General features: G+C 36.4%; 3 protein-coding genes across 4 annotated transcripts; 1 reads left to right on the top strand and 2 right to left on the bottom strand.

Moving 5' to 3' along the window:
• Positions 1–43,193: 43,193 nt before the first annotated feature.
• ALX1 (ALX homeobox 1) lies at positions 43,194–61,481 on the bottom strand. The gene is made up of 4 exons (XM_086740058.1): positions 61,250–61,481; positions 58,723–59,027; positions 54,885–55,013; positions 43,194–43,514 (listed from the first exon to the last, which is right to left on the bottom strand). Exons 1-4 carry the CDS (start codon positions 61,479–61,481, stop codon positions 43,194–43,196), a joined length of 987 nt encoding a protein of 328 aa, XP_086596184.1.
• A 13,794-nt stretch (positions 61,482–75,275) lies between these two features.
• LRRIQ1 (leucine rich repeats and IQ motif containing 1) lies at positions 75,276–187,222 on the bottom strand. 2 transcript variants are annotated; one of them, XM_086740056.1, is made up of 26 exons: positions 187,094–187,222; positions 185,758–185,869; positions 184,610–184,704; positions 183,286–183,391; positions 182,350–182,579; positions 180,343–180,417; positions 178,956–180,164; positions 177,911–178,063; positions 175,521–175,671; positions 170,062–170,255; positions 169,139–169,266; positions 162,387–162,460; positions 162,003–162,096; positions 157,758–157,934; positions 149,500–149,976; positions 146,112–146,250; positions 144,137–144,256; positions 128,490–128,579; positions 127,649–127,773; positions 126,955–127,050; positions 126,553–126,638; positions 118,427–118,528; positions 96,351–96,483; positions 94,726–94,786; positions 90,280–90,400; positions 75,276–75,412 (listed from the first exon to the last, which is right to left on the bottom strand). In XM_086740056.1, the coding sequence occupies exons 1-26, from the start codon at positions 187,220–187,222 to the stop codon at positions 75,276–75,278; spliced, it is 4,614 nt and encodes a 1,537-aa protein (XP_086596182.1). The 2 variants fall into 2 exon arrangements, with proteins under 2 accessions (XP_086596182.1, XP_086596183.1); XM_086740057.1 differs by having other exon boundaries at positions 182,350–182,540.
• A 4,623-nt stretch (positions 187,223–191,845) lies between these two features.
• Positions 191,846–201,729, top strand: TSPAN19 (tetraspanin 19). The gene is made up of 8 exons (XM_010127012.2): positions 191,846–191,938; positions 192,046–192,118; positions 193,181–193,311; positions 194,614–194,688; positions 196,515–196,625; positions 199,012–199,155; positions 200,457–200,540; positions 201,613–201,729. Exons 1-8 carry the CDS (start codon positions 191,873–191,875, stop codon positions 201,682–201,684), a joined length of 756 nt encoding a protein of 251 aa, XP_010125314.2. The 5' UTR covers positions 191,846–191,872; the 3' UTR covers positions 201,685–201,729.
• The last annotated feature ends 86,629 nt before the right edge of the window (positions 201,730–288,358 follow it).

Genomic DNA, 288,358 nt, shown 5'->3' with positions numbered 1-288,358 from the left:
TAGCACTCACATTACTAGTAGCTTACTGAGACTTAAATAAAATATCTTTTACTGCTGTAGATGCAGCCAAACTTACGTAAGGTCTAAGTGACTTCATTATCTATCTAGGAAGTTCACTGTCCATACTAGCAACTGAAGGACTCATTTATCATTCAACAAGTCTATAGTTGTGCTAGATAGGATCTTCTCCTAAGGTCCTATCAGCTATCTGCTGGTCTTCCAAACACTTAGATTTCTTCTTGTCTTATCTGTTTCTTCCCTTATGTCCTTGCAGTTGGTGGATAAAACTACAGAGAGAAAAAGATGCATCTTACTCATTAAAAACTTTTTTTTTTTGCTGTTGTAGAGCATCCCAGAAGACTATGTTGTACAAAATTTCACATTTTTCATACACCAAAAAAAAAACATTGAAAATTTTAGATAAAAGGAAGAAGCAAATGAAAAGTCTCTCAAAGGGAACATAAAGTTTATTTGTAGTGTTTCAAAATGGAATAAATCAAATTATTACCCCTTTAACATAATTTCCTCTGAAAAGTATGAAACCCTAGCACGGGAGCACTAAGCCTGGGAGCAGAGCACGTGCTCATCACACTCATCAGCTTGTAAAGAAACAAGGAAATATAACATAGAAGAAGGAAAGGAGAAATTGGAGAGCTAATTGGAATGCAGCTAAAATTCAACACTGAAATATTATCCCTATATTCTGTGTTCAGATCTCTCTTAACTCTGAAACTACAGATGAGATTCTGACCATTGTTGCAATCTACAAATGTAGATTTATTCTTAGATATGTCTGAAGATTCCCTGGCACTGGAATATTAACATCACCTGAAAGAGCAGTTGGGAAAAGTGAGGATGTTTGGCTTTCAGTGTTCAGGTTTGTCACACAGAAAGAGACAGGCAAAGGAATCACCATGCAGCTACAGTCTTACACATAGAAAAAAAAAGTATGCAAACCAAGGGGAAGTAGTTCCAAGTAAGGAAAATAGTTCCAAAAAATAACTATGTTTTTATAATCTATCTTGTTTTAATAACAGAATGTAGTGCAATCAAAATAGACAAGAACTAGGTGAAAATTTGGGAAAAATAGGAGTAAATTTGATTAAAACTCTCTCAGGTTTCAATTGAACTACAGGAGAATTTTTCAAGGCCCCAAAGTAGGATTTAACAATTTTGTGTTGCTAACCAGCTCCTAATTTCCTTGTTACTGCCAGTGGTTTGTGGCTATCGTGCTGCAATCAGCAAATACTACAAGAGGTTTTATGCCAGAGCTGGGCTGGTATTCCCTCCACAGTAGCCAATCTGAAAATGTACAGTATGTGGCATCTCTTACATATCCTGATGATGATACAGGATGCATAAAACAAGAGAAGATCAAGCAAGTAAAATGTATACTAAATTTAAACAAAACAATCTGTTTCTTGTGGCCTGATTTAAAACTGCCTTATTCAGATTGCTTCAATTTTACAAACAATTCACCTTTTAAACATTATCAGTGGGGGAAACAATCAAAAATTTCCTGAAACATGGTGAAAATTAAAATACAATGCAGCCTGCACAGTTATTTTGAAACTCATAATTTTCAGCTACTAGAAGATAGAATATTGTGTATGTGTGTATCTAAAGTCAGTGTTGATTATATCATCTTATGTTGTTCACTGAGAAAAGAACTACCTTGGCCAATTTCTATTAAAACAAATTCCTCAATCTTCAAAGCAGTACTCTTGCCAACAGAAGTTCTGAGGAGCTAGGAATTGCACAATTTAGCCAACTAGGAGTTTTTCTTAGAGAAACTATGGCTTATAATGCATTTCTCAGCGATGTCATTTGTAAATTTAGCTGGAAGCCAGAAAGTATGAACGAGATCTCAGAATAGCCAGTAGTCCTAAAGGTTAGAGAAATTTTCCTGAAGAGCCAGATTTGTGCATTTTTTTTTAGACTTAATATTCTAGAAACAAAACACAGGCTGAGTGATGACCTTGAATGTAAAGCCTTTGCCTCTTCCCTAGTATATTACTTCACCCTGGCTTAGCAAATGAGTTTCTCCATCTTTAAACTACTTCCATTCAAGATATTTTGCTCTCACTAAATATTCATCAATAGTTGGTTTCTGGAGAACTCCACACCATTTCAGCAGACATATTCAAGAACTTTTGAACCACATAGTGTTAGACCATGAACCTCAATGGATGTACTACAAGTCAAGTGGTTGTTTACTGGCAATCTGCCCTCTTCTTCATCTTGGAAATACTCTTTTCTGAGATGTCTTCAGGTAAAACAAAAACAATGGTTAAAACCCCAGAAAATTTCAGTTGCTCTTTTCCAGCCAACCCCAGCAAATGCAAAATAGTTTCATTCTATGAGTGTGGAAGCAGCACAGCAAAGAGGTGCAAAAAAATGAAGTCTGTTATTCCATCCTGTTGATGATTTTTCATAGGCTTCTGCCATTCAAATTATCCTCAGATAATAAGATGATGACTGATTTAATAGTTTCCTGCCTTTTGCGTCCTTTCACAGTTTCAGCAAGTTGCAGAGGTATTTTGCAGCTCTCAAAGGAGAGTGGAGGAGGATGTTGCTTTCTCAGTCTTGGTTCTAGTCAGTATAGATTTGATAGGAGTGCCTCTCTTATTTGATAAGAACTGTCCTCTATGGGAGGTCCACCAGGACGTATAGGTGGTAGAAAGTCTGTATCATGACTCCTGGTGTACCTATGTGTGCATTGTCGTCTCTATGTTGGCAAGGCTGAGGAAGTTCTGCAAACATCCATCAGCAGAAATATAGACAACCAAGGTCCACCAGGGCAACAAAACATATAAGCTAGACTTCGAGTATCTGAAATTTGGATTTATGAACTTAAAAAGTGAAATTGTTGTCTTCATTCTTTTATGACTGTAGCTGCTGCAGTACTTACTTTAGAAAATATTACCCTGAATCTCTGATCATGGCCTCCAGACATTACTGCAGTATAAAGAAAACCCAATTATTTTGGCATATAATAATTCTCAGAGACAGTAGCCAAAATGCAGTCATTTTTATTAGTGCTCTGCCACTCTTGTGTTCTTTGGTGGTTTTTTTTTTTTTCCTCTCTCTCTTATGGCTGACAAGGTTCATAAAGGCAGCAAATAGAAAAGTTATGTGACTGTGATAAGCACTTACATATCCTGACTGTGGACTCAGCAATGTCTCTAACCAGACTTCCATAACAAAGAGCAAAGGACTAACCCTTTAAAAAAAAAAGAGATTATAAGTGGTGTCTTGCGCTGTGAAAATAAACACTAAACAAAGCTTTTGGGGATATTTTCCATGAAGTTATTGTGTATAATTATGAGCACCCTAAAGAGGGCCAAAATATAAAATCTTGGAAAGGTGCATATATTTCATGTTACCAAATGTACTTTGATGTTTCGGTAGGAAATACAATTAACATAACTCAACTTATGAATCATCTTTCAAGTTGTTTATACTTATTTCTTCCTACATTTTTTCTTTTAATTATTTATTCAATATTCCCACAGAGAAGTAGATGAGGGGGAAAGAATTATTTATATAATAGAGACCACATACTGTATAATGAAACATTTCATAAGTAGCACACTCACTCTTGTCCTTCGTAAGTGTTCACAAAGAATGGTTTTCTCCTTCATAAGGCAGGTTTATCCAAAGTAAACAATGTCCTCCTCGAGGAGTGTATGTTGACATGTTTGTGAAAAATGCACGCAGTCTGCAAGAGAGACATTGCCCTGGATGAAAACTAAAAGCCAACAAAGATAGATATTTTTGCAAGAGATGAGGAAAATGGTTGCATTAAGGATATAATTCACGGTAAGCTTATTAAATGGAAATCTTTATATTTAGAAATAAATGCAACATGTTGCTATTAATCTTCATTTAGAAGGGGATACTATAATAGCATTATGATAAGTGAACTGTTTGACTTCATTGTAGAACTAGTTGAGAATTTTTCAAAGAAACTTTTTTTCATCTTCCTGCTTCTCGTTAAGAACTAAATCACTTATTTCTACACAGGATTGCACCATGTCATGTAGATGAATCTATAATGTCTTTTCATCTCATTTCTCTGATAATAACCCTTTTTTCCATACTGGTTCATTTGCCCAACTGCTGTGTTCAGTGTGCTTGGAAGTGAAGTCTTATTGAGGAGGCAATTTTTGGTCAAGTTAAAGATTATTCTGTAATTATAAATTGTAAGATCTCTGAGAAAAAGACTATTTCTAACTGGAAAGCCATAAGTCAATAATTATTTTTTTTTTTTAAATCTAGGTAATTTAACAGTTTTTTTTTTTAAGTGTATTTGGAATTAAAATGCTTTACAGAATTGTGTTTATTTTGTAGAAAATACATATTAAAATCAAGAAAGAAATATTTTAAAAGTTTTATCAAAATATTCTACACTGTTCTTTCAGAAACATTTTTTTTTTCTGCTTGAATGATCTTCGTGTTGAAACTTTCCATGCTTTGTTGGAACATATAAGACAACATTAAATTAAATATTTTGATTAAATGAATACAAAACTTACTTGCTCCTAGCCATTTTGTTTGTGGAGTATGTAGAAATATAGAGTTTGCTCTTAGTCAGAACAATCTCAAAACATCATTTGGCAGATGGCATTTTCATTCTTCTCCCAGCTTTTTGTAAGGTCCAAAAAAAATCTAATCAAATATTCACATTCACAGAAAAAAAAAATCGAACTTTGTTCCATATGCACATCTGTTGTATATATCTACTCATAAGCTTTTTTTTTTTTCAAAAATTTTAATTTGGTGTAAACTATGCAAAGAAACTATATGAGGCTATATTTGATTTTTCTCTCATGATGTAAACACACGCTCATTAAAATTATTATGTTTTCATACTCAGTTCACAAATTCATAGAATCATAGAATGGTTAGGGTTGGAAGGGACCTTCAAAGGTCATCTAGTCCAAGCCCCCTGCAAGGAGCAGGGACATCCCTGACTAGATCAGGTTGCTCAGAGCCTCATCCAGCCTGGCCTTGAACGTTTCCAGGGATGGGGCCTCCACCACCTTTCTGGGCAACCTGTTCCAGTGTTCTATAACTCGCACGGTAAAAATTTTTTTCCTAATTTCTAATCTAAATCTACCCCCCTCTATTTTAAAACCATTACCTCTCGTCCTATTGCAACAGGCCCTACTAAACAGCCTTTCCCCATCTTTCTTGTAGGCCCCCTTGAGGTACTGGAAGACCGCTATCAGGTCTCCCCGGAGCCTCCTCTTCTCCAGGCTGAACAGCCCCAACTCTCTCAGCCTGTCCTTATAGGAGAGGTGCTCCAGCCCTTTTATCATCTTTGTGGCCCTCCTCTGGACCTTCTCCAACTGGTCCATGTCCTTCTTGTGCTGGGGGCTCCAGAACTGGACACAGTACTCCAGGTGGGGTCTCACCAGGGCAGAGCAGAGGGGAAGAATCACCTCCCTCGACCTGATGGCCACGCTCCTCTTGATGCAGCCCAGGATGCGGTTGGCCTTCTGGGCCGTAAGGGCGCATTGTCTGCTCATGTTAAGCTTCTCATCCACCAGCACTCCCAAGTCCTTCTCCTGAGGGCTGCTCTCAATCCATTCCCCGCTCAGCCTGTATTTGTGCCTGGGATTGCCATGACCCAGGTGCAGGACCTTGCACTTGGCCTGGTTGAACTTCATGAGGTTGGCACGGGCCCACCTCTCCAGCCTGTCAAGGTCCCTCTGGATGGCATCCCTCCATTCCAGCGTGTCGACGGCACCACACAACTTGGTGTCGTCGGCGAACTTGCTGAGGGTGCACTCTATTCCACTGTCCATATCGCCGACAAAGATGTTGAACAGGGCTGGGCCCAGCACGGACCCCTGAGGGATGCCACTGGTGACCGGTCTCCACATGGACATTGAGCCGTTGACCACCACTCTCTGAGTGCGGCCATCCAGCCAACTCCTTATCCACCGAGTGGTCCATCCATCAAGCCCATGTCTCTCTAGTTTAGAGAGAAGGATGTCGTGCGGGACAGTGTCAAAATCTTTGCACAAGTCCAGGTAGATGATGTCAGTTGCTCGTCCCTTGTCCACCGATGCCGTCACCCCGTCATAGAAGGCCACCAAATTGGTCAGGCACGATCTGCCCTTGGTGAAGCCATGTTGGCTGTCACCAACCACCTCCTTGCTCTCCATGTGCCTTAGCATGGTTTCCAGGAGAATCTGCTCCATGACCTTGCCAGGCACAGAGGTGAGGCTGACCGGCCTGTAGTTACCTGGGTCTTCCTTATTCCCCTTTTTAAAAATTGGGGTTATGTTCCCTCTCTTCCAGTCATCGGGGACCTCACCAGACCGCCACGACTTCGCAAATACGATAGCCAGTGGCTTGGCAACTTCATCCGCCATTTCCCTCAGGACCCGCGGATGTATCTCATCAGGTCCCATAGACTTGTGCACCTTCAGGTTCCTCAGATGATCCCGAACCTGCTCTTCGAGTACAATGGGCAGTTCTTCATTCTCGCACCTTCTACAGCTTGGGCGGTGGGACAGGAACTCTTGTCGGTGAAGACTGAGGCAAAAAAGTCATTGAGAACCTCAGCCTTCTCCATGTCCTGGGTAACCAGGACACCAGTTCCCTTCCGGAGGGAGCCTACATTTTCCCTGGACTTTCTTTTGTCCCCTATGTACCTATAAAAGCTCTTCCTGTTACATTTTATATTCCTGGACAGATTCAGTTCTGCCAGGGCTTTGGCCTTCCTTACCTTATCCCTGGCCACTCGCGCAGCCTCTTTGTAGTCCTCCCAGGCTACCTGTCCCCACTTCCACCCTCTATAGGCTTCCTTTTTCACTTTCAGTTGGTCCAGGAGCTCCTTGCTCATCCACACCGGCCTCCTGGACTTTTTGCCTGACTTGTTTTTCATCGGGATGCACCTCTGCTGAGCTTGGAGGAGGTGCTCCTTGAATATGGACCAACTTTCCTGGGCCCCTCTTCCCTCCAGGGCTGCCTCCCATGGCACTTGGCCCATCAGGACCCTGAAGAGGCCGAAGTCCACCTTCCTGAAGTCTAGGGCAGAGAGCTTGCCATGTAGTTTCCTTGCTGCCCCATGGATCTTGAACTCCACCATGTCATGGTCGCTGCAGCCAAGGCTGTCCTTTAGTTTCACATCCCCCATCAGCCCCTCCCTGTTGGTGAGCACAAGGTCGAGCATGGCACCCCTCCTTGTCAGCTCCTCTATTGCCTGCAGGAGGAAGTTGTCATCCACGCATTCCAGGAACCGCCTGGACTGCCTGTGCCCTGCCGTGTTGTCTCTCCAACAGATGTCAGGGTGGTTGAAGTCCCCCATGAGAACCAGGGCCTGTGACCGTGAGGCTGCTCCTATCTGCCTATAGAGCACTTCATCTGCTCTGTCCTCCTGGACAGGCGGCCTGTAACAGATCCCTACCGTAACGTCCCCTGTCCATCCCCATCCTCTAATCTTGACCCAATTGAGGTAAATACATTAAAGAAATCATATTAAGAAATTACTGAGTTTTGGTCAACCCTTTGAAAAATAATTCTCTGGTTTCAGCTTCTTGTTTTCCCTACTCTTTTCTGAAAGGGCTACCTTTTCACCACCTCTAAGACCATCTACTTTTGGATAGAGAAAGAAATGTGAGGAACTTTTTGATCAGAAAATAAGAAATTTAAACAACTCCAGAATACCATGGGACTTCACAAATCTATATTTTGTGTCTAGTTTTCTGCAGTTACATGTAGGCAGTGGCAAAACATTTACAATTCCTTGGTCCTGCTGCAATCCTCAGCTAACAGCAACACTCCGTATTGGACCAAGAGTCAGTTGTGAAGCCTCTGCTCTCATTTACACCCTAGTTCCCCGGAAATGCCCTTTCTGGACTTACTGTCTAGTAAACTGTCACAGTGTACTCGGAAATGTGAGGGATCTAGAAAAAGAAGCATCCTGGGATGTTATTTGTATTAAAATTATTTATAACCTAAAGCTCTCGTCAGACAGCTCAGTTCTTTAAAACTAAGATGAAAAAATTTTAGTAGCTTATTATGTCACCAATTCTCTGTCCCTTAGAATTTATGTTTCAGTTTATTATTTAAGTACTTTACACATCTTTAAGCAAATTAAAAGTTTGGAGAAGTTAAGCCTTCTATTAGGTGCTATTTTTGCTCATACATAGAACATCTTGTCTACTGTTTTTTCCTGGAATGATGAATATTCAGAGTGCTTATGGTGGGAATGAGACATGTGAAAAATACACTTGATGAGATGAATTGGCATAGTTCACATGAAAAGGAACAAATGTCCTGAGGAGCAACTTTCAGGATGGGACCAGAAGCTAGCTACAGAACTTTTGGAAACAAACTCTTAGCTAGGTTGTGATTTATGATCATGGTACAGATTATTATAATTTACCATCAGTGGATCTAGAGTGTAAATTTGAGTAAAAACCAGTAAATGCATGTAACTCTGAAATTAGAAAATATGATGCTAGACACCTAAAGAGATGGATGAAAAGAGATTTCTTTTTTGTTTTTCATCTAGCCTCTTCGCTGCCTACAGGATCAGATTTGTTCTCTGGTGTAGCTCGCAATAGAAAAGGATTGCATAAAGAGACCTTCACAACGGTTTCTTCTTCTTTGTTTCATGCACAACAAAGCTAAGATTTCCAAAAGGAATTAAAAGCATAAGAAGCCCATCTGTTAAGCAGAAATCCTTATGGTGCCGTCCACATGGGAATGAATTTTATTTGATACAAGTAACCATAAAGATGTTGTAATTAGCAAAATCTTTAGTCAGATAAAATAACGAATGAAAAAGTTGACTTCCTAGATTATATTTTTACTAGCTGCAATTTAGAACATTTTAATGTGACATGGCATAAATCTATTTGACTTCAATAATGCTTCTGATTCTAACTCTTTGCATTGAAAACTGACATCACCAGGTTTATTTCAAAAAGTAAAGACTCCAGTCACTCAGTTTAAGGTGAATTTGTTGAATTTTTCTTTAAATAGCTTCTTCAAAGCATCCTTTGGAAATATATGATATAATTCTGACTATCCAAGAGATGAGCTCTTAAGAAATTACGGTTGAGTGTACCATGCCATACTACCCCAGGGACATAATTTTCATATTTTGTTATTTCAAGATGTAAGGGCTTTTGTAAGAACCAACTCTTATCCAAGGCAAATATGTCTCCTTAAGACCTTTGTGTAGTCACCTGGGAGAGAAATACTCAAAATTAAGCTTTAGTTCTTTTCTTTTTCCAATTGAAAGTCTACCAAACCTTTTTAAAATAGTATTTTTTAAAAAGTACTGTGTTATGAAGTGTTGTCATAATGGTTTTCATTTACAGCCCAATGCCCTTTCAAGGTTTGTTTATTACTTTAAAAATCTCCCAAATTGATTGTTTGCTTGTGTGCATATGTAGGAATTTCTGTATATAGTTCAGAGGTGTTTTCTGCAGGGGAAGGTTAAATGTTTCCAACATTTTCATGAACTACCATCAGATGTCTTCCAGATCACTACTGGTTCCCAGAGCACAGATTGAGGAATACTGCATTAAAGGAGACATTTCCTTTTTCCATTGACTGTGGGGAGATTGTAAGGGGATTTAGCACCCTAGGCTAAGGTTAACCTTTGTGAACACCATCTGTAGTTTAATTTTAGACACACATTTTGGGGGAGGGTGTTACGTGATCACAAATGGTTAATGTTCATGGGTAGGCAGTCCTTAAGCAAACAGAGCTCATACTAAAAAAGAAATCCAGCAGTGGGCCAGTAAAAGCTGTTGTACAATACTTGCACCATTATTAAGACCTTATTGAGGTCTTTGTGAGACCACAGATAAAAGTGGCAGAAATTATTGACTAAAGCAGGGAAATTGCTAAGTTTTCTGCATGGGCACCAGAAGCACCCTTTGGTCTGCATTCTTGAATCTTTTATATTTAGCTTTTGAAGACTACCTGGGCATTCCCAGACCTTTGTAAGGGAGTAGACCAAAGACTTTGGCTGTGATCAGGGCTATATATTAGCATATGAATTGTCATGACTCTGATAAAGTGGCATCATAATCACTATGTCATAGTGACTCTGTCTGTTATTTACCACAGCTAGGGATTTTGTAAGGCTGTAATTATGGCTTTTAGAAGCTTACAATCATTTTCCAGAAAACTTCCATCTACTGTGGCAGTGCTAGCTTTCAAATCAGAAGGATAAGGAACTAAATGAAATACATCTGAATAAATAGAAGACACTACCCCAAAGCTTCACGCTCTGTTCACAAGATGAGCTAAGGAAGCTATGAAAGCAAAATAGAAGAGCTAGAATTGTGCTCAGCTCAGTATGAGTGTCACAGACTGCCAACAATTGTATTTGTTCAGTATCATTTGAAGAAGGAAAGAAGAATTTAAAATTAAGTCTAGGAAGATGGGACTTCATAGAGGACTTTTCTCCATTAAATGGAGTTATATTCCTTTTATACAAGGAGTGGTTTTATTGCCTAACCAAAAGGGAGAACCACTTAAAAACACAGCATGATATGAATGAGTGGTCAGTAGCTGGCATATATACCATATCTATTTTTTCTTTCAACATTTCCCCCTTCTGCCTGCCATGGATTTTTATGCTGAGCTCTGAGACAGTAGCTCTGCTGTTTCAAATTCCCACATCATGCCAGAAAGCATGATGTGAACAGCCAGTATGAAAATTTGCAATAAAACAATGGTTTTGAACTCTGTTTTAATCTCTATTAGAACACTAGAAGTTAAATGCATTTTCATAACTGTTTGTGCCAGAGAAATATTTTCCTAGGCAGTGAAGTCTGCCTTGTGCAAAGATCTACATATCATCTAGGTCAAAAAGTATTTAAAAAATTAGTACTTCCTGTGTATACATAAACAAATTATACTAATCCTTCTTACCCAATTATATACAAGTGTGTATATGTGCGCATATAACCCACATACAGTATAATATAATGAATAAAATAATGTATAGTACACAAATTAGACTATTTTTATATTAACAGGCTTGATGTTTTCAAAGCTGTTTACAAGGAAAAGGAAGAGAGAAAACTTTTATTACTTGTAGAACTCATCCTAAAGATATATTAGGAGGCTAGGTATGAAGTGTTGAAGCACCGCAACTTTACCAGAGCTGAACAGGGTTCAAGTTCTGAGCTACAAAAATGGGAGAAAGAAGAGACAAGCCCAGATATCTGACTGATCAAATGGACTCCCAAAATCTTAACCAGTATCACTGCAGTGATGAAGGGTAGAAAGATGGAGTCATCCTCTATAACTCACTAAGTAAATACCATGTTGGCTGTGATAGTGGACATTAAAGCAGGTAAAAGAAGAAAAAAAAAAAGATGATCTCTTGAACTTTTCAGCAAAATATCTGATTGCTGGTGGGCTGCTGTTTCTTCTCATAATGACTCCTGTTTTTAGAGGCTGCCCCATCTCTCCCCCATCCGGCTAACATGTCAAAGGCAAGACAGATGGAGCAGGTTATCAGTGGCCAATAGGGGTGAGCTAGCACTATAACATACGCTTTGTAGCTACATCATCTGACACTACATTTTGGGGTTTCTCTGAAATTTGGACATGTGCTACAGCGTATTTTCACAGACACATCATGTGGGAAAAGTCAATAAATAACTAGAAATCAAATTGCTATTATTTAAAATATCCCAGACTATCTGTACTTTAAAAAAAAAAATGTAAAATCTTAGCTAATGGAAATGTTTCTAATATAAATACCAATGACACATCTGAAGGGCTTCTGGACCATTAAAAGAATGGAAAGTTTTATTGTGAGATGATGACAAGAAGGAAAGTGCTATCATTCTGACTCGCGTTAGAGCTATTAGGGAGCCTGAAACCCTGAAACCAATGTAAAAAGGCAAGTCAGGCTCCAATATTACTTCCATAATTGCTTTTATATGTTCCAAAGCCACATGCTGTTCCATTGACATAACATCATACACAAAGGTGTTTCATTAGAGTGTAAGAGCTTCCATCTATGAGACACCATTCTCCTAGTCTTTAACACGTGTGTAATGTTTACTTGTATGAGTGGGCTTACTGGTCTTCTTGGTACAATTCATACAGGAGAGGATGGGGTTCTGAGAAGGGATGTTTTCTCCTGTGGTCTCCTTTTAATTATATTTTCCACATACTGTAACAATTCCCATTTCCACAATGTTTTCTTCCTATATTTACAGCAAATGAGGAAAGGTATGATTTTTTGTTAGCTTCAGCTAGGAGAAAAGATGTGATTTGAATGATGGGAAAAAAAAATCAGATTTCTGCCCAACATTTCCTCAGGTAATGTCACTTTGGTTCATATGTGCATGTTTAAACTCTATCAATAAATAGATGAAGAAAAGCAATGATTAAGTATTTGTGAAACATAAAGCAGACATTTAAAGGAGAGTCATTAAAGACAAAGACAATTAGTCAGACTGAAAAAACAAAACACTGAGATATGTATGTCTAGCCTAGATACACACAGTAGCTGCAGTCTGGAAGCATTTATCCTTGGATTACTTTTTATCTATTAATAACATTTGAAAAATGATTCTTACCCCAAGTTATTTTCATGAGGCATGTATAACATAAAAACTTGTACAGAGCCTCAAATATAAATAACAGCTATGGACAATACTTGAAGAGCTCTCCGTATGTTGCAGTCTCTGGACTAAGGTGGTTCCTAAAGAACTGTATTTCTTAAAATTAAAAAAAAAAATCAAGTTTGTCCATTCTGAACAACAGAGAAACTGTGGATTTATTTTATTTTCTTTGCTAGCACCAGCTTTGTGTAGAGATGATGGGCACTTGAAAAGAACAGTTAGATGCACAAGTAACAGCCTAAAATTATGTGCCCTGGAAAAGTATATTATTTATAGCCTGATCCAAAGCCCATTAAAAACAACTAGTGTCCTCTCACTCATCTGACTGCATTTTGAATCAGAGCCTTCACTACAAAAAAAAAGTACAAAACCATGCATAGTCGACTGCTAGTAGCTGATTTTCGTTTTCCTGAATCATGAAACTGTATGATCAGATCAACAGTGAGAGAATAGTAATGAGAGTGGTGAGGGAGAAAATTCCAGAAGAGTATATAATGTGGCAAGTCACATTCATTAAAAGATCAAAACCAAAGGAGAGTGCATAAATCACGAGGCAGCCTCAGTCTGAGCTCTGGCTGTTAATGCAGGTTTTATTGCAACTCTTTTCTGTGACTTTCAATAAAAAAAAGCATCTGCTGAACTATCAGCAGTATTTGATACGTCAACTGCCCCCAAGATACAGAGCACCTTCTGAAAGAAATGTGATCACCCCTGAGCAATTTGAACTGTTGAGTCTTTTACTGCATTTTAAAAGAAAAATATGTTCTATGTAATTCAATCATTTCCCCACTTTTTTCTTTTTTTTTTTTCTCCTTTTAACATTAGAGTTTAAAATGTTGTTGGTTCCTAAATCAAAAGCATACATATTGTTCATAAGACAGGACATATAAGATGAAGCCTGCAGATGCAGAACAGTAGTGATATGAAATATATAGCTTTTGCATTAATATTGAGATTATAGCTTCTTAACTATTGTCTCTGTAAGCCTTTTCTCATTACAATAATGGAAATGAAATAGAGATGTGTGCCTTTCAACATCTTTGAAGGACAGAAAGTATTCTGTTAAGCAAGTATGTTACCAATCTACTTTTCTGTCAAAGGAAGTCTGCTCTGCCTGCACCCTTCATAGGGAGATACTTTCTTCTTCCTGTGTGAGCAACTTGAATAGAGCAGAATATGATTGCTATGCAAAATGTTTGGCACTTCTTGATAAACAGACAAGGGAAACACTCATCATAAACAGAGTTAACGTCCCAGCACTCTGGGAGGCACAGAAAAGCATTGCCAGTCCTCAAGTGGCCCTTCACCTTTTTGCTATGTGGTTCACAGTCAACTTTTCAACAGTACGCCAGTTGTGGAGCAGGAGCATCAGCAGTGTGAATTTGGTGGCAAGCCTAGTGAAATGAAGGGTGAAAGTTACTGTTATCTTCAGGCACCATAAGAGTTACAACATTACTAAATCCTGAGAGTCAAGTACTTCTGTGGATTATTTGCGAATAGGCTTGTTAAGTATACATAAGTAAATACACATAATTGTCATAGTATGTTACATCTTTAGCTGTAACAAGTAACTGTCATCAAAACACTTTTGAGAGAAGTTCCTCTTCAGGCAATTTTGAGCTTTCTGTGTGTGGATTGGTTTGTAAAACTAAAGACTAATCTAGGATAGGTAAGACATTAAAGAGAGGGTTGAGGACCAGCAAGGCTGTTTTGCTCATTTATCAAGAGAATCGTAGCATTTCACAATAGCCAGCAGGAAAATAAATGTACAAAACAATTCAGTAGTGACAGCTACCTCAGATGTAACTGTTTTTCCTCAATGAACAGGATGGCTTTAATACAACTTTTACAAACCAGAAGGCTAGAGTTTACAACTGTAGTAAATGACACTTTGAAATCATATGTACTGGTGAGATAAACATGAGGTTGTCCAGTTACTCTGCTCTCACCCTACAGCACAAATTAAATTGTGTTATTTTTACAGGATGATTTAGTCTCCCTGAGTTGTTAAGTTTTGCTGGTTTTCATTTAAAGAAGTTGCTGGGAGAAAGACATAAGTGGAAGGCTACTCAGGAGAAGTGAACGGTGTGAGCTAAGTGTTTAGCAGAAAACAGTCAGTGTACACACTGTTTATGAGCTGGGTTGTGAACTCAGGTAGAAAATCATAGCTGTACACTATAAAATAAAAAACTGAGAGAAAAATGTTGCACAGCTTAAACTGGCGTTTGGTCTCAAAAGGGACCTTAACAGTCACCTTACTGCAATAGGAGTGATGGTGATGCCTGAACGAGATGTAGGTAGGGAAAACACCTGATTAGACAACTCCCACTTTGTTAAGAAAGTTGAGAATTTATTTTTCTTGGTAATAAACAGAAAAAAAAAAATCAAAACTATTTCACTGTGTAATTCCTCTGTCTCCAGATGGAATAAAACATCAATTTATGTAGTCTTTTAACTTAAAATAAGTTAAAATAGTGTAATATGTATTATCCATAATGGTAGCAAACCTAACATTGCTAAAAAATCTTCAAGACTTACTTGTTATAAAGTGATATTGAAAATACTTACTAATGCATCTCTAAACCAGTGTGAAATCACATTTTATTCACTGCTGTTATAACTGTGACAGTCTGAAGACAAAGAAAGGATTGAGTGCCTGAATTGTCCAACATTTTCCAAATTTATTAGTTAATCCAATAAAAAAAAGATGCCTTGTCTCATATTTGTGTTTCATAATTACATTAAAGGTAAGTACACATAGAAAAAGTAACAAGATTTTTCTGACATCAAAATATTATCAGAAAAACACTTTTAATCATAATATAAAAACTAGGATTGTGACATCACATCTATCCCTGTGTTGCTGTTTCCTTTGATAATTAAAATTATGTGTTTAAAGCTTACCTGTATTCCAAAAAATGTCTGGAAAATCCAGAAAACCCCACATACAGTCCCAGAATGCTCATCAGGCAGAAGCCTGATGGAACAAATTTTGGAAACATTTCAGACCATTTTGAAATCAGTGGGAGAGTGGTTTTAGCTTTGGTGAAATCAAGATTTCATCTTCTATATCTACTTCCAATGAATACACTATATGTTTTGGTTTTTTTACCTTGTAAAGCTCCTTTAGAATGCAATGATGACAAATAGCTAGAATTGCTGACATCAGTTTATAGTGAAAAAGCATTCAAAATACAGATTTGTGTGAATGCAAAGAAATACGTACAATCTCTAAAGCAAAGGGTATTTGTTTGTGACCACAGTGAACTGATAAGAAAGCTTTTGTAGAAAATGTAGTGGCATACATTTGCTTAGGGATTCAGTTAATTTAAGTTCCAGTTTCATTGTTTAATAAAAAACTGTTGTTTTATGAGGTGATTATTTTTTCAGCACAGGATAAAATCATTACCTGACATTAACATAAAGAAAAACAGCATTTGACTTAAGTAACATATTCACTGTAGTCCAAGTACCTGAGTAATGTTAGCTATTAATTTATGACCAGCCTCCTACCGTAATATAAAAAGATACTGCACATGATTAAGGTATTAATTATTTTATTTCCTCCAAATTAAGTTGCACACTCCTGCATCACACTTGGATGCATAACAAAACCAGGCACTGGTGCTTCCAGTGGTTATAAATAGAAAGCCTTCAGCTTTTTTTTTTTTTTTCATTGTGTCTGAAATAAAACAAACCTGTTTAACATGATTAAAAATATATAGTTCTGTTACTTCTCATGATGTTTGAATTGCTGGAGACATTCTGCTTTCCTCTTCTAATGAGGTGCATTAGTCAAGAGCTAAAGGACCTTTGACCCTAGGATCAAGTGCCTAGCCTGCAGGGACAGAGCTCAGTATATGGGATTATAGGTTGACAGGAGACAGCTGGAAGAAATACCTGAGAATTCACACTTAAAGTAATCCCTGAAAATTGAATGTAGGTATGTGGAAATAACAATTATGTTCTCTAGTGAAAAGCCTTGTAAAAACTTAACTAGGGTTTTGGGACCCCATCAATAGCTGTTCTATTGAATGAAGCAGTTAAGCATGTTTAACACTATGCTCAACAGGGACTGAAGTTTTGTGAATGAACTTAATCTCCAGTTGATTTTATTGCTGACTCCTTTCCTCTGCTAATGATGTCCTGTGTTGTATACTGGTACAATACCAAAGGATTTACCCATTATCAAATAGCAAAAAGCCAAACGGTTTATTTGTAAAGGTTTTTCGGAGGAAAGTGATGACAGATACTTATAAATGCTTGAGACACATGGATTGATGGATATGTAGAAGTGGTAGTATAAGAACATTGCTCAGTTTTTCTGTACAGAAGAGAGAACAAGTATTAAAACCAAAATACTTGGTACACTGTATATTTAATGATTTTGATTTAATATTTAAAAGTCTAGCTACGCTTTTTGAGTTTCTCCCTTTTGTTCACTTGTTTGTACTTTATGACAAGAAACGTACCTTTTAAAAACATTTTAAATCTTGTCAGAATAGATTCCAAGAAGAATTTTGTTTCTTATTGATTGATAGAGTGAAAACATAGCGAAAAAATTATTTTCAGCTCAACCTGAGAAATAGTAATGACAAACAAATCTTTTGAAGAGCTTTGAACTTCCTGAGAGTTTAATTATAATGGGTATGTTTTCTTTATTAAAATGTACTTGTAATTTAAATAGTGACATTTAGAGTCTTTTTTAAATTTACTTGAGATTTATTTGGGTTTTTTACATTAAAATATTTGCTGAAATCGAATGTGGATCAAATCAAATGTGAAATCAAGAAGTTTGTCAATTCTCCCATCTCTTCTTAGTTTTTTCATAGGAAGTTTATTATTTTAAAATATTTCTAAGTTTTAATCAAAACTCAGTCATTACTCTGGGGTAAATAAGATTTCTGGTCTTTACAGAAGTTGAGATAAGATGCTTCTCTCTGCATCTTGAAGCTGTGCTAGAACCTTCCATATCCAATTTTTTTTCATTTCTCGGGTTTGGAAAAACCAGTGCCATGACATGACACCTTTGTGTGTTTCCAGTGAACTGATCTGAAGCATTTGCTCCTGTTCTGTACTTATACTGCCCCAGATTACATTAATTACTAAAGGTGTCAGGAAGTCAAAACTTCATCTGGGCCTGACACAAGATGGGAATAGTTCTTTGCTGTCACTGTATTAAAGCAGAGGACAGAAGCAAGCAGGGTGCAGCTGTCTTTCTCTCTCTTTTTCTTTCTGTGCTAAGGGACTGTCCTACACTGAGATGATTTTCCAGTAGTACCGTAGGATCTGCTGGTTCTGTAAGATGAAGCAAAAATAAATCCCATCTGAGAAACTACTACCTAAAGAACTGATCACAACATGAGTGTAGTGTATTAGTTCATTAAGTAGACTGTACATCTATTTACATTAATGGTACATTTACGCATAGGTTAATTCAGATTTGAATCAGACTTTTAGAAAAATAAAATTACATTGTTGATATCCAAAAGCCACCAAGGGTCCTAGGGAGGTCCTTCAAGCATTATACAGCCCTAATCTTACCTCTAGTTTCTAAGGAAATAAGTGATGCAAAACCAACTTAGCTGAGCCAAGGCAACCAGAAGTTCCAGGAGAAAGTTTGCTTTCTTGCCAACACGTTTTGGTCTTTTGTGTTCCGTTGCTATGTGGCTTGATCTGAGCACGAGTTTATCTTGATAACGTAACTAAGTGTTCAGGCATGATCACCATGGACTGGTGCTGTTTCTCATGGAAAATTACATCATTTTTCATATATTGTGTATACTTTGGAGTTGCCATTTTTAAAATGTAACTGGTTTAAAACACAATCAGGATTTTGTCTCAAATGATAAATTACAATCTAAAGCTAAGGGAACTTGTTTCGTGATAATCCTTTAATATCAACAGCTGCCTGGCCTTCTGGCTTACACTGGCTGACGAAACCTAAATGCAAACATATATTGCCCATTATTATAATTGCAGGGAAAGGAAGCAAATCTGTCCTTCTTCCTGGAAAACAAAGTAAATTTGTGGCAAGGAGCACATTTATTTACAACTGTAGCAATCACAAGGATAGTAACAAAGTAAATCCTGTAAACAGTGCAATTATTCTGTTTATTGTAAACTTGACATTGCATTTGGAATGAGCTCCTGGGAGACTTCCCTTCCCTTCCACAACTAGCAAGACTGATGTTTCTGCACATAAAATGAAAGCTTCTGTCTTTGTGTAGTACATGTATGTTTGAGTGTGGGTGGGTGTACCTAAATTCTTGGTACAGAAACAAGTGGGTTCAAAGGCAATGAATTTAAACTAAGTAAACAAAATGTTCCACAGAAGAAACTCATTGAATAGATATACTTATTCTGTAAAATAAGACAGTTTCAAGTAAATTTTTTACTAAAAATAAAAATCATATATATGGCATATTTAGGACATTGACTGTACCAGTATTGAGGCCACTCATTTATTTCAGATGCACTTATACAAATACTAGCAGGTAGAAAAATAACCCAAGTTGAAGTGATAAAAAGAGGCAAAGTATCATCTTAATTATAAATTATCTTTATTGTCGTCTCTATTTGTCAGGCATACATGGGCCAACTATGCACAAGAAAGAATCAGAGTTCATTAATACAAACATACTGAATTGCATCCAATATAAACATAATGAATTGCATTAATGTAAACAACTGATATTGCATCCATCCTTAAAGCATTCTCCTCTGAGATATCTATCATATGTATTTCCCAGTTTTTTGGAGCTATGTATGGTATTATGATAATATTCTGGTTTTGTCTGGGATGAAGCAAATTTTCTTCTCAGTAGCTGCTGTGTTTTGGATTTAGTATGGGATTGGTATATGAAGAATATTAATAATACATTATATTATTAATTATTGCTAAAAAGACCAAGGACTTTTTCCAGCTTCTCAGGTTTCACTACTGTGCAGGTGCAAGAAGCTGGGAGAGGTATAGCTAGTACAGCTGACCCAAATAGAACAAAGAAAGTATTCCATACCATAGACACGGTGCTCAGTGTGTAAGTGGGGGATTTCTGGTGGGCAGCTCTCTTGCTCTTTCTCTCACTGGTTGGAATTGTTTCAGGATAGCTTATCAGTTTATCTTCCATGATCACTGCTTGGAACAGGCCATATCAATCATCAGGTCTTCCAGTGGTGAGAAAATGTAAATTGTAATTTTGTATATGTTATCGTCCCTATATTTCATTATTGTTATCATCTTCCTTTGCTATCCTAGTAAACTGTCTTTGTCTCAACGCATGAGTTATCCTTTCTTCCTGATTCTCTCCCCGATCCTGCTGGGAGGGGGAGGGTGAGCAAGTGGCTGCATTGTGCTCAATTGCTGGCTGGTGTTAAACCATGACAGATGATAATCAATGGGAAGGGAATATATCTGTGGGATTTTTTAATGGAAAAACAACTGAGGAGTATTATGGATTCTATTAGTCTAAAGCAGGCAGCAGCAACTCAAAGGAAGCCAACACAAGCCAGTCTTGCTGTCACAAACCCATTTCAACCCAGAAGAAGAAGGGCATGAGCTTTTCTACAGCATCTTACTATGTTCCAATCTTTACTGAGGACCAAAACACTAATAACACAATGAGGCAAATTGTGTGGGGATTATTTTTTTTTTTTTACTGGCAAAGTATCTTGGTCAATTAGAAATATATATTAAAAATATGTGTTTTCATCCCTGGCACTAACTCAATGACAAGAATCATTAGAGAAAATTTTAAAATATCAAATGATTTTTTTTATTTTATCCGATATCTTTGAAAGTTATGCTTCCAATATCTACAAATACATACAGAATTATTAATGAATTAAACTTTGGAAATAGCACTACTCCTTTCGTTTCTTTTTTTAGTTAACAAACTTGTGTATCTTAAAGTCAGATATCACCTATGCCGATTAACATGATAGGCAATATAGGCAATAGAAACTCATCTATTAACTTGTTCTAAGCCTGTAACCTCTATCTGAGTTGGAGCAGCTTTTAGGAGTGTATTCAGAATCTATCACATCCCTAAGTAAATTGTTCCAGTTGCTATTGGTCTTCTGTTAAAAACATTTTTATTTCCAGCTAGTGAAAGAGGACATGTGAATTAGTGATGACTGCAACTACAAATGTGCTTGAAGCAATGAAATTTTATGGATAACAGTTAAACAAACATGGTATTTGAGATTGTGAGACTATCATCAACAGTTACATCTCTTTGCTTGTGCATTACCTGTTGCAAGATTGAGCTCTTTGAGTGTAAAAGCTTTAGTACAAGAACTCTCCTCTTCTACATGGGGCCAAGAAGAAAAGAATCTTGATCCCAACTTCACCATTCCATGGAAATACAAACAAGAATTACATTCACTACAGAAGTAAGGTCACAATGAGAAAAATACATTAAAAGTCTTCAGAAATATTGCAAAAATAAAGAAAGGACTCCAACTAACTTGTGCTTTATCTTAGCATTCTATATGTGCTTTAAAATTAAGTGTTTCCTCTGTAAATATAAATGGACCCATTTTTCTTTTTTATTCAGTTTTTTATTATTTCCCTGCTCTTTGGTTTGACTTTTAGGACTCTAATGTAAGTGCAGCTGTGGTTCCTTAAGAGGTGTTTACGCCATTTCTTGCACACAGCTCATCCATCACTCTCTGCTCAGATACAGCAAGAATTCAAAATGCAGCCTGAGTGGCACAGCCTTTTGCCTTTCGTGAAATGACTGAGCTGGACCTGGAGCATCAGTGTGTCACCAACAGCATGTTCCAGGAGTGAATGCAGTGGCTTCTCCCATGTTCCAGAGTATGGCAAAGAGTTGAAATATTAACGTTTATATATGCTATAGTGAAACTGGAGATTCATGCTGGAATAACACCACTTCGTATTCACTGCAGATCTTACAGGGGCTCTGTTTCAGGTGTCATCTTTGGTACAAGAAGTTTTCCTTCACTCCAACTTATCATTCTTAACTGTTCCTAATGAAACAGTTTCTGGCATAATCTGTTTTTCTTTCATATACAAGACCATTTTTCTGTTAAATGTTAGATTCTGATATTTCATCATAAAAACATATTATCAGTTTCAGACATGGCTTGCCTCTTTAGACAAAGTTTGACCAACTGAAGTTAGAGCTGCTTCCATCTGTTGCTCAACAGGGCCAATCAAGCCTGTCCGGAGTGATGTTTGTGGTTATTTTACTTTATCAACTCCTGCTTTATACTGATCGGGAGCTACAGTTTTAGTTTATATCTGAAATGGCAATTCACAAAAGCATCCCTTCACCTTTGTGAAGTTTTAAATGTGCATATACGAGTGGTACCAAATTTTTACTATCAATGGGAGAAAAGAGAGTGAAATTCTGTCTACTTAAGTTATTGGATATGAAGATGAACTTTATAGCAGCCCAAACTGAACACTGCATCTCATACCTGCAGGCCTCATATCAGGAAAAGGGCAGAATTTTGCCTGTGTTTCCTCCTCTCACTTCTAACCTAAATTTACATCGGTACTGAGAGAAAAAAAAACAAACAGTAACTAAATAGTCTGATCAGTTCTATGAATATAGAATTTAAAAATATTATTTTTCAACATTAATTTTATATAATTGCCAATGATAGCATATTTTTTTTAAAAGAAAAAAAAGAAGAAGAAAAATCAGTCTTAAGTTACTTTATTATCTAATAACTAGTGGAAATCTTAATGGGTGTATCAGACACAAGTCAAGAAAATGCAAGCTCCACATTGTTTTCCTAGAGATGAGATTTCCAGCTTAGTTCAGGAATGAATGTGCTTTGTTTCACCTCTACTCACGAAAGTGACAATTTCATAAGCACTCCATGTAGAAGTTAGATTGTCAATACATCTTGATGTTTTAAACTTACATGCTGGGTCTTAAGTGCTCTCTCCAAAAACAAAAATCGTGGGTCACAATTTTAAATAGAAGAATATAAAATAAAAAAAATAAAATCGGCACTCAGAGCAGGTGAGCGTAAATGAGAGATTAACAAGTGCTACAAGATTGTCTAGTCTCTACCAAATGACTTGCATCTGTTATAGCTCAAGCTAAGAAGCCTGAACTTCTAAATCTAACTCTAAGGGCTCCGGCTTAATTCCAGGATACCAATAAATATGCCTGCTGTCACACAGGAAGTGTCTGAACAAAATCTTCTATCTAGATAAGACTAATTATAAAGAATGACAATATTTATGATATAGTCACAAAAATAAGTTACCAAAAAAAAAAAAATCTAGAATGCAACTTTATGATGTGTCATTCACCCTGTTGTGATCTTACCTCAGGATAAATATGGAGTGGAGTTTTGAGAGAAAGAGCCTGCATACAAGCAGACAAACCTAGTATGCTTCATATTGCTGATGTAAACCATACATTACAAAGTAACCTTAACAGATACCTGTAAGGAATGAAAAAAGTGGAAAAAAAAATTTTTTTTGAGCAATCAATTAAAAATGTAAACTAAATTTACATCAAAGAAATATTTTTTGTTGTATGACCATGGTACTTTCGACCCAATACCAAAAGCTCAAAAACTGGATTTATTATACCAACAAACTGTAGATCTTGAGAAGAGAACTGTGTGAGAACTATGGCTCCTTGCGAGCTATTAGCTCCAGCACTTCAAATAATGAAAGTTAGTTGTTCCACTGCTAAGCAATAAATGTGTGGTCGTACCTTGAAAAACTGTTTCAATGCAGTATTATCTGGGCATGGCAAGTGGTTTGTGCATCATCTAAGTTAACCAGTGAAATGCAATCCATGTTCTGTAGATCTTAAGAAAAATTAGCGGGATTTGGAAAAGAATTCCAATCAAAAAGGAAAGAGGTAGCATGTATTTCATGATGTTCAAAGAACGCCTACCTATAAAAAAAGAGGCTACTACAAAGCTGACTGAGCTATAAATCTGCAAGCAATAACACCACAATGAATTTTGGGGCCTGAAATCGAATCATCCTAAGTAGAGGAGAAATGCGAAACCTTTTGCTTCTGGCCTGTGGGAAAAAATGTAAGCATATTAGGATAGTTGAGGTGACACAGAACAAGAATAAATGTATTAGGATTTGGAGAAGGTTTTTCTTTTATTTCTTCTAAGTCAGGATTTAACCTTCTCTGTTCTGTATATATCTTACAATTGTATCTCCATTAAGGAGCACTGAAAATGCTTCAAGGACACTCTATTCTATATTTTATATTTAATATTTTTAGAAATTGTTTTTAAGGTGCAATAGAAGAATAAATTTGTGGACTACTTACTATCTGACACTAGCATATGCAAATACAAAGAAAATTTCTTCTTTAAAAAAAAAGTAGCCCTAGACCAGAGCATGCCTACGTTTTTGTGAATTTTACTTACCAATGTGAAGTTTTACTTGCTTTGGTCCTTACTTGCTTAATGTCAGTTTCTATATAAAGTTTCAGAATATAACTAAACTTTGGGGAAGTTCTGAACTAGATCCAAATTTTGGCTACTTTAGGATTTAAAATGTAACAGAAATCTGTGTGTTTGTCTATAGCATGGAAATGGTTCAACATCATGATTTAAGTATACACGCCTCTTGAATTTATTACCCAGCAAAAACCTTCCTTTAAGCCTACCCAAGATTGCCAGCTTTCAGCCAATTTACCAGCAGGGGTTTTTATTTATACTGTCAATAAATCAATATTTTCTGCCAGCAGCTCTGCAACAAGCATTACTCTATTTTCTGTTGCATATATCTGGGAAATATAAATATGGAATTACACAAAGATAATCACTAGAGAATGAAGCACTAGATGCCTTTTCCAGCACTGCTAGCCGGGCACATCACTTTCCATGGGAATGGGTCAGAGATAGAGTAGTGGAATTATCTGGGATTCAGCTAGATGCAACGAATGTGAACTCTGAAAGTACAGAACTCACCACCATTTCATTTGATTCCAGGCAACTCTGTAGACAACTAGTCTCAGAGCGAACTAACTTAGGCAATTTTGATTTACTATCTGCCAAATATATTTTGCTTCATATGGATTTGATCCTATGGGCTTTTTTTTTTTTTGTCCTTTTCTGTGTTGCTTTTACATTATTTTTTTTTAATAAGAAGATATTTTACAAAGATGGAAAGAAGCAGAAGACTCTTGTTCCCTTCTGTCTTTTTTACTTACCTTTCTTTATTGAATTTTTTCCTCCTATCCAGACTTTTCCTTATTTCTTCTGACTCTGTATAATAGTTATTAGCTATATTTTTGCTTTTAAATAAAGTACTTATTTGGGAATAAAAATGTAGGTAAGTAAATCTGCGATCAATTATTTACTGCCCAAGCCACTATCATCTCCCTTATCTCTCTTCACACAGATTGCTGATTTCACCCAATCAATTTACAAAACTTGTATTTGATTCCCTCTGTTCCAGCTGAGTTGTACTTAGCACATAGACTTGTGAAAAAATATTGTTTCCAAGTTATTACTGCTGCTTCTGATCATCTGAGCACAGCTTGAGGCCTGCCTGCCTATGATATAAATTAAAATAGTCTGAAGATCTTTGTGCAGCTGACAGTAGTAACCTTAAATAACTTCCTCCACTGTTGTTGCAAAGGAGAGATGGCCTCCTTGATCAGTTTTGTGTTGATTAGAGAGTCACCTTACTTCAAAGGCAAGCCACCAACTTTAAGATTCTAGTAAATCACTGGAGCAGTTGAAAGGAGGTGTATGAAAAACCATGCTTGCAGTTTCTCTCAAGCTGAACTTTCTACGACTATTGTTACACAAGACACTACTCAATATACATATCTAAATCACAGTTACATGGAGGAAAACCTTACTAGTTTACTAACAAGGTCTAGATTGGTTGGTCTAGAGTCATGGTTTATGATACTGTCACAGCATATGTCATATACTATATGACTGATACTCAACTACAACAACTAGACTGTTTGCTATCTAGATGCATTTTTTTTCCTTGAAGCAGACAGAAATACTCTTTCTCCCACTTTTCTCGATTAAACCATGATGCCTGGGCACAGAAACCAGGAAAAAAAAAAAAAAAAAAAAAGCATCAGAAGACCTAAGAGTATATACAATTTTGGCACAAGGCAACATTTCTTTCTAGGAACAAGGAACTGTTGTTCCTGACCTGATGCTGGAGCCCTAGCCTCTAGGCTGCTGTATGTCTTCTAAATTTGGTTCTATTATCACCTTTTTAAACCTTTGACTAGTCTCTCTCAGCTGAAGAAATGTAAGCAAAGACAAACTGGATAATCAAACATATAGTTACAATGCATAATGCTAAATATTTAATCTACATATGTAAGTACATGTTTAATCTATACATATATTTCATGTACGTATTTAACCTATATTTCACCTGTCCTAAGGCAAAGTGGTAGTTTTTGTGAGACCCTCTCTTTTTCTGCAAGACACTGACAAAAAAAGAAATGTGTATTATCGTTCATGGGAAGTCTGAGAGGTAAGGAATCATAAAATGAATCTAGCGAAGTAATAGTGTCATGTTCGTTATTGCAGTCAAAGCACAGGATCAAAGGCTCAGGAAAAAACAAAGTTTGACAAAAAGAATCAGTTGGGAGTAAGGGTCACAGCCAAACAGGAACAAAAGAATAAAGAGCAGAAGAAAACATCTGCAGGCCTTGCTTGTGGGGAGGGAGAAGGAAGTAGGAAGAGGGAGGAACCTTTCCACATACTTGCCCTCAGAGGTTTGCATACATTTGTGTAGTCCACATTGTTTGAACCTGATTTATAAAATAGTTGCATTTCAGAGATAATGAACATCACAGATGACCTCTCCAGAGGGGTTTCCCTTGCCTTTAAAGGATAGGGGGAAGAGAATTTTCTCACCGTAGGAGAACATAAAGACTTTTAGGGGCTTTAACCACCTAACTCCCATAACTTTTGTGTTGCATGTTATATATGTGCAGACCTGTGCCTGTCATTTTTTAAAATACAGTGTCCTTATTTCCTTCCTTTCTTATCATCTCAATCTTTACATGTGACTGTAAAACAGAGGAGGCAACACTACAAAACAAAGATCCAAAGGGGCTAGATAAACGTAGGATAAGCAGAACCAGACTTGTTCTGACTCCTGACAGAGACTCAGAGTATCAAGTCCCAGCCTGGGCAACAATCAAAGATTCAGGCAGAGGCAGCATAGAATTCACTTATATTCTTACTTACTGCCCATAATCATTTTGGGATGGGCTGCAGCAAGCCACTGCAAACCTAGGAAGGCTTTAATATATACCAGTAGCCATTCTTGCAATCATGCTTCATTTACATTGCTTAAAGTCAGAAAGGTGTATGTATTTTCTGCCTAGTAAGCCAGTGGAAAGGCTTGAATAAAACTATTACTTTCACAAAACGTTCACAAAAACTAGTTTCAGATAGGCAAGGCCAGCTTTCCCAGGCTTTCTCTACAGCCAATGAGGTGAAAAATACAGGTGAGGAGTTTCCTTTACTATCCAAGGAGACTATTATTTACCATTAATATGTAAGTTTCCTGAGCAGAAATATTCTTTTATATCACTACAGAGTATTGCTGCTTCATTATCTTGTCATGTTTATTCCCTGCTGAAGAGGTTAGCAGCAGTATATTGGTACATCTCCATGGACAAGCCGTGACAGGAGTTGGAAAGCATCACATAACTCACCGTTTACCTTTTGCACTTGTGAATGCATCAGGAAAACATCCTTTACATGTGTTCTCACACACAAGAAATTAGGATATACAGCAAATGTTTAGCAGGTAGAAATACGGTAGAAAATAGCATCCATGAAAGGGATCGTTTTTAGTATTCCCTCTTCCATGATTGCTGTGTTTTACAGCGCATGTTTTGCTTCTTGTAATGCTTACTAGGCTATTTTTTTATGCAATTGCTCCTGAGATAATACTATACTTCTATTTATGGCTAATGGGGTGTTTAAAGTAGTCTACTCAGCAAAGACCTGGTTCTGCAGTATTCTTATCTTCCTTACTCCTGTAAATTTTCGGAGCAGTTTAATTTCCCACTGTATGAGTGCTTTGCAATGTAAATACTCATAACTGCTGTCAATTATTTCCAATATATTGCAAACAAAGGTAAAAGAATAAAACTGAGAGACAATTTTTCCAAGATGTGGCATCAAATTTAAAATAAGAAAGACTTTCTCCAGACTCTGACTCAGACTTTTAAAACCTCTTTTCCATCCAATGCACCATAAATGCACATTAGATGTGGTCACCAAATTCTTTGCTGAAGAGTTAAGTCCCCTATTAAATCTGTGGGCATTTTTGCAAACAAACAGTGGTGAATTTTTTTTGAGAAACAATGTAAAAATGTTTCACAATCAGAAGGACTGACAAGTAGAACAAATTTGTCATGGGTAGTGGTAGATTTTCAGTCACATGAAATCTTCAGATTGATGACTGGACATGGCTTAGCCAGACTCAGTTTGTTGGGACCCAGAACCAATTTGTTTTTTGTGGTGGGTTAACTTTTGCTAAGGGCCAAACTCCCACCCAGCTGCTTACTCACTCCTCGCCTGCCCAGCAGGAGAGGGAGAAAATGGGATTAGAAAGCTCTTGGGTTAAGATAAAGACAGAGAAATCACTTACCAATTACTGTGATGGGCAAAACTGCCTCAACTTTGGGAAAATAAGTTTAATTTTACCAGACAAAATAGATTAGGGTAAACAAACATTAAAACAACATTCCTTCCCCCTCTCCCAGACTCAGCTTTGTCCCTTCACTCTCAAACCTTCTACTCACCCCGAGAGTGGCATAGAGGGATGGAGACGTGATGTTCAATACATAAGAGTTCCTCTCTGCTGCTCCTTCCCTATCACACTTCTACTCTGCTCCAGAACAGATTTCCCTGTGGGCTTTAGTTCCTTCAGGAAATAACTGCTCCATTGTAGGTCCTACATGGACCGCAGTGGATACTTGCTCTGGTGCCTAGAGCATCTCTGGCCATCCTTCCTCCTCCTCTTCCTCTTCCTCTGATCTTGGTTTTCCCTCCACTGTTCCTCATTCTTTTTGTTACCTCTTCCTCTCTGTCCAGCAATTTTGTCTTTTCTTGAATGTTTTCCCAGGGGCACCATCAGCTTTACTGATGGGCTCAACTGTGTTTTGCAATGGGTTTGGCCTTATCCCACAGAGGTCTCCCCTGCAGCCTCCTATGGCCAACACCTTGATGCCTACACACCACACAGCTGTCAACAACAGAAGGATGTAAAATCCAATGGCTAGATTGGTACTAGAGTTTGAGAATTCACACTGTGATATTAATTTTTTTCCATGTTAATAATATGTACCACATGTTCTTATCTAAGCAAGTGCCTACTACTGATCAGTCACTGGTTCCACCTAGCACCTGTAATTGCTTACACCATTTATCTGTAGCCTCTTCAAAGTCTGAAAAACAAAAAACATGTTTTTGTGGAAGACAAAGTCAGAAATGCACATTAGTTTCTCAAAATGGATACAACTCCCACTTATAGGCTTGTAAACATTGCAGATTCAGGTGGTTTTGACAGATCAACACTTTATTGTAAATATCACTGTCGTAGTTTAGCCCCAATCGGGACCAGACTATGCAGTCTCTCTCTCATTCCCCTCACCCTCCAAGAGAGATAATGTAAGAAATAAAGGCTCGAGGTTTGAGATAAGGACAGGGAGAAATGCTTAAAGTTACTGTTACGGGCAAAACAGACTCAACTTGGGGAAAACTATTCATTTATTTCTAAAACCAAAGCAGAATAATGAGACAGAGAACAAGATAACCTCCCATCACCGCTCCCTCTTCCCAGGCTTAACATTATCTCTACCACCTTCCCCCGCCCCCAAGTGGCACAGGGGGGAAGAGGGAATGGGGGTTACGGTCAGTTCATCACACGTTGTTTTGTGCTGCTCCTTCGTCATCGGGGGAAGAACTCCTCACATTCCTCCCCTGCTCCGTTGTGGGGTCCCACCCATATGTCACAGTCCTTCATGAAACTGCTCCGGCGTGGGTCATCTCTTCCATGGGGTGCAGTCCCTCCAGAACAGCTGCCCCAGCAAGCCCTCCACGGGCCACAGCCTCCTTCAGGCATCCGCCTGCCCTGACATGGGGTCCTCCATGAGCTGCAGGTGGATCTCTGCTCCTCCGTGGACCTTCATGGGCTTCAAGGGGGACAACCTGCTTCACCATGATCATCACCACAGGCTGCAGGGGAATCTTGGCCAGGAGCAGCATTACTCCTCCCCTTCCTTCTTCACTGACCTTGGCATCTGCAGCCATTCCTCTCACAAGAAAAGTTCTTCACAACAGGCTGGCAGACACCTCTCAGAATCTCTTCACATCATCCATCTCATCTCCTCTCCACTTCTTGCAGCCAGGCCAGGCCGAGTCAGGCCCAGATGGACGCCCAGTGAGAGGCCAGAGGGTGAGGCCTGCAAGGCCCACAAGGCTCACGCCCCCACCTCTCTGCCCCACTGCTCAGCTTCTTCACATCATCGCTTCTCCTCTTTTTTTTCTGTTATCCCCTTCTTAAATACATTATCTCAGAGGCGTTATCAGGGAACATTCTGCTACCAACTGACTTGGCCCTGACCAGCAGTCGGTCCATCCTAGGTCCAGCCGAGTCCACTGAACAAAGGCGAGCATCTTCTAGAAGCTTCTTACAGAAGCTACCACCGTAACCCCACCTTATTAAAAAAAAAACCCAGAACAATCACCTGTCTTGAAAAACCCACAGTTTCAATTTCTGCATTTTAATATCTTTCACAAAACTTTCTGCAGAGAATTTGACATACTGTTTAAAATATATGTACAGAAATTAAAAAATAAACATTTTATGACAGTTAACATATTTGCCTGTATGTTTGGAATATATCATCAACATTTTGTGTTATGCTGTCTTTGAATATTGAAATATAGGAATGTAGCCTGGATATCCTTAATCATGGTAACATTGTTTTATAAATACGGTGATGAATATTAAAACCTGTGTAATGCACATATGGAAAGCATAGACTTTTTGAGACACACAGGGTCATTTCTGCTTTGCAAATCATGAACCTTAGAAGAGACATCACTTAAAAGGGATAAAAGAGAGAAGAATTTGGGAGCAGAGTCAAGGATTTATGATAGATTCATATAGGAACTGTGGAAGATTTAGGCATCTAACTGCCATTTTATATGCCTAAATCTAAAGGTTACATCTTCAACACCCCACCTAAGACGAAGCCTAACCCAAGAGGTACCTGTGTCTTTGACTTTAAAGTATTCCAGGTGTGGAGAACTGTGTTCAGGGCATGTCCTTAAAGACCACCTTCTTTCTAGGTTTCAGCAACACAAAGCATAGCTTACAGGTAAAACTTTCAGGATTTGCAAACTTATTTGCGAAAGGTGGATCTGAATTTTCAGAGCATACGAAAACCTCACACAGATGGGATGATCACTAGGCCTTGCTTTCTAGGAGATCAGGCTCAGCTCCTTCTTCTACTTGAAAAACCATAATAATTTTTACCTCAACAATATCCTTGCAACAAGCCATTTTAGGGAGAGGTGTCCTTCTGTGAAATTAGAAGCTCAAGAAGTCACCAAACAATGGAAAAAAAAAAGAACAAATATGAGTGAGAATGACTTTTATAATCTAATAAGTAAACTCTCATCTGAAAAAGTTGTCATCCTGTTTCAGCATTATTTACCAGATTGTTTCATTAGGTATACACAGGAGCAAAACTGGAGTCCTGTCTTGAAATACTTTGTGTAACAGAATTCCCTTTGATGGCCTTGAGGTGAATAATAGCTCTGTCATGTCTTCTAATGATGCTTTCAGTCTTAAAGAAAGATTCTTCTGCTTCAGATGTTAGTTTAAGTCTTATGCCAGGAGCTGGAAAATCACTTCTCACCTCCTACGATCCAGGCAAAGTAAAACTCGTTGGGCAAATTCTTAGGGAAGAAGGAACAAAAATTGGTCAAGTGCAGAGAAGATGGTTTCTAATTCTACCTTGAAAAACCTTATTTGTATTGTTTATTTAGAAGAGTGGGAGGACAACACAGCTTTATGTATCTGTAGGATAAAGCAGGAGAAATGTGATGGCTAGGATCTTTACTTAGAACTCCATAAGAAAGGAAAATTATACATCATGGCTATTAAAACTAACAGGAAATCTGTTGTGTTCTGTGACATATGCACAATCAATGTCTTACATATGAATAACATATTAAAAAACAAATGAGTCACCTGGCAGCATATAGTTCATACAGTTCTTCCCTTTCCATTAGTCTCTCCATATTCAGTATATGAACTTTTTTCATATTTTGGTCACTCAAGGAGAAAGCTGCATGTAAAAGATCTCCTCATGACATATTTCTGTAGTAACAAAGGAACCAAGTATTGTTTCCTCATTCCCCCCTGAACTTTGCAGAAGGGCAGATAATAAAGAAGTAACCAGAACCATGCAGATGCCCTTTGCATCTCACTCCTCCAGAATTCACAGGGGAAAATATATAACATGGTTAATTCGCTTCTGCCATGATTTTCCTACAACCAATATATTTGCAACCGGAGTATGGTGCTAGTAAAATCTAGAGGCTGACAGCACCTATGTAGTAAACACTAAAATGGAAGAAGTCTTTCAGTATGAATCGTATATGAAACAGAAACAGCAAGAGCAAATAATGCATACATTTACATGCAAAAATATGTTGGCCAGTACATAGAAACTATATTAAGACTGCAAGAAGAAAAAGGTGCTAGACTAATGAAGAGGAGGATGCAACTGACAATGAAAATGGAGTCTGTATATAGACAACAAGGACTAGTGCATGACAATCTGGTAGCTGAATAGATGGAAGATATCCACTGGGAAGTGAATATGGAAGCTTTGTTCAGAATTAGAACTGGAAGTGAGGAAACTGAGAGGAAGTCATAAATCTAGTATCTACAAGAATTATTTTATGTAGTTGTTTGTGCCAATCATTCTGCATAAAATTATGGACATACTTTGAGGTGTCACAAGCTGAACATTCAGGAAAATGAATTCATCTAGATCGTTTTTGTACTAATTCATATCATTCTACAAAAAACAAGGAAGATAATTTAAAATAACCCATTTTTGGGTCAGCCAAATCATTGGATGGGACGACTCTAATACCCTATCAGGGCTTTATAAAAGGAGGGTATAAGTTGCTGTACAGCAATTTTGCAAAAATTAGTGGAGCAGAGACAACAGGTGACAGCTAGCTTGCATATTAACAAAAGAAAAGCAGAGATGTGTAAAGCCCTGAAGAGTTGCAATAAACTTGATTTTCCTTTGACGTACTATGGAAATGTAACAGAACTATTTTATGTGAAAACAAAGAGCTCTCAACTCAAACTGGAAAGTGGCAGCAACACTTTATATATGTGTGTTGGATGCCGAAGAAGAATGGAGGTGGAGAAGTTTAAATAAATAAAATGTCTTCTGTAGCAACTTATTGCAGTGTATAGAATTCTTGTCTCTGACAACTTCCCAAGGTCCCTCAGCTGAATACTGATACACAGAATAAATGAAAATAGCAGTTTTTATTCTAGGCTACGGTTTCCAAAAGAATCAATAAAGCTGAAGGACAACAGAAATGTGATTACCCCATTAATCCACAGGACCAAATTTGACACAGCAAAATATCATCTCTGCAAATATCCTAATGAATTTTCAGGCAGAGTAAAATTGTTAGGGTTGATTTCAGGATGAATTTGTGCTTTAGAGAAATACTGAGACATAGCAGAATACCTTTCACTATGTATCAACGATCTTGGATGCTTCCTGCCTGGTGCAAAAGTGGAGAGAGGGACAGATTTGTTTTTGTTTCATTTAAAGCATATAATAAACCATGTTTTCTTCTTAAAAAAAAAAAAAAGATAAATTTCTTCCCAGGGTAATAAAAATTCTCTGTGAACTCTGATCTTCCTCTTAAAGAGTGCAAACAGATGCATACTTATAAAAAATGTGAGTCAAGATAAATAAGTTACTCAGTAGTACTTAATCACTTGTTCTCTGCTGTAATCTTTTCCTTTTTCTGTAACTTCTGTATTTTCATTGTAAGTATACTGGGTCCAGGGCCTAATGTTCTGACTCTGTTCTTCCTATACCTTTGGAAATTAGAGTGGAGATGTGATTATAAAACTAGGGAAATTAACATTAGAACTGAGTCTCTCATCTCCATATTTGACTCAGAAACACCTAGTGCACACTGAGAGAGAGAGAGGCGCATGAATAATGAATAATAGCTATAAGAAGTAGGCAAGTGGCCATTTCTCTTTTCTCAGACTAATAGCAGAAGACCTTGAGAACTTGACCTAGTGATTAATAAGGCATAAATCTGCTAAGCAGCTATGAATATATGCAATATAGTGCCTTCTGAGGACTTGGGAAATTATTTTCATTGTTCTGACCTCAAGAGGGTCAGTATTCTTATCTCCTAGCAAAGAAACATAGTTGAAACTGTTGTCTTGTTTTTTAAACATTAAAGATGTTCTTCTATGATGAAGCAGGCAAGACTTGGACAGCATAGATTTCTCCTGAGCTAAAATATGCATCAAGGTCTTAGCTATTCACATAAGACTCATAAATGATGGAGGCTCCATGCTTTCTGAAAGCTTTGGGAAATTTAATGGCTTAAAGGACTCCACATATTAAAGCTTCTAAGTATTAGAAGAAAGATCTCCTTCTCACAGTTATCAACCCCAGCTACTATTTCTAAAGCAGTATCAACAAAAAGTGCAATAAAACATTATCACAATACACAGGCTTATTACTGTAGACTTTGAGTACTAACTTCACCCCTTTTGTTTGGATAGATGCCATAGGAAAAGTGAGTCTAAGAGAACAGTGAATATTTTGGTCAGTTCACTTCTACAAATGTTTTTCCTTTCTATGTGATTCCGTTCTTGAAGACAGAAAGGGGATGATAATACTGTCAACTCTGCTGACACAACTAAGGTTGGCACAGATGGGGAGGTATGTCCTAGCAGTCATAGTAAACGTTTTCTTATTGATGATGTGCAGTTTATACATGCAGTGAGTCTTTCCTCCACTATAGCATGCAACCACCCCTTGAGTTGGTGCATAGTCTTCTCTTCCCACACAACAGGATTGTCTTTGAGCCACTTAATGTCCTTATTTTTCTGCCTTTCTTATGATTATTGGACAGGACAAAAAGATATGAGCCGTTGTATTTTTGTATCCATTGAAACATCACTCCCACTTAAAAAGCATATGGGGCACAGGCCTGGGAGGAGGAGGGTTAAAATTCCTACCTGCAGTTTAAGAAACCTATTAAAAGAAGAAAAGTTATCATTAGCAATGGGAGTGTCAGCTAGTCTAAATAATTTTGCAGCAAGCCATTGACTCTTCATATTCTTTTTCCAGCACCGGAAATAAACTAGACATACACTGAATTGCTTTTGTTGTTCTGCTAGTGTTCTGATAGGTAGATGCCATTCAATTTCATATTGGACTCCATCTTCCTTATGGGTGTTGCTTACACAAACAACAATACAATAGCAGCAAATTGAAGTATAAATACGGTCTAATACATTTGCTAAACTTCAAATGGAGTTCTAATTTGGGTAGTGATCAGCAACTTTTGCAAAGAATGAAATAGCAAGGTGGGTGGACATATTTCTATACAGCCTCTAGGGAGGGAAGTAACCCTATGTTATCCCAGTGTTTCTAGGTACATCTGTGATATCTCTCAGCACCCTATATTTCAGGAAGCCAGCCTGTTTGTGAAGTTATTGTAAGGTAGCAGTGGGCATAAGTAAAACACAGCTAATACAGTACTTGGCCAAAAGTAGCCTCCCCTGTAGGAGTTTGTTTATAAATTGCTTTGGTCCACTTGACAAGGTCAAATCCATTCTCTTAATGATGAATCTCATCTGTTCTGGTGCAGAAAGAAATGTTTTCTTTCACTTCTACGTGTGGTAAGAGCTCATTCATCTCTGTATGTTCTAAAGGGAAATCTAGCTACATCAGAGAGAGAAGGAGTATTCAGAGGGCAACTGATGGCCAGGAAGATATATTGAATTCACTTTCCTGGGACAGACATTCAAATGGTAACAAGTGATAGAAAACAGCTCTATATTTCAGCATGATGTGTGTTCTCTCTCTTATGATTAAACCCCCTGTGGGCCATCTGCATTTAATGGGTTAGAACTACTTTGTAGCTGCAGTTTTTTCCTTCCATGGCTCTTATTTATTTGAGAGGAGACCAAACTGCACTCTTAAAAGTGCAGCATGTAGGAAACACTGCCAAAAGAATGAGAACGAAAAGGCAAATTTATGAGCCAGTGTTGTTTTAAGCATTTAGCAGTATAAATAGGAAGTGTAGATAAATGTGGACATATAAGTGACTCTCTGTTTATCTCAGTTACATTATTTGCCTAAATTCCAGAAGATAATTAGCCCAATTAGTTTATATAAGAGTTAATGCTCTGCCTCTGGACTAGTAATTTAGCATATGTGTAGAACTGTTTTCAAACTAAAACTAACAGTCGTTCTTAGAACAGGTCTTCCTAAAAAGAAGCAGCATTGCGCAGTTCATCATTGTTTCTCTGATCCTTGAAAAAATAAAAAAAAAAATCAGACACAACTATGGAAACTACTGTAGTAAATTAGACGTAAAACACTAATTTAATAAATTTCAGTATTTTAAAAATAGCAGAATGGACTACCTAACAAAAAAACATTAATATAAACTAAGTAACATTGTTCCAGGACAATTTGATTTAGCATAGTAAATCTATTATGTACTTATTAGGGGTCATATTCTGCTCCCAAGTGAAGTCACTGGCAAGATTCCTGTTAACTTCAATTAGGATTTGATCGTAGGGAGGTTTTTTAGTAGAGTTAAGGAAATTTCATCCCTCTACCAACACTGAGTTTTCTGGGTCTAAATATTCAATAAACTCAGCCAATAAGTGCATTTTCCTCTTTTCTCATTGTATATATTACTTAAGCATTTGCTAAATAATGCTCAGTAACTCAGATCTCCATTCCGGACCTTGTTCTAAAAGGCTCCTAAAATCATTCAATATTTTATTTACTTTATGTGTTCAAGTGACATCTGACAGATTTTTCCATATGTAAATATGCATTTCAGTATATATTTAAATGTTTATAAAGACTAATGAGAAAATCATTCTTAGTACTCTAGAAGCTGGGTTGTTCCCTTAATACCACTTTAAAAGAAAAATGCAAGGAACATGTTTTGTATTGTCATTTTCACAGTTAAAGATCTCAGCTGGTTTCCATTCTTAATTATTAAAACAAAATCATTTGAGTAAATACACCTGAATAAATATAGTCTTACACAGATTCAGATACTTCTGTCTCTCTTTGAGGACGCTGTTTAACAAATCTTTCATTTTAACTATACCCTTCTCTTTCTTAGAAGGGCAAAATCATTGTGAAAGTGTTAACTAGGACCTTATTCCACCTACAAGTAATTTGTTAATCATAATCAGACTGGATTTAACAACAACAACAAAAAAAAGTTTTGTTATTTAACAAAAAAAAAAAAGGCTTTTTCTTTCTCCATGTATATAAATTGCTCATTCAGAGGGCAATTTTTGGTGCAGGAGTCTAATTTTTTGCAACTAGTGGATTTTAGGAGCAGACTTGGCCCAGCTGTAATGATAGTGGGACCATACTGAACTGTGGCTGTTTGTACATAGGGATATTCTCACGGGAATACAAGGCAGGTTTCAATTATTTTAAATAATTAAAGGATGTAGAGACCGTCATTGCCTAAGCTTCTGAGAGATGAAGCAGTTAGCTGTTAGGTTATGGAGGGCTGCTGTAGTTAGAATCAGAGCATGGAAAAACACTCCTGTAACAGCACTCATGAGCCGTCAAGTTCCACTGTATAAGCCAATCAGAAAGTATGATTTTTGTCCTCATCCTGTAATGTATAGCCTTCCAAATGACCTTGTTTATGCTAACAATATTATTGCCTATACATCAATGGGTTTATTAGTCTAGTCTACTGCTTATTTCTATAGGAATAATCATTGTTATGAAAGGGGGCAGCATGAGCTAAGATGAAGTTTTGACCTGTTGAGTGTCATGTGAGACCTCACGACAGCCTTGTGTTCTTTGAGAAGATAATGAGTTTTGAAAAATCATCTACTTGGGTTATTTTTTTTACTATATATTGAAAAATCAATGACATCTCATGTGTGGGCTGCATTTAAGCAACGAGACTTTTTTAGGAACTATGTAAATTTTATATTGTTATTTATATAGAGCAAAACAACTAACAGAAAGAGGTCAATATCTCGAATACAACTCATGTGAGAGTGTTGTGATACGGTCCTTCATTTGCAAGCCACAGTTGTATCAGGTTTAATAGATCTGTGGTGCACAGAAAGCCCATGCTTCAGGATTTTGGAAGACTCACTGATCCAACTGTCACTGTGCTTTAACACTCTGCACTCATGCTACCTTAAAAATACCGGGAAAGAAAACCTGAAATTCACTATTAGAGAATGTAGAGACTGGATGTTACTCCTCAAAACTGCTCTTTACTTTCACAGTATGTTTTTGTTGGCAGTGATAGCCATACACCTACCAGCCCTGCCCCTTCAAGACTTACTTTTCGGGTTCTTTATATCCCTGCTTAAACCCATACTTTTCTTGCAAATAGAGATAAGAGAGGTGGCAAGAGAATAATTTTTATGTTCACAGATCCTGGTGAGATTTAGGTGGTGGAATTTAGGCAAGAGAGGGAAGGAAGAAAGGCCTTAGGTTTAGGTTTCCTCTTTACTACAGCACTGCACCCTGAATCTCCTCCCAGATTATTCTGACATTCCCAGCCACCATACCCCCATACTCACTACACACTCCTCTCATACTCACACCTGGCTTTCAGTGCTTGCTCAGCCTGCTGCTTATTTTACACAGTTTAAATCTAAAAAGACATTCTTTCAACTACCACAGCTTTACATTCTGGATGTTAATGTTTGCTTATATCACCAATATTTCATATGATAATTCACCGGTGTATGACAGCTGTTTTCTGTTGCACTGGCAATACAAAGCAGCTGTAAACCTAGTTAAACTAGATATATAATTCAGCTTCTTCAGGCTACTCAGAAGTTGTATAAAATAAATGGGTACAGAGCTTCAGAGGTAACTCACAGTGTCTTACTATCATTCTGATGCCAGCCAAATCTAAAAAGATAGCTGTAGAGGGAAAAGTAGGGTGTATTCTGGAGAATGAGTGAGCCACTTGTTAATTGGTTATGAAAGTGCTGGGGGAAAAAAAAATCAGTGCCTTGTCTCAGAAAGAACTTCCCCAGAAACATTTTTAATTTTAGAAGCATAAGTGTTTTAAATAAGTTCTAACTCTGATCAGCTTGATTTAAGTCTGATTTCTAAATATCTCTGATATTTATATATTGATAAATAAAATATTAAATAATCTGTGCCATTTTGAAAACACTGTAATATTTTATTCTTTGCAAACAAAACAATTTCTGTCTTGCTAAATTATTTCAGCAATAAATGCACAGCATTGGTAGTATTTGTTAAATTATGTACCTCAGGGCCTTACCATAAAGTTCACAATCAAAATAAAATGCCTTTAACATATTGGACTGGATTTCTTCAACACTTGACAGCGTAAAATATTATGATAGTAAAGAAGTGAAGTGAGAAATATAGCTCATTTCAGCTTATTCTCAGCAACAAAAGATGCTTTCATTGATATTTTCCTGTGGTATGTAACACTGCTGATTAAACTGTAGGTAGAAATCTGTTCTGTCAAACTTTTCTGATCGTCTTTATGGCAAGGAGACTTGGTATTTAGCTGTTAAATGCAGTGTTGTTCATCACTCATGTGAGTCTGTACAAATCTTAAAGAGGATTTTTAATTTTCATAAATAAATTCACGTGTGTTCAAAAATCTTCTCAAATATAAGCTTAACATTTCAATTTGTTGATGAATTAATCATAGGAGAAAAAACTGCAGTGCTATGTCATCACAAATTCTTCACAGCAATAATTACAACAATATTTCACTTTCTCTTTTAACAGGATAGGGACTCTTGGCCCAGAAGTTCTATAAATTTACTTCTCAGCATTGCATGATGATCACATATCTCAAACATTAGTTAAAGTGCTTGGCAGGAAGGCTATGTAAATCACCTCCTTTTGTTTTTAGTGCATTTGCCACATGTTGAAGAAGCAGTGAAAAGATTAGTTGCTCGTGCTAAGAAATCATTAAGTGCATAAAATCAAAGCACAAGAACACAAGTCCTGTCAAATGTGGGAGTACAGCCCAGTGGGAAATAAAATTTACCTTCAATAGAAACTTACTCAAATTATTTGCATATACTGAAATGCCTCTTTTCTAGTGTTTTCTTATAAAAAGAGAAGCCTACAAATAGCCTTGTTGGCTCTCTTTGCACTATTTGTGGAATAAGGAGCTACTCATCTTGGTTAAAAAATCTGAGTCTGGCCTTAAGCCAGTGTGGGCCAGATTCTGCCATCCTTACCAGAGCTGAATAGTACCTTAAGCTGGGCCTGATTATGAACCGATTACTCATGTTGTACTGAGTGGCTCTTTGCATGAATGGGGCCATTGTGAATAAACGTTTACAAGTGATTCACAATTTGGCCTATGTGAGTAGTCTCACTCACATCAATGCGTCTACTCATGGAGTAAAGCACTACTAAATAAAAGTGGCAGAATGTGACCCTGTTGTAGTACTTGACATCTAACACGAAGATACTTTTTCATTAGTTAAATGAAACACTGCAACCAACAGACTATCATTCACTCTTTGAGACGAGGCTGATGCAAGAGCGCGACAAGCTTAATGCAGGCCTGCAACTTATCACACCTCAGGTTTAATGAAGGGTTGAATACCTGCTTGTCTAATACATAAAGTTACGTTAGCAACATGTAACAGATAATTTCCACTGCTAAAATTCAAAATGAAGAATTCATTAAAATTGTATCCCTTTCACTTAATTAAAATCAACCAGAAGATTATATAGACTTTTGTTTTGCCCTTTGATTTTGGAGAGAGGCTTCAAGCATCTAAAAATGTAATGTTTTGAAAATGGATGTTTATTCTTCCCAGGTATTCTGTCATTGCAATAAACTCCTAGGAATTGTTTGATTTTACTCTTGACATTAAAAGCCTTGTAAAAATTAAATTTTGGGGGGATTTCCCAAGACAATAATAGCAAATTCTGCTATCAAAGTAAATTAAAAAAAAACTGAAAGAGAGGCAACAATAAAAATGGCTTGAAGTTTGCCAACTAAGCTTTTGTTTCTTTATCCACTAATGATGCTCTAATAATAAAGCCATCTAGAAATCACTTTGATGTGTTCTAAATGCTGTACCTTTAAAAATGATTATGTGGAAACTGAAAAAAAAAAAAAAGAAAAAGAAAACCACATTTTAGAACTGGAAACATCTTTACCTGCTAAAAAACCCGTGTATTTCCACCACTTTCATCCTTCTGCATGTGGCACAAGTGTCTATATAAAATTTGTATCTTTACCTGTACTAATAAAATTCTTTTTTTGCTTTGAATCATAAGGCTCATTTTACTGCTGTCTAAACAGATCATTAAAAAGGAAAAGAGGAAAAGACAAATTGTAGCCAGAATACTCTTTCTCAGTTCCTCAAGCCAAAGCTGAAGTCAATTTTTAGAGGGAGAATAAAATTAGGAAACCACAAATTGGAGTACACATTTGTGTTAAACTTTGAGTTTATTACTAGTGGCAAATAGGACAACCTTCCTTTCAATCAGCTGTGTAAGAATCTACTGTAAAATTCCCAGTTTCAGCTAATCCTCTTAGTTTCAAAGTTAAGTTTGTTTATTCCATTGGAAGATTACAGAATGGACCCATCTCCAATTTTAGTTTTCAAGTTTATCTTCCTGAGTGGGAGCACAGACAATTTGGGGGTTCCTGTGAATTTGGTTTTGTGAGTACTGGTAGTTCTGCAGTTGCTGTGATGAAATGTGCTTCCCTGATCTTCTCTTCTCCCCCCACCTCCCCTCCTGCTCTCCGTTCCTAACTAATGGCCAGAGAGAAAAGCAAGAAGGAGCAGGGGGTGCCCAGAGAGTTGTATCCTGTTCTAATCACAGCCATGCACGTCCTTCTTTATTTCAATTAATTTACTTTGCCTTTATGAACCTGAGAGACTGACTGTTGCTTTCAAAGAGGCTGACATTTCACTCATCTGAAGGAGCTTGGAATGTGACAGGGGAAAGGGAGGAGAAGTAAATCAAAGCAGATAGCAATTCTCCAGATGTAAAGTATTTTTCTTCTCCTCTATTTTTTTTTCCACCAGAAATGTCAGAAAGTCTGCTGACATTTTAATTCCTTTGTGATAGGCTGGGACCTGAGAGCCAAATCTTGCTGCCACTGCAGTCGAAAAGATTTTTGCTATCAACTTTAAAGGGAGCAAACCAGTTTTACACTGTGGGGGGAAAAAAAAAAAAAAAAAAAAGCAAATAAGCAAAGTATCAACAAACTGTAACTAAAACTAGACGAAATGCACTCTTATAACATAAGAGTTATAAGTTATAATAAGTTACAGATTGAAACTGGCAAGGCTTGTTGGACATTTTTCTTTTCAATTTGACCGTAGCGTAACAAGAAACAGTAAGACAGACTGTATTGGAAGTAAGACTTTGCTGTTGTGTTTTTTTTCTAAGTCTGGATTCTGTTGAAAATGTCACAGTACTAGTCCATGCTCTCTTCTAGTCACGTAAGTTTCAAGATACCCTATCTGCAACCGTAAAGATTTCATTTAAACATTAGTTAACTTATATAATCTGTGCACGTCTTTGAAAACTCTATTAAACATTGTGATTTTGCTTTTAGTGATATGTTTGTCAAAAAAAAAATCTCATTATCTTTAACAGGAGTACAGTCAAGTCCATAAAGTAAAGGAGTCCTTCTGTTCTCCTTTCGTTAGTTATGCATTGATATAACTCCAATGAGCTCAACATGCGTTTAGCAGAACAGCAGAGCTGGCTCAGGGCAGCAGCTCAGGGCTGAGTTAGGTCTACAAATTCCACCTACAATGTGAAAGATCGTATATTTCCTCTCAGCATGGTGTGCTTAAAGATTTACTTCACGGGTGTAGTATGATAAATTTAATTTCCTTTGCAGAGTTGTTCACTTATGAATTATTCATTTGTAAAGTATTAATTTTGTATACAAAACTGTTAAAAACCAATGGAGTAGACATATTTGCTTAATAGTTTTATTTTTTTTGCAGATTCCATAATTATATTTCATCAACTGGTACAACAAAACGTATTTCTATATAAAAATCAAAACAAAGAGGTCTTGTTGAGCTTGATGCATGGTAAATCTATTTGGTTTATTCATGGTTTATTGTTAAATATTATATTGCATTTGTTTAAGCAGACATCGTGTATATTGTGAATTCTAGCATTCCACATACAGCAGCTTATTGTTGTGTCCTTTAAATATGGGAAATAAAAATGTTTTCGGTTTGCTATTTAAAAAAAAAAAAAGAAATGAAGAAAGGGTACTGATATATTACATGGCCCAGGAAATATTGGCAGCATGCTCTTTGGCTTTCATCCGTAGAACTGCAATGCTGGAGGACCTCCTTTCAAACTCTGGCTTGGTTTCAAAAGCGTGTCCATTGGTTGCCCCAGAAAGTAAAGAGTCAGTGAAAAAATTATTGAGGGGCACGTGGCTGAACTGATTCTGGTGGTTTGAAAAGCCTGTGTAGCCGGAATCTGTCCGGGGTGAATGTGAATAAGGTGTCATGCAGGAGGACGTATCTCGTGGCAGCATGCAGGAAGTAACCACAGAACCGCTAGCCGCATTCCCTGCCCACAGATTGTTCTGAATCTGGAACATATAAAATGAATAAGATTAAATTTAGATAGTTCATCTTTTGTTTTCTGCAGTGCTTGGTTTGCTCTACTTAACATATCCATTATTAGTTCCTCTTTAAAACAAGCAAGATGTACTTAACTAGTTCTCTGCAATCATATCAGAAATTACCATTAAGACATTATATGAATCAAAATACCGCACATCTACTTAAGAGCAAGGGCCGCTGAATCGTATGCCTTGCTTTTTCATCTCTTTGCTCTGTGGCTCTATCCTCAGTATTTTCCATTAAAACTCAGGATGCCATCAGCCCAGCCAGTCAGCAAAATTAGTGGAGGAATACAATTGACTTGAAAGAAAAGACAGCAAAAGAGCATACAATATCATAGCTGTTTTCACCATAAAAGCAGAATTCTTTCTTAATGTAATGGTAGGAAACAGTATAAGAGAGTGAACAAAAAAACCATGGGATTTTTCAAGTGACAAAGCCCAACAAGTATTTGCAAAATTAAATATTGAGAAGCCTTGCATAATTACTTTAAAACAAATGAATCCAGAAAATACAGGCATGGTTGATAATACATCCAAGAGTTTTTCCTAAAGTTGTTTCAAAGATGGTTTAAGATTAAAAAAAAAAATCTCTTCTTTATTTTTTTTTTATTAAATTATACCTGAGACTGTTTCTGTTCCAATTCCCAGCCTTAACTGTGCATCCCTGGAAAACGTTGCATGATGGACTAGGAGACAAGCTTTGTGGTTACCAGCGATGTCTGCTGAAGATCTGGAGTAACCATGTATTCAAGCTTTGATGTATAATGCCTTCTATACTTGGCAGTCACTTAAAGCTTCATTCTGACTCTCAGGCCTTCTCGTATCATGTATGTATAGATGCTATTTATGGATAGGTGTTTTTCATGCATTTGTTACTAGATGAACAGACAGAAAGATTTTCAAGGCCTAGCCCAAGTCAGCTCAACTGTGCATTCTTTCATTCCCGCTCTATTCACTTTGCTTTAATCAAACTTCACAATCAGCAGCTGTCCTTCTGTCTTTTTAAACTCTCTACTCTTTTTATCTCTCTATCAGTACTAAATGGATATACTTTCTGAAATACTCTGACTTCTTCGGTCATTTCTCACTTGCACTCACCATTCTTCTATATAGCTTTATATTTCTTCTTCACTTTTACTTATATTTCTTTCCGGAATGTTGGGAATTTTTTTTTTAAAAAAAGTACAAATATTGTTATATAAGACATTTGTAGCCCTCACTCGTAGTACAGAACTTCTCAGCCAGGAGCTATATCTTTTTGTTTTACTTTGCTAAATTTGTCTTCATTGTGAAAATCTGTTGTCTGTTGAATATATCACTGCTCTGATGCACTGGGATTGAATCCACATGTCTTTCTTCTCTGCTATGCATTGGAGTAATTGGAATTACTCTTTGTTTAGCACTATAAAGTTAATTCTCACTTCAGACTTAATTTTGCTTTCATCTTCCAAACCGATAGACAAGTGAATTTGGGCTTTAAGATACGTAGGTTCTCTCTCTAGCTGAGTGGGGTTTTTTTCTCTCAAATTTGAGGTTAGTGGAAGTAATGAATTATGACAGACACACATATACAAACACACAGAATGAGAATATGTTTCTAATGCTGAGTTGGTTTTTTTCCCATTGTCCTGTTACTTCACAACAACACATACCCACCAAACCACCAGCAAGCTAAAGAAATAAATTACGGTTCACTGAACTCATCTAGCTGAGATCCAGTGCAGATAGCAAGGATGAGATAATTAAAATCTTATTTAAAAAGTTAATATTTTGAACATTTGTGTTAGCAGGGATCATCAGGAGCTGACAAACTAGTTTTGGCTCCTTGGCAATTCCACCAGGAAAAAAAAAAGAACCAGTAAATGCTCCCTTTTGGTTTCCTGCAGAAGGCTGAGGAAAAGCGACAGTAGCAACAGGTCTCCCCAGCTCTTGGTCTGCCCAACTCCTTGCTCACACAGACGCACATACGTGTAGGCATACATGCGCTTCCACACCCACTCACATGAATGCAGCTTGCCTTTCCACACACACACATATGCACAGCTAGTTGAGCACACCTCAGGCATCTGCTTCTGCATATCTTAGGTGGTTTGCTGAGAAGTAATGGAATGAGCAGGGTGCCTGAGGAAGGATATCAAGGATTTTTCCTCCTTCTTGTGGGCCTCCTGAGATTTACAGGAGGAAAGAGACTCTAGTGAGAGTTTCAGAGCTTTCCAGTTCCCATCCTTCCCTCCTCCCTTCAGCAGTTTTTTGAAGGCTCTGAAACATCAGCCCATGGGAGACCCTGCGCAGCTTGACATGATCCTCTGCTGCCTTATTACTCCTTATTTGACCTACCTGAGCCAGTTTTGACTTATAAGCTAATTTTTTTTTTGTTCTTCAGAAAACAGGTGGCTTATCTGAATATTAAAGGACATAACATACCTGGACCTATTTGAACCATTGCCTTGCTTGCAAAAGTTTGTTGCATTCAACCACACAGAACACTGCCAAAGAGAGCAGTACAGGTCTTACAGCTCAGGATTCAGGGATTCCTGAGTATCCTGTTGCCTGGAAGGTTTCTCAGATCCTAGTACAGATTTACAGAGTATGGCAAGAAGGAAACAAGGGACCCTGAAAGAGATGGAAAGTGTGGTGGTGAAGTGTATGGCAACTGGGAAATCATTCACTAAGACACATAAAGCTTACTACCTCAGACTTAATGAGTTTGGAGCCACATAGCATTTGACGAGAGTAGAGAGGAGAGTGGTAAAGAAGATAGCAGCTGAAAGCCTTTAAGATCTGGAGAATATCTCCACTTTGCTTGAAAGCCCAAGCTGCACACATTCTGTCTCAATCCGGAACTGGAAAAAATCAGAAACCAAATAATTCGTACAAAAATCTTTGTCTTTTGTTGTTCTTGTTGTTCAGGAACACGATGAGCTTTTAATTGTACTCTATCGTTATATATACGTTTCTTGCAGTAGCAGTGACAGATTAAGCAACTGTTGGGGTTTTATTTCCCTTTCTTCCTACAAAACAAGTAATCCATTCCTATTTCCATGCTGTTCCACTTCAATATTTTTTTTTTTGCTTGTACAACTCTTTACTGAATCGAAACAGGGAGCTGATACAGCTAAAACAGAATCCAAAGGAAAAAATATATATATATATATTTTTTTTTAAACATGTGCCCAGAAAACTCCATTTTTTTAATGATATTTCCAGGCCAAATGGTTAGTCCCAGAATGTTCACAGCAGAATGAGTTTGTCCAGGAAGAGACTAGTTCATCTACATAGCTTCTAATACAGGAGCTAATTTTGAAGGAGCTCATCATCCCCAAAGCTAACTCACACACGGCAAAGTCTTATTTATCTGACTTACTAAAATGTCTTTCTGAGAAATGCTCTGCCAAGTGCTGCAGTTGCCCAGGCTGCACAGATATAATTATGGGAAGAATTTTCAAAAAAAAAAATCTGTTAAAATGGGTACATACGTGAGTTTGCCTTTAATACAGTCATGATGGGAAAACTTCAAAAGGTTCAGAGGCTCAGCTTGAAAGTGCCCAATAACCTATGTGGTCTGGAGGTATCACAAAATCACTGTTTTCTTCCATATTTCTAGTGGTTTGGGTTGCAGTAAACTAAGTTTAGTACCACCAATTTTCCTGATATTTTTATCCTGGACAAATCTCTTTCAATTTAGCTTCAGTGAGATTTCACAGGTGTAAATGAGAACAGAATTCAGCTGCAAATCCTAAAATATACCAATGTCTTGTTAAAGAAGTATATGAACAAGCTATTCATTCCTTAAAACTTTCAAAGGGATACCTAGGTTTCTTCCTTAAAGGTAGGAATCCAAATTAGTAAACTTAACTTCAGAAATGCCACAACATGTTAGAAAATCTTTACATCTTCTCTCATGATACAGTTATAATTTTCAAAAGAATGTTTCAGTCATATCAATTTTATACTCATTTCAGTTGGTTGAGTAATCTCACTTCTGATATTAGATTTTCATTTCTTAGCAAGGATTTACAACATAAATATCTTAAAGTGAAATCTAGGTGCAGAAGATATTCCTGTATTAAAAATAAACACAGTAATGTTTTACAATAAGTCAAAATTATCAGACCTTCTTCTGGTACGTTGGAAGGAAAAGGGACATTATGTACATGAATTTAAAGAAAATATTTTTCCTCTTAAACTCTTGTGTGATCCATGAACTATATAAAAGGCAATTCAGAGACTGTGAATGAGGCTATACATATAGCACATCTCTGGTTTCTGTTAACATCACAAACAACATGAGCTTTGCTCTTGTGGTTACCATGAAATTACCAGAGCCCTTCAATATATTTACCTACTGTATGTTTTATACACACACACACACATGCACACACACCCTTCCAGATAGAAAAAAAAAAAAAACAAAAACAAAACAAAACAAAAAGTAGGATTTCGTTGCTGTGACAAGAACATAACTGGAGAGTTCTGGTTGTTAACATGGTTATGATATCACTTCCTAAGAATATGACCTTCTGCTTGACACTGCAGAGGAAAATTAGCTGGGGTAATAGGTCATCCCACTTGTCATCATTCCTTTTTTTCTGTCAAAATTTCAAGCTTCTGAAGCTTCAGCCTTTTTACACAGTGCCTGGAGAAATCACATAAACACAAATCTCAAAATTTTCTGGGAGTTTTACTATCGCTTACCTAGCTTTGGTTCTCCCATCACCAAATGTCTTGTCTCATGCTATTTGAGCTACTTGCCTGTGCAGACTGGCGTCTGTTTCCAGCAGACACAGGTATAAGCAGACACAGCTTCTACTTGAGTGGACGTGCCTTAGTGCTTCACATGGGACATAAAATTATGATCTCTTTTAAGATCTCTAGATATGAAGTAATAATTTATTACTGTTGTTGTTATTATTATTGTACTATATAATATATGTCATATTATGTTAAGTCACATGCTGTTGTCATTACTCTAGTAATTAGAAACTACACATTGACTCTGTTTTCAGGATGTTCCTGAGCATTGCAAAGGAGACAACAGTGGCACTAACTGAACAGTTAGGAATTTACCTAATTATAGAAAACATGTGAATGTCAAAATAGACTGATTTGCTAAATTTTTCTCACTCCCCTTTTTGTGTGAAGCGACAATCCCTGTATTGCCAGAAAACATAAAACCTGTGCTTGCACAAGGAGCTACTTTAGGCAGATTAAATGCAATAGCTGCTAAACTGCTGAAAACTGCTAGTTTATGCCTCATGATTTGTGGGCTGTTCCTACTCCACTAACACAATTAATATGATCTGCCACTTTCCACATTATTTTTTTTTCTGGGGGCCTCTTAAGAACATCCAAAGCATGGGCAGAGATTTGTCTGTACTTCCTGAGTTTGCAGATTCATAGATCCTTAGAATAATTTAAACTGAAAAGGACCTCTGGGATTATTGTTCCAAAGGCTTGCTCACAGCTAACTTTGGATTTAGATCAGGTTACTCAAGCCCTCTCCAGTCAAATTTTGAGTACCTTCAGATACAGAAACTTCTACAAGCAACTTGTTCCAAGGCTTTACCACTCTCATTGTACTTTTTCCTTTATATCTAGACAGAATATTTCTTGACATAATTTGTGACTATTTTGTAGGAGTAGTTGGACCTAATGAATATGTGAAGATCATCTGTACTATAGTGGGTTCAGGTACATATGTGAGAGCTGCAGCACATCGTTTTCAGATATGTCCATAAAATGCAAGTTGGTGATGGATAGTGAAAGGCTTAATGCTACAGCTCTGAAATATGTGATAGACTCATTCAGTCCACATTTAGGCCTTACATACGGTGAAAATAAAAATCTGTTCTTTTTATTCCATGCTCAGCAAGTTTGCTAAGGTGCAAAATAATCCAGGGCTTGAAAACTTGAAAACATTAAGCTTTCATTCTCATATGGGATGTTTAGTAGACAAACTGTAACTTCTCCCTACTGTGATCTCAGGCCCTGTTGCGACAAGAATTAGTTATATTTCACATCTATGATACAGTTAAAGACAATATTTCACACCTCAAAAAAATACTATTTAAAAAAGTTTCTATCTCAGGAAAAAAAAAAAAAAAGTATTTTCTTTATAATTAAGCCCCAGCTAAAGTCGCTCACAGACTTCAAGAAATACAGGTTTCACCAAAAAAAAAAAAGGCAACAAATAAAATGTTGAATCTGCGAGGAGGACCACATAGAGTGATGGTTTAGAACCACAAAAAAATAAAAGAGCAGTGCACAAACTACTTTGTGTGGAACAGACACCACCCAAAAAGATTAGAAGTGTTACCCTTGTCGGAAGAACAGCCGCAGCAGTGCAATCATCAGCACATATGCAGCAAGCAACATACCATCCAAGTGGTGGCCCAGCCTGAGCTCAATGCTGTCACAGCTAGACAGCGTGAGTAGAGGATAAAACTTCTTTGAAGCCAGCTCAGATATGTCTACCACATCTACTCCTACTTAATCAGTGTACCCATGGCCTTAATGCACTATTGTGATTAACTGTCATTTATATATCTACTACAGTTAAAAGATTTTTTAAGTCATATAACATGTGGTGTCTAATACATGCCATATGAAAGATTTAATTGGAGCATGTAACTTTGATTATTGCTAATGAGAATTATCCATATGTACTAAGGCTCGAGCAGAACTGTAAAGATGATCCAAGGACTTAGTACATAACACATGTGTACTGATACCACTTCTATACTCTTTGATTGCCTAAACAAATCATGTGATGCCATGCTGTTCAACATATTTGGCTTGATTTACCAGTCTGGTGGACGGAATGTAAACTTCAGCCTCTTCCTTCTATTTTTGAGATTTCTACATTCTCCTTTCTTTCTACACCTTCTCTATCACTCCAGTTTCCATACTTTTGAAACGCTTTTGTCTCACCTGCACTAGGCTATTTTTTCCACAAAAAAAAAAAAAAAAAAAATTCAGTCCTGTCCAACTCTAGCCTACATTTTTGAGTAAATAATAGGAGGGAAAGTATAATGCTCTGACAGGATAAACCCTTTCAAAAGAACTTAGAACAACAATGACAACAAATGAATTAGACTCCAACAATGAGCAAGAAAAGATGCGAAGTATGGAAAGAGACTAGGTGAGGGAAAAACGTTGCCCCCTCTATCTGTTTTTCAAGGTTAATTCAATGTTTATTTACATAATTATGCACTTAAATTTTTAAAGATGACATCTTTATAAATTTAACTCATACAGGGAAAGCTAAAGGTCTATGCGATAATAGTGTAGGCTTTTGGTCAAATTTCATTCTCATGTGTGTAAATATGGAGGTGATAAAAATGAAAGTTTATCTCAGTTTTTTTGGTCCTTTGGTACTTGTTATACTGAAACTTTAAATCTGACGAGGCCAAATACCCTCTGTAACATTGGCCTTTTCACTAGGCATAGGACACCAAAAGTAGTCGAGACTTGTAAGGTCAGAGGAGAGCAAGGCTAAGCAACCTTTTTATTGTTCCTCTCCCAATACATACTGTATAACATAATGTATAGCTCCATCTAAGAAAACTGTAGATGTCTGCAGCTGAACCAGGCATCAGAAAGGAAAATGCACTTTTAGATATCATCTATTTTATACTGTATATTTTAGGAAGAGGAAACATAATTAACCAGATTTTCACCAATTTTAAAGGGAACCCATCTCTGGCATAAAAACCCCTTTGATTAAGTTTCCTAAACACAAATGTCTAATATTTATCTGACCACCAGCTGCCTCCCCTGAAGGGTACATGCTTCTTATAAGCCCTGTTCATCAGCACTGTAACAGTGCCTCAGATACCAGAGACACCTTAAATAGCACTGTATTTAGGTGACTGAACCGAGTACTACTTGTTTGCTAACATTTAACCCAGGTGAGCTGAGGTAAATGTCTCCATGAAGTGAATCTGCACTCATTTTCTCACTCATGTTAGGATGCTGCCTCTTAGATTTTGTACCCTCAGCAGAATACTGCTGGCTGATGAGGCTCAAAGTGTCTGAGATAAGAGTTTTAACCAGTGAATTGTTTTCAGAATACACTTAAGATGACATTCTTAATTTGTACTTGATGAAAATAACTAGTGAAGAGGCTAAGCAGGGGTCTCCACACCCTCTGTTGACTGCAAAAGAGATTGATGTTTCTGCTGGAATGCTAGTGGGATATCTGTTTTGGGAACACATTCGTGGCAGGGCTCAAAACAGAAATCTTCAAACTGCAAATTCATGTAATTCACACCAGAAAGTCACATTTATTCCTCTCCCTTCTGCCACACAGCAGTAATTATCTCAGCTTGATTTTATCCTTTTTCAATATAATCATATATTTTTTGCCAGCAACAAATGTTTGTCTGTTTTCCCCCATGTTAATAAAGGCTTCAAAAACAAGCTCTAGTGATCTGTGTTGCACAATCCTCAAGAAAAATTAGTTACTCAAAAGTATGGCAAAGCCTGTCTAATATTCAGTGATGTCAATATCACAGTAAGAGTGCTTATACACAGAAAAAAAAAAAAAAAAAGAAAAGAAAAGAAAAAAAAAAGAAAAAGAAAAAGAAAAAGAAAAAGAAAGATGTGTCTTTTCCTTTCTTGCATTGCCTGTACTGAAATAATGGAATTGTTCTGGAAAATCAATCTGTAACACTAAAACCAAACATGCAAATCACAATTATAAACATCTCTTTCTGCTTGAACTGTAGGATAGATTAATGAGTTTATAGCTAGTCATGCACTATATTTTCCATAAATGAGGCACTTATAAATGGAAATCTAGTTCAAAAGATTTGAATGTAGTGACCTTAGTGGTCATTGTGTTTTTCATATGGACTTTGGTTGTCTCAAGCATTCTCACTGGAAATGTTATGCATATGATACACACACAATTTTACTGAAGGTGTTGGTTTAAGAATGTGAAACTGTGGAGAACTACCACCAGGTCAGCAAGAATGTGAACTTGCAATAACTGTTCTGTGATAATTGCCTGGGCACCTATCCGTATTCCAGTATTCAGCAAAGTAGCCACCTTCTTCACTGAGGAGTGAGATAGTTTGTTTTTATCATGTAGCAAAACTATGCATGCAAGCACTCAACGGAAATAGCCAATGTAAAGTGGACCCACACCTTTGTTTAGCTCCTTGTTCCTTTCCATAAGGTACCTTCAGTATAACACAACTTTCTCGTGCAGGTGACCAGACTCAGTTATGTGTTTGTGTCTGTCTGTTTACCTGCAACGTGTTAGTCTGCGGTTGTAGGTAAGTATTACAGTTTATGTTTATTAATAAGTATACATTTTATATTTCTATGCATTTTAGACAGGTTTTATCTAAGATTATGGTACCAACATTTCCATTTCAATCTCCTGTTTTTAAAAACTTATAAATTAAAGATGGAAAGTTCTGCCAGGCTGAAACGTAGTTGTGTCATCAGCCTAGGAAAGGTATTTTTTAACAAATTCATAAAGATAAATGCAGTGAATTCCCTCATCTTTTTAACTATCTGAAAGTACAGAATAGATATTTCATTGGATTTAGATTTTTATGGATGATATTCTGATATAGTTCAACAGTGTTTCTTTTGTAAAAGCATTATTTTCTGGATAACCATTTTAAGTGCTTACCAATGACTTGCATTATTCCATTATACTATGCTAATGAAACTTCTGTCAGTTGTAGATAAAGTCCTACTAAAAATATAAGATGAGCTTGGGGACACCAATTTAGTCTAGAGGACTGAGTCAGGGATAGAAAGCCCAAAGCTTAAGTGTTATTCCTTGTGTCATCTGTTGTGATGATATAGGTAAGTCAGAAAGGCCTTCAGAAGACACTTGAACACTTTTGAGTGAGATCTGCATCTATGTCTTTGTGAATCTGCCTAGGAGTGCTTAAGGTCTTTTCGCACATCTCCACCTAGGTAGGTCTCAAATGAGTATTATGTCCTTCTACTTAAACATAGAGTGTACCATGCAGTGGTTTCTAATGTAATTTAGGATAATGCACTATTATACTATAAAATAAAAACAGGCATACTTATAAGGGCCACTGGATCTGAAATGGTTCTGCTCATGTTCTGAGCTGCTGGAACGTAAATCAGCTCTGGACCAGGCAGCAAGCCCAGTAACATACAACCTCCTCAGATGTAAAGCATTTTAAGATGGGTAGATGACGCAAGGGCCCAAGGCCTCTGGTTCAAAGCTAATAATATTCAGCCAATGTAGAGCATGACCAAAGCAAGCCCATATAAAATATGAGTATATTCTTAAGGCTGGCAGAGACCTTGCTACCTAATGAACTAGAAGACAACCATGACACCAGCAGTGGAGGGACTCTATGATGGGGACTCATACAACATTTTTGCTTTGTATGGTGCTTTTTTTTTTTTTAATTGTGTGGTAAAAGCAATGGGAAGCTAAAGGCATGAAAAACAATGGCTTCAGAATAGAAGTATTAAATGTACTAAAACAAGCAAGCAGAAGAACAATAGCAGAGAGTGAGGCAAGGCAGTAAACCAAAGGACTGGAGAACGGAGAAGAAGATTATACTCTGATTACACAATATACCTTATTAAATATTAACAGAGCATTGAAAAAGGAGAAAATAAATAAACAAACTGTTACTGTCCAAGAGAGCTTTCTTGTCTTTTTGCCTCCCTCTCCCAGCTGTATACATTCAGTTCTGATTGTACATAGCCACTATATGGTTTCACGCTAGTAGAAGACTTGTTGTATTCAATGGTCTATTGAGGTCCATAAAACAATGATGCGTGTTTAACACATCAGAAGGAAGTTGCCTAGTGATCACACAGTTTACGCCTCATCTTACCAAAGCATACAAGACCAGAGCTGTTAAGAGTTGTGCCTGAGAATATAGATATCCCAGAAGGGAAATCCTGACCCTATTGCAGCCAAAACAACATAATTTCTGTCGATCTCTGTGGGTCTAGATTTCATCTAGATTTTATGTATGGACCTGAAAGTGATTCAAATCCCCATGTAATTTTAGGTGCAGAAAAGCCTTAATTGCATAATCGTATTGCCACCCATTCTCAGTATGTAAACTCTGTATGCTACTAATGCAAAACTTTGCAGCTCCTAAGACTGTTGTTTAAAAAAAAAACCTATCTTTTAAGACTTAATTATTGATATTGGATGTTGAAGCTGTTGTTTAGCGTGGCAGATCCTGTCAATTTGTCTAAATGACAGAAAGCTAAACACAGGAACCTCTTCATGCATCTTCTGTGCATGTGTGTGCCTAAGGATGGAAGAGAAGGTAAACGTAGAACCAAAGTACTGCTTGGTCTTTACTATACCTGAGGGTAGCTGTCAGTCCTTGGAAGAACAGATATATCATAGGTGGCAGCAAAGTGGCTCTTAGCTTGCTGGATCTGACCATAGCGTTCTCTTTTCCTCCACTTTGCTCTTCGATTCTGGAACCAAACCTATAGTATATAAGGAAAAAATCATCAAGGTAAACTCAATTACATACTGTGCAAAGACTTTAGAAAAAAAAGCCAACAAGTTTTGAACAGTAGCTTTGGAAATTTCTGTTTATCTAAGAAAAGGAAATTTTCCTCCTGAGCATGAATTTCTTCCAGTTTCGATCTTCTCAATGTCAGACCAGCTTAAGTTATTTCTGGCTGTTTTAAAATATTTTTAAAATTTTTCTAGCATCTCAGAAAAAAAATAAAAAACAAAGAAAAAAAAAACAGAGGGAAGATCAGTCTGTCAGACAGTGCTAATTTTGACAGAGTTCAGTTCTATAGAGGAAAATTACCAAGTAGCAGCAAGTCAAATCATAAAGAAACTTTCTCTTAATTTCACATGCCCACTGACTTGATATGACTACCTATGATCTGCCTTCTAGAAGTATACGTAATCTTTATCAAGTGCAATAATGAAAAGGTAGAAAAAGCTGGCACCAGGACAGTAATCTGTGCTGCAGAAAAAGTTTCTGTAAGGAAGGCTAACAGGGCAGAAAGATCATTAAAAACCATGGGATCACAGACAGTTTTAAAACTACGAAGACATTTTTTCACATTCGTGTTAGGTGAGATCTATGTATCTGACAATGGAAAACTAAAGAATGGCACTTTACATTTAGACTACGAAATAACTTAGACCCGAAACAATGCCTTCTTGCCAATTAAAAGCTGTTTTCTTTTTGCTTAAATAACCTCTGGACTGTTCTGTAATATTCTGTGTCTGGTGTTATCTCAATACCTATTCTATGCACATTTCTTGCTGTGACTGATATCTGTCACGCTTTCATGGTCTTAAATTTTTTTTTTCTTTCAAACAATTTAGTTTGGACTGGCTAAGACTTACCTTGGTAAATTAAAGGCACTGCTAAGAAAAGTAACTGTTCCTTTATAAAAGTAATATTATCCAACTAAGTCTTTATTGTTCATCTGTAAGCAAAGTCATTCTGATTATTTTTAAAGAAGTTACACTGCTAACAGAACCTTTTGTTTTTTTAAATTGAAACAATGCCACAGGTTAGTCTTCCTGCTAAATGGATTGTGAATCCATTTGGATAGATATATACACGAATACATTTTTTTTCTTTAGTATAGAAACTGCTTGTGAATCCCATTTTGAGGGATATTTTCTGATCCCTGGTGGTGGGATATTTAGAATAACACTGTTTGGTTCATAATTGAGTTTTTGCCTTGATCTTTGGAGAATTCAGCTGTCCTTTGATGATACTTAAGCAACCAGGGCATAATTTTTCTCATTTTAACTCCCAGGGACTTGTTGCAAATTTAGTATATACAAACTTTTACAATGTACTTGGCAACCAAAGCAAGGCCCATGCACGTAACTGATGAGGATATATTGTTAGGGACCTTGTCGGTAAATTTGTATTATTTATGATGCCTGAGCCTAGCAAAGAGAAAAGAAAAGGAAAAAAAAATCTCATGTCTCCACAGGAGGCATCAAGAACACGCTAAGGGAATTTAGTAATGAGGCTCTTTCATTGAAAAAAGACCTTGACAATCTCCTTAAAATGGGTGCCAATTACTTCACTGACATGCAGCAGGAAAGAGAACAACTTAGATAAATTAGGTTCAGGTTGGCTCTCTCTGCATGTAAGCAGGACAAATATTAAATTGGATCTTGATGAAATGGTGGTGGAGGGAAATGTGGGTAAGGTATCCAGCTGATCACTTTCCTAAACTAAATCAAACAGTTTGCTTGAATTTATGGTAACTAAACCAAAAAAAAAAAAAAAAGGCACACATTTTTTTCCCTTGACAATCCCCCAAAATGTTTCTGTTTACATCACTTTACTAGAAACTGACTCTTGGCAGAGATAAAGTAACCATTTGCCTCCACAAAGCAATGTAAAAATCTGCTGCTTGTTATCCTTGAATTGCCAGATGCTTGCCTCTAATGATGTAAGGCCTTTTAAATTGCTTAATCTTGTGATGGAATACTGTTGCTACTCTGGATAAAAATGATCACCATTTCCTTTCATATTTAGCATATGAGAAATGCAAAGATCGGTTATCTTTTAAGAAAGAGGAGAACACGTTTAAATAAAATAGAAATAGATATTCTGTGAAAGTCTGGTGCAGACATACATGTTTTTACATTTACTCTCTTATTTGTAATGCTTTTACCATAAGAAGTTTCTAAAACCTGGGAAAAAATGTGATAAAAGGTCAGTTGACACATTTTAGCACAATTCTCCCCTCCCTGCTCTGACTATTAATTTATTCTTGGAGCAGTTCTCATTGTTCCAGAATTATGCAATTGTAAGAACAGCATGTTAACATTATGCAAGTTTTTTTTTTTTTAACTCAATACTAAATCTTAATGAATGGAAGTTATACTTTGAAAACTGTACCAAATTCAGAGGGAGAGGGATTGCACAAAGCCTGAAGAGTTAAAAGCCACTGAATTAAATTCCATCGGTATCACTGATATTGTATCAATGTAACTGACAAACAATTTTGGACTGTTTTCCGATGACAACAGCAAATATGTTGTCTGGTTGAATAGACATGAAAAGAGGACTTCTTTAGAAAATTAATTAGCTGAGTTTGTTTCTGAAAGTGATCCTGGTTTAATTTCAGTTGTATGCATGTGCACTGACGTCTATTTCTTTATATGCATGTGTGAGTATGCGTTTAATTACAAGTTGTGAAGTTGTTATCATATTCAAGTCACTAAATTAAAAAAACGAATCCCAGTCTGTAGGAATTGACAGGAATGCTTTTCCTTAACTTGGAATGATGAATATTACCAGAATGGGAAAGATCTCTAAAAACAGGATAAGCTTGCAATATGCAGCTTGCACCCTTTTCTAAGGGAAGATCTCTAAATGAGGGAAGGGCTACATTTCCTGGATATTTAGCTTATTTTCTCACCATTACAGATCCAAAGCTACAAATATTGTTGAGATTACTGTGCAAGCACATGCTGAATGAATCAACTTTGTACACAGTTAAGATACTCAAATACTGCATTAAGTCGTCAACAGCATGTTTCGTTCAAAAGTTAGAATAACATTATCCGCTGGTTATGCAAGTCTAAAAACCAGCAAATGTACTTCCCAATTTTGTGATTTTTAAGCTCACTCCATACAACAGAGATAAAAGGATTACATCCTTGCTTTACACAGACACAAATACACACACACGCGCACAAATATATACACACACATTTATGTATGCAGAGTTTCACTGTATACTCTTTGGGTAGAAAAAAGGAATTCGGCTACTTCTTAGATTGTACTCTTCATGCCATAAGACACGTAGAAACCTCTGCGTCCGAGTTCTGCAGCATCATCAGTCTGAACTACATGCAGCATGTCTCTCTAATGGGATCTTTACGTGTAACACTTTATGTATTCACTGCCTGGAATTCTGGCAGTAAAGCAGGACTACCAGAGATCAAGATTGCTTTACTACTGATGTTGTTTTCTCATCCTTTAAACAAGTTTCTAGAACAGCAACACAAGTTATTTACAAAAATAACAAGTTATTTTAGTACTACAGCATAGCAGCTCGTATTCATAAAGAAATAAAGCGAAAAGAGCTATTTACTGTAGCTTTATGGGCTTTTGTACAGTCCCCTGGAGTGTCATTTACCAGTTCCTACAATGCACAACTTGTCATGGAAATGTTGAAGTTTGGCTCCTACCTGGACTCTGGCCTCAGTGAGCTCTGTTCTCAGAGCTAGCTGTTCTCTTACATAGACATCAGGGTAGTGAGTTTTCTGGAATACTTTCTCCAGTTCCTCCAGCTGCAAACTGGTGAAAGTTGTTCTGTGTCTCCTCTTCTTACTGCTGGAGACGTTGCTGTCACACTTATCGCCAAGTTCGTCCAGTTCCCCCTTCTCCTGCATCGCTTTCACCGGAGACATCCTGAGATTGCTGCAATTGTCCATGGGCCTGCTCAGCTCTGTGTGAAGAGGCTGTCCTTCCACTTTAGTAATCCCATAGTTCACTGTACACAAGGTGGGGAAGGGAAATAACTGGTTAAAGAGAGGGGGCTTTAGATACAAGGGTTCATATAAAACAGTTCCACAAGGACCCAGATTTTATGTGGCTGCATATTGCTATACGAGATCGTGGAAGAAGAGTCTGTAATAATAACCACAGACAGAGTGAAAGTACTAAATCACATTGAATTTTAACTGAGAATCGTATCTGAAAATATCATCTAAAATCTTTCAGTGTAAGGACACTGCATGAGAGTACTTGGATATTTTTACTCTGCCACTGAAGTAGTTAATAATCCATGAAATCAGCTCCAACTAGAGTTGCACAGATAAGGAATCGTAGCCCAAAACAGATTTTCATATAAGTGGCATAAAGTTATTGACATACATGCCTTTAAACTTGGAAGCAGATGTAAAAAATTCTATTTCTATGAAAATACAAAATAACTGTGAAGTAAACTAAATAGCTGTAAACTGACAGATCAAGAAGCAAACGAAACCGAAAACTAAATTCACGTCACAAACTCAATAGATTCCATATACCTTCTCTTGGATTTGTAAAGTGGAATTGTTTCCAATTAAGTCTGTTATGGTTACAAAATACAGAGAGTTTCTGCAGAATGTTAACTTATTAAAAGAGATCGTTTTATATACTTTGTATAAGGATTGCAGGAACTATTTGTCTTCAGGTTAAATATGAGTGGTAGAGATAAGAAATACTCCTCTGTAGCTTCTTAATAAGAAATGAAAATATTTCCTTTTGTTTTTTTCCCTATTTTTACATATCTTGCATCGCTGAAATATGTTACAGGATTCGAAAAGGCTTTATTTTTTTTTCTCTCAGAAACAAGCGAAAAAAACTTAAAACTCTATTGCAATTAAAATCCATAAAGATAGCATGTAGCATAAGATAAGAAGTTTGCTTTGAGATTTTCTCACGTTCTCAGCAATTTCTTTTCTTTCAGTCTGAGCTGATTTTCACCAAATACAATTTTTAGATGTTTACCATCAAGAAATGCATAGATAGGAAATGCTCCAAAGCCCCCAAGGCACTCATTAAGTACGCTAATTAAGAAAAACTTCAATGTATAAATAAATTTTCTGCAGTTTTTTTTTTTTTAAGTTGCACTTGTAGAAATCTGTCATTATTTCTCGCAAACTGTTTCTTACAAAAAGGATGTCCTCGGAAAAGTACTTCAATACCTATATGAAGTCAAAAAATGTGAAATATTGTTAGTCTCACTGTTGCGGCTCATCTTAACAGCATTTTCCGATTCCACTAGGAAAATATTTTTTAGATTATTTTTTTTCTATACATGTTCTACGTCATGTTGGAATAACGGGCAGAATTTTAAGAGTTTCGAGAATTCCACATTCTCCTTGCGTATCAGCTAGAAAAAATAAATGTTCAACACTGCTGTTTGAATTGCTTGAATCGTTTTCTGCCGCTGTGAAGAATCACGGCGATGCATTATTCAGTGACACAGCCGGAAAAAAAAAAAAAAAAAAAGAAAAAAAAAAAGAAAAAAAAACCAACCAACCAAAAAAAAAACTAGCCCCGCTGTTCTGGCAGAGAGTTATCGCAGGGAACGGAGCGTGACCGAGTCCCCTTCCCTCCCCACCCGGAACGGCAGCGCGCCGGCCGGGAGCTCTGAGAGCCCGGCGCCGGGGGCTGCGCCGTCCGCGACCTTCGCCGCCTGAAAACCGCGCAGCGGGCTCGGGGGACGCCGCACGCCGGCACCCAGCCCCGGCACCGAGGGGTGGTGGGGAGGACGGGGCCGCGTCCGAGCCCTTCCGCACCCCCCGGGTCCCTTCGGAGCCGCCGCCGTCTCTCCCCCGCCGGGCAGTGGCTGCACCAAGGCCGGGGGGAGCTGCGCCTGCTGCGCTTTTTCCGCGCCCCAGAAAGCCCGGTGGAAGCGGCAGGGGCGAGCGGAGCGCAGGGCAGCGGCCGGAGGGGCAGCGGTGGAAGGGAAAGAGCCCTTAGAAGTAGGCGGTGGCTTTTCCCCGTCGTTATTATTGTTATTGTTATCATCATCATCACTGTTGTTATTATTATTACTACCACTACTACTACTATTACTACTAACTGCTACCTGACAGCCCCTCACGCGCCAGCACCCAACGGCTGCACATCTGCCCAGGTCAGGAGAAGCCCTTGGCCTCCCCCGTACCTCTCCAAGAGAGGGCAAAGGGCAGGAGGGAGGATAACCCTGGGATGGCGGCTCACCGTTGTTGTCCTGGCAGGGTGATGTCCTCTCCAGCCTCACATGATGCTCAGCCCGTTGCAAAGGGTTGAAGGCCTGCACACATTTGCTGCCTGACGTTTTGCTATAAAAGGACTCATTGTCCAAAGTTTCCATAACGTGCTCCAAAGTGCCTCCTGCTCCCATGTAAAAGTCACTGTTCTTGCTCGGCTGGCTCTTCAGGGCAAACTTCTCGCTCAGAAAATCCATAATCATCTAAGGCTGCTTGAGTGCCTCTTCCCTAGACAGAGGCCGGACTGTGAGCAAGGGAGGGAGGGAGAGCGGGCGTGGGGATGGGAGGGAAGGAAGGAGGGAGGGGAAGACGCTCAGAGCTCAGGGAGCTGTTTTGCCTCCGAGCCTTTGATTTGTCTTGTCTTGAAAGGGGGAACCCGAAGTTGCTTTTATATCTTGAAGCTCAGCAGGGCTCCTTATGCAACCTCCCATTTCTAATGAATATGAAAATAGGCAAGCGGCGTTAACTCCACCCCAGGTCCCCCAAGACCTACTCCCAACACAGGAGGGAGTTCCAGGCCCATTTTCGACAGACAGATCCCTTTCAGACATACAGACACACACACAGGCGTGCGAGGAGGGTGAGGGGAGCCTGGGAGGGAGGGAGGGAGGACACATAAAAAGAACATTTCCCCTCTGCAACCTATTCACATTTCTCCAGGGATCCTGGAAAGAGAGTAATCTCTCGCTTCCCTCTCTCCTTCCCTCCCTCCCTCTCCCCCCAGCTCCCCGAGGGGCTTAGAGCAAGGTAATTTCAGGGGCACGTACCTCAAGTAAAGGATCTTCTTTAATCAATTTGACTGATACCTGGTAGCTGCAGTCCTGTTCTTCGAAGCTGTAAAATTAAGAACCGGTGTTCCTTCTTTATTAAAACAGCTCAGAAGTTTGGTCCTAGAGCTAAAGGGAGAAAGAAACATTACAGGCGGTTGTTTACGTAGTGGAAATGGAAAAGAGAGGAATTTAAAACTGGAAATCTCTCTCATCAGAAACTCACCTAAAAGAGAATTTGGCTGCTATCAGACTTTCAGCCTGCCTCTGTGTGTGTGTGTGCGCGAGAAGTGGTTAAACCAGGTCCTTTATTTTAAATCTCCTGAAATATTATCACCACCGACCTCGAAAAAAAAAAAGGTATAGTTTCTAAATGGAAGTATTAAAACAGAGTCTTAGGTAATAAAAAGGAAAAGGAAAAGGAATGAGCCACGGATGCATGCATTCCGATGGATATTGAAAAAGTGGGTGGTTTTCACCCAAAGCGTGAGCTTTGAAGTGTTGAATTCCTTGGTCCTTTCGCGCATAGGCAGGGTTTAAAACACAGGCAAGCGAAAGATAGGGAACTATTTAGAAAAGGCCCAAATTATGGAAAAGAGCTGCTCTCTGCTTCCTGGCAAAAGGAGTGCTCACCGCAGCAAGAGCAAAACCGAGCCTGCGATCACTTCAGGTAGGTGCTTCAGCATCGTGGGCCCGAGCTTGTCTGTTTTATCAAGTTTATTTTAGAAGTTAGTTCAGTGGGCCCTGCCCCTGTGTGGGGGGAGAAGAAGCGAAGCTCTAACGAGCGGACGAAGCGTAGGTGCTGTGATGGGCAGCCGGGACTGCTGAGGTTCTTATGGACCTTTCCTGTGAGCCCAGCCAAACGTGGAGAGAAGGACAGCTCAGCTCCAGCCTTTTCGCGGTGAGCAGCTCCCCTCCTCCTTCAGCTGCTCGCTGGACCCCTGTTTTTCCGGAGAAAGGCGCAGCTGGGTGAGGGAAGTTTATTTCAGCCACGGCCGAGCTGGTGCGGGCATCACCCGGCCCACGCACAGCCCGCCTTTCCCCGCCATCTCGCAAAGCCGGGCCGCCACCTCCGCATCTCCGCCCCCGTTTTCCAGTCTTACCGGCCTCCCACACCCTGGCCTGCGGCTGCGGGGGCGCGGAGCCCCGGGAAAGCCCCGCCGCCACTGCCGCCGCCAGAGCAGGGATGCGCGGCCCCGCAGGGGGAGGGCGCAGGGGTGACCCTGGGGGGGGATTGGAGTTGTTCGGGGTGTTTTCGGGGACAGGAGTGCTGCTCTGCCCGCCTGTGGGGAGGATGGAGGGTAGAAGCGGTTCCCGTAAGCTCCTGGGAGAAGGGGAACGGGGCGCTTGAGAGGGAGCGGTGCTCGCGGTGCCCGGCGAGGTGCGACCCGCGTGAACCGGCTGCAGCGCCCGGGAGAGGGGCAGAAGCTGGCCCCGGGAGCCGCTTTAGGGGCAATTCCTAACCTTGGTTTTTTTTTTTTTTTTTTGAGAAGCGGCACGTTTCCTCCTTGCACGTTTCCTCCTTCCTTTTCCCGGGGAAATTGATCCCCTCCTTTACCCCCGCCGCCCGCATCTCCCTGTGCTGGCATTTCGGCAGCTTGTTTGTAACTATGCCTTAAAAACACTAAATGCCCTTGGGGGAGAGAAAAAAAAAAGGTGGAAAAGGAAAAAAAAAGGGAGCTGTCGGTGTCTTTTAAATGAAAGACACATGCGACGTTGTTGCAGCCTGCAATCCACTTTTATCCCAATAAATGTCCCCCTTTAAAGGCAGCTGGTAAACTCCAGGGGAGCCGAAGACAAGGAGCATCTCGTGTGCCCGTAAAGAAAAAAAAAAAAAAAAAAAGCATCTCCCAGCAGCAGTGCGACTTTGTTGAGAGAGGCCGCGGGGAGCGCGGGGAGCGCGGGTGCCCACCCGCAGGGGACACGCGTCTCCGGCTGCCCTCCCGGAGCCGCCGGGGGGGTGACGACCCCCGCTCTCCTGCTCGGGGGGGCCTCGGGCGGCCGCGCACCCTGGCAGCGCCGCAGCTGTTCTCCACTCCATCCAAGGCGGACCCCCGGGGCGGGCTGGGGACCGGGCTCGGGGCTGGCTGCCACCTCCTCCCTGCTCTTCCCCACCCCCTGCTCCGCTGAAGAAAGGAAAGGCCTCTCCCACAGCATCTTCACCCCCGTGGGGAGTCCACTCGCTTCCCGCTTCCTCGTTGCAAAGCGCTCCCGGAGGAGACCAGCGCCGTGATTTACAGACGCGCTCACGATATTATCGGTGCGAGTGTTAAAGATAGGGAGTGATGCAAGTGATAACCGGATCTTTAAATCCCTCCCTCGGAAAATAAACAAATAAGTAAGTAAACAAATAAATGCAATCAGAGCGGTTCCACATCATTGTTAGCTCCAGAGGCCAAATTCTGCTCTCATTTACCTCGGTGCAACCCAACTGACTTCAAAGGGAGGGAGAGATGTAACCTAGGGGAGACTTGGCGCCGCGCATGGCATTCGTTCTCCTTAAAAGCTTGGAAACAGAAAGCTGACTTCAGCGGACTAAAATCACTTAAAAGGGGTTGGACAGATCCCGCGGGAGAAGGCGGTAAAGGAAAAAAAAAAAATCCTGTGCTGAGGTGAGACAGCTTTGAAAAGCATCTTTCTTCAGGGACTGATTCCCTCCTCCGCCAGGCAGCCCCGTTATTAAGAGCTGCGGGCAGATGTGCCGCTGTGTTTCCCGAGATGGAGTATCTCCCAAACCTTCTGTGAGAGGGTGTTACGTGTGATGGAGAGACGTTTCGTGGCCAGAGGTGGTGTGAAGGAGCTGGCCCCCGCCGTGGATCCAAGCTCCCGGGGGGACGCCTGTCCCCTGGGACAAGCCGGGGGCGCACACACCGGGGGGAGAGGGGAGGAAGGGGGGGAGTTCTCCGCCGGGCTTTCCCGCGGGGAAGGCGGGTTGCCTCCTCCCCAACCCCATCCCCCATTCCTTTCCTTCCTGAGACCAGAAGTTACAGACCCGAGCGTAGGAATGAGGATCCCGCATAAAGGACAAGCGTTTCGCTGCGGGAAAGGAAAAGCGCCCGATGCGAGGCGGCCCGGGACAGGGTGGTCCTCACGGGGTCCTGGGCTAATGCTGCCGCTGCTGCTCTGGATGGCGGTTCCCAGCCGAAACGGTGCTACCGCACGTCTGAGGGAATCCCCTCAACAGTTCTCCTCACGTTCTTGCGTTTGTTTAAGTAAAGCGGGAACGCCATCAATACAGGCGAGGGTCTCCCTTCCAAATGCCCAGGGATGTCCATCCTCTCGTCCTTCCTTCCCATTTCCAATACCGGGTTTTAACTACAGATGTCAGGGCACAGAAAAGACATTTGTATTTTAAAATTTATTTTACACTAACACTTCTTTTTCCATCCAGAACAGTTACAACACGAAATTTATTTAGGGACTGAATGGGAAGAAATCAGCGCTACCTAGGACTGGGCTAAACGATTTTTAATTTTTTTTTAATATTATTGTCTTCCTTCCACATACACACACTCCAGTTCTCCGTGAAAATGACAGGGGGAGGCTGTGAAGATGAGAGCTGAGTGTTCCCGAGGGGGAATATCCTCCGCAGTAAGGGGCGACTGGGGGCTGGCAGCAGGGGAAGAAGGGGAGCGATGCATTTCCTTGAAGGTGTCCAGCACCCCAACAGCCGCGGAGGGAAGGTGAGGTCCACGAAACACGAAGAGAACTGGCTATCTCGAAAAACAGGTGCTCAGACGGTTCAAACCTTCTGTTTTCTTCGCTGAGGCTTTACCTATTTGCTCATTTCACGTTCAGAAACGGAGATTTTACTGCATTAGGTGGGTTCAGGAATTAAGGTACAGAGAGACCCTCCGAGAGAGGAGCGTCCCAGTCTCCGTCGCCCGGTCCTGGGAACGAGCAACCTGGCCCCGCTGAGGCGGGAGGAGGTGTAAAAACCCACTGAGCCACTCTCTCCGCATCTCCGTCCCAGCGGAATGTGGCAACTTGCAAATTACAGATTCAAAATCTAGCTTGGCTGAATTATAATTTTCCAGACATCCTGTTTGTGAGGAGAATCATGTGAAGTATTCTTACTGCCAGAAAACAAACAAACAAACAAACAAACAAACAAACAAACAAAACCAAACGCAATACATCTCAATGCACACTGAAAGAAGCTGGGTTTTGGAGCTGCTAGACTTTTTTTTTTTTTTTTTTTTTCTTTTTTTAAAGTATGTTAGGCATCAGTATCCCAATGCCTAAAAGCAACGATTGTACTTCGGATCTCCGTGCAAGCCCCGTTTAACGAACTTTCTTCCTAAAGGGCAGGTTTTGTTCACCTAAGAAAACAAAAATGGGTGCCGGTGTAGGTGGGTAGCCTTCAGAGTTTCCTCTCGGAGGGGAAGTGTTTAATTGACATTGTTTGGAGTGACTTTACCAAAAGCCTGTGATCTCTATTTTCAGACATAAGTGAAAGTGCAGGAGCAAATACACCACTCTTCCACTCGGTCACTTAATGTCAGTTCTGCGTGGGCAGAGGACGAGACCGTTCAGCCACGCTCGTCTCCTAGAAGCCCGCACCAGCGAGAGCGATGTGCCGATTCGCTGGGCCCGAGCCTGGAGCCTTTCCCAGCCGGACTCGGGCTTCGGACGCTCCCAGATTTTGTCCACAAACCAGCCAAAACCGTAACGACAGCAATCGTTTCACGGCTCCTGCAGTTTGGCGCTTTGACAGCACCTCAGCTGTTCAAAAAGTTTCCTGTACGACACCTGCAAAGACAAAATGAAGACTTCATGTGCCCCAAAGGCACATTCAGGGGGAAAACAAGAAACTGGTGAATGGGAAGGTTTCCCCCGTCCCTCTCCGGCCGTTAGGAAAGCGGGATCGCTGTCAGAGCTGGACGAACTTCGACAATTTTCTTCTTGTAACACGTAATGACTCTTCTTAAACCGTCTAACGTTTCTTTCAACACAAAATACAATGAGATAATATTTAGTGTGTGGATTTAAACTTAGCCCAGTAGGAAATCTCAGCAGAGATGCTCTATAAAAGCATTAATCTCTTATCTTGATCTAGTTCAAATTATAATGAAGCCTACTTACATATGTGCTATAAAAACAAATCCTACAAGAATTTAATCTATGCTGCTCTGGTAGCCCTTTATCAAGTTTAGGAAGGATTCGAAAGTTGGGCCGTGGGACTCGAAGCCCCGTGCAGTTTGTCAGGAAGAGGAGATCTACTCCTAAAGATGCTTCTCGGATCTCTCTCTCTTTTTTTTTTTTTTTTCCTTTCTCTTTTCTTGTAAGAGCAGAATCCGTCTTTCCACTCGGGAATACGGGAACGTCAGGCGCAGCCTTCCCCTGCCCTCAGCCGGAGGTGGGGGCCGTCTGTCCCACCCGCCTTTGCAGGGGGACAAACCTGCTGCCTGAGCCGGCCGGGAGGGGCTGGTGCTCCAGCAGCTGGATCCGCTCTTCCAAATCCAAAAATAATCCAGATCCTGCCTCCGCCTGCTCCGCCGTGCTTTCCGACAAATTATAGAGGGCACACACCAGGCGAAATACAAACACCCTTCCTCATATCAAAGAAACAGACGCCTTAGGAGAAAGATCCAAACGTGAAAAAGCAGCTCACTAGTTTGTTACGCAGTATGTTAAAGGAGAACATTTGCTTCTCCTTCTCACCCCGAGAAACTATTGCCAAGGAAGAGGGGCTCCCCCAAAGGAGCCGATTAAGAGTTTAAGAGTAGAAATCTAACTAAATAAAACTGATTTGTTTGTTTGTTTGTTTGTTTTAACCAACGGCCCCTTCTCGCTCTCTGAGCGCTGACTGTAGAGCACTGAGCGTCAGCGCACCTCTGCAAACGAGCAAACCAAAAGCAAAGCCGTCCCTTGGCAAGTTACGCGGTCTTCTCTCCCGGCAGTATGATTCACACTGGGACAATCCCGAAAATATACGGGCCACGTTACCGGAGCGACCCCGAGGCTTCTGAATGTATCGAGGGGCCTGGAGAGCGTGTGGGGGGCTGCCTTGTCATCTCGGATGAATTGATTTCTCCTAAGGCATGAAATATGGGTCGACATTCTGGTTTCGAAGCACGAAGCTAAAGGAAGGTGTGAGACAGAAGGGACGGGTTAAGAAATAGATCCCTGTTCAGGGTGGAGGCACGAACAAACGGATGCATTGAGCTGCTTTGACAGGGACTGCTGGTTTTCAAGGCTAGCTCGTTTGAAAGAACCACTGCTTTTTAAAAAAATTTTTTTTTTTTCAAAGCGATGTTGCTATACCCGATGAAAAACGTGTAATTCAGCGATGCCGAAAGCCACAGAGTAATTTTATTCCGGTCTTTCAGCACCCGGCTCTGTACAGTCTCAGCCTTATTTTGTCCTGTGCTGAGAGCTGCCTGTATCTTTTGATAGGCGCGCATTAAGGAGCATCTATCCCCGAGTCTTTAGACTCTCTGCCCTTCTTACCAGAAACGGCTAGATGAATACAAAAAAGGACTTAGCGGTTAACCGATATGCTGCTAATATTTCATCCACGGGCCTCCTCCTCCCCTTTTAAAGCTTCAGCTCTTGGAAAAACAGCATATTTTAAGTTTTCCACACAAATATTGATATTGGCAAATAAAGCCAGCCCCCAGTCTATGGTTAAAGACAGCCTTCTTTTTGTTTCTACCCCGGGCAATCAACATTAATCCACTGTATTACAAATTGCTGGGGAGTATTTCACTTTTCCTGACAAAACCCGTACCTGGCATATGTCACCGCGGTAGAGCTTTTCCCTAAGCCCGTTTGTGCGGTGGCTGTTCCTGTGTTTCTAGAGGGTGTCAGGCAACGATGGGCGGTGGGGAGGGTACACGACCCAGCAGCAAAGTAACTTATTTGCATCTGCATTTGTGCTGGAGTGGGGAAGGAAGGGTGGGGGGTGTGTTACCAAGTACACAGGTAAATCGGAGGTGGTGTAAGCCTGAAGCCTTCGTCTCCCGCTTGCAGGGCAAGAGGTGCCGGCCAAGAGCAAAGCTTTCGGCCCCTGGACCACAGGGCATCGCAGCTAGCGCATCCCTCCGGACCAGGGACAAATTCTTCCCCTCACCCCTCTGGTCTCGGATCCGAGCTTAACCCGGCACACGGCCGAGCTGTACATCACATGAATGCAACAACCTCCCGAAACGCTACCTGCCAGTAAAAGCGCGTGAAAACGGCACCCGCACCAAGGGGGCCGCCTAAAACCGCAAACTCTTCGCTAGCGGCTTGTACTCAGCCTCCGCAGAAATCGATGGGGCTGAGCCCGCAACGAAGGATGGAGCCGTTGCTCGTCAAAGGTGAAACGAATGCACGTGATGATCGGACGAGCACGGACCCCTCCGTGCTCCTCCGGTCCCGGGGGCGGGGAGCCCACGGTGATCCCCGCGGCACTCGGCGCTCCCACCCTGCTTCGCACAGAAGCCGCGAACTGGGGATAAACTGGGGTGGAGGAGGAAAAAAAGCCGCCAGAAATTACCACTTATGGAGGCTGCGGGGTCGATGCGGTCCCTTCTTCTCTCCCGCCGCTCCCCTTGCCGTGCTCTCATTCCCGCGGCAACGACTTCTTTTCGCACATTAGGGAAACTGGCGTTTAAAGGAAAATTGCTGGAGAACTGAATTAAATCGCGCGAATGGCAACATAGTAGGCAAACCAGCGTACGGCTGACCTGCAAGGAATAACCTCTCGAGTCTCCTACACAAGGTGATGGTGGCAGAAAACACGCAGTTTTGAAGGGACAGCTTTCATCTAACGACCAGGATGTAGCAGGAAAATAGAAGCTTTTCTTTTTTTTTTGCTTTTTTTTTTTTTTTTTTTTTTTTAACGTTCTCCTTTGGCTCCCAAGCACAGAAAATCAAGCTGACTTGAAACAGAGCCATTTACCCCTTAAGAGAATTTTAACTGAATACTTATAGCGATGTCTCCTAAAAAGCTGTCTTGTACAGGTACCTCAGGGTATCGGTCGGCCAGGTTGGCTGTAGCTGAGCTAATTGATGGCCCTTGTTTGAGTTCAGGCTTGAAGTAATGTCTTGTGGAGACAAAAGAAAAAAAAAAAAAGCTACCCTCTAGTTTATTTGTCTAACAGAAATTTAACAAATAAACGCGGCAGGAATAAAGAAAACCCAACCCTCAGCTATTAAGAAACATGGTTTTTTTTTTTAACACATCCTAACTTTGTAAAATCAGGATTGGTCGTTACCAGTATCAAATGCTCTTATCTGCTTGTTGTTAAAGAGATATTAATTGCATTTCAGCCAGAAGTAATTTTGTATCTACCTGGGTATTTGGGCTTTTTTAGTGTTTGATGTAAAAAAACCCCAACCAAACAAAACAAAACCTAGCTATATAAATAGCAATCAATCAACTAAGAAACAAAGAAAAGGTTGCTAACTCCTAACAGATATATCTATGATTCAAGTGAAGACCAGGAGAGGAATAAATGCTAGTCCTTGGCAGGTAGGTATGTAATAACCTCTTGTGTGAGCATCTATGCCACCAAAATAATGGAGGAAGTTCATCTATGCTCACAATGAGCAATCCACTCTTCCAACTGCAAATAACAGTGTAGTTCATAACGTCATCCATTTCAACTGCCAGTCCTTGCAAGGATGGCCAATCTGGGGCAGTTACACAATATTTCTACTAAAAATCTGTTTGAAAACTCAGTCCCTGCCCATCATGGAACTTCATGAACATCTCTCTAGGAGGTATTTTAGTGCTAACAAACCCTCAGCACAACTTGGCCCCCAAGAAAGTCCCTTGAGGATGGATCCAAGGAGATGCGGTCAGCAGTTTCCTGTCCATCACTCACCTTGAAAACCAGGGAAGCAGTTCTCCACAAGATTCAACAGCTGCTTCAGACTGATCTATATTGTTACTTGCTGGCTATACCTATGTTTCTTTCCCTACTCTAGGCATATTTTTCTGCCTCTGTGTGAGAAGAAAGAGCTGTCTCATTCGTACTTAACCATAGCTACATCTATGACCAGTTGGCATCCCATTTTATATATATATATAAACATATATCTCACACAGAGTCTTAGAAGTGCTGCAGTAGTTCTCTGTGGGCCAAGATTTCCATTCTCTAAGAACTTATGCAATGATGAAATCAGCTGTGATTGTTATTTGTCTGCTTTCCACAGACTACCAGCCAAAGCTATGCTTTTTGCAACTCCTATAAAAACCAAAATTAGTTAATTTGTTTTTCATTTATGACTGTAAAAAGAAATAAACAAAGCAACAAAGTTTGCTGGTGTAAGTCAGTAATTTTTTTCAGCTAGTACAGCTAAGTACAAACAGCTTGGATGTCAGATGCGATATCAAGCTACTCCATCTTTTATAACATGGTTGAGTTCCTTTCCTGCCTTTTTAGGGCCATGTGGTAATAGCTACTTTTCATACCTGTTTTTCTCATTAAAGAAAAGCATATTAAGATATTGCAGTGCCCCAGAATATTAGCCTGGCTTCCATCAATGCTAATAGGAGTAACTTCAGTTTCTATCAAGGAAAGACTGTACCTCCATAAACACACATTGCTGTTATCCTGATAATGTGACACGAAAATGAAAAGGCTACTAATCCAGTATATTCCTCATGGTGCATACAACAGTGGTAGTGGGAGACCCAGTGGCAGTTTTGCACCCATGTGTTTGAGGCCAGATTTGAACACCACCTGTGGTACGTATTAAAGGAATGTTTGAATAATGGGATTATTAATAATTAATTATACTGGTTTACTAAGTCAAAATGTGACACCAACTCACCCTGTACCAAAGCAATGTCTATGCTGTAGATACCTTGGCTCCCTGCTATTTACAGATCTGTTAAAACAAGAAATCTATTTGAGCAATACTATCTCGAATCAGCATGGTTACTGTTTAAGAATGTCTAAACATATAAGTAGGAAAATCTGCCCTTTATTTATTGAGAAACACTTCCTCATGGTTTATGTTGTTCAGGTGTGGGTTATCTGAGCACCATTAACACCTCGCTCTTATTCAGAATATGCATTTTGGGGAGCATTTTTTTCTGTTGCAGCAGGGATTGACGTTCCTAATGCCACCATTCAAATGACAGGAGGGTTTAAAGAACTACTGTGCAGATGTTAAGGTAAGGTGCACATGAAAAGACACTCCAGGGATCCGTTTCGGATGGCTCACAGAAAGCTTTTCAGTTCAATTTGGCGAATGACATCCATCAACGGATCAACGCATAAGTGCACCTCGGTTGTTTCACTCTTAATTTTGAACGAATGCTTTCCTACATTTTCGAGACTCGAGCTTCATATAGCCAAGGAAGATTTTTTTTAAAGAGCTTATTCACATGAAGTCCCTCCTCCTTCATGTTAAAGGATCTACAGGAAAAAGAAAAAAGTGTGGAGGAGACGATGCTAGTGAGCCACAAAGAGGTCTGGAGCACCACAAAGGCAGCAGCGCATCTAGAAACACGTGGTTTCAGGGATTTGTGGTGCAGGTTTTGCTGGGCCCTCACTGTGACTCACAGCCGCTCTGACATCTGAACAGATTGCCATAGAAACTTACTTGGAATATGTTCTTGTCCTAAACAGGAATTGATATACTGGGGAGGGGACAGGGGGCAGGGGGAGAGGTGGAGGGGAGAAAGAAAAGAAGAAGAACTTGAAAAAAAAAAAAAAAAGGAAAAGAAAACAAAAAAGAAAACCCAAAGAAGTGACAAAGAAAGCATGAAACAGCTTTCTGCTTCAAAGAGTAGGGCTTGAAAAATTAATGTTATAAACAGGTCACCATGTGTAGCATTGGTGTTACCTCTGACTTTACATACCGCAAGGCATGACTATGAACAGCAGGCATTTACCCAGATTTAGGGTTGCTTCACCTTATTCCTGAAAGCAATAAAAGTCTTTCTGCTAGCTTGAACAGAAGTTACCCCTTGCATGTTTATTCATATCTGACCAGACACGCTATACTTCCAACACTGCAATCCTTAAAAAAATGTGTGGGATACAATAATAAGACATCATCCTATTACATATCACAATGTTATGTAATGAAAAAAGCAACATATTTTGGTATAATTTATAACATAATTTCTTTTGGATATGCTACTTAACCTATGCATGACAATTATGGAATAGCAGACTAAGCATATTACAAACCTGAAGAGGCATATCAGTCAATATTGTCACTCCAGTTTGTAATTTAGCAAGCTGTAAGTTGAAAATCTAGTATTTTCTCTCTGAAAAATAAAGTGCCTTTAGAAATGTTGCCAAAATATTTTATTTAGGCTTGGAGGTATTTCTCATTCAGAAACACCTGGAAAGGAAAAGAGATCAGATATGATGACTTCTATATAGCAGATCTTTTTTTAGATATAGAGGTAGATATGGATATAGATGAAGTAGATGTAGAAAGATTTATGAAACCTGAAATACAAATAACACTTATTCACAGGTCTAGTGATATGCAGCATATTATGGACACTCTAGACAAACAAAGAACAATCTGCAAGAAGCATTACACTATAAACTCCTTTGATTTCGCATTTTGATCTCCGGTTGACACACGTAACAGTGGTGTGTCTATCTACTGACCACACTGCCACATATTGTCGCAAACATTTTGAAATAACTAAGATTTTCCTGCAAAACCTATATCCTTGATGATACGATTGAAACCACAGAAGCTCCAGTCTTTGGGGCGACATTTAAAAGCCATTACATAGCAGATTTGGAAATTCAGTTTAGCACTTACTACTTACATTGGGAAACTAACTAGGTAACTGAAGCATCTAATGATATTTTATACCCTGCTGATAACTACAACATTTCTATAGTCAGGCTGAGCAAATTTCACTGATCGTCATTCCTCAGAAAGGTAAAGAAATCTTTTCTGACATAGGCTGCACTGACTTTTGAAAAGTAAAATGGTAATAAAACCAGCATGCTAATTCAAAGAAACAAGGTTATTTTCTGAAGGTTTTCTATGAGATCAGACATTTTTTAATCTGCAAATGAATGTGAATATTCACAAAAATGGAGATATCTGGTTTCAATCCACAGCCATAAGTGCAGCATAAAAAGCACCTCACAAAATAATGTCATATGTAATTTAAAAACAGCCACAACATAAGAATTTATGTTCTTTACCAACTGAAGTTTCAAGCCCCATTACCCTCCCCACCTCTCAGTCTGTAGGGGGTTGAGGCTTCACAATATTGGACAAAAACAGATGAGGAAATCACAAAGACAGACTTCTCTAGATCCAATTAGCAACTTCTACCCTCAAAGTGGAAAACATTAAAATAATGTTAGGCTTTGAAATCAAGGAACGTTTTCTGTCCTGTCTGTTGATTGACAAAGTGTTCAATAGAAATAATGAGTTAGATACCCATGAATAGTTGATATAGTATTTCTTCTCTTTATCTAGATCTCCTTGCACCACAAAACTTATACACATGGATTTGAAGGAGTCTGGCTACGTGAGCAAATACAGCTGGGTTAAGTGTCGTGTAATCTTACATTGCCCCAGAACAAAATGAGAACTTAGTAAATTATTATTTTCTTTAACTCTCTAAGAAAATGGTAGAAGTCCTTGAAAGTATAAAACTATAACAGGTTGCTTTATCATATTATGACTATAATTTAGGATGAAAGCTCTAAAGGACTTTTCATATTATTAAAAAAAGATGAAGTGCATCCCCACCATTTGTAGGTTGCTGCAAATTTTTGCTGCTTTAGTAAAATACTCTAAACAGACTTCTCGAAGAATGGCATTGCTGGCTGTTATAGCTCAAAACACAGTTTAGAAGCATTTTATTTGTGAGAAAAAGAGAATTCAGTGTTTTGATATGTGACATACTTCACATGAGCATGAACCATTATTACATTTGCACATCTCAACCACTTCTTATAAGAAAGCCAAAACTTATTCACTGTACAGCAATCCTTGTAGGGTTAATCAGTTCTGCATTCTACACCACATGAACATATTAGCAACAGAAAACACAAACTATGGTAACTTACTGACAGGTATAAAACACTTTGACAAAAAAAAAAAAAACCACAAACAACCCAAACCAACCCAAACCACTGTAACCATGTATAATAAAATAAGTCAAATGTAGTTAACTGAAACAGTTTATATCAGTAATAAATGAAAATCCAGAAATTTATATTCACAGGCTTAAAAAGACCTCTCCATATGCCCTCCTTATTAGATAAAATCAACTAGTTAAATTATCTCCAATATTCAGCTAATATTTTTAAGTTTTTGCCTTTTTTTGCCTGCTCCCCATCCTCCGCTGAGCTGCACTGGATGGTCTCGAAATGATATCCGTTCTTTATGAGATGGACCCAAACATTTTTCTGGAGTAGATATATTCTTTTCTAAACAATAAACAGACATGTGAAATTAAAAACCAACCAACAGAACTCCCTAAATTTCACTGCATTCTTTTAAAGACAATAATATACATTGCTTAATTTGATAGCACATGATTTTTATAATTAGGTATTGTTCACTGTTTTAAAAGTAATGCAAGTATTTTCACAAGGCAGTATATTTTAAAAAAGAAACTCCTTACCAAAATAGACAGTAAAATTACTATACAAAAGTACTATATTTTTAAAAGTGCCACTAGCTGTCCATTTTGAACATATTTTAAACACATATAGAGATAAGTAATGCTTTAAAGACAGAAATTTGTAATGGCATTCGTCCTTCAAGTGGATGGACAACTAATGCAGAAGATGTATCGAATTAACAGGTTATTGTTTTACTATATTAGACCAAATAAAAGAGAGAACTATTTTTTTTCAAAGCCCAGGAATACTTAAACTTTGACGCTGAATGGTGCCAGGCCAAGTTTAAGCACACACAGAAATACACAAAATAATAACTTTCGTTGTCATGCTTGAGTAATTCAGACAATAGTTTCTACAAAATACTTAAGACAATTATTTAAATAAAATAACCATTAGACCTGACAAAACATATTATATTAATTTTACACAAATCAACACTTGACAGATGGAAATATATTTCTTACATATCTGTAAGGAAGAAAGCATCTGTGGAAGACAACTCAAACTTTCCAAGGGAATGATATGATGTTCACAGTATAGCAGTTTTATATATCTATAAAAAATTAGCATGATCGCTTAGCTTATCAAGTAAAAGTTTTACAAACATCTCTTTGCTACTCGTCGAAGGAAAAGATTACTAACTACCTATTTTTAGTAAGTATTTTTGATATTTTAACTTTTCAGTACTTTCCAATAGCAAAATTAAATTTCTCACAATAAATAGTCCCCCCAAAATAAAACAAAGCTTAAATCATATGACTGAGTATAATTCTGTCTACTATTATATAAAACATAGTTATACGTTTCAAACAGTAAGAACGTCTCTGTTTTCTCACGGATACTTTTCTGTAGTCTGATAGATCTGAATGTCAAGAGCTTTTCTCAGCCTACAGTCCCATTTTTAAGGAAGTTTTAAATTATTGCAAATGTAGCTTAATAAATAGTTCTCTCTTTACGCAACCAACAGATTTCAAGTATTTTTAACACAATCTGTGCTTATTTTCTTATGACTCTACAGACGTAGTCAATTGGTTTTTTTTCTTAAAATAGGTAACTTACTCTAGGTCTACCTGATAAAGGTTTGAAATACTGATGTCTTGCTTTTACAGGATTCCCTATTTCCTTGTCTTTGGATCTTTTTATTTAACATCTCAAATGTTAGCAGATATCTCTAGTGCAGAAAGACTTTTGTTAAAGAGCAAAGAATAAAGCTATTTAATCAAGCAGCAAACTTTCTACTAATTCTTTGAACTGGAAACCATAACGTATTCACTGAAGGCTGAAACCCTCCAATTAGTAAATTAAGTGGTTAATTTAGTGAAACTTCAAAATAACTCTAACATGGTAAGAATATTACAAAAATGTAATCCCTTCTTTAATTTAAAGAGACGTTTTCTGAAGTTGCAAACATTGTTAAGTAACAAAAAAGAATTAAGACTGGAATATGTTCTTTGTTAAAAAAAAAAAAAAGGAAATAGCTATTGCATGCTTAAACTGGAAAAGAAGTTTGAGACCAGCTTATGCTTGAGACTGTCTTTCTTATGCACTCATGTTGCAGGTTGTATCAATGATAAAGGTAAACTAGTCACACCAGTTACTTATTTCTGTATTTTGACAAAACAAATATTTTTAAACATTATTTTTAAAACAGAATAAATACAAATGCCAGAACAAAAAGATCAATAATAAATTTGAAAATTAGTTTAAAAGCTGTACATTCAATGCAACAAAAGAGGAAGTCAACCACATCCTAATTGCCTAATCTGGATTATTTCTAGACTGATAGCCTCATTTGTTTATGAACCTGTCTGTACTGCTAAATATTATTTTTATGAGGGACTTCAGAAGTCTGTAAATGTAGGTTTTCTGGCTTTCCACTTATAACTATATGTAATTCTCTGGAAGGGCTATATTGCCCTTCCATTACTATGAAATGTATATTATTATTCCATTAAAAAAATCCCCAAAGACTAACTGTAATTTGCTACTAGCAACTTGTGAAAAGTCTTCATAAATTACTAGTATATTCTTTTATTTTGGCAGAATAACAGCCATATCTGTCATAGCATGAATTCTGCTTGTCTAAACTTAAGAGTCAAAAGTTCACAATTTTATTAAAAAAAAAATAATTGTAACTGATTTCTGTACTGTTTGGAGGATAGCATAGTCAAATATTTGTGAGTAAAATGTAATAACATCAATCTTGAGTGCATATAAGCTGTCTGACAAAACAACATTTTAGATGTTTAGATGACTGTGAGAATCATAGCTCAGGATTTACAGACCTTCAGTTATAGAAAAGGATAAATTTCTCATCCTGAAGGTATTTTTGCAAAATCCCAGATACTTCAAAGGTGTAAACTCCTTTCCCTTGAGTGCAGGTTTAACAAATCAGAGGCTATCCCAAAGTCTGATAGTCATAGCACTCTTTTTCTTTATCTAGCCTGAAGCGCTGGTTAGATTTCCTAGGATCTGCTTTAAGCTTTACTACACAGTAGTGACCTGAAGCAAGGCATAGATGACTCTGTTCCTTCTTTCCATCCTTCACACAGTTATCAGCACTTTCAGCCAAATAAAATAAAACCATTGCAGGGAACGATCAATTAATTTAGAATGAAATATCAACAAGACAGGTTTTTTTTGTAAATCACTGCAACTCACTCTCTTTGTATTACCTATCTTCCCATCTTTGAAAAGAGCATAATTACGCTTCCTCTTCTGATAAAGTACTTCTGATATCTACTAACTAGTACTAAGAAATAGGTATTATTATCAGCACTGCTGCTCCAGTTATCAGTTCAACTGGAGTGATGAAAGACAGAACCGGCATGGACATTCAATAGCCTATTCCCTGAAGAATTCTCAAACACAGATATGGGTCCGACCAGCATACAAGCATAGCAAAGTTTGCTTACTCCTATTCATACTATACTTAATTCTCAGACATTACACTTACAAACTGCTAGTGGCTCAAATGTTAATTATGATCAAAAATTGTGTCATAAAGCAAAGAAACACCTCATTTACAATGAAGGTATTAGACAAATATGATAAAGATTTTTATTGTAGTTCTTTCTCCTAGAGTTTAATGCGAGAGCAAACCAGAAAATGAAAATATAGGAATGGAATGCATTGAAAATATAGGACTTACATGATTTACCACATATATGCCCACAAATTACTATGATTATTTTTAATTCATGTTTTTTGCTATTTCAGTGAAAATCTAGGTATGAACACTCTCGTGGTGAAGTAAGAGCAGCTTTATATATAAGTATAAAGTAAGTCTCTAGGTAGAGTCTTGCACGAAGTAAAAATATTACATATAAATTAAAACTAAAACTCAGTTATTTTGTTGTCAAAGCTGTGTTTACAACAGGTTTTTTGATTCTACATTATTCAAAGAGGACATTTTATCCTTCAGAAGTATTCAATAAAGATAGCTCCATTAGCAAATGGTTAGAATTTTGTCTAGATCAAGGGGATGAGGCAAGACAAGAGAGTCTGGTAATGGATGACAATGCCACTTTGAATTAAGAGATTGAACCTAGAACTGCTCCTTAAAAATACAGTCTTGTTTTACTAAAAATAAATAAAATAAAAATGAATCGGTAACTGAATCCTTATTATATTTGTTTCACTTACAGTTGTTGTCATTATTTATACTTATTGTGCTTTACTTCTTCTCCTTGGATGTAAATACATTTATACCTGCTCAGGGGAAGCTGTGCAATTTAACTGCTTTATGAGATCTTTTATTTTAAGAAAAGGGGAGAAAGTAATAAAAAGTGGGTAGCATACTTAGTTCAATGTATGGAAAAATAAAGCAAAGATTCACCAAAACCCAATGAGTGATCGCAAATAAAAACATTTTAAAACATTTTTAAAAATGTTGCATTTTAAAAAGTGCCGCAAGGTCAGATATTCAGGTATTATTGAAATATCAAAAATCTCCGTGAGATCATTCAACTCTTCTTCAGGATGTACTTTATCTGAAAATCTTACTTGACATCTCAATAGTTTTTTTGAGAGAGTTTATACCTTTCTCTCACTGCATTATTAATAATGTGAACAGCTTGGATTTGCAATTTTTTTTTCCTAAACTGCAATGTATCTTACAAATGAACAGTTCACATATTAGCATATATGAGTTAATAAAATTACTATTATCAGAACTTTTTGACTGGTAAAATCAAAGGTGACATTTACAGTCATATTTTGCTATAAAGAGATCTGTAAGGAATATATTTCATTAATATGCATACATGCACATATAGGTACACACATGCATATTTGTGATTTATGAATTTTTGTAAGCATGATAATAATACTTTATTTTCATGTAATGTTCCACTGGTGTATTTGCAGTGGTCCTTACCCAAAGGCAACAACAGAAAGATTTGCATTGTTTCAAGCCCATATATAAGCATCTTTACTAAATATAAATTATAACTATTACATTGGTTTTACTCTATAAAGTAGTGATATTTTTGACAACAAAACCAACAATAATAATAATAAAAAAAAACATTTTACCATTACTGGTACTGGAATTAAACAGAACTTGGCAAGTGTATTAAGTATAATTTAACATGATATACAGTTATTCTAATATCCACTCTTATAGGAAGAAATTTTAGCCAAGAAAAGCAACTTAATTTCTCCTATCCCAAACTAGGCTTTGGAAGACAGGCTGTAATAGTTATTTACTGTACTTTAATTTAATTGTAATATTTGACTATATGCAGCTCCAGTATAGTCTGAGAGATTTTCAGGTGCTTGTATATATCAAATAACTATTTCTTTTGAGTATGTGCTGAAAGCTTGTCCTGAGTTAAGTTAACGCGCTTTTATTTCTAAGCAGTCACTTTTCTGTTGTTAATCTGTTTTCTGCTATTGATTTGTTCTGGTCTTTTTTTGGTTAAAACCTGGGTCTTTTAACAAATGTCAAGGTTTACATATCCTCTGTTTTGATAAGTAATGCAATATGTAAAACGCTTTGAATCAAATTCTTGGTGTTCAAGTAGAAAAGGTTTGTTAAACAGATCATGATAGAAATTTTATGATGTATAGTAGACGTCATAGGGCATTTATCGATCCACATAACATTATATGTCTGGAGATATAATTTATTTCAAAGTCCTTACCATATTGTATTAGTTAAGAGCAAATACAGCATAAGAAGGCAAGGAGAAAAAACTTCAACATTTTCATGGAAGTGACCAGAACGAATCCTTAGCGGCGAAACGTTTACATCCATTTAAGCTCTGAAAAGGAGATAGGTTCAGCAGGTCTGTGAAAATGGTAAATGCTATGATCTCAGAGAAGGTACTTTTTATTAATGTTACTTATGGGTATACTGAAGTTGGATCAATTTTTTTTTTAGTTGTATTGTTTCCATCAAAACAAAAATATACATATTTTATTGCAATTTTACAATAAATTTTTGTATTTCACACTTATATTTGAAGAGCATTCAGAAGCCTCAGAAGCATCTTATACAAAATCCCACAAATACATAAAGATATATCTCCTTTCCATATGGAGGTTTGAAGATAAAACATACTAATAATTATTTCTTTTTAAAAGCAAATATTTAATTTTGTTTGTAAATCTCCTTGACTTCAAGTTGGTAGGACTAGAGACTAATCTTAAAATTGTATAGAAATAATGAACCTAAGTATCTTTGTTTATCAAACATTGATGCTGTTCTAACCAGATCATGCTGACAATTACATACTTGAACAGTCTAAATTCTAAAATGTGACTCAGTCATATGAAAGAATTCACATATTTAAGCATTTACAAGAATAAATTATATACATTTATTAATTGCCATTCTACACACTTAAAATAAATAACATGATAAACATAATGCTCAAAAAATGTTCCTGTAAAATATAACATTTTCCCAACTACAATCAGGACTTTTAGCACCATTGGTTATTATAGCCCAATATGTGTTTTGTTTTTTAGTTCCTGATCTATTTTCCAATATTTGACCATTTAGGATGAAATTTTACATACTGAGTATCTATCTTTGGCTGAAGTTTTCTGAAAGGTCAGTCACTTCTAAGAAAATATGTGAGATATTTGTGTTGCCCTTTGCAGAGGGGACTTGAAGTTGGCCAAGTAACAGAGCTTTGCTTTTAAGGATCTGCCCAGATGGAGGAGATTATTTTGACTTTTTTTTTAAATATATATTCCCTAAAATATCAGTCAGCATGGAAATGCTTTTTACCATGATGTTACATGGAGCTAAGCAAGACTATTCCTAAAAATAATGTTGAAGATCATGGCAGGTCAGGGAACTTAAGAGCCTGCTGGATTCATGCTCTCTGTGTCAGATGGAGCCTAGCTACAGGAACCATGGAAAGGATAAGAACCAAAGGTCTCATAGGAAGCGAACTGAGACGAGACAGAGGATTGGAATTAAAACTTGAGAGAGAAATTAGGCTGACATGGAGTTAAGGTGAGAGAAATTAAGGCTAAGAATGACTTGACAAATAGACCGACACTCAGTGAGAAAACGTGGGGAAGAAGAAAATTGTGAATTGGCAAAGGGGAACTGAGTAAGAATAAAGAAGATGGATTAAGGGGTTCTAGATGGGCCCTAAATCTCAAAACTTACATAATTCAAATACTTTAAAATACAGATAATGATAAGAAAGGATATAGAGAATAAGTAGATTATGGATCTGGACTCAAGATCTGTGTAAACAGGACACTAAATCAGGCCAAATTTGGAGGAGATTTAAACTGGGAGATAATGAATCTGAGGAACACTGGCAAGGAATAGCTGGGAATAGAGAGAGAGAGAGGAAAAAGGTAATCAGACAAAGATCTGTGGAAACAAACACAAACCTCAATGGTAACTGTGGAGAAGAAGCCTAAGAGTGGATGGGAGAGGAAGCTTATGCTGCAATAAGAAGCTGGAGGAGCAGAAAAAAATAATTGTTCATAGTGAAATAAAGGACTAGGGAACACAGGTGTGGAAAACTCAGCAATGAGAAAAATACAAATTAGAAGGAAAAAAAAACAAGGAAAGATATTGTCTTGAGGAAAAAAATCTACAGACACATCGTTGCCATCCAATGCAACAACTCCTTAGTAGCCCAATATTAATTACTGGGTGTTTCTGTGCAATGACTTGAGAAATATTTTTGAACATACTTGACAAATATCGCACAGCAAAGGATATTTTTTACTTATATCATATGACAGAAATATGACCTTGTGGTAGGTCTAATTGTTCCAAGTGGACATCTATGTTACATGTAAGTCAATGTCTCAGAACCATACTAAAAAATTATGAGGCTGTAAAATTAAGCACTTAAAATTTAGGAAATGCTTCTGTGTATCTGTTACACATAGTTCTTGAATTATTTTCACAATTCAAAACACAGATGATGAAATTATGTAAGATAATGTACCATTTTTCTCCCTAGTCTGCTAAATTTAATGAAAGCAAGTTCTAAGTGCCTTTTAAAATCTGAATTTAGGTAATTTTAAAAATATGTAACCTCAAAGTAAATTAAGCATCATCTTGTAAATTATCATTCTGTAGTCTGTTAAAAAAGATTAGGTATGTGCTTTCAATAGTTAACTAATATATAGAAAAATCTTTAGGCATCTCCATAATAATTCCAAATGGTTAGGAAAGCAGTATCTCTCAGCTGTGTTCAACAAATAGAAAAAAGTTCTGATCCCAGAGAATATGTCAATATTCTCATTATGCAAAATTACACACAAGTACTGGTCTAAAATTTCTTTTTCTTAATCACACTCACCACTAGTCAAATTTTTAAAACACTTGGGGATGGAAATCAATGGAATTACACTGATGAGCCAGGCCTACATGTGTTTTTCCTAACATTTTTCAAAAAAAATATATGAGTTATTAAGATTGCATGCTGCAAGAATAGGGAACTACTCAGATATTAAATCTGTGAATAGAAAAAAAACAGTAAAAAGTCGAAGTTTATTGCATTGTGTATTAGATGCATGTATCATACTGAAATCTGGCTTACTGGCTTTGGTTAAGCCAGGATTTCAGCTCAGAAATTCACTTCTACCTTCATGATTTTATGTATATTCTTGAGAGATGCCTTCTTCTCAAGCAGATAATATTAAGATAAACAGCTCTCTGCACACATAAATGGTGACACCCACGCTGATTTACTTCACTTCCAAACACAAGATTTATATCTATACTGGTAAGAAATTCATGGTACATACTTGATTTTTCCTAGTTTCATCATTATAAAGTGTTCGTTGAATTTTTAATAACGTTTCTTGAAGGACTACTGCACTTCTATTGTTACTCAATAGAACATTTCCCCAGTTAAGAAAAAAAAAATAGTGAATTTAAGAAACTCCGAAAGAATGAGAGCGCTACATTGTCATTCATTATCTTTATTTTGCAAGTTAATCATTCCACTATTTGACATATCCCTTGATTTTGTCACCATACTGTACCTAGTTTGCTGTCTGCATGACTGTACCTGTGTATAACCACCTGTAACATTACTCCTTTGTTGATTTGGCAGCTTCCAAATAGTTTATCCAGTTCACAAATGAGGAGAAGGCCCCTTCCCTTTCCTAACAGTTAAACATAACGATACTATCATCCTTTCACAAGCAGATACATAAACATTACACAAGGATGGTATATATCATGATTATTATTTCTGCAGATAGGAAAATTGATGTGTATAGATTCAAAATGACTAACTGACAGGCTAGTGACAGAACTGGGAAAAAAAGCCAAAACTCTTGAATCTACAGCCAAATACTGTAGATTCTCTTGTGGATAAAATGTATCCTATCAGCACCGCACATTTACCACACATAGAAAAGTAGGTTTTAGTATCTAAGTCTGTGCATAAACAAGTTCCATTGGGCTGTTTATTTTTACATATAGGACATCAGGTAAAGTTCAGTATACTGAAGAATGTTTAAAATATAACGAAGAGCATTGTACTGATTCATTAATTTTTAATACAGTGATTTGTCTCACTGATTATTTAAAAAACAGAAGCAATGTCAGATGAAAAACTTGAATGTAACACAATATTAAGATTAGGAGTTTTATCTATCTGCACCATAAGTTCGCAGGATATGAGTGAGCTCTTGTTTTGAAGTCATCAAGAACTTCAAATTCACATAGAGTTGTACCACTGCTATCCCATCTCTACATGGCTTTTTGCCTAGGCACCATTCTGTTCTAACATGTCTAAGGCTTTCGAGATTGAGGATACTTTGTGTTCCTTCAGCCTATACCAGAGGTTTAATTAGATTCTAACTGTTTTCCTCTGCCCATGTAAATATATGCTATGCATTGATGTATGGTGGATTTACAGCTTTTTTTTCTGAGGCATATTTTATATTCTGGTAAGATGTACATAGGTATCTGTGTGGAAAAGAATATTACGTTGAAAGGATGTTCAAAATAATAGTCATGCTTTTCTACTAAGTATCAAAGCCTGGCAAATTTTAATTACTTCAGAACTGGAGAACTCTTTCTCATCCATTTTATGCCTTCATTTTCTGAGTACAAAAATATTAATAGTACGGAATCACGTAACTGTCTTGTATTGGACAAAATGCTTGTCCACTAACATTCATGTGGTCATATAACCAGATGTGGCTTACCAAAGAGACAGCTTTATTCCTAAAACTGTGTCAACAGTTGTGGTTTCTAATGTAAATTTGGTTCAGCATTTTGCTGATGATGGTAAGTAATTTGTACTGTAAATATCCTCTATAAATTTACCATATTTTTACACATTTCTAAGGAGAAAGCACAAATTTTAGCATTATATTCCAGGAAGTCTACTAAGCAGGTAAATGCCGAGCAATCGAAAGGACTACTAAATAACTACTCCATATTTGATCCCCTGTTGCTAAGATGTTTCTTACTCAGTTTCCACAACATGTCAAACTTCTAATTTAGATTGCATAAGCAAGAAAAAAAAAAAAAAAAGAAAGAAAGAAGAAAAGAAAAAAAGACCACAAGAAACTTCTTAGTAAAATATGAGTAAAGGCATGAAGTGAGAGCTTAAAAATGAGATGTTTATTGCACACAGGGAGTTTACAAATCCTAAATGAAAGACAGCAGTTATGGAACTAGAATATATAGACAATACTAACGCTAAAGAGAAAGGAGGAGGAAAGCAGGAATCTTTTAAAGAAGTGAAGCTGTACCATATACTGCATAAAACAAATTTGAAGACTTTCTAAGGACTCACATTATGAAAAGAAAGGATGGCAAAAAAAATCAGGTGGGAGTTCTGTCAAGAGTAAAATAAGAATTGAGAGAAAAATATAAAAAGGAATGTAAAATAAGGTTACAGTGTTTGTATTTTTTTTTCCTTGAGTTTGAAGTTTTTCCACTGTAAGAAAGGTATTATTAAACATCATTAATTTAATTTTACTGACTAATAGAATGGTAAAGTTTGAATTTATCTGAGAAATGAAATTTATAAATGTTTTGCAGTGGAGATAGTATTTATTTAAGTATTTCATTTTTTGAACTAAAGATGATGAAGAAATGACAAGATTCATTCATTCATATTTTTTTTTTCCTGGAAAGCAGTATTTTACTGATATGAGAGGCTCCCTGAAAGACTAGAATGCAAGGAAGAGAAGAATTAAGAATTCTGTTCAATATTTTAAATAACAATTAGAGGCACAGCTCCTATTGCATTTCACTTTCAAATTCTGGTGCTTCTGGAAATTCCTGTCCAAAGACTGCAGTTCATAAGACAAGAAGTATAAGAAAATAACGTTTAAGATTTGCAGAGAAAAGAAAATCACAAAATTGTCACAATAGGTAGACAACATAAATATATAGGAGAACCATCTAAATGTCCAACATCTGTTGGTCAGTATCAGATTAGGACGACAGAATGGAGTTGATTGTCATAGCCTACTCACAAACTGGATATTAGTATATAAAAAAAATTATTCCTGTCTAGATAAGTATAAAAAATAATAACTTTCAATAATTGCAAAATATTTCTATGCCCATCTAGCAACTTAGTGCTAACTACAGTATCAGTGTTCAGGAAGGCATGAAAAAAATATATAACCAGCAATTCACACCAATATTTGTGGAGTTAATAAAAATACCAATAAGTGTAAGACTGATACTTGAATCTTGCATAACTCTAACTGTAAGCCACTAACCACCAGGGCTCATGTATGTGTCTTACAGAGAAATTATACATTAGGGAAAAATAACATTTTTTCTGTTCTTTTTTAAAAAAGCAAGCTAAGTTTATGTGAAATTGAAAGGCAGAAAACACAATCAGCAAAAGGTCATTCTGATACACTTTTGCAACTTATTGGCATAGGGTACCACAGAGATTAAGATCTTCTCACTGGTCAGACAAGAATGGAAAAAAAAAAACACAAACCCAAACAAACAACCCACCCCCAAAAATCACCTCAAGAAACAGAAAACAAAAGTTAGTTACCAGGGAGCATAAAGAAATACTGGCGATCAATAGAGGCAAGATCCTAAATTAGATAATTAGATTGGTAACTAACCAGTCTAACTGAACAACTGCTACTCTTTCTTTAGGTTATATATAATTACATATTTTTTTTTACCTTTTTTTTTTTTTTTTTTTTTTTAATACTGGCTGAATTTAACCCAGGGTCAATTTTCCCTTTGAACATATAACAGGGAATGACATCAAATATTTTAAGTACACAAACTAAGATATACTATGTCCACAGCATTTCCTTTATTCCATAATTCATTTTGTTTTGTCAAGGAACAGAACTAAGTTATTTTAGGATTAACCTACCCTATCCAGGTTTTTCTGAAAAAAAAAAAAAACCAGTAAATTTGGGTGACAAAAGGATTAAAATTCTTTAATTGGGAATTCTAAGAACCTACCTTTGGAAAAAAAGATCTACAAAAAGTATATAAAAGTTGGGCAGTTCCCCAAAGTATTTTTGAAAATGTTAGCTTTTCTAAAAAACCTTTGAATAAAAGGATAATATGTTTGAAGCATTGTATGTTTTGTCTTTACAAAAACATGATCATTCAAATACAGGCATGTTCCCGCAGTATATAAAATGCATTTTATTACAGTATCATATATATTTGAGCATTTTATGAGTAAATATACCTAAAAATAATTTATTCTGTATTTTCAGACCTCACTTTTCAGCTAGGAGGATCTCAATAATTTATTGTTACAATTATTGATTTACAATTTATCTATAACAAACATAGAATAGCCCCAACTAATATCTGTAATATATACTAATATCTCTCAGTTGTATGGTACAGTTTGCCAAAGACTTCTTACCAATAATTAAAAAGAATTATGAGCAACAATATTGATTATGGATGTTGTAAAGTGAACTTAGTAACATTTTATTAAGTAAAGTTTGCCAATTCATTGACATTGACTTCTGCTGAAAAAGAATGATGCAAGAACTTGATTTAACAATTCAAGCACCTCTAAGGTCACAGCATTTTTTCTAATTTCTTCTGTAATAAAAGTGCAGGCTAACTCAGAGGGAATATACCTATTAAATCACTAAAACAGTTTCTAGGCTTCTTCATTAAATATTTCAGAAAGCAAAACCAAGAGAGACAATAAAACAGGGAAGTATTCCATAATAAATACATTATAAATAATGGGAAATTTCTAATGTTTTCAGATCAAGGATACCACATGGCTAATAATTTATTTTTGATCACTGAAAAGCAACAGCTTTTGGCAAAAAGAACCAATATAATAATATATATAATTATATACTGCATGCGTATAAATTGTACAAGGGTAATAGTAATATCTGGTTTTATATATAATATGCATGACAATTTAATGTATCATCACTGTTTCATTTCTCAAATCCATGATGGAAAAATTTATACAGATGCACACATAGAAATGTATATAGAAAGAGATAAGACTTAAGCCTTTTTTTCCTTAGCTCCTGGACTACTGAAAGGAGAATGAATATGCAGTTGTGCTGTAGTAAATACACATTTTATGTAAATACATCTATATTACTAGACACTGTAAACTGTCTCTCACACTTCTGACTCTGCTAGTTGATTGCTCTTTCCTGCTATTTTCCTAGTCTCTTCTTTTTGAAGGTATAATACAATTACACTTTTTTTTTCTTTATTGTTCCCAAGCTCCTAAGATAGGTGAGTTCTACTTGCCTATCTTTGTTGAAAGATCTTATTCTTATTTATTTTTCTGGATGGTCGTACAGTGTAGGTTACAATCTAGATAGCAGCTATGCAATAATATGAATGCAGTGTACACTATTTAACTCGATTATACAGGAAATGTATATATTCTGTTCTAAATATATGAATATAATGAGAACTTTGCCATTGACATCAGTAGCTTAGACTTATTTTACCTAAATTTAGAATCTTAGCAGTTAGGAATCTCATTTAATTTAAATGGTGGGACTTCATCACTAGCCAATGGAGAGAAACAGGAAAACTCAGGGCACAATTTCTTCTTTTCTAAGATGACAGGCAGAGAGAACGAATTATGTTCTTTCTCCATGGATACAATTAACTTAGACTAGGATGATAAATTTTATCTAATCTAATTTTAGAAATTTAAATCAAGTGAATAAGCATGGACAAATTGTACTCCATCCTGTGGTGGACTAATACAATGTAAATAAATCTCTATTTCAAATCCTTTACAAAGTATGGCAGAAAAATACAGATATCAAATATTTTTATATGTTTTCCTTGAATTTTAATTTGTTTTTCACTGAAAGTGAAAAGGCAGCATATATGAAAACCTAACCAAAAAAGCCAATCCAGCAATTACACATGATTTATGAAATAACCTGATTTCTATTTTGACTTGAAGCATTTCAAGAAACTTCATTACTTAAATAGTTTTAGGGATTTCAACAATTTTGCCAAAGTTATTTAGTACTGCCTGTATTTTCTGTAATGTACATTCTTGGGGTTTGGAGTTTTATTTATTGGAAAAGACATTGTACACAAATGACAAAATATAGTATGTCATATTATTAGAAATATGTTAAGATATTCTTCAGTTATATCACATAAAACAAAACATGAAACTTAAAATACTTCCATTTTATGATGCACAAGTATTTTCCTTTTTTCCATATATAAATTCTTTTGTTAATTTGAATTATATTAAAGAAAGAGTGGTGAAAATATAAGGCTTTAAAAGCACCCTCTGCCACTGAGCTACAGTAAGTTTAGTAGGATGCATCTACTGCAGCATAATTGGTAATCAACATGATAGAAATCTGTGGCTTGATTAGGATATGTGTTCTGGTTAATGAAGATGTATTTTACAAAACTCTTTTGGGAAAAGAAAAAGGTGAACATTAAAAAGCCCACTCTGTTTTATAATTTAGAGAAAACAAAATCTTTTAAAAATTCAATCATCAGAAGGCCTAGCACACGTCACAGGGAACTTCCCATGGGTTAAAATGGCAAGAGGAAAGTCTATTGATATTAAATATGTAGTTTTTAAACAGAACTGTAGAAAACATATGTAAAGGTTTCAAATAAGAAAGAAATAGAAAGATAAGTAACATGTGTTGTTAGGTATTCTAAGCATGCTCAGTTCCACCAAACATTTAAAAGTGATCTTTAAAATTGATATTGAAAAAAACCCATAACTTACTTGAAGATCTTGCTGAGTGTCTGTGTGGCTGCTTATTTTTTTCTCTATTCTCAGTCAAAGCACTTCCACTGGCCATGGAAACAAGGTCTAAATCCATGTCTTCTCTGCTTACAGGGCTTGCCTGGAAGCAGTGGGAGAGAATGTACACAATCATGAAACAAAATATAACATTTTCTGAATGCAGCTCACATTACCCCAAATAAACAAACAGGGTCTGTCAAACAACCTTCTTCAAAATGATACCACAATCCTTTATTGTTGCCTAGGCTGAACAAATGCACTATGTCAAAGCATTTTTGTAAATAAGAGCCGATCTTAAAATTGTGGTTTGTGATCTGAGTCAGTGCAACAACAAAAGAAAACATTTTAGTACAGTAATTTTGAAGAAAATCAATCTTGCAGACGGCTGATGAAACCTTAAACAGCTTAAGATCATTTCCTGACCAGTCTATAATTTAAGTTATAGTTGAATGTCAGAGATGTCATATCAGATTATTTTCTGCAATATTTACGTTTTATCCAGGACACGTATCAGTTCAATCAGTCAAGAGCCTAGTAAGTAATTTAATCTTTTAGATTTTTGCTAATTAACCATAACCATCAGACAGCATTTTAATTATACTTTAGATAAGAGTACTATATTAATGATAAACTTCTAATATCCATGGCATGACACATGTTACCTGCACATAAATATAGCAAAATAGAAATGAAAATCATATCTTATTTTAGCAATAGGTCCTTGTTTTGGGAACATGGAGGGCAAAGGTTAAGAACACTGACCTGGAAGATATCACACACTGTAAACGGTAGATTGTTAGTTTTGCAGAAATTACTTCACATTTACTCAACAAGAACTCACTTTCCTTGAAATGAAAAGCTATTCAACATCAAAAGCAGCCACCTAACAATACTGATGACTAGATACTGAGGGCCGGTAGCAATGATGGGGAAAAAAATCAGACACAGCAGAAGAGCAACCTACAAAATCCCCAGTGTAGAGGCAGTCAGCCGCAAGTACTGGCATGCCTAAATTTTCTAGTCTCTGGACCTTCAGAAGTAGAGTCCAGGAGGCAGATTAAGTCCTTCCTCTATCTAGGCTGACAAGGCCCAAACCCTTTCAGAAGCTAGGTGTTTAACTGAGAAGTGTTCACTTTTTATAAAAACAACCAACCAACCAACAAAAAAAGGAAAGACTATGCTAGTTGTAATGTCACCAAACTTTTGCATAATATCGTAGCAGCTAGATCGCTCGATCAGGAATCAAGAGACTAGGTCTCAACTCCTTTCTTGGGGGTTTGAAGCCTGCAGCTCCCTTTTTCTCAGGAAAATGTTGTTACTGTAAAGTTGTAGGCTATCCTGGAGGAGACGATCTCCAGACTTCCTGTTCAAACCAGCTCACTGTACCAAGAGCAGCACTGCACCAACGCAGACTGGCTTTGTAGTCCGGTCTAACTTAGAGAACTCGGATGAAGTGGAGACCTGTTTCATTTCTTTGTCTTTACCCAGTCACTGTTTAATGTAAAATTCATTAAAAAGTTCATGCATTTTCAAACCAACAGCTCCAAAGATAGAGAGGTTTTATGCTTTTCCTTAGTGACTGTGTACCCTTTTTGTCAGCACAGAAAATTTATCCCTTGTCTTCTGATCCTTGCCTTTTTATATGTTTAATGACCATGATCTTAAAGTTCTGCTTTGCACAGGTAGCAGGCTGTATTATTGCCGTTTACACCAATATTTTATTTTCTCTTCCATAGCAGTGTCAAGAAACTTTCACAGTTTTATCCTGTCAAGTCTTTATATTTTTGCCCTTAATGTTTACAGTTGCTTTAAGCTTGGGAGAGTTTCATATGTTCAAAATCTTTAAAAAGAAAGCTTTTAGTCTTTCCTTAGTAGAAGTAATGCAATCATTATGATCCTCAGAGAGATTTAGACCAATGAAATTTATCATTCTTATTTCCATTTAACCTGTTTCAGCACACAGTAGAAGTTTTCTAATGTCCCAATTTCCAAAGACCTGGGAGGTCACAGTATTTTAAACAACTAACCTTTCCATGGAATTATTATCTAGTTCCTACTATCAAAGAATCTGAGGCTTCATCATCTTGTAGACAGCAATATTCAGTTTTATATGCTAAATTTTAACAGGGCTGTCTGGCACTCTGATGTAAAATATTTATTATTTTCTTTCTAAAAAAGATAAGTGTTTTCACCCAATTACAGTCAGAGAAATATTTAAGGTTGTATTAATCACTGGAGCAAACTTAATTTCAGGTTTGTAAAGAACCTGACTGAAAGTCCTCTGAAGCTAATTAAAACCTTCCTTTTTACATTTATAGCTTAGAGCCAAAAATTTGGAAGAAATTTAAGATACTGGTACACATTTTCACAGAGCACAATACTGGACTTACATCTGTAGTGATCAGCACAGTTAGCTCTTCAGACTGTTCGCCCTTAGTTTTATTACTACAAACATTTTTTTTCCCCCCAATTAATAGGAAATTAATTTCAATCAGTAGGAATCTTTGCTCTGAAAATAGGTCTGCATCTGAATATTTGTCTGTTCCTATGTTAAACTATCAAGATATTCTGTAACCTTCTGAGGTAAGAAGTGCCTTTAAATTAAATGATATCTTAATGATTTGGAGATGCTGATTAATAGTAAAGTGGTTAACCAAGCAGGTAACTTAAACTACATATAAAGATGAATCAGGAAGTCTATCCTAGTTGTCATTGAACAAAGTAATATTAATTTGAAGTGCCCAGTGCAAACTGTAAGTCAGCATGCCTTCCTAAGCACTTTTGTAGTAGTAGCAAGCAAAATCATCAAGATGATCAAGATTAACATAATAAGGTCTTAGATTTACTACAGCTTAGTATATATAGGGTTTATTCCCCAATAAGAAGGGTTAAGACTTTATTGTTAATATGCAACCATTGAAATATCATTTTGTATCCCTGAAATATTTGCTTATGTAACATATACAAATTAGGGATCCTATTATACATCAGGAAAATTTATGATTGAGCATATGACATATGAATAAACTACTGGAAATGCCTGGGAATGCTTTCCTCTTCTAATTATATATATATATATATATATATGCATATTTTCCTCTTTATTTCAGTTTACCAGAACGTTTCCTACTTTTTTTGATAATGACTGCAGCTAAGTGTTAACTTCATTTTTGTCATGATTTCATAGCTTTTAACTGAGTTATTGTGCAAAAGCATTAGGAGTATGTTCACATTTCACATTTCAGCTTTTAAGAGAACCCATATAAATTTTTAAACAATAATTCTCCAGCTGTCTTTGTGTACAAACCATGCCATTATTTCATTCCCTATACAGTACTACTTTCTGCACTAAAGATACATTTTATTACTTTTTCTATTTTTTGACCTCCTATTGCATTTTCCTCTGTGTTTCATTCATGTGGAACAGCTATGTAATTATGTGGCACAGGCTGTGACAATCCCATAACACTGCCAGTTATGTGGGCACACCACATAACGCTGTTGTGGGATTGCAGCAGTATTTTGTGGACAGAACTGCTTACTGTAAGTAAGATATAATCTACCTATATGCACATATGCTTACTAATAATTACATAATGTGTAATTTAGATAACATTATTAGATTATGATTTGCTCAAATTAGAGCAATTACAGTTTTAGACTTTACCTAACAAATAACTATTAGTGCTGCTGCAACCAAAACCCATCACAATGGTTGCCTGGTTCATGATTTCAGCCACTAAACTTTAACAGGAATCTAAGAATTGGACACACCCTGCATCAAAGAAAAATCTTTGACAAAATCTGACTTAAAGAAAACAGTAATAGTAACATCTAAGTCTCAAAAGCATTTTTTTCAATGATGAATTTTAGAAGAGTTTATGAAAGCGTTTCCAAAACATTCACACTGCATAAGTGGAGAAGCTAAGGAAGACAAAGGTTAGAAAGGACCAAGATTGCTTAAAGTACAGACTGAAGCATATGACACATCACCTAACCAGGAAATACTTTCTATGCAACTTTTAACATTATGTATATGAACATAAGATACTAAATCTGTATAGTTTGTAAGTTTTTGCCCAATTTTTTTAATCCCCACATAATCATATCAGCAAGAATACACGTTTTCACTCAAGTGATGAACTATATTTAATTTTTTTAAAACATTTTTAAAAGGTTGATGTAGAAGCTTTAAAAAACACACAGTAGCATTTGATGTCTTAAAAATAAAACCAGTATCAGATTATGAAACTAGAACCCCATGCACACACATGGGTTCTTGTGCTCAAACATTTTCTTCTTGCCAAATACAATAATTATTCAATTAAAAATTCTCGTGGTTGTTTTTACACCAAGTATACATTTGAAAAAATCCTCAATGCATAGCTGAATTCTGCAGAATTCCACAAGGAAATAAGTCCTTACCACAAGTTGTACTCGTCTACTGTCACGTATCACAGGATCTAACTCAGGCAAAAAATGACAGCTGGGAAAAATGTAGAATAGAAATTTCAATAAATCCCACTGTACTGGGTTCACTAAAATACCTGTACAGAATCTTTTCCTGGAAACACTCCTGCTTAAGTAGAAATAATACTATTTAAAATAATTCATTAGTTAAGATGTAGCAGAGTAACTAATATTAAATGATAATGTTAAAGTATCAGAGTAATTAATATTTAAAAATTAGATTACAAAAATAAGATTAAAAAAATTAACAATTAACTTTGTTTATTCCAATGACAGAATACTAATTTAAAAATATAAATGTCAATAAATGCAACCATGTATGAATTTTTGCATGCACTGATATAAATTACAGCCAAATCAGTTGTCACATTTCTTTATGTAGAATATGTTTTCAGTTACATAAATCTATCAGCTGCTCTACACAGTCTACCAGTAATGTTCCAGTGGAGCTAGTGGGACTTTTGCCACATTCAAAAATGGTATCATAATCTTAGAAAATGTCAGTACAAATACTGGTGCACAGCACACACCTGGAGAGGTAACATAATCACATTTACAAAATTTATTTAATAAATTTCTGTGTCTTCTTACTTTCAAATATCATTACATGTTCTATTCCAGTGTTTTCATTCAAATTAAAAGTCATGACAGTTATCTTACACAAACACTTTGAGTGCTTCACTATTATGCAACATGACTGACAGTTAAATATTTTCTAAGGAATACATGCTGCGTATACTTCCTACAGTCATTGATACAATTTAGAAACATTGACTATTTTTCCATACAAAGCATAACAATATGCAGTCAATTTAATTTCAAATTAAATAAATTTGAAATTAAAATAAAGTTAAAATACTTACAGTAAATTCATTGCTTGCCTACTGACACCTTGTTTGGTTTTATTAGTGGTGCTTGGCATTGTGTCTACTAATGACTTCACTAAGATATCAATGGTTTATATTGAATTTATGACCAAAATATACTCACTATATCTCCATGTTAATTTAGGGAATGAGATTAACCTTTTCTTTAATTGTATTCATATTTTACCTGTTTAATAACCAAAATTAAATATAGAAGGAGCATGTTTACAACATTTTACTAAAGTATACTATGAAGATGTAAAAGTTGGGTTTACGTTTTGAAGACAAAGTATAAATACATACTAGCTAGGTTTTTTTACTTTCTTAATCAAATCTAGCAAGATAGGTAATGTTACAGTTGATCTAATTACATAAAACCATAATATATACCAATAAAGTTATAAAATATATGACAAATAAGTACTATTTTCTACGCTCTTTACGATATAAAAACCACTACATTGCTAGCACAAAGCTATGTAGACATCTATCTGCATGTTTATAATTCTGCACTGTTTATAATTTCATTTTAACTATGGAAGAAGTATCTGTACAACAACTACTAAAGGGTACCATGTTTGGGACTCGGAAATATGGTGTGCTCTCTGCTAGCTACAAAGTTGTGTTTGTTTTAGAACTATTAACCTAGGTTTCGCTTTACAAGATAAATTTAAAATAAAAAAAAAGAATCTAATTTAAAGGCAATGACCTCACCACTTCATATTTTTGGAACTGGCTGCTTCATAATCCAAAATCTGCGTATGAAGCCATTTGTGTGTAAAGTCTTTTCTCCTTTGTAATTTCTCATCTAAAACAGTATCCAGCTGAGAAAATTCTTCTTTTTTACCTAGGGAGGAAAAAAAGATACTCCTGTCTTTCATCATTATTTTAAAATACAATTTTTTTTTAAGATTCCCCAGATAAACTTCGAGTGTATTGGCTTTTACAAAAGATATAAAGGAATTACTTCATTTTCTTACAAAGAGTCCAGCCAACTTGAATTTATTCAGATATATTTAAGAAGTGCTTTTAAATTAATTTTGAATTTTATGTTTTATTTTCTCTTTTAGGATTAAATATTGATGTTCTGAATAAATATATTTTTATTGGGAAACAAGATTCTCCTTTATTCTGAAACATATATAGAAATATATATTACAAATAAATTGCTTGTCATAGCATCTGTGAACATTGCTTATTATGCTATCTCTATCATTAAAAATACACATACATTTATATTTACAATTCTATTTGTCAATCTATAAGGTAAAAAAAAATCACCATTATATGCAAGAGTGGATACATGGCAATCTTATTCCTCTAATCTGTCTTTTACTAATACGATTTATTAAGATATTCTAATGTCAATTTCTGATATTGGATTTCAAAGCAATTGCATACATGATATTATTTTTCACAAATTAGTATCTACATTTGAATCACAAAAGCCTTCTAAAGATAGAGAATAAAATAGCAACACTGTAGATCCTTCAGCTTATGGGTCAATTCTGCTGAATATCAGATATATTTTGAAGTACAAGGAAGAGGACGTCAGAACTGGAAAAGCCTGCAGGGGAAGCATCATTGTTGCATGGGGACATTAATGGATTAGAATGACTTTTTATTTTCTGTCCTTATACATCAACTTTATAGGTTATGTCTTCTTGGCACCTTCAATTCAGACTTCTATGAGACATTAGAAAACTTATTTTTGTACAAAAGTTGTTTTTCTCCTTAATATAATTTCAGATGACACTGAGTTATCTTCCCTCTTGCTGATTATTCCTTTTTGCCTTTCATAGGTGAATTGAGTAGCCTAGATGTTGCTTACAAAACTGTAGGAGCATACTTATCCTTTTCCAACTTGAACTAGCAAAGGACGTAAGTCACCTCACTTTGTACCAAGTCCACTTGCCCACTGTGAGTGATTTAACTATATAACTATGGTTTAACTGCAAAGGGCAGTGGGACAGTGGGGTGGAATACCAGAACTGCATTTGAGGTGAATGATTTCTTCATACTCCTTATTTTAAGCCTTAGTTTTCATTCACATTTTGACAAAACAAACTGAAGTTACAGGCTATTCCCCAACTCACCTTTTGAGAGTTTTGCTACGTTACTTGTAGTATCTTTAAATCTTCTGTAAAAATTACAATTTACTTTGCATAAGCTGCAAAATGTAGTTGCATTTTACCTGGCTTTGCAGTGAGCTCATTGCTTTAATCTTTTAGTTCTAAGGGAATATTGTATTATAGCTTCTTATTTCCTAGTCTGGAATACAAATGTCTTTCGTTTGTGCTCTCCATTTATCTTGGTATAGAGAAATTCTATTCAAGCTAAATCCACTCCTTAGGCTGACTGTGTTCAATTGCCAAACCCATAATTAACCTATTCTGGGCCATATTCTTGGTTCAGAACATGAAGTCATATATGTCTTGCTAGTGACTCACAGACCAGAACTTAGGCAGAAGAATTTATCCTAAGTTGAATGTAAAGAATTGTCACCTACCTCCTTGAAAGACAGAAAATGAAAAGCTTGCATGGACACTCACTATTTCTACCCAAATGAGGTTGTGAGGGCTGACTAAAAAGGTCAAGCAGTGAACTAGTCAATCAGTGCCAAATATTAAAATATGAAGAGTCCTAATTACAGAGTTCATAACTTTCCTTGATTAAAGTGGGAGCCATTTCTTCTTTTCTAAGTTTATGATATTGCCTTCCCCTGTTTCTGGTTCAGGAGTACAGCTTTCTCACCTTTAAATTTTGAAAATGTATAGGTTTCAAGTCTGCAACTACACTGGCACCTTAATAGTTTTTCAGATGAAGAAGATGCTGAGTTATAACAGGAGTAAGAAACGTTCTGCATGACTTCATAAGAGCTGTCCTGGAGACTGAGTCTTCTGCTTTTCAGCATATGTTCTCCAATGAGGAATAATTCCCCAAGAAATTATCTTTAGAGTTTTTCTTATTTGTACTTACAGAAAAGTTGGTCCAGTATTGCTATCTTTTTTAGGATAATTACTTCTTCCTATTAAAAGGATCAGTATTATTTATGTATTTGCTAAAATGTTTCTTAGCTTTTTGTTAATTAAAAGGAATATCAATGAAGGGATTTAAAAGCAGTATTAGAAGCTCATATCTGAGCCTGTGTGTCAGTGATGGTGAAAAGAAGATGGAATAAAACAAGCTATGATAAAACTTACCAAAAAATTAAATACTTTTATCTTGGAAAGTTATTTTTACAGAATGATTGTTAATAATTTGCCTTAGTTGCAGTTTGAATTTTTGAGTAAATTATGTTTGAAACACAACTGGTTTTATTTAATAAAATTTTATTTTATTTTAAATTTATTTTTATTTATTTTTGTATGTTAATAATCAAAACATTACTGACACAAGAAAGTGACCAAGATAAAGGTGCATACCATAGGGATTTTTTTTTCTTAAAATCATACGTGCTATTAAACAGAGTATTCTTGTTCCATACTAATGTTAATAGTGGCTTTTTTTCTCAAATGAGCAGACACTGTTCAATAATTTGTTTAATAACCCTACAGAAAATTGTATTCTCTTTTCTTATTTGGAACACACCCATAATCTCACTTTTTAATAGTAACATCTCTCTTTTTAATTCTTATGAAAAAATACCATGTTATGAATTAAAACACAGCATTATCACTTTTCTATTCCACTTATGAACATCATGTGTTTCAGGATCTAGTGTATCAGTATCATTAACATGCATTTACTTGATAGCTTGCTTAAACTGGGGCTCTGGGTTTTTTAAAACCTGGACCTGATTTTGTAGAAGTACTAACACTCACAAATTCCACAGAAGTTCTAAAGAGCTGTAAGCATTCTGCATCTTTGAAATAGATCAGACCTATAATCTTTAATTGTTAAACTGAGACAACTCTTAGAATACCAAAGAAGAAAGGAACACATGAAAGAAGGCACAACTCCATCAAAAAACAAATTAATCTCAGAGGTATTTAAAGTATCATACCCTCATTAGATTATCACTTCTAAGCTTTCCATCTTTTTTTTTTTTTACTACACACACGTTAATAATTTAAGATTGGGAAAGTCTTACATTTGGCATTAATACAGCAATGATTTCTAGGTGTTGTCAATTAATCATCTATACAGATATTGTACACTTAGGCCAGATCTAACATAGCTTTCATGGGCACCTATTGCCATTTTCTACAGAATTTGGGCATCTAAGTAAAGAGAACTTTTTCAGAAGAGCCTGGGCACCTGAAATGTCCTTGGTACTGAACACCATAGGAAAATATATTATTTTCTAGGTTCCCAAATCAACATACAAACCCATAAGAACCTGAACTTTGGGATCCCGAAAAACGTCACCCTTTCTCTTTCAAATTAATTTACAGGGTATATTCTGAGACAGCAAAACTTTTGTTCAGTTTAAAATATGGATGCTCCTTATGTACTTTAAATTAGACTATCTCTGGTAATACATTGAGTTAAATGAGAAGGGCTAAGAATCTGTGAACTAATTCTGGTGAAATGCCTCAAGTTCTAGATAGAGTCAGTTTTTTCTTATAGGTTTTTCTTCAAGATTGATCCATCTTGTGCCCTCAGCTGTAGCAGTTAGCTTTAAAAGAGGACTGAAACATACCCAAAGGGAATACCTTGGTATGTGGAAGCCAGAGATTCAAATCTCACCAGGTTAAAAAGTACTTCAAACCTATGTTTCCTGCAGCCTAAGGAGTACCTCATACCCACGTTCCCCAGTGCAAGGGCAAGTGTTCTTAACAGTAAGCCAGTATACAAAAGGAGGGAAGATGGTTACACTGTGTCTACATTCAGGGTGATCCTTCAGACACTGCATTTTAATTTTCAAATTCTATGCCTAGGAAACACCAATCTTGATTCTTCTAAATCCCAGTTAGCTACTCAACTTTTTGTCACTTTATATGAAAGAGGATGCTAAAGATGATTCAACATGGTGGTTTTTTTTCAAAATCTATTTGTTGACAATGGGAAGATAAAAGGTCTAACTTTAATATGTCATCTGTTTCTCGAAATCGAGAAATGTGTGGAGAAGTCTACACTGTATCCAACCTTTTACAGTTAAATTTTGTGTTTAGAGGATGATTTAATTCACTTCAAAACTTGCTTCATACAGAGCACAATAGAAATAAAGCAAGAGACTAAGAAAGCTAAGACCTACAACGTGAAATAAGGGCTTGGAATTTCTTCAGCATTCTAAGTTTTCCTCCCTTAATATAAAAAATCTGTGACCAGAGTTAATTTTCTCAACATATATTCTGGAAATGGTGCTTTTAATATAGGAATTAGTTGTTTGAGTTTGGGTATAAAATTAATGTCTCTGCTATTAGTACATTGACATTTTTCTTATCCATCAGTATTTTGATGTACATTACTGGTCAGCAACATGTATTATGAGGGCATGTGCCTGTGAGTCTGTGTATGAGTGTACAAACTCTATAAAAAGATTATTCTGAATTAAAATTAAAAATATATATACCCTGTGAGGATTTTCATAATTTGTCCTTTGTCTTCTATAAAGTTATGTTATAATACACATAAATAAATAATCTTGAAATCCCAAACCTAAAATCCATGTATTAGTCAACAAACAAAATGGCATTATTTCTGTTACAATCCGTATAATACAAACATAACAGAAGCAAGAACAACATGAGCAATAACATTGCCACCAAGGCAATAAACTGAAGAATTTGGAAACAGACAGGAAAATAACAATAACAAAAAACCCACAGCAACCCACTTCCACTTCCAAAACCACCCAGAAACTTATAGTAGAAAGAAAGAGAAACGACAGGAATTTCTTTTCTTCCACAAGAATCTTGGCATATTTGACAGAAGTGTACTTTGTCAGAAGCCACTAAATACACCTAAGCATTACATAGCAATCACTATACACTGAGAATACTGGTTTTGGAACAAGAATGGTGTTTAAAGTGGTCTTTAGCATGCTCACAGGTATTCAGTGAATACAGTTATACTAGCAATATACAATACTTCCAGACAGTTGTTAGTATCCTGCAGCAGTAATTGATACAGAGTTCCCTTCACATAAAATTACAGTATCTCCAGATGTTTGTTTACCTGCAATTCAAGTCCTGAATTTTCAGATAGTGAAACACAGACATTTCTACCTTAAAACCACGGAAACTTGCTTGTGACAGAGCTATACTGCACAGATCAGTTAAATTTAGATGTTATTTATTCATCTGAGTAATTTTTTACTAAACCAACTTTCATCTCTAGGACTAGAATGAATGAAATAAAAACATTTATAGCAGTGTTTGAGTGAGTTCACAGCTGAATAAAAGATGAAATATACATTTTTTTTTTCCACAGGAATACCAAACCAGGTTATGACCTGCAACATTACTTCATGCTTAAAAATGCATTATCTATTACATCACAAGGAGTTTTGAACATGGGAGTACTGATCAACTGACAAGAGCACATCTTCCAAAAATTATGACAGCAAATAGTGAAAGGAAAAAAAATATTCCTGAGTTTTTTCAAAAATAGTGCCCCTTTTTTCTTTTTACCAGGTATTTCAGATTTTTTTCAGACTATAAATAAGGTCTACTATATTACTCTTCCATCTGCAAACCTCCTTCTCTTCTCTAATCTCTTCATCTGCTATTGTAATCATCTCCTTTTTACCACATGACTGTTCTTGACCTCATGCTCACACTCATTCTTCCTTCACTGAATCCAGGTATTCACCACACTCTCAGTTAAGATTATAGTCTTTATTTTGGCTGTCCTTTTCCCTTCTGTTTTAATTTCTATTTTTTTTTTTTTCTGGTTTTTACACTATGCTCTATGGCTGGGTGAATAACGCCTACTTAGTTCATTTTACTTCAGCGGTTACCATACTTCAGCCTCTGCTTTCTGTGTTATCTCTTTGATGTCTTATGATTAGATTATGCAAAAGCTGAACCCTTTCACTGAGATTCCCAAACCACTGAAATTGTACAAATTTCAGCTTCTGAATTCAAGGAAAACAGAATTTCATACTCCCTTCCCACACATTATTCTCTCTGTTGCTACTTGTTCCTGCCTCTGCAGAATACACCACGACTACTGTTTATCAGTAGTAATTACTATTTATCCTTACTTTATGCTCAATACTTTATCCTTGTTTATGCTCAATTTGTTCCTTTTTCCACACTGAGACAAATCCAAGTTGTACTTAACCTTCAATGGTGTACTTTTAAGACACCTTGTTTAAAGTTATTTCTCTCCATTCATATCACAATAGCATCTATGAAGTTCTCCCAGTATCTCCTGATTATTTAATCTCTTTCATTGCAGCCCTCTGATCACACAAATACATTGCAAACTACCACTCCATATAAAACTGCTTATATCTTTTACTCTTTTTGTGAACATGGTACATTTCCCTTTGAATTGCTTCATAAGCTTCACTTTCCTCGCACTGAATTCAAGGCAGTATTAAACATTGTTCTTTCCAATTTATCCAACTTTTGCAACTTTTATGGGCTAGCACCACTTTCTATACTCGTCCATTTACATTTAACATAGTTTCTCATTTATCTTCTATAACTTCCCTCATAACAATGTCATTTTCATATCATGGTATTTCCTACGACATACAACACCTACCTGAGTTGATCTATAAACCTAAAGAAATATTTCACCTGAAATGTGTCGGGAAGCTGCCATACATGCAATTGCTGATTTCAGTTTTTCCTAGTTTATGGCTGTTCTGCTCTGATTCAGGCAGTGAATCTTGGGATAAGAAACTGATGATCTATTTGGGGAAAGACAGAGGGATTGAATAGCGGTGGGCTAATGCCAATAATAATAATGTAAGAATAGGTTGCTTGGGTCAATTAAAAATAAGTCAGAGATGGGAAGAAAAAACAAAGGAACAGTAGTGCCCTCGTTTAATACAGGTCCACACTCTAATAAGTTGTATGAGATGCCCTTGTCCACCCAATAAAGAATTATTTCTTTAAAAAAACAAGCCAGAAAACAAAATAATACAAAAAAAATCTGCCATTTGTTTAAACCGGTTAATCTTGTATAATTACAACCACTAAAGTTACGTAGACTACTGTTCAAACACATTCTTATCAAGGAACTATTCAGCAAAACTGGTTTATTTCTTTAGAATGCTACAGCAGTCATGTAACACTGGAATTAAACATACAGTTATGGTTATTTATTTTAACTTCAATGAATGACAAAGATCATGTGAATTTCTCACCACCGAAAAGCAGAAGAAAAAGCAGGAGAATAAACTATACAAACATTTGGAAATGTTAAGATTCTAATATCTCTGAAGTGACTGGGTCTATGATTTAGAATTTATTTAATTTTTTATTAAATGCTATATAGTCACTGACTCCACTCAGTTGAAATTTATCAGCTGCTCTGATTATTCTTGTTTGTACTAAGGCAAGTATTTAAGGCATCCAAACATCAAGCTCTTCAGCTCCAGTATGTTGGGCCCTTATATTGTGGTAATTCTGTAATAAACAGCATTATATTAGCATAGCCACTGGATTAATGCTGTGATGAAAGTGAAAACAGATTGTATTTTCTCAGGAATAAGTGTAAAATGAGCACAACAGATAAGATGAAGTGTATATATAAAGAAAATTTGAATATCTTGGCATCTACCTACACACACATAGACACACGACACAGAGACACACATGGTTTCCTCAGGTTCCCAAAACTTTAACAGAGAGAAATTGCATTACAACTAAAAAGAACAGACTAACATTTCTCACTCCAGCCACCCAATGGCAGGCTTGGTTTATGTATAGGTTGGGAAATAACATGAAATAGCTTCATGTTTGAAAAACTAAGTTGTTTCTTAAGAAACAAACAAACAAACAAAAAATAATCCCAAACCAAATCCTAACCCTACAAAAACTGAGAAACTACCAGGATGATACTCTACTCACATGCACACAAAGAGATTAGTTCCTGATGTAAGCTACTGCTTCCTGCAATCAGTACTCTTCAAGATCAACTCAGGTTTCTACAAGTTCAAAAAGTACATAGAAATCCTTACATCACTATGCTCTACTTTCACATTATTCCCTTCTGCAGTCTTCAATGAACAGGGTGTTCTGTAGTGTATATACTACCTGCTTCAGCTACTCAGCAAGGACGAATGTCATCAACAGTGCTGGTGAGAAGTAAATCTGGAGTATAGCCAAGAGTTACTGAGAGATCTTTGGATAGTCAAGGCCCTTGAAGAACTAAGGAAATCAAAGACGAGTAAAAAAATATTTTGAAATGGTAAGTTCAGCATTTCCATGCTGAATTATCCATTAGTAAATATAAGGAATAAGTAAGATGGAAGTAGACGGAGCCCATTTTATTTATCCTTACTGCTTACAGTCTCACATAATTTCTGTCTCATCTCCCAAGTCTGCCTAGTACAGACCCTATATCTAGTTTTTCACATAATCTTTGGGAATTAATAAACCCTCTAATGATGAACTCCACTAAAAAGAGGAATGGGTTATATATTGCTCAGGAGAAAATTAAGAGATGCATAACATCAAATTTTTTTTTTTTACAGAATCTTTTGATAGATTTTATTTCTAACATTCCCAGTTCTTAAGATTAACTGTCAGAAACAACCAAGATCTTGAACGAAAGTGCTTAGTTGTGCAGTAATGAAACAGCATTCTCAAGCAAGAAAAGATTATCACTTCATATGGAGGCTGAGTCAGAGGAATACCTTTCTCTAAATTCAATAAACCAAGCAAAGTGATTTAAGACATCAGATCTTCCAAAGGAATTCTCAAAAAAACAAATACAAAGGAACATTTTGTAAGAGCGCAGGAGGTCTAACTACTATGTTGTCCCCTATCAAGAGGGCAAAAAAATACAAAATACAATAAATTTTATGGAGTGTGATGACCATTAAGGTAGGTTTTGTTTGTACTGAAGGACTCAATTGTATAAGAAAGGGACAAAAAAATCCAAACTGAACAAAAAATTTGTTCAAAATAACAATTTGAGGTTGCTATGCAACAAGAAGATACATGTCAGGTAAAAAAAAAAAAAGTCATTACTCAGGAGTAGCATGAAGCTAGTCAGTAAAACTGACTTACACCACCTTAATAATTGTCTCTTAATTTTTATGAACAACTAATTAAAATATGTAATTTTGTATCACAGCTTGGGAATGTACATTTAAAAAATCTTTATTATGTTTAGTCTCGAGAATAAACATTTTTTCTAGATAGACATCTGACTAACATATGAATTTTTATAATGAACTCATGTTCATCAACACGTGATGTACACGAGTACCATATGTGATTGGTATTTATCAATGCAGAGTAATAATGTCAATATATAGTTCAGTTATGAATACCTATGAATTGTTTATCTCTTCTATCTATTATGCATACATAACATTTTCAATCTAAAAGTGTTCTATTTTGTGTGGGTGAAAGTATTTCTGGCTTACTTTCTGATGTTGACATGAAATACTTATTGGTATTTCATGAATGTACTGTGACAACAATTCGCAGCTTTGTCAGTGCAGTAACGCATAACAGCAGAAGTACTCTGTCAAATACACACACAAAGTCTACAAAGACTAAGCGCAAGGCTGCTGTTTAATTTACTTTATAGTAAAACCCAGAGGTACCACTGAAGATCAGACCTGTCATTATGCCAAACATTGTATAAACAAGGCTTGATTTAATGCTCATTGAATTCAATGGAAAAAAAGTCTTAGATAGACATGGCTCTTTTTATTAAGTCTCTACATCTAAAGTGAGTTAATCCCTAAGCGTGTACAATTCTCATATATTTATATCCAGCTTTAAAAAAAGCATAAACACTAAACTTACGAGTGACTATAAATAAATATAGACATAAAAGTACCAATTTTTCTTATTAAGTTATACTTAATTGGTTGATACATCATGGAAGAAAATAAACAATATTAAATTCCAGTGTCTTACAAATCTATTAAAAAAAAAGGGAATTCCATTTGTAAAGAAGGACAGGTAACAAAAGCAAAACAAACCCACAATTTTCCTGCAAGCTGCCCCAGGTTAATTCTTAGTTCAAACGGCTGAAAGAGCTTAGTATTTTTATAGATTTCTTGATTAATTGAACTGAATTTTTCAGCTTATAAACACATGAAAATGCAATAATTGAAACACCCTATATAATATTAGAGAAATCAACACATATTCAAGAATATTCAGTCCCATGGGAACGGAACTGACTTAATTATATTGATGTTGGATCAGTTATAGTTTCATAGTTTTATAAATATATATAGTATACAATAATATACCTTCATGTAGAGAAGTTTTGAATGATTTACCTCACTGAATGAAGAAATCAGAGATGAAAAATAAATAACTGACTCCTCCTGTTCTTTTACAGAATTTTGTTTAGACCTTTATGTAAATTCTTTTTTTTTAATGAGAAAATGAACAAAACAAAAATCCCAGTTCTATTACTAAACATAATTTAATCTTCCTTAAGCTTGATTGACTTCATTCTTAGAGTAGATGCGTTTAAATTAGTTTATTTTTTACTAAACTTTTAAGCTAAAATCGCTACAAAACTCTCCAACTCATTGACATTTACATATATATTTCCATGTGTATATATATATAAAATTTGATTGAAAAGAAGGGAATAAGTTAAATACTATGATGATTCTGAATAGGCAAATTTGCCTCATGTGTATTCTCTTTATACTTGCAAGAACTTTCAAGACAGCCGTAACTAATTAACTTAAAATTTTAATTTGTTTTACCTGTTTCATAACAACAGGTAAATCAGTTGCCCATTCCTAACTTTTCTTATTTGCAGCCAATTATCTAAGCTCCTGCAAATAGCACAGCAACTTACAGAGCATTAAGGTCTGATCCTAAAAGGAGTGAAACCCCATAAATTCCAATTAGGTTAGCAAACTCCCACTTGAGATTAAAGAACTTCAATAGCCAATCATACACTATCTCCTTCAGAAGAAGAGAACAGACAATTATATTATGAGTTTTACCACCTTGTAGACTAAATTAGGCTATTAAAAGTGTATGAACTTACATGGGCATTTGTATATGATTAAATATTTTTGTGTGTGTGTGTTTGATTTGGATTTAACTGTCCAAACCAAGATTTTACATCCACTGTAACAGTCACTGTCATGGAGAAGAACAAACAACATTTCATTGCCAAGTTTGAATGTAATAAGAAAATACCTGCTTTTTGTCTCATATTGGAGAACTTGTTCTATAAGAAAGATTCTAATGCAGTTTCCTTTTCATACAAGATATAACGATCTTAACACAGTCATGTAAGTGAAATGAGAACAGAATTCTTTTTAACAGCTGAAGAAACAGAGAAATATTAAATTATTTTCCCTAAATATTACCATTTAATTTAATTACAAAAGTGAGCACAAAATGAAACTTGTGTTGCAGCAAGATTTTTATGATTTTCTGAAAAATTAAAGACATTGATTAGAAGTAGTGTGTTAGAAGTACTGATACAGAGGCTATAAAAAAGTATATGTATCTGCAATGAGAATACAGAACATGTCTGTAACTTGTACCACAGTTCTTGAAACTCTCTTTCAAATCTTTGAAACGTGTCCATATTCTGGTTCAGTGAATGCATCAAGAGACACTAAAACCGGGGAAAGGTCTGAATAACATCAACATCCTCAAGGCAACCAGATCTCTGACCAGACTTTCCTTTGGGATTCTGGCTAGAAGAGGAGGAAAAAAGGAGAAAAGAATGCAATGATGTAGCAAAATAGTCACTAAAACAAAGATATTTAATTTTCAATGATATTTTAAAAGTCTTAATTCTACTCACCTTTGCCTGGATTCCAAACAGATTCTTCACTTTTCACCTGACTAGTCCTGAATAGCTACATCTCACAGTGCTCTGGGTGCTCATCAGTACTGTCTCCTTGTGCAACCATATTAATTACGCAACGAAAAAGGGCGATTTGCCCGAACCATTTCTATAATGAACAAACATATTGTTGATGGGAAGTCATAGAAATATATAACACTCTTACAGGGAAAATAAAACAAATTTCAAAGTAAGGAATTAGCACAATGCATGGATAATATGCATGCTTAGTAATATAGTGAAATAATAGCAACTATTTGTACAAAGGTACAAAACCCAAAAATTCCGAGTAGCCATAACCTTGGAAGAAACAACTTTTAGAATTTATTCCAAGTATGCTCTTAGAAATATTTCTATTTGCAATAAATGAAAGATGTTTGAAAGAGAATTTTGAATACAATGCACACAACTCACATAGTACGATGACAGCCTATGCAGTGTTTTAGCATATGTAGACCAGACTACAGGCAGAGTCTGACAAAACCTAAGAAGGCAGACCTGGCTAAGAGTCAGGAGTCACGCTTATTAAATTGAACTCTCAGGGGTATCATGCAATCAGAGGTCACAATCGAGGCAACAGAAGCAATGTCACGATATCAGAGAAAGGGCCAATTCAGACCTGCTCCCTGACAGCCAGTGAGGTCACAGCTTGCGGCAAATAACTGTATTAAAAGGGAATATTCTCTGCACACTTTTAGAACTGTCATCTGAACAAACAAAGCCAGGTCATTGGTAGGTTAAATCAGAACTTTCTGCCTTAGTAGCACATAGCTTTCTTTCTTTTTACATTCACTACTAATTTCTCAACTACAAAACATATATCAGCTACTATGGCAAATTCCTGTTAAATTTAACTTTGAAATACACAGTAGTGTTTAAATTCCCTCTTTTTAAAAGTTAAATTTTATCTTTGACAAAAGATATCCCTGGACTCTTCATAAACTGACAATTACTAAGCTTGCCTCATATTAGAAAACAATAAGCATGCAAGAGCTTTAGAGAAATTACTTTCCACAGTCAACTTCTTAGTAAGCCTGATACTTAATCTGCATTTAGAAACCGTTAAAAAAATTAAAGTTATTAATAATTTGCTTGTTTAATGATGATTGTGAAAGTGAAATGAAGTTCTTTTGCCTGGCTACTTGGATTTCTTTCTCTCATTACCTGAACTGAGTTATGTACAAGATTCTACAAATGTAGCAGTTTATGAAATGATAACCATGTTGGATTAGTTAAACTTACAATAAATCTACAAAGGAAGAACTATTCTAGACTGTCATGTAAATAAAATTTTATTCAAAAATATTATCTCTGTATGTAGTCTTAGGAAAATGAGAAAAAATACAAATACATATAACTGGAAAATTATTGCTACCTTTTTTATACACATAAGTCAGATAAAATATCTACAGTGCATATATCAAAGCAGCACAAACCTACAAATTTCAAACAACTGCTAAAATGTTTCTGTATTGCACATGGTAAGAATTGAACTGTAAAGTTATGAAGTTGCAAGTAGTACATTATAGAAATAACACAGCATAGAAGTTTTATAGTTATCACCACATGATTATACATTTTAATTAAAATACTTGCAATTCCTTGTGAAATAATCTGTACATAAAATACATACTATTTTATAGATTACATGAAACTGGTAAAAAGTATGACTTTGCTATTAGAGTTGGTATCGAGCAGTACAAAAATTATAATACCTAGATTTCAATTTTAGAGTCTTGTTGTAATGTTTTAATTGAAAAATGCTGCACTTTACAAAAATATATTATGTATCTGAACAACAACAATATTACTTATGAAAAAGAAAGAGACTTAAATATATGTTCAATATTAAACATATGAAAATGGCCTTTTTGGAATGCTGTAGATCTCTGACCTCAGTAATAGTACTAATTCTCCGTAACAACATAGTTCCCATTACAAAATAGGAAAAAAAAGAATTCTTTTATAAGCAACTTTAATCAATTACATTTTCAAATCAGTGAAAAGCTCTGGGATGAAGGCCTTCCTTTAATTCATCTCTGAAAGTACTTAAAATATGCAGAGGCATTGCTATTAAAATGTATAGCTACAGGAAACAGTTCTTCAACTGTGATTTAAAATGTATCATGTTGTTCAACTAAAACAAGATTCGTACTTATAAAATATTTCTAAGAGTACATTATGTTCCTTATTCATAGCTTCATATCAAATGGAAATTCTTCTGCAAGATGAACATTTGTGCAATGCAACACTCATGATACTTCTATGGACACAGACCACATTCTGTGGCCTATGTTAAAATACCATTTGTATACCAATATGATTTTAATGCTTGAAATATTCACTTTGGAAAATGCTTAGCATATATCTGAAAATGCACTTTTAATGACTTCTTCATTAGCAATTTTTTTTAAGTGTAAAAAGAGTATTAGGTACTGTTCAGTAAAAGTAAAATAAATAAACAAACCACCCCAATATTGACTATAGTCCCCAGGCATCCTAATAGATGACAACAAATTCAACAACTACTTTTAACTAGACATACTAAATCCAAGTGTTGTAACACTTTATTTTAGAGGAATTTAGCTGGACCTCTTCTCCCTTACCCCCTCCAACCAAATCCATTTGGATTTAACTTGTTGCTAAAATTATCTGTCTTTTGCACTCTAAGACCTGGGTCACAACCTTACTTAGGGACAGGAAATAGTTATCAGGTCACTGAATGGTCAAACGAAAAAGGATTTGAAATGCTTCAGTACTCAGGGGTCTATTCATCCAAAATGATTGCCTTATGTAGTATTAAAAACTGTGAACGTGGAATCAAGTTGTTTACGTATACATTGGCTGAGATGCAGATATCTACACTATCTAGCTTTTGGACAGCAAATGCCAAGGAAAGGAAATAAAAAGAGAAGTAGAATCTCGGAAGATGCAAATAAAACTATACCCAAACTACTGTGTTACTTTATTCAGGAATAAGAAAAACTGTTTTTCAACCTTCGATGACATTTTTGATAAAATATCATTCCTACAGAAGCCATCATTGGGTAGTTATTAGCAAAAAAGCAGTAAGATTTTTTTTCTTATGTGCAGTTCCTTTTAGGTTAAAGATTGGTAAAATACTATGCTGTGAAAACACAGGTGATAACCTATACATTGTATAAAATCCAAGGTTTGGAAGTTTGTTTGAACAAGCACTCTCTCTAGCTCAGAGACCACATTTAAGTCTGATGCACTAATAAAGTCCTGATACCACCACAAATTACAAGTCTGCAAAACAGTGGAGACATGAACAAAGAGATAATACCCAGGCAGGTGAAATGGTCAGAAACCTTTAACTTGTGAATACAGGAAGCCTAAAGACTGGAACTACAGTGAGAATTCATAATATTAAGTTGGCATGTACCTATGGTAAACACCTCCTGTTCTGGAACTTCAGGCGAATAGATTCTTTTTTTTTTGGGGGGGGGTAATTGAATGTGAAAAGCAAGAATATTATTAATAATGATGCATGTCTAGATTACTCATAAATAGCCAGACACTGAAGTGCACTGCATAAATGCACACAAACGATGTTTTACTTATTTAGTTTTAAACATATACCATAATTTCAGGATTGCTTCATTCCATGAACACCGAAAAAAATCCTACAGTATCATTGATGGACAGGAGGCTAGAAAATTAGGCACAGATTTTATTTTTTAGTTTTATTTTATAATAAGAAACTGGGCCACTAGAACTATGTAACTAAAGCTTGAGTGCGTGCACTGTAAGGCCCCTGCAGTCTTTTACAACTTTTCAGTGTACCGCTGTTGTGAACTGGGTTTGCACTCTGCCAGCAGAGCAGCTCTGACCCATGGAGAGCACTCCTTCAGATCAACACTGCCTCAGGCTTTACTGCTTTCTCCAAGAAGTCTTACATTTCAGGCATCAAGTTGAATTTCTTCTGGAGATGATTAACCCAAACCCATGACAGATTTTTTCCAAGATATCCAACTCCTTATGTTTATTTTATCCTGGCTCTTTTTGGATGTACTGGACACAAGTAACCTACTCATTTTACATGTTAAAGGGCTGGTGGAGAGCCATTAATTCCTTAAAATGAGAAAATATTTCAATGGGAGAGTTCTATTGTGTGAGTTCAAACTAAATAATAAGAAATAAAGCCACAGCATTCTGATTTTAAGAGACAGATCTCCTTCCACACTACAGGTTTCTGTAAGGCATTTTCATCACATTTCAGAACAGATCTTAAATTCTTTGAAACAGATTATGCTATCATTTTTGTCAGTCCTGTGTGGTTTAGAAACTGCTTCCCTAATGTGGCACACAAATTTAAAGCCTGGGAGATATATTATAATTGCATTTTACTGTAAACATGGCTTTTGAGCTGGTAGAATTGCAGCAAGGCCGTATTTAGAATGTGGTTATTAATCCTTTTCAGATCACATCTCAATAAAAGATGACTTAATTTAGAAATTGATGTTTACAAACAACGTGCTTCCTGGGAGTTGATGCCATTTATATGTTTCCATTGAAAACAGCTAATTTCTAAAAGACAAAAACAGCTATCACAATCATTAGCTATAGTTCAATGTCTTTTTAAATGGTCTTAAATAACAAAAACCAAAATACTTAAAGCACAGAAAAAGATGAATATTAGCATTCCACTCTCAGTACCTTTTCTTAACTCTAATGCAGATATTCAAACACATCAGTGATTTGAATCAATATAAAATCCATTTAATTACCACAGACTTTTTCTTCAATGTATTCATATTTTTAATATAGAAAATCTAAGAAACGATCTTGATCATTATGTAATAATATTTTAATGAGCTCACATAATTAATTCAAAGGTAACCTTAATTTACCACTTTCCAAAGTCTCAAGTTCACATTTTTAATTAGCACTAGTAATAATAATCTATATGAATGTTTTGCAACATTTTTCACTTGACACTACAAGAAGTTTCATAATTGTGAACTAGCAGAAAGCTGGAAAACAGACAACTTTAAACAGATCCTTGATATTTATCTTCCAATCATATGACATAATCTCAAGATCGTTTTACCTCTTATTCTTGTTCCAATATGAAAAATAAATGTTATTTCTACTGACAATTTAAAAATAAACGAATAAATATTTCCATAATTAAAAGCCACCTGAGAAAGCACAATCTGTTCATTATCAAATTTGTATTGGTGAAATCTGTCTTACCATCATACCCATTACTTTAGTCACCAATGAGCATAAAATGATAGGAAATACAGTACTGCCAATTAGAACTACAGCTTTCCAAAATACAGTAAATGTATCTTGACGACATAGTGCAATGCATTTTTAGCAGAGTTAAACTTCCTTTCATTGGCCATTGTGCACATTTCTGGGTGAAGTCAAGTTGTATTGTCTCCACTTCTTTGACGTGTATGGTACAGATGTGCCACTGATGGACATGGATATGACTAAAAATAAAGGTACTGTATGTACCAATAAATAACCTAATCTATGTAATTAATTAGAACATAGTCTATGAAATTCTGAGAAACTAAGTGAATTATATGCAAATAATACTCGGATAATTTGATTGGACTCTCAGCTGATCTACTGAATTCTTCCAACTTGCTCTACAGATTGGAATCCAGCTTCCCATTCCACTGAACAGAAATTTTTTGGATAACCCACCAAAATTGTTGAGGTAGATGGATTAAAGAGCACCCCAGAAGGTATATACTGTTCCCAAAGCTTGTAGGAAAACAATGTGCTAGGCTTTTAGTTTTGAGCTGCTGTACCGGAACAAAGTACTCATACTGTTGATTGGAAAAGTAGGTATCCTTCCTCCGTGTAAAAGAAATTATGGACCTCGTAATTACAGACCCACAGCTGGCAGAGATGCACATTCAGCCAGGACAAATTGGAACTTCCCAAGTAAAGAGAAGGTGTCAAGGACAGATCCTTCCTTTAATTCCTGATCAACTTTATCCAAAATAGTCAAGACTATTTTATGTTAAATCAATGACTGAAATGCCTCCAGGCAACAAGAGGAGAAGCAGTCATAAAGCTTTCTAAAAATATGCTTTGCTGCAAAATAGCAAATTACCTGTGTTCCTTACAATGATTCCAAACATAACAATCTACAAAACATTCCAAAACATTCAACAAAACAGTAAGCAGGTATATTTTGTTTATCAGCTAACTAGCACTAACTGAAACTCAACAACATGCTGGAAGCATAACCCTATCACACCAAAAAAAAAAGCAGTGCAATATACAGAATTCCACTAAACATCCAGCAAATCATCAGAAGTGAAAGTACATCAAGTTAGGCTTTCACCTGTCTTCAGGTTTTTGATCAGGCTATGGTTTTTTAAGAGAGGCAGTAAACACATATTTACACTTGCATATTCTGTGGCTTACTTTATAACCTACTGAAGTTAATGTCACAGTATAAAGTTACGATTCAACAGTATTATTTATTTAAATAATAGTTTTAATGAATCTGTGTTATACAATGGCCACATGCATTAAATAAAATTTAAAGAAACTGAAACAGCATCTAGACAGAAAGCATTAGGATTACAAAATGCACTTTGACACTACAAATTACACTAGAGAGAAATTGTTCATAGTTTTCTTTAAAAATATAAAAATAAAAAAGTGCAAGTGCTAACTTTATTGAATTCATATACCTACTTATACTCATGGTATTTGCATATATATTCGTGTGTGTATACACAGATCTATTGTATCTATATGTATTGACACATACACATATAGACACACACATATGCACTAGCACATATTTAATTACATTCCCATAGTTTATGCCTTCACATGTTGCTTGTGTCTTCAAATGGTAAGGTCTTGTCTGTTGGAACATTTCCTTGTGCTGTTGATGAAACGTTTAACACAAAGGGGTTTGTCTCTGACTAACTTCTGTGTGCTATTGTGACAAATGTGAAATAATGGTCCCCTGTGGGGATTTTTATAACATCAGTGAGGAAAGCGTGACGATCCTTCCAAAATTTAATAAACATTTACGATGTCTCTCAAGTATTAAAAATGTATTTTCTTACAATGTGTATGTCAAATGAGAGATATATGAATTGTCCCATAGGATTAAAGTTATGCACAAGTTTTCAGAACTGGATATCAACATTTTGCATATCAGCTCCTCACAACTTTTGGAACAGGAAAATAGTTGAATATTATATCAACACTGTCCTCACTATGTTTAGTTATTGCCCTACAAATGCTGCATGATACAACACTGTCAGTATGATGGAGTAGCTTAGATGAGAAGGCAAATTATGACAGAATACAACCCTTACCTCAGAAACGCACAAGCATCAGATATTAAGCTCATTCCTTTTCACTATTTTTATACCTCTGATTTTTTATTCCTTTTTTTTCTTATTTGTATTTTTAAACACAACTAAAGACACAATGAAGACAAAAGACAGTCATCGTACATTTTAACTAGATTACCTCTTAAACATTCACTAGCATGATGTGTTCCAGTTTAAAAATCTAAAACTGTTCTAATTGTTTCACTTCCGAGGGCATCCCCTTTCAAAAGTAGTGATTCTGTTATTTAACGGATAACACATGTGTACTTGCTGTTGATGCTATGGCTTCTCCCCTGATTTCTCAATTAAAAGAAATAAAGCAGGAATACAGGGATATATAGAATGTGCTTTTTCTTTCTTTCTTTTTTTTTTTAGATTTATTTAGTGGTTTATGAAGGAGATGGACTGGAGTTCCAATTTTCTACCAGAGCACTGACTACCAGTCTGTGAAGGTAAAAGGGCTTGAATAGAGGAAACTTATTTCCACCATGCAATGGACTGGTCTGTGTTCTCTCTAAAGTACGGTGTCCACAAGATTTATGGATACAGAGTGAAAACATTCCACCTTCTTGTTACAGAAAGAGCTCCCATCGCAGAACAGACCCAAAGAAATCTATTCCAGGCAAAAGAGGAAGAAATGGTCAAAAGGTGAGAGAGGGGAAACGGGAAACAAGCTTTTCTGTGAGTGAGGGAAGAACCGACTGATAACAGAACTCTGAAATTATCATGCAGGTGCTTTACTTTGTAGTAGGTAACATGCAAAGTGTTACCAAACTCTAAATTTAGAAACTCTTAGTTCTGTCTGATGATATCTCACATACACATAAGTAAATGCTCTGTGCTGCACTCTGGGTTCTAATTCACAACCCAGTGTCTTCTGGCAATACCATCTGAAGTAGCAATGCCTGAGACAGAAAGACAATTTTATATTCTGGTCAAGCAGAAGAGTATTGCTTGTGTTGTTGAAGGCTCAGCAGATTGCATGTAAGCACCCAACAAAAGACTGCTGAAAAAAACATCAGTTTATTAGCTGGCCAAAGGAGTACAATGGTCCTTGAAATGAAAGATAATCAAGAGTGCCACTACAGTGCTTGCCTTTTGATAGCTCATCCGCTATAGTGCTTTCTCTCCATGTATTAAAAAAGTGATTTCAGTAATATTTAGAATGCACATATTGGCGTTCCAAAATGAAGGGAAATGTTTCCAGGCAGGAACAGATAAACTGGTGGCAGGAAAGCTAGGCTAAACCTACACTGACTTTAGTATACTGAGCCTAGGATCAAGCTTATCTCTTTGATATGGCTTTGAACACTTACACTACTGCTTGTAGGCTTTGGGCATCCAGTATTTTGCAGGCAGACTGCATGCCCTGTTTCTTCAGCGTATGATGTATTCTGGCATACAAACATGTGCCACAGAAACAGATATGAGGCGCTGGGAATGCCAAGTAAGGCATAGTATATACAGATTCTATATTCTTCATAAATTCGTGCTTGGATCCAAGGCAAACAATCATACAAACATTTTTCCTCTCCAGAATTCATCAATAATTGTTTCCAACTGAATTTGAGCATGGGCTCATGAATATGAGGCAAATTTGGACTTTCCTATAGCTAGGTTAATTGGTTGAATTGCAGTTCAGGTATACTCAGATTGATTGCACACTTGTCTCAGAAAGGTTCTAATTTCTACCCTCAATCGGTGAATGTTAATACAGTATTATTATTTTTAGTTTTACTTTGTGGGATTGGGACTAAATCAGATAGCATATAGCTATGCCTTTGAAAAAGATAAAAAGACAGAGACGACAACGTTCTGAGCATACTATTGAGTTGCAAAAGGAATCAAAACAGTCTAAAAACAATTCCTCTGGAGATGCTCAACTTCTTAAAACAAGGGTATTTTAAATAGACATGGCCTTATTCTAATTGTACTGAAACTGAAGAGAGTTTTAACATGAATTTCAACAGTGAAAGAGCTACATTAGTATTCAAATGCTCTTGGAAAGTCAATTTTATATTTACATGCCAAAGATTCTCTTCTTGTCTTCTGTCAAATGGTGGGTTTTTAGGAAATATTTATGAAAGTGACTTCCTGAAAGATGTTAATGATCATCAGGAATTAATGGTTAGCTTGCAAAAAAAGTGACAAAATGAGTGAATAATTTGAGGTGATATTTCATTTCTAAAATTTTATTCTGGTGCTTTGTATTTTATACTTCTGTGACATTCTTTGATGTTTTTATTATTATTATTTTTGTGATGAAGATTTAATAATAAATAAATAAATTAGGCACCAGTTCATTATGAATTAATCTCTAGGAGCACCCCCCTACAACGAATTGAAATTGCAATGTTTCGTTGCTGTAACTTGAGATATCCAGGAACAGATAAGAACTTTAAACTCCTGCCTTCTTCTATTTGTGCATATAGTTTTACATTTCAAATAGGCTTGCTTAAAAGACATTGGAAGATATATATGCTTACATGCACAGAGATAAAGTTAAATACTTGTTCATACCTTCAAAGTAACCAGCATTTATAGGCTGTGTCTTCCTTGGTGGTTTCACATGGAGATGTTTATTTTCATTGTTTTTGAACAACGCCAGGCGCACAGCTGGGTCTAGACGACAAGAACAAGTTAAAATCAAAGGTCAGACTTGGCTCATTTATTCCTTCAAGGAGTTTTCACCTTTTAGCCACTTAATAAATGAAAATACCTTTAAAAGTAGGTTTTATATTCACAAAGGATTACAGTTTCTAAAATAAAGCAACATAAATACTGTGAACCAAAGTCACCATTTTGCAGGATTTTAACTGTTGATCTTTTAGCTAGCTCATCTCCAAAATAAAAATAAATTCTAAAGCATATACTTGGAGAAAATATTTTAAAAATCTATCTGTTTTTAAAGCTTGAAATTAAACCAGAAATATTAACAGAATATATGCCAAGCACTGTTTCTAAAAGCTTTGGTTCAGAATTATTCGGCAGTCTAAATGAAGTCATTTACACCTAAAAAATCTTAACAGGAAGCAGTTTACTTTTTTTTTTTGAGGCTAAACTTGCAGATAATAAGCTAATCTTCTCCCATGTCTCATCCTTATTAAAATAAAAAATACTCCAAAAGTCTATAGACTCATCTATATGCCACAGTATGAAATCTGTTATTTTGAAAACTTTTCAAAGAAGTAAATATGAGCACAGAACTGTCCATAAATCTAGATAATACATCTTCCTAGACTGGAAAAAAGTACAAAGATTAACTAAATAAAAAGCTAAACTAATGTAAAACAATACAAGTCAGGAAAGGTGATTTCCATGCATTATTTTTTATGTGAAGGAAGAATTGTTTGCTTGACATAGGAGGAAAGTAGGAGTTTAAGAGAAACAGTAGGTTAGAAAGAACATGAAATGTCTATGCAGAGTGCAGAATAAACCAACAAGTTATCAAAACAAGAGGACTCAGAAGAATGTAGAAACAAAAGCAACTATATAACGATAAGCAAAAATATACAGGGTTTTTAGGTGTGGCAACGAGCATGGTAGTACGAATAAAAGAAAGCCAAAGGAAAAATCAAATAAATATGTTTCATGTGGTTAAAAGAAGACGACAACAGCACAAGCAGACAAATACACTTTCAAAAATATCTAACAAACAATGAGGTAGAAGAGGTTTGTCTACAAAGCTGACTACAAACTGCAAGAAAAGAGCAGAAATTAATAAAGAGGGAAAACAGCAATAGAACTTAGCAAGAAAGTGGATATGGCAAGGAAAGGTTCTCAATTTTCACAAAGAATGCAAATTTAGCAAAAATTAATATCTGCCAGAATAGATAGGGCAAGGAAATAGTGGAGATGGAAAGACTCAAAGAGCATTCAGGTCGAATAAATTTACATGACTAATTATGTCTGATGCTTCATTTTGAGCTTGGTAATGACCTTGTCGGTGTTTATTGAGAGAGGTTATAAGAGCATCTGTAATGCTGCAGCAAAGTAAGCAGCTTTTTTTTTTTTTTATTTCCTTTATTTATGAAAATAAAAGATCAGAATGGCCTGTTAAGTAACTGGGCAAATTCTTAGGAAGTTTAACAGCAATGTATAAAGCTGGTTTTGACTAGACCTTTACATTTGCAGTATACGCTTCAGTTACAAACTAATGGAACATAAAGGGATCCTAAGAGCTCCAGTTTTTCTCAGAGAATGCTCTCTTTCCACAAGCAAGATGATGCAGACATACTGTATCTTTGCCTTATAAGCCTGGAGAAGATCTCTAACGGAGTGTGGATACCTTAAGAGATAACACATTGACAAAACACGTCAAAACATTATGGTATTCTTGGTCAGCCCACACTGCAGCAGTATTTGGTTGACAGGATGTTCTTAATGGTGCTAACCGCTCACAAAGCAGCAAACTTGACTAATAAAGGAATCGTGGAAAATACGCATGGAAGTAATATAGGCCATGCCTTCTTCCCAAGGCAGAATAGGAGATGCCTTACACTTTGTTACCTTAAATTGTCTAGAAGAATCTCTCTTATCTTGTTGTATGCTGATTATAGCTTCCAGATTAACCCAGAGGATGACAGATTTAAAACCATTTCAACACAATTTACTAATTAAAGTATAAATTAAATGAGATTACTCAAGAAGCACAATAAATAATGATTAGGTCCATGTGTTTTAGAGGTAGATCATTAGAATGATTCTGATTATGGGATCACTTTAATCACAAACTGGATTACCGGGTTTGTAGACATTTTCGCCTTGCATAGATGGATAAAGTAGGCCTATTTTGACATGCCTCCCAACTCAGAAATAAATTTGTAGCAACCTAGTTTTCTTCAGCATAGCAAATGTTTGGGGCAGTAGATTATAGTAATATCTTGAAATAGTACTACACTATATTTTAACAGTTCTTCCTGAAATTTTAAGTAACAGAAGTTATAAAAATATTTTAAGTAAAGTATGAATTATTATTGTGTTTTCTATCCTTGTAAGATACAATTACAATTGTACAATTTTTCCAACATCCAGCATACAGTGTTGATATGATAAAGTGTCAATAAAAAGACTTCTAAATTCTTCTAGCTTTCTGCTAGTTACAAAAAGTTATTTTTTTCAATAGGACCAAAGACAAAGTGATGAAATTTATTAAAATCTCTTAAGACAAAACACAATTGAGGATTTCCAAAGTATTTTTTATTCACTTAAAATAATTCCTGCAATAACACATTTTTTTCCTATGTGGGTCTATTCAAATTGTTCCAAAATGTTTTTTAAATGAATGAATTTACATTTTCCTTAATCCAGCTTCCCATCCAATTCTATAAAAACTCTAACCAGTCCAAAGTTAAACTATACCAAGGACTTTTGGGTGAAGTCACATGAAGTTATTAGTGCCAACATAGATTTTTCAAACTTTTATTTGTGCACAAGGATATCAGCAGCAAAGAAGGTCCATCAAGTGGGAAGAGAGAGAAATGATGGAAATTGTTCTAAGAGATTTCTATCAGAAGATTTATCTTTGAATCTTTGCAAAATAATTTAAATAATCTACAGGGATTTAACACAGTGCCAGACTACTTGAATTTGTACCTACCTGGATCACGTCAACCATTGCCTACAGCTCCTTTGTTATTAAAAATGAGTCCTTTTCTTTATCTGTTCCCAAATGTAGGCAATATTACATAGATTACTTTATAATACTAGTGCTTTTCAGTCTCTGAGTGAGCTAGGGAAATGAACTGCATGTATGCTTTGATGACAAGCAATCAAATGTTTTAGATTTCACACAGAGAACTGTGAAAGAGTCCAATAGTTCAAAACCATACAAATATCTTCCTGGATTCTGGCATACTTATTTAAATGTGGCTTATTAGACGACGATCTGTGCTGGCAATCTAGGAACCAGGGAGGTAATTTAATGCACATTGCTTGGCTGACTCGAAATATAGAAGATAAGTTGGACAAACACAAGAAATGTTATAGAAACAATATGGAAGGAATAGTTACTGCCTGATCTGGCACCACATTTGTTAAACAACTTCTTGATAATATATGAAACTGAAAAAATTAAATGTTTGTCATTCATTTTTATTGCATAATATCTGTAATTAGAAAAACATAAATATAACTGTACCAACTTTAAAGAGCTGATAAATCAAAGTAGCACACAGTGGCAGATTCTTATCCATAAGATAATTCAATTTGTAAATTCATTTGGAAGAAAGACTCCATTTTGTTCCATAATTTAACAGCAATTAGAACTCCAACTCATCCATGGTTGGAGTCCTCAGATGATGCTGCTACATGGAATAAGCAACAACAACAACAAAAGTAGCTTTCTTTCTGCTACTAAGAAAATATAGATCAATGGTCATTTATGTAATGTGTAACAAGGAATAATAATATCCCCCAGATTTTTATTCCAACTGCTGTTAATTAAAAAAATTAATGTTCTTTAGTAAGATCATCTGTTCTGAGGTTGTTGATTTTGAGGTGGGTGGTTGGGGTTTGTTGTTTTTTTTTTCTTTTAATTAGTGTTGCATTGCTGTCTTAAATTCTAAACTAGAAATAAAAATATTTGCTGATCTCTGCAAAATATCTTTATCATTGTGCTCTGACTCTAGAAGTCAAGGTCCACTCCAGCTGCTTGTTTGGTTTTTTTTTCCCTACCTATGTGGCAGCACAAATTACCATCTCATGCTCAGTCACTGACAAGAGGACTTCTTTTGGAGAGGAAATACTTAAACAAGAAGTAATACAGCAGTGCAGAAGAGGCAAGCTGAAAGCAAGACAAGGTTTCCAGCCATTTTGAAAGAAAAATAAGTTAACTTTCAGAGGCTAACACAAAATACACAGAATCAAGGAAATTCAAAGTTAAGCAAGAAATTATGTACTGCTATACTAAAATATCTTTAGGAAACTAGGATTGTTATGAGTCACAGACATTTAATTTTTAAGCACAGTGAGGTGCACACATGTCTGCTATATTTATATTTTTAATTAGAATTTTTATAAATTTTATGCATCCATGATAAATAGGAATATTTCTGACATTACGCCAGCTTTACTTGGCAGCAAAATTTCTAGTTTCTTGCTCACGCTTTTTGTATTATCTTACTGTAGAGTAAAAAATAGTTGAAGCAGACACAGCCTACACTTGGAATCATTAAAATACAGGCCACAACTTTATTTAACTACATAAACAAGCATACATAACTGTAGTGGATTAGAGCATAACAGGCCTTAATGCCATTAGTTGGTGGGACAAGTCTACTGCGATATAAGCAACCTTGAATCACTCCCTACTATAGGGTTACGCTACTTTAAGCACTTCCTTGTAATACAAAACATAGGATTCAGTGCACTTGCTAGTATTTTCCACATTTTTTTTTTCACTACTGAGAAGGTATGTGGCCAGACATATGAGGTAAGATACTTCTCAGTTACTTCTACATATCTACAGTTTAACATTGTACTTCAGCCATTCACTTTAGGTTTTGTGTCCAGGCAATGGAGAACTAACTATAAGTGCTTTTACAGTGAGATTCAAGTAGCCTGTTTTTAAATTATGCTTTAGGAGGAAATTAATAGCATTTAAGGTGGCTATTTCTTTCTATAATGGAATGCACATGACTAGCTCAGATATGGACTTCTATCATTAACAAAATGAATCCCATCATTGTTGCACTAGGAGAAGACAAATGCTTTAGATTGAAAATTAAAAAAAATAAATTCCTACACCTGAGGATGTTAAGAATTGAAGCTGTTCATGACTGTCCAATCCAGGTTCCAATCCAGCAGATGTCCTGACTATATCAAAGAGCAATTGTAAGACTCTCTGAATGGAGGCTGATTTAATACTTTGCATTTGTGAACCTCAGGCCTAAGGCAAACGAGTTTGATGATAGCACATGGAAGCAGACAGTAGACTCTTACAGGCCATTTGTTCAACCAGTAGCTTAGCACTACATGCAACTATTAAGATCATTACCACAGAAGAGCTCAATAGCACACAAAAGATGTTTGGGATAATGCTGAAATCTTAGCATAAAAGCTATCTGGTTATTTGTTAATAGCTTATAATTTATTTGTATGTAGAACCTCTAGATGTTGTTGCTTTGCTTTTTGTCAGTTTTGCTTTTAAGTCAGATGTGTAGTAGTAAACGGATATAACATGGAAAAATTGCTTTTTTACATCTTACAATTCACACTTTTAAGTGGATGCCGGCTACTTATTTTCTAGTGGGTAGGAATCTGTATCACTTACAAATTTATTTTATTGTATTTAGCATACATTAAACTAACTTTAATTAGAAAGCAAAAAGGGAAACAGTTGCGATTATAACACTGAGAACCTGGAAATTCCAAAGAAAGAACAGAACTAATAACACTAAAAATAATCTTACAAGATTTCATATGCAACTTCAGTAAGTACAAGTCACTTGAAGCTCATTTCAGAGGACATGAAGGTGACAGGATGCTAATTTCTATGGAAACGTTAAAACACAACGTTGACATCTACATTCAGATGAATTTCAATCTGCTTTTGAATATTAGAAGGAATAAAATTTCTTATGGAATCCCTGCTTCAGTAGGGTTAAACTCACAGCAACGGCCCAAGATTGTGAACACTCTCTCTCTCTAGTTATAGTGGAATCGCTGTAAGTATTCTAGCATGAGCTGTACTACACAGAGATCCAAGAAAGATACTGGCAGCCTAATGGATCTGGTTACAGTTTCCTGATCTGGAGCTGGCTAGCCTCAGGATAAGGTACACCTACTCCAATTATATGCTGCAAAGTTCCCCTGTTCAACCAGACTCTCAACAAGACCCTGACTCGCTCTCATCACTTCAGAAGAGGTCACTGATATAAAACATAACTATGTACATGGAGATTCTTCTCACATGGGGAATATTCCATCAGGATCAACAGCTGAGGTTTAGCATCAGTTCAAGATGAAAATATTTGTTTTAATTAATAATGTCTATTTGGTCCTTGCTGACCAAGGAAGGATTGACTTTATCAGTGTGCTGTATGAGAAAGAATAGTTGGCTTGATAATCTTTGTACTGAAAAGGGACTGAGTTTTCAATATTTTCAGTCATATTTCTTGGTTCTGGAAATCATGCTTTCTACCTACCTGAAAAAAATAATGCAATTTTAATGACTGTCAGAGAACTATATACAGGAAAATTGTGTACACAGGTTATTTTTGTGCTTGAGGTAATAGAAAGACAAAAAATTCCTACACAAGGTAGTATCAAGAAGAGAAAATTTGAACCTATAAAAACATTGTGCAAGAGTTTTGTTAATTTTTCCAGCATGAGTAATATACTTTGAGAACATTCCAAATAATACATTAAAAAGCTCAACACACATATACCATATTGAATAATCTGAACAAAGTGAATATAAACATATATATAAAAAATCCATTAGAACTACAAAAAAATAGGATAGCAAATCTGATATGCTTAATTAGACATTTATGACTGGATTAATTACTACTAACATAAACCAGAAAGCATGTGGAGAAAAGATGATATATCCTAGTAAGCACTATTCATTTAAAAATGATACAGAGGCCACCAAATGGAACATATGGAAAAAACTCAGCTGCAGACCAGATATTTACGACCTTTTTTTTTTTTAAGGTAACATGGTAGGGCATCATGGGAAGCTATCAAGATTTGAACAGAATCTCTTTAACCTTTTATCCATTTTCTCTCCTTTCCATAACAACAAAGTATGGTTTGTTGATTACATGCCTCTCTCTCGCCCTTTTTTTTTTTTTTTAACTAGAGATCTTTTTTTTTGTCATATGTAGTTTTAGGCATGACATTTAAAGTAGAAAAAATATACAGAGAAACATTTTTCTTAACTTTATCTGTAGGCTGAATTTTTTCCCTTCCAAGAGGAAAATGTCTTTTAATATTTTCAACAATTAATATAGAAGAGATTTGCAGTTATACAAATCAACTGTAGCTTGTGATACAATTAAAAAAACCTTAAATGTAAATAAAGGAACACTTTCAAAAGACCATTTAGAGTCAGGTCCTATTGTCAACTATCCTCTTACACATTTTAATATTTCTTATACTACCAGTATTTTATTAATATTTTTATGAACATATTCCATTAACATTTGTATTAGTATACTGTACTAACAGTTGACAATTCTAAGGTTCATTGACATAAGAAGAATCTGAGAAAAACCAGAAGGCAATTATAGAGAAGGTGGATAAGCATTATCTATTTCAACGGTGAATATTTAGCACAAAAAATAATTTTTTTTCCAAGAAAAAAATACAAAAAGCACAAAATGCAGAAATACAAATCCCACATCTAAAAGAAGAGATACCTGAAAAAAAGAAACAAAATTTCTGTTCAACATAGCTGTCAAATATTCAACTACAAAATCCAGTAGAATGCTTTTTAAAATCTGAATATTTTATCACTGGAACAAATTGGTTTCTTTACAGAGAGTTAAATGGAGTTGTTTTTACTGAATCACACTTCACCTTTATTGAAATTAATGTTTAATGTTCTGCAAGCAAACTTTTTAAAAGACAGACACTATTCTGAGATTTAACAATAGAAATATTACATCAATATAACAATTTTTTAACTGTTGACTTACCCAAATTTTTAATACTACATTTTTTGGGCTTCATTTTATGGGCCCTCTTCAGCATTAGCTGTGCAGTAGAAATGTCCTTAAAACCCCTAGGGGAAGAGAATAACTTACTAAAAATTTCACATATATTATGTTACACCAGCTGCAATGTACTTTTCAAAAAGAATACAATTGTATAGTACTTCTTATGCATGATATGAAACTTTCTGAATTACACAGATAGCTGTAATGCTTAACAGTACATTATTGCAACTTACTAAGCTGTAAAACTAATTACTATAATTTTTACTTTGGTATAGAACAGAGATTCTTGAAAAGTGGAACTTCAAAAAAGCAAGCAACAACAGCCAACTATACTGTACATATTCCTGGAAGCCACTATGTAAGCAAAATAGCTTAACATACCATTCTTCTGAAATTTTCTCTTCTTTTTCAGACATAAATGAGAATTTCTCTTTTTCCTTCCAGTCAGAGAGCTGTGACATTGCTCCCTTCCCTGACCTGAAAACAAAGTATACGAGCGGTACTGAAAGGTAGGTAAATAAGGACGGGTCTCGGGTGACTATTTTGCAGCCTTTGTTATTCTGCAAGTTGTTTGTGCCTTTTAAAGGCACTTTTGAAGTTTGGAAATAATACAAAAAAAATCTATTTTAATACTCCAGGAAGGCTTTATCTTGGGGAGTAAAAGTCTGCCATCAATTTGAAATGTTTACATTTCGATTACTTGAAGCATATTTCAGTCCTTTCTCTCCAAAAGAATGTAGCTGTGTAAGAAATCCCTTTTAATCTTTATCTAGTCTTACAAATCTCTATTTCAACATCTATGTTATGATGTATATGAAAAAATGTAAGTTTTATGATTTATAGTCAAACCTAGATAAATAAAAATATACATATATATTCTTACATTCTTAATTCTGGTAGTCAATGAAAATTAACAAGTGAATTTAATATACTTGGTTTTAACAAGTAAATACATTTTAACTCCAGTAATATCTATATTAACCAAAATAGCAATAGCATCAGAAAACAGCCTCAAGTTCTTCTCTTTTTGATTTTTGTCAAATCCAAATGGAAAAAAAAAAATTATTTAACTTACCTGCTATGGAAATGGATATTTTCTGCTGAGGATGAATGGGGTCTGTTAACACACTGCCAAACTTCTTGTGATGACAATGACAAACTATTGGAATGTTCGCTGGAATTTGAAGGCCTAGAATACCTCTAAGTAAAAGAGAGAAAAAGAATGCAGTCGATGAGTCCTGCACGTTGAGTTCAGAATGTGCAGGTAAACCTGCACCAGGATTTGCAGTCTATTACTATAACAGAAAGGATTCTTAATGATGCCATGTCCATTACAGACCTTACCTTCAACTAAATAAATCGGGCAAAAAGGTGACTTTAATTATACTTAATGTCCCCAAATAATGAACTATGCATTTATAAAACTGCTTTCTTTTAATTGTAGGAAATAAAACATAAGTAATATTATGCTTCTAACAAGAAGAGAAAACCCTACCAAAACAAAAAGCTAAAACTTCAAAGTTTATTAAATAACTAGCAGACATTACAGTTCAATGACCTTTAGCTGTTCTGAAAACATTCAGCTGTTGTCATATAATGCAGATCTTAGTACTTTTAAAGCAGTGTGTCAACGAGCAATTTTTAATCCATTGCCAAATGTGCAGATGAAGCACATCATCTTTTTTTTTCTGCTACTGTGAAGTAAAGTGTTGAAATAAATCCAAAATAAAGAAAAAACTAAGCAAATGAAAGAAAATCTAAAAGAAAAATTGCATCTAGGGATGAGGAGGAAGTCTGAGACTTCTAAAAGTAATTGTGTTTTTCAAGTCAATAGATTGTCGTATTAATCACCCCAGAATAGCATGTCCTTAAGGAATGAATAAAGACTGAAGAGTAAGAAGTCTCTGACATGTTACCTTTGGCCAGTGCAGCTGGTCTGAGAGCAGGAGTGTTTTTGAAGGGAAACGGGTGGAATCTAGAGTCAGCCATTCCTTCTCTAACGCAGCCTGCATGAATGAGTAAAGTCAAATAGTGCACTGATAAAATCAGTTTAGTTTTGATAACTTTTGCAAAGTCTCTTTTAAATTGTCTTACATACTGTTTCAAGTGTTTTCAAATCGTATATCAGAACTGCCACCTGCAGAGCAATCGCACTTAGAACACCTTTGGAGATGCTGTGTTGTACTGTTTTATTTTAAACAAATCAGATTAAGAGTATTTGCGGGTTGAGGGTTTTTTTTTTTTTTTTTTAAATAAGATGCATTCCTTTCCTCTCAAATTCCTGTAATTTTATCTCAACATTGTTAGTAAACTCAAGTTATTAAAAAAGATTACTAAACTCTGAAAAAATACAGACCTAAGGAACTTAAAGGTGTAAAGAACATGAACAGCTTTGTTTGTGGTTTTTGACTAATTGAATATTTTATATCCAGATGTAGGCACCTGATTCTGTAAAACTTGCTTTTGTTGAGTTGAACTCAATTGGTAAATGAAATTCATTCAAATTTGGGGTTAAAAAAGTGAATGCTAAATGTACTTATTCCTTCAATTAATCAATTTTATTTTTGGTGTAATGGAATAATTTGCAAACTAAAATAATAGTTTAGAATAAAGAGTGGTCACAGAACTAGGTGCTAACTGGTGTCTCTAGCACTTCAAGGCAGAATTCAGTTTTCTGTCATAAAAAGAAACTTTAGACTTTGCTTCAAACTTGACCTGTGTATGACTTATTTTTCTTATATGTCCTTGACTTTTTTGACCACATATTCTTTCAATATATTCTGATAAGTGAGAGAAGTAAATTACTCCCACACAGTAAGTAAATACCTCTGAAGAATTTGGCTGCACTTACACAGGGCTCAGTCATTCAGGCTATTCTTACTTCAGCAGCAAAGAGCCTGGAGTTCACTCTTTTGAAAAGGTCTAATTTATAAAATCAGACTACCTTTCTCCCATTCATAGGTTATTTCAGATTGCACTGATTTCTGATCTTGAGAAATTATCCTAACTTTGGATACCTTACTGTGTAGTTTGTGTAAACAAGACTTTGCACAGCCTTAGACTGGTGAACAACAAGGTCTTCCAAGCCTTTTGAAATTCTGAGAGACAAAAGGATCATATTCCAGCTATTTTGAAAAGGTTACTTCAGGTACTGGTCATATAACTTGCTGACTCAAAGATCACTCTTTTTATTTATAAGGTAACTGTGAACCAGTGTTCTTATTCTTCCATTCCGAGTAAGCTTTTTAAAATAAATTTTGAATAAATTTCGACTTTATTTTCATGTTTTCAAAGGGATGCATTCTTATGTTTTTGATTCCTTGTTTCTGGAAATCCTTATTCTTTGATTACAGTATGTTTTGGTTTTCATTCTTGTATTTAAGAAATCTGGATAAATTCTACGCCCTCGTTATGAACAGGTACTGTCTCTTTACCACTCTTCCCCTTCTTACCACTTAAGTTAATGATAAATACACAAAATTATCCTTTTTTACCATATCTCCTCTCTCAGCTGGTTGTATATGTTAAGAAATCTATGTAAATAAACTGTAGAGGCATGCAACAAGTGAAATATATCACATTATTTAACTGTTACATTTGCCTACAACCCACTAACCTATCTCTCCTCAGTGACTACTCTTATGCTGCTAACCACTGAGTGGTTGATTCAAACAATTTTCATTAAAAAAAAAAAAAAAGCCACAGTTAAAATCTATTCCAGAAGCAGATTGTAGGAAATTAAATCCCAAAGGTGATCATTCAAAAACATGAAATAGATACAATTCGAACACAGAAGACTGACATGTTCATATCTCAGCAGAGACAAAGCTATGACGTATTCAAGTTTTGCAATTGCCTGGGGCCTACGGGCAGAATGGTCAAAATTAATAACTTTGAAAAAGGGAGAAAATCTGACCAAAACCTGTCAGTGAAATTAGATATTATTCCTCCTTGTCCTCTTTGGATTTAGTCTTCAATTGCACTACGCAATTTATATTTCTAGCTTTTCAGATGAGAGTTTTCCACTCATTTTCCTCATTTTCTAAGTGTGGGTGTGCATTCCAGTCACAGGTAAACTCAATGTCTGCAAAAGACGTGTCTTCAGCTTTGCTGGTATGTGAAAATGGAAAATTTTGAAGTATTTTCTTCCTCCTATATTTGCAAAAGAACCAATACAGCTGGGAGAGAGGTAGATTTCCACTTCTTTATTTAAATATCAGTCAACTTAATTGGTGTGCACAATGATGTGCCCATTAATTATCTGGGTACTTCAATGTCTTACATTAGCAGTGAATATGATCCAAGCTCTACTATCAGATTTCAGGGCAAGCTTGCATCCTAGTTATTTTAATTTTAACCTCTCTGATTAAATTGTTTGTGACAGAAATTAATAAAATCATGAAACATGAAAATAACATTTCAAAGCTGTAGTTAATTTTTTGGAACGAGAATCGCTTCATCACTACACCACCTGAATTCATTTGCTTTCTAAATAAAAATTAACCCAATTAAAGTTCTTTGCTCCTAATATTTAGGTGGAAACTTTTCTCGCAAATATTTTCTCAGCCCAGTGTTTGCCATTTATTAATTTAATGTTATCCACAGTGGTTTTATTTCTTTCATAGCCTATAAAGTGTCTTTCAGTGTTCTAAGCATTGAAAAGAAATAGAAATGAAAATATAAAAGCATGATTCAAAGGTATAAATATGCAAGACAAAAAAAAAAAGATAACTGATTTATCATTAAGCACATTTGGCACTCGTATGAATATGTAGCATATTATAAAAATACACCACAATGTCATTTGCTCTGGCCAATAAAAATAAACACATTATTGATTTTCAAATATATGCTCTTCCATTATATTTGTCCCTAGAGATTTTGACAGCACTAAGTCCAAGAAACTTCTGTATCTTTCCCATAAACACAGTTCTAAATTATAACTAATGCAAAGTCTATGACAGATTTAGTAACATCTAAAGCTAAAAACTAGATCCATTTCTACTGACATTGTCCGTTAAGATAAAAAAAACCAACAAGAGATGAATTGCACAGGAAATAAAATTATAATATTTGATTGTATGGTCTACATAAACAGTTATAGGCCTACTATATTTATGTTTATTTCTAAAGCCAAATTAAGAAATTTATTTAATAAATCTTGAGGTCTATAACAAAGATTTACACATATGTGTAAATCACATACAGTTGATTTAACTCACATTAGTCCATCTGAAGAGATCTTTTATGCTTCTGTATCCTCCATACTTTATTTCCAGTGTTTGTTTCAAATCAAAGTCTGTATTGATTACTTTTAAAAAGTCTAAATTTTCACAAGCACATAAAACATACAGGGCTTTCATTTAAAAAAAAAATCACAGAAATAAATTCACTTTAACTTACTGTTTGAAACACATTTTTATACTTGGAAAATTTTTCAAGGTTTTTTTTTTTTTTTTTCCCTAGACTTGGTGTTAGTTTTCAATCAGCTCCTGCTTGGGACACAAACAATATACTTCCAAGACTAGAAAGAATGCAGACCACCAAATTCACTATTAAACACAACACAATTAGCCCTGTTATCACTCTTCAACAAGAAGATGTGAACTTATTTGTTTTTAAGGTTTTCTTCCTGAATTTTAATAATAAAACTTCCATAGTATTAGCTATTTTCATTTATCCATTAGGATCAAGAACATTTTATCCTGACTCACAATGCATTTTTTTACCTTTTGAAACTGTAATCCTACAAGTTTTCTTCTCCCCTTTGACTTTGTAACTCATCAATGAACTCTGGAGGCTTGGGGATTTTTTTTTTCACGGCATATTATATATAAACTTTTTCATTTTGTTATGCCTTAACTTTTCAAATACTTATTCTGTCTCTTCCTTTGCAAAATGTAATGACTATTTACCATCAAACATTAAACCTCTGTGGTCTCAGAAACAGAATCCAACCCAACAACCACCAAAGTCAGTGAGAACGGTTCTGCTAACTTTAATGGGGACTGAATGAACTACTGAAAAGCAGAGTTTTAGTGAAAACGTTACTTATACAATCTAATTCTAGGCATCTTTTATGTGCTTTGGATCACATTCTGAAGCTACATAATCTTTTATAATGACTATACATGAAATTTGGGCTGTTCTGAGTCACATTTAAACGATGAATAAAAAATAGCCCACAGGACACAATGTCAAATCTACACTCAACTATGAGGCACTTCTACAAGTAACTGTACAAACTGCGAATAATGCTATCACATATTGCCTTTCATCCGTCTTAGGTCAAGGAGGATCACAAGAGTATAATAAAAAACAAATCAATCCCAAAAACTGTACTATGGTTAGGAGCAGAGGATGCAAGAAGTCATTAACAACATACGCTGAAAAGAAAGGCCAGCATTTGATATGTAACAACCCTGTTCTGGGTCAGATCAAATATCTATTTACATTAGTACTCTGCTTCTAGAAGAGTTCAGTAGCAGATGCTTATGGAAAGAATGAAAGAAATGGTACATTTTGAGGACAATTCTTTCCCTCATCCTTGGAAATTGGTGGCTTGAGGACTTTCTGCTAACATCTGGGAAAAGAGTCCTCAACTTAAAACAGTAATCTAACTTCTTATGACAAATATAACCATCTAGTCAGTGTGTTTGCAAGGTCATCTCTATGTCAATACAGAAGGAATGCATATCATTTACATCACTCAGAGCATATAACTCCTGAACTGGTGTAGATTAACTCCAAAAGGCCAACATCTTGGCTGCCATGGGAGCTGAACCTGCCCCAGGTTTCCAAACATGATGGACCTCAGAATGACAAGATGAGTTACCAACTGACAAAACTGTGAAACTATTTTTGAAAATTAGTGAGAAATAAGTCTTTATACCTCCTTCCTTTCTTTTTTCACTTCCTCATTGACCCATTCGCCATTTGCAGGACAACAATGGTTTAGCCAGAAAAATTGTTTTATTGACTTTTACTTAGTGCTTTTATGTATATAGTATCTTAAGAGAAACATAGGAAAATTACCCAACAGAATATAAACAAGCAGAAGAAAATTAACATCCAAAACTCACTCTGAACTCAGAGTCATGACTGGCTCCTGAGCATTACAACAGGGAATATTTTAATAGGAGGAACAGGAGGGGAAGAAAAGCATCTTTTATTAAAAAAAAATATTTCCACATTACAATGTCACAGAAACAGTGTATAGAATTCTTTGTTTTTTAAAAAAGATTCACTCTCCAGTTCACCGACCTGGTTTTGTCTAGCCTGTTTTTCCAGACTTCTGATTCCCTCAGTGAGGCAGACCATTAGTGGCATTCTCACTCAGAATGGCCCTTTTTAACAAGATTTTACAAAGTATCTGCCCTCTCTACATTCAAAATTGTTTTTAGTAAGAATAATACATAATAATAGTAAATAAATAAATAAATCTGAATGAATCTTTCTGGTAATGTTCTCTAGAGCATACAAGTTTAAATAAAGTTCTTCAGGGTGATGATGTCCTTGATTTCTACTTTCCTAGTTTTTAGTGATTATATTTGAATACAGTAGTTAAAGTCTAGTTCATTCCAAGAAAATAAAACAAAAAGTTAAAACAAAAAGACAAGTGAAAAATAGTACTTTAATCCAAGGCAGAACGTTTAACAGCATTCTATTACTATTTCAAATAAGCTGACAAAATTTCTTTTTGGGCAATACATGCCACATGAAGAACTACTTTTGCTGGTGTTAGAGGTCCTGTAGGTTGAAGGGTTGCTCAGAGACTGGGAGGGGGAATGGTCAGGCAGAAGGATCACATGCTAAAGGTTAACCCTGTAGATACTCACAACCGAAAATAGCATAGCATAGCCAGCTACAGGGGGGTTTTCATTCAAATATCATGCTACTCAAGGATGACATTTTTCATTTCTTTTTAAACTAAACTTAATTTCTGCCAAGGCCTAAGTATTCTTTGCTAGAAATTTCTTCTCTAAAAGCATAAGTAAATTTTGCTAAACTTCTTAAGAAATCACAAATTTTTAGCTTGTATAACTGATACAGAAGGATCAGATCACTCTTCTATGCTCATTTATATATTGAAAATTTCCTTTGAAATTAAAGATTGGAATATTTTTGTGTATTTAGCCTTTTCTTTCATCCAGTCTTTTTAGCAATCAGATGACTCCATGGACTAGCTTTTCTGAGACACTCAAGTTAAAGTGTCTCAGAAGTTGAAGATCAATTCAGATCCAGAATTTCTAAAAAACTTTGAAAGCTAAGATAGTATCAAATATGAATACTCTTATTAAAATAACCTATTAGTTACATTATTATTCCATTTCCAATACCATACAAATTCAGTCTAAAAGTTCTGTCATTTTAAAACTATTTGAAAATGTGTTGATTTGAACAATTTTATAAAAAACTGTATACAGACCTCTTTTTAATTAGACAGTTTAGTGGATATACATTTTATAGAAAACGGATTTCTGAACTGCAAGCAGTAGGAAAAGTAGTCTTTTTTCTAGATTTGTCTTTAATGCTTTTTCACATCTTTTATGTGGTAAAGATAAACAGGTTAGCACCCTAATAAAGGTTATTTTAACTTTTGGCAATGCTTCTTTTTCAACCTTGTCTTTATATAAGACAAGAGAATTAGGAAAGAAAGCTGGGCATGGCTGCATTCTTTTAACTGCTAAAACCAAACAATGTCTCAAGCAAAAAAAAAGTAGTAAGTATCATACGGATTCCAGAGAAACATTGCAATGATTAATTGACCCCAAGAGATTTTATAGACTTACAAAAGCAGGTTAATTATTAGAGCTTTCTTGTAGGAAAATCAGAGGACAAGTATAGTTGTGTAGTTCTCCGTTTATAAGAAGGATATATTGACAGTTACTGGAAAAATCACATCATTCTGTTAAGAAAAACATTCAAGAACATTTTATTGGAGAAGGTCTTCTCTAAATGTCATTTTTCCTAATGGTTTAATAAGCTCAGAAAACTAACTGTTCTCTCAAATTCTAATACATATATATATTTGTATTTAATATTTGTACTTATGTGATTTCTCTAAATACATATGACTAAAATTACAGAAATTATTTATTTCAGAATATACTAAAATAAATGAATAATGAAAATTTCAGGCATGCTAAAAACTTTCTTTCACAAAAAAGGTTGAATGTATAAGTACATAATTAAATCTCAAAAAATCTGAATTTTATTGCAGTTCATGTCAGTCATTCATGACCTATGTGACCCAAACTTTTCTAGACATGCATTTTTGTCTTAAGTCTGGCAGTGTTCAAAGGAAGTTTGAGGTCTTACATCTTTTTTTGAATACTGGAATAAAAAATACAGATGGGTAAATAGTAACCTCAGCTTCAGAGGTTAGAAATGGCTCAAGTAATTATCAGAAATGGATGCTTCAAAAATCTTTTGAGATGTATACCTCCAACCACCTCAATAAGTATCAGGCTTCTGGCACCTTCGGGCCACCCCTCAAAATGGCTCTAAGAGTCTAAGTGTAGGCTTTTCCCATTAAAACGACAAGAATCTCCAGGTCTTCCCCTCTCTGACTTTACCACACTACACAAACTTTAGCTGGTATGGCCCTATAAGCCTTTTCCAAGCTCTTCTACCTCTCTGAAAACAAACAAACAAAACTTTCAAGGGGCCATGAATTAAAAATCCAACAAACAAATCAGCCAAGGGAACCCTCATCCCTATCCCTTAAAATTCTGTACGTTCAAAGAAAACACAATTTTGAAGGAGGATAGCTCAAAATGTTCTATCAAGTTTGGGGAAATAATACTAAAAACACAACAGAAAGAAAGCTCTAATTCAGCTTGCAGTTTTGTCAAAGGAAGGGAAGTCAGGGAGAAGCACAGGGTAATAAAAAATAGACTAGTCACAAATTTATAGTCATCTAACCTTTAATATGTTTCAAAGTTCATGTCACATGAGAAATTTGATCCAATTTCAATACAACATTTTTGATTAAAAGTCTCTATTTAAGAAGTAAGAACAAAAGTGTTTGGAAGATAAAGAGCAAAGAAGGATTAAGTTGTAGGCATATATTTTTTTTGAAGCTGATGATAATAAATCTCTATTTATAATAAAAATGCTTAATTCTAAAGGAGATATTTCTTATTAATCTCTCAGCTTCACTTATACTGTCCTCCTTATATGTCCCTAGCACTAACTCTTATTTGAAGTAAATTATGCACACATGAATCTGCAAGTTGAAATTTGTTGATTCATAACTGTAATCTCAACACTTTAGATCTTTTGGAGCCTGCACTCTGGGCATCACTTTGGGATGTTTTCCTTTTGTAAACTCAGATTTGTGAAACTATCAATAGCTACTGCTATTTCCATATCAAAATAAAACTTTAAAGTGTTTTCCATACAAACAAAATGACAAGACTGAGAAGCAGAAGATAGTTAACATTATTTAGCATTTAGGATTCCATAGCCTGCTCCACTCAAGGACAAAGTAGACATAAATAGTTTTTAGCTAAATTAAGATTGTGTTATAGGGCCTGGGGTTTTTTTTTCCCCCTTTCTCTATTTCCACTACCACTGCATGGTGAAAAAGTCCATTAGGACCCTATATCCTTTTCTGTGGTGCTGCTTCCTAGACAGTTAGCCCCTAGCCTAAATTGTTGCATGGGGTGACGCTGGCCTGTGTATCAGACTTTGCACTTTGCTCTTGTTGAACGTCATGAGGCTCTGGTCAGCCTGTTTATCTAGCCTGTGCAGGCTGCTCTAGAGAACATCCTGGTCCTCTAGTACACTGACCACTGCCCTCAATTTGGCATCATCTGCACACATGCTGAGATTGCACTCTGTTTCATCATACACGTTAATTAAAATATTAACTATTTTGGTCCCCCGACCATCCACAATGGCCTCCATTAATTACTGTCCACAGGTTGGATTTTGCACCGCAAAACACAACTATTTGAGTCTGGCAGTCCAGTCAATTTGCCACTCACCTCATGGTCTACTTGTCCAGTGTGTACGTCAAAAAAAATTGAGAATAAGACTGTGAGAGACTGCCAACAGCCTTGCTAGAGTAAAGGCATGCAATATGCTCTGCCCTCCCCTTATTCATAGGGTCAGTCACCTTGTGATAGAAAGCAATGAAGCTGATCAGTCCTTGGTAAATCCATGCTGGCCACTCCCAATCACCTTCTCTCATGGGTTTAGAAATCACTACTGAGAGGAGTTGCTCCAGTCTTCCCAGGAACTGAGATAAGGTTGATTGGTGTCTAGTTCCCTGGATCCTTCTTCTTGCCTTTCTTGAAGATGAGTGTGATGTCTGCCCTCTTCTAGCTACCAGTAACCTCCCCTACTTGTCATGACTTTTCAAAGATGATTGAGAGTGACCTCAAAATGACATCAGGCAGCTTCTTCAACCCCCTTGGATGCATCCAATCTGTTCCCCAGGACTTGTACAAGTTCAGGTGAGTTAAGCTCTGCTGTGATTAGATAACATCTGCTATGTTCTAAACTAAAAGGAGTTCAAGCTCCAGGCAATGAGACATATATGGATTTAAGTGTGAAGCAGAAAGGAAGCTGACATCTCACTTTCCAGTTTGGTTCCTCCAGAAGTACTGATCTTAACTCAGTTACAATATTGGCTGCATCAATGGCCTCTTCTCACAGAGCACAGACAAGTCAGTTAGGAGACCTCCCGAAATTTGCAAATAGGCATTACTAAAAAATCTTTTTCAATGGAAATTAATGTATGTGAACATGCTAAATATCAGACATTCAACTAAATCCTTTAAATACAATCTATACCTACACTAAAATGTCAGTTTTAACATTACACAAAAATTAAAGAACTTACAGAAGTTATATTAAATGATTTGGGACCCTTAGCTCAGCTTTCAAGAGATTCCAGATGCAAATGTACACACTGAGAAGAACTGATGGCTCTGTTATTACTTCCACTTACAATGATGCATTTGGCTTAGAACTATTTTCCTTTGAGGCTACAGTAATGAATCCAAAACTCCACAGAACTAAGACTTTTTTTACTTTCACACATTTTTCCATTGCTTGGCCTGTTTATTCAATTCTGATGCTTGACTTCGTCTTTAGCGAAATAAGACTAGGAAGTATAATTAATGACATCACTATACTTTGATATGTCATACAAGCTAAATACAATTTAGAAAAATACTATGCCATTTGGCTAAATACAGGTTCCAAATGATATCTTTAGTGTCATGCATCATTAATGGACTTTCCTTTGGAAAGAACTTGTTTATATCTGGCTATTTAACCAAGAATTAGATTAAATAAGCCATCAAGACAGTTTCTGTTTAAAAATTAAAAGCATTTCAGGTGGCAGTAAGAATTGAGATGTCACAGTGGAACACTAGACAGCAATCAGAGCACATTTTGCATGAGCTGCGAAGCTGGAGCATTAGCAATGGTCTCAACTCCTAATAGCTGTGTTTGTGTTTATTTTATCAGATCTTGACGGCAACAACCTACTTCCAAGGCCAGGATATCTACCAGATAACTAGAAAACACGATTTTAGCATTTTAGATAAGCATCATTGCTGAAAGAGGTAGAAAAGAGGCTTTATGTATCTGAAGACGCTACAGACTGAGAATGGCATGCAATTCATTAACATAGCAGCTGAAGAAGCAGGATAATATCAAGAAATTGTTGATATATAATAATTGAAAAGATTGATCTTCCAATATGTTACTTAAGAGAGAATTTTCCGCCTTCTTTTAAAAAGAAGAGGATGGATGTAATGAAATTTTTATCATACACTTTTCTGCTTTTCTACAACACTGTAACTTTGTAAGAAATTTAATGAAAAAAATGGATCATATTCTTTGCAGTATACAATACAGAGAATTTGGATTCTGATCTGACTTTTATAAGCAATTACAAGAGCTAGACATGCATAAGAGTGTCAAGATACAAGAAACATTATGGGGATCTTCTAATCCACAGGCTACGCTTATTTCCTGGCACTAGCCAACAAACAGCAATCACTGTCACAAGCCCACAATCACAAGCTGACAGTTTGAGACAAATCACATCATGAAGCATTATTTGAAAAGAAAACAAAACACATTTTATGTGTCTAGTCTGAACATGTGATAAGAATACTAAAGATGGGAGATGTAAAGAAATTGTTGTTCTAATTGCTGTTTACTTTTCAAGACTTAGCACATATGATGTAGTTTGTATTCTTCTATCTCCCCTCCCACCCCGCAAGAAAAAAAAAAGAAAAAGAGAACTGCTACCTAGCTGCCATAGAAGGCAAGCAAAATTAGGAACGGCTATGTGTATGAGTGTGGATACGTAAAAAGCTGTGAAAGAAACTCCTGGTCAATAATTTAAAAAACTGTCAAAAAGATTGAGATTTTAAAATTCTACATAATCAAGCTCAGAAGCAGAGCAACACTTTGTCTCAGGGCAATAGATTTATTCCCTTTGATGAAGAAGCAGTCATGGATTTCTTTTTAGCTTGGCTGCAATTAATGAAGTTACTTTCTTTTTGAAAAAGTATGACTAGATAGCCTTGATTTAAACTAAATTTAAAAAATGAAGTTTTGAAAAATACAGTACTTCCCTTCTGTGCCATGTAACCATCAATATTGGTACTTATCTTGATAAGAATAAGACGTATGTCCATATGCTGACTCAGTGTAGGAAAACAGTAATTTATTCAACCGTCACTGTTCTGAGTAAAGAATTGTCTTAAAACTGATCATATTCAATTGGTTCAGCTTTCTGACACACTGGCAAGTTCAGCCGTTTTGCATTTGGCTCACGTCACATTCTCATCAAGAAAACAGCAATGCTGATGGTTACATGGGTCAGAAAGTAAGAGCTGCGTCAAGCAAATGCGTTGTCAGATTTTGTCCATCAGAGATAGAGAGAGCTTTGCCTTGTAAATCATTTGCTACAGGGATGGACTGCTGATGAAAGTTTGCCTTAAGATCAGCCTTCTGTAGCATATAGGCTAGAATTCTCCAAAGTCCACACGAAAGACATGAAAATATTGCTAAACATCAAGCTTATACTTTCTGAGACATCTGTTGACCAGATCTTTCATTTCATCTGGGATAGCCTGTTTGACATTACACAATACAACAGACACAAAATATTAATGCCATCAATTGCCTCTGAATGTCTTTGACAACGTATGGGAGCTGATCTGAATGCACGGGGATATCAGTAATTGTTCAGGTGAAATGATTACTACTGTGAGCAAGACAAAGGCCCTTCCTCCTGCTCAACCACATACAAACCATTTTTCACATGATACGGTGCCAAACTTGTACTACAAATATGCCACTGCTCAATGTGCACAAATGAAGCAAACAGATCTTTGGCAAAGACTAGAGTTTTCCCCACGCTGTTTTGCAGCCTGACCTTCCACAAAGCACTGCGTACACTGAGTTTATGATGAAGATGAGCTTATAATGGTGCCTAATGCCAATGTATTGTGATATTTGCAAACGGTTTAAATAGGTGCTTGCACACGAATCATTTTGCAGAATGCTAGATAATAATAAAATCATTATGACTGACATCTACATAATACTGGTATAAAGCAACTCAATTACTATACTATAAAATAGTAGACTACTCAAAAAACTTTTGGACAAGATTTAGTACCTTTGTATCGGTTTGCAATAAGAAAAGGTTTTTCTGCCTTTCTCTCTCACGTCACTCACCCTATTCAACAGCGAAATCTGCAGTACAAAATGGTGTCTAGATATTTTTCTCTTCCTTCACACTCTAGCGTATGGGATATCTTAGCCCAGCACTATGTACTCCTCTCTACACACTTGTTTGAGGTCCAAGAGATAGCCACTGATCTTATTCGGCTCTGCTTTAGCATTTTGCTACAAAACACTGAGGCCAAAAGGGAGGGAACAGGAAGTACAGACTGTTCTAAGCTTCTGCTGCTTGTTTCTGCAGAAGTAGAAAGAGAAGAAAACAGCTAATGATACATGGAGGAAGGCAAGCTGTTACTGAGGATGGCTAGTCTGGGCTAGGCAGAGCAGAGTGTAGGCCCGTTATAGTTAAGCCATGGATTTCTCACAGTCAGACTCTTCAGCACAGAGAAGATACATGCTTGGAAAAAAATAAAAAAAAAAAGGAAAAAAAAAGAAGAAAAAAATATGACCTATTGCAGAGCATAATTCTAGTTACAGCCATCGATCTTGAACATTGAAATGCTCACTGACTGAACAAAGTATATCCTTTGTGGGCATATACATTGTAAACTTACCACATACACTGCTCTGTAGAAAACAGATGTTCTTATATTTTTCATCACAAGAAGCTAAGGGCTTGAGTAACTTACTGGACATCAATCCCTAGTCCAACCTTTGAGCCTGCTGCGCAAATTAAAATGTCAGCTCATAGTTCTCCCATCAGGATCAGAACCTAAACACCTTATCTGAGAATAGCTGCTGAAACTCATGCTTTATTTCTTTCCTAATGAACACAATAACAATTTGAAAAAAAAAAGGGAGAAATGTGCGTCATCACTAAATGATGATACAGTGCAAGCTTCTCTGAAATGAGTTGGCCTTTTTTTCCTGCCTTCCCCAGTCCTTCATTTTCTCCCTGGCCTCAGGAGCACCTGCCCAAATGTTATTGTCTTTCCAACAGACAGATGGAACAAAACTGCCCATGTAGTTTTCAGTTCAGCAATTAAAAAAAAAATCACAAGATTATTTGGGCCAAAGAGAGGGAAACAAGAATGGCTCAATTGAATTACAGTATATAAGACTCTGGCCTAGTGGCTGAATAATTCAAAACAGGATATTTTCCTTCTTTAATGTATGAACAGATACTTCCTTCCTATGTGAAGAAATAAATCCTTCAACTTTCTGTTTTTTATTATTTTAGAAAGAAGCCAGGGATCAGAGAACATCAACTAATGAGACGGTTCTTTGTTGTATATATATTTCAAACTAAAATGAAAAAAATCCTAAAATTTAAGCCAGATCTCTGTGTTTACACACACACATTTCCTGTCTACCAAACGATTCCTGGGACTTCTGCCTCAAACATTTTGCATGCTCTTACAATAAGACAGTAATTCTGAAAATGTATCTTAAAATAGCTGCTGAAAGGGAGAAGAAAAAAAATAAAATTACTCCAAGTCATCAGGTTATTGGTAATGATTTAATACAAAGCCCAACTACTTTCTATGGGGAGGCAGGTGGCAAAAGGCGGCTGATACTCAGATGACTGAAGACCGATCAACTGTAAACTGCACTGCTCCAACTAACAACATATTTGCTTTCATAATTCACTATGCACTATACAAACATGTGATCATAAATAGGATCTGATCCTCCCAGTAGCAGGGCGATCACATCAATCACCTTTGCAAAATTACAGTGGAATATTGACAAATGGCTCTTGTAAAGATGCAGCAGCTGAATAAGCACATTCAAAGACAAGGGTTCATGAAAAAAAAACCTCAGTCATACCCTCTTAGGTCTCAGATGGCCACATTGCTATCAGTTTTCTTTGCTTTACCCAAAATGACTTAAAAGAAAAAAAGGATGCCAATGAATATGAAGAATTAGAGAAAGCAGTGCTCTAGACAAATATATAGGTAAGTCACCAACGGCTGCCTTATGAAGCATACTGAGTCTAGAACAACCCATGCAGATGGTGTCTTTCGAGGCTATAAAAGATAAAATTGGTTTAAAGATTCTTTTCCTTTCTTATTGAATGATAATACTGATCCTGTAGACATTTTTAATTTTTACTTAATTATCCCTAAATTCAGTGTTGAATGTGATGTTATTCCTCAAATTCCTTTAGAGCCTGCTTTTATTTCTTAGAATCGACCGAGCTGATTTCAATCCGTTGAATTGAAAGGACATTATGAACTCTATATAACTTGTAAAAATTGCTGCTAACAATTTCTCAATTTTGTGCATCACAGACCTTCTAAGTGTGGGTTTTTTTTCTGATTTAACTATACTTCTCTTCATAATTTACTACTGTATTCAGACTCATGATCTTTTTATCACTTTACCTATAAGACAAAAGAAGAGCTAGTAAGCCTGCTTCACCTCTGGTTTTGGGAGTGTGTTCTTTAAACTGGAATACTGCAACACTGAATCTCAGCTATATTTTCTTTATTTTCAGCTATATTATTGTTCTCATTCTATAATGAAAATTAACAAAATACACACACATATATTGTCGACATTACAATCTGTTACTAAAATACTAAAAAGATAAATATTTTAGAACAATTCTCATTTGATTGTCCTTTAACTGTAGAAATACATGGGGTTCTACAGTGGGTGTGACATTAATAGCACAGTAACTACCAGAGCATCTTAAAGAGCAGGAAGCAATTAATCCATGACAAATACATTTAAATGAGCTATACATAGCAAATGCTTATTTATTTCTGGACATCAACATGTTAATTCTAGCTCTGGTAGTCCTTTCAATTTCTTTTATTTCCAACACCTACACAATTACTTAAGAAAAATATTTATTTTTTACATTAAGTTTTTATGCTAATTACGTGCTTACTTCAGAAAACGTGAAATCATCCACATTTATTTCTTCATAGTCATCCTCCACTTCATCACTTTTAACAGCTGCAAGAGCACTGGTCAGTCTCTTTCGCAAAAGAAAACCTTTCCAAAATGCCTAAACAAAAAATTTAAAGCATGTTATACAAAGCTATAGATCAAACCCAAATCCAGATTCTCCATGTTATCCCATTAGGAAGATAAAACATCTTAGCCCTTGGTTTAATAGCTCAATGATCTGTTTTTTGAACTTTATGTGACATTTAAAACTACAAGACAAATTAAATGCCAGCATATGTCTAAAGCTTAGAGTACTCAAGAGGCTCTCCACAAGTAAGCAGAAAGGAATCCTGCAACTCCCTCAACTACAAACCTGGGTCAACTAATTAATTATTTGACAATTCCTTCAGGGACTATTATAAACTGAAAGGAAAGGCTACATAAGAAAAAGCTGAGTGTCAACTTTCAAATTACTGAGAATAAAAATACACTTGTACTAAACGTCTTATCGTTTACAAGTACCAATTCTTGGAGACATCTCATGCAATTGACCTAGGTCAGTTACTCTTTCTTAACTATCTAAGATCTTTATTAAGAAAAAAAAAATACCTATAGGCATAATCATATCTAAGAAAAATGAGAACATTAGGAATTAAGTGCTAGAAAAAGAGGAAGGGTGTTAGGAACACATGCCAAGCTGTAGAATCAGATCCAGGAAAACACTTCAGAGATCAAAATTACATAGATGGAATTAAGAAAATTAAATTCAGGACAGCAGTTTTCCTCCAAATCCATGTTTGACATCATTAAAGCTCAATATGGCCTAAGCATTTAAAACACCATGCAAAAAATTGCCACTGTCTTCAGAGATGTAGTGTTGTCCACATTTAATGGCTTTGTGACGAAGGCACTAAAATAGGAAGGGTAAGTCTCATATTCTGGATTAATATTAACCTTACTAATTTTTAGGAAGTGATTGTCTAGCTGCATAAATTATTGAAAATGTTACTGTTTATACACACAATTCCTGATTATTATAAAAATTATTAAATGTATTAGAGCTGCTTTCTTATAATTTCATTGTTATTCTCCTACAGATCTTCATGCAGATAAAACATCCTGATATTGTTAAGTGATCAAATGAAAGCAAAATACAATTAGTTTTTACAAATGCAAGGGAGAAAAGCAATCCTAATGGTACATGCAGAAGGATAAACTGTAAGGGAGCTGTTAATACAGATCTATGAAAACACAAGGTCAGCGCTCAATCATGATCAAAAAGAAAAATTATATATTAGTAGTTTTTAAGAAACAATCAATACAGGGTCCATTTGCTTAAAAATGTGGAAAAACCCATAAACTCTGGCAACCTGGCAGGTAAACACTATATCTGGTCAGCAAACTGAACAGAGCCAAGGCATGGACTTAAATTCTTGCACATAGTAATCCATACCTGTTAGCTCAGTATCTACCATAGGACAGCCTAGGCCATGGTGTGTTCCCAATGGCAATATGGATGAAGCAATCCTGGTTTTGGGAAATGAAGAGAGAAGGAAAGAGATGGACAGGTAGGATAGAAGAGATGGGAAGAGTAGTTAGTTGTATAGATATCAGACATGATGTACCAGTCACGCAGCGTCTGGCAGTTTAAGAACATAGACATACCCCAGTCAGAACACAGGCACAAATTGTCTTAAACATAATATTAGAAGTCAGTCAAGCAAAATTAATTCAGTGAAATACTTGGTGAAAAAAGAAAATATTTTTATGCTTCTATAAAAGTTTTCGTAAAGAAGGCTCTCTTTTAGAAACACCAAGCTTATGAAGATTAAATAAAACAAAAAATGTTTAATTATGAAATTATTAATAAAATCATAAACAGAAATAGAGAGAAGATTAGAAGTACACAAAATTAGCAAGATTTTTTTCATATTAAATTTGCAAAATAAGTAAAGAGAATACCATAAACAAACCTGGATTACTGTGGCAGCTTCATGCCTCTTTCTCAAAGCTTCTGTAGACTGATGATTCTCTGTTTTGGTGCAGTCGGTTTTCCTCCTGCTGTGGTACTGCCGCCAAAGGGACTGGATCACTGATGCTGCCATATGTAGCCTCATAGAGAAATAAATACCTTTATGAATAGCATAGCCTTACCAGTACAACTGGATTATCATAGCTGCCAAACTATAACCATTAAATATAGCACTATGCATTGAGACAAATGGAAGGCTCTGCCATTAAACTGTTAAGAAATTACAATCCACATGTGACATATATGTTCAAAAACACTGGAGGATATTCACATCACATAACTTTGAAAACCAGATTATCTAAGAGGACTAATCTCCACTGGGCTTTGTTCCCTGTATATGCACTGGATAGGAAGAGTCTCCTTAAAGGAAAGATTAGGAGCAGAAGTGGTTTAACAATTACTGAACAAACTATTGGCAGGGTCCACTTAACTCCACAGTCCATATAAAAAAAAAAAAAAGAGAGTTAAATACTGAAAACTGCATGAGGCAAATATCTCAAATGGAGCAGACAGGAAAACCTGAGAAAGTGCAATTTCATCTTTTACCTACTTTTACTCTTCAATTTAACACTACCGACCACTGATTATATATGCACATTTTCTAATTTGCTCATTGTTTAACAGGCCCTGATTATAGATTATGTAGATTTGTTCAGTGATTGAGCTTTCTAAATATATGTTCAATTAATTTATACTGATGGAGAAAAAGTTTAATGGCAGCTCTTCATTATGACTTTACTACCTTGGAATCCTTTTCTCCATAACATTCTCATTTCAATTGGACAGTTGGCTTAAGAAAGGACACCTAAATTTCCCCCAATCTTTAAATATTTTCTTCCCTTGTGCGGTGCATGTATTTAAATAGAGAAGTACTTTCCACTAAAAAAGCACACTTCAGAGATTGTCAGATTTTTTTTTCCCTAAAATGTGTTTATTAAGTTTATCAGCCCCAAAATATGGGTTTTTTATAAGCTTTACATCAATAAAAAGCAGTAGCTGATTTAAAAAACAAGCAAACAAAAAACCGCTGTAATAGTTTGTATTCTGTGTTGAAGAGAACTGTCCAACAATAAACTTACAGAATGCATTGAAAACATTAACAAAAAAACTCTAACTGAACTATTTAAAAAAAGATTTTTCTGAAGCATTCATCTTCCTGTACTTTTACTTTCAACTTCCTAAGAGGCAGCGATGAATTCTATGAATTCAGATCTTCCTGAATAATAAATTTTATGTCAAATTATTAGTGTTTTAAGACCAGTAAGCATTACTGCCCATTTACCATCAGTCTAAACATTAGCATGAAGAAGCACACCTTCCATGCTTGCTCTTCATAGTGTTCTCAAGACATGTATTTTTGAAACTGAATTCTTACGAAATTGTAGCTGAACTTTTGTATCTTTAGGGCAAAAATTTCAGCTTCTGTTTTCCCAGACTCTACATCCAGAACCAGCAGCAAGTGCATTCCAAAGGGGTAACAAACCAGTCTATTTCATGCTGGAGAGTATTTGAGGGCACAGAACAAGTTGAACTGGACCCTCACCCCTGCCTCTACTTTTAAGAAGCGCGTAGAGGCATGTTGGAGGAGTACCAAGGGCAGGGCAGGCTGATAGCTCTTCAGTCATCACAACAGCAGGAGACTAGCCTAAGGTCAAGGGAGTAGGATGGCAGATTTAAGCAACTTTTCCCTCTTCTTTCTAAATTATAGTGACAGTAAACTCTACACAGAAGAATCTTGAATGTCTAATGAATAGTATAGCAAAAAAACCTTACATTAGTTTGTAGTTTAAACTGCTCTAACATTCCTGCAAACCATCCAGCATTTTCATCCCTAAGATTGTATGTGTCATTGAATTGGTGTCATAAATTTATTGCAAAAAAATAAAGAAAAGGTAGGACATCAAGAGAAAGTTTTCAAATTCTCTTACCATACAGTATTTTTAAATTGTTTTAAGTACATACATATCTATATTCTAATATATCAACTGATAGAATACCACAAAGGATCATTGTTAATATGGAAGTCTAGTGTGCATCACCTTGTCGTGGTTTTGTTAGTGAGGGGGGGCCTAAGGTGGTAGCTTCTGTAGGAAACTGCTAGAAGTCGCTCCCCTTTGTTCAGTGGACTTGGCCGGGCCTAGGGCGGACCTGCTGCTGGCCAAGGCTGAGCCAATTGGTAGCAGAATGTCCCGTGATAACGCCTCTGCGATAACGTATTTAAGAAGTGGAAAACAAAAAAAAAAATAAGAGGAGAGAAGATGTGAAGAAGCTGAGCGGGGGCAGAGGCGCAGAGGGGGAGGCGCAGGCCTCATGGGCCTTGCAGGCCTCACCCTCTGGCCTCTCGCCAGGCAGCCGACTGGGCCCAACTCAGTCCAGCCCGGCTGCAAGAAGTGGAGAGGAGATGAGAAGTGAATAAGATGTAAAAAAGATCCTGAGAGACATCTACCAGCCTGTTGTGAGGAACGGCTGCAGACGCCAAGGTCAGTTCAGAAGGAGGGGGAGGAGTAATGCGACTCCTGGCCAAGATTCCCCTGTAGCCTGTGGTGACGACCATGGTGGAGCAGGTTGTCCCCCTGCAGCCCATGGAGGTCCACGAAGGAGCAGAGATCCACTTGGAGCCCGTGAAGGACCCCACACTGGGGGAGATGGATGCCTGAAGGCAGCTGTGGCCCGTGGAGGGCCTGCTGGGACAGCTGTTCTAGAGGGACTGCACCCGTGGAAGAGATGATCCATGCCAGAGCAGTTCCACGAAGGACTGTGGCCCGTGGGAGGGACCCCACGATGGAGCAGGGGAGGAATGTGAGGAGTTCTTCCCCCGACCATGAAGCAGCAGCGTAAAACAACGTATGATGAACTGACTGCAACCCCCATTCCCTCTTCCCCCCGTGTGCCGCTCGGGGGGGGAAGGTAGTAGAGATAATGTTAAGCTTGGGAAGAGGGAGGGGTGGATGGAGGTTATCTTGTTCTCTGTCTCATTATCCTGCTGGTTTTAGTAATAAATGAGTAGTTTTCCCCAAGTCGAGTCTGTTTTGCCCGTGACGGTAACTTTAAAGATTTCTCCCTGTCCTTATCTCAAACCTCGAGCCGTTTTTCTTATATTTTCTCTCCCTGTTCTCTTGGAGGGTGGGGGGAGTGAGAGAGAGACTGCGTAGTCTGGTCCTGATCGGGGCTGAACTGCAACACACCTTAAAACAACTCTTTATTGTCTAATAAGCTTAAAAATATTGTTTTATTTCTACAAGTTCTGTGCCTCTGTTTTAAACAAGAAATCATCACTCTTATTGCCTATCCATATAATCTACTTGAAAGCAATCTGACATCCCTCTTACCTTTCTGTATCATTCTCAAAATTCTGAAGATCTCTTCCCATATCACTTGCTACTATCACTGACTGTTGCAACACAAGTTGGGCTGACGTGTTATTGTTGCCTTTGCTCTCCCCACTGTAATTAATACAAGATTCAGTGCTCTTCTGCTTCACTCTCTGATCTTCTTTATTTTCCTTTTTGTGCACAGGTATGGAGGAGTTAATGAATGTGGCCTGAATATGGCCAGTAGTAATCCATCTTTCTGAAGGATCGAACAAGACCTGTTTATTTTCTGTCACACCCATGATAAAGAGGTTATTTTCCTGTAGGCAGCCAGTGGATGTTTGCTTTAAATGATTTTGCAGTGCTTCTGGTCCATCTCTGTCAGTAACGTTTAGTTCACCGTACTCATGTGCATATCGATGTTTAACACTAAGTTTCATCAACTCCTTAAAATACCAATATTGTCCCTGTGCAGAATCAATAGAAGAGGCAATTCTGAAAAAAGAAAAAACATGTGTTTCAGACTGTAATAAGGCTTTTTAAAAAATATATTCCCTTTATTAGTTTCTAAACTACCTTGTATTTTCAAGTATCCTTACATTTTTCCATATTCTTACAGTGAATAGTAATTACTCAGAAAACCATTTTCAATATTTATAAACCTTAATTGCATTTTTATTTTTTTAGCATTATTTTAAAAATACTCATATACATTAGATTGCTTATTTTACCCTAACTTTTTTTTTTTTTTTTTAAAAAAAAAAAGGTTTCAATCTAGTTGAAATAGGCACTAGGGCATGCATTTCAGTATTAATTTTCTGTGTGGTTAGAGGCATATGAAGCTGAAAATTTTAGAGGATTTGAGGCAATTTTGTTATAAATCCTGTAATAGCCTTAATAATCCCATTTTATCTGGAAACTGTGAAAACTAATATAAAAATAACAGTAATTTTAAAATTTAGAATATAACTACAGCAATAAAATCCAAACTTAGATTCAAATCAACAAACCACAATGCCTGGAGAGAATTTAGGAAAACAGAAGCTTTTAGGTATAGATATTTTTATCAGAATAAGGGAAGGTGTTAGACTGAAGTGACATTAATCTATGAAATCTGTCTCTCATTAGGTCTTTGTCTTACACCATCTGAATTATGAGGATGAGTAAGAGCAAATATGAACTAATTGTTACAGGTTCAGAAGACTGACTGTATTTGGACAGTGTTTGTCCATTATATTAGATAGTAGGTACTTTTGGAATCACAAAAACATTTTCTTTTGATAGCATAGATAGATGCAGAGATATGTAAGCTGGCACTATTTTCAGAGGAGCACAAAGTCAATTTTAGGTCAGTAATCCAAGAGAAAAAGTAGAAATAATATCAATTCTCTTGGGAGTCTGGAAAAATCAGGTCCTAAGATTATAGTTTGCGTAACAGAATTTTCCTTCAAGTTAATTGTTCTTGAACGGTGAAGCTTTTATAATATCTTATTGTGAAAAGATTCTTTACCTATATAAATATTTTATCTAGTGAAGTTCAACTAATAATTTTTTAGATTTTTAAGAACATACAGTATCAGATCTTACAAGAGTAAAAGAAATTACAACTCTTCCTCTGCTAGTGCAACTTCAGAGCTATTGGACAAAATATGAATGGCTAAATTGGGAGCCAAATCCAAGCAGCCTAATTACACAACTCACTGTGCATTAGCTGTACATTTGGTTGCCCATTACATGACATTACTCCTACTCTTGCTAATTCCACAAATATGACAATTCCTAAAAACATTTAAACTAATGCATATATTTGCTTAAGGATCTAACAAATTCTAGCTGTCTCCTACTACACACTAAGAATAGTAATTTATTCAACACAAAATATGTAAAGCATTAGTTAAACACTTTAAATTAGTTAAAGTATTTAAGAAGATAAATTTCATACAAGATCATCACCAAAGTTCTACAAAACATATTATGGTAAGAAGACAAAAAAAAAAAAAAACGAAAAAAAAAAAACCCCAAAACTGATTCCCATTTTTTTTTCCTTTGGTTTCTTTTAGTTTTGTTTCATTGCTTGTTTGTTTATTTGAGAATTAAAGCATTGTGGAAAAACCCAGAATGCTTTATATATTGGGCAAAACAAACTTCTGTATGAAAAGGATAACCTGAGTATACTTGTTCATTCTCAAAAAACAGAAACAAATTAAAACAAAACACCGTAACAGTGAACAGAGTAGGACACTTATGCATCCTCTCCTTCAACAGATGCAGGGGCATCTCAACCAGCTTATTTCACCCTACAAATGCGGCAAGTGGAAATGGGATGGGAGGTTGAAGGCAATTGAAAATTCAGGCAGAGAGTAACTAGTAACTGTGCAGTCACAGGGATCATATTCTGCTTTTTTCACCGAGGCTGCTCTTGGGCAGCTTTTCCAAGCAGTGGTTGCAAAAGACAGCCTTCTCTCTGTGGGCATGCACCCTATCTCCCAGCTGACAGACTCACAACTACAGTCTAATCTTGTAGGATTTTTAGGCTGCCCTCTGTGTATCAGTGGCTTTCCTTTTAGGCAGTTAGATTAGTCTAAGTTTCAAGAAACTACAAAGGAACCTGTAGTGACATGTCAGAGAATTATGAGCAACGAAGTGGCTTGGTAACTGTATCTCTTGCAAAGGTGAAGCTCCAAAGCATAGACAACAAATATTAAGATGGAGCCTGAGTGCTAGGTGGCAGTCAGCTTGGTGGTTCCCTTAGGTAAACAGGGATTTCAGACAGCTCTGGAGAGAAAAAGAACTATTCAATAGGCTTGGGGTGGAGCTATTCTATCAGTGTACTGCAGCTTTCTCAGTGTCTCAAAAGGGCTGCATTCCTAATACCAGAGACATGCTCCTGAAGACCGCTTATTCAAACCACAGAAAGGAAGTTGCTATAATGGAAAATATGCAGGACTGATTTACCTCTTTAATGGAAAAAAAACATATACAAGGAAAGAGAGAAGACAAGTAAGAAATATGACAGCATTAAGACTTTTGATACCACAATATTTCCTTTTCAGTTAATGTAAATTGGTTCTTTGCCTTTCAGACCTTTTTTGGCATTATAGCTCAAGGGGTCTGGTCCCACTAACTTTTCTGGAATTGCTTCTTGGTTAAGATACAATCAAGGTTTTAAGCACAAACTGGCATCTAGACAAAACAAGAAATGGGATTATCCTGATGGAAGCATCAGCATCCATAGTGCCTGGCTGCACAGTATGTAATGAAATTCAGATGAATATGGCAGTCTTGCTACAGGAAAATTTTTACGGCTTCCAGCTTTGACCAGGACATCCCTCATGTTCAGTGGCTACCCACAGCTTTATTTTTATCTTAACAAGTGAAAGCAATTTATGCCATATGTAAATTTTAGCTCAGCCACAAAGGATGCACTGCTTTTGCAGTAGGAGAAAGGGATAATAAGCCAGAAGAGGAAGGGATGGGTCTTTCATAGCAATGTACAAACTTGCTAGAGCAGTAGCCCTGATAGTACCTAAAGATCAACAAGACAAACAAAATAGCTTTCTTAGCAAAAGATACCTCTCAAAAAATGCTAGGATTTTCCAGGGACTTTAATGAAAAATAAAAGCATTAGAATCAGATTTTAATCTATTTGGAAATTCAAGTCAGGTATTTATTAATGACTGCTACAACTTCAGTCCGAACATCAAGAGTATCCATCATTGTCATCTTGGTAAATTCAGACCAAACTCTGCTCAGTTTCCCATGCAGCATTTGGGGAAGGGAGAGTAGAGGTAGGGAGGAGCAAACCCCAACTGACATCACCTAAGAAGTATAAGGACCCAGGCACAGGCCGACTTAACAGATACGGAAAAGAGAAGGTTATTAATCCTTAAAGGCCTTTCAGCGGAGTTTAAATCAGCCAAAAGTTGCTAGGTGGCAGCTTAAGGTGGCAGTGAAACATTGCTTGCAGAGCTGAAACATTTTGTATAGAATTTCCTACTGTAATTGCATCTGCAATGACTGCTAGGTTATTCAAAGAGCATCATTTTGTCAGAATGAGCCAGTAAAAATTATATGGAAAAGTCAGCAAAAGAAACCTCTTGGAGGCCAAAGTGGACAAACAAGTGGATTCTAATTAACAATGGCAGTTTTCTCTCGGCCAGTGAAGCTAAATCATAAATAATATTCTACCCCTTTGTGTGCTATTTTGTGAGCTACTTAAAATTTTGCTTAATGACATGTTTTTCCTTTTGTGGTTCTACTGTGATTTTCATAATTCTGATACATGGAATATTCAACTAGTACACTCCAATTTTAAACTAAGCTTTTGTTTCTAATAGTGTGGTAAAATCTAATTTGTCTTTAGGGAAACTTCCATAAGCATAATTCTGATGTTCAGCTGCAGGTTACAAAAGTCCCTTACAAACACATAAAAGAGGTCACTGTTTACATATTCTCTCCTGCAATACCATTTGTGAAATTCCTGTCATCTTCACTGTATTACACATACAGTATTTATAAAGTTCAAGTTCCACTAGCCAGACATCTGTATATCTGATGACTGAAAGCAAATTATTGCAGCCAAGGTGCTGTATTATTTTTATATGATTACTCACTAGAAAACATCTAAACATTATGTGACAGAAAGTATTTATTAGAACAGAGAAATTTAATTTTAAAATATGTTTCATTCTTAAGCATGGCAAGAACAGTAAATTTTCAGGCAGAAACAGCACAGACAATTTAATTGGGTAGCAGTGGTGTATGAAACATGGATTAGGGAAGCAAGCAATGATTACTTTTGGCAGCTTACATACTTGAGGTCTCACCTACTGGGGCTCATAACTTAGTAAGATGTGAAACAGACAGAAGCTTGCTCTATTGTTGGCCTGTTCTTTAACAATGTCACATTAATTCAGTCAAAGTATTGCAGTATGTACATGTAAGAGCTATGCTATTAAGGCTTATATACAAACAAGTTGTTTAGAGTTCCTTTTATGAACTGCACTTTTCAATGGTTTTCAAATCATCCATAAATTGTACTTTTAGTCAAAATAAAGCATAGAGGGCTTTAACACACAATAAATTAATTTTAAGACCAAATTTGATACAAGATCCTTCAACCATGTCAAAGTTATCAATTTAAAAGACTGTGAACAAATTCTCAAAGCCTTAAAAAATTCACAGCCCTCCCCCTATCCCCACCCCCCTCAGCCCATACATTCAGGAGAGAGATTTACATAATTTCTTCTTCCCACTATTGTTCTTCTCAAACATCTGCAAGCTCTTTCAAACAAAACTTACATAGAATCATAGCAAAATTTTCAGTTGAAGGAACCTCAGAAGATTTCTAGTCCAACCTCCTGCTCCAAAGCTGGGTTAGCTCAGAGATCAGACCAGGTTGCTCAGAGCTTTATCCAGTCAAGTCTTGAAAATCTCCAAGAACTGAGACCGCATAGCCTCTCTGGGCAACTTGCTGCAATTCATCCCTGTCCTAACAGTGAAAAGGTTTTTCCTTATGTCTATTTGTACTGGGTCTGGCTGGATGGAGTTAATTCTTATAGCTGCCCATATGGTGCTGTTTTAGATTTGTGACTGAAACTGTATTGATAAAACATTAATGTTTTGCTGAACAGTACTTGGACAGAGTCAAGGCCTTCTCTGCCCCACTCAGCAAGTAGGCTGAGAGTGGGCAGGAGGCTGGGAAGTGACACAGCCGAGACAGCTGATCTCAACTGACCAACACTATATTCCACGCCATATAACATCATGTTCAGCACTAAAACTTGGGGGGAGTCTTTCCAAGCTGGCCATTGCTCAGAAAGTGGTTGGGCATCATTCTACTGGTGGGAGTTGGCGAGTGATTGCTTTGCATCACTTGGTTACTTACTTTTTTTTTTCCTTCTTCCTCTCTTTCCTTCACTTAAACTGTCTTTATCTCAATCCATTGTTTTTTCTTGCTTCTAGTCTTCTGATTCTCTCTCCTATCCTGCTGGTGGGGTGAGTGGTGAGCAAGGAGCTGGTGTGTGCTTAGTTAGTGGCTGGAATCAACTCACCACACCAGACTGAACCTCTCTTGTTTCAGCTTAGGTCCTTGTTGCCCATCCTCCTGTCATGCATCACTGCAAACAGCCTGTCTCTGTCTTCTTAAGCATATGCTTGAAGCCCCTTAGGGGCCATCTTAGGGGCCATGCACAAAACTTGTTCCAGTTTATCAATGTCTTAATTTATGCATTGATGACCGAAAATACAGGGCACAGTATTCTAGATGTGAGCTAATAAGGGCTGAAGAGAGGGAAATAGTAACATCTCTCAACCTACTGGCTATGTTCCGGCAGATACAGCCCAGGATGTTCTTAACTTTCTTTGGAACCAGGGCAAACTGCTGGCTCACATTCAGTTTCTTATTTACCCAGATCCAAAGGTCCCTTCCAGCAGAGGTATTTCTCAGCCAGCCAGTCCTAGCTTGTATTGTTGCAAGGGGTCACTCCTTCCAAGGTAAATAACTTTACATTAAGCTCCTGTTGGCCCATCTCCCCAGCTTGCCTAGGTCCTTCTGAATGGTAGCCCTGCCCTCAGGCATGTAAACAGTTTCCTCCAAATTGCTGTTATCTGCAAGCGTGGTAAGTGGGCACTCCCTCTCCTCCTCTAGGTCTTTGATAAAGATGTTAGAAGGACAAGTCAGCCTCCAAAAAGTAGCATGAGTCGTTATCTGGATGGTCTGAGCCAGACTACCCAACATTCTGTCTGTCCATTCATGCAGACCATGGTTAAATAAACCATTAGGTTTGTGAATATCATCTTTCCCTCCCATTTTTACTGTCTTGCAGAAATGTATGTGAAAGTTAGGTCCTTAGATTCTACTACAGCTCTCTCACGAGTCATATTCTAATTACAGATTGGCATTTTTCTGCAAAGTATACTGATGAAACAGGTCCTAAATCTCAGACATAAGAAAATTTTCTCTACCATAAAGGATGAGGATTACTTTTTTTTGGCCTCTCCTTTTTCCCTTTTAAGGAAAAAAAAAAAAGGAAAGAACACCATTTCAAAATGGTAAATAGATTAGGAAGTATCAGCTTCCCACCTGCAAACCATAAGACAAAAATCAAGAAGTGGAGAAGACATATCCTGAGCATTTAATGGAGAAACATAGGAGTTGTAGGAGCCACCTAGACATCACATCTGTCACAGAAAACTCCACTATATAATTTCCCCCAAACTACTTTCAACCTAATCCTTAATATGAACCTCTTTTCAAATAAATCTGTTTTGTGAGCTGTGAAGATTTTATTGCAGCTTAGTAACAGCCAATAATGTATCAATGTAATAACCTGCTGGGTAGTAACAAGACGCCACAGATATACAGCCTTACATGTAAATGCAAACCAGCTAGATTCTGAAAAAAATGTGGGTACTTTTCCTGAACCAACAAAGCACTCAAGCAGAAATTCAGACCAAAGAATTGTCAAACGTCACATGCTTCACCTGCTCTGGGATAATGTTCAGTACCTGGCAGGATCAAGGAAAGTATCTTTCCAAACATCAGCAGTCAAGCTGGATATTAAAAGGATTACAAGGATATTGTGAACCTGCTAGGAAATGAAAATGAACTAAGAAAGAAGAAAACATGCAATATTACCAAGTGTGAAAAGTTTGAGCTATTTAGATATTGGAAAGGGATGAAAAGATAGCAGGCAAAAATGATAAATTACCACTTGCAACGTATAAGCTGAAGTCACTGAACAACTAACCATGATAATAATGATAAAGGTACTAAGTATGACAAAATTGAAGACCTGTAAACAGACCTATCTGATTCACTACTTTAGAAGAGGTCAAATATTTTGCAACCATTTAGAATGTGAATAATACAGACATGGAAAACAAATGTAGGAAAAAAATAGAGCATTTGCACCAACAGCCAAACTAGGTTTGATTAAGCTAAAGCTGGAAATCATGTTAATATGATTATGCCACTTTCAGGATTTAAACTACTACTCCTGCATACCACAGTACTATGTTGTGTGTATGAATTCATTCTACTACTACTAACTGAAGGTTCTGAATCACCTGTTTTTTCAAACTTTTTCAAACACAAGTCAAGGCTTTCATATTTTAATATCTGCCTGAAATATTCTTTGCACTGAAGTAAACAATTCTAATCTCTTTCTTAATATAATACATTTCCAGGCAAAAAGCTAAGCAAAATTCATAAGACATCAAGAACTACACTAACAAAATATATTTCTGTATATTTCAGTCACGTAAATACATACCCCAGTTCAGTAGCATTTTTTTTCAGTAGAACATTTTCTTCAATTTGAACTTGACAAACTTTCAGAAAAGTTCTTGATTCTGATCCTTTGATTCTTTCAGTTATAGGTGAAGTATGATGGTTTAAGATTTCACCATCAAGAACCTGTAAACTAGGAAGGACTTTACACAAGGAAGGCCTTAGAAAAGAAAAAATCATAATTAGTTTTATTAAAAAATCCTAATGCTAAAATTTCTATTTTATTGATACAATCATATAACAAGACAGAACATGATAATAGTTCTCTAAATATGTGTATATATTTGCCCTTATTTTATACATTAATATATTAACTAAAACTTTATCTACTTAACAAACCACAGAACTTAGCAAGATTTTTTAACATTTTATTGATATAAAGATCACTGCTGAAATACTGACACCAGGGAGGTCAAAGGCAACATTTTCAATTTCCTAGAGCTAGCATTTTATCTGCTTAAACAGTAACAGGAAAATTTTACACACTTGTGCATAGGGACCTGTAATGCATTTGATTAGCGGGCAACACAGCAAACTAAGTCACAGGATTAAGATACAGCACTGATTTTGCTGACACATTAAAAGGTTTACATTTAAAAACTGCACAGAATACTAAACATTTCCATCTTACTGCCTTTACTATTTGCATACACCATATAAAGCAATACAATATTCAGTATGACTGGCAGGAAAAATATCTACTTTTGAATATTGAATTTGGGTCAGTGAAAGGCATGACAGTAGAGATGACATTTCCTCGCTATGAAAGGGACAGTTGGGGCCGCTGATGTAAGAAAAAATATGTAGGAGAAACTTACCTACCAATTTAAAAAAATAGTGTTATCTATGCTCTCTCTTTTAGGTTATTGTGAAATATAATCTAGTACTGTAACCTTGTTTCACATATTTCTTATACCAGACCAAAATTATTGAAAATTTCAATAAATTGTAAAATTATCTAAATCAACACTCAATATTTTCATTAAGTTAGCTTTAAGTAACACTGAAGAACTCTTGAATGAATACTTATTACAGGCTGCAAGTCTCCTTACAATTAAACAAGATAATAGCATTTTAGAGCTCCCTGCCTACTCTCTGTGAAGGTAAAGGACTATTACTTAGCTGAGACAATATACACTACGTTTCAAATCAAAGAAACTTTCTAGGACTGAGTTAGAATATTCCAAAATGTGGCTCAATAGAATAGAATATTAAGTTTTTGCAAAGATAATTTTTTCCTTCTCTATTGACCATTAATGTAATAATAACACCATCTGAAGTACATTTGGAATAAACTAATGGGTTTAGATAGACAGTTCCTGAACACATAGAGTAAAATTACCAAAGCTGATGTTGATTAGTGGTACCTCAAAAAGGTGCCATATCAAAGTTGATTGATGCTGGAAGTATTGTGTCTTAGAGCTATGGGATCTCAACACTAGTTTTTCCAGCTGGGTTTCTCCTGGTGAAGGGCTGAGTCAATATTTCATTTAGTGAAAACTTCCTGGTGAATATTCTGTCACTTAAGAGGCTCTATTAATCATTACAGCATTGAAACACATTCCCTTAGGAGTGCTCAGACTGATCCCAGGGTTTAATTTTTAAAAAGCGATTTCTTACTACTTCACTTTTGTTGGTGTTATCGCTGGCTGGACATGAAAGTACAAAACTGATTGGGAAATTTTACAACTAATTCCTTTGTTGGTATCACGAGGTTATGTAAAGTTCACTGGAGCATATTGCCTGAAGTTACAGTCAATGCTGTATTCAGCAAATCCATATTTTATAGTATCCCATACTTTAAATCCCTTAGACAAATGAATCTCTTGTCTAATCATAAAAGCTCTGTTGGGTCAAGCAATCTAAAGTGTCAGTTCTTATAGTTAAATTGGAATTCAGAAAGCTTTTCCCCTCCAGGTTACAAGTGAAATAACAGTTATTTCTGTAAAACAGTGGGAATTAAAACAATGCAAATGGGAATTTAAAATATTTTCACACTCACTGAATTTTATTCACAGAATTACCTGCAGGAACCATGGGAATGCAAATAAATCTGTTCATTAAAAAAACAAACAAACCAACCAAGCATGTATTTGTACAGCTATCTTTTAAACTACTCAAACATTTCCAATTAAATGTTTCAAATAGTTTTTTTTTTTTTCCATTGGAATACTAATCAGAAATCTGTGCAAAAATCTTCTAATGAAAGATATACATGTAAGGGTGGTTTTGGTTTTGTTTCTTCTCTTAATACAACACATATTCCAAAACACACATACCACAAACTTTGCTATTGTTATACTAGTCAATGTAATATAGCAAATGTGAACACAATTTATCTAAACACATTCTTGTGTAACATTGCAGTGTAAAGCCTCACCTTTAACTGACTTGAAAATATACAAGGAACAATTTTAGTTATTCTTCAAAATTGCTAAGCTTAAAAAAATTACATTTTTTCTAGTAAAAAATCACAGTTACCTGTTTTAATTACATCCAAAATGAAAGTCCAACTGTTGTGTCTCATTTCATTTCCTCAGACATTTTATTATATCAACACTTTCCTAGGTAAACATTTGATTTCCTTAGTTGAAAGAATTTGTAAGGATTTAAATTCTTCCTGATTAAATGCTTCTTTGTACATTTAATGGAATTATAGTAAGAGTTCACTAAAAGACATTCTATCATTTCAACACATGTATTCTGGAACAACACATAAAAATCTAAAATTGCATTTCCAACTTGTCATTCTGCTCTTGAAGGTCTGTAGAGTATAAACTAATAATTCTAAGGAAGATGAAAGAACACTTCACATTAAATTAACAGCACTACTGTACTTCTGCTGAGCAATTCTCTCAGACAGCTTTAAGTCTTGATGGCTTTGGTGTATGTACAGGGTTTGAGACCACAGAATTCTCAAGAAACCAGAAGACCTACTAAAATACAAAAAAAAACCCCAGTCCATGTACAATTGTATTCATATGGCTTACAAATACAATCCTATCACAACTACTCATTTCAGGTATTCCAGTGACTGCATCTCATTTCACATGTCAAGTTTCCTTTCTGCTTTATGCAGTTTTTATATATACACATATAATAGTCTAGGATCAGCTCTTTAATTTTTTTTCAGATTATTATTTCAGTATTATACATCACTGGAGGGCAAAGAACAGCATTATTTTTACATCTGTGCCTCTTTCATAATCATAAGGGCTATTAATTTTTGATGCAAAGATAAGGAAGTCTCAGAACAAGAAAAAAGTCTAAGCTACAACTACTAAGGAAAAATCAGCCATTCATTCAGACTTTTTCCTCTTCAAAGTTTTTTTCCTTAAAACATGCTAAGCCAAGGATTCCTTGATACATTTATTATAGACACAATCCTATCTCTAGCCATGTGCAGTGTGAACCTGTCAGAGCAGCAAGACTGTTAAGCAGTGAATGGTTGAAGTGATGGAAGGCAGTAAATAACAAAAAACAAGACAGCAGAAAGATAAACACTCTAACAGGCTATGTTATAGTCAGAAGCTAATGGTTCTGAGAAGGGCAAGTTGGCAGTGTAAGAACATTAAAAATCAGTGAAAAAAATAAAGGTTTTAAACAGTGCAGATGAAAGAGAAGGAGAAAAAAAGTGGATGGTCATGTCTTTTTAATGAAATGTGAAATACAGTAATAAAAGTCAGATAAAACCTTAGTCAGAAAGTTAAAGTTACCAGAAGTGGCAAACTTGCCAGTAAAGAGGAAGAGAATTCATGCTGGAAAAAAAGATACTGTGATTAATGGACAAAGAAGCAGTTAAAAATAAACAGCACAAAGAAGGCCTACATCATCTTTATAATTTCTGCATTTGCCTAAAGAAATTGTCATGAAGAAAAATACTCATTTAGGATAACAGTTATAACAACATAGAAAGACTACTTTCAAGTTTTAGCACAAACTGCTTCCTATTAAGGTTCCAAGTGCTAGGTCAAACATCAAGATTTTTTTTTAATAAAACTACAAACTGTAATTCCTAGAAAATGAGGATCACAGAATCGAATTTAATTTATTATTTTCATGTAATTTAATTCAAGTTTATGGTAGTGTTCATACTTACCTCATTTCTACTATTTAACATGCGTACATCAAGTTTTTGGCTAATTTTGATAGATAAGCAAGATGTATATACACCTAGCTTTTGGCTGATTTTGATTTTTTGATTTAGCAAATTAATGTATGTCCTTACCTACAGTTCCTTTCTTGGAGAAGAGGATTTCCACTAAGTGACAACTCCCTTAGTTTATGACAGCCACTTAAACATGTGATGACACCTTTAAGGTCTGTATTGTAGTAGAAAAGAAAATTAAATATAAATTGGAATGCAGAACCACATTATTTCTCATAAAATCTTACATGAAAGTAAAATGTACAAAAATCAAGAAGTACTATAAGCAATTCTGCTTACTATACAGTGTAGTTGTAATTAATATCTATAACATCCTGGAAAATATTTGTATGTTTTCTGTATAAACATCTCTTATAAATAAATGGGAAAAATCAAATTCAAATATGCTTATAATTTAATTAAGAGATTCTTTAGATGGAGTTTTATGTTTTTCATACAACTCACCTGACAAGCAGTTATTTTTGATATCCAGCTTTTCCAAAGATACAAATGAATCTAAAGGCACAAGCTCAGTTAACCTAAGAACAAAAGAGAAAAGGATTTTTTTTAGTTAAATAAAACAGCAGTTCCTAACCAGAAAGGCATCAGAATCTTTTATAGTTACGACAATTTACTTATTTACATAAGAAAATACTCATTTAGCTATCCAAGGTGCTAGAACCAATTACTGAAATTTTAACTTTTAAGTATTTCTTAGTCCTCCCAGTAGCTCAGTTTGTAATGTTTTGTTTTATCTGGTAAATATTTCATTTGGTTTGTTGCATGTAGTGCTGAGTATCTGAAGTCTTGTAAAATTTGCACAACTAATTTGGCTTTTCTTTAGGTACCATAACTAGAAGAAAACTAACAGAAGGCCCTGATTCTGGAAAATAAATAAAATCCGCTTTTCCTCTTTCCTCTTCTTTCTTTCCTCATTGTTCAAACTTCTTGTCACTTTGTTTCTCTTCTCCACTCAGCACATTACTTCCTAAAACTACCATAATCGTCACAGCTGTATTTCTTAACAGGTCAAGGTTACACTGTCCTGTAACATATTTTTAGTACTTCCTCATCTTACTACTTCTGTAGTAAAATAGGTGTCTATTATATGCACAGTTTATGGAATTGCTCTTCTTGTGTATCAGAGCTTTTCTTGTGCAATAAAGCAGCAAAGCAGTAGTAAAACCATGACAAAATTCTTCTTTGTATTATTGAAGAGTGAATGCAAGGGAACTGAGCTGGCCTCCATCTGCACAAAGGATTTTGAACTGTAAGATGTGTATTATCACTACTACTAAAATATTAGCATCCAGTGTTTTTCAAGTTTACTTATAAACTTGCAGTGGTGCAACTAAGAATGAATGTCGAATGGCTTGGTCAGCTGTCGGGCTCTTGGCAAATATTACCTTTCAGACTAAAAAGTTTATTTTGTTTTATGTTAAATATGAAAGAAGTAGGAAAAATTAAAATCAAGATGCAAAAAAAACCCTGTCTTCAACTAAAATCGGAAAGTTTATGTATAAGCATATACTAAATCAACTATTATCTTTTTTTTAAAAAAATACACACTTAGGTAACTTGTTTCATCCCTGTAAGGACAAGGGAATAAGAATAATGAGAGACTGGTAACACCAATGGCAATGCGTGCAGTCACTTTGTAACTGCTAATTTTCATGGAAATGAAATGAAGGAATGAAATCTGAGGATTGCAGTGCCTTTGAAAGCTATAAATCAGAATTCTTACGGTCAGAAACATGACCTTGCAAAAAACTGACACCCACTCACTCCACAAACTTACAAATGGTCAGAGCCAAAAATGCTTATTTGTTGCTGAAATGTGTGACTAGGTTGTGCATGCAGCACAGGCAGGACAACTGAAAGACAGAGCTGGATTTAACTCTGGTACACAAAGTCTGCACTAAATGTTGGTTGTAGATTCTTTAATCCTACTGAAAATTTGACCATATACAAAACAGAAAAAAAATAATTTCCACATTCAGTTGGCAAGTATTTCTATATGACAACATAACATTTTAATAGTAAATTCAGAGAAACAGGTATAAACCCAATTGAGTAGGTGTCATTACTTTCTCAAAGCATATTGTAAAGTTGTCCTGGTTCTAGTCCTGCTTAGTTCTCTTACCTCCCTGCCAGTTTTCCACGGAAACAAATAAATATAAAGAAGTATTAACTCTAAAAAGCATTAAGCCTTATATGTAGATCTGTACTACAAATATCAGCCTTTTAAGTTTTCATGACCACTCATTAGTACATAAATATATTTAATATTTGTAAGAAATATCACCATAGATATTGGTGGCTAACAGTATGGCTACAAAGACTGAAAATCTGTGTGCTGGTTTTGGCTGGGACAGAGTTAATTTTTTTCATAGTAGCCAGTACAGGGCTATCTTTTGGATTTGCGCTGGAAACAGTGTTGATAACATTGGGATGTTTTAGTTACTGGTGAGCAGCACTCACACAGTGCTCAAGGCCTTTTTTGCTTCTCAGACCACCCCCTTAGTGAGCAGGCTGTGAGTCCACAAGAAGTTGGGAGGGAATATAGTTGGGACAGCTGACCCCAGCTGACCAAGGGGATATTCCATACCATATGATATGTATATAAAGTCAGTGTATGAAGCTGAGGGAAAAAGAAGGAAGGGATGGACGTTTGGAGTGATGGCATTTGCCTTCTTAAGTAACCAATACAAGTGATGGATTCCTGCTTTCCTGGAGATGGCTGAACATCTGCCTGCTGCTGGGAAGTAGTGAATGAATTAGTTGTTTTCTTTCACTTTTGTGTGCAGCTTTTTGTCTCTATCTCAACCCATGAGTTTTCACACTTTTACTCTTTCAATCCTCTCCTCCATCCTACTGAGGGGGAGTGAGCAAGCAGCTGTGTGGTGCTTCATTGCTGGCTGGAGTTAAACCACGACAAGATTATAGATTCACATATGCAGAAATATCCAGGAAAATAAACATTGTACTTTGCAAAAGGGATGAAAGATAATGTGGTATTTTTTTTTATTTATAGTGAGTTCATTCTCTGGATCTCTATCAGTATATGCTGTGGTGAATTAGAAACTGTCTACTGGACTATCCTTGCCTGCCATTGGCATTATGTGAGTTAAAATGTTTCCCCGTCATTCTATAGCTCTCCCTTTACTGACATTCTTTGTTAATTTTTTTCCTAAGAAAATTCAAACCAGAAAGACAAAGGACATTACTGAAAACTTAATACTACTTGACCTTGTCACATTAGCCCTGGGCATAAGAGAGATATAAATTACAAAGAAGACACAAAAGTAAAAGATATTCAGAAAAGAGCAAGCTATCGCTTCCTTTTTCTGCTCCCATTTAAGGCTGGACAAGACACAGATAGCCACAGAAACTCTATGCCAGAAAACAAGATTTAAGAGACTAGAATATTTGCAAGTCTACATCAGAGAAAATAAAGATTGCTTTTCTGAACTTGAATAGCAGTTACTGCTTAGGATGGTCCGAATCCTGCGGTGCATTTGCTTTTCCCCAGAAAAAATTATCATTTCTAGTAACGAGAGATTAGCAGGAAGGAGGGTAAAATATTAAAAATAAATTTATGTTAATCTGGATCTTTAAGTAAAGCTCGTATTTCTTTTTAATTCTTAAAAAATATTTTAGTTTGCAATATTCACTATATTTACAAGTAGTAATCAAATACAATGTAGGAAATATATCAGCCACTTGTTTCTTGAATACTTTAGTAGGCAGTACTTCAACTGCATTGCCCATGGTGCCACACACTTAGAGATAAACTTATCACCAGCAAAGACTTACTGAAAATGATACAAAAAACCTATACTGGTAAGGTTGTGATGGGGAAAACCACTATGCATAAGTATAGCTGTTCCATGACCTACTTACTTCAACATCCAATGACATTTAGATTTATTATGATGACACTGGAAAAGTGGTCAAATTCCCAAAACATGATGGCTTGCAATGACAGTGAATTCAACTCTTACCTCTGAGAAATGAGATTAAAAAAATAGATACTATATATATTTAAGTAGGGAGAACAACATGTACTAAGAAATAATTGAGTTGACTTTTTAGCGTTTCTATTATAAGCCTTTTAGGAATAGTATGTATCTAGTTGCAAAAATATCGGAGCAACATGTTCACAAACAATTTTATTCTCGCCAAAACAGTTTCCCAAAATAAAGGAATTTTTGCAGATTACTGCACTTCTAAAAAATATTAAAATTGTGTCTTTCACACTTAGGTTATCTTAGTGAAAAAGAAGAGATAGTAAGAAAAAGAACTTTTCCATATTAATGCCATATTAAACCAGAAATTTTAAAAGGCATAGATTTATCTATTTTGAAACTGCAAAAAAAAAAAAAAAAAAAAGTAATGGCTATCTGAACAGCAGATTGATTTAGTGTCTCACTGTAAAACTTTTAAATGAAAAAAACATTAACAAGCAAGCTACATAATTAAGTGGGATTACATACGAACTCTTAACACATATTAAATATGTATTAATTTTAGTCTTGGGGCAAAGTTTTTCTCTCATACACCTAAATCTTTATCCACAACAGAAGAAAAAAGAAAATGTGCTTAAACTAATTTAACAGTTGTGTTCTCCAGCTGCAATAACCAAGTCAAGAGGATATTCATCACTGGCTTTGGTCAATTGCCTATTGACCAAGAATATGCTTTGTATGTGAAAAACACAACAAAACACTTAATAAAAGCAGTAGTGATGAAACAGTTGCCATTTTTATATTTGAAGGAGTTAATAATCACCTGTTACGTTATAATTCTGTTGTTGCTAGATTGTAGGTTTAAAACAATTTTTTGAGTTTTATCTTTGGCAATTTCTGATTTATGATACAGACAAAGCATCTCAGGAATAAAAAAGTTCTGTAAATTAGTGTAAGAGTTTTCTTTTCACAGTACTTCACTTTTAGAAAGAATACAGATTCACAGCATTACCATTATACGGGCTTCCTGCAATCAGTAAAAAGGAAGTGGCACTCAGTGCGCACTTGAAAAAAATTCACAAAATTGCACTAGCTGTAGGATAAAAGTAAAGAAACAGCTTTTCTTTCAACAGCTTACTCCATTACATTCATTGTTTCTATAGGACATCAAGTTACTTATGCTATAGCACACACATATGGAGCTGCTTATAAGTGTACATAAAGTGAGTGTAACAGAACAGGCTACTGAAATGCCAGGAATTTTGAGACTTTTAATATGCATTTAAGGCTATCTTGTCCTGTTTGCCACAAAGATTTGAAATAAGCTATCAAGGAAAGAAAGGGAATTTTTGGGGGGAGGAGGTGTATGTTTATCTTCAGCACATCCAGTTTGTTGATGCAAAAATAAATGCTGTCTCCCAGTCCAGCAGAAGAAACTCAGTGGATCAAACCCCGCATCTCAGCTTGGCCACTGGAAAACCAGAATAAGCACTACAATAGACATTAAAAATTGTAAGATCCTGGGATAGGCGAGTGACATAAGGTACATCTACATAGCCAGTCCAGCACAACCTAGATCCAGAGGCTGCATTCAAGCTATGCTTCAGATTGTGCTCGCAAGTTTGTTCTCTCTCTAGCAGGCACATGAGGTCTTTAAGCAGTTTTGCAAACTTTTTATTACACACAGCATAGCTACACCTTAATGTTAACAAATAACAAGTCAAAGTACAAGAAGATAGAGGCACATCACTCTGTGTTCCACAAAAATCTGAACAGGACAAGGTAAAAAAACCCAAAGCGTTAAGAACATGAATTAAATCAATATGTGTCATTCAGAATTTAACACATAACAAATAATGTTCTTGTTAATCACATGTAGGAAGCACTTTGTCCAAACTCCAGAAGAATTAATATAAGAACAAAAAAAAAGCCCTAAAAGCCCAACAACTTGAAGATTAGATTCTGTAAATATAGCTAGGTGCTATATTTACATCCAAGAGTTTACAGGCATACTACTTCACTAGACATGATATTAAAAAAATCCGAAAATTTATATAAAAATATAGGTTGTATATAGTCAAATAATATTGATTTTCCATTAAGGCCATTCCTTATAGTAAGACGCAGTCTTTCAGATCTTTTCGCCAACAGGTTCCCAGCTACAGTTGACTCTGCTGAACTAAATTTCACATAGGATGACACTCATCTGTTCAAATGTAGGCACCTACATATGAGCTGGTAATTTTGACTGTGTAAATAGTCAATGAAGATGAATAGGCCCTTGTAGATTATGATTAGTCTCAAAGCAAGTGGCGAAAAATGTCATATGAATCACACTCTAAAAGCATCTCCTCTTCACCAACAGGAGAATAAAGCAATTAGTCCAGAGAGTATACTCTATATATTGCGTGTAACAGGGTATATTCTATTTGTTTAGCTGAGATCAATCTTGTTCAGAGTGAAATGGTCACAGTATAGAAAAATAATTAATTCATACTAATTTAAAATTCATTTTGCCACTAACACTTTGTAAATTATAATAATTGGTCGTTATTTTTTTAGCAGAATTTAGATTGAGAAAAAGGGGGTAGCAGTTGGGAAATAAAAATTTTGACTCCTGAATATCTGGTCATTCTAACTTTACAGATGTACTGATTAGCTTAGAAACTGAACAGAAAGCTAATTACAGAGTACTCAAATTCATTGTCTAGTTTTACGCTTCTTGTCTTGATCCTTCTTTTTTATTTTATACCTTTCAAACTGAACAGTAAGAGTGAAAAATTAAAGCAAATATGTTTATTTTGGAGGGCATTAACATATGCATGTAAAATAAAAAAAAATTCTCATTTGTCCTTTCTAACTCTAGTAGTTGCACTTAACATAGCCTTCAAAGTCTGTTTTGAATAAGCTAGCTGTGAAATATTAAGTTTGACATGCATATTCTAGAAACAATTGCTAAAGAAATGGAAGAAAAGAAACACCATGGTTTTAATAATGCCACAATGCTCAAAAAATGTTTTCATAAAACATGTAGTAGAAAAAAAAATTAATTTTCAGAGTTAATACTGTTTCAAATTTTCTTAGCTAAAGGTAGCCAATATAATTACTTGTCAACCACATATTTTCAAAGTATATCTGGAAAAGATAATGATAGTTTAACCACACTGAGAATTACACTTTTCAGATAAGTGTTATGTTAGTAAATTCCACTGTATCAGTTTTGTAGGTGAAAGAATGTTTCTTGCTTACCTGTTTTGAGACAGCAAAAGAATTTGCAATAAAGGCAACCAGTACACAGAAAGCATTCTCATAGCAGAAATACTATTGTCATCCAAATATAGTTCTCTTAGGAGAACATGATTTTCCAGTCTTGGAAGCTAAATAGAAAAGAGATGGTTATTTAAAATTAATACAAATTAGAGAAACAACAATTGAATGCTTACCAGATGCTTTTCATAAATAATTACCAAATACAAGCAAAAAAAAAGCATATTATGGATATATGTATAACTAACTTCCTTACTATGTATGTATCATTTGTCACACATAACTTCTATATATTAAGTGGTAGGTATTTTTTAGTGTCTTCTACCTGTCTGAAAAGCCAATATAAATAAAAAAAAATAAAAAGTCAAGACCACAAGAGCCACAGCCTTACTAATTTATTCATGCAGTTCTTTGCTGCTTATTGACAATAGATTCCCTCTCTTGGATTCACAAGAGGATCATCATCAGTAAATATGACTAAGTAAGTGTACAGTTAGCAAACACCTCTCCTGTTTTAAATACTGCAGCACAATCTTCACATTTTGGAGGATCAGTGTACATCAAGTCATCCTGAATAATTACTTATATGTAATGATAATAATATTCTGTTACATTTTAAACAAAGAATCAGCATCACACAATACAAACTGGAGACTAAATGCTATAAACAAAGGACAGAAATATCATTACTGAGGGATCAATTTGTCAAGGACTTAGGAGCAAGAAAATACTTAACTGCTAGCCATTTGTACCTTTGAAAAATCTCCCTCTAATAAGGGGAAAAGAAGCCTACCTAAGAGAATGAAACATCCCACAATAAATAAAGAGTATGTGATCAGCATTCTGAAAAATACGAATGTTAACAAAGATGTATGCACAACAGCCACTGAATTCAAAGCTTTTACCTCTTGGAGGTTATTGCCTTGCAACTTCAGAATTTGAAGTAGGCCACAATTTTCAATGCCTTCAACTTGTGTGAGATGATTAAAAGAGCAGTCTAGATGAATAAGAGTAGGTGCCTCACAAAGACCTTTTGTGCTGATTAACTGATTATGGTCCACAATTAATTGCTGAAGATTTTTCAATGACTCTAGACCACCTGAAAATTAAAGATTTTAGCTTAATTAAGTCATAATGAAATAAAAACCTGCTGGTTTTCAAGCACTAAGAAAACTCTGAACTTGCAATATATTTATATTATCTGTAATAACAATTAATATTAGTACTATGTAAGGTTTAAAAATAATTACTGTATTTCGACCCTATCAAATATACAATGTATACTGTTCACAAATTTCTGATCCTGTTAACCAAGCAATTATAACAGTTCATAATCCCTTTAGCACTTCTTTTCAAACAGAATAGTATTTTAGTGATAAACTACGCTTACTATGCTTTAAGCACTTTATAACTGCTACTTGGAATCTGTGGGCTCTGTAAAATGCTAACAGCCCTCTTAAAATTACCCATCAGAATGAAAACAGTATTCATGTTTAAAGGTTAATTTTAATTACTTCATTATAATTTTTTTTTTTAATTTTCAGCAAGTTGAGAACAAGTGTTAAAACTTAAGCCAGCACCATCTTTATTATTTAAATGCAGCTTGTTAAAGGAATTACACTATTAAATATTTTAAATTAAGAAATTAATAAAGAAAATTTAGTGCCTTTAAGTACGAAGGTATACTTCTATAGCCATTACACTCAAAAAAAATTACTCCTGCTAGCTAGTGTAAAGGGCAAGAATGTGTGTGATGTCTACCTCAAAAAGATGCAAAGGAAAATGTTCCTATCAGCATCCATTTATTTCACTGATTTTTTCCCAAATCATCATCTTACAATGGCAAAAATCACAGTCTTTTCACACTACTACAAATGCTACATGTTCTGCAATGGCATTAATGCATCTGACTTGCTACAGGTCCAAGCAGTTTTTTTGCATCTCTCTAAAAACTCCTATGAAGGGACACCCTTTACAAAACATATCTAAAATAAGGAATTTCTGAATTTATTTTTCTTTCATATAGTCTTCACAGGATTATTTGAGGTAATACTTTGTCTCATCTTTATCTCACTCAAAAGTTCCCAAGTTGTCAAAAGGAAGCTGGGTGAGCTTTACGGAGGTGGATGTCTTTGTGATTGTCCTCTGAGAATAAACTGGATTATGACACCAGAAACCAGTTTGCACTATAGACTACTGAGAATACACAAGAGGAATTAAAAAAGAAAATTAAGTATAAGGAGAAAAAAAAGAAGTAAAAAAATTAAACGGCAAAACTAGCAGTACATTTTAAAAAAACCCAATCAAATACAGGTCTTCAAATAATAGTAATTTAAAAATGGAAAGCACCTAGAGGAAATAACACAATTACCTGAAATTAAAGAGAGATCATCCTTCATCTAAAACAAATGTCCCATCCTGTAACTTCAAAATTGTGCTTTAGAGAATAAATATACAAACCTTTAATTATTCTGAAAGAATTTCAAACATGCCCATGCCATACTATCCTAACTGCAAGATCCTGGTCTGTATTTTCTTTTACAAGTGGATAAAAATAAAAAAGGAACCAGCACCATCTAGTGGTCTTAAAACAATTTCGTTTCAGACTGCTAAAATTAATAGCTCCCAAGACTTCCTCACAAAAGTAGTCTTTAAATCTCCACTTTTAAGTTATCAGCATAGCAGTACTTGAAACTTTAAAAGCACTGAATTACTCTGGAATGGGAGAGAGAGGAAAGAGTGCACAAACAGTAAGAAAAGGCAAGGAGTTAATACAGAATATCTACATTTCCTATTCCTTGTGCTGCACAAAGCACCTTTTTTACATCTCCTTCTCCTCATCTGTCATTTGAGCAGACATGCCAAGGCTACATACAATGGGATCACAATCTACTCTAGAACTATCTAATGTAGTCTAACAGAAACACTCAGAAGAGAGAATGATGTAATACAAACAGATGGTATTTTAATGTTTCTTCTGCACACATGCAAAATTTAAAATACGCATGAAAGTTTTCTGAATGTTTCCAGAAGATATTGTCTGTTTTACATATGATGCAACCAACAACAGCTATAGCAGTATATAGGGAAATGCATTCTGTTGAAAAAGATGCAGTTCCAGAAGATTTGTGGAGAACTTTTATATAAGCAGCTCTTAGCAATTTGCAAAGTGCAGCTGGAGTCTCTTAGCTAGGGAGTCTATCTTACCTATCAATGCAGTTTTGAAATAACTTCTCTGTGTAGCAAAGATGAATGATAAGAGAAGAGTGAAAGCAGGCAGTGAAAATGAAGATGAAAATACACATACAACCCCTGCCTCCAAAGGCAGGTGTCTCATTAAAAAAAAAAAAACAACAACAAACAACTCTATGTGCTTTCTTAAAAAGCATGGGTCCAAAGAAGCATTTACTGCTATCCACGGTTATGCATTGCTAGTCTTAGCACTGCCATGGTTTTAACCCACATACTATGGCAATACAGACACCCTACAGTAGCTTATTCTATGACTCAAGTCAATGCTACTTCTTGTGTAAGAAAACTTAAGCAAAGCATTCATCTTCCAAATACAAACGTATGCACTGAACTTCAGTGTATTACTGACACAATTACTTAATTTGTGATCATACATTCCTAAGTGGAAAAGCATAACTGAGACATATTTCTCCTACTTTTACTGTTATTTTTAACAGTTTTCTAGCAACTTTAATTTTCCCCCTACTGATGCTATATTTCAACAAGAAGAGAAAAAGAAAAAAAAAAGAAATGTATGCTTGAAGTTTCCTACAATGGGTTATTAAAATAAAAGTATTACAAACATAAATAAGCCTTACTTCTCAGGAAAAATCCCACAGCCTTTGTTGAATGAACAGAGAACATTCTACAGTACTATAGCTTCAAAAAATTGCTAGAGGGATATCATGCAAGGTTTATGGATGGGAAGGATACATTTACTTCTTAAAACTCATAAATCCATTTTTGTGTATTCTATGTGAGTACTTACAACCAATATGTTATTGTATTAAATAAATCCAATATTATACATTTGGTTTAACAAGACATCCTCAAAGCAATTCTGGAGAAGAGAAAGACAGATTCCAAGCTGATTTTTGTGAACATTTATTTACCCACTCAAAGTCATTAGAGACTCAGTAAACATAGCAGCACTCTGCACAAGACAGAAAGTACAAGAGGATTTTACTCCACTTGGCATGTACAAAGATACTACATTTCACACAGGGGTCACATTCCTAAATGTCATCCACTAACACTATGTCATTCTTACAGTAATCTTGCAGACATTTTTATCAAATGAGATAAATCTGAATAAGAAACTTATCCAGCATTATTGGCCACAAGGATATAGATGAAGCTTCTTTAACCAGTTTATTTTATTTTTTCTCATTAGAGTACTGATATGCTTTTACAGTATACATTGATACTCCAGCATCTTTATTCTCTTGTATTGTAAACTCTGCTCACAAATACTAATATTTTGCAAATATTAGCAAAAAATATTAAAAATATCAATATTAAACCATCTAAAGCTACAGATTTTATTTTTACAATTTCCTATTTCCTGTTTGCTATGCCCTTGTTATTTATCATGGAAATGCATTATCCATGTTCATACCATTTCAGTATCTTTCTTTTTTTTTTTTTTAAACAGTGGAAACCACTTCTTTATATCAGTAAGTCTCTTATGCCAATGTGTTTCATCTATCAGCTTAATAATTGGTTTATATTATTTTCCTGCTGTCCAGCAGAAAAATAAAGTATGTCCATATACATTAAAGAAAATTAAAAGTCTAAATCAAGACAAATAAAAAACCAAAATCAAAACCTTCTTATTTCCTTTCCATTCCCAGCTCTGCAGTCTTTCCAAGTAACATCTTTAGACTTAGCATAGACTAAGAACACAACTAGAAAGTCAGCTTTTCAGGTTGCATGCTGACCATAAGATTTTATTTCAATGGATAAATCTCAGAAGATTAATCTCTGTTAAGACTATAATATTGAAGTTATATAGTGACCCATATTTTGGTGGCCTTTACAAATTTCGCAGTATGTCATACACCAAAACCCAAGTCCCTAGAGTATAGGCAGGCTGTTAAATCTAGTTCTGTTCTATGTGCTGTGCTGCCTCCGTGAATGAAATTTGCTACTTTCAGGCCTTGAGAGCTCCCTTTCAAGTAATGATCTGGCAATTTTCTACTACCTTTTCTCAACTGTTAATGTTGCTTTTGAGACCACTAACGGTCTTCCCTCTGTACATCATTCTAAAACAAAAAAAAAAAACCCTGGCTTCTCCACTTACATACAGCAAAGCTCCTGGTTATTTCCACTGCATTACATTTTCTTGACCTTTTTTTTTTTTCCAGAAGAAAAGGCTCTGGATCCTGATTACATCTATACCAAATCTACCTAACACAAGGCTTACAATGCAATATTTTTGGCCAGCCAGAAGCTGAGACACAGTATCTATCCCTTAGGCACTTTACAGCACAAGTGGCAGTACAAGTAGAAAGACAGTACAGGCAGAGAGCCAAACACTTGTTCATTACATGAAAAACTCCTGGCTGGCCAACAGAAAACATCTATCTCCTGGCAGAAAGATTTTATGTATCAATGCATCTGTTGAGTGGTCTGGGTGCATATAAATTCTAACTGGTTAATTGCATGCTAAAGGTATGCCTGTTGCCTGCCAACTGCTGGACCTAACAAACATAATAAACTGCCTTTGTAAATATAATAAGGAGCACACCTGCTGTGCTTAAATGTTTTGCACAATTTTACCTTAGACTTATTCTTTTTTCCAGCTTTTGAGCAATGAGTAGCAATAAGCAGCCAGAGGAAGGGGCAAATTTAGAACAATAGTTTGAAGCCAACATTTCAGTAGAAAGAGAGGCCATGATTCAGTGTTAGCATTGTTCACAGACTAACATGTAATACAATTTCTGTGTAACTACTTACTGTGTCAGTCAGGAACATACTGGAATTATCTGCAGTTGCAAGGCTAGTCTTTATATTAATTGATTCTGTAGATAAACTGAATTCAGGCTACTCATGCATTCCAGCTGAGTTAGTGCAGGTAATATTAGGGACCCTTCTAGAAAGATTTGTAGTTCTCTTTGCCTGACAATAGTCATATGATCTGGTAGATGGAATGCATGGCAATAGCTAAGCCATACTACAAATAAATATGAAGTTGAGTATACTTTAAAATGCAGGTCTGATTCCTCTGATTCCTCATTCTCCTTGGGCTTAGCAGCTGGCTGGCCCTGAATCCAAGGGAAGTGTAACTCTGAATATAAACAGCAAAAATGTTGTTATACAAGTTGGAATAATTTTTCATTAATTGTCTTACCAATTCGAGTGATTCTGTTGTAGGAAAGCTCAAGATTTTGGAGATTTATGCAGCCATCTAAGCCACAAACTGATGAAAGATGGTTCTTATTCAGAATCAGAATACAGAGATTTTCTAGATTCTCACAGTCAATTATCTGAATGTTGTTTTCCTGCAATTAAGGAAAATTAAAATATTAAATAGCATCTGAAGTGAAATAGCAGAATTAAGTGTAAAAATATGGTCAATTGTCATCATTGCTTATTTTTATCCTAAACCATCATTGCTTATTTTTATCCTAAACTTCTAACTAGGAGTAAGGGCATCTCTACTTTTTCCTTTAGGAAAATAAACTGATGAGTCATAGAAATTGCCTTTTGTGTCCTGCTGGGACAAAATAAAATAAAATAATAAAAATATATATATATATATCTCTTGAACTTCATTCTGGCTCTGAAAATGCCCAGAAGTTGAAACAAAAAGTGTAAGGAGAAGTTAAGGACAGAGTAGTTTTTTCCATATATGCATCCCTAGCTTCCCAAATCCTGGCATATAGAACTAAAAACTGCATAGAAACCATCATATTTACTAGACACTACTGAGTACAGCTATGACTTTGCTGGAATCCTATTTACTAATACTGAAAAATCTGCATCTGGATGTATTTTGGTCACAAACATTAACACTGTTCTCAGCTAATGTTCTTCCCCCAATAGATCTTGCTTTTTTAACATTCTCCTTCCCCGGGCCTCTTTAATAACACTTCCTCAGATTTTTATTTTACTATTTGCTGCCCTTGCCATTTTCCTCTGGTTTTCACCTGCAGATGCTCAAACAAACATAACTTAAATTCCCTGCCTTTCTAACACACTGATTAAGCCAAAGAGTCTAATTCTTATTCCTGAATTAGCATGCTGACTAGATTTAGGTACTACCTTCAGCTGCAAGCAGAGATGCATACAGGTTTCCTTTGGAAGTCATAACTCTGATTCCTGCCCTTGGACAGCCCCTTCAGTTGCACCAGTAAGTTACAATGGAGAACTGATATGGCTTAAATGTTAGCTTTTCTATCAACAGAAATAAGGGGCATTATCAAGTAGGAATGGATGTCCAGGGGAAACACAGGTAGCTGCTTTAGCTATGTTACAAATACCCATGAAACAATCTTGGACTGTTTCCACTGTTACAAAAGAGGCTGTTTCTTCATTAAGGATGAATGGAAGACAACTGCCACATTAGCTGGCACAGTGAAAATATAGAGTAGTATTGTTAACAATATGTATCATTATTAATAAAGCATACTTAAAAGTATATCTAAGTTTTCTCCTTAACTAAATTACTCTGACATATGCCAGTGAGGAAATGCTGTATATTATTTAAAGCATAACATTAAAAAACAACAAAACCAACACCACAAAACCCAAACTGTTCTGTATGAGACAATATTTGATATAAAAAATTTCACAAATATATATCAATCTTAGTAAGACTGGCAGCTTAGGTATAACATCCTTACACTAATACTTTGCTTTTGTATTCTGAGGTACCCACAACTATCAAATGCCAGAAATTACATTCTGAATAGATAAGAAAACCAAAAAAGGGACACGGGCATTTCAACCCACCCTATTTTAAAGCTCTAATTACTGGACAGATAACACTCCTTTAACGATAATTATTATTAGTGCTCTTCTCTGAATTTAATTTAAAAAAGCAAAACAAAAAAAAAAGCCCCGTACTTTGGAAAAAACATAAGGTTACACTTGCTTCTGGGCAAGCAGAAACATTCAAGATTTCTATGAATAATAAGGGCATATTAACTTTCTTGTGAATTGTGTTGATAAAACACATGAAATAAAAAATGTGAATGGAGCTAAATGTTTTCTTTAGTCATTAAATTTAGACGGCCATGTAAGACATTGTGCAGTAGCAAGTACCTAAGGATCATGTCTCCAGTGTAACTCACTATACTGTTCCTTGAGCATACATGTGAGTAATTTCAATTAATATTCAAGGTTTGTATTGCAAAGGACTCTTCCTTCTACCTACTCCTGGCTCAAGTTGAGCACCTGCTATGGTGAATCTGCCACTCATGAATCGGAGAGACTGAGGTAATGACGTTCTGTCACTGTGCCATACTAACACTAATCCTAGACCGATACTGTCATGCACTTCTGTTAGTATAGCTCGATTCATGTGCAAGATGTTGCTTTACTACAATGCAAATTGCTATATACAATGCAAATCTGCTGGCATAACTTTGTTCACATTTGGGAGTATTTTGTTGATATTCCTATGCTCTTAAGGCACTAAAAATTATATACTCAGTTGGATGCAACTGTATAACCACCTAAGCAGCAAAACTGGCAGTTCTCCCTGGCTTATAATAGAGAATCAAATATGCTCGGTACCTCCACATTGATATACTTTAGGTCTTTGCAGCTACTTAGTCCTTCCAGCGCAACTAGTCCACAGCGCCTCAGAGTCAAAACTTGAAGATTTGGACACTCGGATAATGTCGAGAGGCTACAAGCTGGCAAATCTTCAAGTGTAAGTGTTGTGACCTACATGCATTTATTGATGAGTAAAATTAATTAATTATAGTGAACATTCATTGTGCAATGTCATATAATGTTTATTTTCTTTGAAAACAAAAAGAGACCAAAACTACATTCTACTAACATTTTAGAAAATGCAAGCAACTAATGTTAATCCTTCCATATAAAAAAGCATGGCAATAATGGGTTTGATCTGTTAAATGGGAGAAGTTAAAATGAAACAGATTTGTTTTATAATAACATCCACCTTAAAATAAATAATGCTGATGCTTTGCTAATGACATTGAATTTGAATGGATGGAAGATTAACACTAAGCAAAGCAATTAACAGTGTGAATTTTTTCCCATCACACTATCATAAATAACGAGTGAGTGAGTTTGCAAGAACAGACAAAAATAGTTCAGACTAAAAGCGTATGTAGTCTAGTGTGGCATCTCAGAGCGGATACCGGGACAAGAGCACAGAGCAAGAATACAGTGATTAGTAAGTGGTAACAAAAGTAAGTTCTGGAAACAAAGAGATGTTCTTTATGGCAAAACACCATCTATAAAGGTGAATAAGGTGAACTGTGGACCCTCATACAATGGCGAAACCATATTAATTTAGCAGAAAATATGAGCTAGGAGCTTCTGCCTTTTACAGACTTAAGATACTATCAATCATCTGAATACTTATACCACACCAGTCTGCTCCAAAATGGTCCCAGGAATTAAAAAGTCATTCTCATTGCCCTTATTCTGCATTTCTGCAGAGGAACTCTCATAGATATCTATATCCTGCTCAATGACAACCTCCACCTCTTCTAGTGTTCTGCTGACATACCAAATTAAAAAAAAAAAAAAAAAAAAAAGTGATGGTATGGCTTCCTATTTCATTCTAAATCTTCTGTATAGTTACCTGCTGCAGAGTACTCCAAGGGCCACTATGAATTATCTTTTGTGTACTTAATGGAGGCATCTTGCTAACTGAACTTTTCCTTGGTCGTTTTTTTGAAGTTGCTTTCTTTCTTTGGTTTTCTTCATATATTTTAGACCAAGATTTACATGTGTTCATCCAGTTTATCCTCTTCTTTTCAATATCACCAGGAAGAATTAGTCTAGTGGAAGAATCAGATACATCTTGAATTCTGTCCCCAGTCTTCCTAACTTCCTCATTAGCATCTTCCATTAGAAACAGAGTTTTCTCCATTCTTTCAGACTGAGAAAATTTATCTTTGACTTCTCTATTACTAGCATTTGGTTGGATATTTGGTGGACTGCTGCATATGTTGTTTGCCTTACTTTCTACTATGTCATTAGCTCCAATATTAACAGATCCATCCTTTGAAATATGACTGTTTGGAGCTTTATTAAGATCTCTACTTTGTGAGTAATTTTCTTCTACATGTGTTACTGAATTCATGTATATGTTCTCTTTTTTCACTTGAGAAGAGCATTCCTTCTCAGAGCCTAGTGTATTTAGTGTTGGTGTTAAATTTCTTTCTGCTGGATTCATCCAATTTTTTGATTCATCTGTCATTTCACTCTGTTTTTCCTCTTGTTCCTCTACTTGCTTATTTAGCTCCTTCTTCTCTTCTCTTATTACTTTTGTATTTTCTGTCTGCTTAACCTTTTTTATGTTTTCTTTGTTGTTTTCTCCACTTTCATTCACCACAGCTTTTGCTATTTTTTCTCCGAGTTTTCTCTGTTCCTCTCTTCTTATTTGCAGTTGCTTTTCTCTTTCAAGTCTCAGGCTTCCTTTCTTTTTCTCATATTCCTCCCGCCTCCTCACCTGTTCCAAATATTCCCGACTTTCAAGTTCTTGTCTCTTTTTTTCCTCTTCTTTCTTTTGCCTTTTTTCTTCCATTCGCCTCTTCATTTTTTCCTCTTTTTCTTTCATTTCTCTCTCTATTTCTTCTAGTATTTTCTGCTTCTTCTTCATTTCATCTTTCCATTCTTTTAAGATGGGAGCATATTTTTTATAGACTAAAAATGATCTAAATCTAGCTTGGATTTTCACAGCTGCTGTATTCCATTGTTCTGCTAGCTGTTGTCTTTCTTTTACTTTCTGCTCTTCCAACATCTTTTTTTCCTCTTCCATTTGCAGCCGTAGTTTCATGATCAATTCCTAAGCCAAAACAAGTAGGATAGACTTAAATTACTTTTAAAATAGGACAAGTGTTGGCACATATTTATCATTAATAAACAGAATCTGGTGTATTAACTGTTCCAGAATAACATTTAGTCTCAAAATATATGATAGTAACCTCACAGTCATTTGTCAAAAGCTCATTATACAACCTTACCTTATGTTGCATCATTTTGTCTCTCCAAGCTTTCTTTTCTTTCTGTAACTCATCCTCCATCACAGTTTGTTGTTTCTGCACAACAAATTAACTTCGATAAATATTGTACAAAACCTGGAACATCACAAACCACCCTCTCTCCAATCTCCCCTCCCTTGTTGACTTTCCAACAATCCACTTTTGTGAATGCCTGAATTAAAATGAGAAACTCAGCTGTGTGAGGATCAAAATAAACAACTGGAGACTCAGATCAGTAATGCAGACTTGGTCATGTACTGACAGATGTATACCTTCACAGAGTCAGCATCTTGATACTGACCCAAACAACAGCCACCTTCCTTTCCAAATTCTGTACTACTACTGAAGATGAAAACTACGCTTCTGAAACCAGCATTCAAACTACAGGTAGATAATAGCAACATAACAGAAACAAAAGCTCTGAAAGTAGCATGAACAATCCCCCTTTAATGGCATAGGTATGTTACTTATAATCATAGGAATTTTCTTCAATAAAGTTTAAGAAATATTTTTCACTGACATTGTTTCTCAACAGAAAATGAAAGTTCAAGTTTATTTTCTCACTATTTGCAATAATATATAGCATTTCCCACCTTCCCCAACATATTCTCAATCAGGAAAAAAAAAAAAAACAATTGGTCTGGAATTGCATCTAATTGAAAATTAGCAGACAGTATGTACACAAAAACCAGGGGCTGATCCAGAACCACCTAACTCTTGGTGGAATCAAGATAAGTCAGTATCAGCAAAATTAAATACAGAGCAGTATATGAAGGAACCAGTACAAACAAACTAGCACTTCCAACTTGGACAAAGTCTCCCTGGTGCCTAAGCACTGCTCTTCATGTATGTCCAGAAGCATGCTGTTCAGACAATAGGGGACTAGAAGTCTCTCCCCTTGAAGGAGATTAGTTTTCATCTCTCACCTCCACAAGAAGCGTGCTAGCAACAGCACTACCGAAGTGTCCAAATGGGAACATGTCCCACCTTTTCTAGGAAAAGAAAGCCATTCCACATCCAAAAATGATTTATGACATCAAAGAGCAGAGAAACCCTAATCAATGTTGTGGCTTCTTGAAAAGGGAGCTGTCTCAGACACTGAACTGGCCTTCAAAAATCAAAGGTCTTCTCTGTTACTAAGGCCTTCCTTAATTTTGGTGACTTGAATTACATTGCTGGCACCACAATGCTCACCTCTTCAGAAAGCTACAAATGAGTTAACTGAGTATGTAGTGTTAATGCATTTTCCAAAATAGAAATATTTAGATTAAACAATAAAATATTGTAGCCTCACAAGTATAATGTGTGAGAGTTATATTTTTTCATATCCTTATGCTCCTTTGTGGAGAGTTATCTAATTTTATCCTTCAATATGCACTATGCACTATAGCAAAACATGGCTAGACACTCTGAGAATGCAAGCAGTCAACATACGGAGTCCCTGTTCTGTTGTGGTAGAACTCAGTAGATTAAGCCTGACTCAGTCTCCCAGAAAGAGCCAAGAAAAAGGAGTATTGCAACATTTATCCAGATGAAGCACAGCAGCAGCATTTCTGAATGGAATGATCTTGGTTCAGATTACTTCACCTGTGATTTTTCATCTAGCTGTAAAATTGGAGTGGGAGGTCTAAAGTAAGTAAGTATTTTCTATTAAGGCACAGTAGCCAGTTTTCCTTTGTGAGTAATTCAGTGTGACTCTCATTTCCAGTACTTTAGTTGGTGTCATAATACGAAAACTTAGTAAGGGCAAAGCCTTAAAGAGTAATTTAACATTTAGCATAGCAAATTCATTCACTGTTGATCACAGCAAAAGCATAAAACCTAAGTGACTGTACTTAGATATGTCTTACATCTCACTTTCGTATCACAAGTTGACAGATTTTAGGACAGTTACATAGCTTGGGATAGTACACTTTTTCACATTAGATCTTGAATTCAGATAGTCTAGATGGGAACAAATTGGCTTCAATATAATTGGTGTTAAATTACCTTATGAAGAAGCTCTGACTTTATTCTTTCAGTCTCAAATTCCTCCAGATACTGCATCCTTTTTGCATGTTCCTCTTCATTCTGTTTTTCCTGTGCTTCCCTCTCAGCTTTCCACTTTTTCCTCATCTCATCTTCAAGCTCCTTTTGTCTTTTCTCCCACTGCTCAAATTCTTGTCTACATTTTTCTTCTACTTCATGATGAGTAAGGCTTAGGCTCATTTCAACATCAGCTACAAATTTGTAATCAACCAAGAAATCTTTTATTTAATTTCTGGTAAGCATGGAGGGACATGATACAGTCTTAAAGTATCGACAAGAAAAGGATTCTGTGCTGATAGAGCCAGCAATATATATCCCCAAGGAAATCAGAACTACAATGGAAATCTTTTCTATCAGAGATGTCTTATTATTGTGATGCACATTTACTGACTGCTACAATCATGCTTATTCTAGCAATGTATATTTCAGGATCACACTTTGGCTTTAGGATGAATGTCTTCTGTGGCTATCAGCAGAGGTTGTATAACTGATGCACTCCACCCCAAAACATGCAAAGGCAATGGCGAAGGAAAACATTCCCAGCCAATGTGACTATAAAAAAAGGAAAGAAGTTGTGGCCAAAGCACAACCTGTTTAGTGCCTCCAATCTGACTTCCATGTGTATTCATAATTATTTAAAGCATTTTTGGGTAGTATTTTTTGAAATAAATTTCTATCAAGACATTAAAGACAAGGATAATTTTGTGATCCTGAAATGAGGTATGAGCATAGGCATTTGCTCAGGTCCAGTTCATGAAGTATCAAAATCCATTGCACACTGTAACATGTAATTCTTTACAAAAAAAACCCTTATGATACTCATGAAAATAGAAAAGCAGGAAACAGTTATATGATGCTAAAGATCAACTCAACCAAATGACTAATGCGTTTGCTTACCTGTAACAAAATGGTCATCAGTGACTACCTCATCACTGGTGGACTGACTATTATAACTAGGTGTTGCAGCAATCTGCAAGTCTTCATTTCCAATCTCAAATGGTACCTAATATAGTTTAATATTGTAATTAAGAAATAAAACCCAAAATTTAAAAGCAGAATGTTATAAAAATCTTCCAGAACAAGGATAAGCTTTTCATCATATGACAAGTACAATACAAAACTTACTGTTGACTGGAATCCTTAGACACTGAACAATACAAATGTACCCATCAAAATATTACGTTTTGTACAGTATTCTAGCGTAATAAATATTGGAGTATTTCCCAAAATACATAATATTTCTATGTGTTTTTTAAATATATTTCAATTTTGTCTTGGAAAAAGGAATGTTTTCATTTGGCATATGTTTTACTTTCTGTGGAACTAAGCATTATATTTATGCATCAATACTGTTATGCACATAGGGGAAGAACTAGTTACAGAGTAAATTCATAAGAAGTCTATTTGAATATAATGCGATTGGCATGAAGGTTTGCTAGATTTCTTCCATTGCTTTTTATTGGCAAGAAGTAATCTACTCCTGCTTATTTATCATCTGTTCATCACATGCTCAGGGCATATATTAATATTTGCAATGAAGCTGAAGTCACAAAAAGTAATTGTGCTGTTCTAAACAACAGTCTTCCGAGAACAAAAAATCATGTTTGCAAAAGTGCTCGCTAATAAAAGCCACACCACAAATTAAAAGTTATGAAATTAAATTCAGGTTTATGTTTTTCTAAGAACTTTAGCAAGTTACTTAGTCAAATCCTATCAAAATATAAAAGAAATCAGGTTCATAAGTCTTGATTTTTCTTTGAAAGTTACAGATACTATTATGTTTACATTTTCTAGAAAATAATGGAATATACTAGGACCAAGATTAATTGTAGCGTATCATCCTGATCATCATAAAAAGAATAAGATTAGAGAAGTTTAAAAGTGTTATCATACTATCGAGATAATATTCTGCAAATAATTAACAATAAATGATTATTCAGTTTTGTTTAATTTTGTTGATTTTTGTGCTCAGCATCTCAACTACTGATATGGAGAATTTATTCCAGATTTTAAAACTTAGAGACATGGTGTATTACAGCTGATGTCCCAGTTCTAAAGAACAGCATATACAGACTTGTCTTAATACCTTAGGGATACTCTGCCAGAAACAAAACTGAACACATCTATAGGTCTCCTTGGGAGGCCAACAAAGCAAGTGTAAATTATCTAGATTACTTAATTGAATTTTGTTCACTGTAAATGTTGTTTAAATAGATAATACCTTTTTTTTAAATTGTTCTGGATCTTCATTACATTCAGAAGCCAATTTTCCCAAGTAATCTGAAGCATGGCAAGAAACTACTCCGTAAATGTTACCTAAAGAAGAAATAAATATGCAATTTAGTACACAGAGAGAAAATCACTTACCAGTACTCAATTCTGCTCTATACTGCTTTGCTACTATATTTCTTTAAACTAAAATAAAGCATTTTTTTTTCCTTTAAAACTCTTAAACCCTCCCCTCCAATTTTAATTAAATATATAAGGGAATAATTTATCTACATTAAAAGCAGTAAATATGTGTAACTGGAACACACACAATGATATTGTAAGAATCCAGTGACAGCAAATATGAAAGAGAATTCCACAGCACAGAATACAGCAAAACATTTTCTGTGTAGAAAAATACAGTAGAACTTGTATCAGATAGGTCAAAAATTTACAAAGAGTTACAAAAATAATTTTAAAGAGTAAGTGTCCATTACAAAAAAAAAAGTATTAAAAGAAACCTTCCTCAAATATCAAAATGTATAGACAATATCGTACTTCTATGCACAAAGACTGTTACAATAAATGAGTATGAAATCCAAGATGACGCAAAAAACTAGACCGGCGCAAAAAACTAGACCAGCGCAAACAATGCCAGCTCTGCCAGCTTGACTTCAGTCACACAGCTGACACAACAATATTGCTCCCAATTACAGGTTATTTCATATAATGCTAGCTTTCTAGCTCTAAAAACAGACTTTAAACATAACCTATGGGGTTCAATTGTATTTGAACACAGCTTCAGCTCTTAGTGACTTCATTTTAGATTCTCATGAATAGTCTAGCCCAGGTCCTGTTTCAGAGAATGATCCCACAACTTGCCTCGATCTATGGTTTAGCATCAGATGATTTTTTTAGGAAAATAAATAGACACTCAGAATTTCTCAGTTAATCCTAGAAAATAGGATTGCATGATTTTATTCCTAATTCCTTTAATCTCTAGATTCCTAGAGATTCCCTGAGCGTGCGTTCAGAAGCTGATGCAATGGGTTCCACTGCTTGCTCTACTTAAAAGTTTGCATTGTTTTACTGATTATTGTTAGTCTAACTTCCACTGGCAATACAAGGAACATAAATATTTTAACTGCGATCCCTGCTTACTTGCAGTTTCTTCATCTTCTGAGTCTTGCAGTATAAGCTTTTCAGCATCTTGATTTCTGCTCTTTATAAAGTTTAAATAGGAGAGAACTGACTCTGGCAACTCATCTGAAATCTAGAAAAACATCATGTTTGACATAAATTCTACATTTTCATTTCACAGCTATGACCAGAGATAAGTACTTGACATGCAAGAATAAAATCTCATTTTGGCTTCACCTCTAAAGCACTGATGGAGATCTAGCAGCAATTGCTACCAAAATTGTTCCTAAATCCTACACTCTCCCATTGTGTTATCACCATTGAACAATTAATAATTCTCATTTTTAATTACATTCTAATTAAATTTTGATTGGAACACATCTTAGTAACTTTTCTTCCATTACCTTCAGGAACATTTCAATTAACATTTTATTTATAATTGTGTTCAATCAAAAAATGTAGAAAAAGGTTAAGACAAAAATTAACAAATACCTATGATGCATAGGATCTTTTTATTTAAAATGTTCAGACTCTTTCAAAAATTAAAATTAATTTTAAATTTAGTAATGTTTAAAGTATGCATGTAAATCAGATGCTTCAACTTTCTTTACTCCATAGAGACTTCCTATTCAAAACACAGTCTTTTACTGCAAGGGTTTTGGAAAATGGATTGCCTTCTCCTAGATGTGTAAATTGCAGTAAACATTGCTGCTATTTAGCATGTGAGTGCATAAATAATTATCACTGATGCCTTTGCCCACCTTTACGTCATATAAAACATATGATTTATGTTTATCATGTTATAATGCCATCTACCCTAATATCCTGTAGACCAATCCTTTTGCTACAAGTCTGAAAGATTAAAATAACTCAAGAGGACCCAAATAACTGATTGGATTTCAGAGGAAAATCTTTCCCCAAAATAAGAAGTAATCCAAAAAAGAGGACTTGAAGCACCCATTTATACGAAATTAATATCAGGAAGTCTTCAAATATAAGACAGTCTCTTGTAAGATTTAAATACAGATTTAAATGAAGAATCATTGATTTATTCATCCAGACTTAATTTCCATCATTAGCTGTAATAAAAACTTCGTGCTTCAGAGGATTCTAAACCAAATAATTATCTATGAGCCTGATTTTCTCACTTAAGCAGAATGCTGATATGCATCTCTTTTATTGTCTTGACACCACTGGAGATTGCATTTTTCATGAAACAATACTACTGAGACTACTTTTCAGAAGAAATCCTCAGGTTAGGTATGTCAGGAAAAAGTTCATCCATCAGATAGGCTTTCCAATGCCTAAACTACTTTCAAGCAGAAACAGAAGCAGTGTTTGCCCACTGAATACTTACTGTCTCACTGTCACTCAAAGCTTCATCTGATACCTCTACGTCAGGATCATTGGCTTCAAAGGAAGAAACACTGATTCTGCTTAATTCAGTTTCTATTTCTTTTTCGATTCCTTCAATATCTTCTGACATTCTACTTTCCACAGTGTATTATCTGCTTTCAAAGCTAAGCAAAGAAAATATTAACTTTCAGCACTGCATGAAACAAAATAAAGAGGGTCCTCAATTAGCATGTTTATTCAGGTGTATTTATTGAACAGTTGGCTTAAAACATAAAAAGGAACAGAAGTTTGTTCTGAACACCTCACTCAATACTAACATGCAAAAAATAAGAAAGATACTAGTTTGTGGTAAGAGAACACCCCTCAGTCTATCCCTCCAGACTTTGGAAGCATTACCAAATTTGAATATTAAAAATGCCTGCCTGCTCTCCACTCCTTGTGGACAGTATCAGTACTATGACCTAAGCCTCACAAGAGGTTTTCTGACAGCTCTAATAGCTGCAAAGAGAAAAGAAAAAAAAACAAACATCCACAGCTTCAAACAATAAATACATATTAAGAACTACAAAACAAGACGAAGAATCCAGAAGACACTCAATGAAGTTCTCATGATACAAGGAAAGCAGTGAGAAAAGGCCTAACCCACAGAAGTAATGGACTTATAGATGGATCCTTGCAGGCGGGGAAGGGGTCCCTCGCCATCCCTTCCCTCTGCAACCCGCACCCCTCTCCTCTCTCCTAGCCCCTGTTAGGAAACAGGGAAAGCAGCAAGCAGCTCCTCGTCCCTCGCCAGCTCCTGGAGCAGAAGGGACACGCTGACTGCATCTCAGCCGTGAAGGTGAGAAGCTGTTCCCCGTTGAGAGAAACTACACCTCCCAGAAGGCTATGCGCTGGGGAGGCCCCCTCCACCCGCTGCCACTTTCCGGAAAGACGGCGGAGCCGCCCCTTTGCATGCTGGGAGCTGTAGTCCGCCCCTCAGGACACCCGTAGCCCTCGGGTCTCCGCCACCTACTCCCTGCAGCTACTCACTTCTCGTTCAGTCAAGGTCCTGCCGCAGCCCCGACTTTCCTGGCCGCCTCCGGAGACCGACCACCCCTCCGCCCTGAAATCCCGCAGCCCCCAACCGCCCCCAGTCAGGCCCTCCGCGGGGACGGCGAGAGCCCCGACACCACGGTGTTAAACCGGAAGCGTCACCATGGCAACGGGAAACAGCGGCTCGGAAGGCGAGCGGGAGGATCCAAACTTCACCAGCAGCTGGAGCTTCGCGGCGCTGGGGCGGGTGGCGGCCGCCTTGAGGAGGGCGCTACGTCGCGGTTGTCAGTGTGGGACAAAACATCTCGCAGCCCTTTTCTTCGTGGTTTTGGGATTTTTTTTTTTTTTAGTAATGGACTGAAATTTAGTTTTCAGAATAAATTGGGTTCAGCAATTATTCAGAGAAAAAAAATAAAAGCAGAGTAATGACACAGTGTAGTAAAAGCAGATTGAAATAACAGAATTATAGAATCATATAATGGTTTGGGTTGGAGAGGACCTTAAAGATCCTCTAGTTCCAACCTTCCTGCCATGGGCAGGGACACCTTCCACTAGAGCAGGTCGCTCAAAGCCCCATCCCACCTGCCCTTGAACACTTCCAGGGATGGGGCATCCACAACTTCTCTGGGCAACCTGCTCCAGCACCTCACCACCCTCACAGTGAAGAATTTCTTCCTTATATCTAACCTAAATATACCCTATCCAGTCATAGTTTTGCTTCCTGTTTGCCAGAAGAACTCCAGAGGCATCTATAAAAATGAAAACATGAGACATCCCTTCTGCCTTCACATGTCGGGGTCCCGTCATGGCGTGGAAAGGCTGGGGATCTGCTGGCGTCTGGGGTCGGTGGCAGTGGCCTGCTGCCAGCCATGGGGCGTGAGGAGGGTGGGCTTGGCGTGGTGAGCCTGGCCAGGCCTGAGGGGACCAGGGGGACTGACAGCTCAGCCCACCCTGCCAACTGTGCTGTGGGCAGGGAACAAAAAATAAACATTAAAAAAAAAAAAATCAGAGAAAGGCACATACAAACTATTTGAAAGCTGGAGAAAATGTCCAGTCAGAGAATTAAGGACTCCACACAACGCAGTCTAGCAAAAGTGATATGGGGCAGGGAGGGTGCAGACAAGATCATTTTAGTGTGTGATGGTATTTTTAGTGAATGCAACTGTCCCTAAAGTCAAATTAGGAATATCAAGGTGCAAAAGCAAGTGTAATAGAAAAGAGGAACTGAACAGTAAATAAGGTTTTACACAGAAAACAAGCACTTTTGTGAGCAATAGAAAGGTTCTGCCAAGGATAGTAGGGTTTTTCCCAGTCTCCCACTGTCTTTAAGATAAACTGAGTACCTTTAGGAGTGACTTAATGGCAGTTAACCTCAAGATACTGAATTCAGAAGAAACCATTTAACATTTTCTCACCAGTGTTATGGACAAATAAGACATTCAAATCTTAAAACAACCAAAACTCATCCATTTGAAATCTACCCTGCGATGTATTGTACTTTACAGAATCATGTAACCAGTGAACTTTCCAATATGGTCTTTGTAAGAAAGAAATCTTCAGGCACTAAGCTGAATGTGCAGTTGGTACTTGTTTTGTAATGCGAGTTATGCTGTGTTCATGGCGACCGAAGACTTCGGGCACTGTGTCATGCATTTAGCAAACAACTTTGCCAACAAAAAAGGAATTTCTGTAGGCTTCTTGCCTGTAACCAGGAAGCCAGGGCTGATCAACAGAAGAAAACTCTTCTGTTGTAAGAATGTGGTTAAGTTGGACTTCAGTAAGAAACTTATCACTATGAGACTGTGCTCTTTAAGGTAGGATGGAAATATGCAGAGCTGGTAAAGATTTTCTTGTGAAGTAACAATGTAATGTAAAATGTACACAATTTTATAAAGATAATATTTATTTTTCAGATAAATAATTTAAGATAAACTGAATTATTATCATTAAAATGTCTGAAAATAAAGCATTGAAACCATATAGTTTTTACAACAGAACTATTGCAGATGCCAGTTTTCAAGTGAAATACGTAACTGTTCAGGGATTTTTACTGAACAATGCATCACACGAATGTTTTAATACATTCCAGTTTTGAAAATTCTGATGAATTTTAATTACTCTTAAAAGTAGTGGATCTTCTTCAGGGAAAATATAAAACCAGTTATCTAATACAATTTACATGGTGCATTATTGACACAAATCCACCGCAGAACTAGTTTGAGAAGTTTATAGCTTTCTTCATAAAGCAATTCAGCAATTAAAGTTTTATAATCCAGACAATTGACAGGGCAGGCAAAGCATCTTTTCTTCTAATCAGCAAATTTGATATATATGTGACATGTTTTGTATGTCAAATAAGTTGTTAATGCAAGATATTTTTGACTGCAGAAGCTTCGTCATTTTTTTTTTCTGTTTTACAAATAACAGAAGACATAACTTCTTATTGTAATCAATCTGTAGCAATTCCGACAGAAGACAAGAAACATGTCCCTTTGCATTAGATATACTTTCTGAAGAGTATGGCTATGCTGGTTATGTTCATGTGTCTGTGCATGGTTGTGTGCCTGCCTGCTTTACACAACCATCTTCTGGCACTGCTCCTGGATCCTTTTCAGCTTGTACCACAAAGTCAGGCAGACCAAAATGCCAGAGTATGTTTACAGAAGAGGCAAGACAAGTGAAAGGGAACATGAGGTGGGGGACAAATGTATGAGTTTCACTCTGTGCAAAAATCTTGATAGACCCATAAGATATGGTATCCAATAATGATAATAATAATGATAATGATACATAAACATTAAGTCTTGCATCAGACAGTTTAAAGTGCTAGGGTCTCTTCTGCTGAAATTTGCTAAACTACACTCAAGATTTTAATGCCCATGTGACTTTGCTGCAGTTCTATTGAGATCTGCAGGCGTTTGCAAGGGTGATACAGTTGGTGCTCAGGTTCTAAGGCACAGTTTGTGTTTATTTCATGGGCAGGGTTTCTGCTTGCTCTTCCATTGACTGAGTACCCACTTGCTCAATGACTGATGAAGTGCATCTCTTGATTTAGTTTCATTTGAAGGGAATTCAACTTTTCACATCCTGTTACATTCTGCAACAAAAATGGAGGAAAAAAAGTAAGTGAGGGTGACTGGGAGATTTCCTTCAAATGTGTGAAGTGTACTCTGGAGTTTATTACAAGATGGCTGATAGCACCGTTTGACAGCTCTCATGGCTTCGCTAGAACTGTGTGCTGGACTGCACTAAAATCTTTACGCTGTATCTGCTATTTTCAACAAAAATTGAATCAGGCCGTGAAGACAAAGGAGGGCTTATATCTGTACTACAGTTCTCCCTCTTCATTTCACCTGGTATTCTTAATAATTAGTAAACTAATTGTGTTGAAGAAAGTTAAGGACAAGTGTATGCCAGACTTTGTAACTCTTGTCATCTCTGCAGTTTAAATCTTCCTACATACATGGTGCCTCCAAATGTCTTTAGTAGTTAAGGGAAAAAAAAGCTAAAAACAGAAATATATGTGTACAACGTAACATTAGAGACAGCTGAGACGAGACACCATCTTGATGCTTCTGCTGTTGCCACAATTTTTTGTTCAATGTATCAGGTGACAGTTTAAATTTATAAAATATTATCTAAAGAAAATAAATCCCATTGTAATTGATAGGTTTGGTTATATCTGTTTCATATTGAATTGAATATATGATTCTATTTTCAGCTGTAATTCAAAACTGAAAACTGAAGAATGAAAATAAGAGATAAAATACTAGTACAGAAGTACTACTTAAATGTCTTCAATGGAATTTTCTTGGTAAAAATTCTGTTTTCATTTTCTTATTAAGCAACTTCAAATTAATTTTTTTTAATGTTTGAATTAACACAAGAATCGTCCTTTTTTTTTTTTTTTTTTTTTCCCAGGCTCTGGGTCTTATGCTTTCGACATTTGGCCTGTGGCTTTTCTTTGACAGAAACAATTTATTCAGTGTGTTATGTGAGTATAAATAAAATTTTCCTTTTGTTTCAAATGATTGCAAGATCCACAAAAACAACTATAGTTTTTGTTTTTTTTTTCAGAAGGTGGCAGTATTGGATTGAAATGCATACATCATTTTTTTCTGTTGTGTATAGTTTCCATCATTACACACTATGATTATCAAAATAGGGGAAAATATATATCAGTATACCTACAATTTATATATGATTCTAATTTATACAATGTATTTAATTCTCTTGGTGTATGGCTTATAGATAAATCACTGAAATATAAATCAACTCTATTGATCTTTTCTTTATATAATTTACCAGACTGCATTTGACCTGCATTTGACAAGATTATAGATCCTTTAGGTGGATATTTTGGTGGAATAAACAGAAGTTGGAGTTTGGGCCTCTCCATATAGATACTTCTTTTTCCCAGAGTGTCTATCAAATTGTTTTGCAGAGAAGCAAGTTTTGGGTCATATAACAACACCTGTGCTCTTAAAGAGTTGTCTGCCTTGGCTGCACCAGGGAGCATCAGTTCGCAACTGGTGGGATGCAAATCATCCAATGCAGTAATGCTGGGATGAAGCATTTTAGATGGAAGTACTGAAAACCCCTGTTACTTTCCATATCTATGCAAAAATGGTTAAAGTGGAAAGGGGAAAATGGCCAGTGACAAAGAGGGAAGATAGCCTTGAATCGGAGTCTGGATTTAATGAGGACTTTATCTATGTTCACGTAGGATTTGTACATGTGCTACTAATTTTTGGCAAACAATAATTCTGTAAACTTGTAATCGTTCTCTGATTTCCTTGTGTTTCCCATTGCTAAATTAAGTATCTTCTGTTTGCATCTCATATGTTGAAACCATACTCTGTATTTATGAAAATGTATATTTTTCTTTCTGTGGCTGTAGATGGCATAAGTAATAACAATAATACCCTTTTATCATTCTACTACATCCATCCTTTCACTAATAGCATTGCAAAGGTTTAATCATTTTTCTGGAATAAGTTTTGTAGGTGGAAGTCTCAAAAAAGAAAAGAAGTGACAGTATGATACTGTGTTACAGTTTCTTCAGGCGAGAACCAGCTAGTGGCATATATTTCTTGTATGTTACTTGGAATTGGATCTGTTATTACTTTTACATCAGCTGTGGGATTCCTTGGAAGTGTTAAGGAAATCAAATGTCTACTAGTTACAGTAAGTGCAAATCTGACTCCAACTTTCTCATAAAATGAAATGGAGTTTTGTGTGCATGAAAACTGTGATCCTGTCTTGATGTTGTGATTCCCACATACAGCTCTTAGCAAATCTGCTGATAGAAAGATATTTTTAGATAAAGCCCTGGCTCAATGAAATCTGAACAAAACTGCAGACCCTTCCATATCACTGCATGAATGTTTTCAATGACAAAACACTTGCAATTTGATGCAGCCAAGATTTTAACCACTGTATTTATTAACTTAGAAGTTTTAAAATTATTTTACTATTGAAATTGTGCAGAGTAACTACCTCTTAGTATGTGCTGACATGCTTAGTATGTGCTGAAGCAATAAAGAAAAGCCTGCCACAAAATATTGCAGATTGAAGGTACAAGTAACTACCATATCGCTACAATATTGAAACGGAGAGTGTGATTAAAAAGCAATTAGCTATGTAGACCTACCTGCTTTTCAGGTATACATTCATATACCATTCCTGCTTTTTAAGGGAAGAACACTTTGATTTCTGAAAAATTACACTGTAACTAGGCATTCTTATGATCATTTTGATTACATTTTTCCCTTTGTCCTTTGTTTATTGTTACCCTTTTTGAGTGATCTGTTTTAGATCATGTGACGGCTGCAGCAGATAACTGTTCTGCTAATTCATTTGTGAAGCACTACAAGTATCAACTGGCACAGCAGTGAGAGGAGCTATCACCAGAAGTCTTGTTCCTTCTTTTTTCCTGCTGCTGCCCTAGGAATGTAGTGTTTGCCTCACAATTTATTAGATGATTAAAGAGAAAGAAGTATCTTATTTCCAACTGCCATGGTAGGATCTAGTATCACAATATCTGGATACCGTGGGTCAAAAATTTGTCTCAGTGAAAATGAACAAAATCAACTCTCTTTTAGTTTTATTTGTGCGTCTTACAGCTCAAAGGAGTCCCTGACTAAGCATGAGACTTAGGTACCATGGTAAGTCAAACAGGAAATAGTGAAATAAGAGTTTTCTTCAGATGAGCATAGCTACTTAAGAACAGCTTTTGTTGTTCACTTCCAAGAAAGTTATGGCTTTGTCTTTAAGCCCAAAACAGTGAGTTGTGCTTTGCCTGAAGCTTGCGTCTTAGGCTATGACATCACTTTCTGACAGATTCCAGTAAAAAGTGTTTCTTATTTTTGTTGGAATAACTCTAAATAATAATAATGAAGGATTATACATGAGCTTTTGGAATATTTTTATTGCATTACTCACTTGTTCCATATTATGTTTATACATAATCTGGGGGTTTTTTTTCAGTATATGATTTTTCAGATCCTGGTGTTCATTACCCAGATGAGTATATCAGTGGTGATATTCATAAAGAAAGCAGAGGTATGTAAATAAATTATGTGATACTGCTGATAATTTTAAAATAGTTTTTCGCAATTAATTAAGCAGATTCTAATAGTAAACTCTTACTGTATGCTATATCACCATTTGTTTGAACTTGAGCATTCTATATATCGACCAGGCATAGCAGAAGATGTGGAAAACTTAATTTGAGGAATTCAGCATAGTTCAATGGTTGTAAAGGAAATTGCATGGAAATATGTTTCCAGTTTCTCCTCTGCAACAGAACATGCTCTTCCTGTTCAGGAATGTGGAATGAACAGTGTAAGGGGCAGCTTTATTACTTTTTGAGGGATGACCGAGAAAGTCCCTCTTTCCTGGACACCAGCAGAGGTAGGAGAAAGCATTAGGTGCTAACCTGTGTCTGCTAGGAGGTGATAACAGTAGTCCACTGTGCAATTAGTAGCAGGAGTCATTTGTGTCATGGCATGCAAAGTATGCCAATGAATCACTAGTTTTATTGTTTGACCTCTATTTTAGGTCCAGGGAGTGATCTAACACAAGGAATATATATCTTTGCTTTTAAAAACAGGAAGCAACAATAAATACCAGCATAGCTGTTGTTGCTAATAACTGTACTGCTTTGAGACTTTAATCAGTCATTTATTTTTCTTCATATAGCAACCACAATAGTTGAGCAGTCCTTACAGTGTTATATGGAAGCCAATCTGTAGTGAAGCTATACCAGTCTGGCCACTTCTCTATTCCATAATTCCTCTGTGGTTTGAGAAAACTTCCCATGACACTGGTCTCATAAGGTTCATACAGCTTTCCAAATCCAGCTGCTATTCAGGCAGGGTGGAGCACAAATAAATGAGTTTTACTCCATCAAAGTCAATCTATATTATTAAGATTTCTTCATTAAATGTTGAGTATATGATGGAATCCTCCCTGTTTTTTTTATGATGGTTTTACATACTGAAAGATTTGAACTGTTAGGAATGATGCATTCTGGAGGCAGCTATTTGTGCTAGGAAAATTAGTTGAAAGACTGCAATTGAATTTATTTGATATCAGCTATAATTGAACTTGATCTCAACTTCAATTAAGTGTTGCTGAACTATAATAAATGATGAAACCATCATCTTTCACTGTTCAAGCTTTTGAATTTTGTTTTTAGGATGGCTGTGGCAAGGATAATGAGTTGGAGAAGCCTCAATTTTTCTTGTTTTGTAATGAATCCTTTCAGTGACCTAGGAGTTCTCTGCATGTATTCCCTGCTGCACTCTCTGTAGTCACACGCTTTGAGATCAGCTTGTCCACTTCAATTAATGTTAAAGGTGTATTTTAACAGTGTCTGCAAAGATGCCTGATCTAGGGCTAACATGAGCTGTTAACTCCCCTAGCCCAAAGCAATATATGTGCTAGCCAGATTATATGGTGCTCACAACAGTTTGTATCACTTTAGGTTTAGAATAAATTTTGGTGTTATGCTTATTATTATATGGTCCTGTGCTTATTAAAAATAAGTATGAGAGGTAGGATTTAGTATTTCAGGACAGATCAGGTGCATCTAAACTATGTTCTCTGGCTCTTCTGGCTCCATTTGGGATAATCACCTTGTGTCCGACCATGCTATGTATGTGATTTGGGCCACTTCATTTATCTTCCCATTTTGCTTTCAACTTTCCTGTTAGTGCAATGGCTATGACATCTCTTAGACCATATTTGGCAAATTGATTAGAATGCTACAGCTTGCAAGTAACCCTTTAAAAAACCTGAATATCAATAAAAGATCAAGGATTGTACTGTCCATCCACTCTCTTATCAATATGCATATACCAAATGCTATAAATATTTATTAACAGGTCCACAATCAATGGAACAACAGAATTGATGAAGTTATTTCTGAATATGGGAATGAGAGTCTGGCTGAGCAGGAACCCGTGTGGAACATTCTGAATGCTGTGCAGCAAAATGTAAGGAAAAAAACCCACAAAATATCACCATCAAAAAAACTGAATTAACCAAGAGATGTTTATACCAATCAGAATTACTTAAAAAAAATAACTCCTTTAGTAAAGGTTTATTATTTTTTTTAAGATCTGCTGCTAATATCTGATGTGGGTGCGCAGATTCCTTGTCATTATATTGAATACTAGGGATGAGATTAGGCTTCTGAAGGACTTGTCAATTTATATAGGAACAGACAGTTCTGGTCACTAAAGTTTACTGTAGTCTTTGACAACTGCTAAATATCATAAAACACTTGGTCTGCTTAGGTCTCAAGACTGACCTGAACCACAGAGAAGCAGAGATGCTGAGAGTTCAAAGCAGAGCTCCTACTGTAAAAGCATTTGAATAGGTATTGCACTGAGGCTCTCTCAGAAATAATGCTTAAAGCCTCAGATGATCTTGCAAATCAATACTTTCAGGACACATACTTAATTATTAATAATAACACTTTTTGTAGCCTGACAATGTGCAATTTGTTTCCTTTTTCAGAAAAGTCCTTTAAAGCATTTGTATGGGTTCAATTATTTTGGAAACTGTTAACGATGGTTTTGACCTGTGACCTGCTATCCACCCTTCAAATTAATTCTGCATCATGAGCTTTTAATTACAAACACTATAACTTAACACTTTAGTATGGTTTAATATGCTTTTATAGACCAGCTGTGATTCCCTTAATATGACTTCTTGCAGGGCTAAGTTATATAGTTCTTGACAAATTTTGAAGATAATTTACGGTTCCAGATAACTTGCAACATATATGTCTAAACTCAAGATTACAAATGCATTTGTAATGTATATTTAAAATCTGTTCTTTGAAAATCCAGTCTTTTCTCATTGCGTTCATGATTTCTCTAGTGATTAATGGTGACCTCATTATGTCAATGGTGTGGCTAGACTATGTGCTGGTATACTTGAGTTCGGTTTTATTGAACTGCCGTGGGAGTACAGATTTCAGCAGTTACCTACCCACCACCTCCTCTGGTGGGCATGTTTAAATTATGGTATATCTCAAAGTCCTGTGGATATTTTGCTGTTGATATCTAAGCCAGATAAAATGATACTAAATCTGCCAAGGTGAACTTTTGAATAAAATACTACCATCCCCAAGTCTTGTGTTACATGCTTCCAGCTCTTTACAATATCATTAGCATCTGCCATGAGAAAAATAAAAAGCCTAAGATCACGAATAGTATTAAATAACTATATTTTTCTATATTCTTGGTAATATTTAATGTACTGCTTAAAGCTGGTGACTTTTTTCACTCAACTTACAGAGTTGTTGAAATAAAATGTTTTTACAGAGAAAGGACAGTTTTGGCTAAATTATAAAATTTTTCAAAATTTAGAAGGAGTGTATTTTGAATTGACTTCAAAACATCAAAATGAGATGCTTTTGTTTAACATCTCTACACTAAAATATGTCAGACTTTTCATCCCACAAAACAATTTAATATTTCTGAACTTTCATCCTGATTCAGAATGAAAAACTGCTGGAATTTCGTACCTGACATGGATTCCATTCCCCAAGCTGTTTGATTTGGTTTTGTGTTACTGGAATTGAAATAGATCATTGCGAAGAGCTAGCTGGTAATCCATTTGAACAGGGCACAGTATTTGCTTTGTGCTTCAAGTTTGAGCGATGTGTTCACAAGAGATCAACGGCTGCTAAAACACAAGTTTTAATAGGAAGACTAAAGATCTCTTGCTAAGAGAGGAGAATTCTTGCAAATACAACATTAGAAGTGGCAAAAGAATAACTGAAAGTTTTCAAAATCTGGTCCATATTTAAGTTTCTGTGTTTTTATTTTTATTTGTTCAAATATGTTTTGTGAAATCTGTCACCATTTTCTGCATTCATTATGAAACAACATTCGTAATGGTGTTTCCAATAACGTGTAGTTTTCTTTCTTCTTTTTGTTGTACTTCATAGTGAGCGTGTCCTTCATATAGCTTACTGCTTACACACAATTTCTTCACTGAAATTACTTGGGAAGGTTAAGGGTGATAGTCAAAATGTTTTGCTTTAATCTGGGTTTGTAGTTTTTTTCCTTTTTTCTGTTTACATATGTTCTAGAGTAATTTAGAGTCTAAAAGAAAGTTCCCTTCAAAAGTATATTTTAAGATCATATTGTTCTTATGTCTGTACTATCTAGTGCATATCATGGGAAATGACACATATGCAAGGGTGAATCATCCCCTGCAGAAACCTCTCTCTGCTGAATACAGAAGGAAACTATCTAGCTAATTTAATCAACTATCTAATAGCTAGCACTCACTGGGGTGAAAAGCTCTCTGTGTGACAGTCCTCGTAGGTGTTGGAGTTACCAAGGTACAGGATTTCTATTCTAGATGGAATGCTGTGGAAGATACAATGTCACACAGTGGGAAAGGAATAAAAACAAGGAAAATAGTACTCAGATCCCATGTTCATGCACAAAATCCAGTCTGAAGAAATGGTTTTGTGATGTCCCAAGGAATTCAATGTACAGTATGGTAAGAAATAATGTTACCTTGAGGAATGTAACTTTTGCTACTAAGTGGACTTTGGAAAAAAATATACAAAACATGTTTTCCTCCCAGAATTGGCTTACAAATGTCGAAGTATTAATAATATTCATTGTTTTGTCTTTAGTCACTCTGAAGCCTTAGTTTTTTAATTGTCATGTAGGTAGTTTTAAATTAAGGATACTTGAAGAAAACAGGAGTTCTGCCTATCAAAGATCAATATCACAGGGACTTTTAGTAGTGGTTTAAGAAATAGTAAGCATCTTGCCATTCAGAAATCCATGCTGTGCAAATCAATGATGACAATGGAAAGTGACAGTATATAAAGAGCATACAGTACATTTTCAACTTGTAATTACTATTCATTACTTACAGAATGTCAGCAATATCTCCACCTGTTTGTATTATCTGTTTCCAGAGCATCTCTAATACTTTACAGGATAAGAGGAATGAGCAAGGCATTGAAATATGAGACCAGTTCATGTCAGCATTTACATGTCCTAATATCAAGGGACCAGTCTGCATAGGACCATCAGATATTATCTAGTAATAGAAAACTGGAGCAAAGTGATATTTATTATTCCCTTCTATAAGCCCTCCAGTGTTGACAGGACTATCCAATAAGAAAAAAAATTAAATGGGCAAAAGTTGTTTCTTAACAGTGTAGGACAGTAAATAATAGAACGGATCTTGTTAAATGATGTCTGGAATCGTCTTACTTCGCCCATTTTTTTTTTTTTGCAGTTGTTTCCTGTTTCTACAAACCCTTGTCATTATTAAAAGAACACTTCAAAGTATAGAAAGCATTTATTTACATGTTTTATTATATTTATAGCTATTTTAAGCCATGTAATAATTTCTAATTTCTTTTAGAAAGCAATATAATAAGCATAGAGTGTAATCTGGAAAATATGCACATTTTCAGGATACATAAAGTGTAAGAATTGGTGAAAACTTCAAAATATTCTTTCAAGAATTTGCTTGCAAGGTAGTCTCTCAGTTATACTCACACATAAGCAAATTCCCTTTTGTATGGAATATTTCCATACAAAAATATCATATTAACTTAACAATCTATTTAGTTCAGATAATTTAAAAAATATTATAGCTAACTCTCTGCAGTACATATTACTGATCTATTTACTTTCTGGCAAGTAGATGTCAGAACCCACCATAACATGCAGAAAGTTCTATTTTATATATTTTTAAGTATGTTTTTATAAAGATGCAATAGGAATTCAAAAGTTGAAATTATTTTTCTTGAAATCTGTTCATCTATACTTACTCAGGGATGTGAAGAATATTTAAATACATGGTTTGAAAACAATATTTTGATCTTGACTGCAGTTACTATCAGCCTGCTAATTACACAGGTAAGAGTATTTTTAAGCAAAAAACCACAAAATATTGATATGCTGCTGGGTGTAAATATCAATTCAGTGCCGTTTGGCTTTGACACACTCCAAAATTTTGTAGAGCTTTCAATCAATTTTAATTAGAAGTAAGACCAAGCACTGTTTACCAACAAACTCCCATATATTCAAGCACCATCACAGATGTTGGAGTCCAAAGTTTGTTGAATTAAATGTTTGACCTGACTTGTGAAAGCAAACAGTATTGCAATGACAGAAAGCAGTTAAAGACAATGTAAAATCTGTGAAGCAAAAGATCTCTTTTGTCCTCTACCTGTACAAAACCTAGTCCATTAATATGCTAAATCAAACATGAAACCCCTCCCTCCACATATCTATAAGAAAAAGTTATTGGTTAAAAAGGAATAAAGCTTTCAATATCAAAACAAAGTTATATGAATAATGGCATCAAGAATTGGTTGTTCACTCCACAGACACCCTGAAGGTTAAGTACCATCAAGCAGGCAGAAAAATTTTTGATAATATGTAAAATCATGAGGCTGAAAATGAGATTAGTTCATTTTTATTCAGATAGTCAAAAGTGTGACCTATTTTATCTCCTCCATATGTTGTACTTTCCCATAGAGGTGTGTAATAAAAACTTTCTGGCTATGGAGCACACCAGTTCAGTAATGAAAATGTTTCTTATTCATACTGACCTAATCCTCACTAGCACAGCACATGAGTGTCTCATGCTTTTCAATGTACTATCATTAACACCTTCTTGTCAAGTGGGAAAGAACTGTTATCTCCATTCAAGAGGTTAAGACTAAGATTCATAGGGCACTGGAACACTTAACTGAATTATAAGCCACTTGAAATAGATTTCAAGACACTTCTGTGGATGTGGGCGTAAGTGATTTTCTCAAGGTCATACAGCAAGCCTGTGGCAGAGCAAAGAATTCAAATTGTGTCTTCAGGCATATGTCCTGATCATTCTCCTTTATATCCTGCACAGGAGCCAGGTTAACAGTCATGAGTGAATATCAACACTTTCTGCATTGTTTTTAATTCACCCTTTGTCCTTTGTCAGATATTTTTGATCAAACTAGCTGCTCAGCTATTTAGAAACATCAGAAAGAATAATATTTGGCCAAATGAATAATGAACTCTTCTAAGCATTATTGCTGTGGTGCAAGAATGATCTGATCCGTGCCTGCAACAGTCAACAAAATTACTTCCACTAAAATTTGTATCGGGCTCTACATATTGTAATTACTAGGATATTAACATTTGGGATTTAATACAATTGTTTATTGTTAATGGATATGGCAATATGCTACAAAATTATGTATGTTAAAGCCGTTTACTAGCTGGTTAATAAAACTTCTTGGATAAGCTGAATATTAGTTTCCTGAGTCTCCAGAACAACTTGTTCAGAGTGTTATAAATAATACTGTATAGTACCCCACGCTTTGAAACAGAAGGAACCACTTATCACACTGAGTGGAGAAACATATTTCCTAAACCTTGCTGATGCTTCTTTAGGCTTTTACCTTTCCTTCCAATCCTTCTCTGTTTTGCCCTTGTCTGTTGTGCAATTTAATCTCCAAAAACTTCAGTTTCTTATATATATTGAACTCTTATCAGCTCTTTTCCAAAAGTGCTGTAGTAGGCATCTTTTTTTTTCTTGCTGAAAGGCTCTTACCGTTCATTTAATCAAATGGCTTCAGTAGTTTAGATGGAGTAAGCTTGAAAACCTAAAACATTCTTTATCCACTGAGCAATGAGATGACCTGGCTTATCTTGAGAAAAACTGAGGAAAGCGTGGTATTACAAGTGTAATAATGATAATTAGTATTATTTTTTTCCTAAAACTTCCCACTTCAGTAATTCATTTTCTGATGCTTATAAATTTGGTAAATTTTGTTTATGTAGTCTAAAATATTTCCATTCCAAGTGCCTGCTACAGGCTGAATTTCTTATTTAGAGAATTTCAAATAAGAGAGATGTGTCAATTCAGAGGTGAATGGTGTGCTTCAAACAGATTCTGAATTGCAAACTTATATTTTTTGTTCTGCTACCAAAAAAAAAAATCTAAGGAACACAGCAATGAAGTCTCTCATCCCACACAAATGTTTATCTGCAATAAGAATGTCAGATACCTGTTACCATGATGTCTGTGATAGGTTAAGATATTTTAATCTTGTTATTGATGTAATTCAGTCTGAGAATAAAATCTGAGATGGATATTAAAAAAATAATAAATAAATAAACAATAGGTTTTTTTCAGTAATCTTAATTTTTTAATTTACAGAGTACTTGAGAAAATTAAGATCAATAATCTGAATTTTAGTTCATAAGTGTAATTCTAAAATCTAAAGATAACCTAACTTCGCTGTAACAAACTTTACACTTAAAAATCCCAACAATCTGGTAAAGTATCAGAAGCTACTTTTTCATTAGAAAGTAGACACAGTTCATTGAATGGGTCTCTGATACAGAGCAAGATGTAACAACTATTTTTCACAGAATCGTAGAACCATACAATAACATAGGTTCAACTGGACATCTGGAGACAGTGTGGTCTAGTCCTCTGGCTCAAAGCAGATCTGCTTAGATCAGGTTGTTCAAGGCTGTGTCCAGGTAAGTGTTGAATATCTCCAGAGATGGAGCTTCCACAATCTCTCTGAGCAACCTGTTCCAGTGTTTGACCCTTGTAGTCCCAAAAGCTGGGTCCATCACCTGGTGTGCAAAAAGCAAATCCACACACAGAGTGGAGGTGTTTTCTCTTATTGCATACAGGCCCACGTATTGGTTCCTGTCCTAAGACAGCACACTTCAAAGTTCCAAACTGCCTGTTATTTACACACAAAACATTAACATATTCAACTTTTTAATACATATGCATTGTTACTTTATTAAGAGATTGGTCAGAGTCTCTTCGCCTAGCATGCAAATTAGTATGCATTTTCACTCCTGTTACTCTGCCTAGCTCTTTTGAGTTGGTGGTACAATGTGGGTAGAGGGTCCGTAAGTCAGTGGTTGTAACCCACACCGGAATTACTTTTCTTCTAGTTTCTTCAGTAGCTTGGTAGACCTAAGCAGTTCTTTATGGGTTATTGATGGAGCTAGCATTTTATCATTTTATACTTCTTGCTTTTAGACAGGTCAGACAAAGGCACATTGTTTATATTATGAACCTTTAACATTATTCTGGCTTCAAACTGTTAAGGATAGGGCTATAGAATGGATATCTATAGCAGCAGATAACATGTCTATTAATCTAAATTTTACATTTTAAAATTTATTGCAACACCCTTATAGTGAAAAACTTTTTCCTTACATCTGACTGGAACTCCCCATGTCACAGCTTGTGCCCTTTGTCTCTTGAACTACCGCTGTGCACCTCTGAGATGAGTTGGCTCCATCTTTTCTACTCCTTCTCAATTTGTACTCAAAGCCAGGATTAAGACCTCCCCTTAGGTTTCTCTTTTCCAAGCAGAGCAAATCCATTTCTCTCAGCCTCTCCTCCTATATCATGTGCTCTGGACTGCTAACTATTTTGGGGTTCCTCTGCTGGAACTGCTCCATTATGCCAGTGTTTTTCTAGTACTGGGGAGCACAGGACTGGATGCAGTACTTGAGATACAGCCTCACAAGAGCAGAAGAATCATTTCCCTCAGCCTGCTGACTGACCTGCTAATACTGCCCAGAGTGCAGTTGGCCTTCTCTGTGGCAAGGGCATACTGCTGACTCACGTTCAGTTTGTTTTCTAGCAGGAACCCAAGCTACTTCCTGCAGATGTGCTTTCTCCTGCATTGATCACTGTGCAACCCATACTGCTGCATGGGCTTATTTCATCCCAGATGTCTTTATTGAATGTCATGAGTTCCCTGTCAGTCCATTTCTTCAGCTTGTCAACATCCCTCTGAATAGCAGCTATGCCCTCCAGATTCTTGACCGTTCTTCCTACAACTTGCTATCGTTTGCAGAGCTGCTGAAGGTGCAGTTCATCCTGTCATTCAGGTCATTAACAGTATTGCGCCCAGTCTTGATCCTTGAGGAGTGACATAATTAACTAGCCACCACCTCAGCTTTATACCGCTGATCACAATGCTTTGAGCCAATTTTCCTCCCAATAGTCCTCTTATCCTGTCCATGAATCACAACTTTGGCTATAAATATACTTTGGGAGACCATGCCAAAGGCCTTGTTAAGGTACTTAGTGGTCATTACTCTTTCAACTCCTACTAAGCCAATCGTCTCATCATAGAAGGTAATCAAGCATGGTCAGACATGATTTGCCCTTGGCAAAGTCAAGCTGTCTGTTCCCAATGACTAGAGTTTTTCACGTGCTTGGAAAGATTTTCCAAGAGTATTTGTCCCATAATATTCCAAGAGTATAACGTGAGGCTAATCACCCTGTAGTTCCCCATAACCTCCTTGCCCTTTTTTGAAGATGGATGTGGCATTTGTTTCTCTGCAGCTATCAGGAATCTTCCCCAAACACCATAATCTTTTGAAGATGATAGAAGGTGGCTGCTCAGTGATATCAGCCAGGTCCATACGGAACCATGGACTTGTGAATCTCCAACTTGTTGAAGCACTCTACCTTCCTGTACCATGGGTTATTCTGCCCTCCCTTAAGACCCTCCTACTAGGCTCAAGGACCTGAGATGCCTGAGGACCAAGATTGCCTGTAAATACAGAGTACCACAGCCTTTCCATGTCCTTTATTACTAGATCCCCTACCCCATTGAGCAATGGGTCCACATTTTTCTTAGACTTACTTTTGCTGCCCATCACTTACAGGAGCTTTTCATGTCACCGTTCATATCCCTCAATAGTTTCAACTCCAGCTGAGCACTGGGTTTCCTGCATCCATCCCTGCATGCTTGGGTAGTGTCTCTCTTTTCCTCCTGGGTAGCCCATTGCCATTTCCATCTTCTGTATGCTTCCTTTTTGCGTCTGAGACAAGTACCAAGTTATCTCAGTTTTGTGTTTCAGACCAGTTTGAACATTATCCATAGTAGCCTTCTGCCATGCTTGCTCAACTCCCTGCACATGAGCATGGATAGTTTTTGCACTCTGAGGTGGTTGTCCTTGCAAATCAGCCAGCTCTTTGGGGCCCCTTTGCTCTTCATGGTAGTCTCGCATATGATCCTGCCAAGCAGATACCCGAGGAACGACTTGCTCACTTATTTTAAGATCTTAAAGTCCACAGTCTCATCCTTATTGCAGATGAGACCCTTGATCTTTACATTTCCAACCAGTTCCTCCTTGTTTGTGAGTAACAGAACCAGCAGATCATCTTCTTTAGCTGGACTGTTGGTCACCTGCATCAACTAGTATCATCAACACACTCCAGAAATCTTCTGGGTTGCTTGTGCCAAGCCATATTGCCCTTGTAGCAGGTGTCAGATGGTTTCCTGAGTGCATGGTCCAGCAGTCCTGAGGTTTCCTTCTCCAGTTCCCTAAAGAAGACTTTGTGGACTTCACATTCTTGATCAGGCAGTCTCTGGTCGATACCTACTATCACACCACCTGCCTTGGTTTGTCCTCTAATTCTTGCTCAGAAACTCTTAACTGGCTCATCAGCCCTTTGAAGGCAAAGCTCTGTGCATTCTTCTGGAGATATCAAGTTAAATTAGCAGCGAAGTGCCTCCTGTCATAATAGGACGAGGGGTAATGTTTTTAAAATAGAAAGAGGTAGATTCAGACTAGACCTCAGTGAAGGTGGTAGAACACTGGAACAGGTTGCCCAGAGAGGTGGTAGATGCTCCATTCCTGGAAACATTCACAGCCAGGTTGGGTGGGGCTCTGAGCAACCTGTTGAAGATGTCCCTGGTCCTTGCATGTGGGACGATTCTTCACTAGTCTAGTGCAGTAAATTGCATCCAAATCTAATGAACACTTATTTATGTTTCACTGGTTTGTTTCGCTTAAAATAATCACCTATGCACTGCCCTTTTTTTTTTAGAAGGATATTAAGGATTAGATTATCTGGGTAAATACAGCCATGTAAAATCTGGACAAGTATTCTAGCGCACAAGGAGAATAAGGTACTCCTGTAGGAATTATAGAATGGCATCCTCTAAGAGTACCTTTATGTTTTCTGGCTTGAGTGGCTAGTTGCACTAGCTTATAATTTCTACAACTCAAAATGGTTAATTGGATCCCACTTTAACATTAAATAATCAAGAATTCAGAAGGACCCAAATAAAGTCACATGCGGAATCTTAATTTGTTCCTAATGTATCTGTATTATAAAATGGTTGTCAATTATGTGCTCACATACTGATTTTCCATAGTAAGATAAAATCCAGATTCTGTAAAAATGTACTGTGGTTCATACTCAAATATTATTTTAGGATTAATAGAAGCAGCTCCTACTGTCCTTAGTGATAGTTTGACATGCCCAAGTGAGAGGAGAATGTGCTTTAGTATGTAAGGAAATACTGCACAATACCTACTAAAACCTGTCATCAACATTCACAATAAAATGTACATACTGACTGTTAAAATCTACAACAATCACACAAATAATTAGATGATAATTATATGTGTGTGCAAGAAGTTTTTATATAAAATCAGCAATACTGCCACACATGCTGCTGATGCTTAACAAGAATAACTATTAAATTATCTCTATTAATAAAATATTTAGTAAAAAAGGAATAAGAAAGAATAGAAAAGAAACGTTATTGAAGGGAAAGCTGAAACTTTTTTTTTTACATTTTGGGATAGGAAAACGGAAACAAGTATTTGCGAATTTGTGCAATGCTGATATGTAGACACTAGAGGACACAGGGAGCTTAAGAATTATACAGGACAAAGAAAAATAAAAGATTTACACAATGCCATAACGTACACACCTTATCTCTAGTCCACACTTTAAAATACATTGAAGAAGTCTGAAGGTGATAGCCATGTGACACTGCATGGTCAGAGTAAAAGAAGTTCAGAGAGAGTGTGTGTCAAAGGACTTCCAGGAGAAACAACTCACGGCAGCTGTCGCTGTGTTAAAGCTCAGTAAGGTAATGAGTCATTCCAGCCCAGCTAATTTAGAAGTTGTATTACCAAAATTAGGAGATGTCCTTAAAGGGTTTATTGGTGTGAGAGTGCAGGGGGAAATCATAACTGCGTAAATTCCCTATGCAAATCAGTACAGAGAGGAAACAGAGACTGTGGTTACACAGTCACTTTCACGTGCCCTAAAAGCACTCTGCTGCTAAGAGATGGTCCCACTGTCTTCATCTTCATAGCTTTGCGCCCATCCCTGACTGGACACCACAACTGGTACCCATGCAGCTTTGTGGAGAAGTGGTCCAAAGCCTTGCCTAGTCTAAAAAATAAACTTACATAAAAAGCGATGTGTTTAGGGTTGAGTTTGTTTTGTTATGTTTTTGTTTTATTTTGATTAGTTTATTTTAGTTTTAGTGTTTGGTTTTTCATTTGGTTCTTGAGGTTTTGGCCAATACTAGTCCAGCATAAAATATATATATATTTCAGAAGTTTGAATTTTAGTTCTACCCCTTTGTACACAGAGTGTCCTAACTCCTATGCTAAAATAAGACTCACTCTTGCTTCCTTAGTATCTGCCTCACCATGTTATATGCCTGGATGCACAGTAGTTAAGCTTCAGTAAATGGACATTGAGTGCTCTCACTCACGATTTCCCTCATGATTTGAGGACTAGGATGCTGTCTTGAAATGTCAAGGTAGGTTCAACCCTTTGAGGGGAATGAGACTGAAAACTCATGTTTCCTACCTCTGTAATAGATGCTCCAATTATTATAACAATAGATAATATATGGGTTTGGAATCACTGTCAGTATTACATCAAACAAAAAGCCATGGTGTTCACAGTGGCTAATATTTGTGGAATTCTCCAGGGTCTTAAGATGACTCTGTATAAATTCTACACTGCTCGGTTTAAACTTGATTTTTCATAGAGCTACAGATCCAAGTTATATGCCAGGTACCAATGAAGCAGGCGTCTTGAAATTTAATAGGGACTGAAGCTCCCAGAAAATTTTTGGACAAGGTAGGGAGGCACACATGAACTGTATGCCTGCCTACGTGCCTAGGGAGTCCTAGAAAATCACTAGTGTGAATGCCACCTGGTTATTTTGCTTTCACATTTGGAAAGAAATAAAAATTATAGTTACTTGGTTTGCACTTATATCACTATACTGCTCAGCTCCTGAGGGAACAGAATCTGCAGTTCCCATAGGACATTTGTAATTTGTGTTTGGTACTTATCCAAAGATAATTTAATCAATATCAGTTCTTCTGTGAATGTCATGTGTATGTTCTGAATGGCAAGCTCCCTTAACCCTATAGATAAACCTACTCCAGTACAAAAGTCATGGGGAATAGATTCGATATTTTAAATATTAATTTGAACTAGAACAGATGGGATAATTTCGGGTACGACCTCCAAGAATTTGAGAATCCAAACTCAAAAAACAAGGACAGACCAAAGAGATAATTTGTCTAGGACAAATTTCATTACAAAAGCTCTTTGTAATGAAAAATGGAAACCACTTTTTCATAGAATGATAGTAGCTGTTAGGACACTATCATCCATCAACAAACAAAAAAAAAAAATGAACACCTAGCATGAAAATGTAAAAGAAAAATGTAAGGTGTGAAAAGCTCTTATTTTTAGAGTGAGTCAGAGTTGCTAGCTCTTTGAATAATCACTATCGAAGCTTCAGTTCTCCATTCTTATAAAAATATTCAGAATTCAAAAAAAGGTACAGTAAATAATATCCTTTTTGCTTTAACTGATGTAGCGGCATTAACATATGATCCCAGTGATCAAATGATATTTTAAAATGAAAGGTGACCTTTCTTTCTTCAAAGAACATTCTTAAGCCTCGATTATGCTAAATACACATGCAGACAGTCCTGCACAATGCTTTGATCACAGAACTTATGGAATTTATCCCTTATGACAATAAGGTGATTAGAATGATCTGTATATTTCATATTTTGTGAAAAAAAAAAAGCTTCCCAGCTAGATTCCCATCATGTATTTTCCCTTGGAAAAGAAAGTATTATTTTTCATTACTTGTGACAGATAGCTGTGTGCAATAACAATTTTCAAATCCTCAACATAACCCCAGTGAGTTCAATCACCTGTGGGATTTCACATGAGCTAAGGGCCTGATCCATATGTTGGAAAGTAGTTACCTTTTAAAGAAACTAAACTAAAAGTAACAAAGGTAGTCCAATATTTTAAAAGCAAATAGCAGAGTCACCGGTATTCTCTTTCCAAAGTGCTGTGTCATTTCACTGTTAAAGGTTATAGATTTCTTAGTGCTTTATGCTTCTATGCACTTGCTCAAAACCTCCAGGCAGTGATTTTTTTTTTTCCCTACACAGACTAATTGCATTTTGCGGAAATAATAAATACAAATGAAAAATCTAAGAGCAAACACATTTAGAATGTTGGCATGGCTCTGCAAACAAGAAAGGGAAAAAGACCACTAGAATATTTCTCCATATTTACTTAAAGCCTTTTAAGTTTCCTTTCTCTCAAAGACATACTGATTTTAAGTGCATCATTAATATATATATCTTCCAAATTATGCTTTAATTGTCTTCTTTGCATTGCGTACATTTCATTGTGTCATGTATAACTGTAAAAGCTGAAGAGGAATCCTTCAGGAAAAGAAAGGCCAGAATCTTTACCTCACACCAGTTCACATGGGTCTAACTCCATCATGTTTAGTGGTGTTCCTCAAGATGAATAACAATGCAAGCAAGAACAGAATCTGAATCACAATGCATTCTCTATCTTTTTTTGAGAAGAGAGGAATGTCTAAAGAATTGAAGGTATGTATTCCCTTTGCTGTCTGCATAACAATAGATGAATATTTGTTCATATGTCAAAATGGGATGGGAACTACTTTAGACTGTATTTTCTGTAAAATTTATAATGTAATATACTGAATTGGTGATGTATAGATAGGATAAACTATTGTAAATATTATTATAAATGCAATAGAAAGGAGAGGTTTAAGCTAAAAAAGTTATTTGAGACTACCCTTAGCTGGATCTTGATTTAGAAATAATGTGTTGAAATCAGCTTTGAAGCGCTGTTCTTAGGACAATAGATAGAGACTCAGAAATTCTTAATAAATTTTTCTTCTCTGCCATTGACATATTGGGTCATTGTAAGCAAATCTTTTTATCTCTTATTGTTCCAAATCCCCCTCTATAAAATGCAATAAGAACGCTTCCCTTTTGTCTTCATTTGTCTGACTTATTAGTTTTAAATTTTATGCCTTTTGGCTCTATGGCTTGCTTTTTAATGGTGTATATTTGTTTAGTGGTCTTTCTTGGGAGTCACTGGGCACTACTGTAATAAATAATAGTTCCAATGTTACTAGTAAGGTTACTTGAGTGGAGTTCTCCAATGGTAAAAGTCAAAATTCACATGCTAGGATCACAATAAGCTAATTTATAAAATTCAAGTGAAGCTGCTTAAAATCCAGCCATCAGCAAGCTATGTCTGTTCCTATCAGCAGCAATCAGTGCTTCTGCTTTCTGTCAGTGAGAAAGGTGTTCAGCTCTTTTGTTGAAGCCAGTTAAATCCAGACAAGGGCCAGACAGCTTCATCCACAGATTTGCACAAAGCTTATACCATCAATAGTAAATCCAGTCTAAAAAGACACAAGTTTGGATAGCATTTCTGTTTGTATTATCAAGATATTTTTACAAAACGCATTTTAGTACTGTATTGTTTGGGGGAAATCTCTGTAGACATTTTCATTAGTATCTGGTAAAGAAAAGCAAGCAAGGAGTTTATGAAAGTACAGAAAATAAAATTCTTCTAAAGTATGTACTGTCAGATGATAGTACAGTAGAGTAAATTTTGAGATTATTTTGTTTCCAGTAGGAATCGCTAGTATTTTTAGCTGTTTGCTTTTGCTTTGTTATGCAAAAGTGCCTTTAAAGAACTTTTGCAATAAAGGGATTATTGATTGCAATATCCCAGTGCTGACAGAGGATTCTGGTGGATGAGATCATTTGAATGTTAAACTAACTTACTTGTGGTGGGTAAAGTCCAGATTGGTCTCTTATTGAGTTTAGCCCTCAAACGATGACCAGGAGGAAAGCCCAATGCTACAAGACACATTTTTACAGTCTATGATTCAAAAAAAAAGAGTTACTCTGCAAGATATCAAATGATATATAGTCACTCGGTCTTCTTATGGATTCCTACGCCAAATAACGGCAAGGGAGAGGGAATTTGAAGGTTAAATCTGAATTCTTGCCTTTTCACAGTTTAAATCAGACTTCTGACCTTATGTTTCATAGAAATTATTAATATTTTTGACAAGTTCACCTCAAAGACTGGGCCAACTAAGCTGTCAAAAAAAAAAAAAAATTAAGATCATCATAACTAATTAGGTTTACAAAATTTTTCTACACAACTCCTGAGTGATGAGAACGCCTCTAGAAGTGTGAACACTGGCAAAATGGGAAATACTTTCTTTTATACATCAACTAACCCTGCTAGGATGATTCAGTTAATAGTGGTCAGATTGGTTCAAATCAGAAAAGCTTTGACCCTATCTTTCAAGTTAACTGGACTTTTTTCTTGGTTCTTAAACAGATATTTTTCTCACAGCCAGGGAAATACATGATTTCAGGAAGACCCTTACACCAACAGTTAATTTTCAGTTTTCCTCCTGTTCTCCTCCTGTTTCATGAAGGAAATGAAACCCTGCAGCTCAGCTCTGCCACTTTAGAGGCAGAAATCACCATCACTTCTTTTTTACTTCCTGCTTGTCTGACCCAAGGTAAAGGTAAGGCAAGATCTTCTCAAGATGTAACTAAGAGATATAGGAACTGTAATCCTGTTGAAATTTTACTCTTAGAATCTGCTTATTGCTATAATCTCAAGTCTAAGACTTGTATAGCTTATGTAGTGCTATAAACTTACATACTTTTTGCCTCCCTTACTTGAGCGTGCCAAGCGGCACGTCAGGACAAATATTTCCCAAGTCAAAAATGTGTTAGTATTCTATTTCCTAGCTTTGTAGTTTTAAGTTCTTTACTGTAATTCATGACATGACTGGTTTTTAATTTTTTTAAAATTCTAGTAGTTAAGAAATTGAGACATTGATTTTTAATTTTTACACCTGGAAAATTTATTTTTGCCTTTTGACATTTAAATGCACTTAAGCATGCTCTTTCGTAGAATAAATAAATATATTTAATCCTTAAACTTTTACTTCATGCAAAATGGAGGAAAACATCTGTGAAATTGATAAGAAACAGAGCTTCTAAATGTGAGAAAAATCATCAGTCAGCAACTAAGTCAACAGAATAGTTTACTGAGTTGTGGTAGAAGGTCAGCCCAGCTAAGCACTCAGTAGTCATCTAGGAAGACCAACCTTGCGGACAAATTGTAAATACACATAATAACAAAACTTTCCCTGCACTCCTTGATGACTATGAACTGTTGTTCAGAGGGTGTGAATGATTTCTGTAAGATCACATGTGGAGGCTCAGGCCACGGGTACACATTATGCAAGAGCCTGTGCAGCTGGCAGAGTACAGCAAGCAACATGGCAGCAAGAGCAAGCAGGTTGGAACAGGGAACACAGAAGCAAAAGAGATTCAGGCCATCCCTACTAAGAGGTTGTTCCTTAACCTACGCCTTAATGGCAGTGAAAGGAATTATATCCTAAATCTAATGATTTTGAATTTATACTTAATCCACCGGGCCATGATTGGAGGCCAGTACTGTACATGAGAGGGTGTGTTTGTAAAAGCAGAGAAATTTGCCTATGACTCAAAAATGAAGTACTGGACTGTTTCATGGCATTAATGAAAAAAGTTTTTATGTGGTTTCTAATGAGTTTTAACCTGTTCAAATAACATCACATAATAGTTTAACATGTCTTGTAATTGTCTTCTATAATTATAAACTAGCCTTAAGGGCAGCTGACTAACAGCAGCTCCCAACGGTTTTCTTGCATCAGCAGCTACAGAAACAAATTCAAACCCTAGGATGAGAAGGTCAGCTCTACTGAAATAGATGAGGCCACATTCAGACAAGGCTTCATGCTTAACAGAGAAGCATCTATATGTTTCCACTCTAGCGTCAACAATTTTCCTAAACAGGACACTGTCTTTCTTCCATTCTCAGTAATAAAGGGGTATACAATTCCTGCATGATTTCTACTCACATAGCAGACTTGCCACAGTGCTGTTGGATTATCTGCCATTAAAGGCACCATTAATAATTGTAAAGTTTACTAGAAATTACTTGGAAATGAATTTGAACTATGCCTTTCCCAGGCATTAACACAAGATTGGGACTCTGCTACCTTTTGTTGAACCTGAGTATATGACTTACCTGTCCTGTGGTGCAGTGAGGCCCTTGGATGCTGACATTTTTAAATGACTGATTGAAAGATCTTTGGCAGTAAACAAGATTTTTCTCCCAGAAACCGCTTAGCCCTTAAACCAGCAAGTTTCAGTTACCTCTGTCTATCTACTGAAAATTTTTAAATCCTCTAGATCCCTAAAATAGGGAATAATAAACTGCATTTCCCCCAGTCACTCCAAGAAGTTCTAGGTGTTTGCAAAACACATTTAAATCAGGAATGCATGGATATTACTCTCTGGATCCTTCTGCCACAGTCCTAGACTCCGTTAACCATCAAGGGTCAACAAGAAACTTCTTCATGTTTTAAGAGTTAAGGCTGAAAAATTATGCTTACCTAAAAACATAAAAGGTAAGTCTATAAATAGCGGAGGAGAAAATCACAGCCCTTATTTAGCTGGGGGAGAGTTCTTATTTTGATTTCAGTAAAGCTACATATTTTAAATGCAGAAATTATGCTGTCTCATGGAGAAAAATCCTGAGAAGTAAGATTAGAAACAAAATCAACAAACATCTACCATCAATTTGTCCTCCCTAAACTACTTTCCTCCACAAATTTATTTCTAATTGATTTAGGAGTTCAAACAAATATCAGATTGATTTCTGAATTTCAAAGAAGGAGCTCCTAGATTTAGTAGATTATTTTATTCACATCCTTCAAAGAATGAATGACAGCATATATCTTGTATTCTTAGTGCGTTTTCTATCCTTTTATAAAGGGTGTTAGGTGAGCCTCTTCATATCTATACTTGTAGTAGCTTGATGAAGCTTAATTATCATTCACATCGTTTCAGTTGTAAAGAACTAGGACTAGGAAAAGCAATTTATCTGTAAAAAAAAAAAAACAAAAAAACCCCAAACCAGTTAAATATGGCCACTGACAGATGTGTCATGAGACACATTGTTTCACAGTGGTTCAGCGTATCATTAAATATTTGACAATGATAACACTTGTATGTACAGGAAAAGTTTTTGTTTTTAACAGATCAAGCTAACTAGGCTTACAGGATCATCTGAGTGCCCTCGGGTTAACAAATAACAAGATAATCCAAACCTTAAACAAATAAAAGAATCTATATGTAACTGAAGTTAATATCAGAAAAAAAGAAGCAAGTATAGACACTGTAGAAAAAGAAATTGTGGGTCTGAAAAATCGTTAGATTTTTCTTGCTTTCTTCTGTTTAACTGTATCTTATGAGGTGCATCCATCTCCATTACCAAGGCTCAAATCATAGAATCATAGAATCATAGAATCATAGAATCATGGAATGGTTAGGGTTGGAAGGGACCTTCAAAGGTCATCTAGTCCAACCCCCCTGCAAGGAGCAGGGACATCCCTGACTAGATCAGGTTGCTCAGAGCCTCATCTAGCCTGGCCTTGAACGTTTCCAGGGATGGGGCCTCCACCACCTCTCTGGGCAACCTGTTCCAGTTTTCTATAACTCGCATAGTAAAAAATTTTTTCCTAATTTCTAATCTAAATCTACCCCCCTCTATTTTAAAACCATTACCTCTCGTCCTATTGGAACAGGCCCTACTAAACAGCCTTTCCCCACCTTTCCTGTAGGCCCCCTTGAGGTACTGGAAGACCGCTATCAGGTCTTCCCGGAGCCTCCTCTTCTCCAGGCTGAACAGCCCCAACTGTCTCAGCCTGTCCTCATAGGAGAGGTGCTCCAGCCCTTTTATCATCTTCGTGGCCCTCCTCTGGACCTTCTCCAACTGGTCCATGTCCTTCTTGTGTTGGGGGCTCCAGAACTGGACACAGTACTCCAGGTGGGGTCTCACCAGGGCAGAGTAGAGGGGGAGAATCACCTCCCTCGACCTGATGGCCACGCTCCTCTTGATGCAGCCCAGGATGCGGTTGGCCTTCTGGGCCGTAAGGGCGCATTGCCTGCTCATGTTAAGCTTCTCATCCACCAGCACTCCCAAGTCCTTCTCCTCAGGGCTGCTCTCAATCCATTCTGCACCCAGCCTATATTTGTGCCTGGGATTGCCATGACCCAGGTGCAGGACCTTGCACTTGGCCTGGTTGAACTTCATGAGGTTGGCACGGGCCCACCTCTCCAGCCTGTCAAGGTCCCTCTGGATGGCATCCCTCCCTTCCAGCGTGTCGACGGCACCACACAACTTGGTGTCGTCGGCGAACTTGCTGAGGGTGCACTCTATCCCACTGTCCATATCGCCGACAAAGATGTTGAACAGGGCCGGGCCCAGCACGGACCCCTGAGGGACGCCACTCGTGACCGGTCTCCACATGGACATTGAGCCGTTGACCACCACTCTCTGAGTGCGGCCATACAGCCAACTCCTTATCCACCGAGTGGTCCGTCCATCAAACCCATGCCTCTCTAGTTTAGAGAGAAGGATGTCATGCGGGATAGTGTCAAAAGCTGTTCTGGTTTTGTTAGTGAGGGGGGGGCCTAAGGTGGTAGCTTTTGTAGGAAACTGCTAGAAGTCGCTCCCCTTTGTTCAGTGGACTCAGCCGGGCCTAGGGCGGACCCGCTGCTGGCCAAGGCTGAGCCAATTGGTAGCAGAATGTCCCGTGATAACGCCTCTGCGATAACGTATTTAAGTAGGGGAAAACAGGAAAAAGAGGAGGGAAGATGTGAAGCAGCTGAGCGGGGGGCAGAGAGGGGGAGGCGCGAGCCTCATGGGCCTTGCAGGCCTCACCCTCTGGCCTCCCGCCGGGCAGCCGACTGGGCCCAACTCGGCCCAGCCCGGTTGCAAGAAGTGGGGAGGAGATGAGAAGTGAATAAGATGTAAAAAGGATCCTGAGAGGCGTCTGCCAGCCTGTTGTGAGGAACGGCTGCAGACGCCAAGGTCAGTTCAGAAGGAGGGGGAGGAGTAATATGGCTCCTGGCCAAGATTCCTCTGCAACTCGTGGTGAAGACCATGGTGGAGCGGGTTGTCCCCCTGCAGCCCATGGAGGTCCACGGAGGGGCAGAGATCCACCTGCAGCCCGTGGAGGACCCCACGCCAGAGCAGGTGGAGGCCTGAAGGAGGCTGTGGCCCGTGGAGGGCCCGCTGGGACAGCTGTTCTAGAGGGACTGCACCCCGTGGAAGAGATGACCCACGCCGGAGCAGTTTCACGGAGGACTGTGGCCCGTGGGAGGGACCCCACGCTGGAGCAGAGGAGGAATGCGAGGAGTTCTTCCCCCGACGATGATACAGCGGCGTAAAACAACGCGTGATGAACTGACTGCGACCCCCATTCCCTTTTCCCCCCCCGTGCCGCTCGGGAGGGGAAGGTAGTAGAGATAATGTTAAGCCCGGGAAGAGGGAGGGGTGGGGGGAGGTTATCTTGTTCCCTGTCTCATTCTCCTGCTAATTTTAGAAAATAAATGAATAGTTTTCCCCAAGTCGAGTCTGTTTTGCCCGTGACGGTAACTTTAAGGATTTCTCCCCGTCCTTATCTCAAACCTTGAGCTGTTTTTCTTATATCATCTCCTCCTATTCTCTCAGAGGGTGGGGGGAGCGAGAGACAGACTGCGTAGTCTGGTCCTGATCAGGGCTGAACTACAACAAAAGCTTTGCACAAGTCCAGGTAGATGATGTCAGTTGCTCGTCCCTTGTCCACTGATGCCGTCACCCCGTCATAGAAGGCCACCAAACTGGTCAGGCACGATCTGCCCTTGGTGAAGCCATGTTGGCTATCACCAACCACCTCCTTGCTCTCCATGTGCCTTAGCATGGTTTCCAGGAGAATCTGCTCCATGACCTTGCCAGGCACAGAGGTGAGGCTGACCGGCCTGTAGTTTCCTGGGTCTTCCTTATTCCCCTTTTTAAAAATTGGGGTTATGTTCCCTCTCTTCCAGTCATCGGGGACCTCACCAGACCGCCACGACTTCTCAAATACGATAGCCAGTGACTTGGCAACTTCATCCGCCATTTCCCTCAGGGCCTGCGGATGTATCTCATCAGGTCCCATAGACTTGTGCACCTTCAGGTTCCTCAGATGATCCCGAACCTGCTCTTCGAGTACAATGGGCAGTTCTTCATTCTCGCAGTCCCTGCTTGCACCTTCTACAGCTTGGGCAGTGGGACAGGAACTCTTGTCAGTGAAGACTGAGGCAAAAAAGTCATTGAGAACCTCAGCCTTCTCCATGTCCTGGGTAACCAGGACACCAGTTCCCTTCCGGAGGGGGCCTACATTTTCCCTGAACTTTCTTTTGTCCCCTACGTACCTATAAAAGCTCTTCCTGTTGCATTTTATATCCCTGGCCAGATTCAGTTCTGCCAGGGCTTTGGCCTTCCTTACCTTATCCCTGGCCACTCGCGCAGCCTCTTTGTAGTCCTCCCAGGCTACCTGTCCCCACTTCCACCCTCTATAGGCTTCCTTTTTTACTTTCAGTTGGTCCAGGAGCTCCTTGCTCATCCACGCCAGCCTCCTGGCCTTTTTGCCTGACTTGTTTTTCATCGGGAGGCACCTCTGCTGAGCTTGGAGGAGGTGCTCCTTGAATATAGACCAACTTTCCTGGGCCCCTCTTCCCTCCAGGGCTGCCTCCCATGGCACTTGGCCCATCAGGTCCCTGAAGAGGCCGAAGTCCACCTTCCTGAAGTCTAGGGCAGAGAGCTTGCCATGTAGTATCCTTGCTGCCCCGTGGATCTTGAACTCCACCATGTCATGGACGCTGCAGCCAAGGCTGTCCTTTAGTTTCACATCCCCCACCAGCCCCTCCCTGTTGGTGAGCACAAGGTCGAGCGTGGCACCCCTCCTTGTCGGCTCCTCTATCGCTTGCAGGAGGAGGTTGTCATCCACGCATTCCAGGAACTTCCTGGACTGCCTGTGCCCTGCTGTGTTGTCTCTCCAACAGATGTCAGGGTGGTTGAAGTCCCCCATGAGAACCAGGGCCCGTGACCGTGAGGCTGCTCCTATCTGCCTATAGAGCACTTCATCTGCTCTGTCCTCCTGGCCAGGCAGCCTGTAACAGACCCCCACCGTAACGTCCCCTGTCCGTCCCCATCCTCTAATCTTGACCCATAAGCTCTCTGTCAGCTCCTCCTCCATCCACAGGCGGAGCTCCACACACTCCAGCCGGTTGCTGACGTAGAGAGCGACACCACCTCCTCGTCTCCCCTTCCTGTCTTTTCTAAAAAGCCAATACCCTTTCATGTTGACGCTCCAGTCGTATGTGTCATCCCACCACGTCTCCGTGATGCCAATGAGGTCGTAGCCCTGCTCGTGTGCAAGCATCTCCAGCTCTTCCTGTTTATTCCCCATGCTGCGTGCATTGGTATAGAAACCCTTCAGCTGGACCCCCAACAAAGCCGACTTGCTGGCTGGAGCGACAGGGGTGCTATTGGACCACAGTTTAGGTTTATTTGCACTTATCTATGATCCTTCCTCAGCTTCTGGATCCTCGGTGCTGGCACTGGCGCCATGCTGACAGCAGTGGGCTGAACTGTGCTCCCCCTCCCCCAGCAACACTAGTTTAAAGCCCTCCGGATGAGCCTGGCAAGTCTTTGTCCAAGCACACTCTTCCCCCTCATTACTTGTCTCTGAGCCCGATCAAAATTCACCAGCTAGGTCTTGTCCATTCAGGTATTCAACACAGATGGTGTCCTCAAAGCTCACTGACCAGGTGGGGCTCCAGCCAAGCAGATTTGTGGGTGCAACTGCACACTCACCCAGCACGTGGAGGACTCGCGGGTGCTTGCAAACTGGATATGGTGGAGATAAGACCAACAAGTGAAGCTTTGCGGAATGGGACATATAAAAGTAGTGGGATCATGGGTTTGTTTTGTGCCAAATGAGTAACTTTCTCCTTTCTCCATTTTGCCTCTCCTCTTGCCATGACAGGGTGGCATCTGAAGGGAATAATTCCAGACTGAACTCAGTCCCAAATAGAGGAAGGGAAGGATAAAAAGGATAATCAATTTAATTTTCAGATGAAGAATTTTGAACACCTTCAAAAATTAGTCATTGAAACTAATTTTGTATTTTCTCACTATGAGGAGGAGGAGAAGATCAGCAGAAGTTTCCTGTGTGACTGAGTACACAGAGGTAGTGCGCACTTCTAGAATAAGATACAACAGTAGGTAGAAGTAAATAAGTAGTTTTAACAGCCCGTTTAAGAACAAACTCACTCCTGAGAGAGTGTCCCAGTCACTGGATGGGACAGTTGAGCTTTTATTTGTTGCCTGATTGTGCTCCACTGAATCTGACATTATTTTCTTTGAAAGCATTGCTATTTCAAAGGCAGAGGTGAAATTTGCCCTCTTGCACACTCTCTTGGGAACTTAAAGAGTGGTGGGCAGGGCCCCAGACGTGGCTGGAGACTTGGTAGGTTATAAGACAGCCCTCAGGCAAGTGAGTGTAAGTGCTCTAACCACTGAATTATCATCATCAACAGCTGGGTTTTACGAGGAAGGAACAATCTCTGTTCCATCTTTGAAAGAAGGACAGAGGTAACTACCTCTACCTCCTACTTTAGGAAAGGATTCAGGAGCTCTGTCTCCCAAGAGGAAGAAAGTGCATTCAAGTAGTATTAAATAAGGGGAAAACATAGCGACTCTGCATTCCTGACTTGCCATTTTACTTTCCTGCGTGGTGTTTTCCAGACTTAACTGTGAGGGGCTCTGAAACATATCCTGGCACTAGGCCAAGAACCTATGTCTGGATGTGTGGGCTGACCCATCCTTCACTCATATCAGACAAGCCTGATAATAACACACATTAGAAAAACCGGGCTCAGACATGATGCCTCTACCATGCAAGGACCAGTACTGTAAGACACCAAAATACATTCCTTGTAGACACTGCAATGATAACGCTTCAGACTGCTTACCATGTGCAGACTGCCTTTTTAATTTTGCTTCAAGTCATCTTCACATGCTTAGCAATGAAATTTTTTTCACACTTATCACAGAGATAAGTGATAATGAGAAAGTAAAAAATTAGATTCAGAAAGCCCAAGTAGAATTCTTACGTGTTTAAAGTTAAGTAAACAGGTAAATGCTTTCTAAGTAAGAAAATATACAATTTGTCCATGATGATACCAGGAGGTTCTGGCAGAGCACACACATTCTGGAGTGAAAACTTGAGCCCTAGAAAAAAAAAAGTAAAGCTAGTAAAGCTTTCTTTGACATCAACCATCCATATTTTAATGCCCAATACTTTGCCTTAATCAGATCGTTCCTCCCTGCATGTGTGAGAATTAAGCATGTTTTTATGCCTGAGGATTTGGTTCATAATTTTTTAATTTTTTAAAAATAAATATATAAAAGATTTAACATGCATGAGGTTATTCAGGTCAAAAACTAGCCAGCATTAGAAGTTTTTAATTTTTTTTCTGTATTCACAAATGTGTCATATTAAGGCATTCCATTAAGGATAATCTCTTGGATTCTCTTCTCTCCAGTCAGTGAATGTCCACAAGGCAATGGTTCTCTATACAGAAGTGATACTGTTGCCATGCTATAAATTTTCCATGAGGATGGGCTAAAACGACTTCCACTCCCAAGGAAAACCATACAGAAGAATTAGTGAAGAAGTTATTTGTCCTGAGCTGCAGAGCCTGACAATGGAGTAACAAATAAAATGACACCCATATAGTCCTTCCTGGTCAGCTATCATATGTGTGCATGCAGTTCATTTTTCTGACAAATAACACTAAGCCAGGGCTATTCAGATCTCTTCACACAGTGTTTTTCAAGGGGCTCTCTCTGTTTTTCAGAAATGAATGAAATTATTTAACTGTTCAGTCCCTCCTGATATTGTTTGGATTTCTGTATTTCAGCCTCAAGTATTGCTTTTGAGTTACAGGAACAAATTTTAGCTTTATCCCAGATTTTTAGCTGTAGAGTTTGTTTGAGGAAGAGCTATTCTTCACTAAGAAAGTATAGTGTATGTTTGTATAGCTTCTGAGCCAGGAGCTGCTCCTGTAAAGATAAGGCTGCAGTAATGTGCAATAGTCTGAAGCAGAATCTCCTGTTAAACTGGTTTTTTTTTCTGTCTGTGCTCAGGTTTTAAGGTTTGTATTAGGAAATCTGTACCCACTTGGGATCAGGAAAATAATTTCAACCTCATGTTGGTCCTGCAAGGCTACACGTGTAATGCTGGATCCTGGAGGTAACGGTAGCAGTATACCTGCTTCTCCCTTGTGCTGATGCAGCTGGTCAGGAAGTGGATGGGTGGCATGGGAGGTTAATTTTACTGTCTCCAAGCATGTGAGAATCGTGGGTAAGGCCTGAAAACACCATTTGTCTGACTTGACACTCACAGGATTTAAAAAAAAATAAAAAGAAAAAAAGAGAAAGAAACAGCTTTAATGTATTTTTATTTATGATTTCTGAGGCCCCAAACTGCACACAGGTTACATGTTCAAGCTTTTTTCCACATATGGTAGGATTAGAGCAGTATACTGTTACAAAGCAAAGGTTAAATTCTCAACTAATCATATCATCTTGGAGCAAGAACTTAAAAAGTAGCAAATATCATGAAGTTTGCAATAAGGCGATAGGAATCAACAACATGGAGAGGAGGGAGCAACAAGCTGCTAGCCAAGCTAAAATGTCGAGAGAAGGGGATAATTTGTCACAGTACATTATTATCACTCAGGAAAAGGGAAAAGTGAAAAGCTATGCTTGTCACTCACAGAGGAAACTCTGCAAGATCAGAAGAAAAATCTCTACTTTCGTAACAGGCTAGCTCCCAGATGCTCACCTGTGTCCTCTGCCATGAACTCTTTCCCTCATGGCCGTAGCAGCAGAAAACAGGTCAGCAACCATCACCTCCAACCTGTAGTCACTGAAGCGTCGGCAGCTGTCCCACGGTCTGCTGCACTTGCCTGTCCCTCTAGCAGACACAGCAGAGACCAGGATGTGGAATCTGGGACCAGCACGCTTCCCACTCTGTTTCAGAGGCTCTCCCATCCACTTCAGCTGGAACAGCAAGCAGAGAATCCCATCCACATCTCTAACACAGAGCAGAGGAGATGAAGATGTATACCTTATTCTCTGCTACTCTAACTATTGGAGTAACCACTTTTAGCAGCACAACTGAACAGATTACATTTTAAATCAGTGAATTCAATTTGAGATAGAATTTTCATATTGTTTTTGTGATGCATTCTTCTGCATATTTGCAGGAAAAATATACAAAACCCCATTATTCATTATCCTAATTTGAAAACTCGTCTTTCATTGATCAATTACTAGAAAAAATGCAGTGGCAAAACTTTCTTTTCCTACTGAAAGCATCCTTAAACCACTATCAGAATGGCTAGCGGTTTACTTCAAATTAACCCATCATATCTTCACTTGTCTCATAAAAACTTTTTTACTGAATGAGGCAAAGTTTTTTTTTGAGTGTGTTCAAAATAAAATAAAATGCATATTTAGAAAATTACTTCTTTGCATGCACAAATGCAGAAAAGTCTTATGTAAATACAGATATTATCCTGCAAGGACTGGAAGTATATCCAACAACATATGCTATCAAGTGCATTGCCATCCCTGGAAGAATTTTGCACCTGACTGTGCTGTGAGTTTGTGTTATGAAAACACATTGTCCCCAGTTCAAAGGATACATAATGGTAATTATTTGGTCTGAAATATTGATTTTTCAATTAAATTGTAATTCATATTCTTGTCTCTCTTTCCTTCACAAGGAGATATGTTGCACAAGTGTATACATTTGGTGATTGCTTATTTACTCCTTTTAGTTCTTGAATGAGCTATTTTGCCTGCTGCATTAGACTGGAGAAGAATCAAATTTCTCTTACATCATGCCTGCAAGTTGAAATTGATGTCTTCTCTGTGTGAGATGATGGGTAATATTCATGTGGTCATAGCAGGGGAAGAACTCATTAAGGCTGAAAAATAAAATTAGGAATTTAATTCCATGAAAAGAAAACCCAGTAGTTATTCCCAGGGGGTGACATCAAAGGCACAAAAAGTCCTTTCCAGGACTATATCCTATGTACTTACAAATGAGCACTACAAAGATGGAAAGTGCAGCGCATGTGAGAAATAAAAAGAATTGTGGAAAAGCAGCAACATTCAAAGCTAGAAGTACTGTTCTCAGAAAAGGTTTGTGCTAGGTTTCTGCAATAAGCCACTAATATCTTATAAGTTTCTTTGCCCGAGGAGTTTCTGAAACCCTTCTATAAAAAGAAAATAGGAAATATTTATCTCAAACTGAAGATTATCTCAAACTAATTCTGGCATAGGAGGAGTTTAGACTTACAATTTGCATCTGAATTAGAGATTGATCGAATTTATGTTATGAAGCTGGGTCAAAAAACACTTCAAGTTTTGGAGAAGGCCAATAAACTGTTCTAAAAAAACATCGCACCTATATTACAATTATCTTCTTAATGTCATGTAATAATGGCTGTAATAATGACTGGAAAAATACAGTCTATTGTCTTACAGAGAAGCTTGAAAGAAAGATCACACTTAATAGATATTTTCTCCCTTTTGTGTCATAACAACATGAATCACAAAAGAGTTGTATTACAGAAACATGCTATCTCACTAAGGAAGAAAGAATAAAATCTTAAACCTGTAGCTCTTAAACCTGGCTCTTAAGTCAGCAAACATAAGCTTCCCAGCACATAAGTGGTGGTGAGGCCATGATCTTTTTTGTTATATCTGTAATGCAGGCATATGAGTTAAGCATTGCGTTGGACTGGGAGAGTGCCTTGATGTACTATTTCCCAGACTGCTTCATCCTTCCCACAGCTCCAAAGAATTTTTGTCATTTTTACCCCTTCCCAGGGTAAAACTAATATGTTCCAATGCTGTGGAGGGAGACCTTCTCAAGCCGGAGTTTTTATCATGCTGTCCCAAGAATATTCCCTGCATAGGTTATGAGCTTCTCTCTTCATGTGTTTTCTTTAGAGCACTTCATGAGCCATCATCTTTCATCTCATGATAGACTCTTCCACTGAAATCTCTTAGCTTAGTATTACTAAGACAAGAAGTGCCTCTAGAGTAACGGTGTGGAGCAGTGGAGCAGGGAAAGAAAATACAACAGTAGTTACTCAAGTATTATTACTCACTAAATATACAGAGCAAAGTGTCCCCGTGTTTGCGTCAATACGCTGCGATCTTATTGTGTTCTATCTGTCTGCAGTGGTTTTTCCTCAGAAGTATTTAATTTTCAGCTTGATTCATGGAATTTCAGTCATTTTTAGCTATTGACCCTCAGTAGAGAATTATATTTTTGTTAATCCTGGGCACTGTGTGAGGACTTCAACCCTTAATACTTTCACTGAGAAGGTAATTTAAAATTTTACATTGTTTGCATTTATGTTGTGAGCCACTGTATCTCAGATTACAAACCAACTAAAACTTCTCAAGTCTTAAATCTGCATGAAACATAGTAGTCTCTTTCTACAAAGCAGTCTCTTTGCCAGTCCTCTGTTTTTTTTTTTTTTCCCAAGAGTTGTTCTTATTCCTCTAATAGGATTATAATTTACAACACATTATCTGAATTTTTAACTACTATGACCCTTGAAAATGTCTCGGTTCATCAGCATTGTCAGATCTACTTTGTATCAATTAGTGAGTAGGATGAGGGGTCTTGACTGGGTAGTTGTGTCATCAGTAATATAAACATTTAAGCATAGTGTAAGAGTGAGTGTCTGTGGATTACAAGAATATAATATGTTTTTTTGAACTGGATTCTTAAGAATACTGTGTGTCTTTAATCATTGTTGTACTTAGTGAGATTTGAGAGTGCAAAGGAGTCTTGTAGAAGTGTCTTGCTATACTTCAGAGTCAGATCTTTTAGTTTCTAAATTACCAATTTCTTAGGTTCATTATCTAGTACAGTGTTTTTAATTTACACAAGGACTGTCAGCTTGATCTTTACAGGGATCTTCACAGAATTTGTTAAAACTTCATCTCCTTATTCACATGGATAGACATTCTTAAAGGTAAGTCTCTTCACATGGCTAACAAAAAAGCTGTGAATGTATACACCTTACCTACAAAATAATTATAAAAGAAACATTAACTGTGTAGGCACTAGTCAGTTACTCCAAATGCACAATTTGATTTCATGTTGTCATTCATTGTATTGGCACAATAATATTTCTCTATTATTTAGGTTTACTGAAGTTTATACATTTAAAATATTTTAAATGAGGATAGATTTCACTACTTTTTCTCTTCATTGGCAACAGAGAACAAAAGAAGAATTTAAAATACTTTTAAAGAGGAATCTTAAAAGATTGAAAAATACTTTCAAGGGGTCTTTTTTTTTTTAAATGCTATAAGGATTTTTACAGTGTGTTACATTGCAGAAATTTTTTCCTGGTCAAAAGAGTAAATCCTCTTTTAACCTCCAGGTGAAAAGAGTAATCTTTTGGATACGTTTTCTATAGGATCTTGACCAGGAGATCTTTAAGGCAATAAATACACATACATATGTGTATCTACACATAAACTGCTTTTATTTCCTGGACTAGCTATGTTATGTCGATTGTGTCACTCATGAATTAGCTATAGCATATTTCTAAGAGCAAACACACATCAATTAGCCATGTTCTGTGTCAGCATACCTGCTGCTATTGAAGGAAGCCATATATCTTCTTGTGTCCGTATTAAAACTAGATACATTCATTACTTCTACTGCTGTATTTGGAAAATTGTTGTGGAAACTTCTGACTAATCTATTTATTGCTGGCTGTTGGTCTTATGCCAATGTGCTTTAAATAACCAAAGAGACCTAGTGGTCTGTATTAGAAAAAAATTAAACAGGTAGGTATGATGGACAGTAAGTATAACTAAACAGGTAGGTATAAAGAAAAGTATTTTTTTTATTTTTTTATTTTCTGAACTGAAAATGAAAATCTTCCGAACTGAAATTTTACTTTCCTATACATTTTTTATTCTTTTCACCTAGCACAGAGCTAGGATTTCTCAATGAAACCAACTCAAATAGTGATTTAGGACCTGAAATGCCATTGCAATTACTTTTGTCTTTGAACTCAGACAATTCAGAGCAACTACTTACGTCTTTAAAATTTAACACTGGAGAACTACATTGAATTGGTGCTTTAATTATGCTTACTGCTTAGAGGTACTGAAGTTGATTTACTAAAAAAGGTTAGAAAATCAAGGCAGTTTGTGGTGAAACAAAGTCATTTTGGTCAAAGGTTGGAACATGCTATCCAAGAAGCTGTGAGATCTCCAGCTTTGGAGATTTTCAGACTAGATCCTGAACAACTCACACTAACATTGATTGCTAACTTTGCTAACTCCCATGGCACCTTCCAAACAAAGTTGTCCTTTGATTCTATGAAATCTATGAAGCAGTTTGAAAGAGGACAAGCATCATTACTATGCAGAGGTATCTCAAACAATTTTCAATGTTTTTATAAGATATAACAGCTATAACATATTTTTAAAGATCCATTAAATTGACTACGTAAATCTGTATCACCAAGTAAGCAAACAGCCAGACATCTTCCAGTACCTCTTGTAGGCCTCCAGGGCCTACAAGAAAGATGGGGAGAGACTGTTCAGTAGGGCCTGTTGTGATAGGACGAGGGGTAATGGTTTTTAAATAGAAGGAGGTAGATTTAGATTAGATATTAGGAAAAAAAATTATACAATGAGGGTTGTAAAAAACTGGAACAGGTTGCCCAGAGAGGTGGTGGAAGCCCCATCCCTGGAAACGTTCAAAGCCAGGTTGGGTGAGTCTCTGAGCAACCTGATCTAGTCAGGGATGTCCCTGCTCCTTGCAGGGGGGTTGGACTAGATGACCTTTGAAGGTCCCTTCCAACCCTAATCATTCTATGATTCTATGATTTCTTGTATGTGTAATTTTTCAGGAAACTGAGGTCTTCAGAGTTTTACGTGGGAAAATACCAATTGTATATCTTATATCTTAATCATGGTTTTCTTTCATGGATATCATTAATGCAATGAACGATGTTTCATATGAAGAATGAACTTGAAAATATAAATAAAAATAAATTTATTTCTCTAAACTGAAAGGGCGATCGGGGAATTTTCTAATACGTTTGAGTTTTAAACATATATATTTTATTTGTAACCTGTTGATAATTATTATGTTAAAAATTTTTATGTTAAATCCAAATACACAAGAGAGTGGAAACAGAATGGATGAACTCCCAACCTTCACCACTAGAAGAAATCCCTAGTAATAACCCAGCCATTTACTTTGAGAACTCTCTGTATATTTTTAACTGCCTCAATAAAAGTTGACATTTTAAATGAGATCCAAGAAAAGCATAACTACCCCTTTTGGAGATTTATGAATCATTTTCTTGAATAAATGGTCAGATAAATTCTTCATTTAGTCTTTTCTGCCCTCCACTGTATTAAAAGAAGCATGTTTATAGTTTAATATTTCATTGTGGATAGAAGAAAAATTATGCAAGGTGCAACCAGTAATCCAATAAACAATCCATTCATTAATAAGTAACTATTCTTCAGGAATTCAGCTTGCCAGGCATCTACAAAACACCAGTATTGTAATTCCCTGCCCAGCCCCAGCCATGTGAGGGATACAATCACAGGGCAACACAGCTGTGTGGCCAGCTGACCAGCAGAGTCCAGCACCTGTGCATTTCACTATTCCAGCATTTCATGTCTACATTTCCTTTGTGCCCTGGAGACTGAATGAGGGATGTTAGTAACCAGCTGTGCCTTTTTTTTGAAACATCATCTTGGTGAGGGAATTCACACCTACAGTGAGTCCCACAGTCCTGTTCTCCTTGGGTTACTTTCTGGGAAAAGAAAACCAACAACTCTTGGTCCTCCTGGTGTCCTCTAAATCTCCCAGTATCAAACTCTCCAAGACTACATGGGACAACATGGAGCTACTTTATCTCTGAAAAATTATTTTAGCTATTTCTATCTTCTGAACTAATGTCAAGGTAACAAAGTTAACCTATGAACTTCTTATTGATCTAGAGTGCTATTGTGACTTAGGGAAAACCCAAGTACTGTGAAAAACACATATTTCTTCCATATTAAATTAACCACTGACAGTTCAGTGCAAATAGGCACTGACCTGAGAAAACTGGTATTAGAATAAATAACTACCAGTACTCCATAAAACCAGGCAGAACCCAGCTGTGACTGTTTGTTGAAGAGCTGTGTCAAATGTGGTGCTTGAATTAAGAACAGTCTGACAGTTGCTCAAAGGTTCCTTAATTTTCTAAAATTCAGTTATCTCGCTACAACATAAGTTAGTTGACAATGAAATTACAATGGATATTTTTTTCTTAAGAATGACAAAATTTCAAGCAATAAGAATAATTTTCCAGTTCATTTATACTTCTTAGCCTTGCACTATGATTCTAGAGCTCTATCTCAGTCAGTGCAGACTATGTTTTCCCTTTCTGTCTCTTTAGTGTTCTATCAAAGATACAGGTGAGAATGGAAGGCTTTTTATGTAGTATTTTTTATTTATCAAAAAAAAATTTGAGATTGTACTTCTCAAGAGCAACAGAAGCTTCACACGGAACTTAAATCTACTTTTCAGCAACAATTGGGACTTCTTTTGATTTATCCCATCCGCGTAGCACTATTCACACTCTTGGAAATCAGTAGCATTAAATGCAGTAGACCAATTCAGCATGAGTCACATGCTGTGTCTTCCTCTCTGTAATGAGCCAGTATTTTAAAATTGTCCTCATGAACAAAACAACTGAATGATAAATGCCCAGCTTTGCTTTTATAATTGTACCTTCCCTATGAGCTTTTGCCCACTCACCTCTGTCCATGAGATTCTCCTGTCCCCACCATATTCTTTAGTGTGGACTTGGTCTAAGGGAGCCAGCCAGGAGCAGAAGGTGACTATGCTTTGTAAGTATTGTGGTTTATCCCTGGTCACCCCACAGTTTTTGCTCATCCTCCCCCTCCCCAGTGGGATGGGGAAGAAAATTCAGAAGAAAGGAAAACTCATGGGTTGAAATGAAGACAGTTTACTAGAATAGCAAAGAAAAACTACAGTAATAACAAAATGTAAGGACACTAAAATATGAAAAATGAACAGTACATGATTTCTCACCACCCAATGTCCCAATGACCAATACAGCCCATCCTGAGCAGCGATCATGGAAATGAAAACTGAGCAGCAAGCAAAGGAGCGAGAGGGAGCCAGCAAAGTAGAGAAAGCAATGCCAGCGAGTGAGAGGTCCCCCCGGCCAACTCCCACTTATATACTGAGCATGACGTTTATGGTATGGAATACTCTCTTTGGCCAGTTTGGATCAATTATTCTGTCTGTCTCTCTCCCAGCTTCCTGTGCCTGCACATTAGCGAGACCTGGAAAGCCGGACAGTGTCCTTGGTCTCATTCGCAACAGCTCGTTATGATCAGTGTGTTTATCAACATTCTTCACATATGAAATCAAAACCACACTGGCTACTGAGAGGAAAATTAACTCCATCCATGATGAAATCAGGACAGTCATATATATAGTTCATGCCAGCACACTGGGAGCAATGGATGTATCCCTGTCACAGCCACCAAGGACAATCTCAGTAGTTGGTTCTATGCCAACATTTGGGGCTACTGTGCTGCCCAGACACAGTATAAGGCAAAGGGCCAGATCTAGTTGGATCCAGTTGGAGAAGGTCCAGAGGAGGGCCACAAAGATGATAAAAGGGCTGGAGCACCTCTCTTATGAGGACAGGCTGAGACAGTTGGGGCTGTTCAGCCTGCAGAAGAGGAGGCTCCGGGGAGACCTGATAGCGGTCTTCCAGTACCTCAAGGGGGCCTTCAAGAAAGATGGGGAGAGGCTGTTCAGTAGGGCCTGTTGCGATAAGACAAGGAGTAATGGTTATAAAATAGAGGGGGGTAGATTTAGATTGGATATTAGGAAAAAAATTTTTACAATGAGAGTTGTAGAACACTGGAACAGGTTGCCCAGAGAGGTGATAGATGCCCCATCCCTGGAAACATTCAAGGCCAGGCTGGATGAGGCTCTGAGCAACCTGACCTAGTCAGGGATGTCCCTGCTCCTTGCAGGGGGGTTGGACTAGATGACCTTTGAAGGTCCCTTCCAACCCTAACCATGCTATGGTTCTATGATTCTATCTAGACTGCAATCAACCGTATCTTTCCAATAAAATTTATCACTCTAAGCATTTAGAATCTTACATTTAATTGCTAGCTCTCTAGGTGTCTAATTCTAGACAACTACACAATGAACAAAAATATCCTATTGTAGGAGTGAGGGCACCTATTGCTCAGCTAATAATCTCTGTGATACACATTTAAGCACACAGCTGCTGGTATTTGGCTTTCTTCTGCGGGAAAATCTGAACAGTTAGTTGCAGTTTGTGGGAAATGTATTCGTCTGATCAGTTATCTGTATTCATCTGGAAAATTGCTGCCAGGGGAGATGACCACCTTTGTATGATATCAGAGCAATTAGAGCACTGGCCAAACAAAAGCTGAATTTTGTAGTAAAGGAGTAGACACTTTCTGGGGTGCTGCTTTGCACTGTTGTCTGGCCGCAACACAAAGAAGAATAGAAGGCATCATTTATTCTGCTTACTCACTATTTGTTGTTCATGATGCCAGACAATCCAAACGTTCTGAGGTCACTCTCGAGAGCAAGCTACCTGAATAAATCTCTAGTTCACACCATCAGGGCTTGGCATAATTCTATTGTTTAAGCCAACTGATTATCACCTGAGTTACTACAGTTAGTTGTAGCTTACTGCTATTGGGTTTTTGTAAAATTGTTATAGAAATGAGTTTCCAAGCTGCTTAATTGCCTCTCTGTACTGAAGTAGTAGAAGCAGTTGCTGTACAGCTAGTATATTTTTGCCCTGTTGAAGAACCATTTTGTAGCCAAGCTGTGTTCTTTTGGAGAATAAATAATGTTATTCATCACTAAATCACTTAGTAAGCTTTTAGCAGTATTATTTCTCTCCTTTTCCAGATGAACCCAAGTATATTTATTGAAGGATAGTGTTGCTTTAGAATCACAGTGAAAATTCTGGTGCTGTGCCAGATCAGAAAATGATAATACTAGAAGCGTTTTTGAGAGGATTATATGAAGATGCAATGGCATAAGGTCAGCTACAGCTCTCAAGGTGAAAGAAAACATATTAAAGATTAAAAAAAAGAATGAAATGGGGAAACTTCAAAAACATAGTTTTAATCAAATTTCTTTTATATTCTTCACTCTGGAGGATTGATTACTTCTACTTAGAAGAGGAAGAAAGGTTGACCTGTTTTATTTTATGGAGGCATACAAAGCACTTTGCAAAGGAATATCTCAATATTTTCAAAAGTAAAACTGTGAATTTTCCCAGTCAAAAGGATCACAATTTAGAAACTGAAGGAAGATGTAGTACAATCTTAAAAAATTAAAATAGATTTAAAAAAATATTAAAAACTGATTAAAAATAATGGGTCTTGCCTTTTTTTTTTTTTTTTCCATTTTGAGTGTTCATCTGGGTTTGGGATAGAAATGTGTTTGTATTCACAGAGTGAGGATTATGGAACTGAGCTCTCTGCCTGGCTGCTGCTGTATCTTAAAACACACCTAGGAAAATGTAGAAATGTATCAGAATGATGTCACAAGATAAAATAGTAGGGCTGGCACTGGGAAGTCCAGATGGTCAGTGATCACAAGGCCATAGCAGAACAGCAGGTGATCAGAAGAATTGTAAGAGACATCAACTGAGAGGAAAGTGTAAATTTTCAGCTACTACACTGCCTACTATTTCAGCACAGCAGTTGCAAAAATGGCAGGGAAAATACTCCTCCATAGCCTGGTGGCTATGTCTAGGATAAGTGTTTGAGATTTGTCCTGCAAAAATAGAGTGGAGTGGAGTACAGAACTGAAACTGCCTGGGGTGAAGACATTCTCAACTGAAACGAAGTTACTGCTTAAGCAAACTGAGATTAGTCAACCAGAGGCACAGAAGTGCCAATTTTAATCAGAAATATTCATTTCAAATACAATTTGCAGCTCTTGCATGGTGAGAAGTGATTCTCACTAGGTGAAATCTCCAGGTTATCCATAAAGTTAAATAAATCAGCTTCTTATGTAGTACACGTTTCTAATCAGGCGTAACACCTTTCTGAAGACTTGAGTTTGACTTCTGGCAACATTTATGGATAAACTACACTATTTAAAAAGGTCAGATTTATAATATAATATATATATTTAACAATGAAAATTCAAAAACATGTGTTTCTTTTTTTTCTATTGTCACTCCAAGCAATGAGAGAGTGGGATTTCAACTTCCTCAAGAAAAAAAAATTCTATACAGTCGTACTCAATGTGTGAGTACTTGTGGATGCACATTTCTTTCTTTTGAATCCTTTTGTAGCTATCAAATAAAAGAAAAGATAAATAGAAGTCTCAAAACTGTTACGTTCATAGAAATCTAAGTTTTCTGAAAATAAACAACTCTGTTCCCCCAAATTCTGCTCTTACTGCTCAGTAGACACCAAAGAATCCAATCCTTATACACAAATACATAAGAAAATTGTCTCCATAATTTCTAATTCAGATATTAAAAATTAAGCCCTAGTACAAGGCCATCAGACAATACTTGTGAAAAAAATCCAACAGGGCTTCTCTCTTTGTTTCTCCCTTTCTCCACCACTGCTGAGCAAAGTGTGTACAATATCAAAATCAGAAAGTTGAATCTTTACTACTTAGGAGTGATGGACTAATGGGATCAAAAGAAGTGGCTGGACATAAAAACAGCATTAAAAGTATTCTATAGAACAGTTACAATAAGAAATTGAACTTTCTTAAGCAATAAAGACACTGTCCACGTTAGTGTCATCCGCAAACTTGGTGAGGGAGGCTGCTTTCAATCCCATTGTCTGGATCATTTATGAAGATGTTGAACAGTGTGAAGGCCAGTATTGATCCCTGGAGACTCCACATGTGACAGGCTGCCAGTCTGAGTGAAAACCATTGATCGCCACCCTCTGAGTGCAATCTGCCAGCCAATTTCCTACCCATCTCGACAATCCAGTCTGTATTTTGCCACTTTGTCTAGGAGGAGGCTGTGTCAAATGCTTTGCTAGGGAAACAGTGTCAAATGCTTTGCTGAAGTCCAGGTGCTTGAAACTGCTTTAACTGTCTCTGCTCAGCCTGTGAACCCTGCTGCATCAGCAACAAACCTTAGAGAATTTTAGAGCTACTGAAATTTTAACAGAACAAGTTAAGGAAAATAATTATTTTTTTTACATCTTTGCAATTTCTAACATTGCTTTCACTTGTGAATAATTTGCAGAACTAGGAACTGAATAAAGATTTTTGATACCTAATCTTGTGCATCTAAAGAAGATGTAGAAACACTGAACTGAAATCAGGATTTTGGATGGCATGTTCCTTTCTCATTTTTATTTTTTTTTTTTACCCATACTTTACTGTAAATCTAGTTCTTAAGTCCCTCCAAACATTTGGCATGGGATTATCCTAAATAGCAACTCTTATGATTATAGTCTTCAACTCTACTACCTTGCACTTTGCCTATATAAATACAAATCACAATTATGTTATATTGTTTGGCCAGGATCCCCTACAGTTTAAAATTCCTAAGCTATGAGAAATAAATTCAGAATGCATGTCAGGGAATGTTCAGGTTCTTTCCTTGTAAATTATTTTATCTGTAAGTTTTCCAATAAAAGACACTAAACAATAGATTATGTAATGATATCACTCTGCTTAGCAGTAGACTTTTCAAATACCTTTGGTTATTGTTCATTAATTTTAAACATTATTTTTCAGTGAAACAACTATCCAAAGGTACACAATGGCACTTAGGCAAGCTAAAACACAAGTCAAGATTCAATATAAATTTGGAGGTTGACTAAAATGTTGTCTATATGAAAGTAATTTTTCAGACTTCATTTAAGGATCTGAGGATGTAGAAACAAGAAATGCATGAAGGAAAAAATGGAAACTGTCTGTTATGTAAATGCAAGTGTTTTTGTCACCATCATTTTTGTTGTATTTCTCTATATGGAATAGGTACTTACATGTTCATATAGAGATGTGTTAATTCATATACTTATATACATGTGTGCACATGTTGTTGTCCATTGTAATATTGTACCACTGAAATGGTGCAGCCACCTGGTGCTAAAATATGTAAAACTTTTATAATTATTGGACTTATTACAATCATATTCTTTTCTCCTCCTTTGATGGCTTTCCTAATTATGCGATGCCATGAATAAGGGAAAATGTTAACAAAGTGGTGATGGTATATTTAAATTAAAGCACTCCTTCAGACTCCCTCTTCGCTGTTCTGAAATCTCTGATCTGCAAACAATCAAGAGAGTAATTTTGATATGAGAGGTACAAAGATTCACAGAATTAAACTGCATAATATTACTGTGATTGAGTGGATGTGGAGGAAAAAAGCTATAATCATTGCATTTCAAACTGGCATCTCATTTTCACTCTAACCAGCCATCTGAGAGTAACTGGCTGGGTGTGCAGCATCCAGATTTCTCTTACAAGTGATTTCCAGTAATGATGGCTCTAAGAAAGTAAGCCTAATGAAGAAGTTATCTGATTTAGAAAGTAATGTAAGGCTTTTCACATCACAAATATTTAGCTTAGATATAAAATAATATTTTGTTTGGTTTTGTTCTTAATTACTTGCTTTACATGCTTTGAGCATTAAGCCAAGTTCTTTCCATTTCTTGAATCTCTGCATTTAATGAAGAATTGTGTGTAATACATAAAAATATGTAAGTTTAATTATGTTTTAGGCATTTTTTTCCTGGTGGAAAGTTTCGAGTGAGGCACTTAAGCTTCCAGCGAAGAGGAAGAAAAGAATTAGCTGTTTCAGAATGGGATCCAGAAAGAAGAAGACACTGGGAAAGTGCCAGTCTGGACAGCACACTGAGGAAGAGTACATTTGAAATAGTGGTTTGCAAATGAAGAGTAAGGCCTGCAGAAGGACACTTTATTTTCAAAAGGTTCAAGTGAGTACATGCAAACTATGGCAAACACTTCTATCCGGTCTTTTAAATGGGTGTGGGGTTTAGTCTTCTAAAAAAAAAAGAAAAAACAAAGAGTAATGGAGCAGTTACTTGTCTTTTACACTTCTGTTAGAATGTGTCCCCCACTTGGGTTCAAAGTTCTCATTAGTAAAAGAGGTTCAAAGCCATAGAGCTTCATTATATGACAGCAAGGCCATATAGTCACTGAACAATTAGTATTATGCATGGTTAGATGCCATTTTTCTGTCCCTCTCCTGTGTCAGCACTGAAATTCGTGAGGGAAGTGAAAGAGGGGCTTGGTGCCATAAGCTGATGGCCAGGACTTGAACAGTGCTGGAGAATTTTCTGAGTCCCTTCTCCAAAGACTGTTTCTATACTTTAAATCAAACATGACATAGGCTCTCCATGTTTAGATGGATGCCCAACTAAGAACCCATAAATCCATCTGACCTCTCTTTTTAACCCACAGAGCTAAAATGCATGCAGAATATGCAAAGAGCACCCCGTCACATACTTGGTTTGCTTCTGTTCCCTCAAATAACCTACAGTTTCGTTCTTACATGACACTCCTGGGAGGTAGATGATGTGGGTTTGGATCCTTCAGGCAAAGGAGAGAACTCAATCCAGATCGCCTGTTTCCTAGTTGGATGCTTGCATCTCTGTGGCTACTACCTCCTGCCTCGGCTGCAATTGGAAGAAAAAGCAGCCGCAACATTTTTGTGAGGTCCTGTCAGCCCATGTCAGACCCTGAAGAAGCCTGGCAGAGAAAAGCCTCATTTCTGGATCTTTTTCAGGCTTAGACAGGAGATAAGCATCTCCTGGAGCTGGGGAAGCCCTGGGCATGCATTGAAACAAAATTTTAAAAGTTTAGAGAACTTTAAAATCAAACAGGGAGGAACCGACTGATCTCAACAGCCTTCAGGTTTAGACAGAATTGAGTGGGAGCATGAGGGGATTTTTTTTGTTTGAGTCATCTCAGATCTGCCTAAGTCCTGCTTAGGTCCTCTACTGCATCTAATGGAAAAATCCTGTGGTGGACTGAATTAGGCTGTTGAATACTTGTGCAATGTGATGGTCAGAAAGCATAGGTTTCTAGCAAAAAGAAATTTCTGCAAAAAAAAAGTTTTTCCTCAGAAAATATTTCTTTTTTAAAGTAAAATAATTAAAGAGTAGCAATTAAGCTGTTCCTATTAGAAATATGGCTCAGATGAATACAAAAAACTAAAATTGGTCCAATACAATTCTTTAGAAAATTTTACTTAAAGCATCTTATCAGACATATGAGTGATTTTTGCTGCTGTTGCTTTTTGAACACAGCCTATGATTAATTATTATAGTATATAATCACTAGCATGTACTCAACTGCAAAGGTGTAAGGTTTAGGTGTCTCTGTCAAATATATAAATTTTAAGAAAGAATAAGGCAAAAAATACAACATATTATCCTGTTTTATAACATAACAAGTAAATTTTTGATGCAAATATAAGAGTTTGAGCAGAAAAGGATATGAACTTCTGCAGACTTTTGGCAATTTTTTTCTGTTTAGAAAAATAGAAATAAACAAGTATTGATATGAAATGAAATTGCAAAATTATTTCTTAGTTACTCAAATGTCTAAAAAGAGATTTGAACCAGCAATGAAAAGAATATATAATCCAAAATACAACTTTAAAAAATGAAAAAAAATCAAATATGAGAAAAAAAATTGAAACAGTGAAACATGCAATATGGAAAAATTTCCAGCTTGTGGGACTACCCTGAGTTATTATATTGCAAATGATATCTTGTAAAAATATATTATGTAGCACATAAAAATATATTATGTAGATTTTTAACTTGCTGAACACATAAATACTTCTATATATCTACTGGAATTAAGATGAAGAAAACATGAAATTAATGGGTTTGAGTTTGTGAGGTATGCCGGGAATATGTCATTTTGTCAAGCTGCAGAAATATGTCATCATATACATTGTAGGCTAATGCAAATTTAATATCTGGATATATTGACTTGAAGCCTATGAGAACTATTTCTCAGCTTTTTTCTTTGTTTTATCATTATTTCAATTCCTGGGAATAAAAGGACTTTGAAAAATGAATAAATCTTAGTTTTTCCTTGTAAAGGTTTATACATACTACTTCACTCTTTATTTTCATTACTCAGTATTTGATAGTTCCTCCAGTAATGTCTTGGACATTCTTTTCTTTTACATTATGATATAGTAGGCATTGATGAAAAAAAAAAGAGACAGTTTTTAAGGCTAAGATAAGTGCATTTGATTCTTTTTTTTTTTTTTTTTGTATAAATAATTCTTGTGAAATATATCTTAGAAAATTTATTGGCACTTCTGCCCACAATTTTTTTTTTTATACCTGTGCCATTTTCCACCAGAATTATCAATCTGCATTATCACTGTAATGGACTGAGAAACTCCAGCTGTCCGAATCAATATTTCCACTCCTTTCATTTAAATCCAAGCCCTCACTGTTGCTGGGTGGCTGTAACACACCAGAGCCATCACATGCCTCCCTGTTGCTATGAGCAACGGTGCAGCGGGCGAGAGCTGGTCCTCTACATCACATGGCAAGTTCCAACATACCATGGATTTAACGGCCTCTCCTTGAGTTGCTTAAGCTGATGTTAAGATCACATGATCTTCCAAGAACTGTGTGCCAGTCAAAAATAAAATTATGTTTTCTTTGTTACTGTAATAGACACGCATAGCAACTGCATCAAAGCACATGTCTGACTTTTTCCGCTAAAAGGAAGGAGCAATCAGTGAATAAAAATTTATTGTCCTACTTTGACTCTGTTCTTTCATGCTGTGAAGGTATCTCAGATTTGGTTTTCTCAGCAAATTATATTTTTGGAGTATCCACTTCAAAATTACAGCCAACTGAACACCAGTTATTAGGCAATTAGGTGTTATAGGTTAGAGAACACTGAGTTATGTCTCTAAGCTATCTTTTCTGGAGAATTGCTTCAGTGGAAATTAATTTCTTGATGTTACTTTCCTATAAACTGTCTACAGATCCACATTGCCATAGTTTGCATGACTGTCAGAGTTTGCTCAGGGGAGGCTTAGGACTGGAATAGCAAGGGCATTGCAGGTCAAGCATGCTATGCATTGGCAGAAATACAAAACCCAGCTCTAAAATGAACTTCTGTCGCTACCATGAAACTTACAGTAAGTATCATTGGGAAAACATCTGTTTTTCAGACTCTTACTTTCCACACCAAGGCATAAGTATGTAAGTAAAAACCAGCAACCAGATAGTTCAATAAATACATTTTTACTGTTTAAGTTGGTTAAAGGTTTTCTAAAAAAAAGTCATATTTCATTTCTTAATGCCAGATCACTTGACATGTTTTATTCAAAATATCTTCAGGTTCACCAAATTTCAGCAAATCCAGCGCCACTCAGAGTTTCCAGCCAGTGAATTCTGGTATGGGGATCCTAGGACATCTGGTTCTTCTTCCCTAGGGCAAAAAAAACCTGGGTGTACCCCAGACTGGTAGCTGGGTTTGTGGGGTTTCCGTTAGGAGACTAAACATAGACTCCAGAATGCTGGAATCCTGCAGAATAGTGCATGAACCATCAGTATTTCATCTTTTGGGGGAGGTGAATAGTGAATATTTTTTTAAGTTCTACTCTGATTTCAAGAAATGTAAGCATCTTCAGAATGTGAAATCCTACTTTTCAAGAAATGGTGCTTATCAAATCAGCTGAACTGCTTATCACAGTTAATCACATCTTGTAATCATTATAAAAGAGGCCCTTATTCTTTAGATTATTAACCACTCTCTTTTCAAAATGCCTGGGTGGAAATACCAGTATGGAATTGAGTCTGTACATGGGTACAGGTAAAATGGGTATGCCCATGACAGGAAAACTAGAGGACTTATTATTCACACTGAAATGTTACAGTCATCTCATTTCACACATTTTAAAAATGTGTCTGACCTATTCATTCTATAGTTGAACTCTACAGGACACAAATACTTATCTGGGGAGGGAAAGGGGAATGTAGAAAGAGGACTTGTCTTTATTTCCCTTCAAGACAAATGTGGGAAAATGTTAAATAGTTGCAGAGGATCTGAATTAAGCCATAACCCCAGATTTGTAAAACAAACAAACAAACAAAAAACACTGATTGAAATCATTGCTCTCTCCAAAGCACAGGAACTCTGTGGGTTAAATTTGTGTCTTTTTAATCATTCCTGCTGCATGCTGGGGCACATGAAAGCTATTTCTATTCTATTTACAATTCACTCAGCAAGCTTCCAATAAGAAAGAACACAATGTAGAAATAAAATCCACTGTCCATAATTAACCACCCACAATAAAATTTGCATTATCAGAAGTCCAACTTTTTTTTTAGAGTACTTTCATGTTTGATTTTATGGAATTTATTCCATTTCCTTATCAAGATGCTCTCTTGATAAAGAACCGAGTTTAATGTTTTCCAAAGTCCTTGGAATGCAACTTTTATCACTCAGTTAAAGAAATTACTTAAACTCCAGGTGAGAGAGGAAAGATGGCAGGTTCTAAATTGTATTTATTTCACTAGAATATTCACTTCTCATTCTACAATATCAATTGTGGGGAAATGAGCAGTAAAATTCAGAGTAAGATGCATAGTGAAAGGCCTAAAATACTACACAAGCTGAGACTTATCCTCTGACACTGTTGAATGTCCTTCACAGAATCAAATCTCTAGGATTTTTGCTTATAGAACTTACTTATCTTTACCTTGTAGGGTTTACTGTAGACTCTGTCACTATGGCATGTAAGTAGTCACAGATAAATCCAATTAGGATTATTAGCAAATATTAGGAGCTGGACTTTCTGAAGGAACTCAGATTTTGACTCCCCAAGACTGCAAAAAAGCTGGAATATGCAGTTAGCATTTTGGTAGAAAAGACTTATTAAGGAATTTAGTTGTTTGAATATGCTGTGGAAATTCCACATCTTATGAGCAGTCATAGAAGAACTTGTCCAAGTTACAAGTATTTTTAGTTTATTATAGTTAACTGTACTTCCTTCTTGCCTTGATGGATCATGGGGGAAGGTACAGCCACTGATGTACCTAGGTCCTGTCTAGATCTGACTGAGAAATACTGATCAAATGCTCATAACCTACAGCTCACAGTCTTGTAGTAAAGGCATTTAACTACGAAATAGGAGTCCCATGTTCAAGTCTTAGTTTAATAATTTCAAAGAGGGACATGATCCTGTATTTCTTGCATCTCAGGATCAGTATTCCTCTCAAAACAAATTAGGTGTGTAGTTTGAGAAACTGGGGAACTGATTTTACAATCTGAATCAGAGAGAACAGAACTTTAAGCCATGTTCCCCACAGTCAAGACAAGTGTGATAATTGTAAAACTACTGCTTATTAAACAGAAAGTACTCTCTTATACATTATAACACACACACCCTCCCCATCCTCCATGTCCTCCCCCTGCAAAATATTCCCCCCAAAAGTAGGTATCTTTCCATTCTGGAATCCTGACATGTGCTGCAGATCTGGAAATACTATTGCTGGAGGCAAAGTGTTGATAACATTCTCGAATCTGTTAGGAAGCTGAGCAATGCAACTTCTTGAACAAGGAATGGGAAGTGATTAGGAGCTGATGAATGAATTAGAGCTACAAGGAAAAGGTAGTGACTCAGTAACTGAGGAGCTGTCTGTCCTTTTTCACCCAGCTGGAGCTCTGTCCTGCTCCCAGCTAGAGCCAGAGGTATAATGGCTTATAATAATGCAGCCTGGAGATGTCAAGCGTGTGGGAGTGATGAAGATTTTCAAATTAATGTGTTCTCTCCTTAATAAAAGTCCATGGGAAAAGCCAATTAAGAATTTTGTACTTAGATTACATAAAATCCTAATTTTGAGATCTCTGTTGGACACTTGCTCTATTCCAGAGTAATAAGAGTTCACTGTAGCTATAAAAGTTTTTATGTTCAAAGTTCAATCAATAAACATATATACCATCTTACAGTATAAGGATAAAGTAAAAGTATAAAAGTACTTTTTTTTTTTTCAAAATCAGGTTCAAGAAAATAAACTGCTAACAGTGGAATACTGATGGCACTCAGAGAGACTAAATACAGACAAAATATTCTTCATAATTAAATTAAACCTAATACTCTACCCTATCAGTACTACAAATATTTATTGTTTCTTTCAAAAAAACTTTCTGTTCTTGCAAGCTTGTAGAAAGTTGTGCACAAAAAAGAAAAAAAAAAAGAGAGAGAGAGAAAGGCTGAGAAAACCGGAGCCTTTGATAAAAATGAAAATGGGTACATATGACAAACCCAACTACTTGAGATGGTTACTTCATGGAGCAAAAGTTATAGAAGAAAATAACAACTGATTGCTCAGGTTATAGTCACCTATTGGAATTAATTGAGTCTTTCCTTTTGTTCAGCTATTCATTCCAAGAAAAATTATCTCAAACATCTGCAATGAAATCAAAAGATAATTTACCAAGGTCTAGATTTACAAAATGTATTTTTACTCATACTATTTTAATCAAAATGAGCTAAATTGTGAAATATCTAGATGTTTTCCTTTTTACTCTAGCAGTGCTACATGTTGACCCTAATTTTCTATATTCATTTTATTTGTTGCTGTTGATTAATTTTGATTAGTATCTGCTATGTTCTGTTTCATTTTATAGTGAATCTACAGAAAGGTAAAGACTTGAGGATTCTAATTTCAACCTGTGGTCATTATATAAGTGGACCACAAGCCAGAAATGTTTCATCCCGCCTCACAGCCTAAGAAAATCTCTTATGATTGTTGATAGACAGATTTAATGACGGCACAGTTTCACAGAAGCCTGAGCATATGAGCACAGAGTGGACATGAAGTGTTGTCAAGGTCTGTTTGGCAATGTTTCAACTGCCAAGGGCAAGACTAGAGATCAAAGGAAAGAGTCAAAACTCCTGATCTCTGTATGAAAGGCTCATGCTGTCCAGGCTTGCTGGCAGACCCTGGTCAGATTATTATTCAATATTACTTTTGGTATTTCTGCTTTTAGAAGAAAAATGAGACTTGCCTATGAATGTTTTAACAGGAGAGACAAAGAAATGCTCAAGAAAATCCTATAGCCAGGGGATGAAAGAACACTTTTCCCTTGAATTCTAACTCATTTGAGAGTTTAAATTTTAGAGTAAAACTTAAGTCCCTTGTGAACATAAGATTCCATCAGATTTCGCTTATTTGTTCCAAGTCCTGATGGCTTAAATAAAAAAAATTCCTTGTTGACTCAAGTGGATTCACTTGATAGTTGAATTTTGGCATAGAAAAATAGGTCTTTCCTTCAATTGTATGTTTCAGCATAAACTAGCAGCAACCTATAGGTATGAGTCTGCTGAGCTATTTTTGTGTAAGCCTGTGAACTTTATTAAAAGGCATGCATTTCTTTAGGTAAGACAAAAGAACTGTTCACTTCAAAGAACGGGGAAGAAAAAGAGCCATTTACGCTCTTCCTCTCCTCTCCTTTCCTCTCCTCTCTGAACCTCTCCAAACCTCTCCTCTCCAAACCTATCCGCACCTCTCCTCTCCTTCAGAATAAGAAGATGAATACACATATGTAGTCTACTCTTCCTTTCCTCTGAACCAGAGCATCTTCATTGTTGCTTGGCTAACACAAACACAGTTTTTTGGGCCTCTCAGTTTGCTTTTAAAAAGAACTAAATTTAAAAAAAAAAAATCAATATAAGTTCCAAAAACTAAACCAGACTCACATTTTGGAACATAATTACTCAAACACAGTTTTTGGTAGGGAAGTGTAAAATAAAACAAGTTTCAGCATTGGTGTGTTGTATAAAACCATCGGCATTCAAAAGTGAAGTTCAGGAGCTTATCCAAGGCTAGGCAAAAGAAGCTGTTTTGTGAGAAAATAGTTTCATAGAGAGCCTGCATACATGAAGGTGATTTTTTCACCAGGTTCTGTGGGAAAAAAAAAAATAAATCAGTGAGACTCTAGTCTTTCCATATTGTATAAAGTCCAAATGACCTTTCACTATTGTTAGAAAGTTCTCTGAAGGCATTCTTTGTCTCAGATATTAACTAATCATGTTACTGAGAGAAGAGAGTAACATTTTATTGTACACTAGATATGCTAACAAGATATATCTGATACTTCTTATGTCTTAATAATTACAGCACTGGCGCATTTGTTTTCTCCTGAGCATATGAGTAAAATTACATGGACATTAAATTATTCTCCATATCCAAATATGTTCAATAATCCCTTATTATCAACTTTCTGAATCTTTATATAACTTCAAAATCTGAAATAGCAGAACTAATTTTTGAAATTACATTTCAAAATGAATAATTAAATTTCAATACTACAGTTACTAGACTCATATAACTCTGGTTCTGTTTCCCACGAAGCCAGTGGGAATTTTGTCACTTGAGTTCAATGGAAGCAGGACAGGACCAAAAGATACCCTATTTCCCTGGGAATACTTCCGAATGTAGAGTTGCTAACTTATTTTCTTATATAACCTTTGGTATTTGCCTGTTTTTTTTTTCACATGGCCAGCATTTACTGTAATTGGCAGAAACCCATCTTTACTTTTACTTTACTGGTTCTCTCAGCTACCAAAGAAGGAGGTAGGAAGGGAAATTGCTGAGGAAACCCACTGGAGCTGAGAAGGGGGATTCCCTGTAGTCATCCAGTCCAACTTTCCCATGCTTCCAAGGGCAATATATCCATCCCTGCCCTTCCATGTTTCCTTTACCTCTCCTTACAATGGCCTAAGCAGCCCCATCCTGGTCCCTCATTTTTGAAGTGGTGAAATTCTATCTTGAATTTCTATTTTCTGTTGAGAAGTCTTGAGACAACTCAGTTTCTTAAATTGTTATGTGATTGTTTTGTTAAAGGATCTGTTACTGCTGACAAAGTTATAAGGTCATAATCACCTGATTTTTTATAACCTTCCCTGTAAATGTTGTTTTAAAAGCCTCCCTGGTTTTTTTTTTTGGCTTCATAATTTAAAAAGTTTCTAGCAAAATAATATTGATATATAAATATGTCTGGAGCTTTCAAGACAGAACTGAAAACCTGGCTCTTAATCTGTAGTTGAAACCTGGTAATCAGGTGACAAATATCCTTTGACAGATGCATATGGACACACCAGACCAGATTATAAATTAGTCTCCAAAAGGGATTTTTTTGTGGTTATGTCTGAGCTGCTCAGGCTGTACAAGGAGACCTGACAGAAGTAGTTTATATTAGCTAAGTATTAAGAATAAATCTTGTGATACAATTGGATTTCATTTTCACTAACTGAAAATCACTTAAAAGAGGCACTTCAAAATATACTAGAAGGCGTGAGTTTTTATTACAATAAAAAAGGCTGTCTGCATCTATTTATCATGAATTCTGTATGATTCTATTTTACTGTTTAGGGTATGTCTTTGTTATGTTTTTTTGTACAGCAATTGGTCACCAGTAACAGAAGCAGGCTATCTCCCATGTATACTATGAAGCCTCTCCTTTTACCAGGATACAAACCCCATGACTTTTCCTAGGCTAAGCAATTACATTCTGCTGTTGGATGCCCCTCCCTAGGCCTTGTCACTGGATAATGAGTGCATCAGCAGAACTTAGATAGAACAATGGTGTTCAGCTATGAAGATTAATAGGAATATAAAAACAGTTTCACATTTACTTTAAATAAAAATAGTTGTATCACCAAATATTAAACAGTAAGATATTGATTGAACAGTTTTAGTGCTGTATTTTACAATGGATTCTGTAGACTATTAATTTTTTGTTATTCGTTCTTTTGAGAACAGTAAAATACCACTTATGTTCAACCTTCCCGTATGACTGTACAAGATAAATACTCTAAAAGGGCACAGAGGAACAAATGAGAGAGCGTAAACTGTGGTCTCTCAGAGGAATGTTGAACATCATGTGAATTTCCACACTGCAGATGAAGAATTATTAAGATGACCTTAGGAGAACACTTAAAAAAATCTGCTAAAGGATTATATTTTTCTGTGAACATACTGTCTAAGAATGATGAACTCATTATGTTTCAGGGGAAATGAAAGAAAAAACATGAAGAGAGACAAGTATGACAGTGTTGTGGTTTAACTCTAGCTGGCAACTAAGCACCACACAGTCACTCACTCACTCCCCCAACTTCCACCTCCAGTGAGAGGGGAGAGAGAATCATAACCGTAAAAGTGAGAAAACCTGTGGGTTGAGATAAAAACAGTTTAATAATTGAAAATGAAACAAAACAAAATAAAATAATTTAAAAAATTAAAAGGAAAAGAAAAATAATAAAGTGAGAGAAATAAAACCCAAGAAAGACAGATGATGCAAAAGAAAAGAGTTGCTCAGCATGAACTGACCAATGTCCAACCAGTCCCTTAGCAGCAGCCCCCCCAGCCAACCTCCCCCTTACTTTTAATGCTGAGCATGACGTCATATGGTATGGAATATCCCTTTGGTCAGCTGGGGTCAGTTGTCCTGGCTGTGTCTTCTCTCAACTTCTTGTGCACCCACAGCCTACTCACTGGCAGGGCGGTGTGAGAAGCAGAAAAGGCGTTGATGCTGTATGAGCACTGTTCAGCAATAAAAATATCCCGGTGTTATCAACACTCCTTTCAGCACAAATCCAAAGCATAGCCCCATACTATCTACTATGAAGAAAAGTAACTAACTTCATCCCAGTCAAAACCAGCACAGACAGAAATACTGAGCTCAAAATACTCAGAAGGGAAAAAATATTTTAAGTTCATCTTATGATCTCAAATGACGGAAAGATGTGATGGGCACCTTTGAATTGCAGATGTCTCATTAAAAGAGATAGCTACCGTAAACTTACTTGGTAGCATAATTTACAGTATGTGCGTTAAATACATGCTCAGTTCATCATATTATTTAAAGTTGCACACACGTTTGGCATTAAATTACACTATTAATACTTAAAAATAGGAGGCTTCTAAATGACATTATGAGTACTTACTGAATCAAAACCATAGGCAGAACCACCAAATTTTTGAGAAGCCATCTCTGAAGTAAAAGCTCTACCATTTCTGCTGCAAAGTGCTAGGCAGGCCTGGTTTTACATGACTGCAACTTCAGCTAAGGTACTTAAATCCAGGCTTGAACAAAACAACATAGAGGACTGCTCTAAGTGTGGCTTGGGTGGAAACTAGCTGGCTGAGGCACTGCTGACAGTGCACCCATGCTGCAGCTGAGCACAGTGTGGGCTGTATATTCATTCTGCTTCTTGGGAGATTTTCAGTATGTCCTAGGTTATTATTTCCCCAGTTAGCTAGCCATTCAGTACTGACTGAACAACTTGGAATGCCGAGAGAGAATAATTAGACATATCTAGATATATCTTGCCATTTGTTTTTATTGTACAGACAATGACTGAAAGAGCTGGGAAATAGGATGGGAGTTCAGTACCGAGAAACTTGCTCTTCTTGCTCAGTTTGGGAGCATCACTCTTGACTACCCAGCTGCACAGTGCATCAAGTTCAGGATAAGTGCCTTGGAGCATTCATACCAAAGATACCCCATGGGCTACTGATGAGAAGAATTTTCTGGGTGGAAGATGTAACTTGACTCACTTTTAGGTTGCGTGAGGCCTACAAGTCAAGTCTCTCACTTGCCAAGAAAGTGGTCTAACTTCTTGACTGCTGAGCTACAAGGTAGATATAGTTACCGTATGCCTTCCATCATGCTTCTCTCCTGGCAGATGAAATCCCAAGTAGCTAAAGGTTCCTATCACCAACAGTGGTCTCTTCAAGGAAAAAAAGGAGTGTCCAGCTTAGCAAGACTTCTGCCTCCACTGAACTTCACAGGATTTATATTTCCTCATCTAGTGCATATAAGTTGTTCGGGCTACCAGTTCAATAGTAGGCCAGCCACCGAAACTGTGAGAGAAAAGAGCTCCACTGAAGCAACCTAACTGGGAGACCACTCGAGGTATATTCTCAAATGTATCATTCAATATGTGCATAATGCATTAGAATACAGTGATGTATGGACATGAGAGCTATACTGTAACAGCAAAGATCTGCATACACTACAGAAAAAAACCCCATACTTTTCCTACTATTGTTATAACAGTTCCCCAAATGAAACAAGTTGTGCTACTGAAAATCTATTTAAACTATCACTGCTTGTGGATCTATTCTAAGATCTTTTTAAAAGACCCCCCCAAAAAAGTTACAACAACTAACTTTTATTTTCTGCCACAGCTTGTGTCATAAACATAGCTTGAGAGAATACAAGCCATTTGTATCAAGTTTCTGAGCAGAGGAAGAAAGAAAGTGTGATAGAATGGGCATTGCTGATGGATTGTCAGTGTAAGAGAGAATTTTTCTATCCTTGGAAGTTGAGTATTCATCTTAGCAAGCTCAACAAAATGAAGATTATTTTTAAGTTTGTAATGAGAGGATTAGGTTTTCTCCCACATTTACTTTTATCATTTGGGTGGATTTAATTTTTTTTTTTAAGAGGAAGCATGATGAGAGAGATTTATCACTAAGATTTTTTTTAAGGTGCTCAGAGTATTTGGGAATGAAAAAAAGCTCAACTTCTTGACATTTTGTCCTCAAGGAATAAAGCAATGGAATAAAATTCTGCCATAATGCTGAGCTAGTTCTAAAGTATTAGATTTTTCTGTGTTGTAAGTAGAAGTACAGCTGCAACTTGTCAAGAGCTGTAGACGCGTTAAGATGCTAAAAATTATATTCAATTAGAAATGCATAACTGTAGAAGCGTTTAACTACTTTGGCAGGCAAAGTTTCCCAAACATGTAGCTTCACGTAAAAATAATGCATTGTAATTAATCTCAATTATCTTTTGTACCTTTAAGCCACACATTAGGCTGCAGATCTGTGTAAATGATTTGGAGAAGTCACTTAGTAGACTTTTGCTATGGAAAGTGAGTGACACATGAATATTACATTGTATTTAGGACATTTCCTGAAAGGAAAGAGTAACAAAGTCAGAGAAAATACAACCACAGTGACATATGCTGGCACTGAACAACTGTTCTCGCTGTAGAGTCAGTAATTAAACAATTCAACAAGTCCAAGATTAGGAGGAAGAATTCAGACATGTTAAGTTAAACCAGATTCTGAAATCACTGAACTACCTGTTGCAGCCTGCCCCTAGCATGCTACACTTTGTGTTGCTGTTTCCCACTATTCTGGAAAGTGGACTTTGTGGAGTACTGCTCCATCCCAGGACAGCGTTGCCCTGGCATGCACTTTTTAGTTTCCATACGTGAGTGGGCTAGAAAAACCTAATTCCTGTTGTCTTGGTTCATACTCTTGCATCAAAAGATAAAGCCAGTAAGAACTGAAAACCCTTGAAAAGCTGGCTCTGAGAAAAAATGAAAAAAGGCAAAGTGAAATACAATAGATGTTTATCTTGAGGTAAAACAGATACCTCTGCTGTACAACTTAGACAACTGTGCCTGCATATGCAGTTTTCTTGTAGTTATGAAAATAGTTTGCTCCCAGAATTGCTTCATGATATAAATACTGCCCCTAGCAATATTGAAAAGGACTACAAACCAGTGATGGAAAATAAAAACAAAACCCAAAACACTAGACCAACAGCTATCAGCATACCTTGTCCAAACTTTCACTAAAACGGAATAAAAGGCCTGTAGCAATTCAGTGGTGTTCTCTGTAATGACAGGTTTACCGAGTAGGCTTACACGTGTCAAGCTTTCATTACAAATCTTGGTCCATCTACAAGAAAAGTTTCCTGGTGGTTCTAAGAAATTCTGCAAGAAATATCTGGATGAGGTCTCATGAGTCTCTATTTAAAGAATCACTTGAAAAACTAATTAGGTTTTCTGGATTCTTCTATGCAAATCAAACTGAAGTGCACGTGAATTAATTCTAACTCACTGTGTAGTGAAAAATCCAGGTGATCCTTAAAAATATAAAAGGAAAACAGAACAGCCTGGCAGTTTTAAAAATTATATGTACCTACTTGCATACATACATGCATGAGTGAAACCTTGGAAATACTGGAAGACCTATTAATAGAGCTAATTAAAAGAGGATTCTGGCCAATTCCTGGCCAAGCCACTCCACTTCATAGCTTATAATCAACGTCCATTTTGGTACAAACTTTAAGAAAATCAGACCTGCAGATATTTCAAAACATTTTATATAGCTTTAAATTGCTTCTTTCTACAAGTTGCCAGAGGGACTGCAATAGAACTCATTGAGGGGTAATGTACGATTCAGCATGAGTCATGAAGACATAACAAAGGAATAAACATTTCACGGATGAATGATGACAATGTTTATTCTGTTCTAATTCAAAATACTCATATGCACTTTTATTTTATGTAAGAAGAAATTCAAAATGGCATCTACATATGAATATTGACACTAGTTAGCATATATATAAGAATGTAAGGTAATTAAAATCTTATGGGTAAAACTGTTTGGGATTATGATTTCACGTCATGTCAGGCTAAGGCACTGTTAAATTAGAAACAAATGTTGTCTCGGTACATAAGCACCTCTGTCTCAGAACTGTAGCAAATGTGTGATACACAGACCATAAGCAAACCATTTGTATGAACTTACATACCAGTAGAGTGCAAATAGCAGAGTAGGATGAGGAATAGAGAAGTCATTTTTGTAACAGACAAAGGAGAAGTTAAAAGTTCAAATGATCGTGCTGAGACAGCTAAAGCAATCAGGAAAAGATCCTAATCATGTCCCTGTTTAGCCTTTGTACAGTGATCATTGAGTTTATTTCATTCCTTGAAAATAAACATTCTAATATAAATCTGTAAAGACGAAATTACAGCATTTTTTTTCCCCTGAAGAAACTGATTTCATTTCTTCAGCTGCTTTTCTGTGTTGTGTTTTTTTTTTCCTCAATATTTTCAATATAATTGCTTTAAGTATTTCATGTTTTATGTTTATATGGGGTTCAGTGAACATAATTTTTGGTCTCTTTTTGGTGATAGAAAGTGCCCTAAAGCCATCTTGTAACAGAAAGTTGAAATTTGGGTGTTGGATGCAAAATAATGAAAACTGAGTTGAAATACAATGGATACATGCAATTTTCCCTCACCTATATGTCAGTGTACCATAGAGTGGTGGTACCTGGAGTAAATATCTGAAGAAGTCTCCGACTGATACACAGATCATTGCGGGCTATTACCAGTGCTGTAGTAGAGCTGCATCTGTAGCTCAGCAATCCTAAAGCGATCCTGTGGTAACAGGCCCACCTTGTGGGGACAAATTGACTTCTAGTTTCTTGGAGGAATCAGGATGAGGAAATGACACCTGCTGATGTACCACCACTTATGCTGGCAGTTGTTGGAGTGACCCATGCAGTGATCATTGCTTGTTGAGCAGTGACTGAAAAACAGTGTATTGTAATAACTCTAATCAACGAGTAGCTAAATGAGTAGATACTAAGGGTGGGAATCATCTCACCAGATGTACACAATACATATTCTCTAGTCATCCATACTCCCCCTTATAATCAATAGAGGGAAATTGTGGCACCTCAGGAACAGTTCACTTTGCCCTGAGGTCAAGGGTCTTGTACTGCAAAATCGATGGTTTCTCTCATTTGGTTGCAAAGGAACAAATCATCTGTCAGTGTCTACGCGGAGGACAGATAAATTCAGCTGTGAAGCATCCCATCAGTAGTGTTTGCCTTTTGGGTTTGTGGCTGTCACCAAGCTCTATCATCACCTATTTTCAGGCATAAAATCTCTATTTTGAGTTCATATAGTATTTTAGCAGAAGGATGCACAAAAGTATCTGCTTAGTTTTACAGTGGAGGAACATGCTCTGAAAGCTCTGTTAGGGTCAGTATTTTCATGACAGGAAGATGGTGGAAACAAGTCACTTCTTGACATGTGCTTGTGTGGAAACTAATATTTTAAATTAAATAGAGCACAGTATTTATGTTAAGTTAAATATGTTAAAAACATATGCAGCCATAATATACACTGTGTATATACATAGTTTTTCTGCATATCAGTCTAAACAGTTAGGCACCAGGACTGTTTATATTCCCATATACAAAATTATTTTCATTACAAAAACAATAAAACCCACAAATGTTTGAAAATCATGAACAAATACCCAGTAAAAAAAAAAATCCAACGAATTATAAAATGTTTTCCATTTTGTACTTTAATAACTGTGTTTCAGCTTTTTTAGTCCTTCCAGCACACACAGGTCACATAATCATAGAATCACAGAATAGTTTGGGTTGAAGGGACCTTCAAAGGTCTTCTAGTCCAACCCCCCTGCAAGGAGCAGGGACATCTCCAACTGGACCAGGTTGCTCAGAGCCTCATCCAACCTGGCCTTGAATGTTTCCAGGGATGGGGCATCTATCACCTCTCTGGGCAACCTGTTTCAGTGTTCCACCACCCTCATTGTAAAAAAATTTCTCCATATATCCAGTCTAAATCTACCTCCCTCTATGTTAAAACCATTACCCCTCGTCCTATCGCAACAGGCCCTGATGAAGAGTTTCTCCCCATCTTTCCTTTAAGCCCCCTTTAGCTACTGGAAGGCTGCTCTAAGGTCCCTGGAGCCTTCTCTTCTCCAGGCTGAACAGTCCCAACTCTCTCAGCCCATCCTCATAGGAGAGGTGTTCCAGCCCTTTTATCATCTTCATGGCCCTCCTCTGGACAAATCTTTTCAAGCTTTTCTTTAGCAGTGAAACTTCAAAAAATTATATGAGATTTTGGGCAAGACTTAAATTTTCTACAAACTCTAGTCCTTTATATGCAAAACTGGGATAAAGATGTTATTTGTTTATCATTTATCTAGTTAGAATATATGCTATTTATGCCTGGGACTGTCACTTCCTACGGCATACATATTGACAGTGCCCAATTAGAGAGCTTGGATTTCAGCTGCAATTGTTAGGAATGTTTATAATGTAAATACAAAATTAGAGTATTTTTTTAAGATTTAAAATATAATCTAAATTCTTTAAAAATATGCAAAGAAAATATTTTCTGGACCACTCAATTAATTATATGTGTGTGCATGCATAACAGCTCTTGAACAAAAATAATATTTAAATATTTTTCTGACATTTCATTTATTTTAAAAAATCTCTATTATATCTAAGTAGTTCATACTTGAAATGCTTTACGTTATTTACCTTCATCTAATAACTACAAGAAGAGAATGAAAGGCCATATTCACTACTACATGTTATCTCCTTCACATAATTTCCTGTAGTAACAAGCAGTTGGATCACTGTGATTAATTTGGGCCGCAAATCCTTTTCTCTGTATAATTTAAAATTACAAATATATCTCCTATGTAATACAGAAAACGTAATGTTTACTTCAAAATTTTAGTATAATGAACAACCACAATTAGAAAACATCATGAAACCATGTTTAATATTTATGTGACGATTGTTCTGAATTTTAGAGAGAAAATATTTCCTTTTTAAAGGACTGACAGATCATAAACTAACAGAAAACAGAAATAAAATGCTGAGAATATTTCTTCAGGAAATGACAGCATGTCAATATAGATACAGTAAATCAGGATTTGAATTTGTGCATTGCAAATTTTTCTACAGGTAGGAACCACTTTTGATTCAATAAAAGAGTTTTACTTTGTTTTGTTTTATAAAACAAGAGGATGGCTTTAAAATACCTTAGCTTCAGTTTTCATTATAAAGTGAGTGATATATTCCAAAATGAAATCATATGTATACTAGCTATTCAGCATGGCTGAAATGCTGGCTTTTTGTGGAGAAGGGCCATATCAGTACCAACTGATATAAACCTTCAGGCATGGACATTTTTGTATTTAGTTAGTTCAAATTAAGAGAAGTCACACGCAGTTGGCATCATATGTAGGTTGTCAAGGGACATATCCTCTTCTGAATACTTAATGATTAATCAGAGAAATGAACTAGAAAAGAAAGGTAGCTGGGCCAGAATTAGTGCTTTTACAATAATCAAATATCAGGTACATCTCTACAAAAGAAAACCCCTATAGGGTCAGACCGTATATTATAAAATAAACAAGTATAGCTTTTAAAAGCATCTATCCAGCCATCCGCAACATAGTGATCTCTGTAGTTATTGTGGTACTAAACGTGGAAGAAAGGCACATGCAACAGATAGGAAGTAGATAAATTATGCATGCCTAAGCTTCTTTTTGCCAAAAGGATGGTTACTTCACACAGTGCTTGCCAGGGAACGCTTATTTTTCCCACGACTTCTCAAGATGCAAAGCTATTAAAAGAAAATAATACAGATGGATTTAAATTTTCAAAGGGACCTGATTCTCACAGCATAATTGCTCATCACTTTTAAGTAATCAGAATCCTGTAAAATAAACTACTAAAAATACTAGAATTGCAGAAGGCTGGTCACTTCTAGAAAATGAAGCTGTCACAAGAATCATTCAAAAACCCCAACAACATACTACCTTAATCTGAAAGATACTTCATGATTGAGAAGGAAGTTAAAAATTCTTCAAAGATTCAATTGAATACATTTTCAGAGACTACCATGTGTACCGTCTAGGTGGTTCGCTGAACACAGCAGCCTTTCTTTGTCTTGGGCAGGTTGCAGGCTTGAGTAAAGTGAAAGGTAACAGGACAAAATGATGTCTCCATTCAATAACTAATTCAGCTAATCAATCTATAAAAATCATTGGCACCACATAATTAGCATGCAGAAATGAGCACATGCAGGGAAGCAGAACAGAGCTAGCAGAGGCTGAATATCAAATCTTAAAGGAACAGTGACTGATCAGGGAAGCATGTGATCCACGTTACGGTCAGAATAACAGCAATAATTACAGGGACTGTAATTAAAACATCAAGATCTCCAGATCATAGAAACACTCCCTTCCCTCATTTTTCACTTCATAAGAACTGAAGCTTAACCTTAACCCTCTGTCTGCAGTACTTAGTGGGAATAGATGTATTGTTACAGTGTCCAAGCCTTGCGGCTGCATTTGAATTCAGTTACAGAGAAAGACAATCCCAAAGTATCAAATGCAAAGACACTCCTAAAATAATGCTAATAAAAACAAACAAGTTAAAAAAAAATAGAAGCAGAATAAACACTAGAGGTGGTAGATGTCCCATCCCTGGAAACATTCAAGGCGAGGTTGGACAGGGCTCCGAGCAACCTTATCTGGTTAGAGATGTCCCTACTCCTTGCACTGGGGTTGGACTAGATGACCTTTACAGGACCCTTCCAACCTTAACTATTCTATGATTCTGTGATCCTATAACTACGCAGAAAAGTGTTCTGCAAAAAAAAAAAAAAAAAAAGATATTTCTATACCACACAAAAAGTCAGGGTGGAAAGCAGTTCACCTTCTGAGAATCTGCAGGTTGTTTCATTGTGTCAATCTGATGATGCTAACAAGCCCAGACTTTCAGTATGGGTAATCACACTGTGCCCTAATCTTTTCAAAATACTTTGGACATTCTTGAACTGTGATCACCTGTCGTATTTGAAAAAAAAATACGTAACAGAAGCTTAAGAAAAGCCATATAGACTAAAAAGCCACCTCTTTCAGCACCCTCCCTCCAATAGTAGCCAAAAGTGAGTATCTAGTGAAAGGTGAAAGGACCCATGAAACATATACTTCCCCAGAAGAGTGTGGCAATTCCAGCCTCTGCTGTGCTGAATCAAAGGCTTTGGGCTTGACCTCCCTGTCCCTTGCTCCTGTTGGTTCCCAACCAGCTGCTGGGGCTGCTCAGCTGTTTCTGAAATAATGAACCACAGCAGTTTAGGGCCTGTCATATTGAGATCACCATCAATTTCAGTTTTCTGCAATATGTTAGGTTGTCTTTTGTGGCAATTCAAAAGCGGCTGCCTGAGCAGCTTAATGGACTCTGCCCCACTGACCCCCGCAATGCACCCATACCCATGGTTTAGGGTTTACTGGCAACATGCTGTGGATTGCACATGTCCTAGTGTGGAACTTCTTGGCTTCTTTAGAAGAAGCAAGTATCCTGCTAGCCAAGAGCAGTATTGACATGTAGATATGTGATGATCAGAAAAACCCCCACAACACATAATAGCGCTGATTTGCCACATCATTTTTGATGAAATATTTAGTAGTTTATAATGCCTGGTGTGGTAAGTAAGCTCAGCAATTGCAATTCTCTGTGACAGACAGAAGAATTAATATTTTATCAGCTATAAGCTGGCTGAAATATTGCTGCCAGTTACAGCTATGAGCTTTGCTTCACAAGAAAGTATTGTTGTTATTGGCTTTAGTATACACTGAAGTGAAAGGGACATTATTTACTGTACGCAATGGTGCCATATAATTTAAAAAGGATTATGATTACTAGCAGGAATAAAGAGTCCATTAAGGTTTTATAAAAGAATTTAATATAAAATAAAATTCCACATTCTTTTGCCTTGAAAGAAAAGGTAAAATATTTTAAACAATCCATTATACTTCCCGTTACTTACAGTTTGGATAAACTGTGTAACTTCCTTTTCTCCTTTTGGTGTCTCTAAAGTATGATATGTTTTATAGACATAAACGACTTCTGAACTATAACAGTAAACAAGTTCCATATAAGCATATAGCACAAAAAGATACAGAAGAAGTCTATATACAAATGTCGACCACTTTTCAACAAATTGTTGATTAAAATGAGTTTCCTTTATTCATCTTTAAAATGTACATATGTAAAACTAATATATGAGTACTTTATAGTATGTTTTATATACTTTTTAGTATGTTTTACTAATTAAATAAGAGATATTTAGAAACACTATGAAGTCTACTGAAAGACAAGGACAGAGTGGTAGCATATGTAAAACAAAACAGGAACCAGAATTTAATTGTATACTTAAATGTGAACTCTACTTAAGATCTTTTAAGATTAGTGAACCACTCAACTCTTTAAGGTCTATATTGAATTGGAAATAGTATATGATAATGTTATTTTCTTTTGAGAAAAAATGTAAGCCAAAAATAAGAAGAAATTGCAGGCAAGTTTATTCTTGTATCATTATTTTCTTCTCTTACTGTTTTAGTTCACTTTTATAGTTTCTATTTTTCCCTTCCTTATATTCCTTTTACATCTATTATGTTATTAAGAAACATTTCTTGTTTTACCTGTACTTTAATTGAAAACAGAAAGTTTTTTTCTTGAATTTCTATAGATTTTGAGTCTAAAAATGGTCTTGTGACACTGGAGTACAACTGAAAAAAAGAAGTAAGTACTAGTATAAAATACAATGTATAGTATAGCATAAATATTGAAAGAATATATATATGAGGTACAATGTTGTACTATGATAATATAGGCACCAGATTTTATTATATTTATTTACCATATAATTCATGCTCAGTTTTTCTGGTATTTGGAGCAAAACTTGAAGAAAATTAGTACCAAAGATTGTGATTATTTATGAAATACATGTAATACCACAAATCTTTGTGCCTTCTCTATGCCTATATTAAAAAGCAAAAATAAACTAGACAAAACGAAGAGTAGAATTTCTTCATACATCTCCTGTCAGTGTAGCTTAGCTATTCAGTATGTTATTGGGTAAGCTAAGCCTCTAGGTTAAAGAATACTAAGAAAATATAAGACTTCAAAGAAATATTTCAAAATGGCTTTGTCTCAACAGCTTGAGTCTTAATCAGTTTTGGGTCTTCCAGAAAAAAAATTAAAAACCCCAAACCAATCAACAAAAAGAAAGAAAGCCAGTTGAAATATTAGAGCTCACTTCCATGCTTTGAAAATAATTTTGAAAATAGCTAGAAATTTTCTTTTTTCTTGTGATAAGAAAGAAACTATCTTTCATATTACCTGAGAAGTCATGCTTGGAATGTGTTAAATAGAAAACTGAAGGTGAAAAATTCTATTTCAGGAAGTTTCTAAATTAACAGCCAAGTAGCATATAGCCTGACTGGCAAATAGAAGACTATTGATCATATCAGAGAAAAGAAAGAAAAGAAAAAGTGAAGACATTGCAAAATGCAGCCAGAAAGTTTACACTAGCTTTTAAATTAATTACTAGAGGGGATTACATTTTTCCTGTTACCTATGAAAGGACAAGAAATGCAACCTAGTTCTCTGAGATGTAGATAAATCAGTTTACCTAAACATAGTGCAATACACAATAACTATTATGTTATGGATCACAATGTAAGATGGAGGAGCTCATGCTACCTTTACAAGACCTGGTCGAGGGAAGGGAAGAAGTTCAGCTGCAGCAACTTGGGGCATCGTGCAACTGGCCATGGACACAGGCTTACCTAGCAGACAGCAGTTCCCCCAGATGTGTGTTACTCTGCCTCTGCCATAAGTTCTCACATCCATAACCCAGGATAAAGTTTTTGAAAATCTACCTGGTCAAATTAAACAGACAGACAATTTTCAGTAGAATAAATAAATCAATAACCCCCGTGGCAGAAGCAAAAATCAATGAAGAATCAATTTGATAAATACAGCTGACCCTTTAAATATTGCTTAGGAAGCTAAACAAGATACAAAAAAAGTCCACACATCCCATCCTTTATACTGCGATGTAAGCCTAAAATTTAAGATTTATCTTAGATAGAAAATTGTCTAGACTACCAAATTTTATCCTTACTTAAAATGTATTAATTAAAATTATGCTAGATGGACAGATGGTAAGGCAAAATGAATCTGGACAAATATTAGATGTAATATTCTTTGTCTACACCTTGAACCAAGGGGAACTATGTCCAGAAAAACAAATATTTTAGAACAATACTTTTGTGTATATTATATATTAAAGGGTGTTTCAATATATGTTAATAATGATTTATGAGTGACTAAATTAAAATTCAACTTTTTTTTTTAGGGTGAATAAATACAGAAATTATGCTTTTAATTTTTCTATTAGCTTAGTATCCTTTGAAAATTTTGACAAAATTCTTTAAGATAACACAGTTATTGTGAATCACAATTAATATGGACATAAGTCTCTGCCTTCAGTCAATGAAAATATTACGGTAGTCCATTAAGAGATTGATTAAAGGGTTGTGAATATAATATGTATTTAGCTATTTTAAGCAAAAATTCTTAGATTTACTTTTGCTGGGTAGTACCTTTTAACAGGAGATTTTTTCCCTCCCTCTGCAAAGTTGAATGAAAGGGAAACTTCTCTGTACTTTGGTTTGGTTTATTTACATTCATTTCCTGAAATGAAACTTTAATATGGAACATCTTATGGCTGAATGCAGTCCTGTACAACTCTTGACTTTGGTGGGATTACACACAGAATGGTTGAAGGACTGAGATGTAATTGGTTTCTTTGACTTGCCTGTTATTAGATCTACCAGTTTTATTGACAATATAGGACAGCGAACAATCACTTTGATGCTTAGTGCATTTATCTTCCTTTGGAAACAATTAGAAGGCCAAAACCTCTACAGAATTGTATTCACTCATACCGATTCCACTAATGCCTCACAAAGAGACAACATTTTTTTAACATAACATTTTACTAAATAAAGCAGTAACAGGGAAAGTGGTAGCTCTCAGGCTGTTATCAGCCAGAAACAGATGGAAAAATTGTGACTGTGATGCAGAACATATTAAACTGTGGATTTATTTTTTTGAGCATGTTTTCCCCCAAGTTCATCCAGTTGATTTGATTGTTTCATCTAGAATTTATGTCTTATCCTTCAGACTAAAAGCTTTTAGGGACATAGACTTTCTCATCAATTATGTTCAGGCAGTGTCTAGCTCAATAAGACTCACATTTGTTTTTAAGTGGTAACAACATAAAAATGAATGGCAAATACAGATAACAATAATTTAGCAGTATTGACTACAGGCTGTCCTAACATGCATACATGTATACAAGTGAAACTTGAGTGAGCTCTAAATTAGCCCTGTGTTTATTTTTTCATATGTCTGCTGACATGCCTGGTGTTTATTTTTGAGTATATCTCCACGATCTTTTGCAAACTGACATGAATGAGCATTGCCTGACTCCGAGCAAGTCAGGTGCAAGCCTGCACTGACACAGAAGCCACATAGCTGGGGATGTGGCTCACAACCTGCCTGTCTGGATAGTGATCACCGCCATCTGCCTCCAAAGAAGTGAGGGAAACTCTTGACCTGCTTTGAGACTAAGTATCTGCTTTTTCTTGCTTTTGAGTGGGCTTACTTGTACTCGACAAGATGAGACAAGGTGGGCTGTCTGAAGGGAGGTTGCATCTTTCCTATAGGAACTATAGAGAAGAAAAGGCAGCAAAAAGAGCTGCTTAGTTCCATACAGAGACTAAAAGGCTGCAGTGAGCAGCAAGGAGCAGACAGACCTCAGCCTTGCCAGAAAGCACTTCCTAAGGACCATAGCAGAGATTGCGTTCTCAGAAAGTCACTGAGTGACTGAGAGCAAGGACCAACCTCCAAGAGCACAGCTGGCAGAAGGAGAAGGGTGTTCAAACCTTGTAGCTTTTGTTTTCTTCCCCAATTTCAATTTTCTCTATTTTAAAGCTACATGTGTAGTTTCAGAATGGAATTTCCATTCTGACTTTAGCCAAATAAAATTTTTATTTAAAAAGTTGTTAGGTCCTTGTAGAGAAATTTAAGCACCTCTAAATCAAGCTTCATTAGCCTGTTGAAAAATATATAAAATAATATGAATCTGTTACTAGGACTATGTGAAATGTATAAATAACAAGAGGTCAAATGCTGAAGGACAAATTCCTAACAGAGAAAGCCAGAACCTTCAAAACCACATAGAACTGGTCAAATCTGCACTCCGTCTTGCACCTTAAGCATTGTCAAGACTGTGGCTTGCACTTGCTTGGCTGAAGAAATACAAGCTCGCTCATGTGCACTCTGGCAGTGTGGAACGGTCTAAGAATGAACAGAGAAACCATTGTTTTTCCCTTGACTTAGAACATAAGTAATTAGTAATAATAAAAATATTTTTAAAGGACAAGAACCTTCATGAGACTGTTAGTAAAATAACCCTTCTTCTCTTTGCTTGAATGCACATTTTAAAAGACAGTGCCTTTTCTTCATCTCTGTGTAGAAAGTCCTATTCATTTTTATTGTTTGAGGTAATATTCTGATGATTAATACTAATTTTATATGGCTAGAGGAAAAAAAAAACACCCTTATGTCTGTGTAGTCAAGATAAACATCTGCTGTCATTTTATAAAACATCCTACAGTTTGTGCTCGTGCTGTTTTGTGGAAGAGCACACTGCTTTACCAGTCCTTTCATCACTAAACGTCTTCCAGTTTCCATTCTCACTTTACTCACACGCCACCTTTGCAGCATGTTTGAGAGGAAACTGTGAACTGAAAAGCACTATAACAAAGGGATAGCAGGGTTACTGAGCAAATGCGTGGACTGTGTCGGTTGTCCTTTGGAGCCACGACTTTGAACGAAGAAGGGAAATAGAGCTCGGCCTTCCCCAGATGCCAATATGGATATTGGTCTGGAATTTGCAAGATTCAGTGCTTTTGACCCAGGACTCACAAGGTGAAAACAGAGACAGACAGAGAGGGAGGAGCTGGAAAAACACACTGAGCTAAGTGGTAAGGATAGGTAAAAAGATTATGCACATGAAATGAATGTCACCATTCTCTCTTTTCTTACAATGCAGCTTTAGCAACACAAGTTTCAGCCTTTTCTTTCTCAGATATAAGAGGTGAAAAATCAAGGTGTTCTCAGAATTTCAACATGAATTTAACATACTTATCTGATACAGGCACCGGGCATGTATCATTTCGTACACATCATTCATACACATCATGTACCATTCCTGTAGATGAGAAGGAGAAAAACTAAGTGGGCTAAAAAAGTACTTCCCCAGGCTGTCTGTGTGGTACTGTGAATAGTATTTCCAAATTACTGTTAAAACCAGAGGGATATTCTATATATCAGGAAACTCTGAATTGAGAATTGAAAATTACAGAGCTAATGAACTCCTACTGGATTTCCATGAACTAAAATCTAAGGGTGATTTTGAAGGGTCAGGAGGCAGTATTCTTGCATAAGAAGTGCCGTACAAATCTATTTCTTTTTGCTCTTAATGAGAAGCCAAGACCACCTACATCTGTGCAACCTGGAAAACATCTGTGGCAGTGTAGCATGAAAATGAACCAAGCCCCTGCAACTCTGGTATGTCTGCTGAATGGAAAACATGAAAAAAGGATCAACACAGAAGCTTCCAGAGTCCCTATACCTCTAGCACATCTCTTTTTGCTCTACCTTCATCTGCATAAAAGTTTGCTTCTCAGACAGTGATAGCTGAGTTCCTCTGTATGCATGCATTGTACTCTTGTTCAACAAAAATTGAAGCATATTGTTATTATTCTCTGCATTATTGTAGCTACTACAAATTTGGTTTAGAATATAGTGATTATAACGATAGAAACTGTTGTTTTTTTCCTGAAGGTCTTGCAATTTAAATAATCAGAACTTGCAAATGATGACAATAGAGTAAGTGAAAAAATGGGATATTTTGCTGAAGCCCATGCAGTAGGACAGAGCAGAACCAGATCTCTTTAAGTCTAGTGCTCTCTTACAGGGAATCAGTCTTCCTCTTAGTACATAGTGAATGATTTAAAAGTTTATTTTTATCCAAGTCTAGGGTCTTACACCTTGCTCTTTATTAAGTATATGAGCACCATGAGTCCTGTTTTGCTTTCCACTCTTCCTCATATATCTCATTTTTTCCTCCTCATTGCTAATGAACACCTAGTGCTGGAAAATTGATTTGCAATAATAGGCAAACTGGCAATTTTTCTGGGGTCTTTTAAAAATTAGTTATCTCTAAGATTACTTACAGATTACTTACATAAACTGCTTTGAACAGTAGAGAAATTAAGTTCTGTTCTTAGCTACACATATTTTCTTCCAGCATTTGCAATTATGACGTAGGCAAAACTAAAAGGAATCTGTTGTATATCAGGCAATTTTCGAATACATGACTGTGTTGTTAATTATTCCATAGACTCCATCAGTTTTAAAAACTCCGTTATTTCTATTCAATAGAATCTCACAGCATTTTCTACAAGATGGCATGTAATAAGAATTACATTAAAATGACATTATTTATAGTTTCTTTTATATTTTTGTGACTCAGAAATGGCTTAGCATTTCCTTATTTCACATCTTCCAGAAATGGCCATTATAGCAAGTGAATCATGGGAAATATTAGTAAATACACCTAAAAGAAAAGAAGGTGAAGTCTGTGAAATACTAGCAACAGCACTGCAAGGAAATCTCAAAATTATGCTACACCTAACCTGAGAAAAGACCTCCTGGGTGATGATATTTATAGGTCTGTTTCCCACCATGACTTCCCAAATCTCCAAATGGGAATATTTCCTGTAGCTACAGCTAAGCTTAGTTAGAGTCAGGTTCTAATAAAGGATTCAGCTACTCCCCTGTGAGAGAAGATTTTCTGGGCCAAACTTCAGGCCTCTGAAGTGTCAAGCTCTTTTGTTTGACACAAGTCAAACAAATTTATTCCCTCTTCATATGCAGCCTTTTCTGGCTCCAAACACAACTGGGTTTTGCAGTCCTGTGATCCACTAGCCAGATGGACCTGATCAGTAGCATCCTGAAGGAGGGCAAGGAGATGTTTGGAGATATGCCGGTGTCTTCCCACATACACATGGTCACCTCACAAAGTGAAACAAAACATAGCAAACTGTATAGTGTCTCATGATTTAGCAGAGGAAAGTCAAGGTGTATGGGCTACTGCATTAAAAAGTACTGATTTATTACATTTTATTGTTTGTTTGTGATTTACATGTTGACATAATGTGGCGAGAGATTTTGCTGGCTTTCATTACTTGGAATGGAAATTACCTTGTAAAAAGAGATGTGCTAATCAGGGTTTTAGTCATATTAATGGAGATTGGCAGTGGATTATTTTTCCCTCAGTCTACCGTGCCTGCAGACTTCGAGTAGAAGGCAAATGTCTTCAAACAAAGCCTGAAAAATGTAAATTCTAAATTTTCATTGAAAATGAAAATACTCAAATAACAAAATACAAATTGAGGAAAAGTAAATAAAAGTCTCATTTTCTTGTACTGATGAAAAAAAATACTCTTCCCTGACTCACAATGTGACTTACCCTAGGCTTATTCTAATGTCCAGGTCAGAGTAAGGCTTTACAGTCACATAAGGAAGCTGAATGAGATGGGAGGAGTGAGTGAAGAGGAGGATGACTTTAAATGTTAGAGGCAGCACCAGCACAATTATTGAACTTCATAGGGGAAAAAATATTAAATAGTGATAGTGAATATTCAGCTGAATTCAACTATAAAATAGTTTTAGCAGTTCAAAAAATACCCTGTAGTCACATATGCCTATTAAAATAGGCCTCTCTAACCTGTCAGTAAGATTCTGAAATCTCTATTGAGTTGATTAAATACAACACCACTTTATTGAAGGCTTCCTCAGTTCCTGTGAACTTGCCATTTTTTCCCAACCACTTATGTTTTTCCACAAGCCCTGGTCTAAATCAAAAAGCTATTTTAAGATATTGTGGCAACATCTTCCTCTTAAACAGGAAGCCATAGCAAGCTGCTGCACTGAAAGAGAAATTTGCATGGTAGGGGAGGAAGCGAAGTTCATGAGCAACAAACCGCAGGGCATGAAGTTACGTTAGTGTCATTCTTTCTGACAAAATTGCTATCTCAGATCTAGGTTTTTTCAACATGAAATCAAAATTATATTGAAGTGGTAATAGAGTCTATACACATAAGTTTGAATTGTGTTCATTCCTTTCTCTTATCAATTTTTACCTTTCAGAGGGCAGTTCCAAAAATGAGTTGGTCTCAAATTAGTATTTCCCTCTGCCTTTCTTACCATAGTTATTAGGGCATATAGTATAAGCCTCAGCTTCAGAAATTAAAAATAGATTCTTTGGAATGTGTCAGGCTATCTTCTGCAATCAGTGTTGACTTATGCATTTCTTCACCCCTTCAAGTAACTATTTAGTAGTTTGGCTTTATATTTTTTGGCATGCTCAATATCTGCTCATGTTTATTTGTTTTACTAATAGGATGCTACTGGGACATTAAATGTTTTAGAAATTACATGACAAAGACATGTGTAATACCTGGATACAGAAACTATAAAATCAGTTTGAGTTTCTGACGATGTACAGTGAAATATCCCCTTATTTACATTTTCAGCAGAGGTGTATAGAATAGATCATGCTTTGGACAATGAAACCTTTGGATCTGATTCTCATATATACACTGAATTGCTCTGTGATTGTTAGCAACTCACACTTGCTTTCTGGGAATAATGAAATAAGAAGTTCTGAATTCTTTTGTGACTGAAAAACATAAAACCCTGTAGAAATGCTTAACAATATATTTAATGATTATCTAAATTTTCTTTAAAATGCTTAACAGGCATATATATATAGCATAAATGAGAATGATTTGCCTGTTTAATATACAAGAAGGTGTGTCCCTTATTACTTCTGTAACTTGCTCCTTGATCTTTCAGAGCCGTAACTGCTTGCACCTTTGACTGATTACTTGACTCGTTTCTACTGCCTCTCTCACACAGAAGCATATAATGAGCAACAGTATAGGCTTTGTAATCCTACATTGAAAGACTGGAAATGATAGTGCTCATATCAGAGGTGTATAAATGAATTTGAAGACCATATATTTCAGTGCAAAAGGGTGTTTCATTTGATGTGGAGTTTTAGTAATCTTATTCAGTTATATGCTAAACCTCCAAAACCTATGGCTTATATTAATTTAAACTATCAAAGCTAATGAAGCTTTCTGGAACTAGTCCTTAATCATTTTGTAACATCTTGCTAGTTTGAAGAGCTCTTAAATTGAGCATAAATTACATTTGCTCACTTAAGACTGCTCTAACACCAAATATGAATGGAATAAGGCTCTATTAATTTGATATTTCACATGTACGTGAAACTCATAAAAAGATAATTAATTCAAATATTTTTTTAGCCAGTTTCATTCTATGATCTGCTGTTTATACCTCTGTGATTTCTTTTTCTTTATCTGCAAGGCAAAGTTTGTATCATGAGAAAAAAAATAATCCATTGTCCAGGTTCAGGAGCTCATAGCAAAATTTAATTAAAGTTGAATGGAGACTTATAAAGAAATTATGTCAAAGAAAACTAAAGAAAAAGCCTATGTTATTTCTTAATTATCCTTTGAGGTTTCTCTTCAATTTCTTTCTTTTCAATTTTCTTTCTCTTCATGGCTAGAAGTGACACACATCAGATTATATATTAATGTTTGGGTTTTATACTTACTGTCATCATCTTGGTAGGGAAATCTCTCCAAATAAGAAAAGGGGTGCATGCATGTGTGTGTGTATATGAATATGTGTTTAAAGAGAGGAACAGACCACAACAGCAGACTTACTGCTTGAGGTAGGTGAGTCACAATTGCTCCCCTTGTTCTCAGTATGATTGCTTGCAAGTATCATGCTGTGGGTAACTGTGGGCATGCTGATGTTCACACAGACCACTGCACCGCTGTGAATCATGGAACAATATGCAAAGCAGCATAAAGTCATGAGGAAAAAAAGTGTGCCACTTCTCCAATCCAAGGATGCATGCTTTGTATGTTTAAAAGGTACATGTTTAGGTTTTAAGTTCTCTACTCCAAGATTTACTTTATCTGTATTTTTACATGATATATCCTTCTCCCTCCAACAGACCTTTAAAATTCATTAAATTCTGTTAAGTACCAGCAGTAATAACAAGAAGGAGGATAGCATATTCACAATTTGCTTTTCATTGCTTTTCAGTGCTTGAGATAGTTTGAAAAAGATGTCTAAAGAATATATTTCTTAATCCCAAAATTCTGTTACTAATAGAAAACTTTGTAGTACCCTATACCTGTGTGTACATAGTAACTGTATAGCTGGTTAATGTCTTTAGTATCTTAATATGATTCTCAAAAGGGAAAGTTAAAAAGCAGATTTTTTAATACTTTTAAAACAGTGTCAAAACTTCAAGATGACATGGGGTTTTTTTTATTGTAGAACTCAGATCTCTCCCTCTCTTTAAGCCCCTTAAACCTACAAACATAATTTTCGTAGCATTTAGGGCATCGTTTCTCAATGCATATTTAGTATACTGCAGTTAGCAGAAAATACTGTAAGTAACCATTTTGATTTGAATTTCTACTAAATGTCACAGACCAAGTTAGAGAAGAAGGTGAACATCAGGATAAGTCTTTGAAAAACAAATTGTGTAATACGTAGAAAAAACAGAGTGAAACAGAGGATGAGATAGGAGGAATAGGGACCCATGTGGTTTACTGCTGGTACTAATAGAGCTGTATTAGAAACTCACTTACTGTTGCTCCCAAAATGCACAGCATCAGCCAAACATAAACAAACCTTCAGTTACGGAAAGGAGGAGCAAATGGCTAAACTGAATTAATCAATTGGGAGGGAAAGAAAATTAAAGACAAAAAGCTCTTTCAGTCAGGCTAAGACATGCAGAGCAACATGTGATGTTGCCCTGAACTTTGAACAAAATGAAATATTCCTAACAAGATGTTAAAGTAGAAAAAAATTACAAAGCTAAATTTCTGAGACTTTTAAAAAAACTTAAAAATTGCTTGACTTGATGTGAAGTATTTCAGTAAATTGAAGTATTTCAGTAAATTGAAACATGAAAAACATGTTTTATCTGACAAATTTAGGTGAAAGAACATTTGATCCACCTTTCTGCTTTAATCTTTTGCTGATGGTTCTTCTTCTACTCCCTCTTTAGAAGACACTCTTTCTCTCCATGCTCATTAATATTTGGAAATGTCCTGTATTTTGCCACTTCCTTTATAGCAGTGATCGTCTGGTAATGGATTCAATTACTGCCACTTCTCATTGTTGTTATCTGTATGCACAGCCATAGCAGCTTTTCCCTGCTTCTGCATGTGTTTGAGTATCAGTGGTTTTTGTAGGGAAAGAATATACATACTCTGACTTAAATTTTGACTACCTTTTAGCCAAAACCCACTTTCTGCTAAATGCTTTTCATTCTGTTTTCAGACTTAATTAGGCCTAATACAAAAAATTTGTAACTGCTAATCAAGTGAGAGCTTCTCTGATCCTATAATGCACTTTGAAATTTATGGAATTCACTTTTCTGCTTGTGGATTGATATTATTTAAGAAATATTATTTTGTGAAAAATTTTGAGTAGGTAGAATTTTCAGATCAATTTTTTTTTTTAGTGCGTATCTTTTGCCTGCAGGTGTTCTTGTCATAAGGAAATCATAGAATCATAGAATGGCTTGGGTTGGAAGAGACCTTAAAGATCATCTAGTTGCAACCCCCCTGCCATGGGCAGGGACATCTTCCACTAGACCAGGTCACTCAAAACTCCATCCAGCGTGGCCTTGAGCACTTCCAGGGATGGAGCATCCACAATTTCTCTGGGAAACCTGTTCCATTGTCTCACCACCCTCATAGCAAAGAGTTTCTTCCTTATGTCTAATCTAAACCTACTTTCTTTCAGTTTAAAGACATTGCCACTTCTCCTGTGTTCTGGTTTTATTTAGTGAGAGGGAGCTACTAGAAGTTGCTCCCCTTTGTTCAGTGGACTCAGCCAGGCCTAGGGTGCACCCACTGCTGGCCAAGTCCAAGCCAATTGGTAGCAGAATGTTCTGTGATAACACCTCTGAGATAACATATTTAAGATGGGGAAAACAGGAAAAAAAAAAAAAGAGAAGATGTGAAGGAGCTGAGCAGGGGCAGAGAGGGGGAGGCGCGAGCCTTGTGGGCCTTGCAGGCCTCACCCTCTGGCCTCCTGCTGGGCAGCTGACTGGGCCCAACTTGGCCCAGCCCAGCTGCAAGAAGTGGAGAGGAGATGAGATGCAAAGAGAACCTGAGAGGCGTCTGTCAGCCTGTTGTGAAGAATTTTTCTTGTGAGAGGAATGGCTGCAGACGCCAAGGTGAAAAAGGAGGGGAAGGAATAATGCTGCTCCTGGCCAAGATTCCCCTGCAGCCTGTGGTGATGACCGTGGTGGAGCAGGCTGTCCCCCTGCAGCCCATGGAAGTCAATGGAGGAGCAGAGATCCACCTGCAGCCTGTGGAGGACCCCACATCGGGGAAGGTGGATGCCTGAAGGAGGCTGTGGCCCATGGAGGGCCCGCTGGGGCAGCTGTTCTGGAGGGACTGCACCCCATGGAAGAAATGACCCACGCCGGAGCAGTTTCACGAAGGACTGTGGCCCGTGGGAGGGACCCCACGAAGGAGCAGAGGAGGAATGTGAAGAGTTCTTCCTCTGATGACAAAGGAGCGGGGTAAAACAACATGTGATGAACTGACCATAACCTCCATTCCCTCTTCCCCACTGTGCCACTCGTGGGGGGGTGGGGGGTGGTGGTGGTAGAGATAATGTTAAGCCTGGGAAGAGGGAGGGGTAGGGGGACGTTATCTTGTTCTCTGTCTCATTATCCTGCTTTGTTTTTAGAAATAAATGGTTTTCCCGAAGCTGAGTCTGTTTTGCCTGTAACAGTAACTGTAAGGATTTTCCCCTGTCCTTATCTCAAACCTCGAGCCTTTTTCCTTATATTATCTCTCCCTATTCTCTGGGAGGGTGGAGGGAGCCCCTCCTGATCAGGGCTGAACTATGACATCCTATCACTACATGCTCTCATCAGAAGTCCCTCTCCAGCTTTCTTATAGGCCCCCTTTAGGTACAGGAAGGCTGCTATAAGGTCTCCTGGGAGCCTTCTCTTCTCCAGACTGAAAAGCCTGAAAAGCCCCTACTCTCTCAGCCTGTCCTCATAAGAGAGTTGTTCCAGCCCTCTGATCATCTTTGTGGCTATGCTCTGGACTCATCCAGCAGGCCCATGTCCTTCTTATGTTGGGGCTCCAGAACTGGACACAGTACTGTGGGTGGGGTCTCATCAGAGCAGAGTAGAGGGGGAGAATCACCTCCCTTGACCTGCTGGCCACACTTCTGTTGATGCAGCCCAGGATGCAGTTGGCTTCCTGTTCTGCAAGCGTGCGTTATCAGCTCATGTTGAGCATTTCATCCACCAGTACTCCCAAGTCCTTCTCCTCAGGGCTGGTCTTAATCCATTCTCCACACAGCCTATATTTGTGCCTGGGATTGCCCTGACCCATATGCAACACCTTGCATTTGGCCTTGTTGAACTTCAATGAGGTTTCCGTGGGCCCACCTCTCCAGCCTGTCAAGGTCTCTTTGTACCCCACCCTGGTGCCCTTGTCTCAAATGATTTGCAATCCAAAAAAGTGAGTGAGGGATGACAGACTGCGTTTTAGACTCAAATATATTACAACATTCACAGATATATATTGGCTTATCATTTACAGCAATAAAAAGAATTGCAGAATTCAGAAGTTTGTTAAAGACTATGTTTTTTCTTTTTTTTTGTCATACCATTTTACTTCTTTTGCTTGGGCTCATAGTCATATCTAGAGCAGCAGAAGTACCAAACTAGTTTTGGAAAAGGAGGAAAAAGAAAGGAAGATCCTGAATAGTTGTCAGTCTGGTAATGACTTTGGGAGCTTTATGGAAACACAGGAATTGCTTACTTATCTAGGCTATGACCAAACCATGTGTGAATTTGCCACCCTAAACTGATCACTGAACAATTGTTATGAGCCAGTGGTGAGCAGGCTTAGGTGAGGAAGATTATTACCTTCTTAGGTACCAGTAACAGTTGTACTAGTCACTAGGCACTAAAGAAGGGGCGTACCCTTCCAGAGCTCTTGTCCAGGATCTTTGAACTCGGTAGCTGAAAATCAAACTCAGGACCTCCCTTCCATTTATCTTGCATCTGAAGGATGATGTATCCAGTTTGTTGGTGCTTTTCCACTCCTGCAATATTGTCACTCAAAACAGAGAATAAGACTGGGCTCTGAGTTGTGGTTCACTGGAGAGTAAATGCGAAATCATGAGGGAGATAGATAACCTCCTTTGCTGAGTGTCCGTGCTTTCAAGGTCTGCTCATACTGCTGCAGATTGCCTTGCTCCATCCCACAGAGCTCTGAGACAGTCCCTCAAGTTGCATTTTTCAGCATAGACAGTAGTGGCAGTAGGTTTTTCTACTTCATAGCTGAATGGTCAACTTACAAATAAGAGAAGAAAAAAAATGACTGAATTATGTATTAGGAAAATACAGTATATTTAAGTTGACATATAAAATGTGTCTTATTCCCCACACCCTCAATGGTGAATATTTCATTGAAATTAATCTTCGTAATAAAAGCAAGTTCAGAAGTTTCTGTGGTCAGAAACCTGTGCCTGTTTTAAATAATAAATGCATCTGCTTTTAGCTTATTGGACAATTCAGTCATTTCAACATGTGGCTGAGTAATATTTTCATTTTACTGTCATCACTCTTTTGTCTGAGATGTCACAAAAAGTATATTATCCCCTATGGGATAAGAGTGGGAGTACTCCCTACGCTATCATCCTAAAACGATACATCAGGGGAAAAATTTGTTTTCAGATAATAAAGCAAGGAATGTGTAGTATAAAAAGGGGATGTATTTTCCCATATGTAGAAAGGGTTCAAAGATAAAAAGAAGTCTGTGTTCATGTATTAGAGAATCTGACTGTACTTCTACTAAAGTGAAAGGAAAGTAATTTTAAAGTATCTCTGTAATTTAGAGGCACGACTCCATTTCAAACTGATAAAAATAGTGCTTTGCAGTAACTTATATATTTTTGAAAATCATAGCCAGAAGCAAATACCTATTGTCAGGAAAATAGGATTATATCATAAGGGAAATGATTATATACCAAAACATGCCAGAGGAATGTACAACCTCGCTGCTTATTTCAGAGAACTTTACTTCAGATTTCATTTGGCACTGATCTTCAATACCAGTAACTTTCAGGAAGACTTTCTTCGGCTCCACAGGAAAAGAAATAAGTGAAAAAATAAAACAATAAGTGGTAAAGTTTATACTTAGTCTAACAAGATGCAGAAAGTAAATAATTTCTGCTATTTGCAAGTTATGACAACATTTTAAATTTTAGTTTTGTGTAGCAGAGCTACATTTATGGCTCACAACTGGGAAGCTGGCACAATATAATTCTTCTGATTATATACAATAGATATAATGTTGTCCAATAGATTCACTAGAAACTGACAATAGCTGCTCAATTAAGCCAGGCAAATAAACACAAGAAAATATATCAATTAAGTAGATTTTCCTTATGCTGTTTTACTCTCACTCTACTTTGGCCTGTTTTTAAGTTGTACAAGAATGCATGCACACAGACACTGAAAGTGTATAGCACTTTTAACATGTATTTTATTCTAATGCTCTTTTCAGGAGACACTGTCTCTCCAGGATCCCTGTAGTTATAGGTAGAAAGATGCTTGTCCAGAGGAAAAGAGTTCCAGATTTGATGCTACCCTCAGACTAACTGTCTCCATTGACCTGGCTGTTAGCCCTGACTGATCTGACCATTGAATGTGACCACGCAATTGCTGCAGCAAATCCATGTTGTGCTTAGTGACAGCACCTTGTAAGCCCAAGTCTTCACAGACAAGCAATGCAGAGAGTTGTGAGTGTTAGTGGACCTGACAGATGGATACACACCAGTCTTTCCCTTTCTATCTCTGTCTGTGATATATGATTTATTTACAGGTGAGTGTATGTATGTATACACACACAAGTATAGATATCCACGTATTTATATGCAAATGTATATACACAGGTCTACATATATATGAACAGTTTATGTATTTATTTATATATAGAGAGAATATATGTGAGCTCCAGTAAAAATATATATAATTTTGTAAGTATTATCTGGTAAGAACATGGACCAGCCAAAAAGAGTTAACTTTTGAAGCTGTTTTCATGTTAGGCCATCATTTGTATGATGATTGATCTGATCACTGCCAGACTTGTAATTAAGAATAAGAAACAAGTAGTATCATGATGAGTAACATAATCACTATCCATTTAAGTATTCCAAATATACAGTCATACTCTTTCACTTACCCATCATAAAACAAACAAAGTCCATTTGCTAAATGAAAACATTACATGCTAGGTTACTAACCCATTTGTTTTCAATGAACTTGAATTTGAGCCACAGGTATTTTATTTTATACAGAAGCATTTCATAACAATATTTATTTATCCAAAGACTTAATTTCATCACATACAGCTCATAATTTTGAAAGATATTACATTACTAAATACATTTATAGAACAATAATTTTTCTTTTTATGTGCTTTCAGGATTTTTTTTTACCAGCCTCTCACATTATGAATTCACATTTATTAATATATTTTATATATATATATATATAATATATATATTTTAATATATATTATTTTATTTTCGCTTTACCTGCTAACCTGTGTGAAAACTATAGCCAAATCTTTCACATCAGGCATTCTGCACATAATAGCTACCATCCCTTGGCTGGTGTGAGGTAGCAAGGGTGCTCTTTTTTCTTCCTAGAACAGAAGCTGTTGAGTTCAGGTTTCACAGTGGTGCATCCAAACTCACACAATTTTTCCAAGGGACTTAATAGATTCTATTTGCAGGAATTCTCTGATTTATAATCCTTCTATTTCGCACATCAAAGGAGATGACATCGAAAATATTACAGCATTTTAGGTCAGATATAAGTGAGAAAATTCCAAAGAAGAAACCTAGCAAAAAATCTACAAAACCACTGTAGAGAGAAAATAAGAACATCTGAGTGGGATTTTTTTCATAAACTTTCTAAATAAGGAAAGCTAAAATGGCTGAAACCACCCTTCCCTCCTCTAATCCCATTTTAGTTTTTAACTGAAAAGGCCAAGCCCTCAAGTATGTACTGTACTGTAACTCTAGCCATGTTCAAACTGCATGAACGAAGGAGCTGGCCTAGTGAATTTCTACGACAAATAATTTACTTTTTAAAATACAAGGTTAAATTCTTAAAGACATATCTACTGATACAGAAAATAACTAGGTTAAATAATGAAAGAGATTCAAATTATCTAAGATTTTTAAAGCTTTGTCTTTAAATTTTTGTTTTCAACAATTGTCTTTTTTATGTATTAAATGTCTGTTACTTAAGGCAGTGTTATCATTATTAAAGTAGCTTGAGATAAGGAAAATAATTAGAGAAATTCCAATGACTGGAAGATTCTCGCAGCTTGTGAAAGTCCTCAGATGATTACATAATTTTTTGTTGATGAATAAAAACTGAAACATGGCACATTACACTTACACAAGAGTGCGAATACATGTACATGTATATTTGAAGAACTAGACTTGCTAAACTACATCACTTTCTTCAGCATAGTCCACTCTTGGCTCTTCCACTAAATGCTGAACTGAGTCCTAAGTGCTGCTGCTTCTATGTACCCATCATGTGTGCTGATCTTCCAGTGAGTTCTAGACTTGTTATACATATTCGTGTCTGGCTGCTAAAATGACACAACACTGAAGTTGCCATTTTAATGTAGGTAGCAAGCCGCATTCTTCCACCCCTGGCATGTAAATGAGCTTATTTGTTTAGCAAGAAGGTCTATTCTCTATTCACTTTTTTTGCCCAGCTTTTGACAAATTTGTGAGAAGCTTTTGGAAATATCAAATCCTCTGTAAATCAGCTGCAAAAATAATCAGTTTAATTCAGTAGCATTTATCAATTCTGTTGGATAAACATGGCTGTAATTCTCTACCCCAAACCTATCTAAACATTTCCCGTAATTAAAGACTAAAATTTGCTTTTATGTGGTCTGTTTACTTTTACAGGTAAAAGAGAATAATAGTATTTGCATACATTTCCACTGGTATCCCTTAGGAAATCAATAATATATTTTCATTTTTTAACAAACTCCATCCTTTTCATTAATTAAACAATGGTATCAACACTACAAAGTAGACAAGGCTTGTTTTTCAGGGTCTTGTAGTCCACATTTGTCATGTCCATGTAAAACCATTGCATTGTAAAGATAAGAGTCCAGGAAAATCAGCTTTCTAACTGGTGCTTTCATGTGAATCCACCATTAATTGTCTCTTTGTACATATTCACACTAGATTAATTACTTCGGACATACTATTTTTGTGAACAAAATGTGTATTTCTAAAGAAGCTTTCTGTTTGTTTAATTGTATACTTCACCTGAACAAAGAGATCAAGCTTGCCAAACTTTCTCAACCTGTAACTGAGTTGCTCGATTCTACAGCTTGAAACATTGGTTTGGTGTACTGACTTCCTTAGAGATTTTCGCTCAAAGCGAGTCTGATGCACCAAGCTACAGCGCTCACAGCTGCCGTGACTGTCTGCCCCGAGGCACACATCGCTGTGGTGCACATTCCTGCCTACTCCTCTTACTCTGGGGAGTGATTTCCTGCTAGTTCATACCTGCAGCAAATTAGAGCTTTTGTTCGCATGGACATCCACATTGCCAAGGATGGGAAGACTCTAATTGTTACTCACCATAGAAATTTTGCTATTGACTTCACTAAGCACAGGATTAATCCCTGCTGTCGTAGCCTTGAACCTTGTAAGATAGGCAAGTTCATAAAAAAAGCACATTTAGAGAGTATTAAACTCACGCTCTCCTCGTTAGTTAGTGATTTCATTTCCACAGTACATCATCCGATACTGCTGTCAGGTATACAGTAGCGTCCAGGCTAAATCAGTAGCTCTAGGAAACAGAACCAACCGCACAAGACCTCCCCAAACTCCAAAACTTGGTCTTGCATAGCAGCACCTAGAAATTGGAGTAGCACCTCTGTAAATTGCTTTTAAAGTTTGCTTGTGAGTCACAAGCCCCGTATAGCTGAATGTCTCTCATTTGGAAACTTTAAATAGCATTGTTAGAATGACTCTTCAAAGGCTAGGTATAATTTTATAGAAAAGTCTCACCAAAGTTATATAAATTCCTTGATATATTATTTGTCTAGCAGTAAAGGAGATCTAAATTAAAGTGCTCTATAAAGAAATCATCCTACAAGAATATTAGTGTAAATATTGCATATTTTGATTTCTGTATACAGAAAATAGTGTCTACTGTATTTTCAAGCAAATACTAGTTAGTGATTTCCAGCATTTGTAAACGTATGTTCAGAAAAATGTAATTTGAGGAAGTTTTATGACCAAAGTGAATCACAGTGGCATTTATATAATATTAATATTAATATAATACACAGAATGCAAAATAATATGTAAAATCCAAAGTAGTCTACACAGACAGTTTTTCTACAGCCTGTTATTTTCAAACCAGCTTTTTTATGTAGTCTAGCAGGAAATGATGCCATTCTAACCTCACCTTTTTTTTTAATCCTTAGTCTTCATAAATTCTCATTAAATGAATTTAGCCGAAGTGTACAATTAGTTAGTTTGAATCTCAAGCTTTTGTCGAAATATTTCTATCATAATAAGACTAATTTAAGGACTTGGGAACTCAAAGCTGTACCTATGTAAGGTGTGTGGGTGAGGGATGGAATTTTTTCAGCTGCTTGAAAGTAAAGTGTCTGGATTAAGTTAAGCTTTTGTCTTCTTTTCAGCTGCTGGACAAAACAAGTATCCACAGGGCAATTTACCGATCCCATCAGAGGAATGTAAGTAACAATAATGTTGGGATGGCTGACACTGTGTTAGCCTGCTTTTGAAGTAATTGTGATACACCCATATATGATGCATTTCCTATAACAAAAAAAAAACCAACCCAACTCTGAAGAAAACATCTGATTTTCAAGAGTTAACTAGTGTTTGATGTTTGAAGGAATTATTGATTTTTCCAGTCCAAAGTAGATCTTAAAGGCAGCATTGTGAACTAGAATTTGGTTTAAAATTCACTACTTATAATGAACCCTAGCAAGATATATGATTTTAAAATAATACTAGATATGATTCATTGTAATTCACAAAACTGAGAAACTTAACTACTAACATCAGCAGTTTTTAAAAGTATAACCTGTTTTCCAATGTTATAATTTGTATTCACATGCTAGCAGGCAAAACAAAAGCATTTATTTACTATGAAAAATAATTTTCCAGTATGTTACCAATTCTGTTTTCCCTTGCAATGGCATGAAGCTAACCTTTCTGTTAAAGAAATAAAGTACTATCTCATTAAGGAATAAAGTACTAAAGCATAAAATAGGCCTTTAAAACTACATGCAAGTAGCTTTAGCTTGTGTGTAGCTGTAGCAACAACCTTTCTTCACAGAAAAATGAGTGACCGAGTAGTTTTATGGTTTCCCCCACTAAAAAACACTTTTAAATTCATCAGTGTTACTATTCGATAGTCTTTAAAGAGTAACTTCTTGCTCTTTAAAGAGCAAGCTTACTTTAAGGCAAGTTTAAAGACTAACAAAACAGTTAAAACAAAGATAAAATGCAAAAACCAGATCTTTTATGTGTATATGTAACTCTATTTGAAGTTTTCCAGCAGTTTAGAGAAAAAAAAAAAAGTGTTGTCTGAATCAAAACTTTATTTTCAATATTGTTCTTTTAGGCCAATGAAAACAATGAAATAAAAGTAAAATGATCAAAACTAACTTCAGGATAAATATACTGATTTTGACATTATTTACCCCCAAAACTTTGATTAATTTATACAATGCAAATCAGTACTTTATTTGTTGTGGTTTTGCAACAGCCAGTGTGATTAACATTATGTGAAACAAGGAAACTGAAAGACAAAAATGTGAAAATGCTTGTTCAAAAGATACCTAGAAGAGCGACAAAGCCAATAGTAACTCAGAAAGGGTAGAAGATTTGGTTTTTTTAGTAGCACCATTCAGGAGGTTAGAAGTACTGGGAATTTGCTGGAAACTGCAAAGTAGCTTTGTAGATCATTAGCAGTAATGCACCCTCATTTCTACCAAAATAAGAAAGAGTGGCATAGATAGGAGGAGAGAAGTTCATCTCAGTAGTAAAATTTAAGGAAAAGGAGAGACAACTGGAATGACATGGAAAGCAAAGACAGGATGATACACAGGAAACATGAGAATGTCTACAAGTCAGAATGATCCTTAGACAGGAACAGAACAGATGGGAGAGAGTCTGATATTCACAACAACATCAAAAGAGTCGGGTCTTTGTGGTTAGAAATTAGGAATAAAGAGGCCTGCCCATTGAGCAGGCTCAGACACAATACAGATTTAAGATACTGACTGTGAGACTTAGAAGGATTCAAATGCAGAAAAACCATTGACTTCATGTCCAGCCAAACAACTTCCTGGTTTCCACTGAAAGACATTAACAAATAGCAGATACAGGCAAAATTCTTAAAAGTGGGAAGCCAGTGAGCACAAGAGTACTGCTAGTCCAGCAGTTCTCATAGCAAGAATCTGACCACAAATGGAGTTTTAGGGCTTTTGAGTGAGACAGCAAAGACTCTTTTTGATTATTTAAATTGGTATTTGGTATTATAAACCCTTCAGAAGCGGAGCCTACAGGCAGCAGTTTTTTTGAAATCCAGATCTAGTTAACAAGGCTGAACAGAAGATTTAAGGGAGATGTCCAGCTTCTGGGAAGTATTTACAGGAAAAGGACTTTTCTCAACAGATGGAGTTGATTCTAAGCATGCACATAAGCCCAGATATCTAAGATCAAAGTTGGTCCCTTGAGTTTTTGTTTGGTTTTGTTTTTTCTTTTTTTTTTTTAAATCTGAGAGTCTCAAATAATCAGTTTACTTACATTTAGTAAAGAAGAAGAGAAAATTTGATAAATTGAGTGGTAAAAGATACAGAAAATGAAGAACAGTATTCCAGGATAAAGAAAATATGAACAACGATAAGAATGACAACAGCAGAAGTCAGGGATATGAGACAGAGGAAGATTGCCTAACTCAGTTAGGAAACTGGATGAACTCAAGAGAAAATAACCAATTTATCTTTACATTAATGCAAAGATCCCTGAAAGTACAAAGAAAGACTTAGAACCACTGGTGTAAGATGTAGAAAAGAGAGAAAGTTAAAGATTGTGTGTAGCATTCTGGAAGATGCTGCTGAAAGCTTTAATTAAATCAAAACTGAGCATGAATAAAATACATTTAGGTTTAAATAATTTCTTGGAGTGATGGTGGTGGAAGGTTTTTTTTTAGTTTTGTAATAATGGCATAGGTCTGCTATAAACCCTCAGAACAAGACACTGATATGAAGAAAATAATATTACTGGCAAGATAAATACTACTGAAGCCTGTGTCATACAGACAGAAACTATAGACAGCTTGGAGAGAAAGTATTACTACCAACAGTAACTATTCCTGAGCAGGACATATGATAGATTTATTTTTTTTTTACAAATAATTAATGAAGCAAAAATAGGTGATGTTATATTAACTTGTTTTGGGAAACAGTGAAGTTGTAAGGGAAAAAAAATCCGTTGAAGAGGAGAACAACCACTAGCGAGTCCAACTGAATAAACAGAATGGTTAAATAATTCTGTGACTAACATTTTTGGTTTCAGAGGACCCAATAGGAAGAAGTTAACAAACTTATTAGAGAAGTTTGCAGATGTACACAGTGAGGAAGTATAGAATCTCAACAAAATCTCTTCTCAACAAATCTCTTCAACAAAATTTGTGGCGTAACTGTTGGTGGCAAAGGGAGCTTTGCTAATGAGAATGATTAAAATGGAGCAAACCTCAACAGCAAAACTTCAATTTTTATGTAGTTTGAGACAGCTGAGAGAGGAAAAAGCCAGATCATTTCCAACCCAGAATACCAAAAGTACTATGCAAGATATGCTTTAAGATATATTTTTAAGAATTTTCTTAGTAATTTTTGAAAGTTAATAAATTAAAGGATTGCAAATACATCTGGAAATAAATATATTTAAAGATAAACAGTAAAACTACTCATTTGACTTCAATTATATACACATTTTTCAATCAAATTTGAAAGAAAATATAGTCAAAGAAAGAAATAAAAATCAGTAAGTTCCATATGAGTTTACTAAGAATAAGTCATGCATATTAGCTTCATATTTTTCTTTGATAAACTAGTATTTTTTTATTAACTGTAGAAAATCTTGTCTGAAATTTATTCAGCATTTGATATAAAATAGGAAATCATGCCTGCACTGTTCTTAATGCTCTTCTGTAAACACCTACCATTTACCAGTGCAGGAGACAGATACTGCTCAGGTGGACCTTTGTTCTGGTCCTGTGTATAACTGGAAACTACATGTGCTACATCAGCGTTGTACTGTGCATGAGCTACTTCGTCTTTCACAGAGATGTAATAAGTTACTTCAGGGATAATACTTCATTATTACAGTATTGTGGTGAACTATCACATGCCTGCTCTCTTTAAGATCCAAGATAATATCTCTTTATGATATACACGAGTAATATGTATGAGGATAGTTTTATATTATCTTCCATTATTCTAAAAGACCTCAGCTTTACACATTGTGCTAAAACAAAAGAGGAAAGGGATAGCATTATTTTCCATTAATACATGATGATACATAAACTACAAAGACAGAAGAGAGTTTAAGAACTTTTTGGCTTGAGAGCAAATTACAATGAATAGGCTGTGACTGGATGTTTCAAGATGATCCCTAACCATTTCAGCAGAGAAGTTCTGGATAAATTTTTCCACAGTTGCAATGGTGAAATCTAAGTAGTTTTAAGACCAAACATGATAAATTTAGGGATGAGTTTATACAGGTAGACTGATTAGGATATCACAGAACTGGATTTGCTAATGCAAGTTATCCCCTCCAGTCACTTACTCCCATGAATGAGACACACATCTCAGTCCTCATTCTTTGACCTTAACTGACTGGGCCAACAACTAAATTCTAATTCTGTGAATATCCTATAAGATTACTTTTCCTCAGATTCGCTTTACGATTTTATTGTAATGAAATGAAATTATTTCACATTACTTGCTTGTGTATTTTGACAGGAGGATCAAGTGGTGGTTGATCCTCAAGGTACTCAGCTTGAGGCCTATGGAATACACCAGCCCCTTACACCATAGATTTTAAAGAAAATTCCATGCAGGAGTAAAAGAGTAGTTTCCATCCTTGTCCATCAATAACTAAGTGAAATGGCATGTGTTAGACCTAGGTAAAATTTAACATGCATTTCATATTATTATGAAATAACCCATTTAATACTCTACAAGTAGAGAATGATCGCTTCTGTGGGCAGCAATGATCAATATGATTACACACATGAGTGAAGCCTTACGTTTGCCCTTGCCAGTCCTGAGATTAAGAAACGTGTTTCGATTTTCTCAGCCCAGAAGCCTGTGATCTGAGGTCATATGTTAAAATACATTGTCAAACCGGTTTGCTTTGAAATCTCACTGAGACAACGAATACATAGCCACAGATGTTTTGCAACTTTTATTTAAACCACATTTTGCTTCATGCAATGTACAGATTAACATAGACTTAGCCCATGTTATCTTAGATCCATGAATTTTAGAATACATTTTGGTGAGGCCAGGATTTCATTCCAGCTCATCTCATTATGAGATGATTAAAACCCACCAAAGCACAGTAAAAGTATATGTTTAAAATAGTCTACCTAGCCCAAACATAAGGAACATAAGGAAGCTAAAATAATTTTCTTTAGTGGGTTATTTGTAATCTTTAAAAAAACCAACAAACTTCCTGCCATTTTGTTACTTCATTCAAGACATATAGCACATCCATGAACAAATCATTATACTCAGCTTTTTAGCGGATTATTATGTGATGCTTGTGTGTGTGTGATGTAAAAGATAATGATAATGGTTTATATTAACTTCATTTTAAATGTGGTAAAGCTGAGTATATGACAAGGTGAAAGCATTAGATTTTTATTTAAACATTTAATTGTGTGAATGCTGTGTTGCAACACAAATCTACACAGAATGCTGGTGCAAAGAAACCAATTCAATGAACTGCTGGCTGCTTCATTTTCAAAGTAATTATTATCTTAGCCCAGCTCTAGCAGTTACACCCATGACTGTGACATTTTTTTTTTTCTGTTTTCTGGAGCAGAGTATTTGTTCTCTTCCTCATGTCCTGGATGACCATGTAGAACACTCTGTACAAATGTGTTTTTACTTGCCTAAATGCATTAAAAAATCTCTTGTGGATGGCTTGCAATTGAACATCCTATGCTATTTATTCCTTGCTGTCACAAAAATTAATTTATCATTGATTCAATCTGTAAAAGAGTCTTTTGGGGATTTCTGAAAATAAACCCTCTTATTTTGCCTGAGGATTACTTACATAGCACTCTGAATTGTAGTAATTTATATAATAGTCTTTACTCATTGCATTCTATCATCAAAGTATCAATTTATTTAAAAAATACATTCCCAACAATTTTCTGGAAAATGTGTCATCTTGGATACAAAACATCATGAGAGAAAACCATTTTTCACTCATGCACAGTTTTCAGCTCCTACAATCTTTTTCTTCTCGTCTCAGTGAGTTTTGGGAATCAGAAAGTACTTCCCCTGGGTATAGTTTTATGGTAAATGTATTGGTCTTCTGGATTCAAATGGAGAATATAATTTCTGAGATTCTCATAATGACTTATATAGATGAACATAACACATGGAATAATTCCTTAGTAAGCAGTACATTCTGAATTATTTTCAAAACCAAAATTCCTATGTTTATGGCTACAGTTACACTTTACATTATACTCTGTATCTATCTGCACAATATTTTCAATGCTATTTCTTTCTTCTCTGATTAAAACAAGGTACTTATTTAATTTATTCTGTGGAAGAAATGATGGTCAATGTACCATTCCATTAACTATATCTAAACCTTCAATTTAGTGAAAATTTACACATTCCAACACCTAACTAGCCAAACTCTGAAGTCACAGCATTCCTGGAACTGAGTATTTCCATCTCTGTACATGCTCAGGTCTTGCAATGCACTTTGATTTGCCCCAGAGAATAAGGTGCCTTCCTAAATGTCTCCAGAACACAGGAACAGGTATGCAGTCAGCAGATTCATGCTCACTATGTCCAAAGAGATAATTCATGTCCCAAGGGATAAGGAAAAATCTCCTTCAGAATCCTGACCAGATGCCATGTCCTGGAAAACTAAGAGCAGCCAGCACAATGCTGCAATAAGAAGTCATAGTGACTCATCAGTGGTTCTGCACCAAGGTTCCTCAACAAGTTCATTATCACAAAATCAGTGAAAACAGGCAACTTATATAAAACATTTTTACTCTTTGTTTTTTTGTAATCCTTCTGCTACTGTTGGAGACAAAGCATATTTTTACTTCCATGAACAGATCACTAAAGTTGTTAACCAAACAGGCTACATTTAAAATACAAATTTTAAGTTTAAAATGGTCATAAGTGTTTTAGAATTACTGGATCATGACGCTTTGTGAAAAATGTGAAAAAGAAATAGGAATGATATCCTCTTGAAAACTCTAGTTAAGACTCCAATGTATAATATGCTAAAGAGTTCACATTTTAGCTTTGTCCAGGATCTCTTTCAGTGTTTTGCAGCTGTGGCTGATGTTTGCATAGCCCATTATATTTTTGCTAGTTGCTGTGCATTTGCTGGGGGATTTCTTAGCTCCTTAGTCTTAGGTTAATTCTCAACCCACTCAATCACATTATTTTAAGAAGCTTGATGTCTTGAAATTTGATTTGTATAGATATACATTCTTGTAGTTGTTATATCTGTTGTTTTACATGTAGCTGGGTGGCTGCTAGCTTTCTACATTGCTGTCATCAAACTAATTTTGGTGATTTCTAAATTGCCAAAGGTACAGAGAATGGCTCCATTATCAGAATTATATCTTCATTTTCATAAGTAGCATAATCATCTATGTTAGATATTAACTGCTAAAATATGACTTTATGTGTGAGTTTTCTGCTTGGTTTGGATGCTAACTTAATGTATGTTTTACCTGTAATGAACCGTGTGGTGCTCTGAGCATGTGTGATTTGCATACCCTTCCAATATTCTAGTTTATCATTCAATACCATGCCAGTGTTTCACATTCGGAAGAATTTATGAGTTTTTTTCTTCAATAGGTGAGAGAAGGGCACATTTATTCTGGTCAGATTTCTACAATAGCTCACAACTTCCAGGACTTTATTTCTCATGTTATTCCCTACTAGAATGAGGTAGGCAGCAACTTCCTAAACTGGGTTGCTCGGACATTGAAATTACCATCAAACTCGGCTGCCAGAGTTGCCTAAATATATGCATTTAAGAGACAAAATCTGCAGGCAAGATTTAACCTCTAGGATGTTGCTCTCTCAGCATGATACAGGCAGCAATGACGGCATGAATCACATTGGCCACTCTCTTACTCTCTTATAGCCATGTGGCAAGGCCACGCAAGACCAAGGCTGAGAGATTTTTAACATGCTGTCATCCTAAGCAACAGGCAACTGCTATGACTGCTTCTTCCTGCAGTGCCCTTGTAGAGTTACTGAAGTCCTATGCACTGAAATCCTCATGCACCTTCCATCCAAAATCAGTGAAAGCGAGGGTGAGATAAGTTCATTAGCTAATCCTCGACACCACCTCGCCCTCTCTCTACGGTTGAATTTGCAACTGGTACACTCAGCATTTTTCATCTTTCGTTGCCTAGTTGTTAGTAATTTCTGGGTGCAATTGTAAAAACGTTTCAGTCATCTTATCAACAGACAAATATTGCAATAAAGAGTATACACAGAGTATACACAGAGTAACAGACAACTCAGATTTTTGACAACATGGAAATAGATGTGTGCTTTGATGAAGGCAGCAAAATGTAGCAAATCTCATATCTGTTAATATCTTAGAAAACATTGAGAGATGAAAATGTAAAAAACTGAAGTATAGCCAGACTTCAAGGACTCTATCATTACTGCAACATGTAGGAGCAACTACTGTGGCTTACAACTGAACACAGTAGTTGGCAATATCTCAACATATCACTTGATACATAACCATCACCTAGTATTTCTTAAATCACGTGGCTTCTCTCCTGATCCAGGATGCACTGACATGTTGTTTGTAGCTCATCATTCATGAAAGAACCACATCTAAGTCTGCAATATTTTTTGTGGATTTGGTAAAAACACTTTGGCATACAACTACTATGCTTGTTTGCTTGTCCAAGGAAGCTGCTTGTGTCATCAGGTTGTTCTGCAGTGAGAAGCATTGTAGGATCAGACATAAAAATTTTTCTCATTTTTGAAGGGCAATTTAAGTTAGGTAAAAATCCAAGATTGTTCTCTCCCTTCTATGCAGTAGTTTCCTTTAAGGCACTCAGAAATGTGATTGCAATCATTTGGACGTGTTTTAGTAAGCTGCAAAGCGATTTGGATGCCCAGAACTGGAGGTTCAAAACTAGTTGAGAGTTTCTGTCTGATGATAACTGCAAAGCTGAAGCGCACATACAGACAGACAAAACTATAAGCAGATTTGAAGCGTGAGTGGAGAGGTGATAAAAACTTAGGTTGGTGGTTATTTTTCACTAAGTCAAATGTTGAACCAAAAAAATATAAGTGGCAACCAAAGGTGGAAAATTGAAAAATTTTCTACTTTGATAGCATACTATCAAGTGATGCTATCTAAAACTGAGGTTGGCATTGAAAAATTATATTAACAACGCCAAGCATATTTTCTCGTTCAACTTCTAACAGAGTTTGAAAGTAACACAGGATCGAAATTCAGGCTGAACGTGATCCTTAGAACAATCAAGTTGCTGTGAAAGCACAAAACTCTGGACTTGCTATTGACAACATACCTGAATTTCTGAGTGGTTTTGTCTGTAGCATCTGCATACTCACTATGCCTCAAATCATAAGTTGAAATCCATAAAAATAAAGTATTGGTAAGTCCTCTAGAGACTTAGTTCATTATGGTACCGCTGTAGCAGACTGGTCAAATAGCCAGTACAGTTGATAATTACTGACATAACTGAGCTTACAATCCACAATATTCTGCACTGCAATAGCTTGAGCTAAATTTCTGTGCTGATCTTAAACCCAGATAAGGAGAGAATATTAACAATAGTGACAGATTCAAAAGGTGCAAGATGCAGTATTATCTAATTTCACATTTAGCCAGCATGTGAAAAAATGTAATTTATATATACTGAGAATATTTATGATAGTTGTATACAAAAGGCCCAGGTAACAAGAAACTGTCATTTTTTTATTGAGGCACTGTGCAACAGATTTAATGGAGAAGTCTGAAACCCTACATGGTCCTGTCCTGAAAGTTCAAGAACAGGACTATGAACTTCAGGTATGATTTTTTAACCAGTAACAATGACAATCACTTACCATTGTTTCCACTCAAATTTACTGGTGTACACTAACTCATATTTATTCCTATTTGATATATGCTTGTCTACTTCATTCTAGTTACAAGAATGTTATTCCTAATTTTCACCTATTACCTAATGACATACCATCAATCTAATAAATACAAATAGTTCAGGGTGGAGCAGATCTTTAAAGAATTCAATACATTATTAAGATTGTAGTTATTCAATAAGTAGATGTACAAAATATTTTTTTTTTTTATTGAGTGGCTTATTGCATACATGCTTGCTTCCAACAAAACTATAAAATAATGGGTTATACTTGACAAGATAGTAAAACCTAGTAGAAAAGTAGAGCATAAAATTGGCATAACTGCTACCTAAAACATTTTATTCCAAGTAGTGTACACTCATTTTCTCTGCTTGTGCATTTTTTTCTTCTAAAGTTTTGACAAGTTAGAGGTTTTGTACATCAGCATCTCAGCTTTGTTTTAGGATGTTTTTTCTCATGCTGGCATTTCTTGATTTCTGCTTACATTGTTTCCCTCTGTCCTCGAACCTCCTGTGCCACAAGCACAGATACGCTGAGAGCCTGACCAGCAAATGAGGCTTTCTCTGTGTGTGTGTGCAGGCCTGCAACTCAGCTTAGAGGATGATAAGCTCCTTTCCAACGTAGCTCAAGCTTGTAACAGCTAATTAGAAATCTTGTATCCATCAGTGTTTTCTTGTTTTTAAAACAAAGTAGCAAAAAATTAGTAAGCTCTTTTTGTCTCATATTTTCGTCATTTGCACCCAGAAGCAAAAGTGGAAATCCTTCTGCCCTGGAAGTGGGACTGCTTCTACAGTTTTGAAGCCAGAAATACCTGCCCTTTGAAGATTAAACCAATGTGGAATTTAAAGACCATTGTTTTAAGTTCCAATAAACCTAATAAAAAAGACTACAAAGTTGATTACATGCACTGGTGTAAAAATTACCCTTTTTATGAGAGCTGCAGTAAAAACACCCTAGACCATCTGTTCTGAATGTAGTTTGCAGAAAGCCAATGTGATGTTTTACATCTACTTATTTTATCATAATAGTATTTGAGGAACTGCAAATTCCTCAGTTCCCCAAGGGATTGCAAAAAGTTGTAAATATCTGACGATAAGTCTGTTGGACATTAAAAGTTGAATGATACCTTTCCCATAGTAAAATTAGAAGCATCAAACGATTAAGAACATGATTACAGGTCTAAGCTCATCATTAACTGTACACAGCATTCAAAGGGATCCAGGGATGATCTTTTCCTGTGTCAACTCACTAGGCAGTCATGTGATAACATTATCTTTATTAGCTAATTTACTAAATAAAATAAAAGTACTCTTATGATCTGGCAATAGAAAGTATCAATTCTTCCTCTAATTAGCACTTAGTCTAAAAGAAGTTTAGTTGACAATTAGAAACTTACTCAAGGTAAGTTCATTTTTACTGAGTTCTAAATAATATCCCATCACTATGTGCAAAATCTATTGTTTACAGGACTGTTTTTGCACATAACTGAAATACAGCTTGTGGAAATTATCAGTTAACAGTATGAGCAACAATAATGACAAATGCACAATACTATGACAAATTGCTTTTGATAACGAAATAGAAACATGAAAACAAGTTTGCATCACTGCTTTCTCAGTAGAGTAGGAAAGAAATGCAAATCAGCTAGGCTGATGTAACTTCGTCACTCTGTGAAGAATCTCTCCTTGATTCATGCAGTGTAAGAAAGTTATGTATTTTTATTCACCACGTTAAGATCGAAGTTGTTGCAATAATTATTCACAGACTGAACATTGGAACAGTTCACTCTCCTTTCCATCATGCCTTTCTTCACCAAAGTCAATGTGCCTCTCTTGTCTGATCGCCGCACCTTTGAACAGCTTACTTTCTCATCTTTACTACAAGCCTTCCTTTCTAGCCAGAATCGATCTGCTTGTTAGAAGAAAAATGCAAGCAAAGAAAAAAAACCAAAAAACAAAAAACAACCTGGTAGAAGGGCAGTGGTCAGACTTAATGACAGAAAGCTGGAAGGGGGGTAAAGTGAAACATTATCATCGGTTGCAGCAGCAGCAAGTCTGGGCTGCAAGACTTGTGCACCATCACCACGGGTACCGGTTGGCGCCCTGCATGCTTCTCACCGTCCCCCTCCACCCTCTCAGCCTCCAGGCTCGCCCGCGCCAGGTCTCCATCCCTGCCCCCCCGCGGCGGCCTCCCGGCCTCCAACACACAGCTGTACCCGCCGGGGCAGCCCCGCCGCCACTCTCTGCCC

This window comes from Chlamydotis macqueenii, chromosome 1, assembly GCF_036417535.1.
Source record: "Chlamydotis macqueenii isolate bChlMac1 chromosome 1, bChlMac1.mat, whole genome shotgun sequence".
Classification (NCBI taxonomy): domain Eukaryota; kingdom Metazoa; phylum Chordata; class Aves; order Otidiformes; family Otididae; genus Chlamydotis; species Chlamydotis macqueenii.
Note: the sequence above shows the minus strand (reverse complement) of the source record. Positions and strands in the feature narration are given on the sequence as shown.

Excerpts from the sequence above, each read along its gene's own strand:
- ALX1 (XM_086740058.1), bottom strand. The coding sequence starts at position 61,481 with ATGATTATGGATTTTCTGAGCGAGAAGTTTGCCCTGAAGAGCCAGCCG. Across the intron at positions 55,014-58,722 it reads TCACTGAGGCCAGAGTCCAG|GTTTGGTTCCAGAATCGAAG; the intron begins GTAGGAGCCAAA and ends TATATACTATAG. Across the intron at positions 43,515-54,884 it reads GGACTGACAGCTACCCTCAG|ATTCAGAACAATCTGTGGGC; the intron begins GTATAGTAAAGA and ends TATATGTTCCAG.
- LRRIQ1 (XM_086740056.1), bottom strand. The coding sequence starts at position 187,222 with ATGTCAGAAGATATTGAAGGAATCGAAAAAGAAATAGAAACTGAATTA. Across the intron at positions 183,392-184,609 it reads CAGAACAATTTAAAAAAAAG|GTACCATTTGAGATTGGAAA; the intron begins GTATTATCTATT and ends AAACTATATTAG. Across the intron at positions 94,787-96,350 it reads AGTTCCAAAAATATGAAGTG|CTGTCATTTTTTGCCTGAGT; the intron begins GTGAGGTCATTG and ends CATTTTTCCCAG.
- TSPAN19 (XM_010127012.2), top strand. The coding sequence starts at position 191,873 with ATGAAAATAAGAGATAAAATACTAGTACAGAAGTACTACTTAAATGTC. Across the intron at positions 193,312-194,613 it reads TCAAATGTCTACTAGTTACA|TATATGATTTTTCAGATCCT; the intron begins GTAAGTGCAAAT and ends GTTTTTTTTCAG. Across the intron at positions 200,541-201,612 it reads TCAGCCTGCTAATTACACAG|ATATTTTTGATCAAACTAGC; the intron begins GTAAGAGTATTT and ends GTCCTTTGTCAG.